General features: G+C 39.3%; 1 protein-coding gene and 1 long non-coding RNA gene across 6 annotated transcripts; one reads left to right on the top strand and one right to left on the bottom strand.

Annotated features, from left to right (window-relative positions):
• Positions 1-9,122: 9,122 nt before the first annotated feature.
• On the bottom strand, positions 9,123-159,267 carry HIVEP1 (HIVEP zinc finger 1). 5 transcript variants are annotated; one of them, XM_032140245.2, is made up of 9 exons: positions 159,191-159,267; positions 152,381-152,523; positions 83,058-83,111; positions 47,893-53,870; positions 43,908-44,041; positions 42,853-43,028; positions 37,926-38,027; positions 12,152-12,642; positions 9,123-10,834 (listed from the first exon to the last, which is right to left on the bottom strand). In XM_032140245.2, exons 2-9 carry the CDS (start codon positions 152,418-152,420, stop codon positions 9,656-9,658), a joined length of 8,154 nt encoding a protein of 2,717 aa, XP_031996136.1. In that variant the 5' UTR covers positions 152,421-152,523; positions 159,191-159,267; the 3' UTR covers positions 9,123-9,655. The 5 variants fall into 5 exon arrangements, with proteins under 5 accessions (XP_031996136.1, XP_031996135.1, XP_031996134.1 ...); XM_032140244.2 differs by lacking the exon at positions 159,191-159,267 and adding an exon at positions 156,023-156,141; XM_032140243.1 differs by lacking the exon at positions 159,191-159,267 and adding an exon at positions 155,506-155,766.
• A 7,564-nt stretch (positions 159,268-166,831) lies between these two features.
• Positions 166,832-182,638, top strand: LOC116460520 (uncharacterized). The gene is made up of 3 exons (XR_009211238.1): positions 166,832-166,937; positions 177,609-177,667; positions 182,403-182,638. It is a non-coding gene; the product is annotated as an uncharacterized LOC116460520 (long non-coding RNA).
• The last annotated feature ends 67,729 nt before the right edge of the window (positions 182,639-250,367 follow it).

Genomic DNA, 250,367 nt, shown 5'->3' with positions numbered 1-250,367 from the left:
ATATTGATTCTTCCAACCCATGAGCATGGAATGTTCTTCCATTTGTTTGTATCCTCTTTTATTTCATTGAGCAGTGGTTTGTAGTTCTCCTTGAAGAGGTCCTTCACATCCCTTGTAAGTTGGACTCCTAGGTATTTGATTCTCTTTGAAGCAATTGTGAATGGGAGTTCACTCATGAGTTGGCTCTCTGTTTGTCTGTGATTGGTGTACAAGAATGCTTGTGATTTTTGTACATTGATTTTGTATCCTGAGACTTTGCTGAAGTTGCTTACAGCTTAAGGAGATTTTGGGCTGAGACAGTGGGGTTTTCTAGATATACAATCACATCATCTGCAAACAGGGACAATTTGACTTCCTCTTTTCCTAATTGAATACCCTTTATTTCCTTCTCCTGCCTGATTGCCCTGGCCAGAACTTCCAGCACTATGTTGAATAGGAGTGGTCCCTGTCTTGTGCCAGTTTTCAAAGGGAATGCTTCCCGTTTTTGCCCATTCAGTATGATATTGGCTGTGGGTTTGTCATAGATAGCTCTTATGATTTTGAGATACGTCCCATCAATACCTAATTTATTGAGAGTTTTTAGCATGAAGTGTTGTTGAATTTTGTCAAAGGCCTTTTCTGCATCTATTGAGATAATCATGTGGTTTTTGTCTTTGGTTCTGTTTATATGCTGGATTACATTTATTGATTTGCGTATGTTGAACTAGCCTTGCATCCCAGGGATGAAGCCCACTTGATGATGGTGGATAAGCTTTTTGATGTGCTGCTGGATTCAGTTTGCCAGTATTTTATTGAGGATTTTTGCATCAATGTTCATCAAGGATATTGGTCTGAAATTCTCTTTTTTGGTTGTGTCTCTGCCGGGCTTTGGTATCAGGATGATGCTGGCCTCATAAAATGAGTTTGGGAGGATTCCCTCTTTTTCTATCGATTGGAATAGTTTCAGAAGGAATGGTACCAGTTCCTCCTTGTACCTCTGGTAGAATTTGGCTGTGAATCCATCAGGTCCTGGACTCTTTTTGGTTGGTAAGCTATTGATTATTGCCACAATTTTAGAGCCTGTTATTGGTCTATTCAGAGATTCAACTTCTTCCTGGTCTAGTCTTGGGAGGGTGTATTTGTCAAGGAATTTATCCATTTCTTCTAGATTTTCTAGTTTATTTGCATAGAGGTGTTTGTAGTATTCTCTGATGGTAGATTGTATTTCTGTGGGATCGGTGGTGATATCCCCTTTATCATTTTTTATTGCATCTATTTGATTCTTCTCTCTTTTCTTCTTTATTAGTCTTGCTAGTTGTCTCTCAATTTTGTTGATCTTTTCAAAAAACCAGCTCCTGGATTCATTAATTTTTTGAAGGGCTTTTTGTGTCTCTATTTCCTTCAGTTCTGCTCTGATTTTAGTTATTTCTAGCCTTCTGCTAGCTTTTGAATGTGTTTGCTCTTGCTTTTCTAGTTCTTTTAATTGTGATGTTAGGGTGTCAATTTTGGATCTTTCCTGCTTTCTCTTGTGGGCAGTTAGTGCTATAAATTTCCCTCTACACACTGCTTTGAATGTGTCCCAGAGATTCTGGTATGTTATGTCTTTGTTCTCGTTGGTTTCAAAGAACATTTTTATTTCTGCCTTCATTTCGTTGTGTACTCAGTAGTCATTCAGGAGCAGGTTGTTCAGTTTCCATGTAGTTGAGCAGTTTTGAGTGAGTTTCTTGATCCTGAGTTCTAGTTTGATTGCACTGTGGTCTGAGAGACAGTTTGTTATAATTTCTGTTCTTTTACATTTGCTGAGGAGAGCTTTACTTCCAACTATGTGGTGAATTTTGGAATAGGTGTGGTGTGGTGCTGAAAAAAATGTATATTCTGTTGATTTGGGGTGGAGACTTCTGTAGATGTCTATTAGTTCTGCTTGGTGCAGAGCTGAGTTCAATTCCTGGGTATCCTTGTTAACTTTCTGTCTCGTTGAGCTGTCTAATATTGACAGTGGGGTGTTAAAATCTCCCATTATTATTGTGTGGGAGTTTAAGTCTCTTTGTAGGTCACTCAGGACTTGCTTTATGAACCTGGGTGCTCCTGTGTTGGGTGCATATATATTTAGGATAGTTAGCTCTTCTTGTTGAATTGATCCCTTTACCATTATGTAATGGCTTTCTTTGTCTCTTTTGATCTTTGTTGGTTTAAAGTCTATTTTATCAGAGACTAGGATTGCAACCCCTGCCTTTTTTTGTTTTTCATTTGCTTGGTAGATATTCCTCCATCCCTTTATTTTGAGTCTATGTGTGTCTCTGCATGTGAGATGGGTTTCCTGAATACAGCACACTGATGGTTCTTGACTCCTTATCCAATTTGCCAGTCTGTGTCTTTTAATTGGAGCATTTAGCCCATTTACATTTAAAGTTAATATTGTTATGTGTGAATTTAATCCTGTCATTATGATGTTAGTTGGTTATGTTGCTCGTTAGTCGATGCAGTTTCTTCCTAGCCTTGATGGTCTTTACAATTTGGCATGTTTTTGTAGTGGCTGGTACCAGTTGTTCCTTTCCATGTTTAGTGCTTCCTTCAGGAGTTCTTTTAGGGCAGGCCTGGTGGTGACAAAATCACTCAGTATTTGCTTGTCTGTAAAGTATTTTATTTCTCCTTCACTTATGAAGCTTAGTTTGGCTGGATATGAGATTCTGGGTTGAAAATTCTTTTCTTTAAGAATGTTGAATATCAGCCCCCACTCTCTTCTGGCTTGTAGAGTTTCTGCCAAGAGATCAGCTGTTAGTCTGATGGGCTTCCCTTTGTGGGTAACCCAACCTTTCTCTGTGGCCACCCTTAACATTTTTTCCTTCATTTCAACTTTGGTGAATCTGACAATTATGTGTCTTGGAGTTGCTCTTCTTGAGGAGTATCTTTGTCACGTTCTCTGTATTTCCGGAATCTAAATGTTGGCCTGCCTTGCTAGATTGGGGAAGTTCTCCTGGATAATATCTTGCAGATTGTTTTCCAACTTGGTTCCATTCTCCCCGTCACTTTCAGGTACACCAATCAGACGTAGGTTTGGTCTTTTCACATAGTCCCATCTTTCTTGGAGGCTTTGTTCATTTCTTTTCATTCTTTTTTCTCTAAACTTCTCTTCTCGCTCCATTTCATTCATTTCATCTTCCATCACTGATACCCTTTCTTCCAGTTGATCACATCGGCTACCGAGGCTTCTGCAATCTTCACGTAGTTCTTGAAACTTGGCTTTCAGCTCCATCAGCTCCTTTAAGCCCTTCTCTGCATCGGTTATCTTAGTTATAAATTCATCTATTTTTTTTCAAAGTTTTTAACTTCTTTGCCATTGGTTTGAATTTCCTCCTGTAGCTCGGAGTAGCTTGATCGTCTGAAGCCTTCTTCTCTCAACTCGTCAAAGTCATTCTCCATCCAGCTTTGTTCCATTGCTGGTGAGGAATTGCATTCCCTTGGAGGAGGAGAGGTGCTCTGCTTTTTAGAATTTCCAGTTTTTCTGCTCTGTTTTTTCCCCATCTTTGTGGTTTTATCTACTTTTGGTCTTTGATGATGGTGATGTACAGATGGGTTTTTCGTGTGGGTGTCCTATCTGTTTGTTAGTTTTCCTTCTACCAGACAGGACCCTCAGCTGCACGTCTGTTGGAGTTTGCTAGAGGTCCACTCCAGACCCTGTTTTGCTGGGTGTCAGCAGCGGTGGCTGCAGAACAGCAGATTTTCATGGACCGCAAATTCAGCTGTCTGATTGTTCCTCTGGAAGGTTTGTCTCAGAGGAGTACCTGGACGAGTGAGGTGTCAGCCTGTCCCTACTGGGGGGTGCCTCCCAGTTAGGCTGCTCGGGGGGTCAGGGACCCACTTTAGGAGGCAGTCTGCCCGTTCTCAGATCTCCAGCTGCATGCTGGCAGAACCACTACTCTCTTCAAAGCTGTCAGGCAGGGACATTTAAGACTGCAGAGGTTCCTGCTGTCTTTTTGTTTGTCTGTGCCCTGCCCCCAGAGGTGGAGCCTACAGAGGCAGGCAGGCCTCCTTGAGCTGTGGTGGGCTCCACCCAGCTCGAGCTTCCTGGCTGCTTTGTTTACCTCAGCAAGCCTGGGCAATGGCGGGCGCCCCTCCCCCAGCCTTGCTGCCACCTTGCAGTTTGATCTCAGACTGCTCTGCTAGCAATCAGTGAGACTCCATGGGCATAGGACCCTCTGAGCCAGGTGCGGGACACAATCTCCTGGTGTGCCGTTTTCCAACCCCATTGGAAAAGCGCAGTATTAGGGTGGGAGTGACCTGATTTTCCAGGTGCCGTCTGTTACCCCTTTCTTTGACTAGGAAAGGGAACTCCCTGACCCCTTGTGCTTCCCGAGTGAGGCAATGCCTCGCCCTGCTTTGGCTCGCGCATGGTGCGCTGCACCGACTGTCCTGCACCCACTGTTTGGCATTCCCTAGTGAGATGAACCCAGTACCTCAGATGGAAATGCAGAAATCACCTGTCTTCTGCGTCGCTCACGCTGGGAGCTGTAGACCTGAGCTGTTCCTATTTAGCCATCTTGGCTCCACCTCCACTACCTGATCTGTCTTAAGCAGGCATCCTCCTCTGGGGTAGAAACTGTACCTTCTAGTTTCTTTTGAGTTGGTTGGTACTTAAATTATTACTAGATTTTGAATGTGTGGGCGTTTTCTTCAAACCCAAGCCTGATTCACAAGACAGTGAACACCTAGGAGCAGATAATGTCTTTTTTATGCCTACAGTGCCTTCCACAGAATCTTTATATGCAAGGTTCCACATAAACCTGTGTGTGCAAAGACTAGGAATCCAATATATTTAAGTAAATGCATCATGACTTTCAGATTACAGATGTTCCTTGATTTACCATGTGGTTATATCCCAATGAATCTATTGTAAATTGAAAATATCCTAAGTCAAAAATGCATTTAGGCCGGGCACAGTGGCTCATGCCTGTAATCTCAGCACTTTGGGAGGCTGAGGCAGGCGGATCACTTGAGGTCAGGAGTTCGAGACTGGCCTGGCCAACACAGTGAGACCTCATCTCTACTAAAAATACAACAATTAGCCAGTATGGCGGTGTGTGCCTGCAATTCCAGCTATTTGGGTGGTTGTGGCAGGAGAATCACTTGAACCTGGGAGGCAGAGGTTGCACTGAGCCAAGATTACACCACTGCACTACAGCCTGGGCAACAGAGCAAGACTCTGTTTCAACAACAACAAAAAAGCATTTAATATATCTAATCTACTGAACAACATAGCTTAGTCTACCCTACTTTAAACGTGCTCACTTACAGTAGCCTACAACTAGACATCATCTAACACTTATTTATTTAAAAATAAATAAAGTCTAGAATATCTCGTATAATGTATTGAATACAGTGCACTGTAGCGTGTTTGTGGTTACAATCATGTAGCTCTCTGGGAGCTTTGGCTCCCTGCTGCTGCCCAGCATCATAAGAGATCAAACCACATATTGCTAGCGCAGAAAGATATCAAAATTCAGAGTATGGTTTCTACTGAATGCTTATCATTTTCACACCAGTGTAAAGTTGAAAAAATCATTAAATTGAACCATACTAAGTTGTGAACAGTCTGTATATAATTTGTAGAGAAAAACGTTTTGCTATTCTTGCTTTAAACCTTTTCTTTTTTTCCCCACTTGGTAATGAGAGCAGGGAGTTATTGCCACTAAAATATATATAATATATATGTATATATATATTATATACATAACATATACATGTAATATATACATATTATATATACAAATATATATTACAAAATATAGATAAATTGAATATTAAATAGGAAATTTAATATTTTAAGTCATGGGAAGTCACTTTGAGAGAAGAGTCTTAAGGTGATATACATCCTGTATTTAGAATTTATAGATGGTTTTGAAACAAAATTAATGAAAATCATCTCTCTGGTATTATTTGAAGTTGACTGCAAAATGTAAGATGAAAAACAGAAAAGTCAAAAAGAACCCTGATGTTATAATTTGAACTGAGCATGCATCAAGATCTATTAACTATCTTGACAGTCTTCCAACAAAAATAATGATTATTTTCCATAATCCTTATTAAGTGCTATCATTTAAAATTCAGGCCAGGGATTAATTAGTAAGAAACGTGTTACTTATACTGTTTCTGTGAAAGGAAAATCAGGTCTATATTATGAAAAAATAACTGAGAAACAAAATTTGTACATTCAATACCATCAGTTAATTATCATTTTGAAAGAAATATCATTTTGGCTTAAACTCTTTTGATAAGTGTCTGTTCATATCCTTTGCCCACTTTTTGATGGGGTTATTTTTTTTTTCTTGTAAATTTGTTTGAGTTCATTGTAGATTCTGGATATTAGCCCTTTGTCAGATGAGTAGGTTGAGAAAATTTTCTCCCATTTTGTAGGTTGCCTGTTCACTCTGATGGTAGTTTCTTTTGCTGTGCAGAAGCTCTTTAGTTTATTTAGATCCCACTTGTCAATTTTGGCTTTTGTTGCCATTGCTTTCGGTGTTTTAGACATGAAGTCCTTGCCCATGCCTATGTCCTGAATGGTATTGCCTAGGTTTTCTTCTAGGGTTTTTATGGTTTTAGGTCTAGCATGTAAGTCTTTAATCCATCTTGAATTAATTTTTGTATAAGGTGTAAGGAAGGGATCCAGTTTCAGCTTTCTACATATGGCTACCCAGTTTTCCCAGCACCATTTATTAAATAGGGAATCCTTTCCCCATTGCTTGTTTTTGTCAGGTTTGTCAAAGATTAGATAGTTGTAGATATGTGGCATTATTTCTGAGGGCTCTGTTCTGATCCATTGATCTATGTCTCTGTTGTGGTACCAGTACCATGCTGTTTTGGTTACTGTAGGCTTGTAGTATAGTTTGAAGTCAGGTAGCGTGATGCCTCCAGCTTTGTTCTTTTGGCTTAGGATTGACTTGGCGATGTGGGCTCTTTTTTGGTTCCATATGAACTTTAAAGTAGTTTTTTCCAATTCTATGAAGAAAGTCATTGGTAGCTTGATGGGGATGGCATTGAATCTATAAATTACCTTGGGCAGTATGGCCATTTTCATGATATTGATTCTTCCAACCCATGAGCATGGAATGTTCTTCCATTTGTTCGTATAAAAAATAAGTTGTTTAAATGCCCTTGATTTTCATAAGGCAGATATAATAATCTTTAACTAGAAAAATGACCTGTGGTTCTTCAGCTATTTTTTCCAGTACTTCTGATGATGGCATTGCAGTAGATTCACACAAGGTATTGAAATTGTTACACATTAAAACTTTAACGTTTTGTCAATAAATTATCCTACGTCATTGCACCCTAGTTCTCTACAGGCCTGGGTCTCCACACATGACAGTGCAACAGAATGAAAGTCAAATGTAGTCCCACTAGTTCTCCAAATTACATTATTTGGAAGTCGTTTATATTTGGGAGTATCAAGTAGACACTGCTCATTGGGAAAAGATGACTTTGGAGAAACAGCACAAAACTATTGTTCCCTTGTCTATTTTGTGCATATAATTTCAAAATATAATGGCTTAGACTTTGGTAATATTTTTTATAGAGCTGCATATTTCAAATACTAGCAAAATACTTGAAAGGCCACAATAAAGCTTGAAAGTTGCCAGTAGTAAAGGTATTCGCATGATGCATTGAATTTTGAAAAGCCCAAAATAAGAATCTTGAAAAGTACAAAGTAAGAGTAAGGTACATTACAGCATTATGAAAATTTCAAGGGAACATCCACTCACATCGTAACACTTGTCTTTAAGTATAGGAATTTTTTAAATTAAGAAAATTCTATAGAAACTAAAAAACCTCAATGCTAAAAACTCCAAACATTATCTTTGAATTTAGAGAAGTCATCTGTACTTAATTATGGAGTTAAGAATATGCTTATTATACTGCTTTAAAATTTTAGGCAATAAAAAGTTAAGTTCATGACACAGTTAAAACATTAATTTTGAGAAATTAGACAGAAAACAGACCTCATTTTCAACAACTATTATTGATAGGGCAACGCAATCCCTAGAGCAGATATTTCCAGAATTCTTTCTAAAGCTATCTCAGAATATAAAATGTAGTTTTATTGTTTTTGAGGGAATTTTGTTATTTAATATGTGGAAATATGTAAATGTAAATTGAAGCATTCATTTAAAGCATCACAGATTCACCAGTGCGTGCTGGGACTGCAGCACACCTTGGAGATCCTAACTGAGATAAGGATAAGCAAGTTGAAATGCCAGGTCTTTGCAAAGTCACGGACGTGAAGCTGGGGTTGGCTAGCAGCAGGTCTCCAAACCCCTTAGTAGATAGGCTGTCCCCTACCTCTCACCCCACAAACCATGCTGTTGTCTTACGTATTTCATGTCTCTGCAATCTTTTTAAGCAAGCCTTTAAAAATGTGAATAGATTGACTTAATGATGTGCTAAGTATTTAAATTCCAACATTGAAATACTTTTCTCACAAACCTAGCATCTGTAATCATTAATAATGCAAATCACTGCATTGGTAATTGGGGGCTCCCCATGCCGCCATATTTTTATGAATAAGGATGGTTCAACCTTCCAGGACAGGAAATAGTGATGTCTAGCGAGTCACTCGAGTAATTTAGAAGTCTGAATTTGGCTCTTCGGTAATCTTGGGCACTCTGTAGTTCACTGCTGGACAGAGCTCTGTGAGTGTAACAGCATCAAGGAAAGAGGAGCCCATAGCTCACAAACAGATCTGATGTTGAAGCCTGGGAATGGGGTTATACGGGTCTCATCTGAGCTAAATTCTAAGGACAATGGGGTTTAACTCATGTTTCCCAGAAATTTCCATACCCTCATTTAGGAACATTGACCATTTTAGGCTATATGCTTTATGTATATACAGAAAGTATTCTTATATATTTAGTCTTATAATAAAACTATGAAATGACTTCTCACAAATAAGAAAAATAGGTCAATCAATCAATCAATCAGTTGTATGGATTTCACTTACAGTTTCACATGGTAGAAAGGCGACTAAAGTCTCTGCTTATAAAAAAACGAAGGGTTGAGGGGAATGTGGAAAGAATGGAACCCAGGGCTGTTTTCCAAATGCAGATCACTGATCACTGGATGATATAAAGACGACACAACTGAAGCAATGGTAAAGTCAGTAAACAATATTTTACTGAAACATTTCATAACACAGAAAATCTGCCTGAAGTGTAAAGTTACTGTCTTACACAAGGAGGACAGACCCATTTGCAAAGACTAATATGAATACAATAAATATGGAGTTTACATACTAATTTATACACAGAAACTCTGCCCCATAGCCATAAAATTTATATTCAACAGTGGAACATATAATTTAATCATTTGATTTATTTGACAGGTTTTCCTTACTAAACACAAATAACTACCTGGTTTTCATATACATATATATTTTTATGTATATAGATATTCAACAATCTGTACAGTTTCTAAACATAAAGCTCCTAAAAGGCACAATTGTCTATACAACATGTACAAAAATGGCTGGAGCTGACACAAAACAACAATTATTGGTCAAAAGTTCATGATTGCACAAAGATTAGTCATGAGTTTATGTCAGAAAAATGTGCTTTAAGGAAAGGAGGGTTTTCAAAGAAACCTTTAAGTGTTATTTTAAAAAAAAGCAAATAAAAAATAAAATCCATCAGGTTGCTATCACAAGCCTGTCCTCGTCATCATCACTGCTCATGTCGCTGAACTGCACAGTGGGCTGCCTCCGTGACAGTGCTGTGGGCCTGGGCACCTGTCTGTCTGGAGAGAGGGTCTGCTGGCCTGAGGGCTTTGTAAAAACTTCAGAATGTGCCTTCAGCAGAGGTTGTGACGTGGACGCTGGTTGGCCCTGTACGGAAGTGAGTTCAGGCTTGGGCTTCACGTGATTTGCCGAGGCAGCCTTCTCTGTGTCCATTTTACTCAGGCCATCAAGCCTTGCCTGGTCACCTGCAGGGGCAGGTGGATTCAGAACTTTTTTTGCATTTTCCCGCTGGACTTTAGGTGACCCCTGAGGAGACTCGGTCCTGCTGACCTGGTTTGCGCTGGCTACAGAAGTCTGCTTGGGTTGTGTCTCGCATGCTTTGCTTTGGGAAGCTGGCATTTCAGGAGCTCCCTGTGCATCAACGGTTACTTGACTGACTGAGGGGATTAAGGTAGGCAATGCTATGTTCAAGATCTGGAGACCTGGAATGTGTGCCTGAGGGGCGGGGCTGCTTTGTGAGGAAGGGTTTGCAGTCAGAACCTGCAGTCCGACAGCATTCAGAGCCAGTCCTGGTGGATGAACTTGTGGGGCCATATTTGTATTGGCTAGGCCTACAATATTGACGGTTTCCATGCTTAACGAGGGGAGTGACTGCAAGCCCGGGGTACTTAGGTTCTGAAGGCCTGGCACGCGGATTTGGCCAATAGGAATACATGGCACAACACTGCTTAATTCAGCCACTCCAGCAGGGTTTGTAGTGCCAGACACTTCTGTGACTGTATTCCCAGGAGTACCCAAAGTTCTGTGAACGACACTGACAGCAGGGATCGTGAGCTGTACTGGTCCAGCCTGAAGGGGCACAAACGTGGAGTATGTGAGGCCAGCAGGTACCACATGGATCCCCCCAACTGGAACCATATTATAAGGTGTCCTCGATTGCTGCTGGGAATGCAAAGGAAGGTGGCTAAACAAATGAGTGTGGGGAGAAGGCAAGCCTGGAGTCGGCTGTAGAGTTATTTGCTGCTTCTGTTCTTGAGGGTCAGGATGTGGTGAGGCCACAGAAGGCATCCCCGCTGCTGTCTGGGGGCTGTGCTCGGCTGCAGCAGGAGGAAGTCTTACAGATGATGGGCTCTAAATGACAAAAAAGAGAACAATCCTTTTATGACAGGTCTTTCATAATCACTGAGCTATAAAGCTAGTGCTAAATCTATTTCTTCACAGTGAGATAGAAGTAAGTAAGTATATTTGCATTGATAAAAATGATGTTTGCTGCAATGAAATTATTTTTCGGTTTTTAAAAAAATTACATCTTTAATTTCGTTTCTGGTAGAAATAATGGCAATATATCTTGTATAGTCTTTTTTGCATGTCTGAAGCAAATTTCCTGGATTTTGTCATATTGTACACAGAGAATAACTCTGAGAAGTGGACACAGCTATATTCTTAAGCTGTTATTTTTGTTATTATTTCTGTTTCTGGCACCACCAGCTCCACCTTATTTTAGAGATTAAGAGTTATTGAGAAATTGAGATACAAATTGGCTGTGTCAACTCAATGGGGAAAAATGAACTAAAGAATTATTTGTGAGGAGATGTTACTATGAAAAAGGTCTCTGGTTTGTCTATCATTTGCAAGTTTATGAAATGCCTACTGAAAACCAGATTTTCAGGCACTGGTAAGTGTCTGAGAGGTTTTGGGATAGAGACGCTTACAGCACAATCTGCCACAATTAGGAATAAATCCTACTGCAATATTCAATACATACTAGAGGTAAGAGAACTGTCAATGAGGGAAGAATGTATTCCTCCCAGAATTAATCATTTGTCACAAAACAGCCAGAGGTAGAGCAGGGACTCACGCACAGCACATGGAGCATGACTTTTCAGAGGCCTGTGCCTGCCTTGAGCTAGTTCTTGGGCAGAAAGCTCTCCCAAGCTGCTGTAGCAATGTGATCATTCAAGCAAAGTGAACTTCTTGATGTGTTTTCGGGTCACGTTAACTTTGCCATAGAAACTGGTAGCTGTCTTGCCAATGGGGGCAAAGTGCAATGTTTGGATAAGTCAGTGAAAATCCATCATCACATTAGCACCAGTGGAGAAACAGCTCAGAAGGGGCCAGCAGATAAATCAGTTGCGGGACTTGTGTTCGCCACTGTCACGCTTTTTTTTTTTTAATTTCAAAAATTTTTCAAAAAGCAAATAATAAATGGGTATATTTTTCAAGAACCATTTGGTTCTTTCACAGATTTACAACACAATATCTGAACCGCTTAAAATACTCAACAAGACTCCACAGGGCAAAAATGTCCTCTACCCTTAAATAAGCCATACAAACTGATTTGGCCTAAAAAAATCACTTAGGTGCATTATTTTCTTAAGCTATTAAGTTCTCCATATTTAATAGGTTAAAACAAAAAAAGAAATAAAAGAAAAACTGCCAATCATTTACCTGTGTTATAGCAATAGCTTTTCCTGCCATAGAACTTCTCAGAATTTCTTCTGACTCAGGGTAGTCCACAGACATCTGATGACACGGGGACCTGGAAGCGTCTACAGACGGAATTGTGTCGTTTTCATCTCTCGCGGCATGCTGCCTGGCCTTCCCCGGTGACAGTGTCTTCCTATTGTAGTCAGACTGCGCTGTGCTCAGGATGGTCATTTTGGTGAGCAGCGCCCTGGGCAGAACGTCCATTGGGTCTGTGTGTACCCCAGAAAAGCAATCGGTGATCCTGACGTCCTCGTCAGCACTCACAGGGTCCTGAAGGCTACTTCTAGATGGAAGGTGCTGCGGGCTGGCCGTGACCGAGGGCGCGGCTGACAGGACTGATTCAGCCTGGCTGTCCTCATCATCGTCTTCATTTTCATTGTCATCCTCATCTGGGCCATCAGATTCTTCAAGATCATATCCAGATCGCTCATAACTGAATCTCTGTTTTTCATCTAATAAAAACAACCAAGAGGGTATGTGATGGAACGCTTTGCAAGTGCACAAATGCTATTTTTAAAATTTTTTGTAGGTTTAGCAACTCTGCGAGGATTATAAAAGACAAGGACCCTGCCCACAATGAGCCTCCACCCTGGCTGAGGAGAAGGCCCTGGGGAAGAATAAGACAGTTGGCCATCAGGATTCAGAGGAGGGCAGCTCCACAGGAGGGGCCAGGTCAGGGATGAGGAACGGGAAATGACTCTCAGAAGGGGAATGAGGCAGGCGGAGGGTAATCAAGAAACAAGGAAATGAAGGCCTCTAAGATTGCACTTGAAAATCTGTAAAACACAACTGAACTACATATAAAATTAATAAAGAGTTCAACACAACTCTTTTTCCTGAGCTTTTTCTCTATTTTGTATCTTCCCTTTATTGAACAAACTAAATCAAACACAAAAATCTGATGGCTGTTGGTATCTGTGAGCAACATACATTTTCTTTAGATTTGAATAGTATCATAGATGAGGAAAGAAAAGGGCTTTTATCTGAGGAATGTGGGCCCTTTCAAATTACTAGGCCCCAAAGAGGCATTAAGATGAGACAGCAATCACATCCTACTCCCTGCTTTACTGAAGCTGCTTCCCATTGCCACAGGTAGCTGTGAATTAACCTAGTAATGTGGCACCGGTCACTATATCCCACACTCTATAGCTTAACCATGGACAGGCAGTCACTAATCACTGTTACTTCTGTATATCCATGAGAATTCCTGACAGAACTGTCTAACAAACAGTCTACGCGGTAACACCGGCCCCCACCTCTGCCTCCTGTTTTTCTGTTTTTTTCTTTTTGCCTTTAAAAATCTGCCTGTAACAAAGGCCAAGCAAGCAGTTTGGGTGAATCACCTGGACAGCTGTCCTTATTCTGGCTCAAGTCAACTCTTTCTTTTGGCCACACTTTGTGCTCGAACTTCTTCTTTTGATTGACACGGGCATGTTTCAATGGTCCTCCGTGTCGTCATATTCACCTAACGTATAAGCCTTCTTATTTACTCAGAGAGATGCTAAAATTTCCTGTCAATTTCTTCTGTGATATGATTCAACCCATTCCTCATAGAAAGCGGGATACTATCAAAAAGTCGTTAGTATCAGCCTCATAACATCATGTGAAACTGAGTTTAACAAGGAATCTTCAAGATGATCCAGGAAATAGTTTCAAAAATCTCAAAAGCTCATGTGGAACTTTTAAACTCTTCACATTTTCAAAATCTTGCAAATTAGAGGCTCTTTTCCACTGAAAGCTTAATAAAATGTAGTTATGGGGGAGGAATGTCACTGAGCTATAATAAAGATGACATTGGACAATGTACAGTTTAGCTGTGATACATTCTGCACTTATAGGTAGTTTTTGAAAAGAGAAAAACCTGTAAACAGAGCAACAAGCAATAGGCTGCCTTTCCCAAATGGCCTAGATATTAATTTTTGACTACTTTTTCTTTGTATATGACAAAAATGAGTTCTTAGAGAAAAGTCTTAGAAGACCCATACAAAAGATTTGAGGGTGATTATTTCTAGGGGATGAAAAGAACTTGACATTTTACATTATTTATCATAAACGTATGCTACTTTTATAATTAAAAAAACTCAAAGATGAAACATGCATTTAGGTTCCATTAGCATGTGATTTCATAAGCCTTTTGCTTTTAGGGTTCTACTATTTTGCTGTAAAATAAGTAATGAAATAAAATAATACCGAAGTATTGAATGGCTCTAGGGGCCTATGCTGGAGACAGAATGTGTGATTTCCGGGTAAATACCCAGACTCCTGCGCCTCAGCGACTTCTCTACCTTGCCTGATGTCTGGCTGACATTGTAAAATTCGAGTCATCCTCAATTTGACTTGAATTTGCCACATTAGTAGCAAATTAGGTATTTTATTTTTTTCTTTTGGAGACGCATCTTTTTTAAAGAAGTAAAATTTGTAAAAAGACTAGAGAGAACTGAATGACTGGGAGAATAAGTTAGTGGACAGAAAAGACGATTTCATTCAAGGCTGATCTTGCTGTATAGTCTAACAAGGGTGGGACTTATTTACGTTAAACACACACACGCGTGCACGTACACACACACACACACACACACACACACGCACAGCCTAACTTTAAACTTATTAACTTTTTCCAAACCCATCAATAAGCCGAGGTCCCAGATAATCAACAGCCCAAAATCCAAGGAGACACAAGCTTGTGTCACCGAGGGCGGACACAACAGAACCCCAGTCAGGGGAGTCCCGCTCAAGTATCTGGTTAGAGTCAAGAGTGGGCTGCCAAGATTGTGTGAAACCTCTGAGGGTTACATTCTCACACAGGATCTATGCCATGACCATCACCCAGGTGCTCACAGGAAGTTGCGGTAAGAAGTGTCCACTGTGTTCCAGATACGGGGGAGAGAAGCAGTAACCCTAGAGGAGTGGCAAAGAACTACACCTGGATCCATCTCCCCTGCCTCCACCAGGAAAACAAAAGACCTATCCTGTGAGGAGAAGGGCGGCACGCACTGTTGTCCTTAGGACACTGGTAAAAACTCACTGCAGTGTGGAAAGGGAACAGGAAAAACATACACATACAACCTGTCTCCTTGGGGAGGGACAGGATTACACAGAAAACCCCACAACACTTGGGGGAGGGGGAGGAGAACTGAGAAGGCCACAGCCCAGAAACCTAAGAAAATGGTGCAGGTACGAGACTGAAACTCAATCGAAACAGAGACAGCACCCCATCCTCCTCCTCGACCCCCAATGCCAAGCTAAGGAGCTTAGAATTATAGGTAACAAAATAGTGCTTGGAGAGAAACAGGAGAACAAGAATGTGCAGAGAGAACCTTTCTGAGGCACAGTGCAAAAGGAAGAACTAAAACTAGAACTAAACAGGTGACGTTCTTGTGATCCGACCTCCATACAAAACACAAGGTATCTCTACAGGAACATGAAGCCTTTGCTGCAGTGAGGATAGCTGTAGTGACAACAAATCTCTCAAACCCAGCAAACTCTTAACTAGATTAACTCCCACACTAAAGGCCTCTAGGAAGGAGAGGCATGCACATTTCTAGACATACAAACACTTTCCATGGGTCTCTACCGTCTTACACAAGACGTACAGCTTTCAACACAAAATTACAAGGCATGCAAGAAGACAAGAAAAAAACATACTTCAGAGAGACAAAGCAATAATCAGAACCACAGTCATATATGACACCTGTGTTAGAAATGACTGAGAATTTAAAATAACTATGGTTAATATTTTGAAGGCTCTAAAGGGAAAGGTAGACAATAACAGATGGGACTTTCAGCTGAGTGATGAAAACTATTAAAAAGAATCCAATGAAAATGGTGCAAATAAAAAATACAGTAACAATATCAAGAAAACTGTTAAATCCAGAATTCTATGCCCATTGAAAATAATTTTCAAAGATGAAAGAGAAATACAGACTTTCTTAGAAAAACAAAAACCGAGGGGATTCATTGCCAGCTGCTTGACCTAGTGGACAATAAATGTTAAACAGAAGTTCCTTGGGCAGAAGGAACATAACATCAGATGGAGGCCTGGATCTACACAAACAAAGAGCAGTGAAAATAGAATAAATGGGGACATAATTTTTTTCTTATTTTTTAATTGCTCTAAAAGATACCTGAATGTCTAAAACAATGTACTGTGCGTTCGTACTATGTAAATGTAACAAGGTATGGCCACAATAGCATTAAGGACAGAAAGGAGGGGCTGTGTATATACTGCAGTAAAGTCTATAGGCTCCATGTAAAGCAATGTAATATTATCTGAAGGTAGATAAATACAAGTTTTTAAAGGTATAAATAATAAGTCAGTAGAGGAAATAGAACAGAATCATAAAAAACACTCGATTAATACTAGAGAAGGCATCAAAAGAAAACTGAAACCCAAAAATGAAACAAACAGAAAACGGCTGCCAATATGGTACATTTTAATCCAATTACACAAATAATAACATTAAAAGGGGTGGTCTAACACATAAATTAAAAGACAGAAATGACTAGGATTGAATAAAACACAAGTCCCATGTATATACTGTATATAAGAAATGCATTTTAAATATTGATATAAAGAAATAGGTTGAAAATAAAAGTTTGGAGAAAGATATACTATAAATCAATAACTTTATAAAATACAGCTGCAGAAACTATACTAACATCAGACGAAGTGGACTTCAGAGCAAAGAATATTATGAAGGATAAACAGGAGCATTACATAATGATATAGGTCATCCCATGAACATAACAATCCTAAGTGTGTATGCAATAGAGCTTCAAAATAAATGAGCGGAAACTGAAAAAAATAAATCCATCATCAGAGCTGAAGACTTCAATAATCCACTCTTGGTAATTAATGGAACACGTAAATAGAAAATCAGGAAGAACACAAAGACCTGTAAAACACTATCAAGACCTAACAGACATTTACAGAAATGTTCCACTGAACAGCAGAACATACTTTTTATATAAGTGTATGTGGAAATTCACCAGCATATACCATATTCTGAGCTACAAAATAAACCTCAACTATCTAACATCAGTAGAAACCATACAGAGTGTGTTTTTACATGGAAACAGAATTAAACCAGAAATCAATTAATTGGAAGATATCTGAAAAACCATCAAATTATTGCAGAATTAAAGAACACATGCATGATACTGGTACAAGAACAGACGCATAGATCAATGGCACAGAATAGAGAACTCAAATAAGACTGCACACCAGCAACCATCTGATCTTCAACAAACAAAAAGAAGTGATGGGGGAAAGAGTCCCTATTTAATAAATGATGCTAGGAAAACTGGCTAGCCATATGCAGAAAACTGAAACTGGACCCCTTCTTTACAATATATATAAAAATTAACTCAAGATGGATTAAAGACTTAAACGTAAAATGCAAAACTATGAAAACCCTAGAAGAAAATCTAGGCGATATCATTAAGGATATAGGCATGGGCAAAGATTTTATGACGAAAACACCAAAAGGAAAAATTAACAAATGGGGTCTAATTAAACTGCAGAGCTTCTGCACAACAAAAGGAACTGTCATCAGAGTGAACACACAACCTACAGACTGGGAGAAAATTTTCACAATCTATTCCTCTGACAAAGGTCTAATGTCCAGAGTCTACAAGGAACTTAAACAAATTTATAAGAAAAAAAGTAACCCGATTAAAAAGCGGGCAAAGGACATGGACACTTCTCAAAAGAACACATACATGCAGCCAACAAACATGAAGAAAAGCTCAACATCACTGATCATTAGAGAAATGCAAATCAAAACCACAATGAGACACCATCTCAGGCCAGTCAGAATGGCTATTATTAAAAAGTCAACAAATAACAGATGCTGGAGAGGTTGCAGAGAAAAAGGAATGCTTTGACACTGCTGGTGGGAGTGTAAATTAGCTCAACCATTGTGGAAGACAGTGTGGTGTTTCCTCAAAGACCTACAACTCTGCAGAAATACCATCTGACCCAGCAATCCCATTACTGGGTATATACCCAAAGAAACAGAAATCATTTTATTATAAAGATAACATGCATGCATATGTTCATTCATAATAGCAAAGACATGGAATCAATCTGAATGCCCATAATGATAGACTGGATAAAGAAAATGTGGTGCATGTACACCATGGAATACTCTGCAGCCATAAAAAAGAATAAGATCATGTCCTTTGCAGGGACAGGGATGGATTTGGAAGCCATTATCCTCAGCAAACTAATGCAGGAAGAGAAAACCAAATACCGCATGTTTTCACTTATAAGTGGGAGCTGAACGATGAAAACACATGGACGCATTGCGGGGAACAATACTCACTGGGTCTGTCTGTTGGGGGGTGATGGGGGTGTGGGGGAAGAACATCAGGAAGAAATGCTGGGCTTAATACCTCGATGATGAGATGATTTGTGCAGCAAACCACCATGGCACACGTTTACCTGTGTAATAAACCCGCACATCCTGCACATGTACCCCTGAACTTACAAGTTGAAGAAAAAAAACATATCTCTAAATATTCATTGGGTTAATGAGAAAGTCTCAAAAAATGTCAGATATTTTCAACTGGATGAAAATTAAAATACAACATTCAAACTTTGCGGGATGTAACTAATGCAGTGGTCAGTGGGAAATTTATCGTATTCAACACTTTCATTAGAAAAGAAGGCTCTCGGATAAATCTAAATTTTCAGTTTTAGAAATTAGAAAAAGAAGATCAACTAAACTCGAAGCAAGGAGAGGGAAGAAAATAATAAAAATGAGAACAGAAATGATGACATTGAAAAAAGAAAAATAGAGAAAGGCAATGAAACCAAAAGCTGGGTTCTTAGAAAAATTCTCTGGTAACAATAGCCAAGAAAGAAAGGCAGAAGATACAAATTACCAACATTAGAAAAGAAAGGGGGGATAAACATACAATTTTTTAAAAATTTATTATACTTTTAAGTTTGGGGATACATGTGGCAAATGTGCAGGTTACATAGGTATACATGTGTCATGGTGGTTTGCTGCACCCATCAACCCGTCATCTAGGTTTTAAGCCCCGCATGCATTAGGTATTTGTCCTAATGCTCTCCCTCCCCTTGTCCCCCACCCCTGACAGACCCTGGTGTGTGATGTTCCCCTTCCTGTGTCCATGTGAACATACAATTCTATGCATTTGTCAAAAACCACGTATTATAGACCATAAAGTGAATTTTATTGTAAGTAAATAAAAACAGAATCAACTAGGATGTGGGGTGAACCTAACAGGAATGCAAGCTGAGACAGATGGCTCTGACTGCAGCTGCATGAATGGCACAGCCACGCTAAGGGCATGGAAAGTAAGGTCCTGTCCTAGATAACCTGGGCAAAGAGGGTTTTGACCGGAGACTGTGAAGGCTAGAGACAAGAATGGCACATGCTGCACTGTAATTTTAAATCTGTTTCTTACAGGAGTAAAGGTAAGGATTTCTGAAACTAGTTTATTTATATACTAGAACTGAGCAAATATGTAAACATACAGTAGGTGCAAACCAGGTTTCTCACTGTGGGTGAAGAAGAGAAGGAAATGGAGAAGACTAGAATAAATTCAGTGGTGCTGGACTGGAAGTTATCAGTATGGATTCATATCTTCACTTGTATATATGGAATACACATGTACGCTGCAACCTCCACCTCCCAGGTTCAACTGATTCTCTTGCCTCAGCCTCCTGAGTAGCTTGGATCACAGGCACCCGCCACCATGCCCGGCTAATTTTTGCACTTTTAGTAGAGACGGGGTTTCATCATGTTCCTCAGGCGGGTCTTGAACACCTGACCTCAAGTGATCTACCTGCCTTGGCCTCCCAAAGTGCTGGGATTACAGGCATGAGCCACTGCGCCCGGCCCGCCCTAGGGTCTTTTACTCTACTGATATCGCTATTCTCTCAGATAAGCTTGCACCAACAAGCACCTCCCTATTAGCCCCATAGTCAAATCAAGACTTCTCACAAGTACCTTCTGTCTTCCTATTGTTTAACAGGACACTATCAATTCTTGAAATCAATTTCAACACTTCTATTGGTTAACTTGGAAGCACAGGAAATTTCACCCCAATTCACTGTAACCTAGATACCCATTTTAAATTCTTAGTACCTAAAAGTGCCCTTTTATCTATTTTTTTTTTATTTCTTACTCTATTGTACATATGATGACTAAATGGCTCTATTCCGGTTGCAGCCATCCATAGCCTGGATCCTAAGTTAGCACCATTCTGTACAAACCAATACTATTTGATCATAATTCAAACAAGGACTAATTAAGGAGTTGACTTTTTCTCAGAGAATGATTTAATAGATGAGAAATGCAGTTAATTACTTTTAAAGTGTTGAGCCCACAGCTCATAAATGTCAGAGCTGAGATTCAAACCCATGTTAGTGTATGCCTAGACATTCCACATTCAATCATATTTTAAAAATCTAACCACAGAATCATCAGAAAGGTCAACAATGAATTACAGTCAATAAGCTACCTTATAAATATGCATGAATTCAATGTTTGTAGGTATAGACATTAAGAGCATCATATAATTATTTGATTACAAGTAACAGAATATACAAAATGTAGTCCCCAAGGAGAATGTAAATAATTGAACTTGTAAAATTTCAAATATACTGCATTGTATAAAAGTTTAAGAATCAGTATAAATATTTTAAATTGTTAAGATATATATGTTTCAAGCATGCTGATTTCTTTTGTAGTATATGCAAATAATATGAATAATTTAAAATGAACACCATATATTTTTTATGTATGTAAAAACTATTTGAAGTGTAAAACTATTTGGCTCCATTTTAATCTTATTTTGCCTTGATTCTATCAAATTTCAGGTCAGGTCAGGATTAGCAGTATGGGTGAGAAGACACACAGGGTGGCTTCTCTGCTCCCTTCTCCCCTCCTGGACCAGCCACATGCCTGTAGCTTGGAGAGGATGTAGGAGGGGCTGGGATTCCTTTCCTGGGTTTCTTTCACTGAGATAAGCACAGAATGATGTTTCTGTCTCTGAATACATAGTATCTGAAATCTCTGCTAGAGGAGACCACTGTCAAAGTTTAAAAACCTACAAATGAATTTTGAATCATTATGTATTCGTTAAACAGGACTGATATTCTGGGTAACACAGAAAAGATAAAATGGGTAGCTTAAATGAACAGAAGACAATGGTATCCTTATAAATATCCACGGCACCAAAACAAAGCACAGACAACTCTGCCCTCTGTTTGGATTCATACGAATAAAAGTCCTTTATATACTTCCCTGTCTCCCTTAACCTCTGCCCCTGCCCCCTAAACAAGACTACTGCTGCTGAATCAAAAGTCGTACTGATAGAAGACCCAGAAAGGAAAAGTGCCTTGCCTGGGATCAACAAGTCTGTGAGGACAAGAACAAGGACTGGTTATGGACTCAAAACACTTGTCATAGATGACTCTGTGATACTGCTCACTTTGCTACTGCATGTTACTTAATGTAACAACTATGCTACTGTGTTGAGTAACTGGCTTTTTGTTGTTGTCTTTTGTGTTTTTTGTTTTTTTGAGATGGAGTCTCGGAGTCTTGCTCCGTCACCCAGGCTGGAGTGCAGTGGCATAATCTCGGCTCACTGCAACCTCTGCCTCCCAGGTTCAAGCGATTCTCCTGCCTCAGCCTCCCGAGTAGCTGGGATTACAGGTGCTCGCCACCACGCCTGGCTAATTTTTGTATTTTTAGTAGAGATTGGGTTTCACCATGTTGTCCAGGCTGGTCTCGAACTCCTGACCTCAGGTGATCCACCCACCTCAGCCTCCCAAAGTGCTGGGATTACAGGTGAGTAACTGTTATATCAGGGATTGGCAAACTATGGTCACCAGCTGCCATGTGGCTCTCCACTGGTTCTAGTGAATAAAGTTTTATTGGAACACAGCCAGGCTCATTTGTTTACATACTGTCTATGGCTGCTTTTGTGCTACAGTCACAGTTTAGTAGACAGAGAATATGTGGCTTGCAAAGCCTAAAATATTTACTATCCAGCCCTGGACATAAAAGGTTTGCTAACATCTATGCCGCATCACCCTCCATGTTTAAACCTAATTACCACCCCATGACAGAGTTGATACCACACCCATCGTCCACAAGGAAGTTCAGACACTTGTACTGTAAATGATTAGAATGCATCAAAGCCAGGATTCAAAAACAGGTTTCTAGGAACTTAGGAGCCTCGTCATTATGCCAACAAGATACACTGACTTTCTCCTTTTCTATTACAATAGTTTCTTTCTTGGTCTGTATAATACAGACTAATACTTCAGGAGGGTAAGCACTGTGGCTTACCCCTTTGCAGCCATCAGAGACTCTAGACCAGACCTAAGGAATCTATATTTGCTTAGCAAATTCATAAATAAATGGTCCTAAAAGTTCCATTTAATTATGTCCTCCCAGACACATTCCCCTCTCGTTATAAACAAATGTTCCTAATACTCAATAAAATTTTATATCAGCACAGGATTAATTCCTTTATTTTCTGTGAATTTCAATTTATGATGGAAAAAGCAGGCATATGACGTAGCAATATTTTTGTCAAAAGTAAAGGTTTTGATAAATTTATGTCAAACTACTTCACTAAAGATATATTTTAAAAGTTATCATTTAAAGATGAGTCAGGTGAACCGCAATCTGTCCGCCCACTGCTGCCAGACAGTGACACCTGCTGGAAGAGTCGGAGTCGCAAAAGCAGCAGGAGGGGCTCCCTGAGAGAAGGGGCTCCCGAGGGTAGCAACCTTCTTTTGTTGTTGAAGTTTGCCTGTTTTTATTTTTCACATATGTTTAGAAATATTACTCTGAAAGCCAGATAAACAATGGCAACCTAGGGAAAAAATTTTTTTAAAGAATGTGAATACAATTATATGTATATTTTAAAGATAAAATCATCATTAAAAACATAATGGGGCAGAGTTTAATGTCTGTTAACTTTAGGAAGTAAACCAAAATACTGTGTCATGTGTGTGTCCTTCAAAATAATATTAGCACTGCTTTATTTTAAGTATAAATCCTAAAGCCTATTATGGTTTCACATTCTACACACGGAAGTGTTTCTTAAAAAGAGTAATAATGTGTTCTATAAAAATCCTGATGATAATATATTCTACAGGTTTCATTTGGAAAAAAAGCTTTGCTAGTAATTTTTAAAAATTCACCTAAATTATTTTTAAGAGTAAATGTGATATAGGTTTTAAAACCTGTGATCAAACATCATCTTTACTGTAAGTACTTAAACTCCAACAAGAATGTTTCTCACTGCACTTCGTCATACTAAACGGCTCTCCTAGCTGGCAGCTGAGGGTACACATTAACATTCCTTGCATTGAAGTCCAGCATTTGTTGACGAAAACACTCTTCGGATCAAAGGATGAAAAGCAAATTGCTGGCGGCATGATTTTTGACACAAAAGGTGAAAACTAAAATGTAGTCACTAATATCCCAAGAATAGGAGAACAAAATCCCTGAGGCTATATCATGTTTTATGGCAAGAAAACAAGGGAATGTGCAGTGGAGCTGAGGGATTAGGCTTCCCATGAGCATTTATCATTGCAACTCAAGTTGCTAGTTTTAAACTAAATAGAAGCTTCTTTTAAATGCCAAATGTCCACATTTTAATGGCTGGCTTATAAAAATGTATAATTCCTCCTGCTTCATTAAAAGCAAACATTTCCCAACATCCCCTAATTTATTCCATTGAGAATTAGAACATGAATTCCATCTGCTAAAAGATAAGACAGGTAGCCGCACAGCCTGCTGTTGCTAAGGGTGGTAAAGAATTCAGAAAGGGTCTGTGGCCTTTCATCACATCATTTTCACATCACCCTTTAATGAACACTCTTTATCAACCAGGGACCAGGCACAATATGATGGTGAATGATAACCTGGGTGTGGTATGGTTGGCAGAGTAGAGAACAGGTCTAGGATCCTTAAAAGGAAAAGACTGAAGATAATGCTTGGAAAACACTGACATTAATTAGAAAGAAATATGGAGACAACCTTTAGTGAAAAACAAAACAATGCATATGTAAGGGAGTAACTCAGCACAAACATAGCATAAGACCTGGGCTTTTTCCAGAACGCTATGAGCTGACCGAGATATTACCAAGTGGTAATGATGTTTAAAAAATAAATACTACACTGGGGTGCGTTGCAGTAACACTGACTGCCTCTAAGTGTTTAGTACATTTTGTTTAATGAGTGAAAGCTCAGAGACACTTCCTGGTGATGATTATGTTTATGCTACAGAAAAGATCAGTTAAATGACTAAGCCCCCAAATGTGTCCTATAAACCTAAAAACACAATCCTTAGGTTTCTGGGTACCGTTCTGCAAACTCTGGCAGGGGTTGTGACTTTTTCGATTTACAATCAGGTCTCCCAAATTTTGTCCTTTTTAAAAAAAGGTTTACCCCATTTCCCATGTCAGAAATCATCAAGACTCAAACATACAAGGCATGCTCTTACATATCCTATTAGTATCAAGTATACGTCACTTTCAGAAAAGCATGCCGAGTCTAATATTCCCTCTTCACATGCTGCAGGACCCCACTACTGATGTCACTACCACCCTGTTGTTAGGGAACAGGAAGTGTGCCTACCAAAACAGAGAAGACAATTTTCATATTGATCAAGACTCGATGTTTCATAGTACTGCTTCCTGAAAAGACATGTGGCTCCTGATGTGGGCCATTTTTCTTTCAGCACTGTTTTATCTGATAGTCATCTATAATCTGTTAGCATGACGAAACAACATACTTCGACTGTGTTTGGGAGAACCCAGGGAATAAGAGAGTTTCCTGGGTTATTTTGGATTTTCAGTTTTCATATAGCTAGACCAGACATCCCTTGATAACTGCAGGTGTGAAGACATAATGAAAGGTGTCTGAAAAGCCACCAAAATCACTGTTTGGAATAAAAGTAAGAGACTGACTTTGATAACTGCTGTGGAACCTCACTGCTGGCAAAACCAGGATTGTCCTGAATTTCTACTGCTGACACACAGCAAATGAAATCCCGGTGTGGTTTCTAGCAGTCTATTTGTGTAGTACGACTAATATTCGAATTATGTTAGATTAAGAAGATGAGAGATGATATCAAGACCCCATGATACCACAAAAGGCTGTTCACCATCAAAAGGAAAAGGCAGCAAGTTTATGTGTCAAAAGATCCCACTTTACACGATACAATGTTCTCACTTATCCTCACTGACTGGGCTACGAAAATGGAGAATACACTGTCAGGCAGGACTCTCAAGAATGGCAGAGGCTCTACATAGTGGCTCACTTCTCAAAAGGAGCTGCTGCCAAGAGCCTGCTCCCAAAGAGGGGCAGGCACCCCCTATGATGAGGAAGGTGGAGATGCATTGGGGTGTGAAGAGGATGCAGGGGAGAACCAGGCACATGAACTCACTCGACAGTGACCAGCCTCCAGGCCTCCCTAGCTTTGTTCTGCTGGGCTGTCCACTTCAAAACTTGAAACTGTAGTACCAGAAACATTTTATTCTCCTTCATCATGTTTTAAGTCAGCCACTTCTTCTACTCCTACTGTATGTCTAATATAGTAATCATTTGCATTTTTCCTTGGAAAATAAAATTGTTAGTAAAATGAAACACTTTATAACACATTGCTCTCTTTATAACGTTCTTATAGAGTTGATTGGGGCAAGGTTTTAAAACCTATACAGAAGCGTTAAAGTAGGACAAGTAGAGGCCTTATCTTTTCCCAGAGGCTACTCTGTGGTGAAAGTTCTACACCACAGTGATCCCGGGCCAGAGCAGAAACTAATTCCAGGGGAAATAATGCTTCCTAGTTTAATAACTTGATAGCGATATTTCCAAATTAGTCATTATACATTTATACATAGACATAAAAAACAGGATATCACAAGGGAAAATCATTTCAGACTTTCCATCCAAACTGTTAAACTCTATCTGGTGGAGAATGAGAGAGGCTGAAGTCCTGAGGTACTTCTTTTATAAAACACTCATCCACCCAGAACAAAGGCTTTGGCTCTGTGGGAGTATTGGCATTATTGCTGCTGAATGGGATCATCCACTTAATGAAACATGCTTCTTTCTGTCATTACTGTCTAAATTCCCACTATAAAATAAAACAGCAACAGCACAAAACAAACAAACAGCAAACCTCAACAAGGAAAATTCAAGGGTCACAGATTAAAAGCCCTATAATCTTTTATCTTGTCTCCAGAACATTTGAGAACATAACCCAGGATAAAAGTCAGATATATGTGGTCCTAAAGGGGCAATGGCTTTAAACAACTTCAGTTCAGACTTTTGTAATCAAAGAAACGCTGTATGTGTCACTACTTAGAAAAATTAAAATAACTCAAGAATCCTATCTAAAAAATAATAGTTTTCAAGTCTCAGAACATGAAGAAATGGGTATAAACTGACATGATACGGGTGTTCATTGTATCCAGGCCCAGTGAATAGAGTTTAAACCTGAAATGGCAGTTCTCATGCTGAAACTCCCCTGCACAGCATCTATTACCTGTCCCCCAGCCTGCTTCCCAGCCTTGGGCCCTGTGGAACTCTCTCGTTTTTCTGTCCCATTCACACTCTTATACCCTATTCCTCTTCCCCAACCTGTGTGTCTTTGGTCAAGCAACTCCTTGGTCTAGAATGTTTGCCCTTCCGTTCCCTCCTCACCAACAGCCTTCCAAATGAAGCAGTGTAGGGATAAATAAATTCCTTCCCTTCCTTCTGGGACCACTTTGGCCATCACCGGTCTTTCCCTGATTCTAGCCTTGGGAAGTGAACCTTGCCAAATTTGGGCTCATGCCACATCATACCCATCAGCCAGGAGCTCCTGAGAGAAAGTAATTGTGCACACATTGAATAGGTGCCGAAGTGATATATAAAAAAAAAATCATTCAAAAAGAGAATAAACTTTTCTCCTCTGGAGCTATTAAAAAACAACAGATCTTTATCAACCTGGAATGATCATTACTGAGGATGAGAACACAGAATAGTCAAAACACTTGAATCATCTTCTAGTCATCTGATCCAATAACCAATAAATAACAAATTAACAAACAAATGCCATTATCACATCAACAATACCTATACTGACCTTGGCCATATAACATAAACACTATAAGTAAAGGTATCAAGTAGCACAGTTACCATTTGATTTTAGTGAAGGAATTTAATGAAAAACGATTATATCTAATTACTATTACTATTATTTTTTTGAGATGGAGTTTAGCTCTTGTTGCCCAGGCTGGAGTGCAATGGCACGATCTCGGCTCACCACAATCTCCGCCTCCTGGGTTCAAGCAATTCTCTTGCCTCAGCCTCCCGAACAGCTGGGATTACAGGCATGTGCCACCATGTCCGGCTAATTTTTATATTTTTAGTTGAGACAGGATTTCTCCACGTTAGTCAGGCTGGTCTTGAACTCCTGACCTCAGATGATCCACCTGCCTTGGCCTCCCAAAGTGCTGGGATTACAGGCGTGAGCCACTGCACCCGGCCGACTATATCTAATTCTAAAATTAATAATATTGAATTATTTCCTAGATTACAGAAAGCTGCTGCCAAGAACAGATTATACTGTCCTTTTTAAAAAAAGGTTTACCCCATTTCTCATGTCAGAGATCATCAAGGCTCAAACATATGAAGCATGTTCTTACATATCCTATTAGCATCACTTAAGTATATGTCACTTTCAGAAAAGCAGGCAGAGTCTAATATTCCTTCTTCACATGCTGCAGGACTACAGATTTTAGAGACTTTTTTCTAGTAATTCAATAAACAACTGTTTATTACCTACTATTTGCCAGGCACAATCCTAAGGAGCTGAAGATACAGCAGCAAGCAAAACATCATCTTTGCCCTTACATAATTTATTTTCTAGTTGGAAGAAACAGATAATACACACACACGTGTCTGGTGGTGGTGAAGTGCTATGAGGAAAAAGAAAACAGAATAAAGGGCGTTAAGTGATGCTAGCAGTAAGAGGGTGAGGTGCCTTTTGTTTTTATATATATTTATATTTACATATATTTATATTCAGGAAGGCTCCACTGATCAAGGGACATCTGCTAGAGAGCTGAAGGCAGGGTGGCGTTAAGTCTCACGGTATCTCGTAGAGGGCGTTCTTTTTTTTTTATTTATACTTTAAGTTCTAGGATACATGTGCAAAATGTGCAGGTTTGTTTACATAGGGTATACATGTGCCATGTTGGTTTGCTGCACCCATAAACTCGTCATTTACATTAGGTATTTCTCCTAATGCTATCCCTCCCCCAGGCCCACACCCCATGACAGGCCCCAGGGTGTGATGTTCCCCTCCCTGTGTCCAAGTGTTCTCATTGCTCAATTCCCACCTATGAGTAAGAATGTGCGGTGTTTGGTTTTCTGTCCTTGTGATGGTTTACTCAGAATGATGATTTCCAGCTGCATCCAAGTCCCTGCAAAGGACATGGACTCATCCTTTTTTACGGCTGCATAGTATTCCATGGTGTATATGCCACATTTTCTCAATCCAGTCTATCATTGATGGACATCTGGGTTGGTTCCAAGTCTTTGCTATTGTGAATAGTGCCGCAATAAACATACACGTGCATGTGTCTTTATAGCAGCATGATTTATAATCCTTTGGGTATATACCCAGTAATGGGATGGCTGGGTCAAATGGTATTTCTAGTTCTAGATCCTTGAGGAATCACCACACAGTCTTCCACAATGGTTGAACTAGTTTACACTCCCACCAACAGTGTAAAAGTGTTCCGATTTCCCACATCCTCTCCATCATTTGTCGCTTGCTACTTTTTAATGATGGCCATTCTAACTGGTGTGAGGTGGTATCTCACTGTGGTTTTGATTTGCATTTCTCTGATGACCAGTGATGATGAGCATTTTTTCATGTGTCTGTTGGCTGCATAGATGTCTTCTTTTGAGAAGTGTCTGTTCATATCCTTTGCCCACTTTTTGATGGGGTTGTTTGTTTACTTCTTGTAAATTCGTTTAAGTTGTTTGTTGATTCTGGATATCAGCCCTTTGTCAGACGAGTAGATTGCAAAAATTTTCTCCCATTCTGTAGGTTCCCTGTTCACTCTGATGGTAGTTTCGTGCAGAAGCTCTTTAGTTTAATTAGATCCCATTTGTCTATTTTGGCTTCTGTTGCCATTGCTTTTGGTGTTTTAGACATGAAGTCCTTGCCCATGCCTATGTCCTGAATGGTATTGCCTAGGTTTTCTTCTATGGTTTTTATGGTTTTAGGTCTAACATTTAAGCCTTTAACCCATCTTGAATTAATTTTTGTATAAGGTGTAAGGAAGGGATCCAGTTTCAGCTTTCTACATATGGCTAGCCAATTTTCCTAGCACTGTTTATTACATAGGGAATCCTTTCCCCTTTTCTTGTTTTTGTTAGATTTGTCAAAGATCAGATGGTTGTAGACGTGTGGTGTTATTTCTGAGGCCTCTGTTCTGTTCCATTGGTCTATATATCTGTTTTGGTACCAATACCATCCTGTTTGGTTACTGTAGCCTTGTTGTATAGCTTGAAGTCAGATAGCATGATGCCTCCAGCTTTGTTCCTTTTGCTTAGGATTGTCTTGGCAATGTGGGCTGTTTTTTGGTTCCATATGAACTTTAAAGTAGTTTTTTTCCAATTCTGTGAAGAAAGTCATTGGTAGCTTGATGGAGTTGGCACTGAATCTATAAATTACCTTGGGCAGTATGGCCACTTTCACGATATTGATTCTTCCTATCCGTGAGCATGGAATGTTCTTCCATTTGTTTGTGTCCTCTTTTATTTTGTTGAGCAGTGGTTTGTAGTTCTCCTTGAAGAGGTCCTTCACATCCTTTGTAAGCTGGATTCTTAGATATTTTATTCTCTTTTTAGCAATTGAGAATGGGAGTTCACTCATGATTTGGCTCTCTGTTTGTCTATTATTGGTGTATAGGAATGCTTGTGATTTTTGCACATTGATTTTGTATCCTGAGACTTTGCTGAAGTTGCTTATCAGCTTAAGGAGATTTTGGGCTGAGACAATGGGGTTTTCTAAATATACAATCATGTCATCTGCAAACAGGGACAATTTGACTTCTTCTTTTCCTAATTGAACACCCTTTCTTTCTTTCTCTTGCCTGATTGCTTTGGTCAGAACTTCCAACACTATGTTGAATAGGAATGGTGAGGGAGGGCATCCTTGTCTTGTGCCATTTTTCAAAGGGACTGCTTCCAGCTTTTGCCCATTCAGTATGATATTGGCTGTGGGTCTGTCATAAATAGCTCTTATTATTTTGAGATAAGTTCCATCAATACCTAGTTTATTGAAATTTTTTTAGCATGAAGGGTTATTTAATTTTATCAAAAGCCTTTTCTGCATCTATTGAGATAATCATGTGGTTTTTGTCATTGGTTCTGTTTATGTGATGGATTATGCTTATTGATTTGCATATGTTGAACCAGCCTTGCATCCCAGGGATGAAGCCAACTTGATCACCATGGATAAGCTTTTAGATGTGCTGCTGGATTTGGTTTGCCAGTATTTTATTGAGGATTTTCACATGGATGTTCATCAGGGATATTGGTCTAAAATTCTCTTTTTTTTCTTATGTCTCTGCCAGGCTTTGGTATCAGGATGATGCTGGCCTCAAAATGAGTTAGGGAGGATTCCCTCTTTTTCTATTGATTGGAATAGTTTCAGAAGGAATGGTACCAGCTCCTCCTTTTACCTCTGGTAGAATTTGGCTGTAAATCCGTCTGGTCCTGGACTTTTTTTGGTTGGTAGCCTGTTAATTATTGCCTCAATTTCAGAACCTGTTATTAGTCTATTCAGAGACTGAACTTTTCCCTGGTTTAGTCTTGGGAGGGTATATGTGTCCAGGAATTTATCCATTTCTTCTAGATTTTCTAGGTTATTTCCACAGAGGTGTTTATAGTATTCTCTGATGATAGTTTGTATTCTGTGGGATCGGTGGTGATATCCCCTTTATCATTTTTTATTGTGTCTATTTGATTCTTCTCTCTTTTCTTGTCTTGCTAGCAGTCTATCAATTTTGTTGATCTTTTCAAAAAACCAGCTCCTGGATTCATTGATTTTTTGAAGGGTTTTTTGTGTCTCTATCTCCTTCAGTTCTGCTCTGATCTTAGTTATTTCTTGCCTTCTGCTAGCTTTGAATTTGTTTGCTCTTGCTTCTCTAGTTCCTTTAATTCTGATGTTAGGGTGTCGATTTTAGATCTTTCCTGCTTTCTCTTGTGGGCATTTAGTGCTATAACTGTCCTTCTACACACTGCTTTAAATGTGCCCCAGAGATTCTGGTACATTGTGTCTTTGTTCTCATCGGTTTCAAAGAACATCTTTATTTCTGCCTTCATTTCATTATTTACCCAGCAGTCATTCAGGAGCATGTTATTCAGTTTCCATGTAGTTGTGCAGTTTTGAGTGAGTTTCTTAATCCTGAGTTCTAATTTGATTGCACTGTGGTCTGAGAGACAGTTTGTTGTGATTTCTGTTCTTTTACATTTGCTGAGGAGTGCTTTACTTCCAACTATGTGGTCAATTTTAGAATAAAGGCAATGTGGTGCTGAGAAAAATGTATATTCTGTTGATTTGGGGCGGAGAGTTCTGTAGATGTCTATTAGGTCTGCTTGGTGCAGAGCTGAGTTCAAGTCCTCGATATCCATCCTTGTTAACCTTCTCTCTCGTTGATCTCTCTAATATTGACAGTGGGGTGTTAAAGTCTCCCATTATTATTGTGTGAGAGTCTAAGTCTCTTTGTAGGTCTCTAAGGACTTGCTTTATGAATCTGGGTGCTCCTGTATTGGGTGCATATATATTTAGGACAGTTAGCTTCTTGTTGAATTGATCCCTTTACCATTATGTAATGGCCTTCTTTGTCTCTTCTGATCTTTGCTGGTTTAAAGTCTGTTTTATCAGAGACTAGGATGGCAACCCCTGCTTTTTTGTTTTGTTTTGTTTTCCATTTGCTTGGTAGATCTTCCTCCATCCCTTTATTTTGAGTCTATGTGTGTCACTGCATGTGAGATGGGTCTCCTGAATACAGCACACTGATGGGTCTTGACTCTTTATCCAATTTGCCTGTGTCTTTTAATTGAAGCATTTAGCCCATTTACATTAAAGGTTGATATTGTTATGTGTGAATTTGATCCTCTCATTATGTTAGCTGGTTATTTTGCCCGTTAGTTGATGCAGTTTCTTCCTAGCATTGACGGTCTTTACAATTTGGCATGTTTTTGCAATAGCTGGTACTGGTTGCTCCTTTCCATGTTTAGTCCTTCCTTCAGGAACTCTCGTAAGGCAGGTCTGGTGGTGACAAAATCTCTCAGCATTTGCTTGTCTATAAAGGATTTTTTTTCTCCTTCATTTATGAGGCTTAGTTTGGCTAGATATGAAATTCTGGGTTGAAAATTCTTTTCTTTAAGAATGTTGAGTACTGGCCCCCACTCTCTTCTGGCTTGTAGAGTTTCTGCTGAGAGATCTGCTGTTAGTCTGATGGGCTTCCCTTTGTGGGTGACCCGACCTTTCTCTCTGGCTGCCCTTAACATTTTTCCCTTCATTTCAACCTTGGTGAATCTGATAATTATGTGTCTTGCGGTTGCTCTTCTCGAGGAATATCTTTGTGGTGTTCTCTGTATTTCCTGAATTTGAATGTTGGCCTGCCTTGCTAGGTTGGGGAAGTTCTCCTGGGTAATATCCTGAAGAGTGTTTTCCAACTTGGTTCCATTCTCCCCGTCACTTTCACGTACACCTATCAGATGTAGATTTGGTTTTTTCATATAGTCCCATATTTCTTGGAGGCTTTGTTTGTTTCTTTTTACTCTTTTTTCTCTAACCTTCTCTTCTTGCTTTATTTCATTAATTTGATCTTCAATGACTGATACCCTTTCTTCCACTTGATTGAATCGGCTATTGAAGCTTGTGCGTGCATCACGTAATTCTCGTGCCACGATTTTCAGCTCCATCAGGTCATTTAAGGTCTTCTCTACACTGTTTATTTTAGTTAGCCATTTGTCTAATCTTTTTTCAAGGTTTTTAGCTCCTTGCAATGGGTTCAAACATCCTCCTTTAGCTCAGAAAAGTTTGTTATTACTGACCTTCTGAAGCCTACTTCTGTCAGCTCGTCAAAGTCATTCTCCATCCAGCTTTGTTCCGTTGCTGGCGAGGAGCTGTGATCCTTTGGAGGAGAAGAGGCTCTCTGGTTTTTAGAATTTTCACCTTTTCTGGTCTGGTTTCTCCCCATCTTTGTGATTTTATCTACCTTTGGTCTTTGATGTTGGTGACCCACAGATGGGGTTTTGGTGTGGATGTCCTTTTTGTTGATGTTGATGCTAATCCTTTCGTTTGTTAGTTTTCCTCCTAACAGTCAGGTCCCTCAGCTGCACATCTGTTGGAGTTTGCTGGAGGTCCCCTCCAGGCCCTGTATGCCTGGGTATCACCAGCAGAGGCTGAAGAACAGCAAATATTGCAGAACGGCAAATATTGGTGCCTGATCCTTCCTCTGGAAGCTTCGCCCCAGAGGGGTACCCACCTGTATGAGGTGTCAGTTGGCCCCTACTGGGAGGTGTCTCCCAATTAGGCTACACGGGGGTCAGGGACCCACTTGAGGAGGCAGTCTGTCCTTTCTCTGAGCTCAAACACCATGCTGGGAGAACCACTGCTCTCTTCAGAGCTGTCAGACAGAAATGTTTAAGTCTGCAGAAGTTTCTGCTGTCTTTTGCTCAGCTATGCCCTGCCCCCAGAGGTGGAGACTACAGAGGCAGCCTGCCTTGCTGAGCTGCGGTGGGCTCTGCCCAGTTTGAGCTTCCCCGGCCTCTCTGTTTACCTACTCAAGCCTCAGCAATGGCGGATGCCACTCCCCCTGCCAGGCTGCTGCCTCACAGGTAGATCTCAGACTGCTGCACTAGCAGTGAGCAAGGCTCCGTGGGCATGGGATCCACCAAGCCAGATGCAGGATGTAATCTTCTGGTGTGCCATTTGCTAAGGCTGTTGGAAAAGTGCAGTATTTGGGCGGGAGCGTCCCGTTTTTCCAGGTAGTGTCTGTCACAGTGTCCCTTGGCTAGGAAAGGGAAATCTCCTGACCCCTTGTGCTTCCTGGGTGAGGCGATGCCCTGCCCTGCTTTGGCTCACCCTCCGTGGGCTGCACCCACTGTCCAACCAGTCCCAATGAGATGAACCAGGTACCTCAGTTGGAAATGCAGAAATCATCCGTCTTCTGCGTCAGTCACGCTGGGAGCTGCAGACTGGAACTGTTCCTATTTGGCCATCTTGGAACGGAATCCTCCTAGAGGGCATTCTTAACAGAGGAAAGGAGTGCAAAGTCCCTGAGACAGGGACCTCTTCAAGAAAGAGGCAGGAGACCCATGTGGCTGCAGCTGAGCACGCAAGGGAGGAAGGATGGGGAGGTGAGCCTCAGGGAGATGGTAAGAAGGAAGACTGGTGGGTGCCTGACCAGTGCTCCAAATGAGTCAGGAAACCCCTGGGGCTTTTAAGCAAAGGAATTACAAGGCCACTTTGGCTGCTATGTGGAAGACAGTCTGTAAAGGAGCAGGGTAGAACCAGAGACCAATCAGGAGCTATTCCAGAAGCAATTTAGTAGAGAGGATGTGGCTGGCGTAGGGTGTTGGAGGTGATTAAAAGTGGATGGATTCTGAAGACATTTTGAAGTGAAGAGCCAAAAGGTTTTACTGGTAGATTAGAGGCAACACGTGAGAAAGATGGGCATCAAGGATGACTTCAAGATTTTTGGCCAAGCAGCTGGAAGGATGGCGGAAGACTACGGGGGAAGTGTGCTTAGAGGTAAGGGGTGAACCAGGGATCTGGGACACATCAGACCTGAGATACTAATTAGACACCCCAGCAGAGACTGGTGGGGTAAGTCAGAATGATACCTACATGTGGAACGAACTGGGGCATCATCAGCACAGAGATGGTATGTGAAGTCAGGAGACCGGATGAGACTACCTACAAAGTGAGCACAGACAGGAAGAGATCAAAGGCCACAGCCCTGGGGCCTATGGGAGAGGCTGGGGAGGTGAGGAGGAGCCAGCACAGAAGACTGAAAAGAAACAGCTGGTCCCACTCTGGGCTAGTGGAAGGCTAGAAACAGTGCACCCTCCAGACACAGCATCATGCTGCAGGCTTCTGGCTTGCCCCCTCAAACAGGGACATGTGCAGAATTGCTAAGCAAAATCCCATCTCCAGCTATCATCAGTTTAATGGAGTAAAAGTTTGTTTCAAAGAATAATGAGACCCAATCTCAGTAATCAATAAACCAGAAAGACAACAAACAAATCCATCAAATTGGCCAAAAATTTAAATTCTAACAATATTAGGTATAATTAAAGAGGTGAGGAAATGGAAAGTCTCTTCTGGAGAACAATGTAAAATTTCATCAAGCACAATATCTAGGTATCTACATACAAAGTGGTGCTGTTTATGCAAATTTAAAATACAAACATAAAATCGCACACTATTCATAGACCTATACATGTACGTTGAATGAACTGAAAGGAAAACCCCCAATGCAGTGAGAGCTCCCCTGAGAGGGACAGCAGAGCGGCACGGAGTGGGGAGTGAGGGAAGCTGCCCCTCAGCAGCAATAACCTCGCTGAGCTGGTTTTTAAAAAATATATTGAATTTGTGAAAGAACTTGAAGCAAATATGAGAAAATATTTATAATCAACTCTGCCGTGAATACATAAGTACACACAATAAAATACTTTGTACTTTTTTGTATGTAAAAAATCTCCAAATATGTTTTAAAAGCACAGAAAAGCACAATGAAACAAGATCATTTGTTTAAAACAACAACTGTTTACTATATTTAAACCTACACTGTAAGCCTTTAATAATAATAAAGCAAAAGGAGAGGAATAAATTCTGCTGGTGTAGCAACACAGAATGTTAGGTCTCTAGCACAGCATGGCACAGCACTTGGCAAAACTCCACCTCTACGTTCTACTTCACTATTATTTGACAAACCCTGTAAAAAAAAACTTTGAGCACACTACCCACAAATACAGTAGTTTTAAAAAAAAGTAAACTGAAAGGAAAAAGGTAAAACTACATTGTTTATCAGAAGTTCCAATCTAAATACGGAATTAGGATATCAACTTTGAGTAATAATCTAAGACCAGGTTCAAATGCTTTTGGAATTAGATGAAAATACAACAATGAATAAATACATAGGTAGGTCAGTCAGCAAATGTAAACAACCCATGATAATTAACAGAAACTATAATTCTCCTATGCAAATTTAAGATACAAGTGCTACCTTCCCTTAACAACTTAGAGAATTCTACAGACACATTAATTTTTATAAGTTTCATCTTCTTGAAGAAGATATACATGAGTATATACTATAATAATACCTTTACCTTGTCCCTTTTCTAGTCAGTGGGTAATAAATATACCTGCTGAAACTCTTACACATTTTTCCTAGCTTTTTACAACTGAATTGCTCTGTATCACTGAAGATGTGAGTCATTTCTCTTGTATATTTAGAAGTAAATTCAGGCTGATTCATTTCGTGTGTTACAGGGATTAAATGCATTTGAATTTTTACCTATATATTCAATGATGTCCTCATCACTTTCTCTTTGGAAATTTTCTCTAGACCAAACTAATACATGTTAAGAAAAATATAGCAAGCAGGTAAATGTTTAATTCAGGGCATTTTAAAAAGCAGAATACTTTTTCAAATTTTTTTTCTTTTGTCTATAAATCCTTGGGTTAAAAACAAGTTTCACAAAAAGATATTTCTATTCTCTGATGAGTTAGAACAGAGGAACAGGTTTATTCTTCCTCAAAATTGGTCAGACATAAATACTTAAATTTGTTAACACTGTTTAAAAAAAACAGCCATTTAACCTTTTCAGAATAATAAACACTTTAGAGAAGTAAACAAACATTTTATTCCACAAATATGGAGCTGCTGCGCAGCGCAAGGCACTGTGCTAAATGCTTTTGGTGAGCACATGTTACGCACTCACTGGCTCTGCTCATGACATGCTAAATCATTGTGGTGGGAGCTCACGTGAGCACGTGAATAATCTCAGAACAAGGTAGAAGGGGATTAAATGCTTTCAGGGAGGAAATTGTAAAATACTAGAGGAGTCCAGAGAAGCGAAGAATTGTTTCCTGCAAGAGGTGTGGAAAAGGAAAATCAGAGAAGGCTTCATGACAGCAGCGGACTTGGCTGGATCTTGAAGGAAACTGAGATTTTGACCAGGGCACTGGGAGCCACGTTTGTGTGGGAAGTGAGGGCTGGGGTTTTAAGTGAGCAGTGTAAAGGTGAAGAGCAATCAATGTCAAGTAGGCAGGAAATTCAAGCATGAGGGTAGGTAAAAGAGAGAAATGAGAAGGGTAGAGAAGTAGGTAAGCAGCAGATTACAAAGGATTTTGATCAAGGTCAAGGGTTCACATTTTATTTTCTAGACAAATGGGAACTGATGAGAACCTCTGAGCAGAGGAGAGGTATGATCAGACACATGCTTCAGAAAGATGAACATCGTGGGGGATAGATGAATAGGAAGGAGGACAACCTAGACATGGAAAAACTAATTAGGAGTCTACTGCATATAAATAAGAGGTAATGAAAACAGGAATTAGGCAGTATCAGTGGGAATGGAAAGGGTATGGAAGCAAAAAAAAATTGTACATTATAAATAGCATTTTTGAAAAATATGGTATAAAGCCTTACCTGATTCTTCTGTATCCTGTTCATCTATTAAACCTACTGAGACGCCTAAATCCACACATTTCTTGCTATGTGCCTTGGACTTCATGTGTTTTGTCAGATTTCCTTAAGGGAAAAGAATGTTTACTAAGCTTAAGTAGTATGATTTTGCTATTGCATTTGTAAACACTGGCAAATTTCATTCCTATTCAAACAAAAGTACAGATTGTGGTCATACAATTCAATGACTAAAATGTGAACAAAAGAAAATTTGGTATCTACATGTTGTAATACCTTGTTATTTATCAGTTTATACTTTCTTCTTAAAATCTGCCTCCTCTACTTTGATAACATCTCCTTTACCTTATGTTTTCTATTCTCTAGTCCTTATTTATTTCTTGGGACATTTTATACATACTTAATTTAAAGTCCCGTTCAGACTACACTGTGATCTGTAGTTCTTGGAGTGTGAATTCTCCACTTGTTATGTCTGCTGGCTCTTTCTCATTTGTTTCTTTGCATGCTTTTTACTTTTAATTGTAAGTTTATCCTCAGCAAGATTGTTTTCCATGGAATCCTAAGTACCCTGGGTTGCAGAAACACCTCTATAAAGCAGTTTTCCAATTGCTTCTGCCTGGGACCTTAACAGTTTTATTGGCTTCAGACAACTGACTCTGGACCAGTTTTTTTGTTTGTTTTTGCATGGTATAGATATAGGGTTTTACTTATAAGCGGTTAGGGTTTTTCCCACGTGGCCCAAAGTCACTGGACAGGAGGACTAGGCTTATTTCAGGAACCTCAGATGCTATCTCAGGACAGGCATGCCTGTAGGCATATATCTGGTCTCGATTCCCATAAGGCCTTTTAATTTTTTTTGTTAGTATCTGTTCACCATGTTAGCTTTGAGTTTCTTATTTCTGGTACCTTGGAATTCACCTTTTAAAGTTTCAAGCTTGACCATCTATGAAAAACTATTTTCGGTCATTGTAATTTTATAAACAGTATTTCTGGAATAAGAGAAAGCATTTCCTGTATTAATTTCACTTCACATATAGAGTATAAGTCTCAAAATAGTACCAGTAAAGGAGTGTTTCCTCTGGCAGCTGTTGTATCGACCTCTTTAAGTATGACCATGCTAGCTGAGAACCACTAGCACACCTGCCTCAAGTGATCACTGAATCCAGGGGAAACAGCTCAGATTCTTCTGAGGATAACAAGCATCTCCAGTGGATAATACCACACACAAAAACATTGCCAACAAGGGCAAGTCATCTTTTTTGAGAAACAAAAGCAACTCTAAATATTGAATTTAGTGGGCAGAGGCAAAGTAGTATTTGAGAATAAGTCTTCAGAAGATCTCAAAATGTCTGAATCATTGGTCCAAATTTTGGGCTTGCAGGAGCCGAAGCACATGGAAAATAGCTGTTATCTATTCAATTTCTTGATAAATGCACTAAGCCTGTGAAACTGGTCATCCCTGTACAAGCTGATTCTTGCACTACATAGTACATTCTTGTCTGAGCCCACCATGCAGGACCCCAGAGCTTAGTACTTAAGGAGGTCAGGCTTAAGAGGCTGCCAGGACCAGATGATGGCTAAGGTCCATCAAACCCTGACTTCTGTGATTCTGGAGATAACACCTGCATTAACACTTGGCTATCTCTGATATCTACATTAAGTATACTGAAAAAAATATGAAGCAAATATAGCAAAATCTTAGCAATTATTAAAAGATTATGGGCACAATGGTGTTCATTATACAGATCTCTACTTTTATATGACAGCTGTAAAGTTTTCACATTACGAAATTATAAAAACGGTTTAGATATCTATGGTTGAAATTTCCACTTGTAAGTCAAAATGTTTTCAGTGTGTTAATACTAATAATATTACAAACCAAATTATAAGGTCCACTAATAGTCCTCTTTTTTTGTTGTTGTTGAGATGGAGTCTTACTCTGCTGCCCAGGCTGGAGAGCAGTGGCGAGATCTCAGCTCACTCCATCTCCTGGGTTCAAGCTATTCTCCTGCCTCAGCCTCCCGAGTAGCTGGGATTACGGGTGCCTGCCATTGCGCCAGGCTAATTTTTTGTATTTTAGTTAAGACAGGGTTTCACCATGTTGCCCAGGCTGGTCTCAAACTCCTGACCTCAGGCAATCCGCCTGCCTTGGCCTCCCAAAGTGCTAGGATTACAGGTGTGAGCCACCGCACTTGGCCCTCTTTTAAAATGTTTTTGCTCCCTAGATAGCCAATGCAGGTTACTTACTTTTTAAGAAGCTAATGTATAATTGTAACTAGACAAATTTGGAAATACAAGTTTTTAGTAAGCATATTTTCTCATAACTTTAGCTATTACTTATTATGAATCAACTTCCTAAATAATGTAAAATACACAAAAATCTTCATTTCAATATACAAAATATTGAAAGTGTGCCCATATTGAAATGCAAATATCTCCTAGCAATTTTATAAACCTTGTGTGTTAATTTAATAAATAATTTTTCTGACAGATTTAATAAACATTTATCTGAATCCTCTGGAAAGCATGAGAGGTTTTGTTTCTGGATTCCTATTAGCTACATACAGTCTAACTTTCTGTGATATAAATGAGACTAAATCTTGCAGAGACACAAGCTCTTTATATATTTTCTGCTGACTGACCTTTAACGTTGAATCATGAAAACAAATCAATTAAAATTATTTTGAAAATGTACTCAGAAAATAAACTCAGAGGGCAAATAATGAATTATGGATTTGTAAGCATTACCATCAGAAGCATCAATTTTTAGCTCTACAGATTATTTTTGATAGCGTTTTGCTGTCTTTGCATACTGTATTTATACAGTATGACATCACATCACTATTTCCTTCTGTTAGTAACCAGACACTTTCAATAATAAGTGGAATCCTACTGGCTAGGATATCAAGTAAATCAGAGAAGGTGAAAATCTGGGGCCTAATTCAAAAAAAGGTCTACTATTATTTAACTGCCTTTAAAAGGTGCTGTGGAATCTGTTTTACATAGATTCACAAAAAGTAGACTTCAAAAAGGAAGCTGACCATAAAAAAATGAGAAGTGTCATGCCAAGAATAGGAAAATCCTGAATTTCTAACATTTTCTTCACCAGTCTCCTTAGCAAGGATAGCCTCCTTCAAATAAATATTTATCATATAATTCCACATGACGTCTTACAAAACAAAAAATTTAATGCAAATGCAGATATACAGCATATTAGAGATACGTAAGGCATGAAAAGTACTAACAGGCAATGCTCACTCTTCAGGGGTCATTATGGACTGTCCACCATTTAGTTAACATTTATCTAAAATCTCTGAGTTATTTCACTAAGATTAATATTTGTGACTCATCATATTTTTCCTTGCCAAGAAATCTCTAATTACATTTGGTTTACCACATCTAGGTTGTCCTTCCTTTTTTGCCCTTACTTGATAAATATTTTTTAAATACCCTGATTCTTTTCCTTCTTTCTATTGAGAAATACCCATTTCCCATTGTATCTTGATCTTCTTGTATTTGATAACATTCTTTTGCACATGATAATCTTTTATTAGTAATATTAGCTTTCTAAATATGCTTCTTGTCTCATAAAGGAAACTAATAGATGTTTCTTAATCATAGGATCAAAACGAGCAAAAAAGCAATAAACTCAGTTAAAAGACCAAAGTACTTTACCCTATCAGAGTCCTCCCTCAGGACCAGGAAGGAAAATCATTCTTAAACTCACCCTCCAACGACAGAGGGAGGTTCTACATCACAATTAAAAAACTGCATCCTGAGTATCCCTCCCAACCTCTCTCATCTCTTGAAACTTTTTTGAAATATTCAAAGCCATCCGAAGAATATTTTGTTTTTCCATCATTGTTTCAGACACCATTGGCACTTAGAGAGCACTAATTTGAAGCATGTGGTTGTTACAAGTTACAACTCTCTTTAAATGCCCATAAATACTAGCCAAAAAATGTAATAAATTTTGCTAAGGAGTTGATCAATCTTTAAAACAAAAACTGCAAAGACAACCAACATAAGAAAAAAGTAAATGTTAACTCAAAGGATAAAAGTTGTTTCTATTTTTAAAAATCAATTAAATATATATATATATTTTTACAGATACTGTTTTCTCAGACATGTTTTCACAATTACCTTTGTTAAAAAGAGAGCTTTGGTTTTTAGAAAGTGGCACATAAAATTAAAATCTCAAGTAACAAATTGTTCATGAATAAGGAGCCTGACAGAGGAAGCAAACATTTAAAGTAGTATACCTATTGTATGTATCAAGAAACTTGTACAGGGTAAAATTAACTATGAGTAAGGCTTATAAATAAAAACATATTTAAAAAACCAGAAAGGGTCCTAAATATAATTTTAACGATTAGTTCTGCGATTTCTTTATAAACATTAATAGAAACTATAGAAAATTTTTGAAGCTAAAATTTAACAGTATTTGTGTAAAAAAAAAGCATCGTGAAAAAAATGGCTATGTATGCCTAAAATTAGACAATAAAACAGAAGTGTAATTAGTATAGAAGTTTACTGTAGTTATTATTTTAAATCTTCAATCTTTTAGCACCCAGTGAATTTACTTGTGATCATGAAAATTTATTTTTATTCTTCAGCCCCAAATTAAACATTTTTGAAAAGGTATATTAGTCATCATGATGTACAACTGCAATTTAAGGAGTTAAATTTTTTAAAAAGGGCAGTTGCTCTTTTAAAAATATTATATATTTATTCTAGAAGTGTACAATTAAAAACTTTTTCCCAATGGGTCTAAAATCATATAAAGTAATAAGACTACAACACTGACAAGATGTAATTTACATTAGTCTATTTAAGCTACTATTTCGTTGGTCAAAGAAAACGCATAGTTGGGTTTTAGCTCTCCCACCTAAACACATATAAAAAGGACCTTGAAGCAATGTGCATTTCATACCTTTAGTCTTAAAGGAGAAGTTACAGTAAGTGCAGTGGTAGGGGCGGACATCTGTATGGGTTCGTATGTGTTTCTTTAACATGCTAGGTTTCTTACAACGTATTCCACATTCTTCACAAATGTATTTTCCTCTTCCCCTGCCTCGGACATATACATACTCTTCATTTGACTTATATCTAATTTAAAGAAAAAAAATGAATAGGGAGATTGGATACTATGTCTTTGAGAAAATATTGATGATTAAAATTCAACCCAAAAATAAAACAAGGCACAACTTTTATACTCAACCAGTAACAATTTTATGCATGTGTACGTAACAGAATATTCCAACTTTTTACATCAACACTTAATATAGCTAATTCTAATCAAACAAACTTTTGCAATATTATATTTCGTTTTTTTTTTTTTTTTTTTTTTTAGAGACAGTCTTGCTCCGTTGCCCAGGCTGGAGCACAGTGGTGTGATCGTAGCTCAATGAAGCCTCAACCTCCAGGGCTCACATGATCCTCCCGCCTCAGCCTCCGGAATAGCTGGGACTACAGGTGCGCACCACTGCGCTCCACTACTGTATGTAATTTTAAAATACTTCCCTGTTTCTAAGTCATTGGTTAAAATTTTTTCTTCTTTGCTAAATTCAATCACAATAATTTTAAGTACTGAAATATTTTGGAGCTTTACTATAATTGGCTTTTATGATGTTTTTGTTCACAACAAAATACACAAAGATATCTAATGGGCAATGAATTCATCTGAGAGCAGATTCTCTAGGTCATTCCTTACTGTAAATCAATGTGAAAACCAAGGTTCACTCTAATAATTTAGTTTTTAGCTGCCTTCAAGGTTGTATAGTATTTCCCAAATAGTCATCATTTCTCCATCAAAATAAAATTATTTAACATAATGCTAACATATTTTGCTATGGGATTCTGTTAATATGCTGAGAAACCTTGCAACATTGATACGAAACTGGCACTAAGTCTTCATTCACATGAAAGCAAATGTACATTTAAAAAGTAAGTTTAAATGTACATTTAAGAAGTAAAATTTGTACTTGCCCTCCATCAAATATTTTAATTCTTCTTGGTTCACTTTTGATTAAGGAATTTTCTTTATCTTGCTCACTGTTAATTTCAGAGGCATCTTTATTGCTGAATTCAACTACTGTGGACTTTTGATTACCTAATGCTCTCTGAAAGGAAAAAAGAGAGAAACTAATTTAATAAAACTGAAAACACAAACATGCTAATCTTTCACTGGAAATTAAAACATGGCAGAGTACAGAGCATATGGTCAACGAAATGCATTTCAAAGTAGTAATAGGTTCAAAGGGCATTTGCTTTATCTCCTCCCTTATGAATCTGTCTCAATCACAGCAAACTGATAAATCTTACGTTACTTTAAAATTCCGCCACAGTTCACTGACAACCCCACCAAATAAAGGCTTTACAACCTCCTATACCATGGTATTTCATAAGTTTAACAGAAACTTTTTTTAGTAGACTAAATATTTTTTCTTCCATTTAACCAACCACTCATACTATCATTTAAATACATTTCTTAAAGAGTTTACTTTTGGAGATGGAAAAGAGCTGGTTACCCCTTTCAGTAAAATAATGCCTCATACCCCTTAGAAACATCATTAAGTCTCCTTTACCTTCAGTGCATTATAAGGTAAAGCAGAAGCCTCATTTCCCAATATTTTACTTTTTCTCCCTCCATTATTTTAAATCATAAATCTTTTTTGAGATGGGGTCTTATTATTGCCCAGGCTGGAGTGCAGTAGTACAATCATAGCTCACTGCAGCCTCAAACTCCCGGGCTCAAGAGATCCTCCCACCTCAGCCTCCTGAGTAGCTAGGACCACAGGCCTGAGCCACCACACCTGGCTACCTTTAAAATTTTGTAGAAATGGGGGTTTTGCTCTGTTGCACCGACCAGTTTTATACTCCTGACCTCAAGTGATCCTCCCACCTCAGCCACCCAAAGTGCTGGGATTACAGGCATGAGTCACCATGCCCAGCTAAAACCATAATTCTTTCTATCTTCTCAAAAGTTTACTGAATACTGATAAATGTGACATCCAGGTCTAGCCAAAAAGTTAGGTTTTGGCTTGGTAACAATTAAGTCTCTGGAAAAAAGGTAACGAAAATCAAAATCAAAATGACAAACAATGTGTGGTTTTCCTATAGGAACAATATAATAATACCACCTTATGATTTTATGTAAGATTTTATGCTACCACCCCTTTGACAGTATGTTGTCTCACTTATAGTGCCATTCCATTCTCTCAGGTCCCTGTGAGGCAGGCAGCACAGGTGGACTATATATCCCAGTGAGGAAGGACGCTCTCAGGGTGAAGTTCCTCATCCCAGGTCAAGTGTGGAGCAAAGGCTCAAACTCTAATCCTCTGGCTGAATCCAACGCAACGCACAACTTTTCCTACCAAGGGCTTCTTTTATACAAACCTCCTTTAAGGAATTACATTGTCAAGCAGACAGCTGTGGTGCTGAAATGACCTAATACTAAGAGATAAGAGTCTGTTCATTATGGAGAGGGGTCTGTGTGGCCTCAGAATAGTACCTTGGGAGGCCCATCCTTACACAGGCAGGAGGAAAGAAAAGCTGCTGGCCCACATTCCTCAAAAAGGCAGTGGGAGGAGCTACTGATGCAACCTTTCCCTCTCTTTTCCTCGCAGATTGGCTTCCGCATAATTTAGAATATATGCACACACCTTCCTTTGACTTTATCCCTTTAACAGTAATCCGCTTTATTTTCAGTATCAAATTCCCCTTTATCTTTTGCTCACTTTTGTACTATTAAATCTGGCTTCTACTTGCCAAAGTTATGAGCTAAATGTCAAAATCTTAGTCTTTACATGCTTGAGCACTCTATGTATTGTATGTTGAAAATGCCATGTTTTGCCCAGAAATCCTTTTACTTTATAGCATCTACCTGTTCTTTCCCATTGTGAATCATAAATGCATTAACATCTGAGTTGTGGATAAAAGCCCAGTAATCCATCCTCCATAGCCACTTGCTCATAGACTCAACTCTCCAGTGATCTGCGCAGTCCAGATATACCCATTTGCCTTCAACTTTATTTGACCTAACAACTCTCCTTGAATATCTTCTTCCGTGTTTTGTGTGATGCCACTTTCTGCTCATTCTTATCCCCCTCTATGATCAATCTCTTTCAGTTTCCATACAGGAGTATGGACTTTCTTCATCCATTCAACTTTTTAAATAGTAGTGATCCCCAGGATCCAGTCTAGGCTCTCTCCCCTTCTTTATACCCTAAGCAATCTCATTAATCATACTTATGCACCAAAGAATCTCTACTCTACACACTTCCACCCAGAACTCTCTCCTAAGCTCCAAATCTAGATATGCATTTCCAGACATTTCTTCCGAGGCATTTGGTACTCAAGGAGGGCCACTTCTCACAAACACTTCAGGAACCTACACGGAGTTTTGTTTAAATTCTAACAATTAGGTCTTAACTTCCAAGATTTAGTAGATTTAGAGCCTCAGAACTTAACAAATTCCACAGGTGGTTTGGATGCACTTTCCTTCACTGAGAAAGTATCATTGGTTCTCCACAACCATACACATGATTTGGTTTTTACCTATGTTTCCAACTTACAACACTTTTTAACCAGGCCAGACTCTGCAGAGTTCTTTAAATGAACCAAGTTTATTCTCACTTCCATGTCATTTTGTGTATTATTTTTTTTTATTCTTGCCAGGCTCGGTGGCTCACACCTGTAATCCCAGCACTTTGGGAGGCCAAGATGGGTGAATCACCTGAGGTCAGGAGTTCGGGACCAGCCTGGCCAAACCAGACATGGCGAAACCCTGTCTCTACCAAAAATACAAAAAGCTAGGCGTGGTGGTGGGCACCTGTAATTCCGGCTACTCCGGAGGCTGAGACAGGAGAGTTGCTTGAACCCGGGAGGGAAGGATGCAATGAGCCAAGAGTGCACCACTGCACTCCAGCCTGGGCAACAGAGTGAGATTCTGTCTCAAAAAAAAAAAAAAAAATTATTCTTCTTTGCCTGAAAAATCCCTATTTTTTTAAAAAAAAATTTGAACACTTAACTAAAGTATCACCACCTTTGGAGTATCTTTGCTGAATTCTTATCTCTTCCACCTACTAGCAATGTTAGAAACTTTCTTCTTTAGAATTGTTCATACTTCTATGGTAACACTGATACTGCAGTATTTTCCTACTGACACATCTGTAAATGTTTATTAACCTGTGTTGCATGCTTATGAATCTGCAGAGGCCAAATACTTCTGAATATCCAGAGTCGAACGTGATATCCTTACCTATTATTCTAATCAAGTAAATGACTTTTTCCCATTTTATAAAGCTGATAATTCTAATGAGACTGATTCCACAAATTACCCCAAGTTACAGTTTCATGGCCTTAAATTACTCTATAAATCTTGACCAAATCAACTTACCAAGTATATGAATTATTTTGTGAAACTTCTCTCTAGTGCTAATGGTTCTCACAGCTACATTGGAAGACAGCTGGAATGGGCATGACAGGGGCATGTAGCTAATAAGCTCAAGACAAGTCTAAATGGCTTTCTGCTTGTATTTCAGGATGAAATGCAACTATCTTTGATTATCTACACCTGTTTCCCTGCATTAGCAGGAACAAAGCATAACCATGATTTCCTTTCACTTAACAAGAAAAACAAAACCTTAATATAAGTAAAACATCAAAGTAAAACCATGATCATCTGTACTACTAAGTAAAGACTTACATAGTTAGCTGAGAAAAAAAAAAGTGCTCAGGGTAAATTATTTCTAAAATCTTTCAAGATAGAATCACTGAAAGACTCCTGGTAACTCTTACCAATGTAACTCCTGGGGTAAATATATCACCCTGTCTTTCAAATAAGACACTTAAAGCACAATTTGCCACTCAAAATTAAAATATTTCCAGTTAAAATATTTAAAGGTATCAAGACACATTAAAACAAATTTGCACAAACCATATCTGAAGATAAATTATATGTTTCAAGTACCTTGCTTAAGTTGCTTTTCCACTTGCTTGAATAGACCAATAAATCTGACTTGGAATGGGTAGTTATTGCTTGACAATATAGTGATTTTCCAGTGTTCTGTTTTGAATTAAGGAGAGAAAGTGCAACTTTTGTGGGCAAACCGAGTGGATTTGGATTACTGGAGCTTACTGTCCAATCAGTATAGGCTGAAGTTTTCTGGTCCTTCTGAGGCAAATGCAATGACTTCTGCCTTAAGAGATAACACCATGTAAAGCTGGTTGTAGTTTTCAGGCTAGGGAAAGCCAGCTGCTGGGTGTCCTTGACGTTAAACAATGAAAGAGAAGTGACTGGCTGTTGACTTTGCTCTTGGGTGTTCACTTTGTCACCTTGATTTTTAACCCCTGGAGACTTCCTTTCTTGGTTATTGTCTGTACATTTCAAAGGAGAAATATGAGTATTTTCTGAAGGGACAGGTGAACTTCGAACTGTAAGAGTTAATGACGTGGATGACTTGATGTTTTCAAATTCCTGCAATTCACTTATAGGTTCTATAACGACAAATTTAGAGCATCCTGTTGATGAATTATCAGCTGGTAGAACATTTGTCAAATTAACAGCCTCACTACTAATTTCAGGTTGAGAAAAAACATCCTTTTCCAACGTCACACCGTCCAGGGGCTCTGTAGTACAAACCTGTCTCACTAAAATAGGCTTCTTCTGTTTACTAGCTTCATTAACTCTCGAACTCAAAGGCTCTAAAGGTCTCACGTCTGTTGCACAAACAGCTCCATTTTCATCTTTGGCCCGCTTCTGGTGCTTTTCCATGGCAATGTCTAAACTATTTGCTGGGGAAAGCATCCTTTTACTCGAAGCTGAAGATTCTTGTTGAGGGGAAAGTCGACCAACAGATATTTTCTGGGTTACGGGCAAGGATTCTGATAGAGAAGAATTTTGGCCCATCTCTGAAAAAACATTTTCACATAGAAATTCCTTCTCTGGGTTTGGCAAAGCATTCTGACCTTTTTGTAATGTTGGCACAGAATTTTGTTCTTCACTGATTGGCACTACACTATGATTAGTCTGGCAAATTGGCTGATTGGGCAGATCTTGGGTCACTAGTATTTGTGGCAGGGATGTGAGTGTAGCAAAACAGTAAGCAGGAACATTACTCTGCAGGCGTACGGGCAGCATGAATGACGATGGCACCTTCTGCACCTGACTTCCAAGAGGCCTGAGCTCTGGCGGTAGCAGAGGATGCGAATTAGACATGCTATCAATTAATTTGGTTGGTAACACTGCTGATGTCACACAATGATCTGTTCCAACTGGATCTGAAATAACTTGATTTGGCAAAGAATGTACAGGATTAGAAGAGCAAGATGGGCCTGAAGTGAAAACCTGACAATGCAATTGGTATTTGGGAGCAAAGCAATCCTCACTTTTAGAAGACCCAGATAAAACAGAATTTTTATCTGGTTTGCTACCCTGCGTAGACACTTGCAGAGATAGCTGTGTGCTCTGGTGGCTAGGGGGTGCATGGATTTGATTTAACAAATTGATATCACAGAGCTGTTGAACAGGAAAGATGTTGGTAGAGCTGGAGTTTGATGATTCTGCCTGCAGATCCTTAACCTGAGTCTGAGAGTGCAAAGTATTTGCAGAAAACTCAGCTAAAGATGTACTAGTGAGCTGAGGCCCCTGATATGGCACTGTGTTCACACTGGGAAGAGCAATATTTTGGAAAGATGTTGGGTGTACAGGAGACAGATGACTATCTGGGGCTATGTTTAAAGATATTTGCCGTACCAGTGGGCCTCTCCTTCTTTCTAAGAGAGGCACGTGCCCAGTCACTCCCACTCGAGAAGGCGAAGATGGAGGCTGCAATTCAGTAAGTGGTGTTGTCCGGGGTGGGGTGATGCTTCCACAATCGAATGATTTGCTTCTGAGATCAGAGACCTCCATTGACGTTTGCGTGCAATTAATCTGTTCTGATGCAGTACGCCTCATTTCCCGGTGACTTCCAGGAACATTCAGCGTATTCAAGCCAGCTGGAATCATAAGAAACTCGGCTTTATTTAGAAAATCGATTTTGGGGGAAGCCTCCGTTTTAGAAACGTCCTCTATGTCTAAAGAGGCTGAGAAACTTGAAGTGTGAGATAAACTGCTCTCCCTACTTAGACTCCTGGAGAGAGTGGAATCAAAGCTCGATTCTGTCGAGGAATGTTCTATCTCAGCCAGACGGAGCCTTTTCTTTTTGGGTGGCAGTTTCTCTGTTGGCAATTTTGACAAGGTTTCACTACGCTGGGGCCAACTGAACTTCTCTGACTTTTCTTGATCGTGGCATTGAGCTTCCAGGTCTCGATCTGGTTCTTCTGTGACCAAAATCTCTGGGACTTGGATGTTGTGCTGCCGGACAAGTCTTGAGGGCTGTCCTAACACATGTCGTTCACTTGGATTCCTTCTGGAGCTTTCCTGAAGTTCTCCTCTGAGAGCGTCTGATAGTGCAAGCTGGTGAGGATGAGACCCGTCCCGAGAAGGGTGACTTTCCTCTTGGGAGATTCCGATCACTTTCAGAGACCCAGACTTCCCTGTTCTATTCAGCTCCTGGAAAGAAACTGGGGAGGCTCTTTCAAAAGGCTCAGGCTTGTCGAATGAGTTGGGCCTGCTCAGGGAGTTGGTGTGCTGGATGACGGAGATTCCAGTTCCGTGTCTCTGCAGTTCTAGCTTGTCCTGGGCTGCTGAACTTATCTGTTGCTCCATGATGGTCGACAGCTTGGGATCCATGGTCTGCTCAGGGCCCCTGGCAACAAGGTGAATTTGGGAGTTTTGCAACTGTATATTTTTATGCTGCTGGTCACTTCTTATGGTAACATTATGTTTAGGCAAACTGGGATTACAGCCCAGAGCATTCTGAAACTGAAGGCCTTCAGAACTTTTTGGAGAAGTTCCACTTTCATTTTGCTGAAGTTCATCATCATCCCCAACACTTTTCATTTTCCTCCTTTTTCTTATCTGGGGCGTCTGTTCCCAGACGCCGGAGGACCCAGCGACTCTGTAGTGTAGAATCTGCGGCTGCAGGCCGCTGGGCACAGGGCTGTGCTCAGGTTCTCTCATGGCTACCTTTGTTTTTGGTCCATGTAACTCAGAACAGTAAAATTTCTTATGATTTTCAAAATTTTCCAGTTTCCTATACCTGTTTCTACAAGTTTCACACTCAAACATTGTCCCTCGCCCTTGGTGAGACTTCTTTTTTTCTATATGGGGGCCTTGTGCCAATGCCTTGCTCCGCGCTGACATGGCTTCACCAGCAGCATGGCATCCTTGGTGGCTCTCATCCAGGGACTGTCCAGTACCAAGAACATGACTTTCATTTGCTGAAGAGTCTTCTATGGCTGCTTGTCTCACAAGTGTACGGGGATGCCCACTCTGGGGCACAGGAGTGTTAGGTCCCGATACAAAGACATCGTCGTAGAAAGCGCCAATTTTGTCATCAAATGACTGACTTCCTCTTAGTGGATGAGGAGGAGGTATTATATTTGCAGGTACTGCTGAATAACCTGTGGTCGGCATGGAATTACTTCTTGTGATAGGTAAACAGTCAAGTGAAGGTACAGACAGAAGAAACACTTGCTTTGATTTTTCAGTAGGGGTGAAAGGTGACTTCGGTATATCAGAGCTTGAACTTGTTCTCCGTCCCACTGGTTTTAAATCAAACTGGAAAGAATCTTTAAATATGTATGATTTGGGGGAATCAATGCTTCCTCGTCTTGACAGTGAGGTTCTCCGCGGCTTCACACTATCCAGTTGCTTGTCATCTACCAAAGCTTCGTTGTCTGAGATAAGCTTCGATATCCGCTCCTCAAGTGTTTTTGTGGCCAAAGGTGGGCGCATCTGACCTGGTAAAAGCAATGTCTTTTCCCCTGTGGGCAAAGCAGAGGGTGTTGACGTGGTGACAAGAGCTGCAGAGGACCCATTACTCTTTCCAGAGTCTTGTTCTGTGCTGGGTAACCTTCTGGCAAAGGGAGTTGGTGGACTCACTGTTTGATCGGCACTTTCAGAACGTGAAAAGTAACCAGAATCCGTGCTTCCTAAACTTCGAGGACTCAGGAGCTTTCCTTGCTGCTCTTGGGAGTAATCGGTAGCCTGCTGCCTTTGTAGCTGGGCGTGTACCGTTCCTATGTGAGAGTCTTGCTTTCCTTCCAGTGGATTCATGTCACCTTTCTGGTGGGACTTCTCATTAGTCTCCAACCTGGAGACTCCACCCTGGGACATGCTGGCTGAAAGTGGCTGTACGTTTGTCACCTGAAGGTCCTTCTGCTTCTGTGCACTAGAAAGTTCAGGCTTGGGATCCACGGCCTTTGGACTGTCAGTTCTTAAGGGGGACACGGTGACATGGTGGACCACAACTTTCGGTAACTCTGTCACAGCTTGTGATTCTGCAGATTTGTCCTGTAGTAAAAAGTCACCTACCACATTTTCTGGATTGCTTGGAGTGAAGCTTGATTTTAGCAAAGTTTCAGCATTTGACATCCTCTTTATTATGTGCACAGGCTGCAGCTCCATGGCACCCAGGTCATGCTGTCTCTCATCAGTGGCGCCTTCCTCCTCGCTCTCCCCACTGTCTTCTACGTCTGAATGAATACTAAGTGCTTTGGGGGACTCGTGGGACAAGAACAAGCCACCAGCATCTGGTTGCAAGACAAGACCCAGTTTGATAGTATGTGCGTGGGATTTCTTGTGCTTATACAGATTACTTTTAGTCTTAAATGAAAATCCACAAGTCACACAGGGATAGGGTCGCTCTCCAGTGTGGGAGCGGATATGCTTTAAAAGCACACTAGGCTTTGCACATGCTCTATTGCAATACTCACAAATATATTTTCCTTGTTTTTTTGGCTTCTGATCTTTCAGAAGAAGATTGCACATTTGCTCTACGCTTTGATTAACAACAGAGGCAACATGAGTTGAATTATAGATTGGCATGGGGGGCGACTGTGTAGAATTAGCTGGACTTATTGACAAAGGTGAAGCAGAATCCATGTGCTGGTTTTGAGGAGTAACCTGAGATCTACTGGAAGGTGAAGTTAGGCCTACAGATGATGTCACTGCTATATTATAAACCTGTTCAAGTTTGGCATTCTCTTGATTTTGCAGATTTGTCAGTGATCCTGTGAAACCTGAACACCCTGGAAGCTGTTGATTATGTTGGTTGGATTTGGGAACAAAGTGTTCATGTTGATGATACAAATGAGAAGCTGACTGCACTGCCCCTTGCTCATTCTTCTGAGCAGCAGACACATGGACTGTGTATGAGGTACAAGAAGACTGTGATTCAGCAACCAATTCCTGTGAAGTCTGATTTGGGGCATCCATTGAACTGTTTTTTAATTTGGAAGGGGAACGTGCAGTTTTATTTGGCCTCAGTTTTTCTGTCTTAATTGCACAAGATGAGCCCTTTTGTGACAAGGTGCTCAGTTCTGGCTCCATTGCTTTCAGTAAGACATCGAATGCGGTGTTTGTATAGGAGGGGGACGTAGTGCCACAATGAGAAGAGATGCATTCGCTATTGTCAGTCCTGGTTTTACTTGACAAGGAACTTGAGTCACATTGTTCATCGAGGTCACTGAATTTGGCAGGGTCAGCGCCTTCGGATCTCCATCTACGCAGTTCAGATGGATGCTGCAGAAACAAGGGCTTCTTTGGGGAGACAGATTCTTCAGATTTTGAGGCTTCAGCAATTATTCCAGGTGTTTCTCCGTTTTGTTTAGTAAACTGCTTCCCATTTTTTACAGGAATATAATTCTGTTTCTTGTGAGACTCCGAAGCACTATGAAGAACGGTGAAAGACGACTCTTCTGTATTTTGTTTATGTTTTGCCTGAAGAGGATTTCTCAGTGGGGATTTTGGTATTTTTTTCAGGTGATTCTCAGCTACGATCTTTTTGCGTTTCACACCTTTAAGGGATTCCGAAGTTCCTTTAACACCAGCCTGTAAGATTTCTGGCAAAAAAACAAAACAAAAAAAAATTGGTAACATTGTACATACACCAACTATAATTTTTTGAAAATTAAGATTACTATCATAAGGACATTATGACAAGTGAAGAAAGTAGTTTAAGGAAAGTCTATTTTTTAAATAAAACTGCACTTCTGCATTCCGGAAATTGAACAATGTTGCCAATCAAAATCTACTGAAACACTCATTCAAAGACCTAAGTGTGCATTTCTAGAATGCTTATGTTCCTTTCTTGAATAATCAACATCCTGGAACCAGATCTTTCAAAACTGAATTATCTTTCCCCTTTTTCACTATCATACTTAAACAGTGCTCCATGGGGTTAAAGAAACTGGTAACTAACAAGAAGTTTTGAGCTTGTCTTACAGCACTGCAGATAAAGAAACAGCTTGTTAGAACTCCCTCTGCTTGTAACAAAACTGGTTGACTGGTTGAAGCTGGTTGGAACTAGTATGGCTGATTGGGATCTGCACAGAATAGACTTCTTGCCAGATGAGGGACTTTCTGACATCAAAACCAGTATTTTCACCACAGATTTCACACCAACTCCCTCCAAATTTGCAAAGGCAACCCACGAAGAAGCACGAAGAGAGAACTGTGCCTGCTCAAGGGACTTTCCAAACCTCCCCTCCCTTTCCAACCATCATTAACCAACCCCAAAACCCCTCCTCCAGCATCTCCTCCTTTTATATACTGCTTTAAGCTGGTAAGGGAAGACAGAATTGAGCCCATCTCCTGCATGGCTGCCTTGCCATTAACCTTTCTCTCCATAAAAATCCAGTGATTCAGTGTTTGGCTTTTCATTGTGTGCAGACAAACGGACCTAGATTGGCTTGGTAGCAATACCTGAGGACTCTGTCTACACAACAGTCTGAGAAGGCTGGCCAAAAAGAAGAAAATTCAACCCTTTAATGCTGAGTATTTGACTGTCTTATCTCATTAAGGTTCTTTTAAAACAAACTTTTCAGCAAATTTCTAAGTATGCAAAACTGATTATTTTCATGAGAAAGGGGGCTGCTAATATAATTTCTAGAGCAGACCACAGTCAGGACAGCCATGAAGTATTGCTGATATAGCAATTATATCAATGAACAGAAAATTATGAAACTAAAATAATCCACTTATTTGTGGTTTCTTACCAAGAAAATTAAAAAGTCATAAGGTTGTAATGGGCCTTGGTTTAAAAAAAATCACCATTTTAACTCAACAAAATATTCAATGGCTATGTTTCTTTGTCATTAGCAATAGGTAGGGCAGGTAGGCAGGTAGGGAGATAGGCAGAAAGAAGGTAAAACTTATTGCAAGAGAAATGAAATCACCTTAATTTCTAGTTGTGTTGGAAAAAATCAGTATTTAAGTGACAGTGCCCACAATCTATCAACTACTGTATTTTTAAGCAACAATTACCTGCCATGATTTAGTTTGGTTTCCATTTGTTGGATTGTTGGGCATATGAACAAAAAATATTCAACCGTATATTACTCTATTTGTAGAAAGCCAACTACTTAATTCTCCACTATTTTCAAATAGCTGTTGCAATGTACATATCTGAAGTTCCTATTAGACCAAAATGTCTACACTGTAATAACTACTTATTGAGGATAAAATTTACATTAGAAATATTCTAGTAATATTGTGACATCAGTTTATATGCTCTCATATCATAGTTTAATGAAAAAAATGCATACTATTCCATTAAAGATATATTTACCCACCATAATCAAAAAAAAAAAGAAAAGGGGGGTCTCAAAACTAAAATATTTGAGCTAAAGAACAATAGAAAAAAGTATCAGTATTACTCACTTTTACAAAATGTTGAACAAATTTTTTTTATTATCCAATCCACTCATTCATGAAATGATGTTTTCCCACTGGTTTTCCCTTATTAAGATGAATGTAAGAAAGTCAATGATGTACTTTTTGACTCTCATTAACTCTATCAGGCAAGCAGGCAAAGTGAAAAATGATGCTCATCAACCTGGGCTGAGCAGTCTCTCTATCCACTTCTAAAAGCTAGATGTGGCTGTCATAAAGGTGAAAGCCAGTAGGCTATTAAAATACATACAAAAACAGAGATGAGAAACCACTTGGATGAGAAGCTAGCAGAGCTGAAACACCATGGACTTAAAAAATAATCTACCCAAGTCAGGCCCCATCCAGGACCTATTCAACCAGAGTCTTGGCTAGGGTAGGTATGCCTGTTTTGCTCTGCTTCACAAATATTTTAAGATAAACTTCTATTTTTTAGATAAAGTTATGTTATTCAAAATTAAACGTCTTATACTCCAAAGAAAAATGCAAAAATTCAACCCAGAAATATGGTATGTGATTTAAACAACAACAAAAACTGTAACCTTGTACTTAAAAGAAAATGACATTGAAGTTAAGATAAAGGAATTGCTAAACTTAAGATCCATATTTCTTTATAAAAAAAACTATTTCCTAAAAATCTACTGGGAGTTAAGAATTGGAAAAACAGGTATGTTAAACGGAATTTTTGAACTACATGTTTTGATTTTAGATATAGACAGACTCCTCTCTCATTTGTCAAAGCTTATAACACTTACATTTTATCTGCATCATTGTTTATACTTAGTTCTCTATTTAATTTTAACACTTGACTGGTGCTATTCCCTTCAAAACTTTGCATACTCCTGTGTTTTCTGGCAATTTGGTTTACAACTCAGAAAACTTTTCTTCTATGATATCTTCATATATGTTTTCTGGTCAACTTTTTTTGGAATAAAGTTCTTTTCTTTAGGGACATCAATTATGTTTTTTCTGGATCACCCTAATGATAATTTAAATTGCCTTCCTCTCTTCAGGTTTTTACCTTTTGTTTTCTCTACAATTTTCTAAAGCTCTTCTCTTATGTTGATAACTGAATTGTCACACCATTAAGTTCTTTACTGTTTCATATTTATTCATTAGTTTTGGACTAATAGTATTTTGTTCTCATTTTATTACCTTAGTTCCATATTTCCCATTTCATCTCATTTTATTGTCTCATATTAAGTTTGAGCTCTTGCTTAAATACATTTATGATCTTTAGTTCTGCACTTAAAAACACTTGTGTTTCTGGAGTAATATTTCCTTTAAGGCAGAATTCGAGCCTGTCTTCCACATTCTCAAGGCTCTTCTACTGCCTGAGATCATGGGGAATGGTGTTCTCACTCAGCACTCAGCTGAGAACATACTCCTGACAGTCTTTTTTGAGTTGTGTTCATTCTTCTGGATTCTGTTGGATGTTCTTTAACAGGTTCACTGTCCTTGTTCAAGGGATAAAGCCCACTCTACCACTGGTGCTTGGGAGGGGAGGAGGTAGTCAGATGACCCTGGACCTTGGATCAGTCTAAATTCAAGGACTTTTTTTTTATTGTAAGGAGGGGAGAGGCTAGTGGAGGGGATGAGAGAGATGTAAACAGAGAGACAATGGCAGGCATATGTGAGAAGAATACTGCACTATCACTTTAGAGGTGGAAGTGAAAACAAGGTGCCTGCCTCTCCACAGATTTTTCACTCTCTACCCCTTGATTCTCAAGATCTGGGGCTGAACAGCTCAGAGTGGGCAGCTAAACCATCAGGCTAGGAATTATAGACAAATACCTTCTCTTGAGAACCAAGGCCCTAGAGTGGAAGGCGGCAGACCCTTGGGTTTTCAGAGAATGAAATACCTGGAATAGTTTTTTAAACTTACCCTCATCTTGATTAATTTTAAATCTATCTATTAAAGAGTGACTGGAGTTATTTTCTCTTGTCCTCTTATCTATAGAAAAGAGCACAATCATCACACCTTGTGGTTTTATCTACAACATAGTCAAGAGGATGCACAGACCATAGTGCTTCAAAGCAGAAACAAAATTGGTATGAAGAGAAGGAGAAGACAGCTGTTCACCATTAGCACTTGTGCTTTTCCATCATTTTAAAGGCAATTTGTTGTTAAGGTGAATTAAATATAAAATGCATTAGAGGAAACAAAGAGAAAGACCAAGCAGTGGAAGGCAGCCCAAGGATTCACATGGAGCCTATGCAGTGTGATCACTCCCCACCAACCCCACCAACCAGTGCCCCCCGCCGAGCCTCTGCCTCAGAGGAAGTACACTGGTTTCTATTCACCACCCTGATTCCAGAAATGTTGTCATTTTGTATGTTTGTTTTTACCATTACTAAGTTTTGACATACTTGGTGTACACCAGCATTGAAACACAACCCTCTCTCCTTACACAGGGAGAACTTAGTCAGATTGGGAAGGGAAGAGAAAGATTCAAAATAGGAGTCAGGCGGCCACTGAAAGCTGTATTCTCCCACTTGTCAGTGTGCTACCGGTAATGACTGAAAATCAGGCAGAAACTCTGAGATATCAACACATCAAAAATCCAAACATGACTTCATATAACAGATACAAAGCACACTCAGGAGAGGGACCAAAATCAGCAGCACGGCCCCTGTCAGACCACTGACCTGAGCTTCGAAAGAAAAGCCAGCACTCTTCATCAGTTAGGGAGTCAAGAACAGCTTAGAAGGACCACAGGGGCCACTTCGTTAAAAAAAAAAAAAGAATAGTTGGGGAAGTATAAGTTAAGATTCCTGGGTTCTTTTTGAGACAGAGTCTCGCTCTGTCACCCAGGCTGGAGTGCAGTGGCGCAGTCTCGGCTCACTGCAAGCTCCGCCTCCCCAGTTCACGCCATTCTCCTGCCTCAGCCTCTCCGAGTAGCTGGGACTACAGGCACCCGCCACCATGCCCGGCTAATTTTTTGTATTTTTAGTAGAGACGGGGTTTCACCATGGTCTCGATCTCCTGACCTCGTGATCTGCCCGCCTCGGCCTCCCAAAGTGCTGGGATTACAAGCGTGAGCCACCGCGCCCGGCCAAGATTCCTGGGTTCTATGTGAAGTCACTGACACTTTATTTTCCAAGGCACAAATCTATTTATTAGGGCTTCTATGTTTCTTTGAAGAAGAGCACCAATGAGTTTGAAATATCACTGTCAGCTGTTTTTCAGGATTACTTCTAGAGAGTAACAGATTAAAAGGCTCAAGAGTGCATCTTAGTTGCCGATAAGGTGTAGTAAAGAATATTCTTATGATAAGTAGTAGGGATGATAAACCACAACTCAGAGTGTGTTTAAAATCCTGTCTTGATTGAAGGTGAACCTCCAAATAAATCTCTTTTCAGATTTACTCAGAGACATGTCAGCTGAAAAACTTCAGATCTCTTTTGGGCCTTAGGAACGCAAGTAGTACCTGTTTTCTAACAATTGAGATCATGCTCGGCCCGAAGGCCAAGAGATCAGACAGGGAGACCATTCAGAAGGCTTTTTTCAGTAGTTTGTGCAAGAGTTAAAATGCTACCCTGAACTCAGGCAGTGACAGTGGACCTCTTATCTGATTCAAAATAAGAAAGCTTGAGAAAGGTTTGCCAAAGATTCTGCTGAGGTTTCTCGTCTGAGCACTCAGCTAGTTTGGAAGAGAAAAAAATCCATTCACTTTCCATTCCACTCAATCTTAAACTCAATATACATGCATAGAATTGTAAACTGTAGCTGGAAATTCAGGACAAGAAATTTTCAATAGGAAAATTGTTAGGCTAATTATGGCACAGCCACTTAACATAACATTATACATCCATTTAAAATAATTACAAAGATTACATAGCAATATGAAAATTATGATACATTAAGTATATGTGCACATTCTCTTTTTTTTCCTCTAGAGAGAGGTCTGGGCTAGAGGCACAGATCTGGGAATATGCAGTGAGAGCTGTTTTTGTAAAAGGACATAAATGATAAGCCAAAGAGAATATGCTGTGGAGAGGGAAGGTCTGACATGAGAAGAATGGGTAATCCCTACACTTAGGGGTGAGCTAGAAACAAAAAGAAACAAGGGGAAAACGGAAAGATGAAACAAAACATGTAATAGTGAAACGGCCAGGAAGTGGAGGTTTAGAAACTTTTAAAAAGGAAGATGTGGCCAATAGTGTCGAATATCACATTCAGATGCACAGATGAAAATTAACAAGAGGTCCCTGGGCTTGGTGGTCACTGGGACTAGGAAGATATCATTATCTCTGAAAGCAGTGTCAGCGGGGTTCTGGAGGTAAAAACCCTATCATACACCAGTAAGGAGTGAGGGAGGGCACGAGGACGCACAGGCCCGCAAATACAGGCGTGGGGGATATGGCTGTAAAGTAAAAGAGAAAGACAAGACGTCAGAGTCAGGGGAAAGGAGGGCAAGGGAAGGCTTCTTTAGGATATGGGAGGGTTGAGTGTGATTATAAACAGGTAGTGAAAGTTGGCAGAGAGAACCAGACTAAAGATACAAGACAGAAAAATTAATTAAATAAAAAAACTAAAAAATTAATTAAACAAATTAAACAAATAATGTGTGATAAATAGGTATACTCAAGAAGCTACCACATAGATGTGGGAGCAACTGATGAAGATGGAGGTAATGAAATGCCTGGGAGAAGTTTCGTGGCAGCAGCACATCTGACTAGGGCCTACAGTGACAGGCAGAGAGGGACAAGTACTTTCCAGTACTTGAGCAGGAAAATGCATAAGACTCACCTAAGAGCAGGAAGCCAACCTTGTTGTTCATCTATAAGTAGAGTGGGAGATAGGATGGAAAAGGTATTCTAGAACCAGGTTACTCTAGGCCTTGAACACAAAGCAGAAGAGACTGGAATCCACTTAGCAAGCAAAAGGAAGCTACATTCAGATCATCACCAAGTTCTTCCCATTCCTCATGCAATGTAATTCAAGCATCTTAACAGGCCAAAAGACTGCAGGGTCATCTGACTCACAACTCTCCAACCTCCCTCCACACCATTTCTCCTGACTCACTCCGCTTCAGCCTTGGTAAACTTTCTCCTCCTCGAACTGCTCCATCTCGTTCCTGCCCCTGGGATTTGTACTTGCCATCTCCTCAGCGTGAAAAGCCCTCCCTACACCCAACTCTTCAGATGACAGGGTCATTTTCAACCTTCAACTCACCAGGCCAGTGTTCCCTCCAGGCTGTTCCTCCACTGTCCCTAAGGTCGGTGTCCCTGTCCTGCCCACCCCGCCCTTCCTCAATTCTTTCCTCTTTACAGTCGTCATCTAGAATGTCCTGTTTGCCTGTTTACATGTGTATCTTCTGCCTTTGAATTAGGATGGGCTGAAGGAGTCCACACTCACTTACAGGCTCTTTAACATGGGCCCACACCAGGTGCTCACATGAGGGGCAAGACATGAGGCCAGAGAAGTGTCCCAAGCATGTAAGCAGAGTGGACAGGCATGAAGCCAACCCTCCCTGAGAGCTTCCTCCCTCTGAGCAAAGCCTTGGGCTTTAAGCTGATAGGGAAAGGGCAGCAGATGTCACCACAGGGACAGACAGAAACACCCTGCAGCCAGGAGAAGAACAAAGGAGGACACCCTCTACCCCAGGGGAGGCAGGAAACTGTCCTGAGACCAAAATCCCACACCAATAAAATTTCAGTCCCTTGCCATGGGGGAGGGGCTGGAAACACAGGGACCGCCAAGACTGAGGCTGGACCAGGAGATGGAGCGACCCTCCCCTCCCCACCCCATCCAGAAGCCCAGCCCTGTGGGGGAAGCAGCAGCCCACTGCTAGTGGGGGGCAGTGAGGAGGTGGGCAGGGACTCCCCCAGCCCATGGCGCAGAAGGCTGCAGGCTGAGCAGGGGCACTAGCACTGAGAAAAGCCCCCAGAGTCCCAGTCCCCGCCATAAGCACAAGGAACCGGCGGGAAAAGGAAGAATAAACAGGGTAGTAGAAATATATGAAAAAAATAATGGTCAAGAATTTTCCCCAAATAATGAAAACAACAAACCATACATCCAAAAAGTCTAAATAACCCATAACAAGGATGATTAAGAATATGATACGAAAGAACAAGCATAAAGAAAAAATGTGAGAAAAAGAAGAAAAGGGAGAAAAAGAATTTAGACAACATATTCAAACTGCTGAAAACCAAAGATAAAGAGAAAATCCTGAAAGCAGCCAGAGCGTAGAAAAACATTATACACAAAGAATAAAAGATAAAAATTAAAGCAGACTTCTCAACAGAAACCATGGTGTGATATTCTTACACTACTGAAAGAAAAAATTGTCCAACTCAGAATTTCATATTGAGAAATAATTTAGCTTTCAAAAATGAAGGCCATAGAAAGATTTTTTTCAGAAAAACAAAAGCTGAGACAATTCATTGTCTTCAGGCCTATACTGAAATGTTAAAACTTAAATGTGGATCTATACACATAAATGAAGAGCTCTGAAAATGACAATAATAAAATTCTAAAAAGAACTTTAAGAATTTTATCACTTCAAAATTTCACCAGTTTAAAAGATAATACAGTGTAAAGTTGTATTGTCTAATATGGCAGCGCGGCAGGTGAAACAATGGCCCTGTAAAATGGCCACACCCCAACCTCTGGAACCTGTAAATGTTTCTGAATGTGGCAAAGGGGACGATGCAAATGTGATAAGGTTATGTATTTTGAGATGGGGAGATTATCCTCGGTTATTGCAGGACTCTTTCAAATTTAATTACACAATCCCACAACAATGGAGAATCTCTTCTGGCTGAAGTCAGAGGTATTGAACAACCCAACAGGCAGCAGAGAGACAGGAAATGAGACCTGACCTGCCACTGCCGACTTTCAAGATGGAGAAAGAGAGCTCCCATCCAAAGAACATGGTAGCCTCTAAAAGCTGGGAATGGACTTCAGCTGACAGCTCACAAGAACATGATGACTACAGCTACAGGACTAAATTCTGCCAGTAACCTGAATAAGCGGGAAAACAGACTTTCCCCTGGAGCCTCCAGAAGACAGACCTGCTGACATCATCATCACAGCCAGGTCCTGTGTCAGGCTTCTGACCTACAGAACCACAAGACAGTAAGTACTGTGTCAACTGCTAAGTTTGTAGCAATTTGTTACGCAGCAAAAGAAAATGAATACAGGTACACCTTGTTTTGTTGAGCTTCACAGATACTGTGCTTTTTACATTAAGTGTTTGTGGCAACTCTGCATGGAGCAAGTCTATCTTGGCACCATTTCTCCAAACATATGCACTCACTTCTGGTGTGTGACATATTTTGTCTAATTCTTACAATATTTCAAACTTTTGCATTATTATTATATCTGTCATGGTGATCTTTCATCAGTGATCTTTGTTTTTACTGTTGTAATTGTTTTGGGGCTGCATTAATTGTGCCCATGTAACACAATGAACTTAATAAATGTTGTGTGTGTGTTCTCACTGCTCTATCAACCGGCCATTCCCCAGTCTCTCTGCCTCTCCTTGGACCTGCCTATTACCCAAGACACAACAATGTTAAAATTATGCCAGTTAATAAACCTACAAGGGCCTCTAAGTGTTCAAGTGAAAGGAAGAGTTTCATGTCTCTAGCTTTAAGCCAAAAGCTAGAAATGATTAAGCTTACTGAAGAAGGCATGTTGAAAGCTGAGATAGGCTGAAGGCTAGGATGCTTGTGCCAGTAAGGCAAGTTGTGAATGCAAAGGAAAAGTTATTGAAGGAAATTAAAAGTGCTACCCCAGGGAACACCTGAACGACAAGAAAGCACAACAGTCTTATTGCTGATATGAAGAAAATTTTAGTGGTTTGGACAGAAGACGAAACCAGACACAACATCCCTTAAGCCAAAGCCTAATCCAGAGAAAGGTCCTAACTCTCTTCAATGCTATGAAGGCTGAAACAAGTGAGGAAGCTGCAGAAGAAAGGCTGACAGCTAGCAGAGGTTGGCTCAAGAGATTTAAGGAAAGAGGCCATCTCCATAACATAAAAGGGCAAGGTGAAGCAGCATGTGTTAATGTAGAAGCTGCAGCAACTTATCCAGAAGATTTCACTAAGATAACTGAGGAAGGTGGCTACAGAAAATAACAGATTTTCTATGTAGATAAACCAGCCTTTTATTGGAAGAAGATGCCATCCAGGGTTTTCATACTAGAGAGGAGAACTCAATGCCTTGCTTCAAAGCTTCAAAGGACAGGCTGACTCTCTTGTTAAGGGCTAATACAGCTGGTGGCTTTAGGTTGAGGCAAATGCTCATCTACTATTCTGAAAATCCGTAAGACCCTTAAGAATCATGCTAAATCTACTCTGCCTGTGCTGTACAGATGGAACAACAAAGCCTGGATGACAGCACATCTGTTTATAGCATGGTTTACTGAATATTTTAAGCCCAATATTGAGAGTGATTACTCAAAAAAAAAAATTTCTTTTAAAATATTACTGCTCATTGATAATAAACTTTGTCATTCAACAGCTCTGATAGAGATGTATAAGAAGACGAATGTTGTTTTCATGCCTAGTAATACAATGTTCATTTTTCAGCCCACGGATCAAGGAGTAATTTTTACTTTCAAGGCTTACTATTTAAGAAATTCGTTTCATAAGGTGATAGCTGTCATAGACAATGATTCCTCTGATGGAGCTGGGCAAAGTAAATTGAAAGCCTTCTTGAAAGGATTCACCATTCTAAATGCCATTAAAAGCATTCATGATTGATGAGAGGAGGTCAAAATGGCAACATTAACAGGAGTTTGGAAGAAGCAGATTCCAGTCCTCAAGGATGACTTTTGAGGGATTCAAGACTTCAGTGGAGGAAGTCCTTGCAGATGTGGTGGAAACAGCAAGAGAACCAGAATTAAAGTGGAGCTTGAAGATGTGACTGAGCAGCTGCAATCTCACGATAAGGCTTGAATGGATAAGGAGATGCTTCTATGGATGAGCAAGGAAAGTGGTTTCTTGAGATGAAATCTATTTCTGGTGAAGATGCTGTAAACGCTGCTGAAATGACAACAAAGGATTTAGAGTACTACATAAACACAATTGATAAAGCAGTGGCAGACTTTGAGAGGACTGACTCCAATTTTGAAAGAAGTTTCACTCTGGGTGAAATGCTATCAAACACCATCGTATGCTACAAAGAAATCTTTCATGAAAGTAAAAGTCAACGTGGCAAACTTCACTGCTTTAAGAAATGGCGGACGGGCGCGGTGGCTCACGCCTGTAATCCCAGCACTTTGGGAGGCCGAGGCGGGTGGATCACAAGACCATGCTGGCTAACATGGTGAAACTCCATCTCTACTAAAAAAAAATACAAAAAAATTAGCCAGGTGTGGTGGCTGGCACCTGTAGTCCCAGGTACTCGGGAGGCTGAGGCAGGAGAATGGCATAAACCTGGGAGGCGGAGCTTGCAGTGAGCCGAGATAGCGCCCCTGCACTCCAGCCTGGGTGACAGAGCAAGACTCCATCTCAAAAACAGGTAAAAATAAAAATAAAAAATAAAAAGTAAAAAGAAATGGCAACAGCCACCCAACCTTTAGCCACCACTACCCTGATCAGTCAGCAGCAATCTGCATTGAGACAAGACCCTCTACCAGCAAAAAGATTATGACGGGATAAAGACTCAGATGATCATTCACATTTTTGGCAATATTTTTTAAATTAAGGTATTCACATTGTTTTATTAGACATAATGCTATGAAAGCCAATGCTCATATGCACACTTACACAGACTACAATATAGTGTAAACATAACTCTGATATGCACTGGGAAATACAAAAAAATTCACCTAACCTGTTTTATTGCAGTATTTGCTTTACTGCAGTGGTCTAGAACTGAACCCATGGCATCTCCAAGGTATGCATATTCAAGGAGCCACTAGGTACAGTGCCTATTGGCTATTTAAATTTTAAAACAAAGTATGCAGTTCAAAAAAGTTAAGAGGACATAGAAAGTATGTTCCCTGAACACAACAAAATTAAACTAGAAACAAATAGCAGAAAGATACCTGAAAAACCTCCAAATATTTAGAAAGTTATCAATACAATTCTGAACAGCCCAGGGGTCAAACAGAAAGTCACAAGAGAAATTAGAAAAATCAAAATAAAACTAGCAAACTAAGAAAATACGATAAAGAATCTCTCTCATGCCAATGATATGTAATACTCAAAGCTAGATCCTAGAAAAAAATCTCCTTCTGAGGTCTGGGATAATAAGAGGATTCCTGCAATAGCCACTTATTTTTAATCACTTTGTAGACTGTTCAACTAACACAATGAAAGAATAAAAATCAATGAAATATAAATGATGGTAAGAAGGAAAATAGCATTATTTCCTGATAATAAAATGGTCTCCTAGAGAACCCATAGGAAATCACTGAAAATCTATTATACCTAACAGAAGAGTTCAGTACAGAAACACACAAATACCGGTCTTTTTCCTTATGCCATAAATGATTAGTTAGAAAATACAATAGAAAATATTCTTTGACTAACATTAATAAAAATATTAAAATGCCATGAAATAATTTCGCACAGAAAATTCTAAACATACAGAAAATTTTAAAGTTTTCAGTATGAGTTTTTGTTTAAAAGTGGCTTACATAATAAAGAAACACACCATCCCCCTGGACAAAAAATCGTATTTTGAATACGTCAATTTGCAAATATCCAAGTTTTATAAAATTTCAAACAATAAAAAATTTTACTCTTTTAAGAAATGTTAACATGCCTCCAATCTTCCTTTGAGAAAATAATCATTCTAAATTGAACAATAAAATGCTGAAAGGAAATGATGTAAAGACAACTTCATGGAAAATATATTAAATGGTTAAGACAATATTTTCTCAGGATCAGATCAATGGATAAACCAAAAATCCATAAAAAGGCCCTATCATATACATGTATATATATGTATGTATATATGTATATATGTATATACATGTATATATGTACTTAGTAAATGAAAAAGGTGCCATATTTCAAAATTTTGGGGAAAAGAGATTCCCAAATCTTCATCATACACTGGATGATAAAGTAGAAGCAGATCTTAAGCAAATGCCATGTACCAAAAAGTTCAATAATTCAGTGTAAGAAATAAAACCACAAAAAGAAGAAGAAAATAGGAATAAATATTTAGCTCACCCTGGGCTGGGATTACACCTTCTAAGCAAAAAAGCAAGCAAAGCAATTTGAATACATTAAAACTAAGGAGTGTGTCTGTGTGAGAGAGTGTGTGTATGTAATTTTCATTTTAAAAAGCAAGTGAGAAACTGAGAAAGTATCTGCAACATGTAAGGCAAGGGTTAATATGATAATGTATAAAGAACTTTTATAAGGGACTTATAGTAGTTAAGAATTAATTAGGTAATTCAGATGATCCTCCTCTCAGGACAACAGATTACCTAGACAAAATATAAACCTGATCAGCTTGAAGGCAATTAAGCAATAAAAAGATAGTGAAAAGGTACCGAGCCAAGATCCAGGAGAGGATAAAAGTCCAAAAAGGGGAGATCAGTATTTGGGGCTCCTTTTGATTAGGGAGGGTTTGTCTATTCAAAAGAGCAGCTAAAAGGCTGGGCAGTTCTGACAATCTAAAGGAGCTAAAGGTACAAATGACAGAATCCAGGGTATGCCATGCATGGAGTCTGCATTAAAACCTGCAAGTTTTCAGCTGAGAACCTAAAGGGCTTCATTCTAGGAATGAGGGAAAATTGCATAAAGATCAAGCTTCACAAAAACTGCAACTCACTTTCAATGGCCCCAAAAATCTCACACTCCAAAACTCAATTATGATGAATCTTAGATTGTCAGTTCTCCTAGAAGCCTGGCAGAAGAAAACTGAAATCTTCTTTGAAGGAAGATATTGTCAACTTAGGCTTAAAACATTTCTATAATTTTTAAAATAAAATGTCCATCATATATTCAAAGATAACCAGGCATCTGAGAAAAGAATTAAACATGAAAGAACCAACATTATAAACAGATTTACAGGGGTCCAATATATTGGAATGAATACACAAAGACTTTTGATGTGCTTACTTAAGGACAAGAATACTGAAAAATTCAGAAAACTGGAAGTATAAAGAGACACAGCATATTTGAAAAGCCAAATAAAAATTATAGAATTGAAAAAAATACCGTAATAGAACTAAGATAGATTTAAATTTAGATTAGAACAACTGAAAAAGACAGTTGCTAGGTGCAGTGGCTCACAGAGGTTGCCACTCCCAGCTACTCAGGAGGTTGAGGCAGGAAGACTGCTTGAGGCCAGAAGTTCAAGACCAGGCTGAAGAATATAGCAAGACTTTGTCTCTAAACAAAAACAAAAACAAAAAACAAATATAATCTGGGTGCAGTGGTGCATGCCTTTAGTTCCAGCTACTTGGGAGGCTGAGGCAAAAGGACTGCTTGAGCCCAGGTGGTTGAGGCTATAGCGAGCTATTATCAGCCTGGATGACTGAGCAATACCCTGTCTCAGGGGAAAAAAAAAAAAAAAAAAGGAAAGAAAAGAAGAGAGAGAGAGAGAGAAACAAAGAGAGAGAGAGAGAATAAGTCAGATGAAAACAACACAGAATGAAGTATTAGGAGACCAAAGGATACAACATCCAGAAAGTAACAAAACAAAGAAGGTGGAAAGATACACAATGGGGCAGAGGCAATATGTAAGGAGATAAAGTCTAAAAATTGTCAAAAATGAATGAAATGCATGAATCTACAGATTCAAGAGCACTCTAAACCACAAGCAAGATAAATATAGAGAAATCATACCTGCACACATCACTTTGAAACTGTAAAAGTCAAAGACAAGGCCCAAAATCTTAAAAATAATTTACAATTTTTTTTTTAATTTAAAAAAAAAAAGTAATTTTTAAAAGCCAGATTACCTTCAAAGAAGCAATAGACTGACACCTCTACACCAACAATGACTCAGGAAAATAAAATGCCTGGCTAGATTTCTATGCTTCCAAACCCAGCAAGAATATTTTCCAAGAATGAAAGTGAAATAGACCTTTTCTAATAAATGACACTTGAAAGAATTTGTCACAACAAACTTGCACAAATGGAAAACTAAAATAAATTCTTTAAAATTATGAGAATATTGTATTCTAATTTATTTAGACAACTTGAATAACACATAAAATTTAACTTAAATTATAAATAAAATTAGCCCAAGAAAGCAAAAACTTTAACAGGTCTCTAAGGAAGAAAATAAGAATACACGATTGAAGACCTACACAATACTCTTCTCCTTCCCTAAAAACACTCAAAACTTTCAAGTAACATATACTAAATTTTCCAGAATATTAAATGTAACAACAGCTGCCTAATACAGTTAAGTCCAGATAGATTAAAAAAAAAATAGTAAGTCTCCATGTGTGGCACAGCCATTCATGTAGTTGTCTAAACTAGAAACTATCCTGGACTCTCGCATCCAGTTACCACCTCTGCTGACTTTTTCTCAAATCATCACTGTTCACATATGTCCTCTGGTGAACTCTGAAGACAGGGAAGCCAGGGTCTAGGTTCTGGCTCTGCCGCTTCAGCTATGTGACCTTGGGTAAGTTCTATTATTGAGCCTTCATTATCTGCAAAACACAGATAATGGCACCTCATGGGGTTGTGAGAATTATTTGAGATAATGCATGTAGACAACTTGGCATTGTGCCCAGAACTTCAATTTTAGTTCATTATTATTGCTTCTGTTGATATTATTATTATTATCATTATTACATAATCAACACCATCGCTGGTTGCAATTGCAATACTAGGACAAAATGGCTACACCACTATTTCAGCATGTATATTTCTATCATACTACAGGGCCGGGATTAACACTGGTATTTTAGCTTCAGTGAAACTAGATGTTTAATACCCTTCTCATAAAAAAAACTCATAAACATATATTTTATTTGATGTTTTAAAATAACTTTTTTTAAAAAGCTATTATTCTAATTATTAAAATACAAAATACTTAAAGTAGACTGAACACTATTAAAATAAAATAAACATAAAAAACAAAATAATAATCATTTTATAAGTACGTCCTTAAGAACTGACAACATTAACAACACTGGGTCACGAGTGTATTTCTATACTAAAAGTTTCAGCTCTTAACATGCTCTGACTCTACCTTAAGAAAATGAGATCAAATGTATTTCTGTATCTTCAAATAATCCGCTTCTTGCTTGATATTTACAAAGATGCTTTTTACTTTGAGGTTTGTTTTGGAGGAATTGTAGTTGTACATCAAGCTGTATTTTTGTTTCAAAGAAAACATTTCCACCGGCACTTATCTTTGCTAGTTTCCTCATGTAGAGGAATTCAAATGCAGAATTACCTGTTATCAGTACGACAGCAATGTTCCTAGTCTACTTGTCTGGAAAGCCTTGGTGTCATTTGTACAACAGAAGTTCTGCTTTGCTGACTGACATTTCTCCTCCTCTTAGGGACAATGTGGGACTGGAAGAATTTTTTCACATCAGTACATTTTTCTGTTACTGATTTCTAATTTCATTCCATGGCAGTTGGAGCAAACTATATTATTTCAATTCTTTTTGATTTAATCGTCAACTGTTTTATGGCCTTAGGTGATGGTCTATCCTGAAGAATATTCCATGTATACTGGAGAATAATGTGTATTCTGTCGTTCCTGGGTGGAGTATTTAGGTCTACTATCTAGACTTAGTCAAGTCTTCTATTTCCTTGCTGACCTTCTGTCTAGAAGATTCTATCCATTATTAAAAGTGGGGTAATGAAGTCTCCAACTGTTATTGTTGAATTGTCTATTTCTCCCTTCATTTTTATCAGTTTTTGCTTCATGTATTTTGAGGCTCTGTTGTCAGGTGGATACATGTTTGTAACTGTTATACCTTCCTGATGGATTGACACCTTCATCATTAGAAAATGTCCCTCTTTACCTCTAGTAACATTTTTTATTTTAAAGTCCCTTCTGATATTAACATAGCCACTCCAGCTTTCTTATGCTTGTTATTTGCATGATGTATCTTTTCCTATCCTTTCACTTCCAATATATTTGTGTCTTGGATCTAAAGTGAGTGCCAGTACAGACAGTGTATAGTCAGATCTTGTTTCTTTAATCTGGTCTGACAATCTCTGCCTTTTGATTGGACTGTTTAATCCATTCACATTATTGATATTATTGACATAGCTGAATTTATGTCTGCAGTTTAACGTTTTGTTTTCTGTATGTCTTATGTCTTTTTTTTTGTTCCTCTACTTCTCCTTTAATGTTTCCTTTTACATTAAGTGAATATTTTCAAATGTAATATTTAATTTCTTTAATGATTTTTTCACTTACAGAGATTATTGATTATTTCCTTTGTAGTAGCTCTAGGACTTACCTCACATCTTCGGAGTCTCTTTAGATTTATATTAACTTAATTCCAGTGAGATGTGGCAACATTATGCCTATATAGCTCTATTTTCCTTTTTCCTCCTTTTGTGATATTACTGTTATATACATATTGTATTTATAAATGTAACAGTTCAAAAATACACTGTTATCATTACTTAACATAACTATGTCTTTTAAACACTCCACTAAGAGAAGAATACCAAGTATATACTTAGAGTATTTGTTATATTAAAATTCTTATTTGCCTTTTCAATAAGCACTTTGCCTGACTCCTGACGAGCACGTCACAGAAAGTGGTAAGAACAATTTTGTAACTCAACACAGGTCCTCTTTGGCTATGATATAGCTGGGTTAGCACAAAAGGTAATAGAAAAGTGACAACTAATGTGAAGTGTCATGAAATAAATACATTTTCTATTTTTATAACTTGCCGTAATGTTGTATAGTATGGTTTGTACAAAAGTAGCAGAAAGCTGAAAGACAAAAATCTAAATGTTGCTAACAAGATAATTGACACTGATGAGAAAACCAAATACATACTATCTCTCATCCCAATTGCTTGGGACCAGAAGTGTTTTGGATTTCTGATTTTTTTTTTCAGATTTTGGAATATTTGCGTTATACTTGCCCGCTGAGCATCCCTACTCTGAAAATCTCAAATCCGAAATGCTCCAGTGAGTATTTCTTTTAAGCATCATATTAATGCTCAAAAAGTTTCAAATTTTGAAGCACTTTAGATTTCAGATTTTCAAATTAGGGATACTCACCCTGTATTCTGCTGTTATTTTTACAGGTTTAAGAAAATCACTTAGCAGAAGGTTGATTCAGCCTTCAACTAAAACACTAGTTTACAGAATAATAGTCACATTTCTCTGCCCTGAGTCTTTCAAATTTATATCCTCTTGCTCCACTTTCATGAGAAAGATTCCAAAGAATTCAGTGATTTTTCTAAGAAAGTTCTAGGATCTCTAAACTTAGGATTAGCATCCAGTCAGTGTTATGTCTGTCTCTTACGACAGTATACAGTAGTTGAATCCATAAGAATATAGTATGATAATGATTTCTCCAAGCAATGTGTGCTGTGGACCACTCCACTACTAAACAAATATTCAGGAATTTTGCAAGCCGCAACCATTCGGTAGGTTGAAATCATCCATGGTGGGGAGTATTTTTACCACTTTGAAAAATGCTATAAATTGTTAACTCCCTCCCCAGCCAACCTCTCTAAGCCTGCCCCAGCTAGCAGCTAGTTTACTAGCACTCCAACTGACCCTACATCAGCAAGAAAAGGTTAAATCCAGGGCAATACTGTCTATTACCAGAACAGGGAAATGTGAACTCCCCTTGATTAACATTTCTACCACCAGGACGTTTGAGTTGTAGTGTTAACACCAGAAATCTGGAATCCTCAGTTCTTCACACTATCACAACCTCCCACCAGGTTTACAAAGATGTTATGATATCACAAAATAACTACACTGAGAGTGGTCTGAGTCTTCCTGATTCAATGAAGTCATAAGAAAGGATTCATTTGGAGCTGTTAAAGAAGGAAGCTTTTATTTTTGTGACAGTGACATACACAAACTATTTGTATACATCACTGCATTAGATAATTTAACATGACCAAAGAAACAACTTACTTCAGAAAAGCAATCTAAATTACATATCTAACCACACTTAAGAAATCAAAGAAAGCAATAATAACACACTGTTTACAAATCTTGCCTGTTAAGTAAAGGAATCCATCCTTTCTGACACCTCTACCACCCATCATCATTGATTCAATAAGCATTTGTCAAATGCCTACTACATGCACTAAGAACTGTAGTAAGTGCTGTGCTATGACTGTGGGCAAAACTGTATAGGGGAAAATGTGAGGAGACCCCAGGCAGACGTGAGAGGGTGAGGGTGTGGAGCAGTGAGTTGCATCCATGTTACGTTTTTTCTTCACATATAAGGGTCATGTTAAACAGTTACTAAATGGCTAACTACATGATGTGGGGTGGGCCTGCTGAAATAAACACACTCCTCCAGGCCAAAAACTCAGTGACATTTCCCTCTGGCTCCTGCTCCTTCACAGTGGGCTGGACTCCCAAAGCGTCTGCTCCTCGGGCGCCTGCAGTCCACCTCCCACCGAAGATCAGGCCATGCATAAATATTACTACATACATTTGTTTTCATTGCGATGCTTTTAAGTCCTCTTCTTGCCCTTCCCCACTCATCCACAGAATCTTATTTGCTGCTTCCAACTCTTTTCTTAAATAATTTTATACCCTACTTCTTGGTGGTCAGGGAAAAATTCTAAGCTACATCCTTCAAAGTTTGATAAATTTCCTGCGTATAGCATAGCTCCATAAAATATCCTTTGCATAGTGAAGCAATAAAAGAACACCATATTTTTGGTTAAATACTTTGTTATCTCCATGCTTTGCCTTTTAATTTTTAAAATTCATTTTATAGACTTCCTTCCAGTTCTTTATCTGTCTTCAATTTATCTGCCTTCTCTCACTTTTATTTTCTACTATTTCTGCCCTCAAATTATATTCTTCAGGTTTGTGCAACATGTCTGCTCTCTTCTCTGAGGAAACATGAGAAAAAGAACAAATCTCTATGTAGGCAAAATATATACAAGCTTACCTCTTTCTTTCTTTTTGGTCTCATACAGAGAATACAGTAGCAAACCTGGGGAAAAGCCTAAATAGATGAACAGCAACACATATTATCCTTGTAAGTCACCCCGTGGCATTATTTATATAGAAAATACTCAGATATATGACGTGAAGTCAATTACCTAAGAAGCAAAGTGAAACAAACAAAACCTGGGTTTTTCTCCCCATACCACTCTTCCATGAATCCCCAAATGAGCCTCTAGGATAAGATTCATTCCTTTGTTTTTCACAGTCCTCAGGGATGCTGTCAAAACAGCTCAAATCCATATGCCATTACCTTAAATACTTTATCTTTCTTGTCAAAAAATGTACCAGTGGACATAAATATGTATTTAATATAATGTAAGACAAATTTTAAAAAACATTTTAATTCCTCTAAAATCAGGATGCATCTTCTAATCAATTATAAGAGCACTGTGTCATAACTTAATTGGCAGTGACTTTTCTCCTTGCTAAAGGATGCATAAAATCATTGTGCATCTTGCAATCAATAGCATTTTGAAGTCAATGAAATATGCTGTAAGTATGCACAAGAATGTGAGTCTTTCTATGAATCATCCTATAAAATTAAAATCAGGTTAGCTATTTCAGTCTCTAATAAATGGCCCAATAGACCATGATAAGTAACACTGTTAGGAAATACTGAGAATTTTTGCTTTCATATTTTGAAAGGAGTAATGTCTTAGATTTTGAACTTAAACACAGTAAGGACAGATATTTGAAGACATTTATTTTACATTAATGTACTACAAAATGCTTTGTTTATATCATTATGCAAATCATCTTTTATAAAGCTGGCAGTCTATCTGAAAGGCAATGATCTCTTAGGATTTGGGATTTTCAAATTTCTCAAAATATTGACATGGTTAACACATGATACCCTTAACTTATATAAATGACACAAATAATTAAAATACTAATTTCCCTGTAATTCAAGCTCACAGCATTCACTATTACACTAAGAGAATACTTCATAAGACATGAATATTTAAATTTGAAATTTTAATAGTAAAAAAAGGAGATGACTTTCTTTTCTAACAAATAAAAAATCTGCTGCCGTTTTCCCAAGGGAAATTTGTTAGGCACTGCTGCCAGTCTAGCTCATGAATTTTTGCTCTACCAGTTCAGGATTTATGATGATTTGGGTAAGAGCTGGGTTAAAGCTTGTGGGCTCCTTTAAGGTTTAGACTTTTCTTTCCTATCTATTTCTCAGGGCAAAAAAAAAAAAAAAAATGGCTGGTGCACAACAACAACTTACTAAATAAATTAATGAGAGGTACAAGGAAAAAACATGATAATTTTTATGGCATTTAACATTAAGAGACTAGGATGTACAAATATTGTTATTTAAAATAAACCTCTATTAAACATGTTCACTAAAATATATTATTTCCTAATAAGAAACCCAAGGACCACACTGGTTAAAAAATAAACTAGTTAACATCAATATAATATTAAAATAATAAAACTGCATTCCATTTAAAACACTCTGTTGTTCAGACATCTCACAAAAATACTATACTAGCCTTTCCTCTAGCCATATCCACATGAGCTTCCATCTTGTAAACTGTCAATACCCTTCTAAGGTAAGCCTGTCAAGTTTTGTTTTATTGTACAAATGGTATCCCAGTTTTAAAACATTTTCACCTTATCTTTTATGGTATTGACATTCTTCATTTTAATTTAATAAAATCTGTCCAACTTTTCTACTATACTACCTAAATTTCAGTATTACATGGGAAGGACTTTGTCATCCCTTGTATTTTCTTAATTATACTCAGCAGAATTTTTAAGGAAGAGTGTCAGTGGCAATAAAGCATGGCCTTATTAACATAAAATATTTATTCGAAATTAGCATTCGTTTTAAAAAATGTTATATGTGGTAATTAAAAATTTTTTTAAATGAGAGTCACCATTTTTCACCCCTTGGAAACTCATTCACATTATCTTCAAAAAAAATTATAATTTTTTAATAATATCATTATAAAATGAATAAAAACATTCATTTTTTAATGTAGAAAAGTAGGTGAGAAACTAGCATTTTTACTGACACACCAATTAGAGTTCATGATCCAATGAAGTGCCACTCTCACTTCTGACTTAGTCTCATTTTACACAGGAACCTAACTTCCCTCAAGCTTCCCCAGATAAGAGAAGCATATTTCAGGGCATAAATCATGCCTATGTTAACAAAAATCCCACTTATCAACTGACTTTTCAGAGCAAATATGAATATCATTCAGTATTACTAGAATAGATTTCCTTACCATATTTCTTAACTCATATAAACTACCTATATATATTTAGGCCCTCTTACTCTTATATAGATGGTGATATTCACAGAAATTATTTAAAAAATAAAAATGTTCTGAGGCTGAAGTATATAATGTAAGAGTGATACCACTACTGCTGAAAAGAAATTACTGGTAATGATAGTGGCAACTGTAGGTTCTTATTGTGAGACAGAAAATAATGTTAAAAAAAAATCATAATGCAAGCTGACCTAAAGTCTCTACCTTTCTCTATGGCCATTGTCTGAATCCTAACTATTTTATCCTGGATCATCGTAATATTTCTGTAGGTGACTGCTATCACAATGTCATCATTCAAAAGGGTAAGTTAGAACAGAAATAAAACTGTACCAGAAATTCAACTATCATTATAACACAGATCTTATCTAGTTATACCAGGGAATAATATCAGAATAGCACAGTCCAAGACACGGGCTTGATTTTCCTCATGTAGTTTCTGGTTGCACTCCCTTGGGTTAAGTTATTTAACATTATTCAACTTCAGCTTTTTCATCATGGCAAAATGATTAATTTACTTATAAAACACTCAATTTCTAACATAAAATCTATGAGTACTTTTATACCACATTCTCAGAAAATTTTGATCACATGATATTCAGAAACAGAGAAGAAATAATTTTGGATATCCTAAATGGTTTTAAAAAACAATTAACAACACAATGCAATTAAGTGAGAAACTACCAAAAATAAATAAGATTCCCATCCATGTGGAGAAAAAAATATTCGAACATGATTTGGGGTGGGGGGAGGGTCAGAGAAGAAACCAGCATAGAAAAGAATGAAACTAATAAATATAAAATTGTGTATGATACATCTAAGCAATACTTACAAGGAAATTAACAGCTTTAAGTGATTCCAATAGAGCAGAATAAAGGCTTAAAAATGAATGAGCATTCCAAGTTAAGAAATTTGAGTAACAGAACAAACCTGAAGAAAAAGACAGGAAAAGATAATAAAGAACAAAATTTAATGAAACTAAAAAGGATGAAGCAAGAAAGTATCATGAAAATCAGATGTTGGCAAAATAAAAAAAAAAGTAAAGCAGAAAACTGGCAACACTAATCAAGAAAGCGAGGAGAGCACAAATGAATGATAGAAGCAATAAAAAATAGACATAACTACACACCCAGCAGAAATGAAAGACAGTAAGAAAATACTACGACTGATTTTTTGCCAATAGATGTGACTGCTTAGATAAGATGGATAAATTATAAGAAAAATACAACTTCCGAAAACTGAAGAGAAAATAGAATGTTTGGATAATCCCTTATGTTAAGTACACTTGGGAGTTAAAAGTCTACCCTGCAGTCCCTCCCAAAAGTCAAAATACGTTGTAAGACTTGCCTACAGAGGTACAATTCCAATATCAAACAAACAGCTCCATGGGAATCAGAAGCATATAGTCAGTCCTCAGATCATCCTATCAAACTAGCATAACCTTAAATAAAACAAAATCATAAACAAAACATAAACATAAACAAAACATAAACATAAACAAAATCAGGCACAGAAAATTATAAAACATAATAAAAATATAAACCAATGCCTTGAACATGGATCCAAAATTCTTCGATAAAATATTAACAAATCAAATCTACCAGTGATTAAGATTAAACATCATGACCAAATTGGTTTAAAGATATGTAAGTCACCTTTAAACATCAGAATGAAAGAATAAAGGACATAGTAAGATCATCTTTACATAGAAACAAAACATGATAAAAATAAAAATCCATTTATGATTTTTAAAAATAATTTCAACAAATAAAAAATAGAAGATAACACCTTTAAGCAACTGAAAAATATACAGACTCTCTTCCCACAAAAAAAGATAGCAAACATTTCAATGGTGAAAAATTAGAAGCATTTTCTTTAAAATCAGGAACAAGTCTAAGATACCAATTTTACTGGAGCCAACTGAGCAAGAAAAATAAATAAAAGAAACAATTATTTCAAAATGAAGAAACAAACTTTCATTATTCCCAGCTGATATGACAAGAAAATCTGAAAACACCAGCAGACAATTTTCATAATGAATGAGAATCCAGCCAAGGAGCTGGATATAAAATAAATATTCAAAAATACATTGCATTTTTATTTGCCAGGAGCTAGAAAACAATTTTACAAAAGAAAAAATCATTAAAATGAGGAAAACACTAAATTCTAAGAAAATAGAGCAGGAAAAAATAAAGATTCATATGGAGGAAAATGATATAACACTAAAGAAAACACAAGTATCAGAAATATACAATCTTTTTTGAATAGGAGGCCTCAAAACTGTGAAGATGGTCAGTTTGCCCCAGATTCAATCAAACCCAAACAAAATTCCAACAAGTTTTTTAAAAACCTGATTCTAAAATTCAAATAGATGAGCAAAGAACTAGAAATAGTCAAAACATTCCTGAAGGTAAATAACACAAGGAATCTGCCCTACTGTATATAGTGTATACTGGTTATTGCACACTGTATATATCAAGACAATAAAGTGGTAAGTAATTAACACATTGTGATATTAAAATATGGGTAAACAAATTCACAGAACAGAGAGCTAAGAAACAAACCCACACAAAAATGAAAAATTAATATGAAACAGTAAAGGGAAAACATACTAAATGTTTCACGGACATTTAACAATATTAGCAATGGTTACCCACTTGAGAAAAAAAAGAAACTTGAATCCTAACTTACACTACATTAAAAAACTAAGTATATTTAAAAAAAAAAAACAAAATTCCAGATGGGTTTTTAATCTGAAATGTGGAAGTCTTTTAGAAGAAAATATAGAAAAATATATATATATACTTAAGACCTTGTGGTAGAGAAGAATTTAAGACAAATAAAAATACAAAAAAAAAATCACAAAAGCAAGAAATTAATAGGTTGACAATATTAAAATCAAGAACTTCTATTCACTTTAGTGAATAGAAGGCACTTTAAATAAAGTAAAAAATCTGAAAAATAAAGCACATAAAATGAATAAAGATAGTTATTCAAAATACATTAAGAAAAAGATAACTCAGTTTTTACAAAATGGACAAATAATAATAGCAAGCATTTCAGTAAGGGGGAATACAAACGAAGACATGTTTGACATTATTAAATTAAACAAGCATTTGCCTGAGGCTATCTCCTTACCTCGAGTTATGACCTAACAAACTGCAACCTCATTTAGTGCGCAAACACAAACCTAATTTAGAGTATTTTTTGTAAAAAATAGCTACTTTTCAGCCAATCACAGGCAGTCAACTGATCAGATCATGCCCAAATAAGGCAAATACTTCATCACACCCTACCCGAACAAGGCAGGTGCCTAGTTGCAGCCAGTCAGGTGATTTCTCACTTTGCTTGCATGTTCAGCCTATATGAGCTTGCTGCTCACACTGCTCAGCAGAGCTCTCTGAACCTCTTCTGGTTCTGAATGATACCTGATTCATGAATCATTCTTTGTTTAAATAAAATCTGTTAAACTTTTTGTGTCTAAAGTTTTTCTTTTAACATTAGTAATCAGGGAAACAAAAATCAAAGCAGAATAAAAGAGTAACATCTATCCAATTAGGAAAAAAAAGACTAAAAATACCATGTACTTGATAGTACAAAATGAATTCTTGGACACTGATAGTGGGAATGCAAAAAGATTCCCCCAAAAAACTCTGGAAAACAATACAGCATCATTTTGTAGAGCTGAACATCCACATTCCCTATATATGCTCTAGAAACTCACACATAGGCACCAGGATATAAAAATATTCATACCTGCATTGTTTATGATAGCAAAAAGGTGGAAATAACTTAAATATCAACAGAAGAATGGGCCAACAATTTCATATAGCACAATATTACAACAATGAAAAGTAACAGCTACATGCAACAGCATGGGTGAATCTTAGGAACAACGTTAAGTGAAAAAAGCTGCAGAAGACTATGTACAATATCGTTTCATTTAAAAGTTCAAACTCAGGCACAACTAGAAAATATATTGTTTGGGGATACATACTTATATGGCATAATTGTTTTTTAAAAGGACTGAAATGATGAACACAAAACTAAGGACAGTAAAACCTCTAAAGAAGAGACAATGGGATGAATTGCCGATCAGCATGTGTGTGGATACAATGGTACTGGCAACATTCCCATTCTTAAATTGGGTGTGAGAATCAAAGATTACCATGTCATTCTTATGCTTTGTAATTTAATATGCTACATATATTAATTTATATGTGTCAAATATTATATGATAAAAATTTAAAACAGAGTAGTAAAATGAAAGCTTGAGAAAGCCATAAAAGCTCCCCTAATCGATCTATTTATTTCTTCCCAGTTAATTTTATTCATATTCCATTACCACATCTGTGACAGTCACTATTTCATTTGAATCCCACTCAACAATTTTAAAAATAGTGTCAAGCACAATGCGTGTTAAGAATCAGGAGATAGCACTGTAAGGAAAAACATAATGACGTTATGGAGACTTGTGTGAATGCTGCATCCTTAGCTCTATCCCCAAATTGATTAAAATCAAAATAAATCAGATTAAAGTCATCTGATTTTCATTCAAAAGAGAAAAAGAATAAAATAAGTACATTAACATAATTTAGTGCATTTCTTTATTCTATTGGTGTATGATAGGCAAAGTCAGTTTCTTTACTTCCATATTACACTAAACAGATTTAATCCTCCTTAAATTATTAAAATACAGGAGGAAATGTCTTTTTTAATCTATTAATGAGGAAGTTGCTTTTAACAGCCTACTACTATGCTAGATACTTCTGAAAATAAATTAGTTACTTGTCCTAATAATTACAAAAAAGAGAGAAAGGGAGAAAGAGCCTCAAATAAGTTAAAGACCAAAGAACCTTCAATGGAAACAAAGCCTTAGAACTATAAGCAGTGTTTAAAAATAATTTTTTTAAAAAGCGATGTGGCTAAACTTACAGGGTGAAAAAACCCAAAGTACATCAGAAAAACAATGAAAAAGAGATCTATTATAGATGACTTACCATAATCTAAAATGAACGATTATATTTTTAAAGTATATTCTTTGATGGAAGAAATGAATATCTTTAAAATAAAATAGGTAACAGCAAGAAAAGGTTTGAAAAATCTCAACACCACTGTTACTCAGACTTTTCATGTTGTTAAAGAGAAACTGATATTATTTCTTACTTATATTTGAAAGGGAAAACTATTTTATTTTTAATTTCTGTATAAAAATGAAAGCCAAGTAGTAATTCTATGCAGTGAACTGCACAGAACAATGCTCACTTGGTATTCATCCTAGCTCTTAGATAAGTGTAGCCTGCCAACTGTAGCCCAATCCATTATTCTGAACCTCATTATCCAATTTCTCTTTCTAGAACCTTTGTTTCATTTCCTCCTTCCTATGAGGCATTTAGTTCACTGTTCTGAAAACTCTTGCCAAAGAAGTAACAAGGAATAGGAAGACAGGCTCACATTTACTTTGCTACTAGAGGCAGCTCTAAACCATGACTACATGTAAAAAAAAAAAAAAGGCTGGCTATAGACAAAGAAAACTTTAAAAGTATGGCCTCTCATAACCCGAGTGTCTTAAATGCCTTATGCATTTAAGTCAGGCAACCCTTCAAAGGGACAAGGTGGCCATGGAGACATCTCTACTCTTTCTATCCTTGCTTTTCTGGAAGAATGTCATTAGAGGGTCAGATATACACGGCCCTTCCAGAGCTCCCATAGAAGGAGTGTGGGGTGAGGAGAAGGCAGACATGAGGGGTGCTACACAGTACCCCATAAATGTAAGACCAACCCCAAACCATCTTGAAGGCTTCACAGGCTGGTCCAAGGGATGGAGAACTGGGATGGCAGGAAATTATTTCCCCTACAGATACCTACTGAGTAGTCTAACTAGATTTAAAAGCTATTTTTTGTAAAAAGGCTTTCAACTGGAATCCTATTTAGCTAAATTACTCTGTCAAAATAGTCTGCTGTAATTCGAAGATATAACAAGGCAAAATAAATAATAAATCACAGAATACAAATGTCATAAAGAGAACTTTATTTGCCCACAATATTAAAGGCACATAATCAATTTTGCTCATTAACAGAGGGCATTTAAACACTATTCACCTCACTACCTGACCATTCCTACATGCTCTTCTGCATCACATCTATTTTTTTATATTACTTGGAAAGATAATCAATGTTGTCTACGGGGAAAACCAATTTTTTCAAGTTTTTAATTTTAATACAAAATTACACCCATTGCAGCTAGTGAAATAACACAAAGGCATATAAACGAGTGGGTCATCTTCCCTTGCTCCTCTTCCCACTATTATACACATAATCTGTGTATAAATCCCTTCCAACATTGTCCAATCTCATAGAAGCCTCTGTGTGTGTATGCATAAATATATACATATAAATACTTCTATACACACTTGACTTTGTTAGTTTTCCCAAAAAAAAATAAGATATTTTACATACTACATTGCAATGTTGTTTTTCTTATTTGGTAAGTCATCACCATCAACTAAAGTAATTAACATTTTTTCAAAGCTGCATGATATCCCAAAATATGAGTATACCACAAATTATTCAACTATTCTTCCACTGACTGGTATTCAGGCTGTTTTAGTTGTCTTAGGTTTTTATCGTTACAAAAAAAAAAACTGCATCACATGAATATACACATGAACACACATGCATAGACATAGCCAACTGTGTTCCTTATATTGGTACTTCCATTGCCACAGGACAGTCTCACAAACAGGACTTTCAAAAGAGCTGCAATAACCTTTCACACTTCTACCAGCCATACATTAATATGTGGGAAACAGTTATAGAATGTGCTATGTGGCTAAAATGTTTCATAAAGCAAAGTCCATAACATTTTAAGTATCAATAAGTTCAAGGGGATTTCTAATTTTGTGATATGTCTCTACTGATTTATTTCATAAGGCTACATTTATGAGGTATATGTATAGGCATCATTGCAAGAATAAAGTTTACATTCAAGCTGATTTTAATTTACCTTTTTTTGAAACTTCTGCCCCATTAAGTTCTTTTTGTGCTTCTTCAATTTTGTCTAAGAAAAACAGAGAAAAATTTATAAATTAATTTACCTTAGACAAATAAGAATACAGTAAAGCAAACATACTACTTTTAAACAGTGTCCGAATACATAGTAATAAATGTGCTGAATAAATTATGATACAGATCTGTATCAACTGTTGAAGGATATATTCCCTTTTAAATTTATAATTTTAATCATTTCTTAGTCACGAGGACTATTTCCAATTAATAAATGTTTCCATAATGCAAATAATTAGTGCACTTTAGATACTGAACTACAGCTTTAAAAGTCTAGTCATCTAATAAAAGTATCTAAAAATAATACTATCTTTACATATAAAGTACCTAATAGGGATTTTAGAGATATAACAAATGCCTACTAGCTTAGAAACGACCAGATTAAGCAAAGCTAAGACTTAAGACAGAAGATAGAAAAGGATGGAAAAACAGAGACGAGGATGAGCTGAAATGTGGCATGGCAGAAAGTGTCTATCCCTTGCTGGCAGCATAGAGCTGACAGCATCTATGAAGTATGAGGACAGAGTACTGCATTAAAGAGGTACTATATACAACTGACTGCAGAACTGCTACACATGTGCACAGTTTTGTCAGAAAGATGTAACCCAGGAGCAATAACTAAGAGAACTGGGAGCAGTGCCTCACTCCTGCTGTTCTTTGACCTGGGGCTCTGGGCACAACTGGATTTTGTAAATATGTGCATGTTCTATTTCAATAATAATTAATTTAAATTTTATAAGGATATACATACTTCATGACATGGGCAGTAATCGATTCCAAATTTAACACACTGGTCTAGGTACTTATTAAAATGGTAAAAGGAATAAATTCCCAGGGTACTATTTTGTACTCTAAAGACAATACTGATAATTATATAACATTCTAGATATCCCAAATGTGTAAGTACAATTTAGATAAATGCATCAGCTCAGAAATTGTCTCCAATGCGGACCCTACCACTGCTCACTGGCCATGGAAGATGTAACCTCTAATATGGTATCCTACTCCAAATAAATAAAAGGCAGACACCACACACCATGGGACCTTCAAACTCTGATCTACCTGCCTCTCTCCCTATCTTGCCAGAAAGGCCAAGAAATTCAGAGAACCTCCTATTTACAGATCAAACGTCCTTCAATTGCATATTGATCCAACCTGCCAAGGCAAAGTGGGAGAACAGAAGAAAAGAAGCAAGCTAGTCTGAAATATAGGACGTCTCAATAATAGTCAAAAATAACTAAATTTTCATCCTGATAAATGTGTCGCCCACAGCAATGTCTTATTTGCTTCCTGCGAATTATCAGATCCAGGATATAATTTGAGAGTAGTACAGGCAATCTTTGGAATGAGACAATTTTTCTGATTTATAAACTTTAGTTACTCCTCATGAAATGATGAGTGAAGTTGAAAATAGTCCTGGAAAAAAACACACATTAAATGCAGAAACTGGATCCTGCATTCAGTGGTGGTTTTGCTTCAAAGAGAAAAATACGGAATGCTTGCATGAAATCTGTATTAACACAGTGTAAATAACAAAAGGCTAAGACCCACTTTTAAAAAACGAAACACATGAATTACCTGTAGATTTTCAAACTATAGATAATAAACAAATCACATAACATACAGTACTTGAAAAACATGTAAAAGGACTTTTATTACCAAAGCACTATTATTTCTATGCCAGTAATTCACCCAAACTTAAGAATCGTAAATAATACATATGTATTATATATTCACCGTAGTAACAACTGTGCTTAATAGTTTATGTGCACATAATTTTGCATTATATAATAAAAACAACTTTTCTTAATAGAATCAGTTGTGGCTTAAAGCAACAAAAACTTATGATTAACAAATACTTACAGAACAGCTGTTATTAAGTAATTGAAGTTTGGCCACTTTCTGTTTGCACTTCAACATGACAAAACTCTTACAAAAATAATCTGTTTATATCTGCTTACAAAATACTAGTCTCCATTTTTAAAATTTTCAATTGTTACCTTTTTATCTTGATAATAACAGCATATAAATTTAGACTACTGATTTAGGACATCTACTACAACAAATATAATAAGTACCTCCACAAATGCTTCTACCTACAGCTCCAGGTCAACAGGTAAACAATCTCCAATTAGCTTGTAACAGCCATTATAAAAGCTTTGCTTTGGGCAAGTTTTATTACAATTCCTGTTTATATTTAGTGTGTTTTTAAAATTCTCCTGGTAAATACGGTGTGTTTTAAAGACACTCTCCAAAATTATAAAGCAAGTAGTCATTTACTACACGCTCTTAATTGATTCATACAAGACAGTTTACTGATATGTAAAGCATTATTTATATTTTTTCACCGTGAGAAAGAAAAAATATAGTTTTACGTTTCAACTAATATCACACGTGCATACATATTATGCATACATGTAATTCCCTATTAAAAATGAAAACTCCTGCCCCTTTCTCAACTACATTAATTTCAGGGCTCCCTGCTAGGCTCTAAATCTACAGCTTTAAGTTCTTCAATATAAGAGGCAGTTCTCAACACATCTTTTTTGCCAAACCTTTACCAAGGGTAACACTTCCCAGCAATCACATCTCTCACCATAAGTCTTGATTTGGGGGAAGGGGAGCAAAGGGAAAAAATGGTATCTTAGACTCTAAGACATCCCCCAGCGTGCCCTCCCCACCATCACTGGGATCTGGGTTAGCAATTTCACAAAGAACTACACATTCAGAAATAAATAATAGTTTCTCTGTTGCTGCTACCTAAAAATAAAAGTAGATATATAAACAAAAAGAATACTCATACCACATCAGTATATCTGAAGCCCATAATATGCATTCTTACTATAATGAGTTCTTACTGTACTTAAATTAACATGTAATCTTAATTCATTCAACTTTTACATTAAATATACTTAGAGGAGCCATCGCTTAGAAAAAAGATCCCAGCAAACACATGAATGGATCTGTAATCTTTAAGATCCAGAAAGGCCAGTGGCTAAAATAGCAATAGGCTAGAAGAGAAGTAACTAATAGTATAGATTAAATTTTTGTTCTGCAATTATTAAAAATGTATACTATTAAAAATGTATACACAGAAACTGTTAACGGTAAAGGCTATAAGAACTATCTTGTATGATACCTTAAATTAAAAATTTTGTGTAAGAAAATGATGCAAAAATGATGCAAAAATACCTCATTTTCGTCATTCACAAATAATCATAAAAGAAGTCTCTTTATTAGTGAAACATAACCTGAAACCACTGAACAAAAGGAAAACATCCTAGAGCCCTTAAGAAATAATAAGCTTTCTTTTAGCGTTTCTGGAAGAAGACTGAATTAAAAACAAACCATTTATAAAAATTACATAATCTTCAAATAAGGATTTACAGTAGCCCCTTGCTCTCTGACTATTCTTCAGTCTATGCTAAAGTGCGTGGGGGGAGGGTCTCTCTCACCATCTCAGAGGCCTGACTCTCATTCCCCAAGAGCCTTGGGTTCTAATGCATCACAGGTTGGAGGACCAGCCCACTAAGTTGTTAGGATTTGGTTCAATGAATGCTGTGTTTTTACTGTAATTGCATGCCTGCTCTGGGTCAGGTCTAATGTGAACAGTTACAGGGACAAAGGTATCAGGCCCTCCCAGAGGGGCTCCTACTTTAGTGTATCCTTACAAATCATTTTAATATCAATTTGATGGTAAGTAAGGCTCAAACTCCCCTGTGTGGTTAACGAGGTTCTTTGTGATCTAGTTACCTCTTTGCCCTTTGCCACTTCCATTCTCTCTTCAAGATCAGGCACAGTGAAGTCCAGGCTCAACCAGACCCTAGGACTTAACAGCCGCTTTGTCCCCTTCCCTGAAGGCGCCTCCCACACTGTCCCTTCTCTGTGGAGCATCCTTTCAAGATGGGGCTTCTCTGGGCAAACTTCCCTAACACCCTTGTCCAGAGCCCATCACTCTCTCCTCTATACCACCAGTAAACATCGTGCACAGAACCCTGTTTCTCTAGAGCTGCATAGCTCATGATCGTTAGTAATAATGGCAATTAGATGGAGCTGAGTGGTTTACTGATCATATAAATGCTGACAAGACAATAACCTGCCAAGTGACACAGAACCTGCATTCTGAAGAGAAAAAGAGAAAAAAGCACCTACACACAAACTGAAAACTGGCACTGAGTGGTTTCACTTAAGAATCTAGCATTTTATCATCTTTAACATTATAAATTAAGTCAACATTCGGGAAGCTGTATCAGTACGCTGAAAGCACTTGAGTCAACTATTACTCCCTTAGATCTATAAGAGACTTAAGTTATGTCTCACCTACTTCTATCAGCTCATCCTTCTCTCATGCTGTTCTGCTGGGCACCATGTAGCCATATGTCCTTGCGATAGTTTACTGAGAATAATGATTTCCAGTTTCATCCACGTCCCTAAAAAGGACATGAACTCATCATTTTTTATGGCTGCATAGTATTCCATGGAAAACTCTACCTTTTAATAGAGTAATCCAGTCTATCCTGAGACTATGAAAGAAGAGAAACCAATGCCACCTATCAGAGTGTTTTTCATGACAGACAAAAACTGAATAATCAATAGCACCTGGGATATAGAAGATGCTCAATGAATATTTGTTGAATGAATGAATATTTAAGAAATGGTTACATAATTTATGGTATCTGCATATGACAGAATATTACAGAGCCATGATACTGTAGGTTTCTAGAAGGACATACTGAATCAGATACTCCAGGAATGACACCCCAGACTGTATACATTTTTTTAAGCTTTGGCAAGTGGTTCTGTGGGTTAATTATTCTCCAATTAAGGCAGAATGGGAGGAAGTTCCAACTTTTAAGGAGCAAGTAGAGGAAAAGAAACACACACACAAAAAAGAGGCAAAAAAGGAGAACAGAAAGTATTTTGGCCACAGAAGTCAAGAGAACAGCGTTTCAATGTCAAAATCAGTAGAGGATGCAAAAGGTAAGGACTGAAAAAGCTTTCTATGAATGCAGTGATTAAGAGGCCACTGGTGGTGTTTCCCGAAGCATGCAGGGTATGGGGAAGCCTGGAGGGAAGTGGGCTGAGGAAGTTAAGGGACAGGACAGAGGAGAGAGGGGAGAGAAGAAAGCAAAGTGGAACTGTCTTACAAACTCCTGAGCTTAAAATAAGAGAGTGAACTGCGAAGGAGCGGGGGATAAGAAACACAGGGTCAAAGGAAAATAGTTTTGACTATTTGATTTGTTTTGTTCTTCCAAGATGTTCACAGGCCCAGTGGGAGGAGCCAATAAAAGAAGAGTGTAAATACAAGGAAGAATAAGAGGTGTGGAGCGGTGAGGTTCTGGAGAAAGCAGAGCAGGGCATCAAGAGTCCAGGCCAAGCATTGGTTTAAAACTGGGGAAGACTCGAGGCTGTTCTCTGAGGCTAGAGGGAAGGAAAAGAGGACAGAAGGAATGTTAGGTGAAAGGAAAAGTCTGCTAGTGGAAAGGATGAATTTAAGGCAATTCATATCCAACTGCCTCCACTGTATTGAGGTAAGAGACATGGCTGTCTACAAAGAAAAAGGAGTTTAGTGAGTGTGTAAGGGGCTACAGAGACTAGTAAAAACATGGCAAAGTGACTGATAGGAACACAGGAGCCAACCAAGTGTGAGGACAAAAGCACTGCTGAACAGGAACTAGGCAATCTGTGCATGTGGAAATCCATGCATTTTTGGTGTCTCCAATCTGCACAGCGGTTTCATCTACTCTTACAAAGCTTGGCAACTCGGATGAAGAAGTGGAGAAGGGATGCCACGTTTAGATATTTCCAGGAGGAAAGACAGAAAATTCAGTGAGATGAAGGTGCTAGAGCGGAGTTCATCTGATGGACCAAATATACAGGATGGATAGAGGCTTGACAGGCAGTGTGAAGAGTGACACAGGTACCAAGAGCAGATGGCTGAATAGGAGGGGGGAGCTGGAAGTCAGAGCGCCCAGACATAGAGGGAGCTGCAGGTTTTAATTAATTTATAGGTAATGCAAGGGTTTTTAGAAGATCCAGAGTGGTTATGGACAAAATAGAGTAGAGATAAAAGTTAAATGGACATGAACAATGTCTACCCTAGTGTGATAATGAGCTGTGGAATAGCAAAGGTGATTAGGAACAAAACATTCTATAATAAAATTTAAAATGTGAAATGCCTCATCTTGCTACAATTTTATGGTCTGCCCTTTGCAAAACTGTTCACTTGTCCTTTTCAGAAAGCATGTTTCCATTGTGATACTGAAAAAAACTTTTAGAAGTTCAAAGAGAAAAGTAGATATGAGGTCCACTGTGCTTTTAAGATCATAGATCAACTACATGTTGTTTCTTCTTTATGAAAACCATCTTGATATCAAAACAGACCATGAAAATAACAAAATGTACATAGACACACAACAAATGTGTTACACTGAGCCTTCTAAGGATTTTACATTAGTTTGTCTTTCAGACGGATCTCCCCTGTCCCCAGGCTGGATCATGGTCAACTCACTCACTGCACGCCATTCTCCTGCCTCAGCCTCTCCCAGTAGCTGGGACTACAGGCGCCCGACACCACGCCGGGCTAATTTTTTGTATTTTCAGTAGAGACGGGGTTTCACCGTGGTCTCGATCTCCTGACCTCGTGATCCGCCCGCCTCGGCCTCCCAAAGTGCTGGGATTACAAGCGTGAGCCACCGCGCCCGGCCTATTTTGTCTCTTAACATATCTAATTATTTATACATACAGTATATATCAATCACCTGATTTCATTTGGCAGCCTTGATCTGAGAACTGTGTGAGACCACTACCCTTAAACTGCACTTTTAATAGTGGGGGAAAGAAGTTCCCCCTTATACTAAATATGTTTTTACCCAAAGAAGATGCTAGGAAGACCACTGTCTTTTACGGTTGAGCACACATTCCCTAACAAATAAAAATAAAAGCAAACTCCCAAAGTCTCCTTCCGAAAAACCTCACACTATTTCAGAACCTACAGGAGCCCAGGTGAGGGGCTGAGCTAAAAGTCCAAAAGCACTTTCTTTAGACAGGTGTCAAATCAACTTAGCCCAAGGATGATCCTCTTAGCACCACTCTTTTAGCTCTTGCTTTGATGACCCTTTATACATCCCCTAAAACAGTAAAACCCAACTTTTGCTGCATACTTTTTTAAAGATTTAACTCATTTATTAATAAAACAGCAAGACACTACAACTCATTCAAAGGAGAATTCAAAGACCAGATATAGATAGATAGATAGATAGATAGATAGATAGATAGATAGATAGATAGATAGATAACCATCAGGAATGTCAAAATAAATATGCTTAATTATGTGAAAATAATCAACATCCACAGGGCAATAATCAATTGCATCTTCACCAGGCACAATTTGCATTTCCATGAACAAGAATCAAATTTGTTGTATTCATTTCTATTACAGAGTTGTTAAATAATTGCTGCATATTTCAGTCACCTAGTATTAGTCATTTAAAAATCTTGATACTCAGGCTGCACCCCACACCAATTAAATCAGCATTTTAAAAAGTTTCCCTCCCAGGTGATTCCAACATGCGGCCAACCTTGCAAATCAATGTTCTCTAAATTACAGATATTATCTGGTCGAGATTCAAAATTGTATAAAATGCAAGTAGTTAAGGGAGAAAAGTCTTATCAGCCAGCTCTTTGAAGCAATATCTTATCAAGTACCAGGGGCAACAGCAGCATCTGTCTGCCTTATCAAAGCTGCTGCTGATGTTAGTGGATACTGAGGAAGATAAGGAAGGAAAAGTTCAATGTGCACTTCATGGCTAAGAATGTCTAATTAAATTATACCTCTAAAATCCAAAGCCAGAGCCTATATTCTTAATAGGTATTAAACCAAAAATAGATCTAATAATTATTACTGTCAGCCCTAAACTAGAACATAATTTTCCAGCTGAAATTCAACGCTTGAAGATACAAAAACTATTTAAATATATAAACTATTGTTATAAAGATGTTGAAAATTGACAAGCTTTCCAATACATATTTCTAATAATATAGTTTTCTAATAATCACAACAAAATATGTTGCCCACTGTGGGATGGATATAATTCTTAGAGTATGACAACATTGGTTTCCTCTTCCCACTGGATGATTTCTGATGTAGCGAATGGAAGGAGGTAGTCATCAGAACCATGGTGGGAGAGAAAGAACAAACAGTGCTCTCACCCTGAGAGGCTACACGCCAGGGTCCACTGAACTTGGGCTACTAATACAGTATGGATTCACACACGCACACGCACACACGCACACACACACACACAGGCACATGCATCCACACCCTGAATTTGGGGCTAAATTACTACAGATACGGATGGTTGGGAGAGACCCAGGATCTCAAAGACTTAAAAAAAACAAAACGAACTCACCGGCATGCTCCTCCAGCTTTTCAGGCAGGCCACTGCCCCACCCCTTGTCAGTAAATAATTACATCCATTTTCCCCTATAATAAACGTTAAAAGGCTATATATATGTGTGTGTGTGTGTGTGTGTGTGTGTGTGTGCGTGTGTGTGTGTGTTTATATGTATGTATATGTGTGTGTGTATATATGTGTATATATATGTATGTATGTACGTGTGTGTATGTGTATATACATATATATGTATGTATTTTTTTTTTTTTTTTTTAAGGAGGACTCAGATACAAGGTGCTGCTATTACCTGGGGCAAAAACACAGAAACTAAGCCACTAAGTGTAGTGCACTCTGACTGCCTCTCCAAATCCGAGCCACTCCCCTTCCTGGGCCTTGTGCACTTAGCTCACTGCAGGCCAGGAACCACGAGAACCGTACTATGGGTTGGGGCAAATCCTTTTTGATAGTTCAGATTTCTGGTTCTGTTGGAACAAGACGCAGTCTGAGAAAAGCTTGGTCTACTGGTACTGGGGCAGAGGACTTGAGCAACAGAGACAGGGCAGCACCAAGCCTGACAATGTGGAGCAAGTCAAACAGACACACACACCACCCAGACTATTCTTTCAGACGTTCTTAAATGCTAAGTTGTCAATTAGTGACTATGTTTTTTAGCTATTATAGCAGAGTCAATGCTTTGCTTGGCATCTTTCACATCCCTTCTCTAGGAGTATTGAGATCAACAGACCTGCCTGTCAGATATTAATCCTATAGTCAATATTCACAACTGTCCCATTAACTTGCCATATGCATTCTTCTTCACCATCTTCTTACCTAAACAAGGTCCTCTTCTTTTGTAATCTTTTCCAGAATCAGTAATTCTCTGTGGGGGAAATACAACAGCAAGCAAGATATAGCCTCTTTTTCAAAATGGTACTCCATCGCATTCTGTGATCTCAAATTACTACAGATACAAACACATCCATATTCTCTAAGAGAAAAAGGAAAGGATGAAGATTTAAAATGTGGGAGTAGCAGAAAAGAAACAGTGAAAATAACTGTCCAACCCCCTCTTGAGTAAGAAGAGGGAGACTTAGAGGCACAGAAGATGAGAAAGGGAAGAATGCCATTACATTTCTTCCAGAACTCTCGACAGAATGAAATGTCAATTTGAGATAAATAATATACTGATACTTCAGTTTTCTACTATAGACCCAGCGACCAAACAAACAGCTAAGACTTAAGACCTTCCAGCCGCAGACACTGGATTTATTATCACTGTGTTGGCACCTTCAGCTGGTGGATCTCCAGCCCCATCTTCCCCTTGTAAGTTTCGCACATTCCCTGAGAAGGCTCCTTACTTCAGGAAGCTCTCACTTCCCCATCACACGCCTACGAAAGGTGACAAGTGCAGATGACTTATGACAAGGACGCCAAGGACTTCAGAGCTCCTGTCCAGGATCCCATGGCACGAGAGCACCCACCCAGAGTCTTGAATGTAACCTGAACAAAGCATCCCTCTGGACACAATGGCATCACCACCAGGGATGACGTTAGCAGGATGAGCTCTGTATTGCCAGTGACAATAAAGTCAGGTACATCGCAAATTAAATACCTTTTGCAGGCTATGCTGAAAACCTAATCTGATATGACACATTATTACTAAGGGCAAATGTGGTCTGGGCACCAAACCACAGATTTAAAACTGAATTTTTGTTACATAATCCAGTTATAATTGAGGCCTCACTGCATGTGACTTGGGTTCACAGTGTTTCAGACAATTCACTTAGGAAGAAAACTCTGTCAGTAAGAGAAGTTTCTGGGCTTCTCCCGGGGCTACGAAAGTGGTAGTTTAGGGCCCTGGCTTCCTATTTGACATACATCATCCCTCCAGCAAGATCCACCTCTACGGAAAACTTACTCTAGGCAATCTATGCTCACATCACAGACACTCTGAAAAGGCCTCTCTCATGTAACGTTAAGTAGCTGACTATATTCTAATTAAAAATGAAACAAGAATTCTCTTTCCTTCAGCCCCAATCAGAAATTTGGCAGACACATTCACTCACTACCTGTTGCACAGATATGGCTATCTGCTGTGGTCTGGAAGTTTTTGTCCCCTCCAAAATGCATGTGTTGGAAACTTACTCCACAATGCAACAGCAATGGGAGGCAGGGTCTACTGAGAAGTGTTAGGTCATGCGGGCTCCACCCTCATGATGGACCTATGCTGATATAAAAAAGGACTGCAGGAGTGGGTTTACTCTCTTCTGCTCTTCTGCCATGTGAGGATATAGGGTTTGTCCTTCTCTTAACCTTCTGCCTTCCTCCATGTGAAGACACAGCAAGAGGGCCCTCACCAGTGCTGCCACCTTGATCTTGGAATCCCAGCCCCCAGAACTGTGAAAGGGAAGTTTCTGTTCCTTTATAAATTACCCAGTCTCAGGTGTTTTGTTATAGCAAGCACAAACAGACTAAAACAGCATCTCTCTCTCTAAGATGTTTTCAAAGTAATTTTATCGATTTTGAACTATTTTTTCTTGTGAGTTTTTATTTCAAAAAGTATACCATACTTCAAATAAACAAACATGTGCTTAATTAGTAACCCATACAAGTCAAAGCCATAAACAGAGATATGTTAGGCAACAAATGTATACTCAAATATAATCTGATGATATTGAAAGAATATCTAAAACCTTAAAAGCAATCAGTTAATATTCTTTAATAAAACATATTTCTATATTTGACCGTTTGAAAAAACAAAGACCAATGGTAAAAAAGCTATAAGACAAACAACCCAGTTCCTTTCACAAATAGCCTGCAAAAAAAGCAAGAAAAGAATTGGAAAGGGTACCCACAGACCAAAAGAACACAAAAGATACATCAACTTATAAAACAGGTGGAACTTATTTGCCTTCATTCTAATGAAATGTTTAAAAAATTACAATACTGGGGACAACTGGAAATTCAAATACTGACAGGATATTTGACCATATTATTAAGGAAACTACTCTTCTTTATTTTTGTTTGTTTCATAAAGGTACTGTGATGACATGAAAAGATATCCCTTATCTTTCGGAGCTTATATAATGAAAACATATGAATGAAATGATATCCCCGAGGTTAGCTTTAAAGCAATATGGGAGAGTGGAAGTAGCCAGAGTAGTAAATGCAACCAGACTGGATACCGGCTGTTAGTTACTGAAGCTGAATGACAGGTAAATGGAGGCTTATTACACTATTCTATTTTCTAATCATTTTAAAACTTCCATAATGAAGTTTAGAAAAAAAAAAAAAAAAGCCCAATCTGAAATTTTTTTAAAACTGAAAGATTACCAAAATCTTAACACGTGTTGTTGTAGTGTTAGTAATACTAAACAAGAAATGACATGTGACAGTGCAAGACGAGTGAGGCGAAGCATCTAAAGGCCAGCGCAGAGTGGGCATTCAAAAAGGTCACTGCCCCTAAAAATCATCTGAGCCCAAAGGAAAGGAAATAATTTCTGAACCACCACTAGGAGTCAGGTTTGCACACACCAAAGCTGAAAAGGATAACAAAACGAATAGAAAACAATTTCTAGAAATATGACATCCAGAGTTCTTCATTCCTTTCAAGGGGATTGGGAGAGGGGTTCAAAGACATCCCCTTTAAGAATCTGAAAATTGGAAAGCCTTCAAGATACAAAATCTAAAAAGCCAAACCCAAGGAGCAGAGCAATGTACATGGTACACTTCCATCTGTGTCATGCACGTGTCTACATGCCTATGCGCGTCCACGAAAGGATACACAAGTCACTGCTGCAGTCAGCCCTGAGGAAAGGAGCGGTGTGAGAAAGACATAGGTTTCATTGTACTTTTTTTACTGTCTTTTCTGTTTGAATTAGTTAACTTAGATTTAACTTTAGTTTTTGAAATTTAAACGATATATAATACAAGAAGAAAATATTTCAACTATCCCAATTTGCCACCGTTAACATATTACCACATTAGTTTTCAGGTTATTTTTCATGTTTGTGTATGTATACACACATACTATCAAAAATAAAAAGACATAAGAAAATATGGATACATTATTTTTATCTTTATAAATTGCATCTTCATCATCCTACTCCAATACTGATCCATCACTTTTTCTATTTAAAAAGTGATAATTTTTTAAAAAGAATAAAACTTCAAAAGATCTCTATAAAAAAAAAATCTTATGACCGGTGTACAGCATCTCTCAGGAAGAGAGACAAGGACATGTGCGTGTGCGTGCGTGCGCGCGCGTGCACACACACACACACACACACTTTTTCATACAATTAAGGAGTACAGCAATCTATGGAGACCCCTAAATCCAGGTCAAGAAGCTCTGTTACAGACCTACACTACACTATCATTATTCTTGCACTGTGAATGAGGATTCAAAGGTACATTTTTATGGTGCTATTGAACACTAACTTTTCTGCTCATTTTCATTTTTTTCAGTTGTTAAATTTCTCCCCAAAGAATATAGTAATACAGCTCTTACTAGTACACACTATTCTTATTTTGCCATACGGAAAAATAAGTTTAAAAAGTAGGTAATTGAAAACATATAATCTTTCCTTTTCTTAATTTCCCAATCCAATTATTTTTAACAACTGTCAGAGTGGGAGAGAGTAGACAGGAAAGAAAAAATCACTGCTATCGGTGCATCAGGCATTGTGCTTGGCATAGGACACTCACATCATCCTTAGAATCGGCCATTGCCGACCTTTGAGTAAGGCAGTATCCCCCGTTTTAGAACCTAGGCTTTAGTGGAGATGAAAATATTTTAATCAAATAAAATGTTTTCATACATAAGTACCTATAACATAAACAATGCAACTTCTACAAATGCACAAGGAAGAAAGAACAGTGATGTACAGCTCTCATGGTGCACACCCACTCCAATCAATCTACTTTTGTTCCCAGCAGCAGTGAGGTGGGGAGTGTGTGGTGCAGGGACCTCTCACCAGCTCATCTACAAACCCTGCCAGCCAACCGGGGGCAGCCAAATTCACCAACCACAAGGATCCCAGCACCATCTTATTCTTCCGCCTGCCAGCTCAGGAGGCTTCCCAGAGTGTCTTAATCCTTTAACATGATGAAAATCTGGATGGCAAAGGTTCTCCAAGGATTTAATATCTACTCACTTAGGACTCAGGCTTCTGGTAATGGCAGAATAGCCTATATGAGACTAACCCTCCTCCTAATAACAATAAAAATGTAGAGAAAATATACGTTTTTTAATGAAAGTGCTGGAGAGTGACCAAGAGCTGGCAGAAACTAGATGTGTTGACCCTTAAAGGCTGAGATGCAAAGGAGGTAAGGTCACATTTAAATGGTCTTTCCCCCAGGGCCACGGCTAGTCCCCTAGGAACAGTGAGGCAGGAAGCAGTATTACTGAGCTGGAGGACACGGAGATGGGGTCTGGGGCAGCTGGAAATTGGGAGGAGGTGGGTACAGTGAGTGGAAATCACAGAAAAGAGGGAGACGCAGAGGAGGGAGTCTAGAATCTATGAACAAACCCTCAAATCCTTGGCTGTCTTTTCAACTGCTTGTGTAGAAGACAAGGAACCCAAAGTAAAGCCACCCAAAGGAAGACTGGAAGAACTGAACAAAGTATCAGCAGTGACTCAATATGGGGGACAAGGAGCTAGGAACTCAAGTCCTGCCAGGGATAGAGTAGCCAAGCAAACATCTTGTATTTCCACTGAAACTTCAGCCTACGGGCAACTCAACAGACCTACTCTAAAAAGCCTCAAACCAAGCCTCCACCAGTCTATAAAATAATCTGATAGTAACTTAACTGCCTGCTAGAAAACACATGATAATCAGATGAAGATGACAATAGAGAGCCTCTAAAACATATCCACATTGTTCTCTATGTGACTAAAAGTTATTAGGCATGCAAATCACAAAAATGTGACATACAGAGAAAGCAGTAAAAAGAATAAGAACTACACAAGACAAAGATGTTGGAATCAGCAGACAAGGGATGTAAAATAACGATAATATATAGGAAATAATTTACAGAAAAAAGATGGGTAAAGAACGAATGAAGAGTAGAAGAATTTCAGAAGAGATATAAAAACTCTAAAAGGAATGGAAATATTAGAACAGAAAAGTACAATAGCTGAAATAAAAATTCACTGGATGAGAATAACAGCAGACAGGGCACTGCTGTTAGGAAAGGTGTCATGAACTTGAAGGCAAGTCAACAAAAATTATCCAACCAAAGCATGGAGAGAAAAGCCTGAAAAAAATGAACAAACTGCGGAATCACATCACGTAATCTAACACAGATGCAATGAAAACCCCAGAAGAGAGAGCTGGAAAAAGGGAATAGAAGAATTTTCCCCAAACTTGACTGAAAATATCAGCCTGCAGATCCAGGAGGCTCGGTGAACCCAGGGAAGATGACTCTAAAGGATACTACACATAGACATGTCACAGCAAACCAGCAGATTAAAACAGGAATAGAGATGAGGAAAGGGAGGGGCACGAAGTGGGAGAGGGGAAAGGGAGGGAGAAGCAGCGAGGCAAAAGGATTTAAAAATGTCTAACTAGAATTCTTTATCTAGCCAAATTACCCTTTGAAAGTAAAGCAAAGTGATATTTTCAGAAAAAAGTTGAGACAACTTCTTGCCAATATTATAAGCAATGCTAAAAGGGGCTGATGGGAAATGACAACAGATGGAAATAAGCACCATAGCAGGGGACAGAGCACCATGGTCCACAGGCCAACTTCAGCCCATCGCTGTTTCTGTAGTGCCCATGCATTATTTATTTAATAAAAAAAAAAAAAAAAGAATATGTGACAAAGACTGCAGACTATGGGGCCCACAAAATCTGTAATATTTACTATCTTGTGCCTTACAAAAAAAGGTTGCCAAATCCCAATTTATAGGAAGAAAAAGACAGAGGCAAATGTAAGACTATATCTTTTTCTTTAGTTCTTCAAAAGATAATTGTTTAAAGCAAAAATAACAATGAATCAAAGCATTTACAGTATATGTATAAATAAAACAGATTACAAAAAATTAACTCATCTAAAAATGCCCTCAAGCCCAAGGCCATCCCATAAAAAATGAACTCATACAACCCTAAATCTTAGTAATATGAAATTATTTTACATTATTTCTCAAAAGCCTGAAAACACTAGGCTGAAATGATTATTTTTTAATAACACAAAACCGAAATCAAATAGATGGTTTGCTCCCAATCTATTTTCTAACATACACAGCAAATAGCAAGTATGTTATCAGCTATGAAAATCTTTTGAAAAACTGAAAGCACCTTCTGTTTAAAGTGCTTCTTAAAAAATTAACAATTTGTTCTCTTTCAACCTGTTGAATACTGGCAAAGTGTGAGGGTTGACAGGAAACGCTTCTTTGAGGAAAGAACATGAAGAAGGGTATAAATAGGAAAAGGAAGACAATATTTGGGGAACAATGGTGTGAGGCAGAAAGTAAATACACAAGGTGAGAGGAGAGTGGTGAAGAGTTAGTATATCAGGAGAGCGATCAGAGTCTCTCACAAGGCACAGAGGGCTCTGGCTGGGGGGGCAGGAGGGATGGCAATGCCAGTCCCCCACTATCAAGGAGGTGACCCACTTTCAGCACTGTACATCCAGCACCTTGCACAATTTACACATATAACCGAGGGAAGTGTCTGGAATCAATAGGTTAACTACTACATGACCAAATGAAGAACCAGAAATGGTCTATTAGCGATGAGACGTCAATGTGTACACATAACAATGAATTTGGAACATGAGACTAAGGGGTGGGGGCTTATTCCAAGAGAGATGCTTCAAAAGAATGCTAGAACAGAACACTATAGACTGATCAAGTCAGGACCTACTGATTCTGATTTGTAATTCAGAGTCTGGAATTCTCATTTACTTTAATAGATCCTGGTTTGTGTTTTATCATGTTTGGTCACTAGAGAAAATTGGGAGTGCTTTGTTCTCATTCTATTTCAAATGCATACTATGTAAATAAAATTATTATGAGTGAGAAAAATTAAAAATCAGCAAGAAACTGACGAAGATACTGACCAGATGGATGGGAAATAAACGGTAACCTAAAATCATGGAGGCGGTTGAGTGGAGCCAAATTTTATAAATGGTCAGGTCACGAGCTGGTGTTTTCCTACTGGTAGAGCTTTTATTTTCAATTTAAGTTCAAACTGTAGAAATTTGGATAGTGACTTTTTAAGAGCATGAGAATCCTAAATTTTTGAAATAATAGACTTTCATATTAGTATCCAGTCAAGCATTCCATAATGACATTTCAGTTAACAACAGACTAAATGTACGATGGTGGTCTCACAAGATTATAAAGGAGTTGAAAAATTCTTTTTAGTAGAGGCAGGGTTGCACCATGTTGGCCACGCTGGTCTCGAACTCCTAACCCCAAGTGATCTACCCGCCTCGGCCTCCCAAAGTGCTGGGATTACAGGCATGAGCCACCCCACCCGGCCGAAAAATCCATATTGCCTAGTGACATTTGGGCCTTCTACGTCATAATGCAACACATTCTTCATGTATTTGTGGTGATGCTGGTGTAAACAAACCCACCGCACTGCCAGTCATATACAAATACAGCACATGTAATTATGTACAATACATAATGCTTGATAATGATAGTAAATGACTATATGACTGGTTTATGTAGTAACTATACTTAATAAAGTATATAATATATTAATATTTTAACATCTACTAACTGACCATAATACTATTATAAGTATTACAAAACATGATTCTTTACCCTTTACATTCCTTTAATTCAGTTAAAAGTGTTAGTCAAAGTATTCTAAGGTCAGGCTGGGCATGGTGGCTTGTGCCTGTAATCCCAGCATTTTGGGAGGCCAAGGTGGGTGGATCACCTGAGGTCAGGAGTTCGAGACCAGCCTGGCCAACATGGTGAAACCCCGCCTCTACTAAAAATACAAAATTAGATGGGCATGGTGGTGTGCATCTGTAATCCCAGCTATTCTCTTTGGCAAGAGAATCACTTGAACCCGGGAGGCAGAGATTGCACTGAGCCGAGATCGTGCCACTGTACTCCAGCCTGGGCAACAACGGCGAAATTCTATCTCAAAAAACAAAAAAAGTATTCTGAGGTCAGTTAAGAAGACTGCTCTTTCATCTCAAAATCTGCATCTCTTCTAAAGCACAGCCCCCTCACCAGCACGAATCAGAAATTAAAAAGGCATGAAAAATATAAGTAGGTCTTGGAGGGGAGAAAAATAAAATGAACACAATGGATAAAATCTAACAGCTTTAGTCATCAACTACAGATATGATCTTTATTTGGGAATTATAATCAAAATAAATCAACAAACACCCTAACATTTTACAATTCCTCAAGACTACCTTGGGGGCCATTGATTTGTACCCCACATAACCTAATACCTTCCCTTCCCTACCAGAGCAGTTGTTTCCTTTCATCATAACAGCCCCTCCCCCAGACCATGGAGTGCATGGTCTGGGGAGGACAGGCAGGAATTGGGGACACAGGCAGGAGGTGCTCACCACTGTCCTCAGCACACAGCTGGACACACAGCAGGCAGGGCACCCAATAATCTCCAGCTTGGCATCAGATAAATGCAATAAATCCTAACTATTCTACGCCATCGGCGCCTACTCAAAAGAATTAACATTTTATAACCACAAGAAAAATATGCCTCAAAAAAAATCCAAGCTCAAAAACTTTAAAATTAACTACATTGTTTAAATAGTCATCATTACTATTTCTGTAAAATAAATGGCTAGACGGCCAGAGTCAACTTCATTTGAAGAATTCATGAGAAAAGTTCACAAATTTTTTATAGTTTCACAGAAATAGATTAAATATGTAACATTCCAATTATTAATTTTCCATGCTATAATTTTAAATGTAAATGATAGTAACTACTAAGTGATACACTTCAATAAAAATAGAAAATGGTTAAAAAATATAGAAATTGATAGGTAGTCAACTGCATGATCCATAATACTAATAATTAATCATTATTTAAAAGTTAGTTTTTTAATTAAACTTAGACCCTAACCCTATCCCTAACACTAACCCTAACCAGCCAACACATTCAGAGATATATTCCCTAAACTGATTTTCCAATGACTAATACTTAGAAAATGTATCACCAAATCTGCTGATGAAAATACACTAAATTATATTTCAGGAAAATAAATTATCTGGAATCCACATTACGATTATTATTGTTATTGTTCAAAGCCATTAGCCTAACTAAATAACAGTACATACATTTTGTATGTGTGTATGTATATATAATAAAGTGTATGTGTGTATACACACACACACAGTGTCTTTGTTTGAAATATATCCACCATCCCATTATATATAAACATGTATATGCCTTCTAGTTATTTGTTTTCACTGGTACCTTGAAGAAATAGCTCAGAGAAGACAATGATAATATTGGGCCCATCGTACATTTAAGTGGTTCCGAACAAATATTTATCTATGATAAAATTTATAATGCACAAAATTCCCAATCTAAATCTTCATAATCTAAGCAATCAAAAAAATTCATACGCTTTGAGAAATCATCACAATTCAAACAATGAACAAGTGTCATTTCTTTCACAAAGGAAGTACTTGGCTAAGTCCAACACTTCCAAGGACTCTGGCCAAAAATAACAGTAATTAAGCTTGTAACTTCATATGTATGGATCTGAACTAGTCAAACCAAAAATAGCTTTCTGATCATTTATCAGCTGCTGCCATTTGCCTAAGAAGCTAACTGCAACAAAGAGACTAAGTTAGACAAATCATGGTGAAAACACACAGAAATATAACTGAACTTAAGACTTAAAGTTCTTTTCAGTTATTATATGGTAGCACAAGAGGGATGGCCATCGTGCAATTATTTCGATACTTTACAAGATTAACTATTTCTTAAACTCCCTAAGATATATGTAAAATACACAGCAAAACACAGAATTAACACACATGCACACAGCTCTTAAAACCAATGGAGACAGCACAAGCTATCTGTTCCGATCCAGCATAAGAATCCCTCCCCTTGAAAATTCTCCTCTTGAATGAACAACACTGCCTTTTAGGGATGCCCACAGCACACAGCTTGCCTACCCCCACTGCTGCCTCAAGCTCATGGTGTTCCTTCTCATGAGAACCACCTCCCCAGGGCTCCTTTACACCTGCCTGGGAAGCCCTCATTCTCCTTACTCACAGCCGCACCCTCGCATTTCAGACCCTACTGGGGGATATCCAACAGTAACAGCTTCCTATGTGCTGAGTGCTGTTCTGAGGACTTCACATCTACATCTGAACCAGTCAAACCAAAAATAGCTTTCTAATTGTTTATCAGCTGCTGCCATTTGCAGAAGCTAACTGCATCACAGAAACCAAGTTAGGTAAATCACGGCAAAAACACACTAAAATAAAACTGGACTTAGAGCTCTTTTCAGTTATTATATTGTAACAACCATTCAATCCTCACACACACACCCACCCCCTCAAAAAAATAAACCTACCTGGGAGGAGGTCACCCTTGACCTCCATTTTCCAGAGGAGGGAACAGTGGCACACAGAAGAGAATTCACAGAGCCCGTCAGGGGAAGAACCAGCTTGAACCCAGGCAGATTTGCCTCCAGAACGCGAAGTTGTTGGTACAGTGATACTCTATGCCACCTCCCTGTATTCTATGTGTGCATCAAAAGGGCATCCTGCCTGACCTGGCAACTTCTCATCTTTCATGTGTGAGCATCAGCGTCACATGCTCTTGAAGCTCTCTCCTGACACTAACTGGGAGCACTCTAGTGTGCACCAACAGCACCCCACCTCTTCTTGCATTAAATGTATGTGTGTGACCTTGCTCGTTTCATGTCTGCATCACCCTCTAAAATCAAACGCCATGATCAGAATCTATCATAGCTATTCTGCTATCCCAGGTCCCAACATTTATCCACAACTCACCAGTTTTTCATGACACGCTTTAACCCCGACTCTCAGAAACGCCTACTAATGATTCCAGGAAAGTAAGTTTCTTGCCTCCCTATACATTGCAGAGAACTTTATCTAGTTCATACAATTTGGCATTTAGTTGTATCCAATTTGTCCACCATGATTTTGGTCTTATTTGGGCCTTAAATTATCTATTATGTGTGAATCTCTTTTCCATCTGAGATGTTTCAGCCACCTGAAGATAGAAGAGCCAACCCCACAGTATGTGTACAGCCCTAGAAACACAGCATGTGCTCAATATGGCTGGATTCACATCTGTTGGAGGGAAAGAACATACTGAAAATGTCTTGACTGCTTCATGAAGGCCCACTGGGAAGTCGGGATGGAAAATCAAATTGAAAAATTCCTTTTGCAGGGAAAAACAGAGCAGCCAATAACTGATCTAACTGATCAACAGAAGTGGAATGGGAATAGGCGTGTGTATGAGGTGGGGAAGGGACACAGAAAAAAATGAAAACTCCATGAAGCTGTCGGGAAAGGTAGCCTCTCCCTTCTCTTCCCTTTTGTCTTCTCTTAGGCTAGACCTAAGAACCAAGAGTTCTCAGTTCTGGCTCAAAACTGAAGTTTCATTTTACTATGGTAGAAATCACAGACAGACACATGCAGAGACATACAATTTCACCAACATAATTTTGCAGAATAAAAAAAGGTTTTATCACCACTACTGAAATAATGAACACTAAAAGTGCCTTGTAATACTATCATTTAAGCTGCAATTACAATTCGTAGTGATGTCACCCACTGCTGTTAACAAATGATCATTAAGTTCTGCTTGTGATGACCTTATGGAAATAGCTCCCAAAACAGCCTGCTGAGGTTATTTGCTGAGAAAGAAAGAAATTTCATCTGGTTTCCCTGACTGTTGTACCACAGAAAGAGTCTGGAATACTTCAGTCATTACCATTTACAAAATTTATGGTACATACGCCGTTCCCACTATAGGGATGCACTACTTCCAGAAATCTGTAAACTTCAAAATTGTGACTCAAAAACACTGAGTCACAATAAATTTAAAAAAAATTTATTTGGTGTCCAGTGAATTATTTACTTTACAAGTAGATGCATTAGAGAAGAAAGCTCTAGGGTCAAGGCCAGAAACCTGGGTAGAAGCAAGCAACCGGGAAAGAATCCAGGAAGAGGGAATATTATATATTATAACAAGGCATGCTCCTTGCCAAAATCTGAGGTCTCTCATTTTCCAAGATCACACCTAATCTTCAAACCAAGGCAAACCATGGAAGTTTTAAATATGGGAGTCACTTGGCAGTCCCAAACTTAAGACCCAAGGTTTGCAGTGCTCAGGAAGGTCTACGACATGCAATGACTTTTACCACTAAGAAACATACGTGAATCTCATGCATGGTGAAGCTGGCACACAGGAGGTTCCACTTGGTTGGAGAGTCAGTCTTGCAGACTGCTCAGTGACCACCTCTCAAAACCTTCGCTGTTCTTTATTTCGTGCTGTCAAATGTGTAATACTCTGGCAATCCCCAAGTCCTCTGATTCTTCCTCCAAAAACCTCTCCAAGCTGCCCACTTCAGCCACCCAGATCCAAGCCCCTTTTCTCCCCAAGACATCTGCCTCTGCCTCTTTGCAGTCCTCTGCATGGCATCTGCTCCTGCCCTTCCCTGCCTTCCAACCCACCTTCCACATGCAGCCACACCTGCCAACAAGAGCCAGCTCCTCCCTCCCCTCTTTCCACCAATGTCCTTATCCCAATCTTGTTTAATGCCATATAACTCCACTAGTGGTTTTTAGGTTGGGGTGACTTTGCCCCCCAAAAGGCATTTGGAAATGCCTGGAGACATCTTGGTTTACAATTGAGGGAGAAAGACTGCAATTGGCATCTAGTGGGTACAGGCCAGGGAGTCTGTCAAATATCCCGTGACGCACAGGACAGCACCCAAGACAAAGAATTATCCAGGCCAAATCATAAATGGAGCTGAGGTTGAAAAACTCTGCTAGAAATCAATAAATATTTTAATGATAACTGAAAAAGCATTCAGTATTACTTTAATCATATCCTCTTTATTCCTCCTTTTATTCTATTAACTGTTTCCAAAAAGAGTAAAACATAATTTAGATTAGCATATTATATTTTTAAGTCATGAATAATGATACGTGTTAGCAGTAACTACTACTAAGGGGGGAATCATCACATTTAGCACAAGAATAAAAGTACTCACACGTATTCTTCTAGTAAGTACCTGTGAGAAAACTAAGGCATGAAGAGGTGTAACTTCGGTCACTCAGCTAAGACAAGGAAAGCTGGGATTCCATCCCAGGACACCTCAACAGAAAGCTTTTCCCACTATGCCAGACTACACTATACTTTCAATACGGAAAATGACAGTAATGTGTGGGTGTTAGAAACTTCTCTCAGTTCAAATCCTGGTCTATCCCTTTCTTATCTTTATGACATTGAGCAAGTTACTTTACAAGCCAAACCTCAGTTACCTCATCTGTAATGGGTGAGAAAATGTACCTACCTCACAAAGTCGCAGGAGATTCAGAAAAAACAAGAATGTTTAGAGTAGCACTCGGCATGCAGTTGGCACTCATTAAAGATTACTTCTTGTTATGTAACAAATACTCAAATATTTTATTCCCCATAGCCTTTTGACTTGCATGAGTAATTGAAAAAAAGAAAACCAATTTTGGCTTCCTTGCTGAATAGATGTAACTTAGAATTAATTTAAAAATTAAGAAAAATAATCAAATGTTTAATTACATCAATATCTGAACCTAATAACTCATAAATGTTTATACATTTAAATATCATACTCAAAAAGTAAAGAAATTTAGTCTTAATATACAATATTCCAAATAAAAAAGAAATGGAAGGTTTAGGAAGCCAAATAAGGTTATCATTAAAGGAATAGTTTTATATATATAATCTCTAATACGTATTAATTTCTGAAATACTTTAACTTAATGTAATAATTTCTAAGTATATTCCATAATAAATTTGAACATTCTATAAATTTGTTCAGTGGCACTATGTAACACCATCACCTAGATTTTACGTAACACTATACTTTTAAAAAGAAAAGATTTGGCATTTATTTCACAGATTTGACTTAGGCAACTAGTTATTCTTTAAATAAGCTGTAATATGCATTAAGCAGTCAATGACTAACAACCTTACAATGTATTATTTTACCTAAACTATTTTTGACTCTACTATAAAACAATATTAATATTTGGCTCTCATTCAAATTTCATCAGAAAACTAAGAAGTCAAATAAGTTTCTTTATATTTGGTAAATTTAATACATGATATGATTTCCTCATGAGAAATAGATTTTTACTTAGAAATTTTTTTTTAAACTGTAGCTTGGTGTTTAAGTTAAAATTACCAACCACATTTATTTTTAAACAAAGGCAATATCCACAATGATATCCACAAGAAAACAAAAGACAAATATAATTTTCATATTCAATTTACCACTTATGTCAACAAAAGCCATAAAATGATCACACTATAAACTCGTTAGCAATTTTCTATTTGATATAAAAGTACTTCCAATAAAATATACTAATAACAATGATCAAAATTCTCAAAATTCATCTCCAGATATAAGCACTTTATCTACAAAACATGCAAGTGATTTTCCTCTACATTTTATGCAGAAAAAAGTCTTCTAACTTTCGTTGTTTCGTTTTTCTTCTATTAGCCAGCTACACCACTCTATAATGTCTGCATAATAATGATACCAGGTTAGTAACACAGTCATTTCTGGTTACAGTTTAACCTACCATATTAGATTCTTCTGAGTGTATTAGTCCCACAATAATTTATTTGACCTGCTATTGATGTCATTTACCTATATGCAAACATGCCGATTGAAGTTAGTCTCTTTTTATAACCAGGGTGTACATTTGGTTTAATTGTTTAAACTCTTTTCATCAAATCACATCAAGTGTAGGAAATCACATCAAAGGGTGGGAACACATACAACATTACAATCCTTTCATTTCACATAGAGAATCCACAGGCACTTGCACAAACATATCCGTCACACCCAGGAGTATGTGCACAGTCACGTTACCAGCCATGACAGGTCGGCCATCCCCATTATCTGTGCCGCCGCGGCACACCTGAGCTCCCTGCCCCTTCACGTCACATTTAGGAGCAGCTCTAAGGCAGACTCTTGCTCATGGGCTGCCTCCTGGAAGTCCTCCCCCACTACCTCTCCATGGCAACCGCAGCCACAGAGAAGCCAGTCCACCTCTTACGCAAATGAAAGGAGGCCACAAATGTCAGCAGTCACAACATCCCCATTTTCCCTCCCTACTTAATTTCCTTCTTAAAGTCACAGTAATGCATTCTTCTTATTCTGCATCTGAGAGTACCTTCCCAACCGTTTAATGGCTAGGAAAGCAACTTAGGAAAATCAGAGTTAAAAATCCATCTGTGTGACCACTTACATAACATGACTGAGAATCCAAAGATGATTATGATTTGCTGAGTTTCATTTACCGACACAGAATCTCAGCAAGCCCCCTTTATGTCTCGGCATCCTAGTATTTGAGATAAGAGTGCTTTAAGATATTAACTATCCTGTAATTTGGCTTTCTTAAAAACGACAGAGAGAGAGAGCCCATCCGTTATGACGATCAAGAAACAATCAGTACTTAATATGCATTGTTTCTTTTGCAGATTCTCATTTATTTGGAAAAGTCAAGGTTTTAAAAAATATTTTTACTTTTAAACCAAATCATCAACTATCTAATTCTACAGGAGGGAAAAACTGAACACATTATCATTCATTATTCAATTGTTATCAGGTTTAGTTTACACTGTAATTGTCTGAAGTTTTATTTCCCAGATATATATTTAAAGAAGCAAATATAATGGCTAGTTACGCTTCATATGGCTACAGAGATTGGAAAGCAGATGTAAATCCCCATTAACAAAATCATGATTGCAATAACTGTTTAATATATAGATGTCAGATTTTAAAGCATGTTTTAAGCCATGGGATGCACCAAAGTATCAAATTCTATACGTGGTTATAAACATGTGATGGTCTAATAAAAAGAATTCCGATTGAAATAGCTTGGAACAAGATACTACTGGTGAACAATATAAACGTAGTGGGTTTAATATCCTCCAAAACATGTATCCAAAATCAATTGAAATCCAAAACAGTTATGTTTACATGAAAAACAATACAAGAGAATAATCAGAACATTAAAAACTACATATATATGTATACATGTATATGCGTACACATATTTTAGTTGTCTGATGAAAGGGGCAATTTAAAAACCTGAATTTTTCAGCAAAACATTTACTAAGTATCTACCAACGTGCTACGTACCCTACAGTTTAGGCACATAGAGACATGAGGCATTTTCATGGAGGGCCACTCAGAGGCAGTGGGAGCTGTACCTCAAGCAGCCCCAACCCATCCCAGCTGAGTGTTCCGGGAGGCTGCCCAGAGGGACTAGAGGTGAATCTCAGGATCAAGTTTCAGTCCACAGCAGAAAAAGACTCAAGAGATTCAGGGCAAAGCACGATGGTTAGAAACAGCACAGTAGGCGAGGCGAACCCCAGGTAGGTGGCAATGCAGGGAGCACCACCAGAGGGATGTGGCAGGAGAAGCAGCCAAGATGATGGACACAATATCGTGAAAAGAAGGTAAGCCTTTGTCCTGAGGTTTAGGGTTAGAGTATAGTGTTCTAGATAATATAATAACACAATCACATTACAAATTACTCAAATTATTCATTGCTTTTGGTTCTAAATGTTTAGCGGGAATCCCCACCCAACCTCTGTACCCCGCCCCCCAAAAAATGTAGGATAAGAAAGTATGAATGTCGGCTGGGTGCAGTGGCTCACGCCTGTAATTCCAACACTTTGGGAGGCTGAGGCAGGTGGATCAGTTGAGGTCAGGAGTTGGGAGACCAGCCTGGCCAACGTGGCAAAACCCCATCTCTTCTAAAAATACAAAAATTAGCCAGGTACAGTGGTATCAAATTCTGTAAGTGGTTATAAACATGTGATGGTCTAATAATAAGAATTCCAATTGAAATAGCTTGGAACAAGATACTACTGGTGAACAATATAATGTTCAGCTACTTGGGAGGCTAAGGCAGGAGAATTGCTTGAACCTGGGAGGTGGAGGTTGCAGTGAGCCAAGATTGTGTCACTGCACTCCAGCCTGGGCAACAAACAGAGTGACACTCTGTCTCCAAAAAAGAAAAAAAAAAGTAAGCATGAATGTCTATGTCTATGCGTCTCACATAAAGCAGCTGTTAACTGCACAGAGCAAGGTACTAAATCAATACATATGTAAATACTTACATACATATTTACATGCATACATGCACGCTTGGTAAAATTTTCTTTTGCAAGGCTTACTAGGTCAGCCCCACGTGACTTGTATCAAGAGACCAGGAGTCTAGTTCCAGCAATACCATCACCAGTACGGAGCTGTTTGCACCTGGGCTGCTTGCCCAAGCTGCTGGAGCCACACCTAGGAAACATGGAAAATCTACCCCCTGCCTAAAGCTTCCATTCCAGAACTTACTACCCCAAAGTAAAGTATTTGTTCAGGCTGTCTGCCTTTCAGGCTAGCCTTTAAGGGCAAGAGCCATATTTTATTCATTTTTATTATCTCTAATATCTAACACAATATTTGTTCCAACAACAACAACAAACATATTTCGAACCAATGCTCTCCAGGTTCCTTTCAGCCACAAGATCAATGATTCTAGGATTTTAAGAGTCAACTTCAAAAAAGCCAGCCAACTTGGAAGTGGAACTAAAATGTAAATGACATCATCAACCCCTTTCTTTAACTTTCTTTTGACAATTTCGATTTCTCTAAACACATGACTGGGTGAATGCTATTTTCAAAACACTAACATTTGCAGAATTACCACTAAGCACTTTATAAATGCAGTATATATAAAATTTTACACTTTTTTTTTTTCCAAATCACTGGCAATATTGACACTGACACTCTCAGACCAAAGCCCCTTTACATGAAAGCAGCATTTTGGTTTGAAACAATCAGAATCAATCTGATTACCTAGATGCCTTCCTTCTCACACTAAAGCGATGTGACAACTCAACATGCTGGCCTCAGGGACTGACTTATGTACTCTAAACATCTATTTAGCAAGAAAGCCACAATTGGTTTGCTTTTTTTCAATTACTCATGCAAGTCAAACGGCTATGGGGAATAAAATATTTGAGTATTTGTTAGATAATAAGAAGTAATCTTTAATGAGTGCCAACTACATGCTGAGTGCTACTCTAAACGTTCTTCCCCAAAATGATGCACACTATTCTTCACATTTTACAGTTACTGTATTGCTGACGATTAGAAATGATTCTACCGACTCCCCTCTCATTGTCCAAATAATTATTAAATTTTACATTCATCATTCTAATCTATTTAGAAAGTTATAACATCAAATATTCAAGAAAGAAGCCTCTTAATCAATCCTGAGCATACCAGAAGATCCTACTAACTAGAATACCCCAGATCATCAAAGTCAGGAGATCCGAATTGATGGTGAAGCTTTAGAATGAGTTACTTCCTGAGACTATAACAGTCATCATCTCTGAGAGTCTTTGATAAACAAAACAGAACAATGGAGGTAACCTCTTCAAGTTCCTCTTATTTCTGAGATTGCGGAATCTGCAGATTAATATCAAGATCATCTCTAGACCATATACCATATACTCATATGCAAAACTACCAAAAAAGGGGTAAGGAGGAAAATATGCATTTTTTTAAGTACCTAGATTACTGACTGCCAACCATTTCAAGCATGAGGCCTTCTTTTCAACAAACAATGCTATAGTCCTCCAGGTGACAGTAGTTATATTTTCACTATCTGTTGATTTAGCAAACATATCAATAATAAAAATACAGGCAATACTTTTAAATGCACCTTTATTTCATTAGTCACAATAGCATCTATATTCATTAATTTAAAATATAGTTGTACTCAAGTATATAAAAAGATTAAAATATCATCACCAAGTTAGAGCTCCACAATATAAGGATAGCTTGTCATCAGAAAAATCTATGCTTACAATTCGTTATACAGACATATTAAACCAAAACACTGATAAAAATTCCATACCCAGACTAGGCAACATGGTGAAACACCATCTCTACCAAAAAAGATTTAAAAAATTAGCCAGGTGTGGTGGTGCACACCTGTAGTCCCAGCTACTTGGGAGGCTAAGATGGGAGGATCACTTGAGCTCAGGAGGCAGAAATTGCAGTGAGCCAAGATCATGCCACTGCACTCCAGCCTGGGTAACAGAGCAAGGCTCTGTTTAAAAAAAAAAAAAAAAAAACCATACCATTATTTGCAAAATACTCAAGAAGTTATGATTAAAACAATTTCCAAAACTATGTAAAAAATGTCTGAGAAGCTAACTTGTATTTAACTGTGAACTACCAGAAGCATTGCCATTAAAGTCAGGTTTTTATCAGTAGTATTTGATACTTCACTAGAGTCCTGGACAATGTAATAAAATTAGAAAAAATTTAAAAGATGCATAAAAATTGTAAAGAAACAAAATCATTTTATTTGCAGCTGATATAATCTAATTAGACAAATCCCCCCAAAATCAACTGAATTGATAAGAATAAGAATTCAGTAAAGTGGCCATATTCAAATTCAACTTACAAAAATCGATAACTTTAATATACTTTCAAACGTACGACAAATAAATGAACAAAGAAATACATATACAGAGATGAGGCAAATGTGGCAAGACGTTAACTGCTATGAATTCAACTGAAGGAAACACAGATTATTATTATTATTAATATTAATCATTCCACTTTTCTTTAAGAACATCACACTACCTCTCGAGTCTGAGGCTCCATACAACGTAATAAGTAAATTCAAGACACTTCCTTCATCTTCAAACCTCACATTGCCCAGTAACTCACTAGTAATTTATTGATCCTATTTCACCTCCAAATAAATCCCAAAGACATTGAAACTTATTTTCTGCTCCAGACTCTTCACTTCCGCTTCTTCATTAATCTTTTTTTAACCTTAGTTTCTCTATTCCAACCTTTTACCAGATTAAGGATAAAACTAGGGCCCCTAGAACAAGTGCCTAGAGCCATTTAATCCAATATGACTTCTGCTACCTAAGTTGCTGAGCAAGCGCATATAAAATAAAAGGAGTAAATAACAGCTCATCTTTTCCACGAATATTACATATAGTACAGTTCCCCAAAATGATGCGCGCTATCCTTCCATATCTCACTGTACTCACTTTATAACAGCACTAGCTTAATAGAACACTTGTCTTGGACTTTATGGACCAAGCACGTTTATCTCCATCATTTTGCTGATTTTGTTTAACTTGCTTTGTGAGCAGGGAAAGGCTCTTTTAATCATAGTGATGAAATCTCATGCTTCAAATCCAGGATGCTGGCAGAAATAACTCAATTTGTATCCTGAAATTTGCTAGTTTAGAAAAAAATTCCAGCTCAGAAATCAAATATCCAACCAAAAGGATTAAAGATTTCTTCGCCTCTAAACTGGATATTGGTGAGAGAAAAACATATAAATACCATATCCATATTGTATCCTCCAGTTTGTGCCAACTGGTCAGATGAGGCATTGTGGTTTTCTATTTTAAATAGAAACAACAAAAGATAACAAAATAATGATTTTTTTTTTTTTTTTTTTGAGACGGAGTCTCACTCTGTTGCTAGGCTAGAGTGCAGTGGCGGATCTCGGCTCACTGCAACCTCTGACTTCCTGCTTCAAGGGATTCTCCTGCCTCAGCCTCCCAAGTAGCTGGGATTACAGGCACGTGCCACCATGCCCAGCGAATTTTTGTATTTTTAGTAGAGACGGGGTTTCACCGTGTTGGCCAGGATGGTCTCGATCTCCTGAACTCGTGATTCGCCCGCCTCAGCCTCCCAAAGTGCTGGGATTACAGGCGTGAGCCACCGAAAATCATGATTTTAACTGAAGAATTTTCTTTCCTGTTTAGATTCCTCAAGTACACATTCTAAAAACATACTATAACTTTAGGTTCATAATGTTTATTACAAGTATAATTCTATAATAATGTATTAATTACTTAGTATTATACTTTCCCACTAGGCAGTAAGCTCTACAAGAGCAGGAACTTGCCCACCTTGTTCTGCACAGAAGTCTGACTACCTAGCGAGAAGACAATCTACATCTCACCAGAAACTGAATGAACGTAGATCAAACTGAAGCTAACAAAGGTAACTTTCTAAAATGGGTATTTAACACGTAGGTAATTTTTTCCTTAAAAGTATTTCAGGATAAACATACAAATGAATATCACAACCCTGAATTAGGTTCTCAAATGCTCAGATTTTCTAATGAGCAAGAAGCACAACATCAAATAATATGCTATGTCATGAAATCATGTATGTTAATCAGAAAAGTGAAAAAAGAGGTTCCACAATAACCAAATAAAATGGAAACAAACTAATCTTACAACAGCAAAAAAAGTTCATTATGGTGAAGTCATTATGCAGTCATTTAAAACTGATGTTTATAGGGAATTTTAATGACACTGAAAACTAGTAATAGATAATATTAAGGGGAGCATCCCAAAAGATATACTGTATGATGCCAACTGTGCTTTAAAATTCATGTATGTGTAGTTATATATTCATATGTATATGTGTGTAAATGTGCATGTATATATAGTCTAGATACATATGTAGGTATATGCATATATATCCATATGTATACATATAAATGAAAGATATCAAATTGTTAATAGTAGTTATTTCTGGATGGTACAGTTATGAGTGACTATAACTTCTGTATGTGGATCTTCCAAATTTTCTGCAACAAACATATAGTGTATGTTTTCTTGTAAATATACCTATAGACTATATATTGTTTTTCATACCATAGTTTCCACAGCATAAACCTTGGTATCAATCCAATTATTTGCAGAGTCATCAGGCAAATGAGTGAATCAAATGTAATAATCCCAAATATCTCAAGTTGGCATCACAATTGACAGATTAAAGTAAATAAACACAGAGCGGGCATGTTTTATATGTTGCTGAGAGTTATGGGCTATGCAAGCCTGAAAGCTATTAGCTTTCAAATATGACAGACTATTTGAAATGGAGAAGGGAAAGATAACCTACTTTTCTGATACTAACAAGTTGTAGCTCACATTTCCACATGGAGAAGGATCAAATGTACATTCCCTTTCTGTTATCCTATTTGTCATATTCCTTACTGAAAAAAATAATGACCTTAAGTACAAGATACATTATGTAGCAAGATGTTCATCCTATTTATTCTGGAAAAGGGCTGAAAGCCACCATATAACAGAGCTTGGCATGTTTATCTCTAGGGTTCTCTTGTCAATTTCTGTTTTGTGGGGGAAGGGGTTTGATATGATTGGGAAAGGAAAATTAATGTTTTCTTTTCTCTCCAAATATATCCTAGCTTAAGCAGTACATAGCCCCCCACAGAGCATCCCCCTACCCCACCTCCACTTTGGTTTCAGTCAAGACATGGAATCAATTCTGCCCCTACCTAGGGCTGTAGACTCAGAACTCCCCCACACCATCTCCACAGGGCCTCAGAATATTTCTATTAGTCTTTTGCCCCTTAAGACTCACAGGTACCTATTTATGTTTTTTTTTTTTTGTCATATCCTAAAATTTCAGTTAATTTATAATTAATGGTGTTTTCTTATAATAATTTTCCATGGCTTATAATACATTTCTATACTGCTTCTCTTATTTGTATCCTTGGTAAACTTTATCTTCTAACTTGACTAGAAAAAAATCCCACTCTTCTTTTAAACAAACCACAAATTGACAGTCAGGACATCTCAATGTTTAAAGAACAGCAAATAAGATTTGGCTATATATGCCACAAAATATCCCTACAAACACACACACACACACACACACACACACACACACACACACACACACACGAACAGCATATTGGGAAATACTTATAATAATTTTATACCTTGTCTACTGCAAATCTTTATAACGAAACACCATATACTATGGACATGTGTTATATTTTCCCCAAAACAGATGTAAATTAAAGCAGCTGCACAGAAAGTCTTCCGATCTTCAAGAAAATTATAGCTGTGAAGTGTAAAGGCAAATACTCCAATTACAGGAACTACACAGCCTTGCAATAATGACAATCAAATTATTTTAAAAACTGATGAGAATCCCCGCCCAACCCCAAGAAATTACTTTCTGAGCATTTGCTACAAGTCTCCAAAAGATAGCATTTCCTAACTATTTTAGCCTGCATTTTTAAAGCATAGGAATGATTGTTTTATCAATTAAAATTTCTAGTTTACAGATGGTTACCTAGTTTTAGTCTGGTGAAATTAAAACCTTAGACTTCATTTTAAGACAAGAAAAGAAAGTAAATTGAGGTAACAAGGTACACTGGGAACAGTAAGGGTTTGTTTTCAGACAAACAGGCTCAATTCCTAGTTTGGCCATTTACTAGGTACATGATACATGGCAAGAGACTCCAACTCTCCAAGTCTCAGCCTCTTTCATAACAAAAAATTAAATAGTGCTATCTGCCTCATAAGACAGTTTTAATTCCTGAAAGAGATGACTGATGGAATACACCAGACGCAGAGTAGATACTCAGTGTATGTTAGCTCTTATACCCTTCTTCACAAATACTACAAAATTTTCCAAACTGACCAAATAACTTTACACACATAAGGTTCTGACACTACTGTAACAGTTTAATGTACTATTGGAGGTACATTTAGAATATCAATTTTTTAAATGATGTTTAAGAAAGTTAAAATGTATTAATAAAAACCCTCAGATATTCCACCATGCTCTACAAAGCTATCTCTAGGTGGCCCTCTAAGTGGCTTACTTTTGGTGGTTCCAGTAAGATGCATTTCATTATTTAGATGTGTCCTTGTTAAGTAAATATAAGGTAAAGTAAAAGAATCAATACATTCATAATCTGCCTGTATATATATGCCATGGTCTTGATTCTGTAAGAAGACATGTCTTTATTCATCTAAAGCCATGTACAAATGGAAGTAGAATTTCCAAAGACTGCTTTTAAAATTAAAGGCATGTTTCACAAGTTAGCAAAAGCTGTTGCAGCCTCTTAGATCTCTGTATTGGCTAACCACATACCACGACATGCTATCCTCAGTTGGAAAGTTCCCCCACACAGTATTTGAACTCATTTTGAAACTGGAGAGAACAGTTCCTCCTATAACTCATCTGGGCAAGTTTATATAAAAGAACAATTTTTCAGAAAGCCACAGAGGTTCTCTCCCAAGATTTGCTGAAGTATAATTATGGACAAGTGCAAATATGGAAAGAGAAGCTAACTAAAAGTAAAAAGCACAGTGAATAAGCGTTTATAAAGATTTATATAAAAAGAAACAAAAACAAAAACTTCAGCCCACCTAATAAATTTTAGTAATACCCATTCATGTACCACCCTCCCCACCACCTCCCTTCCCCAGAAACAAAAAACATGGTTAGACTGCATGTTAACATGGGAAGATACCTATATCTACATATTTATATTTTATCTATATATTATATATTATTTAATTTGGATGAAGTAATATGCACTAGTTATATAGTATTTACATATATACACTATGTATACACACACATAGTAAAGGCAAAAATGGAAAGATAAAACATAATATTCTTAAATGGTTACTTACTGGGGGGGAGAAGGCAGAGACAGAAGATGGACTTTTTTGACAGTATCTTGTTTTCTAGATGCTACTTTGGAGTCATGTAAATATTTTCTGTGATTGTAGAACAAAAATCTTAAATAAAAACTCCTAAAAATCAAAAATAAAATATGACAAATGAACTTTGCATTTATAAGGTGGTAGCATAACCACACAGAGAAGAATGACTGACAGTGAAACACATTAATCCTATATCCGTAGTGGGACACAAACTAATGACAAAAGAAAAATGGTGGTATTGGTGCTGGCATTAGTAGTCTGAACTGCTGTGTATGTCAAAGCAAGTAAGTAATTCTGTCATTCCAGGAGTCACTGAGTACAAGCATTCTTGCTGTGAGAGAAAGGAGACAGAAGCATAAGATCCAAGAGGTGAAGTAAAAACCCTGTCGTCCTGACATTTATATATATATACATATATATATATATGCACTTGTGTATGTGCTACACACATGCACACAGCATCCACTGAACAGGCCTGGAAGCAACTGCCAACCCAGTAGCAATGAGCATGCCTAGCGCCTGGCCTGTGGTTCCCCGATACCATTTCCTGCCACTTCCACCTTCATCAATAGAACATTTCAATAGGTGGAGATTAAGACCCCCAAAAAGTAGGAGCAAAGACTTGGAAGCAGGAAAGGCCTACTTAGGATGAGCAAATGGCCCACCAGGCCAAGGGCTAGAAAGCAAGGGCATCTGCAGTGAGACTGCCTGGAGGGGCCTGACAGGGCCCGACTGTGAGAGCTAATCTTGAAAGCAAAGAAAGCTGTTTGTGATTCTTGAGGAGAGGATGGGAGTCACCCAGCTGGACCCATGGTGTTTAATTTTTTTTCTTTTTTTTTTGAGACGGAGTCTCTGTCTGTCACCCAGGCTGGAGTGCAGCGGTGGGATCTCGGCTCACTGCAACCTCCGCCTCCCGGGTTCACGCCATTCTCCTGCCTCAGCCTCCCGAGTAACTGGGACTACAGGTGCCTGCCACTACGCCCGACTCGTGTTTTTGAATTTTTAGTAGAGACAGGGTTTCACCATGTTAGCCAGGATGGTCTTGATCTCCTGACCTCGTGATCCGCCCGTCCTGGCCTTCCAAAGTGCTGGGATTACAGGCGTGAGCCACCGCGCCCGGCCGATGGTGTTTAATTTTTACAGTGCCCATGTGTGGCAGGCATGAACTGTCGTTATTTACAGATGAGGATGCTAAGGCTTATCTGGCAAATAGCATGTGGAACAGTCCCAATTCTAAACCCAATCGCGGTTTCCTAATACAGGCTTGTTTCTACTAGGCTGGCGGAGTAGGTACCTGGCATTTAGGGCAGTTAACGGTGTCAGTGTAAGAACAAGTTAGAGAGTCATGGACAAAGCTGATCAGATAGGAGGCTTTGTCTTTCTTAGGAGCAACAGGGGCAGACTCTGAGCACCTCCAGATATACACACTCCAGAGAGCACACATCATCGCCAGCAACACCCCAGAAAGCGACATGCATTCGAGAATACCTTGTAATTTTTCATCTTCATTTTAATGTTACAAACCAATTCATCAAATTGTAACAGTTACATCAAAAAGGAAGCAAAATTTCACAACAAAAATATTCCCTCATTACATAATAAAAATCGTTGAAATCCCAAATAGAGCATACGAGAAAAAGGAAGTTTAACAAAAACTACTCAAATGGGCCATGAAAGTATAAGCTTATTAGTGGAAATCCACAAATTTGTTTTTAAATAAGTTTGAGTCATCTGTAAATCATCCCTCCATCTTTCTTTCTACATATAAATAGCATTTATTATCTGAGCAAGCAGACAGAAAAATATCTTCTTTGGTTATTTGTGTTGATTTGTGAACAGAGAACTGGACAAAATCTAAATATCTAAGAGCCCTCCTTTAACTTTAATATCCTATAGTCATTTAAAGAGACACATCTGATCAGGCGGAGCAACTGGCATGATGGTCCCCTCCTTGCGCAAGGTCTCACACACTCTGCCAAACACAGAAAGCCAGTGCTGTCACGCCACAAGCTCCCTGAGGGGCTAAAACACCACTCAGATCCCCTTTCTCCAGGTGCTGACCCACTCAGCAGCCAAATCTTAGAGAGAGGAAGAGAGAGGGTCAGAACCCTACAGAGGAAGGCTGCTCACGAGGGGGCATGCCAACACTATCTGCACCTTAAAAACAGGTGAATCCTGACATAAGAAATGTCATTAATCTCAAGCCTCTGTGTACCAAAAAGATTTCAATGTATTAGCACCTGTTTCAAGGGTGTTCCTGTTATCTGGTAACCCACACCCCGTAATAAATGTTCTGGTTATAAAGGCTTGGGAGAATCACCCCATACCCTTCCCCCTGCCCACACCCACCTTTTGCTGTATTCTCACCTCTTTTATTTTCCTTTGGGTAAGCCAGAGCTGGCTACACTTTGGAATCTAAAATCTTATCATAATGCCCAGTGAGGAACTATCTCCACATTTTCTTTTGCTAACATCATATTAAAATGCATTAAGCAGCCAGTGTGCCCAGTAGATACCACATAAACACTCTGAGGCTTGATTTTGGTTTGAATTGTGCAGACTAGTGGAGAGAGAATAATACAAAACTGTCCCCAAGCAGAAAGAACAGTTTCACCATTTTGCTCAAAAGTGAGCCAGTAACTGGAAAGAAAGGGTCACAAAACAAGCCTGTGTCTCAGTTTCACAGATTGAATAATTTTTATGTAAGTAATACTAAAAAGGAGACAATCTCGTTTTAGCCCCTATGGTTCTTTAAACTGGAAAGGTATTTTTAAAAACAAGCATTCTGTATTCACCCTTAAATGTTGAATTTTCAATTAGAGAGCGTATCCAGGTACCATTAACAACAGATTGTGCATGTTTTTAAATACTCTGTGACTCACAAGTAGAATCTTGATTACTAAAAAATAAATTTTAAAAAAGGTAAGATTTTGGGGTGGGATGATGGGCATATTGGTTGGAAGGCCAAGAATTGCTGGAGAAAGGTAGAGTATTGGAAATGTATGCCATCTCTTCTCAATTCTAAATTATCATTTAATGTCTAGGTGACAAAGTTCAGAAAAATATGACCCTAATTTTTTATTCAAGCAAATGTTCTTTCCCTTATCTAAAGGAGCAAAAAGGTGTCCACTCTCCAGCCTTGTCATACACTGCCGCCGCAGACGGCGCACAAGTGCCTTCCCAAGGCCTTACGCTTCACCGTGGGCCCACCTGCTCTTATCCCTGGGCCCAATGGCAGCTAAAATTTATGACTTTTCAAGGTGGGACAAAGAACCGGCTGAAATGGAGATGCCCGCTTAACAGAAATCTTGTAAGAAGCTGAAACGCCCATGGTCATGAAAGCTGGTGAAAAACAGAAGAGTTCAGATGCATCCTAACTGCAAAATGGAACAGCAAGAGTTGAGCCTACAGCTCACTTACTAATTCAGAGGGCCTCTAGGCACGTGCCAGAACCACGCAAACTGCTCAGTACTCAGATGTGAAAAGCAAGGAGGGTACTGCTCTGAAAAGACAAGTGCAGTGAACCCAAAACAAAGGTCTTAAATTCTTTCCCGACCAGCTTATCAAGGAAACTAAGAGGGTTCCATGACTGCAAGCGATCTCTCAAGATGGAAATACCATTGAATTAAAAAGCTTCCTACCAGGTGCATCCACAGGAAAAAGGTGCCCTTAGAAGTGCCTAAGAAACGTAAGGATGAAAACCGACGGGAACATCCACACCCTCAGCCAATCCCACCCCAAAAGCAGAGTGAGGGAAAGGCCAAACTCTTAACGGCAATCAGCAGTGTGACAGGACGGAAAGAAAATGTGTTTGTGGCAGAACACCTGCTTCTGAGTAGGGCCTCTGCCCCAGTGGCTGTGAGAGCCGGGATGTGACCTAGACTGCCCAGGGCTACCATGAACCTGTCTCCTGGCACAGTGGGAGATCACGAGGTAGCAGCACATGCAGCAGTGCCCAGCTTTGTGCCTGGCACAAAGCGCACATGCAGGCAAATCAGCTTCCTCCCTTCGCCGAGTCATGCCTTCCAAAAACACCATTTCACCCACTGGCCAACCGTCCAACTTCCTGATTCCTCCGCGAAGACACTGGCAAAATGTCTCCAGTCGTTTAAAACTGCATGGTCTTTTAATGCCCATGTACATCACTGTACAAGGGCCACACTTGACACTAGCATGGTCCCAAAATGTTACAAGACTTACATATATTTGTAGGCATTCAGAGTTATGTCACTTATTTAATGTAGAAATTACTGCTAAAAGTATTGGAATAGTATTTTATGCCTTTAACAATGTGGTCAGCTGGGCACGGTGGCTCACACCTGTAATCCCAGCACTTTGGGAGGCTGAGGCTGGTAGATCACGAGGTCAGGAGTTCCAGACCAGCCTGGCCAACATGGTGAAACCCCGTCTCTACTAAAAATACAAAAATTAGCCGGGCGTGGTGGTGGATGCCTGTAATCCCAGTTACTCAGGAGTCTGAGGCAGGGGAATTGCTTGAACCCAGGAGGCGAAGGTTGCAGTGAGCCAAGGTCACACCACTGCACTCCAGCCTGTGCTACAGAGCGACACTCCATCTCAAACACACACACACACACAAAACCGTGTAGTGGCAGTAAGAAGAAATGCAAAGCTTTGGATGAGGCCACCCAGAATCTTTTTTTAAATTTTGAGATGGAGTCTCACTCTGTCACCAGGCTGAAGTGCAGTGGCACGATCTCAACTCACTGCAACCTCCACCTCCTGGGTCTCAAGTGATTCTCCTGCCTCAGCCTTCCGAGTAGCTGGGACTACAAGCACGCGCCACCATGCCTGGCTAATTTGTGTATTTTTGGTAGAGACAGGGTTTCACCATGTTGGCCAGGATGGTCTCGATCTCTTGACCTCGTGATCCGCCCACCTCAGCCTCCCAAAGTGGTGAGATTACAGGCGTGAGCCACCACACCCGGCCGGCAACCCAGGATTCTAACTCCAGTGTCTGATATTCACTTCCCAGGGGGCTGCAGCTTCTCACTTCTATAGGCCTTAGATTTCCTCTTTCTGAACTGGGGACAACGAACATAGCAGTGTGCCACAAGACTTTTTTTGCAGGATTAAATGTGGTAATGAGAGTTGAACAGGTCCAGAAATGCAGTAAGAACTCAATAAATGTTGGCCATTATCCCTAATAACACAGACAAAATATTACCATATGGTTAATTTTTAGACTGCTACTCAAGTTTATAATATCAAAGCGTTTGCAAACACATAAAATTATTTTTTGAACATAAAGTCTATAAAATCTACAAAGGTAATTCAGATACTTAAAACCACCAAGGTGTAATTTTTCTCATTAGTTTTTATATTGCTAAAATTATTAAAAATTTTCTCCCAGTGAATTCTGGGTGATTTAAATTACATGAATCTCATCTTTTGACATTTCAAACAAGATACTTAACACTCTTTTGAGACTCACATTCATTCACAAAAAAATTTCAAGTATTAGAAATATAAACAGGTGGATTTCAAATGGGTAGAATTTTAAAGATAATTATAAAGCATAAAGACAACTATTGGCTTCCCAATATTTGGGACTAGTTGTTATTATCAAATTTTTTATTAGGCACGTATTCACCACTGCAGATGTGATGGAGAACATTTTAACAGGCATACATTGTTAAAATTATAAGGCAATTTTAATTGTCATTTAATAAATGAGGTTTGAGCTTTGTCACCAGAGGCGTTTATGTGCTAAAATCACCATGCTAACATATCTTCCATGGCACCAGTGGGTTACAATCAATCGCCTCTAACAAACATTCCCTAACATAGCAGGGTATGCTTCATTACCAAGCATTAACTCAACATGCATTTACTGAAGAAATTAATGGGCTATCTCAAGGCTGGGCTCACTGCACAATCCCAGCAGACACCATTCGCAATGTATTCTAAAGCTGGCGGCACAGTGGTCCTGGGCCTCCTTTCTACTCTAACAGCACCTTTAAAAATGTGCCCAACTCATGAGATAGCTGCCCTGCCATGTTAACATAAACCCCACCATGCTCCACCCTCCTTTCAGGTGAATCTAACGTATTGGAAGCCAATAGCTGGTGTGAAATAAAGCTGCCCTGCCCCTCCATCCAGTGAGCAATACATGGCACCCTCCCAGGACCCAGGTGATGAGCTGCTTCTCTGAGATGAACGGTGGATGTATTTGGATCCACACACACATTCACCCAAGCCAACTTCTGATCAAGCATATGAATAAAAATGCCCAGTAGATGGCGAGGGTTAGGAACAGAGCTGACTGTGCTAGAAGAAAGCCAAGATCCACACAATGTTTCATCACCCTGGTGATCTCATTAGTCTAGTGTTCTAAACAACTCATCTAAATAGCCACAGAAGCCCTAGAACCAGAAAATAAACATGAACCTTCTTAAAAAGCAAATTTGACTTAGCTCTATTGATGGGTTACAGGCAAGCATCACAGCGGAGGCTCCAAAATGTCTACACAGGAGGGATGTGGATCCAGTCAGCTTGGAGAAGGAAGGAGGAACTGGCTGAGGCACTTCACTGCAAACACACATGCACAGCAAGCCCTCCGCTGTACACAGGTGTGCTGGCTTTGAGTGGGGGACAGCAAGCCCTCAGCTGTACATAGGTGTGCTGGCTTTGAGTGGGGGGCAGCAAGCCCTCAGTGTACACAGGTGCAGTGGCTTTGAATGGGAGACAGCAAGCCCTCAGCTGCACACAGGTGCACTGGCTTTGAGTGCGGGGACAGCGAGCCCTCAGCTGTACACAGGTGCACTGGCTTTGAGGGGGCACAGCAAGCCCTCAGCTGTACACAGGCGCGCTGGCTTCGACTGCTTTGAGGGGCGCTAACAGGGCGATGGGATGGCGAGGGGGTGGGGAAAGGAGAGCTTCCCAAGGTACCCTTTGGTGCCAACATGGAGTCCTTAATTAAAAAGCTGCTGTTTTAAAATTCAACTGAAAATATTATTGTTTAGAAATTAGAATATATTTTCCCCCTTAGGAAAAATTATACATTTGGTTGCTGTCTTGACCAGTCCATAAAAGTCCATAAATTGATCCCTAAAATAGTAAAATATTAACACAGAACCCAATAATAGATTATAACAGTGTTCTATGGGGGTGGTGGAGAGTCACTTAGAATTCTCATTCAGGAGCCCAGAAACCCATTTGCGCCATGCCATTCACGGCTTTAAGGTAGTGGTCTCCACACGGGCAGGCCCACCCCATAGAAAGCATCATTTACAGATGCAGGGCATTGAAAAAAATAAACATTCCCAATGTATTTTAAAAAGAGAGCCCAGAATAACCCCACATTCACATGCTCCCCATCTTCAACAATTCTCCATATACTCCTCCACACCCGAGATCCACCCCTCAGATTATTCTGAAGCAAAACTCAAACTCTGTGGGAACTTTTATCATAATGACTGGAGTGCCACTGGCATCAGCGGACAGAGACACTAAAATTGCTAGAAATCCCACAAAACCCAGACAGTCTCTAAACATAAATTACAGAAGTGCCACTAACAACACAGCAAGGGGACGCTGATCAGCGTCTGGTTCAACGAGAACTTCTGCACTTGATGCTGAAGCCACTAATGCCACCGAGCTAAGAACAAACCCAGGAAAATCATGAACCTTCTTAAAAAACAAATTACACGGCTGGGCACGGTGCCTCACGCCTGTAATCCCAGCACTTTGGGAGGCTGAGGCAGGTGGATCACCTGAAGTCAGAAGTTTGAGACCACCCTGACCAACATGGTAAAACCCCGGCTCTACCAAAAATACAAAAATTAGCTGGCTGTGGTGGCAGGAGCCTGTCCTGTAATCCCAGCTGCTCGGGAGGCTGAGGCAGGAGAATCACTTGAACCTGGGAGGTGGAGGTTGCGGTGAACTGAGATCATGCCATTGCACTCCAGCCTGGGTGACAGAGTGAGACTCTGTCTCCAAAAAAAAAAAAAAAAAAAAAAATTCACTTAGAAAGTGGGAATAGGAGAAATGCCGTTATATGAGCACTCATGTGCATATAAATATCATACAAAATGCCTGCCTGGATCAACTCATTTTGTAAGTAAAGAGAGTAGGTAAAAACAGACTTGAGAATCAAAAGTTAGGGTATTTCAAGTAAACATTAAGAAATGTTTAAAATAAAAAAGTATAATGAAGGCAAACTTACCCTTTTGGAATTTAGAACTAAAAGCCACTGTTGTCAAAAGAGTATAGCAGAGGAACAAATAAATTAGTGGATCAGGCCATGAGTCAAAGTATATATCAGAAGTTACTATATGGCAATTCTGCGAGAAAAGATTCTTCATTTAGTAAACAACACTGAGAAATTGGCTTTATTTGTAGGGGGAAAAATGGACTCCATAACCTCATGACATACACAAAAATAAGTACAAATGGATTAAAGATCTAAGTGCAAGAAATACCAATTATGCTGAATTCAAAACATCAATTATAACAGAAACCATTATTTTATGTATCACTGAAAGAAAAAGTACTATTAGCTAAGTTATGATACACTATTATAAGAAATAATTTCAGAGATATGAAAGTTATTTTAAAAACTACATATTTTGGAATCAATAAAATATTTGATAAACTAAACCTATTTCTATTAGAAATATTAGAAGAAACTTTAGAAGGGCTATTTGTATAATTGCAGGTTAGAATAGAAAACATGTTGACGGACTCAACTACAAAAAAGTTTTAAAATTCTGTATGATAAAGGCACCACTAATAGAACTAAAATATAGATTGAGAGAATCACTGTAAATAATATATATTATAAAAATAAAAGCATAAGGTAGGGTGTGGGGGCACACACCTATAATCTCGGTAGCTGGGAGACCTGAGGCTGGGGAGGTTGAGGCTGCAGTGAGCCACGATCGGGCCACTGTACTCCAGCCTGGGCAACAGAGGGAGACCCTGTCTCAAAAAAAAAAAGCATACAAATATTAATAAATAGAATCTATGTACAAAAGATGTAAGGATGTTTACTGCAGTCGTTTGTAATGGCAAAAATAAAAGCAAAACTGAAAAGAAATAAAAAACAAAACTGGCCGGGCACGGTGACTCACACCTGTAATCCCAGCACTTTGGGAGGCCAAGGCGGGTGGATCACAAGGCCAGGAGATCGAGACCATCCTGGCTAACACGGTGAAAACCCGTCTCTACTAAAAATACCAAAAATTAGCCAGGCATGGTGGCATGGGCCTTTAATTCCAGCTACTTGGCTGAGGCAGAAGAATTGCTTGAACCTGGGAGGCAGAGGTTGCAGGGAGGCAAGATCAAGCAACTGAACTCCAGCCTGGGCGAGAGAGCGAGACTCTGTCTCAAAAAAACATAACAAACAAACAAACAATTAATTTGTTCTATCAAAGAAATAACTAAATTAGGTAAATTCTTACTAGAGATGATGTAACAAATTAACAAATTAAAATCTGCATGTAATGACCTGAAGGACATGAAGGATGTCTACACCAAATTCTTAAGTGGCGGGGGTGGGGTGGGGTGGGGGTGGGGGGTGGAACACGTAAGCGAGAATGTAATGTATACCGTAGCCCATATTAGCAACCCACTTTCTCCAGCTACGTCTTTTTTTTTTTTTTTTTGAGACAGAGTCTCGCTCTGTTGCCCAGGCTGGAGTGCAATGGCGCCATCTCGGCTCACTGCAAGCTCCACCTCCCGGGTTCATGCCATTCTCCTGCCTCAGCCTCCCAAGTAGCTGGAACTACAGGCGCCCACCACCACGCCCGGCTAATTTGTTTCTACTTTTAGTAGAGAGGGGTTTCACCTTGTTAGCCAGGATGGTCTCGATCTCCTGACCTTGTGATCCACCTGCCTCAGCCTCCCAAAGTGCTGGGATTACAGGCGTGAGCCACACTGCGCCTGGCCAGCTATTTATTTCTAAACACAGAAAGATGCAGAAGGAGAGAGAGCAAACTGTCAACAGCTCAGAGGAGAAAAAGAGACAAACAGAACGACTGATACAGTTTGGATATTTGTCCCAACCCAAACCTCATGTTGAACTGTAATGCCCAAGGCCGGAGGTGGGGCTGGATCATGTGGACACATCCCTCATGGCTTGGTACTGTCTTCATGAGAGTGAGTTCTCCTGGGATCTGGTTGTTTAAAAGTGTGTGGCACCTCCCCCCACCACTCTCACTCCTCCTCCTTGCCATGTGATGTGCCTGCTCCCTCTTCATCTTCCACCATGATTGGAAGCTTCCTGAGGCCTCCCCAGAGGCAGATGCCAGTGCTATGCTTCCTGTACGGCCTGGAGAACCATAAGCCAATTAAACCTCTTTTCTTAGAAATTACTCAGTCTCAGGTACTGCTTTATAGCACTGTAAGAATGGCCTAATACACTGACCAACATGACATGAGTTTTATCTTCAAAAATTTAAATCACACAAGTTATATGCATTGAGCAAAAGGTTATCAGAATTGGGTGTTTCTAGCTCCATAAAGAGTGTGTGAAACAATTAATATATTGAATATATTACTGTTTTTCCCAGTCATTGCAGTTTCTTTCTACAAAAAACAAAACAGTAGTATAGCCTCAAAAATCTACAGATAATTTAGATCTATAGTCACATATTTAAAAAGATATGTAAATCTACCTGTATCTTTATTAAAGACAGAAGGAAAGCAAGAATCAGATCAACAATGCTTCATGTTGTGTGGCAGGACTAAACTCTTAAACAGAGAAAATGACACAATTTTAAATTATTCTCATCTTTTGAGGATTTAACTTCTATGAACATCATAAAAGATTTGCACCACCTGGTGGAAAAGCAAAGATTCAAACACAGTTAAATCTCTTTATTACAGTGTTTGTTAACTCCTGGATCAAAAGACCTTTTAGGACTTTGATGAAAGCCCAGATCCCTTCCTCTCCAAAATGCAGGCATATGCATGCACGCCCACACAGGCACACACGCGTACACAGATAATAAGCAGTTGCAACAACTGCTGAGCCCATCTATAGAAAACCTTCATCTGTTGTTGGGCTTACATTTCCCCTCCACCGCCCAGTATCAGAATCCTCACCCCACAGTTGGGGACTCCACCGCTGCTGAGTCCTGCTCAGCAGGGCAGCGAGGCCAGATGCCTGCCCTGCCTGAACTCCAGCCAGGGAACCACTGCAGGCACTCACAGGGGTCCAGTGCTCCCTGTGGAGGCAGCATCCAAGATCCAGGCTGCTCATGGGTGGTGATATCCCCTGTCTTGGCTGCATAGCTTCTTCCCCTGGTTCCTCACTGTCTTTTGAACACAGATATCCACCTGTGTTGGGGGTTATGACAGCAACCTGACACCCCTTCCAATGAGGTCGTTCCCTGAGTCAGAGGCTACTTCTACTCTTTGCAATCAAGAACTCTGACTTTGCGCTTCTACTTGATTATAAGCCTCTGCCAGGACCTCCCTCTAACCTTCTATGCACAAACCAGTGCTATGACCTTCTAACCAACTTGGCGTCAATAGAACAAATGAGGTTTAAAGAGCTACTGGAACTAAAGGTAAGGACAGAGGATGACCACTGAAAATACACAAGAATATCACTTTCATTAGACCTAAGGCAGGGTTCCTACAACCCAACCCCAAAAAGAGGCGTGTTTACCTGCATAGCTTCCACATGGCTCTGACTGGTATTTAAGGCAATTAAGTAAATTGTCCTTTACTTTAAGTCATGACCTTGGATAAACAGCATGGTTTCAACCAAATGTGACTGACAAACATTTGATGAGAGAAAACTGGTAGAGAAAAGTTAGGTGGCATAGACACAAAAGACAACGCCTGTTGATATATGCATGTCTTTAATCAACAAAATAAAAGTCAGCTTAGCTGACCAAGCATTCCAATTTGAAAATGGTAATCCTGGTTTTTTATATAATCACAGATTTTTTTTTAGCTGAAGTAGAAATAAACAAATCTAAATCCTTTTAGTGTAGATAAATAGGTAACAAAGACCAAAAAGTGGTAAGTAATTTGGCCAAGGACATAGCTAGTTCATGATAAGAGTAAGGACCAAAGGGGTAACAACATTCATTCTATGTGCCTGTTACTCTGCCAGGTATATTATATAAAGTGTCCATTTTAACTCTCATCACAAATCTGTGACAGATATATTATACTCATTTTATAACATAGAGAATGACAGTCAGAAGTAAAATGTCCCATCCACAGAGCTCCTAAAAGGCAGAGTAGAGATCCAAAACTCTATTTATTAATTTCTGAAGTTAATCTTACTGTCTTCCTCGCTTTAGGGTTTGGGGAATGGAGGATGATTCTTTGTTGTTGTTGGATGATTCTTTGCTGTTGTTGTTGTTGTTGTTGTTGAGATGGAGTCTCGCCCTGTCGCCCAGGCTGGAGTGTAGTGGCGCAATCTTGGCTCACTGCAACCTCCGCCTCCCGGCTTTAAGCAATTATCCTGCCTCAGCCTCCCAAGTAGCTGGGACTACAAGTGCACGCCACCATGCCCAGCTAATTTTTGTATTTTTAGTACAGACAGGGTTTCGCCATGTTGGCCAGGATGGTCTCAATCTCTTGACCTTGTGATCTGCCTGCCTCGGCCTCCCAAAGTGCTGGGATTACAATCGTGAGCCACCTTGCCCAGCCAGAGGATGATTCTTAACTTTTTCTGTGTACCCTGTATACCTCTGCAGTCTAGCCAAATTGATGGACCCCTTTTCAGAATGTTTTAAAATGCATAAAATACACAGGATTAAAAAGAAAAACAATTACACCAAAATACAGTTCTCGAATATTAAAAATCACAGTTGAAAAATAGTAATATCTGTGCTTCTTTATGAAAGCATTAAATAAAATCTAATAAAGCACCTAATAACTATTGTTCCTTGCCTTCAATAGAAAGGACATCAATAGATCAAAACACTAAAACATACTGAATTTGCATGGCATTAATGTCTAACAGATATATCATGTTCCTTAATTTTTCCTGCACAGGATGTTTAAAAGTAAGAAGAAGAAAAACCACAGATTGGGTGCGGTGGCTCATGCCTGTAATCTCAGTGCTTTGAGGGGCCAACACAGGAGGTTCATTTGAGGCTGGGAGTTCAAGACCAGTCTGGGCAACAAAGTGTGGAACTGCCCTCCCCTCCACCAAAAAAAAAAAAGTAGCTAGGTACACTGGCATGTGCCTGTAGTCCAAGCTATCTGGGAAGCTAAGGCAGGAAGGGGACAAGCCTTAGCTTGTCCCCAGAAGTTTGGGATTGCAGTGAGCTACAACTACACCACTGCACTCCAGCCTGAGCAAAAGAGCAAGACCCTGTCTCAAAAAAAAAGGAAAAAACAATAAACAGTAGAATTAACATTTAGATTTCATTCTCCATGTTGAAGAACATTTAAAAAGAAAACAGGAAAACACTCACTGCTACTATCTATTTCACATACAAAATCTTTTCTGTAATATCCAGTGCAACCTCTCAGCCACATACAACTACATTATCCACAAATATGTTTATATTCAACATAACCTACAGCCCAGCAATAAAATGCCGAAAGGAATATGGTTTCACACATCGGGAGTCAGAAAATCTAATTTTTGCCACCGATGCAATCAACGGTCTCAGGAAAATCATCGCTGATCAATATATGAATGACCACAGCAGCAAACACATGAAGAAATTGACACAGACAAATATCTGTTTTGATTCTGTACACTTATGTTTACTAAATAGCCAGGCAACCAAAAAAGGTGCTCAAAAATTATGAGAATGTGGCATGATTAACAAAACAAATAATGCATACTGAACTTTGAAAGATGAAAAAGCTGCAAGAAGTGAAAATGAGGCACTCCTCTTCCACCCTAAGTATGACATACACCCACCCACTCCAAGACCCGGGCCTCAACACCCACTCCATCCCCTCCATCACTGCTCCTGACTGTTAAAGTCACCCTGAGATAACTTGGTCCTTGTAAATATCCACATCCTCCAAAACTTGAACATCACTCCTTTATTTCCATGGTTGCCTCCGTTCAGCCAGCCTCCACCCAGATGATCTGGCCAACTCCTATTCATTATCCAAGACCCAGCCCACACACCATCTTCTCTGGAGGGCTGTTTTCTTGTTTGTTTGTTTGTTTTTGTTTTTGTTTTTTTTTTTGAGATGAATCTTCTGTTGCCCAGGCTAGAGTGCAGTGGTGCGATCTTAGCTCACTGCAGCCTTCGCCTCCCGGGTTCAAGCACTTCTCCTGACTCAGCTTCCCAAGTAGCTGGGATTACAGGCGTGCACCACAACGCACGCCCAGCTAATTTTTGTATTATTAGTACAGATGGGGTTTCCCTATGTTAGCCAGGCTGGTCTCGGACTCCTGACCTCAGGTGATCCACCTGCTTCAGCCTCCCAAAATGCTGGGATTACAGGTGTGAGCCACAACGCCCAGCCAGAAAGCTGCTCTTTCATACTGCGTTGTTAGCTGCTTATGTGTCCACCTATAGGACCACAGAGATCACCCAAGCGGCTGTGCATCCCTGGAGCCTATAGCAGTGCTCAGAACACAGACTGATGAATTAACTGGAGTCACAGAGCAAATGCTCAATTGATGCCTGAAATTACTTAAAATTCTCATATTGCTGTCACCCTAACAAAAGTATTTCCACAAAGACCATATAATTGTATATTCTATACACATATGGATTTTTACATATAATGAACATTTTTCATGTTTCCACAGGATTTCAAAAATTATCATTTTTAATGTCTGCTAGAGCATAAGATCAATTTACTAGTCCACATTGAAGGGCATTTAAGGCACTTCTCCTGTTTTGCTATTAAAGATAACACCAAAATCAAGATCTTTGAACAAATATCTTTTTGCTTCAGCTGAATTATTTCCTTAAGATAAATTTCAAGACATAAAACCCTTTAAAGCTCTACTATGTCATCAGCAATAAATGAGTATACTTGTTCCACACAACCTCAGCAGCCCTGGGTGCCATTTCTTTAAAATAGCAAATGCGTTGGTAATAAAAATTATCTCCACATTGTTTCAATTTTCTCTTTTTATTACAGAGAATGATGTTTCCATATAACACTTTAGCATTTGTAATTCCCTTTGTCCATTTACCTATTGTACCTTTTCTTACGTATTAGAAAAGGCTACCTTTTTCACACTAGTTCTGAAATAAGCATTTTATATTTTTTCTGTCACGCTTTTTGTTTCTGAGCTGTAATTCTCTACGCCCTAGAATGTAATCTCAATGTTTTTCTGTATTTCCTATTTTCTATATATTGATTTTCTACATATCTACTCGAAAATGTATGTTGATTTGTGGGATGAATTTCAGTACTTTCCCCTCCAAACATCCACTCAGTTAATCCCAACATCGTATCTAAAAGATCCTTCCCTGTTTATGTGTCTGCTTATGTGGGCATATGAATAATTCTAAAATGGTTAAATGTTAAAAAATAAGATTCACTTTAGAAGTAGATTTCAGAAACAACAAATTTTGCTGATATACACACACACAGGTTCAAAATACAAGGCATATGTGAAAAGCAAAATGTACTATGTGTAATTTTTCACTGAAATTAGATTTTTCTAGAAAGACCCACCTATCAATGGGTCCTGACACTCCACCACTCTGAACTATTCTTATTTCATTAAACAAGAAGAAAAAGCATGATTGCAGTTTTTTCCTAAAAAGTATGCATCTAAATTTGAAAAAGATCATGCGTCATTTAAATGATACCTGGTCTTCACTTCCAATAAGTCCTATCTGCAGAATTCTGTCAGACAAATCAGGATACATTTAGAAAGATTAATCTGTGACTCCTAAACAGATATACTCCAAGTTTTTTTTCAAGCAACTAAGGAATATACTGAACAGCTTTCTCTGTCACAGATTAAACTCGCAGATCAATTTTAGCCAAGACCATGTGCATATACCCACCATATATAGATTCTGGTACATACACATACACGCTTTCCATAACCAGAAATAATAACATCCACATCCATGAGGTGTCAGTAGCTCTTCATACATCTGGTACCAAGGGCTTGATTTACACAAATGGTATTTTTCCCAATTCTAACATGCTGCCAGCCCCAAGCTTACCTGCATTATTTTTCCAACTATATTTTCATTGAGATCCTGCACTTCCAGGCTGTTTCAGTGGCATGTCAGATCAGGATGCCACACACAGCCTGGTACAATGCCCAGGTCAAGAAACCACACTATTTGACCAGGTTACTCTCCTTACCCAAGTCTCTGACCCCAAATTCCTTTTTCCTCTCTTTCAAGTACCCACAATGAGAAGAAATCAGAAATACATGCATAGGTTTTACGAAACTGGGACTTAGAGAATTAGTTCAATGTGGGCATAGAAAGTAAAGAGAATTCTTGGGGTTGAGGGGGTAGCTTTCACATGGAATCAGAAAACACTGTCTCCTTTCCCAGTCTCTCCTGACAGTTTTCATTGTTCCATGGCCCTTATCACTTTGCAGTTGTTATAGTTTTGGGCTTGTCTTACCTCTCCTATTGAACTGCTGTGTCTGGGTCGCTGAGGCTATGATGTATGCCAGAGTCACTCAGGTATCCTCCACAGCACTTAGCAGGCACAGTGCCTTGCAGGGCTATTTATCAAACATTTGCTAAGTGTACAAGAAAAATTATCCAATCTGCAAAGAATAAAAGGTCTAAACTTTATTTAATAAAACTCTTAGATTCGGTTGCCAAAAATATGATTTTTAAAGCCTAAGAAACAGTAATCATTTTTATAAATCTGTTATAGACCAGCCTCAAAAGACACATTTCTATCAGTGTTTAACAGAAGCACAAGATTCAGACCAAAATGCATACATACATAACTTCTCACTTGACTCTTACAAAAAAATGCAGGTGCTAAAAGACTATTTAATGTTTATAAAATCCATTATTTAACTACAGCACTTCGGCTCTATCGTGTATGTTACTGGTATGGGTGGGTTATTAAGTCAGACTGCATTCCAGACAGCACACGGCCGCAGTTCAGGGTGAAGACACTGCCTATAAAACGTCTGCTTAATCCCATCCAATCTTTAACCCGAGACTTCCTGATTTCACCTTACAACAAATGAGCCCTGAATCCTGATTTCCTGTATATCTAAATTCTGCAATATCTATGTTGCGAAATTTAAACCTATCCAACTACTTTAAGAATTACTCTTGATGAAAACACTATCCACAACAAATGTACTCTTCAGGAGACAATAAGCTTTCCAAGGAACAAGAAGTGTATAGAGATTTGGCTTTTAAAAACTTATTATTTTTAAAAAAATCATTCTAGAATAAGGTACTCTGTCAGTTAAGTAAAATAGTAAGATAAATTATGCAATTCTCAGTTCTAAAAACTCTATGAAAATATAGTATTATTAAGAGGGTTTAGACATATTGGAGTCCAGTTGTGTCCACCCCAAAACTAAAGGTGACATTAAAACCTGATGTAACCAAAGTTACCACTTCTTCCATATTAACTTAAATATCACAGAAGAGAACCGCTGAGGTTCAGCAGAGTGGGCTGTGGTCCAGCAAAGTCCACGAACGTCTCTCAGTAAACTCTTTGATAATCTCTCTCAGAGACCTTGCTTTGCCCCTTCTAATCACGGCCTGAGAATGTCTACATAACAATGCCACCGTCTCTCATTGTACAGATGTTCCACCGGATAATCTTTTACACACACAGACACACACACACACACACACACACGCTCCTCTACTTATAATGGGGTCATGAACTGATAAACCCATCATAAATTGAAAATATCATGAGTAAAATACATTTAATATACCATAACCTACAAAACATTATAACAACCTAGCCTACCTTAAATGTGCTTAGCACATTTATATTAGCCTACAGTTGTGCAAAATCATCTAATACAAAGGCTCTTTTATAATAAAGTGTTAGATATCTCACATATTGAATACTGTACTGAAAGTGAAAAACAGAATGGTTGTATGCGTTGAAAAATCATAAGACAAACTATTGGTTAAGTCAGGGACCACCTATATATGAGTTCATTCACGGTAAAATGACAGTGAAGTTTCATCATCACTTGTAAGCATATGAAATTTATACTTTAGAAAGGAAATCACTATGAAATGTTGGAAAATTTTGGATATCTGGAAACAGCATTCAAACACAATGTACCCTGAAAGAAATACACTGTATGTTTCAGTTACTATAAAAATAGCAAAATTATTCTACAAAAAGAGGAGAAAACGTGAAGAAGCAAAGCTAGGTAAAGCAAGAAGATAAATCTGGTGAAGAAAAAGTTGCCAAAAACACACCCACAACCACAAACTTTTTGGGTGGGTAAATAAACATTTGCTGAATAGCTACTAAGTACCAGTTTTATCTATGTTATATTTAATTTTCAAAATAACCCATAAGGTAGGAATTTTATATCCAATTTAGGGTGAGAAAACAGGTTCAGAGAGATTAAGTAACATTCTGTCAATCACAGACCTAGTAAGATGTAGAACCAGGATTCAATCCCAATTTCACAACTCTAAACTCCAAACTCTTGCTTTTTTTCCCCACTAAACTACACTTTTCAGTTATAGAAGTTTAAACATAAAAGTTATCATGGCCGGGCGCGGTGGCTCACGCTCATAATCCCAGCACTTTGGGAGGCCAAGGTGGGCGGATCACAAGGTCAGGAGATCGAGACCATCCTGGCTAACACAGTGAAACCCTGTCTCTACTAAAAAAAAATACAAAAAATTAGCCGGGCATGGTGGCGGGCTCCTGTAGTCGCAGCTACTTGGGAGGCTGAGACAGGAGAATGGCGTGAACCCGGGAAGCAGAGCTTGCAGTGAGCCAAAATCGCGCCACTACACTCCAGCCTGGGTGACAGAGCAAGACTCCGTCTCAAAAAAAAAAACAAAAGTTATCAGTGAACTAACATTTGCATCAGTAGTATGGATTTTAAATATCCAGAATGCCTGCAACAGTATTTTAAAAACACAATCATCACACTATTTGTATCTTTTAAAAAGCATCTAGATTTTCTGCCAGCTTGATGGGTCTCTACATGCAGTCTTAAGTAAGAGGCCTGTCAAAACACACTGTGCAACTTGATGTTATGAGGGCCCAGGACATTGCCTGCTGCAGGAGGACAGCATGGTCCACATTCATGGTCCACAGGAGGACAGAATGGTACACATTCATAGGAAATGCAACAAGGACAAAGTGAGGAGTGACAAATCCTCTCCACAAAACACAACCATAAAGCCACACAAAACTGTCAAGAACAACCACTGTTGCGCTCTGGCAATCACCCAAAGCCAGATACACGTGGAGGGGCATTTCTTCGTGGAAAGTGCTTAACTTCAGGTAAGACCAGCACAGTGGCATTTTTTTGCCCGGGGCTGTTCCTGTCTCCCTATCCCAGTTCTGTCAGTGCCAGGGTTCAACCAAGAGGGGAAAGCTGTGGAAAGCAGCAACTTCACTGCTTTTGCCAGGCCAGGTTCACCAGACTTGGAGCAAAGTCTGTTAAAGTGGCAATCCCAATAGCAAGAGAACTCAAGAAAATCAATGGCAATGTCCGCCCGAGGCTAAGGTCCTGTTGAGGGCAAGCAAGAGACCAGGAGACTAGCCAGGGACTTACTAGGGAGTTCTGGTAGGTGAGCCACCTACAGTGTGCTGGGTAAACTCTCCACATGTATCCCAGGTTAACCAGAGACTCTGCATGTGTGTCACCAACACTAGGGCAGTCTCCTAACCCCTGCACACCCCTGGGCCACAGAGCCTGGGCATACACACACAAAGAAGACATAAGAGGGTCCAGCTGAAATTGTTAAAGCCAGGACAGATGTGAGAACTGCCTGTGATTTGAAAGTGCTCCCCTGCCCACACACAGATCCACAGGCAGAGAGTCAAGGTTCAGACTGACTCAGAATTAAGCTCTGATCTAGCTTTAAAACAAAACTACACAGGGTAACCCCCTAGGAAGCTAGGATTTAAAGTAAAACATAAGAAAACAAAAAAACAAACAAAAAAAAAGCAAACCTGGGCAGAGCCATCAGCAGCCACACAACATGCAAGAAATAGCCTTCACATATTTAGTCCAGAAAAGTTACTAAACCAAAAAATAATAATAACTCACAAGGGAGCAAGGATCAGAATCCAGAGTTGCTACAATCTATTATCTTAAATGTAGAACATTCAACAAAAAATTGGAGACATGAAGAGAAATAAGAAAGTGTGACCCATACTCAGGGGAAAAATTGAGTCAATAGAAAGTATCTCTAGTATCCCCAAATGCTGGATTTAATAGATTGAGATTTCATAGTAGCTATTATATGTTCAAAGAACTGAAGGGAACCATATTTAAAGAATAAAGTATGATTATAACAAATAGAATGTCAATAAAGTGACAAATTATTTTAAAAAGAGAGAGAAGCAAATAGAAATTCTAGAGTTGAAAATTATAATATGTGAAATGAAAAATTTACTAGAGGGACTCAACAGCAAATCTGAACTGGTACAAGAAAGAATCCATATATTTGAAGATAGCTCAATGAAAAGTATCCAATCTGAGGAACAGAGAGAAAAAAAAATTAAAGAAATATTAACAGACCCTCAGAGACCTGTGGAACAACAAACATAAAAATAAATGTGTGATTAGAGAAAAAGAAAGGTACAGAAAAAATATATGAAGAAATAATGGCCAAAAACTCCCCAAATTTGATAAAACAAAAATACTGATCTACATATCCAAAAAGTTCAATAAAATTCCAAATAAGATAAACAGAAAGAAATCCACAACTAAGCACATCACATTCAAATTGGAGAAAGATGAGAAACAAATGGAAAGAACCATGAAAGAAACAATTCATCTTGCAAAGAAAACAAACACAACACAATAAATAGCTGACTTCTCAGAAGTAACAGAGGCCAGAGGACAGTGGATGTTCAGAGTTCAGAAAGAAAAACAACAAAACCCTATCAACCAAGAATTCTATATCCAGAAAATTATGCTTCAAAACTGAAGGAAAAATAGACATTCCATGAATATTAAAAATGCAACATTGCTGCTAGAAGACCTGACTTTCAAGAAATGCTATATGAAATATTTCAGGTTGAATAAAAGTGGTACAAGATGATAACCTGAATCCATAGGAAGAAGTGGAGAGTGCTAGAAACAATAAATATGTAGGTATATGTAAGACCTATTAGTATGTTTCTCATTTCTTCTCTTAATTTCAAAGAAGATTGTGTAAAGGAGTGATTTAACACTGTATAACCAGCTTTATAATATAAAGGGATCAAGCACATATTACAATAATAGCATAAAAGGAGAAAGAAAAGGAGATACTGGAGAAAAGTTTCTGTATTTTACCAGAGTTCAGTTAGTATTATTCTCAAGTACGCAGTGATACATTAAGATGCATATTATAATCTCTAGGGCAACCACTAAGAAAATAAAAGTATAGTAAAAACAAAAAAGAAAGAGAAATCAAAATCATACACTAAAAAATTTAACACAAAAGGCAATTAAGGAAGTACAGAGGAACAAAAGTATGAAGCAAACAGAAAAGGCAAAATCACAGATATAAATTCAGTAATAATAATAAATTACATCGATGTGATGGAATAAACGCCCACTCAAAAGGCAGATTGTTGGACTGGATAAAAAAGCAATTGCAGCAACACGCTGTCCACAAAAGACACATGTGCAACAGTGGCAGAGGTTCAAAGAAACAAAAAGTCCAACGTGAAAGAATAGGAAAACACATGCCATGCAAACAATAACCCTAGTCTCTAAAGTAATATCAAGTAAAATAGGTGTTAATGGCCAGCTTGACTTGAGACTTATAGAACACTCTACGTAACTGCAGTACGGGATTGCTTACAACAACATTATTCACACAAGCCAAACACTGAAAACAATACAAATGTCCATTAAACGGGTGAATGAATCAATACAATCAGTGCATTTATGTAAGAGAATATTATGTAGCAATAAAAGGTAGGGAAGATCCTGATATATGCTACAACACAGATGAATCTCAAACACATTATAGTCAATGAAAAAAGCTACATGTAAAAACTATATACTGTATGACTCTACTGATTAAATGTCCAGAATAGGCAAATGTAAAGAGCCAGAAAACAGACCACCAATTGCCTGCAGCTGACAGTGGGAGCAAGGATTGGTTGCAAATAAGCTCAAGGAAATTTTGAGGGTGACAGACGTGTTCTAAAACTGGACTGTGGTAAAGGTTTCCCAACTCTATAAATTTACTAAACACATTGAATCGTACACTTAAAATGGGTGAATTTTATTGCATGTAAATTATGTCTTAGTAAAGCTGTAAAACAAATACACTATACAGTAGTATAACTAAGGCAGTAAACTGGGACTGAAAAAGGTAATCTTTCCATGAAGGAGCATATCCATCAAATACCACTTACTGCAAACCCTAGCTCTTCCAAGAAGATATTAACATGAATGCTGAATATATAACTCATCATACATATGGCATTAATTCCATCAAAACATGGTAGATCAACCTAAACTGTCAACATACAGAAGGATAAACAAAGCATTTAACCCCTTGGCTATGCAGTCATACATCTCCTTATATATGTTAACTGAGTATTTCCTTAGATGCTCACTCATCAAATATTCGTACAGCTGTCTAACTTTCATGTGAAGCCATTATGGCCTTTACGTCTTCAACTATAAACTTCCTGGAAGACAGGGACAGAGGTGGTGAACTCCACAACATGTCCAACACCTCAGAGCTGGGCCACAGAAGTCCAGACAGGCTTATAAGTGACAGCCACCAAAGTGGACCTCTGATTCCACCATACTTCATGACCACTATGGGCTCTTCCTGTCACTGAGAAAGGAAACATATTGACAGTTACTGATTCTCATACTATTTTGAGCCACATGCTAACACCAGCATGGACCAAAATAAAGAGGTTAACGATCCAATTCATCTGTGGAGAATTAACATGCTTTCCAGAGTATTCCCCAAACAACTCAACAGTTATCATGAGTTCAACTGAGCCTATCCTTAAATTTAAACTTAAGCAAAATAAATTAAAATAAAACCATAACACAAAAATATCATTTACTTACTCTCATCCCACTACCCCAAAACCACAAGAAACAAAGAATTATTAGGATATTACAGAAAGTGTTGTAGGGACTACTGAGAATTCAAACATATTGGATGTTTAAACATGTTTCCCACAACCTAAGTACAAATTAAAATGCTTAATGTGCTAGTAGCAATTATCAATCACTCAGATGACCTGGTCCCATTCTCAAGACCTGGCACTCCACTCACAGGGGAAGACCTTCCTTGTAGGGCTCATTTGTCAGAAGGCGCACCTCTCAAACACAGCTCTATTTTGCTGAAGAACAGTCTTTCACAAGACATTTCATGTACAGCATTGGAAATGGATTGTCTGCAGTAGTTTTCTACCAAGTTGAGTTAAATACAAAGGTGACTAGATGGAGACAGGACAATTTAAAAAAGGAGAGTATGCTACCTGACTGAACAGTTGGCTCCCTAACAATCTAATCCTTTTGGGTTGAGACCCATGACCTTGGTATCAGAAAATCAAGAACTAAATATTTCTGGCAAGACTAACTCGACCTCTAAGGCTTTCCCTTCATTTTAAAACCACAAGTAAGTGGACTTCTTCCCAAACCAATGTGAATTCCCTTATGCTTGGCAGGCAGCAGACCCTCACATACTAACTAAAGCAGTACACCTAGGTTCCCCTATAATAATTCATTCCTACAGCAATCCTCCACAGAAAGATAAAGCATTCTCATTTATTCCCAAACAGAAAAGGGTTTACAAATAAATGTGTTAACTCTCCTCTATTTCCCAGGCAGGATTCGGCAAACTTTTCTGTAAAGCATTAAATAGTAAATATTTTAGGCTTCGTGACCACAAACGGCCACTCAACTCTGCCACTGTTGCATGAAGGAAGCCATGGTCAGTATGTAAATAAATGGGCATGGCTATGTTTCTATAAAACTTTATTTACAAAAACAGGTGAAGGACTGGATTTAGTCAGGATTTACTGACCCCTAGAATAACAGCCATTTACAACTAAAAAGTAAATTGCAGATCAACATCACCCCTACCAACCCCTAACCACCTTGTTCTCTAAGAAGAAACTATTTGCTCAAAGCCATATTACTCTTTTGCTGGTTTATTCATATACATGATGATCTTCTGAAACAGGAAAAACAATAAAAAATGGCTGCCTCATTCTTTTAAACTGTTACCAGTTTCCTGGGTGTCAACAAATCATACTGACCTCGGGTGAAGGTTGTTTTTTAATGTTAACATAAAAGATACTGCCTAGCCACTGAACGATCTTCTTTAAATACTTATGACCTTATGACCCACCTGGCAGTATAAAAGACCTTGACCTGGTAATTTTATAAGTACCATAAACAGAAACCAAACACATTAAATCTAATAAGTTTCCTTTCCTCTTTTCTTCCTTAGAGTTTCAAGTTCACTGGGAAATCCACTCTATCCAAGCAAACTAAACTAACAATCACTTCTGCATAATTTTTCCCCCATTCATTCTTCTACCAAAGTCTAAAAACAACTTATTTTCTCTGCCAATATATCCCTCCTGTCTTTAAAATCCCATCTCAAAACTCCTCCTCATTCAGGTTTTAGTTGAGAAGAAAGTTGGCTCCTCCGCGAGGTATTTCCTCATTGCTTTACCCCACTCCCATTATTTTTTGCTCCACTTTCCCTTGGGGAATTCCATACTGCACATACTAGTCGGAAATTATATTTGTTCCTTTATGTTGCTCTTAGATCTTTTATTTTCCTGTGTTTGGAGACACATGTATTAAAAACTCTAAGAGGACAGGTACAAGATTTTTTGTCTAGGCATAGCCTACTAGCATTTTCACTGCTCCCAGAAGACAAACAGAATTCTCTATGATCCCTTAAAAATTGCTTTTTTTTTTTTTTTTTTTTTTTGACACGGGATTTCACTCTTGTTGCCCAGGCTGGAGTGCAATGGTGTGGTCTTAGCTCACTGCAAACTCTGCTTCCCAGGCTCAAGCGATTCTCCTGCCTTAGCCTCCGAAGTGGCTGGGATTAGAGGCACCTGCCACCAAGCCCAGCTAATTTTTTTATTTTTAGTAGGGACAGGGTTTTGCCATGTTGGCCAGGCTGGTCTTGAACTCCCGACCTCAGGTGATCCGCCTGCTTCGGCCTCCCAAAGTGCTGGGATTACACAGGCGTGAGCCATCAGGCTTGGCCAATAATGGTTATTTGCCCTTTACCTGCAGTGTGGAAGAAGAGTGCCCACACGTCTAAAATAGCATGCTTTTTCTATATCCTACTGTACCTACCACATGAAGACAAATTATAGAATGTTATCTTCTTTACTTTGCTTAGAATTTTAATGTTTTCACGTTAGTTTCCCCAGAAATATTTTCTAAGCTTTCATGTCCGAAATTTCAACTGTTAGGCGGAGATTCCCACTTAAACACTGCCATTCTCCATTTTGAGTAAAACATCTCTACTTCCAACTATAAAATTAAGCAAATCATGTAAGCAAACGTCTTGGATGAGACAACTATTCTTTCTCTCTTGAAGAGCTTGGAAATTCCCTAGACTGTTTGTGATGGCAAATCTAACTTGGAATAATATATACATATACAACCTGAAATAGATTCTGAACAATTAAAGGCTTAAGAAAAAAAATCCCTCAAATTCTGACCTCCTGAATAACCTCAGTTCTGTGTGCTTTAGCAAGTTAACTGGGATGGAGAGCATTTCTAAACTCTTACTAATCAGGAAAGAACTTTCTACTATCAACATAAGCAAGTATAAGCATGACGGTTAGGAGCAAAAGCACTGCAGACTCCTAGCTATGTGACCCTGGGCAAACAGCAATCTCTCTGTGCCTCATTTCCACATCTATAAAATGGGAATCATAAAAGTACCTGTCTCAGGTAGCTGTAGGAATCAAATGAGAAAACATGAAAAGCCCTCTGAACAGAGCCTAGTAGAGACCTGTGGAAAGGTTTGCTCTTTTTATCATCATAAGACCTATATAAAACCACTTCCCTCTTGCCACTGGGCCTTCCCATCTGCACAACGAGGAGGCTGAACTAAATGACCTCCAAGGTCCATCCTTCCTGCTGTAAAACGTGTGTGTAATTCTCTCAGAGAGGCGCACAAGAACCCAGCAACATAAGGGAGCGCCTTGGTTCACTCCTGGCATGGCTTAACCAACCACCTTCCAAGTCCCTGTGTATCAGCCCAGTTTATTTTTCTCTTTATCTTTAAACTATCAAATACCACCCTAATTGTATATTTAACCTATTTCCACCTGGATACTATATTAAGCAGTTGTATGCTCACCCTATCTTTTTCTTCACTGGCAAATCTGAAAGAGTTTGAAGATAAACCTATGTAAGCACACTTCGAAGTACAAAGTAACAAGTATGCTTGGTTAAATTCATACTCTAGTCACACAGGCACACAGAAATTCTGTGGACAGAAACACATAAGGACCATAAAAATCAAGCTTTGTATTAAGTAGGTGTAACTCCTAAACAGTATGGTTCCAATTCATGCTTAGGGACTGCTATCTCATTACATAGCAGCCAACCATTTTGTTATCACTTTCTATTTTTTCAATACTTTTGCATCACAGCACAGACTTAGAATATTTTCTAGAACAAAATTCATCATAGAAAATTTCTAAAACCTTCTGACAACTTCTCATTAAAATTGTAAAAAAAAAAAAAAAGACAAAATCAATGCAACTGTATACCAAATGTAAGCCTAAAGCCTCAGGATCAAAAAGAGCTTCTTTCTCAAAGAATGACTTGAGCACTGAGAAGAAAGGTCTCTATTTGGTTATAAGTTTTTGTGCTATAGTGAACAATAGTTAACAGTATAAGAGCATCACCTGTAATGAGCATAGTATTAATATGCAGAAGAGTACTGCAAAAATGTTTTTAAAGAGTTAAATATGTAAATGAAAAAGCACTTAATTTATTCATAAAATATTTTTCTGCATAATAGAAGAATCAACTTTAGCCCAGACTTGCTCAAATTATCGCCATTTTAAATGTGAAGCTTAAAAATGTTTTTCTATGATAAGAGATTTTACACAAATTATGTATTTTTCCATTCTACGGTAAGATAAGATTGTACCTCATCAGAACATATTTTGTACAAAAATGTTTTAAATAAAATCATTACTCTGGTTAATCATATTACTACATTTTGTATTTGCTTTTAAAAAGAAGCGTTTGGCTAACGTTAATAAGCATTCAGAAAGCATCAAATAAGCTCTCAACATGAGCTGAAAAATAATTATCTGCAAAAAAAAAAAAGGAGGCTTGCTATCTTAACTCCATTTTCATATTTTTATCCTACTCAAACTAAATACTGTCAGTTATTTACATGACAGCTCCTAATAACTTTTTCACCCATATTAACAAAAACTATTTTTTAAATTATTACTTATTTCCTTTCTAGCTACAATATAGAGAATTTCTTTTGTTTTTGTTTTTGAAATAATCCTTGGGGTTATTTCCACTACAAGATTTTTGATTTCTCAAATCTTAAGGCTGTCAGCATGGAACTGCTGACCTAACATTCAAATCTGAAAAACGATGCTTAAACAGCTGGAATTCCATCTGAAAATCATCAAAATTAAATCTACTCCACTTATAAGCTCAACAAGATAATCCCTACATAACAAGTAAACATAAGATTTTATTCATGGTAGTAGACTTTGTAAAACAACCACTGGAGTAGGCCCACAATTGATAGCAAATGAAAACATTCATCTTAATCAGATTAATTCTGAAACCCCAGCTGGGCTTCTCTTGTGTCACACAGAAGCGGAGCAGGGGACAGAGAGATGGCTGCCATCTTGGAACCTAAGGAGAGCACTTCACTTCAATCCCACGTGATCTGTGATACCGACATTTTTTAAAAGAGTTCAATAATAAAATAGAAGCCCTCGGAATCTGTTTCTTGAGAACTAAGTGAAGACAAATATTCTGTTTAACCTCATCTAACACTGCCAAAAAACGAGGCAAGGCTTAAATGAGTTTAAGTGGAAAAATGGAGGGAGTAGCACATTGGGTAAGAATATTCCCAAATTATTTTCTGCGCTGACCTCTCTCTTCCAGATCCCAACCTTTGAATAGTCAGAACAAGAATGGGACATGTCAGTAATCAACACTGAGCACATGAGCAGCCTAAAATGCATTTACAGATTTTAGGTAGATATTCCTGTTTCCTGTGTTTATAAAGCATATGGAACCCAGGAGTCTGACATAAACCAGTTTTTTATAGAACGTAGTAGCTCTCTGGATTGAGTGTGTACTCTGTGTCAGGCACTGTGGCAAATGCTTACATTTGCCATATCATCTCATCTTCACACATCATCTCCATTTTACACACAAGGAAACCAACCACATAGCAAGTCAGTGACTGCATGAGGCCAAACTCTTTATCTTTATAGTAATTAAATGTACCAAAAGGATAAGCTATAAAAATCCTGTATATGAAGTAAAATTTCATATAAAACAAAAGTTAACAATAACCACCTGGTTTATCTGTTCAGGTAATTAAAATTATCACAAGTTTTTAATCAAAAGCTACCAAATATAGGAAGAAGCATTTCCTACTTGAGGTTCAAAAATGTAAACAAATTCCCCGAGCATAAATCATCTCAACCCTCTAGTTTGCTAAAAAGTTCACACAACCAGGCCAGGGGAAGTGGCTCATGCCTGTAATCCCAGCACTTTGGGAGGCCAAGGCGGGTGGATCACTTGAGGTCAGGAGTTCAAGACCAGCCTGGCCAACATGGTGAAACCCTGTCTCTACTAAAAATACAAAATTAGCCGGGCGTGGTAGCACAGGCCTGTAATCCCAGCTACTCGGGGGGCTGAGGCAGGAGAATTGCTTGAACCCTAGAGGCAGAGGTTGCAGTGAGCCAAGATAGCACTACTGCACTCCAGCCTGGACAACAAGAGCGAAACTCCGTCTCAAAAACAAAAAGTTAACACAACCAAATATTCTTCTGCTGCACACAGATGACCAAAATGGTCTCTTCTGACATATTATAATCCCGCTAAGATAAGAGACCTGGAGAAGAATGATTATGATGTAATATCGTAAGTACAAGAAGGCACATGTGGACACAAGCAAAGGAGACCCAGGGCACGCCTGTGGACGGGAGGAAGATATCTGACAAGAGAACAGAAAATGGGGGAACAAACTCAGAGGTGAAATCTTTAGCAGAGACATCTCCCATACAGAGTAAGAAAACAGTAGAAATGGAAAAGGAGAAGAGGTACCTTCCAGAAAGACAACCAAGCACAAAAATACTGGATGTGCACGCTGAGCTCCTGAAATGGCAAATGACTACGCACAAGATGCCGTGGAGAATAAGAAGGCCAACTGTGGAAAGCGACCCCATGTGTCAATCAAGGCCATGATGTGATCACATTCCTCAGTGCTACTTCTCACATTTTAAGGAGTCTGGGCCGGGCGCGGTGGCTCACGCCTGTAATCCCAGCACTTTGAGGCAGGTGAACCACCTGAGGTTAGAAGTTTTGAGACCAGCCTGGCCAACATGGTGAAACTCTGTCTCTACTAAAAATACAAAAAAATTAGCTGTGCGTGGTGGCAGGCACCTGTAATCCCAGCTACTCAGGAGGCTGAGGCAGGAGAATCGCTTGAACCTGGGAAGCGGAGCTTGCAGTAAGCCGAGATCGCACCACTGCACTCCAGCCTGGGCGACAGAGTGAGACTCCGTCTCAAAAAAAAAAAAAAAAAAGAAAGAAAGAAAGAAATCTGGTTCTCAGACCGGAAAGGAGTTCTCATTTTTTGCAGGGTGTTCAGAGCCAAATGAACTCAACCAATAAAAATGAAAAACAGCTACACCAAATTTTCAAAACATGTTTTGCAAAAGGTTAATACTTAGTATTTTCCACACTGACTTCCAATCTTAAAGGAAATGAAGCTTTGAAACCCTAGGCCCAAATACAACTAAAATAAGTAACACCTCTTTTCCTTTTTTTCAAAGCTTTGAAACACATTCACAAGAATGAGTGGCAAAACACGAACAGAGCCCTTTATCACAATGGAAGTGGCATGGAACCCCCTGAACGTCAACCACTCCTCCATTCCATGTTACTCAAGGGTCCAGGCGAAGGCCTGAGAAGGTGGTGGAAATAACCCCTCCGCAGAGCAGCGATGAGTAAGGAACGATGGCTGGGCGACACAGCGCTGCCCTGCTGTCAACTCACCAAGACCATGCGGAGGAGCCACCCCGTGCAGTCCAGTGACCCTTCTCCACGGAACCCAAGAAACATGCTAAGCCTTTCTTCTGAACACCAAGTGCTTCTCTCATGCTCTTTCAAAATTCTTCAACCTCACAAAGGATAGGTCCGTGTCAAAACTGCACCCACCCTGTTTCCCGCAGATGGGAAACAGGCATGGAGAACTGATTCTATCTGGTTTAACGCTGGGCCAAGGATGAAGAGACTGCATTCAACAAAACCACAGTCCTACACAGTATACAGATCACCCATCAAGTCGGACACTGTCTCATTTATGTCCCCAATTTGTTTCCTGCCCTTAACCTAACAATTCTTCTTATACTTTTTCTAGTAAACAACCTCTAAGGGCAAAGAAGTATACACTCTTATCTCCTTATGAAAGCAGTCTGTGCAGGCCTAATTTTCAAATCCATGCAAACTTTCTATACTCTTCCATGAAAGATCCTGGTATTGCACATTTTTATGCTTGTCTAATACTTTAATATGTGTATACGTGTGCACACACACACAAGTATACGTATTTTTCCCCCAAGTAAAATTCACATTCCTGAAAGATACATGTTACCCTGTGGCTTTGCACATCCATAGGGATGTATCTGTCCCAGTAGGAGAACCAAGAATAAATCAAAGAAAGATTACACTCTAAGAGGTGAAACTGCCACGGAAGCATAAGAAAAATATAATTTGAGAAAGTATAAGGCATCTGTCTTTTAATACTGATTTAATTACCAAGCACAAGACAAATATTTCAGACTATTTCCCCCAGGAAGCCTAAAAAGAGGCGGTGGGTTTCCTGAAAACTCCTGAGCTGACGGCAGAAACAGTAGGGGCAAGCTGGGCTGTGACTCCTCTTCTGGTCTCCCAATTTCCTCTCCCCGCATTTCTTATCTCATCGCATTAGAGATGTCTTCTAGTAAAGCAAAGCAGTGGATCACAGGTAGGGCACAACAAACCTGATATTCCAAACTGTCACAATGAGATATTAAAGATAGGCTCAAAAATTAATCTCAGTAGCTGATGGTTACCTGCGTACTCTAACCCCCACATCCTTCCCAGGGCTAGAGTTCTTCCCGACATGTGAGAAGGAGAGCAGAAGTTTCTAGGTGTCACCGCTTAGAGCCATCCCCTCTGTCCCTTTGCTTGCTCAGGGTTTCCCAGGGGAACCTAGAGCTTCACTCCGGTCCCCCACTGCTGAGCTGCTGAGTGAGCTACACAGGCGCAGAAGCCGCCTCTTCCCTGAAGTCTTCCCCTTCCCCATCAGAAGTCCCACGGAGGTGGCTTTAGTATGCCCACTAGGGCTAATCTATTTCAATCTTCTCTTCAGTGGCTGAGAGTTCTTAACTACCTTAGTCAAGCAACTTTCTAAACGCTCACAGACAAGTCAGATACAATTTATTCCAGGTTCTCTTTGATCAAAAACTCTAAAAATATCTTAAAGAAGCAAGTTTTCTTATTAAAACTTTTAACTCTACATATGAAATGTAGGCTCAAATCTGAAGGTCTTTCCTGATCTGATTCCTCCTGATTCCCCTGCTCCAGTATCCTGCCTCTCTGTCTCCTTCTTGTCCCTCCTGAATAGAACTTCTTATGCTCTAGAAATGGAGAACAATTTAAAGTTGCTCAGAGTCCCCAAGTTATTTTACAACCTCCTACCCCAGGATGAAATGCACTCACTTTGCCTTCTCAGCTTCGCAGATAATTTCCCAGCCTTAAGAACCAAATCCAGGTGTTAACTTTCCTTCCCTAAATCATCATTCTGCTTGACCCCAAACTGCCCCCCCAACAATGGGGACAAAATAATGACTCCCTATCTCTGTGGAATCTCCATACTGTTCATTTCTCACCACAGCACATAGTTATATGTTTACCTATTAGCTCTTCAACTCCATACTCCTTTCGAGATCTGTGTTTTATCATCATTTTATCCCTATCACAAGAACATGAAGTACATGAAGATGGTAATGAGAGGTGACAGCGTGCCGTCAGCCCTCGCTCGCTCTCTGCGCCTCCTCGGCCTTGGTGCCCACTCTGGCCGCGCTTGAGGAGCCCTTCAGCCCGCCGCTGCACTGTGGGAGCCCGTTCCCGGGATGGCTGAGGCAGAAGCCGCCTTCCTCAGCTTACAGGGAGGTGTGGAGGGAGAGTCGCCAGCGGGAACCGGAGCTGTGCGCGGCGCTTCTGGGCCAGCTAGAGTTCCGGGTGGGCGTGGGCTCGGCGGACCCCGCACTCAGAGTGGCCGTGGCGCCCCGCCGGCCCCGGGCAGTGAGGGGCTTAGCACCCGAGTCAGCAGCTGCGGAGGGTGCGCCGGGTCCCCCAGCAGTGCCAGCCCACTGGCGCTGTGCTCGATTTCTCAAGGGCCTTAGCTGCCTCCCCATGGGACAGCGCTCGGGACCTGCAGCCCGCCATGCCTGAGCCCCACCCCGCGTTGTGGGCTCCTACGCCTCCTCGAGGAGCGCCGCCCTCTGCTCTAGGGCGCCCAGTCCCATTTAACGCCCAAGGGCTGAGGAGGGCAGGTGCAAGGCAGCGGACTGGCAGGCAACTCCACCTGCCGCCCCAGTGCGGGATGTACTGCATGAAGCCAGCTAGGGTCCTGAGTCTAGTGGGGACTTGGAGAAACTTTATGTCTACCTAAGGGATTGCGAGTATGCCAATCAGCACTCTGTATCTAGCTCAAGGTTTGTAAATACACCAATCAGCACCCTGTACCTAGCTAATCTAGTGGGGAGGTGGAGAACTTTTGTGTCTAGCTCAGGGATTGTAAAGGCACCAATCAGCACCCTGTCAAAACAGACCAATCAGCTCTCTGTAAAACAGGCCAATTGGCTCTCTGTAAAATGGACCAATCAGCAGGATGTGGGTGGGGCCAGATAAGAGAATAAAAGCAGGCTGCCGAGCCAGTAGTGGCAACCCACTCTGGTCCCCTTCTCTACTGTGGAAGCTTTGTTCTTTTGCTCTTTGCGGTAAATCTTGTTGTTGATCACTGTTTGGATCCCTACTGCCTGTATGAGATGTAAAATTCACCACGAAGGTCTGCAGCTTCACTCCTGAGCCAGCGAGACCACGAATCCACAAGAAAAAACTCTGAATACACCCGAACATCAAAAGGAACAAACTCGAGACACGCCACCTTTAAGAACTGTAACACTCACAGAGAGGGCCCATGGCTTCATTCTTGAAGTCAGTGAGACCAAGAACTCACCAGTTCCAGACACAGTAACAAATGTGCTGAGTTGAACATGTATTTGATACAGAAAGGAAAAGCGCCTACGGCCTGCAAATCTGTGTTTCTCAGGATAGTCATTTTATCTAGAATGTTATGAATATATATTTTATATATGAAAAATGTTTAATATTTATGACCTAATAACACCTTCAGATCAATCATGTACTCATTCCTTCAACAAATATTTGGGCTGCCATTAGCTGCCAGGAACTGTGCTGGGTTAGGGCTGCTGCTCGCCTGTATGTTGCACTTGCGCAAACTAGAACAGGGTGCCCTCCCTGGACACATAAAGCAGGGCCCATGTCTCCAAATGCCCACCTCAGCTGGTACCCTTGGGTCTAGAGGCTTTTCCTACAGTAATAAATGAGTGAGTCTCTAGGTAGAGTCCAGATTCTAGTGAGGGAGACAGGCAAACATACATTTGATTTTCAACATTTCTTTCCTATATGACTGTAAAAAATCAGATTTCCACACACCACACTTAATGTTCTCATGTAAATCTCCACCTCACTGAACACTGGTTACTACAATCATCAATTTGAACTTGGGCTGAGGCATCCACCTGAGGCAACAGATTTCTAGACAGGAAACAAGCACTATTTCCAGATTCACAGAGGCCATAAAATTGACTGCATTTTCAAAGATCACCTTATGGTGACTAGCCAAATTGATTTTACCAAAAAACATTTCAAATTAATTTATTTGATTTTTAAGTCACTTCTCCCCCTACATATGCTTCAGAATTTTTTTTCTGTAATGGTAAATATTTCATAAAACACCATACTCAGTTTGGAATTATTTGCTTTAAAAGTTCTTTTTTAACACTACTACATTATCTCTTGAAGTTTAATATAAAAGATAATTGCTATTCACCATTGATAAAACACATGAGAACAACACAAATCTTTTTAAACAATAAGCTAGAATGCACTTACTTTTCTACTATTAAAAGTATTCGCGGTTGGTGGAAAACACACTTTTCTGTCTTTGCATGAAATGTGTATCATACATGTTATTTGTGACCCACTGCTTCTTCGTGGAAAACTCAATTTGCCTCTGACTTCTGCAAGTAACAGTCTGAGTGAATGCCTACAATTCTCCTCACTTCTTATCTTGTTAATCTAACTGATGGAGCAGTGCAAAAATAAACCTCAAAAGAACTATGGAGGAGGAGTGAAAAAAACATAAAATTCATAATGATCCAGTTGGCAAAGAATATTTAACCATTAATTTCAGATTCCTTGACCTAAATATGGTTCCTATTAACAAACAGCAACTTTCAGCCTTTAATAACCCATCTAATGGTTTGGAAGGAATGCACTGTAATTTCGTCAAATTCAATTCATTCATTCAACAGATATTTATTAAGTATATCCCAAGAGACAGGAATTGTGCAGGACTGCTGGAAATGAACAAGAGAAATAGAGCTCGTCACCAGGCAGGGTCAACACCTAACAAACGGCCATTCCTGTCACCAAAGAGATACTTTGTTAAAAGATCTACGGCAAGCCTTACTTCTACTTAATGCAAAGCCTTACCTCTTAGATTTCTGGGATGAATTTGTTTAGTTCGAGGCATCTTCTTTGACTCAGGGGCTTCTTTTTCTTCTTAAAAACCGCAGATAAAGCAAGTCACCACAAGGCAGCTCCATAAACTTAACATACATCAATTAATCCATGTGCTGAAAAAGAAAAAAAACGAAGCAGCACATTTTACTACCTTCAGAGGAGAAAGATACTTTGAAAGTTATCTTTTAAAAGATACTTAAAAGTTAGTGCCTAGCAGGGCACTAACCTAAACTCAAGAAAAAGTAACCAAGCTGGGCACCACTGCAAAACATTACTAACTTTTAATTAAACAGAGGTCATTCTGTCAATATCGGGGACTTCTCATTAAGAAAACAGAAAAAAACCACCATATCTTTATCAGACAAGAGTAAAAAAACTCACTTTGTGTTTTAAAACGACCATACCAGCAACAAGTAAAGTATCGCATCAGGCTACAAAAGGATTATGTTAGGCATATATAGTAAATCTGCCCATTCATAGGGGCAGGGACAATGTCTTGTTCATCTTGTTTTAGAGTTAACTCAGTTAATATAAGGGGTTGCTACTGTCGCTGCTCCAGTTATTCCAGACTTCTAGGTTCATGGTAGGACCACACTTTCTGCCTCACTGTGTTTCCCAGGAACGTGTGAGGAGTTGTAGCTAACGACCTGTGAGTGGATGAGACTTCACTTCCAGGCTGGAGCATTTAGTTACTATCACAGCATGATCCTCCAGAGCTGTTCTCTATCTGCCATGGGATCAGGACTGCTCCAGACAGCAAATCTGACACCACCACAAAGTCAGCTCCGGCTAACCCACGTGATCACACAGAATACGCCAGAAACACCTTTTTGTTTGCTTAAATAAGTGAGGTTTGAGAGTTATTTGTTACTGCAGCATAACCTAGCCTGTCCTGACTTACACATTTTAAAACACAGTGATCTGAAATACAATAGGCCAAGACAAGAATGACCCAAAACTGAATCACCTGTCTCCCCAAATCAGCCACCTCAGACTCTTCCGCAAGATTCTCAAGGATCTTAAAGCTGAAATTTTAACTTACTGCAAGAAAACTGAGAAGCAAAGCCCACTGTCACTGTTAAACATGAAACAATATTTAGTCATTAAGCAATGACGCAAGAATAGAACAGTAAGGCTTAAAGCTTTCGTTATTAGTGGTACTGTAGAAGACGAGAACACTTATGAGCACCTACTACGTGCATGTGTACTTTCTACACATTCCCTAATTTAATCTGTTAACTAAGAAGGTAGCTATCATTTATTCATTTTACAGATTAAAAAAAAATAGAGGATAAGTAACTTGTCCAAGATCAACAACTAAAGAATGTGGTACTACATGACTCAGTTATATCCAGTGCTTATTTATTTTGTGGAGCTGATAACATCTACTTTCGGGATTTCTTTCAAGAGGCGCAGCAAGTCATGACTACTTATCTTGGTGTCAAACCAGAGTGGGTTCAAAGCCAGGCTTTACCCCTTACTGTGTGGCCTTGTTCAGGTTACTTAACCTCTCTGAAGATCAGATTTCCCAACTGTAAAACTAGAAAATATTATCCACATCAGAAGGTTGTTATAAGGACTAAACTAAACATTGTAGACGCTTTGCCTGTCACACAAAAACGCTGAACTATTAATTCTCCTTAAGAAAGCCTATATGGGAAGGAATGTGTCTAACATCCCAGTATAAGGTTTCAGAAATTTATAGTTTAATTACAGCAAAGAAACAGAAGGTAAAGAAGGCCACGATTAACTTCTGTATTTTATCCCTGATCTGGCTGTATGTCAGCTCAGCACAAAATTATTTGCATTGTTTAACTACATGGTAAAATAATACAAAAAAAAATAATGGTCTAAGTATTTCATCTAGCATTGTGCTAAGTGATCTCTAAAAGATTCGGTTTCTCAACTCCTTGCACTAAAGAAACATCCACTATCTAATTCAGGAAGGTTCTGATTCAATAAAGAATTGAGATACAGCTGAACCAAATAAATTGCATGAATGCTTAACTACGTTCGTTGTTAAACTTAAAGCTTTTAAATGGTAACGATATTTGGAAGTTTTTAAAGCGTGAACTCTGACTGTAATCCAATCATGTGATCCCATGGGATCCGGAGCATAAACGTAAAATGTGCACATTCCCTGTCCGTAAAGGCTTTCTGCTACCCCGTTCACTGCCTACCCACTGTCCCTAGCTGTCCATCCCATGTTTAAATCCTTGTGGGGGGAAGTGGGTATTTCCAAAGACAGCAGCATTGTAGCGACTAGGACAAGTGATAAACCGTTCCTTTACGGGAAAGAAATAAATACTACATGGAGCAAAAACATGACACGATCAAAAAGCGTAAAGACAGTTGCAAGGAGAAAAAACATGAATGAATGTGGAGGGCGGAGCCTGGGAAAACCCCTCTGCAACGCTGCACTGAACAAAGCGCTTCGCATGCCAGGAGGAGGGGGGAATGGAAGTGCCAGCTCAGGAAGGAGCCTGGAGTGGATGCAGAGAGCTGAGGAGGACGAGGAGATGAGGCGAGCGCGGCAGCCCTGAGACTCCTCCTCGCCGCCAGCTCCGCCGCCGCCCCCTCCCCTCTCCAGCCAGCAACTCCTTCCCGAGCCTGACCCCAAGGCGAGCCCGAGCCGACCCGCACCCCAACCCACCGCCCCCTTCCCAACTGCAGCTGGCGCGCACTCCCAACCCGGAAAGAAACTACCCAGGTGGCCGGGAGTAAACAGGCACTTAGAGCAAAGAACGAAAGGGAAAGCAAGCCACAAAGCCGGGAGGTTGGGATGCCGAGGCCTGGTCTCCTTCACCTCCCACCCTCTTGCAAAATGCGTCTGCGACTGGAAGGCGGCTGGGGAGGCTGGGTCCCTCTGTACCTGCTCGGCTCGCGCGCGGCGACGGCGCCCAGAAGTGCCAAGTGTCTCCCGCACGCAGCCATCCCCTCTGCAAGGTCGGCGGTTGCACACACACGCGCACACACACACACACGCCCGCACGCCCCCCGCCCGCCGAAGGGATGTGCTCCTGCCCCCCCCCCACCCGCTCCGCCCCGCCGCCCTCCCCAGCTGCAGCGCCCCCGCCGCGGAGCCCGCGCCGAACCTGCTGCCAGGACGCCCGGCGGAGCCGCTGCCGCTGCAGCCGGCCCTGGAGCTGCGCTGCTGATGGCGGCGGCCGCGGCTCGGGATCTCCGCGACCCTCGCGCGGCGGCGGCGGCGGCGGCAGCGCCTGGGATCCCTCCTTCACTTGACAACCCCAAACACAAACATAACCTCTTTCAGCGGCCGCCGCTCCCCGGTCCCCCGCTCCGTCCGCCACCCTGCCGCCGCCCAGCAGCCGCCACGCTGAAGGCCGGCGACTGGCGCTCACACCACCCAGCACTGAAATATTAAACAGGGGAGCGGGCCGGGGGGCGGGGGGGGAGCGCGGGGCGCGCGGGCGGGGGCCGCAGCCGCCGGGCGGAGGAGGCGGCGAAGCTCGCCGGCGCCCGGAGCCACGGCATGATCGCGGCCGCCAGGGAGCCGGGCAGCCGGGCAGGGGGGCGCGCGCCGCGGCGGGGCGGGCGGGCAGACCCTGGGGCCGCGGGGCCCGGGGCGGGAAGGACGGGCGCGGGCTTTACCTCTCCCCTGGGGCAGAGTAGGGCACGTTTAGCGTCTTTGGGGCCGGCGGGAGGAACGCGGGCCGGGCGGCGCGGGGGAGGAAGGGCGAAGGTCGGAGGCTTTCCCGCGGGTGGGCGGGGCGGCAGGGGATCCCCGGGGGCGGGAGGAGGGGAGGCCGCGGGCGGCGACGCGTGGGCGGGGTAGGGGGCGTCCCCGCGGGGGCTGGGGTTGAGGCCGGGGCGAGGGGCGGGGGACGCCCAGGCGCCGGGGCCCAGCTGGGCCAGCGCGGCCACCAGCTCTGACCGGGTGTAGGGACTGGATGGGCGCCCGGCCCAGCACGAACCCGGAGCCAGTGTCCCGGGTCTCCCCGGCGGGGCGGGCCCCAGACCGCGCCGGCCCCGCCACCCACCCGCCGCTTCGCCCCTCCCCGCCCCGCCCGTCCGAGCCGCCGCAGGGACGGGAGGGGGACGCGGGAGGAGGTGGCAGCGCAGCCCGGGGGGGAGGGGCGGGGTTAGGGACGCGCGGGGCGGAAGCCCGGGGTCGCGACGCCTGGGGAACCAGCACCCGGCGGGGGCGGAGGGGCGGGCCCGGCCAGTCACGCGGCCCCGGGAAGGCCTGGCCCGGTCGCTCAGTTGGGGGCGGTTGGTCCGGGAAGAGGGGCGGGGCGGGCGGGGCCGTAGTTTCTCTTTACCGTCTCTTTACTTTCTACAGCAGGATGTGGGCCGGCCGCTGACGTCATGGGGTCTCCCGGCCCCGCCCCTCGCCCGGGCCGAATGGGGGAGGGGGAGGCTAGAAGGCGGGCGGGGGGGGGACCCCAAGGGGGTTTCCTCAGCAACGCGTAGAAGGAAGGGGAAAGTCATTGTGAAACTTGAAACTCATTAACTTTGAAAAACAACTTTTAAAAAAACGGAGGGGGGCAGGGTGTTGATTTGGAGAGTGGAAGGGGACATATTATTAACCCTGAACTGAAACCACTTTTTGGTGGCGGATATTCTATTAAAAGAGCGAGGAAAGCCAAGGTTATTCCAGAGGCCGCTCCAAAGCCCCGCTGGTGCTTCCCAGTGCCGAAGCTGCGAGCGCAATTAACCCCTGCCTGCCAGCCTGACAGCTTATAGGGCCAACCCGGGAGGGGACTTCGGGGACAGAAAAGGGGGGTGCGGGGCTGGTCGTCGGACCGGGCTCCAGGCACGAGGGGAGGGCGTGAAAGGGGAAGAAGGAGTAATTAGCATGAACCAAGGTGTGACCCCGGCTGCTAGAAAGCAGTAGAGGAAGCAAGGAGTGGAAATCCATGGCAAAGCAGTGAAGAGGGGCTGGACCAGGGTAACGAAGAAGATTTTCAGGGTTAGACCTGAAGAACGTTCGCAGTTTGGGGCACAGAAATTCCACACGTCCACCTCAAGAAGCAAAAGTGGCTGGTTTAACGGGCCACCTCAAACTTGAGAGGAATAAGGTGAAACAAAATTGATGCAAAAAAAAAAAAAATCCCTGATGAAACTAAACTGTTTTCCCCTTTTAAGGAATAAAAATGCTAAACGACTATACACCCACTAAGACAGCTGGCCATCTGTGCAAACTTGAATTGTTTTGTTCCCTTGGGCTTCCATAACGACGTCTAGGTTTTTCCTGCTGGAGTTGACCCCTAAAATTCCCCTGAGGAAATCGTACCTCTGGCTCATTTGAGCTAAGAAAAGCTCAAACTACCAGAATGGGAATGATTAAAAATGGAATACTCAGTAATGGCGGGTGTGTAGCCAAAAATAATATCATGTAAAGGGAGAAATATGCCTACTACAAAGTAAATTTGGTTATAAAAGCAAAGATCATCCAACTGTGTACATGTACAATTATGTCTAGCATACTAATGCTAACCCTACGATGAAATAATGCAATTTTTATTTTCACTGTGCTATAACCATCTCTCATTTGTGAAATGAAATGATATCCAATAGGTTGCAACCACCAAAAAAGTATATAATGTTACTTCCCAACTGGGTTATTTGAATCAAAAAGTAAACATGCATTTAACTGTGAACGTATAGCTATTAATCTGTCAGGAGAAAGGTAATTTGATAATGAGTGAAGTTTGTATCACTTTGGAAGTGAAAAATGCTAACCCAGTAATTGTTGAGCACAACATACTGTCAACACGTTTATGTAGGATTCAGCATTACTACGAACTTTCTAACAAAACATACATGCAGTTTTGAACTACAAAGGTAAATTTTGACATTTCAACTATTTCCTTGAGCAGCAAACCGATATTAAACTTTTATTTGAAATATATACAATACAGAATAGTTTCCTAGTAAGTTTTTGAATTTTCTAAATGCAGTTTCTTTTCCTAATTCTGCCTACAATTCTTCCTAGATATCAGGATGCAGGGAAATCTGGCTATACTATAAAGTGCTTCTTTAGGCTTGTTTTGTGGCAAATCCAATATATTTTCTCAAAATGTATCAAATAAACAGAGCGTGGGAAAAAAATGAAGCAGAGGGTGAATGTGGAGGATGAATGTGAATGGTAAACTGCAGTTTCAACTGTCAAAAATCCTGGGACAATGCAGGAGCAAGTGACCATTCTCTGCCCCCCAAAAAGAGGGGGCTCCTAGGGGACCATTTCTCTATGGCTCCATCCCCACCGGCCGCGTGAATGCTTCTGGAGCCCCCCTTGGGGAAAGTGGGGTTCGAGGGAGGATAGTGTCACTGAAAAGCTCAACACACGTTTTTCTTGGCGAACAGTTTGGAGAGGGCACAAAGTCCACGCCGGAGCCCCGTCCACTGGGCCCCGCGCTACCCTGCCCGCCCCCGCCGCTGCGTCCACGGCTCGGGTTCCCACGCGGCCGCGCGACCGGGCCCTGCTCAGGCTCCCCCCTGGCGCGGCCCCGCGGCCCCGGCCCTCCGCCCAGCGCGCGGCCCGGCAGCGCCGCCGCCGCCGCCACCGCCACGCGGAGATCCCGGAGGTTCCTCCCCGCTGGCCGCCGGGTCACGCCGCTCGTCCCTCCCCTCGGCCCTCCGCCCTCCGCCCTCCGCCCTCCGCGCGCGCTGGGCTTTCCCGTCCACCGGCCGAATCCCCTCCTCCTCTGGGCGACCCGGCGACAAAACCTTCCCCGCACGCCCTGCCAACTCTGCCCCACGCCCAGGCTCTTCCCAAGCCAGGCGCCAGACAAAAGAACCGAGAGAAAAACTTACCCGAACTGCAACACAAAAGTCTGATCCAAAGCTTCCTGGGTTTAACTTTTAATTTTAAAAACAACAAAAGCAGAAACCAAAAGCCTCCTAGGTTGGAAGTGGGCGTGAGAGGAAATGCTAGAGGGAGGCGCTTCATTCCCCGGGCTGCCTGTGCCCCCCTTTCTGGCCCCTGCCCGGGGCTTTGATGTTATCTAGTGCACCGCCTCCATCGGTTTCTACCTTGGGCTCTGAGCCGCCGAGAAGATAAGACAGATCTTCCGCACTTCACATGCAGGTTCTGAGAGAGGCAAGCAGGTAGCCGCGGCAAAGGACCCACACTCCTTAGCCCCGCAGTGAGAGGGGAGCATTTGCACGGGCTTCCCGTTGCCACCTGGACTGAAATGAACAGTCCACCCCTCTAGTGATCCTGGAGACTTGCACCGTGTGGTCTTTCCTGCTAGACGCACAGCGGGAGGCCTCCTACATTAGATTCATTTTCCCTCCACCCGTAGCACAAACTTGTAAGACGGTGGTGGAGTATGTTTCCTGAGGCTTTGTTCGGGTTTTACATCTCAGTTTGGAAGGTAAATATTATTTCCCTTCTGAGACAGTCCTGCAGCCTTGAAGAGACAAGATAAACCTCTAAAGGCAACAAATTCTATAACATGCTTTACATACACCATAAATTCTCTTATGGGTCAAAATATCTGCACACTTTCCCCCTCACGTTATGAAAAGCTTGTAACTGTTGATTTTCTTTTGTCTGGACACTAGCAGACACTGGATATAGTTTTTCATTAGGTTAGCAGTCTCGGGACCATCACTAACAAAGCACTACAACAAAGAATTTTTTTTTTTTAACAGATTAGTAATAAAGAAGGATGGCAGTGTCTAGCAATCAGCCTTACCTGTGCCTCCACTTTACACCAATAGAAGCTTGTGTTCAGGCCTTGCCCTCTGGAAGATTACAAATTAATGGAGACAGGATAAACACATGGAAAAATACCTAGAGGGAAAAAAAGATACAAGAGGCTTATAAACAGAGCCAATTAAAGTTATACAGTTATTTACATGATCGCTGAGAGGCTTCTGCTTGAGTAGAGGACAGGGTGAGCAGAATCCCATCCTGGGGGTGAGTTCTCAGTGGGATATTGAAGGAGAGAAAGTTCACGATTTGGCAATGGTGGAAGTACAGCGTTCTGGAGGAGGGAAATAACTTGAAGGTGAGAGCAAGTGAACTGTGTGTGATGGTTTTTCCACCGAGAGCAGAAAGTCTAAGCAAATGGGAAACAAGTAACATCCACACCAGGACACTATTGAGAGTGAAAGGGAAGGTATTAATAATTATACTCAGGGCCGGGCGTGGTGGCTCACGCCTGTAATCCCAGCACTTTGGGAGGCCGAAAGGGGCGGATCACAAGGTCAGGAGATCGAGACCATCCTGGCTAACACGGTGAAACCCTGTCTCTACTAAAAATAGAAAAATTAGCCGGGCATGGTGACGGGCGCCTGTAGTCCCAGCTACTCGGGAGGCTGAGGCAGGAGAATGCCGTGAACCCGGGAGGCGGAGCTTGCAGTGAGCCGAGATCACGCCACTGCACTCCAGCCTGGGCGACAGAGCGAGACTCCGTCTCAAAAAAAAAATTATGCTCAGATGAGAGATGTACACCTGGACTGCCCCGGGGCCATTGGGAAGGGTGGGTTCTCTCATAATGAGCTAGGAAGACAGAATGGGCAGGCAACAGGCAAGCAGAGAAGAGCCTACTCAGTCATCATTTGGAAGGAATTAAGACATGATATTACAAACAACTGGTAGCTATTTGGAGCCATTTGGCCTGAGCATGGTCTTTTTAAAGGAAAGTTATTGTTACTGATGGATTTAGGATCGATATGGAGGCTGGTTACAAAAACTGCAGTAACATTAGCAGTTGTAGTAATGGTACTGGTAGTGATTAACAGCTATTGAGCACTTACGACTTGCCAGGTTTTCCTATATGAAGTCATTTAGTCCCCGCTATAAACCCACACTGTAGATGAAGAAACAGAGGCTTAGAAATGCTTCATAGTCTTCCGGAAGCTACAGAGCTGGTAAATGATAGAGCTGTGATGGGGATCCAGAAAATATTCAGATGCTCAAAGTTTAAAGATTATATTTTGTGAAAACCAGATTTCAATAACTTTATAATATTCTACATCAATGGAGCGAATAAGAAAAGGGAATTTTTAAAAGTTTTTCAAATTTCGATGTGTCATGAAAATGATGGGCATCCTGGCATGGTGTGAGGCTTAAGGGAAAGAAGAGAAAATGTGTTTGATTTTACCCATGTCTAGTTTTTAGAAGGATGATTTAATTCACATTTACGCCAGTACTGATACCGTTACCTGTAGGAGACATGCTATTAGAGAAAACCACATCTCATTGAAAAGCCTCTCTTTCAATGGCAAGTAACGACAGTTTAGTGGGTATTATTTGGTGTACTATCTGTAAAGAGGGGAAAGAAAACTAGATGTGATTGATACTTGCAGTTCCTGAAAGAATTCCTCATAAGCTATGTCCACAAATGGCATACTGAGGAACCCTAGAGGAAGAATAGCATTCAATGAAAATGACCCAACCTTATCTGTGATCTAACAAGGTGGTATTTTTGTTACAGTGGGCCCTGAGCTAATAGTGTCCCACAGTTCTAGAGGCTGGGAGTTCAAGATCAAGGCATCAGCAGGGTTGGCTTTCTCTGAGGCCTCTCTCCTTGACCTGTAGACTGCCACCTTCTCTCTGTGTCCTCACATGGCCTTTCCCAGGTGTAGTGCTTGTACAGAGAGAGGGAGCACTGGCTCTTTGGTGTCTCTTCTTTTAAGGTCTCTAATCCCATTAGATCAGGACCCCACCCTTATTACCTAATTTAACCTTAGTTACCTCCTAAAGACTCTGTCTCCAGATACAGTAACATTGGGGGTTAGGCCTTCAAAATATCAATTGGGATGCTGGGGGGACAATTCAGTTCATAGCAGATACCAAGAGTATATTTACATAGAATTGCAGGTAGAGTTAATGCCAGCCTAGGAAAGGGGCTTGTCAGTTGCTTGAGGAGGAGCCGAAAGACTTCATTCTAGACTTTCTTATTTCCATGAAGAATTACCCCTAAATAACTCTTAAAACATTGTTGTGTAAATACTCTTCCACATTTTTAGTAAAATGGTTCTCAAACCTCCTGTGGAAAGCCGTCTTGGTGCACACCTTTACTGTGTTATAAATAAAGTGATTTTGTCAACTGCGGACAGATTTAAGGGTTTTATTTTCCCCATTGTAATCACAATCTGAAAGTATGTAAATTAAACATGATATGTCCTATCTCAAGTGTGGATATCCCCTCCCCTTCCCCATAGTCTCTGCCTCATCATTCATTAATTTCCTTTATAACATCGCACAGTCTACAATTATCTTACTGGTTTCCATGTTTATTATCTCTCAACCCTCTACTAGGCTATGAGGGCCATGAGTGAAGTGGCCATGCTTTGTTCCTCTCTGTCTGTCTCCCCAGCACCTAGAACAGTGTTGAAATAAATGTGTGTTGAATGAATGTTGTAGTCTGAGGCCTGCTCACCTTCCAGTTTGGTTGCTAAGCCTTTCATATCAACTTAATTGCTTTCTTGCTTTTGCATGTTTCTTTAAACATCCTTTTTAAATTTTCTGGATTCAAAATTATTATATATAACACAGTTAAAGGGGATCTGCTCATTTTATAGCCTGGGAAGCCAATATAAGGAGTCATGTGAATTAAATGACAGCATAACCAACTGACTCCTGGCAGAGCTTGACTGGAGAGCTCAGTCCATCCTCCCTCTCCCCTTCTTCCTGCTCCCAAATCCTTCCTCTTTTATGCCTTTCCTGACTCTCACCGGAAACTCCATTGCCTTTTGCTTGCTCTTAATCTTCATTCCTAGATTTTTTTAAAAAGTTTCTTCTCTGCTGTAGCTTTGATAGAGGTTCCATGGCTTAAACATGTAGTATGGATGGAAGGAAAGAAGGAAAGAAGGGAGGGAGGGAAGGAGAGAGGGAGGGAGGGAAGGAGAGAGGGAAAGAGGGAATATATGTGTATAAAATTAAGAAAACGCCAGGCACAATGGCTCACACCTGTAATCCCAGCACTTTGGGAGGTTAAGAGGGGCCGACTGCTTGAGCCAGGAGTTTGAGACCAGCCTGGGCAACATGGGGTAACCCTAAATACAAAAATTAGCCAGGCAGGGTGGCATGCACGTGTAGTTCCAGCTGCTTAGCAGTCTGAGTTGGGAGGATCGCTTGAGCCTGGGAGATCAGGCTGCAATGAGCAGTGATCACACCACTGCACTCCAGCCTGGGCTACAGAGCAAAACCCTCCCTCCAAAAAAACAAACAAACAAACAAACAAAAAAAAACAAATTAAGAAAAAATATGGCAGAGTAAGGGTTCAAAAAAGTGATTTATAAGAAAAGCTATGAAACATGTACTTTTGGCTTATTCAGTTCACATTCCTTACCTTTTCTTTTTGAGTTGCTGTAACTTTTTATTTAAAGAGGGTTAAAAATCAGGCATATTTTCAGTGACTAAAGGAGAACTACTTAGCAATATTCTTCTGCCCTAGAGAGAATTCACCAGTTCCAGAGTCTCCTACTAATAAAGAGTATATATTATGCACATACAAAGAGGCAACATCGTGACTAAAAGCATGGGCTTAAGAGCCAGCAAGCCTGGGTTGAAGCCCAGATCTGCCAGCTGCATAATTTGGGGCCATTTTTTTGACCTTCCTGTGCCTCCATTTTCTGATCTGTAAAGTAAATGTAGTTGGAGTCTTCACAGAATAGCTGTGAATATTAGATGAACTGGTGTTTCAAAAGTGCTGAAGACAGTGCCTGTCACATAATTACAACGATCTCTCAGTGTTGACCAATGCTTTATTACGTGTTTCGCTCTAGACCAAGTGTGCTTTACATGTGTTGTGTTTTAAACCTTGAAATAAGTCTCTGGAGACTTATCCAGAGAGGACCTGACAACCAAATCTAACATGATCCTCGACGGGATCCTGGAATAGAGAGAAGACATTAATGGCAAAACTGTTGATATCCAGATAAAGTCTGCAGTGTAGTTAATAGTCATGTCAAAATGTCAATTTCTTATTTTTGATAAATGTATCCTGGTAATGTAAGACATTAACAATGAAGTAAAGAGTAAGGGCATATGTACAGGGCTCTCTACAATCTTTATAAATTTTCTGTAAAGCTAGAATTATTCCAAAATAAAGTTTATTTTTTTAAAAGAAAACAATAACCTGCGGCTACAGACACCGTCACCCATGTTTTAGTGATTAAGGAGCTCAGGCTTAGGTTAACTACCAAGCCAAAGGTACAACTAGACCTGGCCTCACAGGGACCCTGATTGTCTGCGGAGAAGACCACATCCTAAATCCCTAGGCTACCCCGCTGCCCAGTAAGTCTCATATTTCTTTTATATTCTCATTCGTGGCAGGCTGGGATCTGGAAAAGCAGGTGTGATCTAAACACAGTTATGAAGCAAACAGTGTTTTTCTTTAAGCTCCCTTTCTCTTCTTTGAGATTTAATTCCCACCCTGATGGCCTGTCTACTATAACCTGATTTCAGGTTTTAAAAAAATTATATATGTACATATGAAAAAATACATGCACACATCTCTGTATATTCACCTTTCCATAGTTTCAATTACCCACCATTAACCATGGTCCTAAAATATTACAGTATTTTAAGAGAGAGAGAGACCACATTCATATATAACTTTTATTACAGTATATTGTTACAATTGTTCTAGTATTAGTTATTGTTAATTTATAACTGTGCCTAATTTTTAAATTAAACTTTATCAAAGCTATGTATATATAGAAAAAAACAGTATATATGGGCCAGGCACAGTGGCTCATGCCTGTAATCCTAGCACTTTGGGAGGCCAAGGCAGGCAGATCCCCTGAGGTCAGGAGTTCAAGACCAGCCTGGCCAACATGGTGAAACCCCATCTCTACTAAAAACACAAAAAAATTAGCCCGGTGCAGTGGTGTGCACCTGTAATCCCAGCTACTCAGGAGGCTGACGCAGGAGAATCGCTTGAACCCAGGAGGCGGAGATTGCGTTGAACTGAGATTGCGCCACTGCACTCCAGCCTGGGCGACAGAGTGAGACTTTGTCTCAAAAAAAAAAAAAAAAAAAAGAAAAGAAAGAAAAGAAAAAGAAATTAAAAAAACAGTTTATATATATATATATATAGGTTTCAGTAATATCTGAGGTTTCAGGCATCCACTGGGAGTCTTGAAACAGATTTTATAAATGAAGCTTGAAACTATTTTATACATATATATATACTGAAACTACTTTGTGTATATATATATACATATACACACACATATATGCACACACCTATATTATATATTTATATACATACATATATTTTAATATGGGCTGTATTTGTATGTCTGCATTTATGGGATTTCAGCATCAGCAGTTGGGTATACTGGGCACATGGACCAGACTACAGGACAGTATTCCACACAGTCCTAAAGCATTTCAAATTTCCCATCTAAATCATTGATTACAGCTAACCTTTCCTTCTTGTTAAAAAACTGCCAACACCACAACTTCACCACCACTAGCTTTACAAGTACCTCTTTTTTTGCAAACACATCTCAGTTCCCAATATCTACCTCCTACATTAACGTCTGTTTCCCCAAACCTTACCAGATCTCAAACTCACCAGCTTCTGACTCTGTAAATATGTTGCCACCATAAGAAGCTTTCTCCAGATGCCTGTTCATGGGATCAAATTTTGTAGATGAATTGTTTCTGGTAAACAACACTTAAACCACTCATTTTTCCCTTCCCTAGACTTTCTGCTATACCATTCCATACTATTTTGTTTTTAAAAGCACATGATTGAATTTACAGTTTTGAATGTTTTGGCATCTCCTTTTCATGGCAGTTCCTATTGTGCCAAAATGTCTGGGGACATCAATACAAAGGAACCCACGAGTCTAGAGTCAAAGTCCAACTTGGGAAAAGTTGGAGAAAAGGCAATAGATAAAACGGACTTTCCGGAAGCTAAGGAAAATGAAAGGGACATGAATTCACAAGTGAGAGAGATAAGCCAGAGAATGGAAGATAAGAGTAAGCCGCTAATAACAGGACGATAATAGCCTATGGTGAGCTTTAACATGTTCTAAGCGCTTTTTAAATTGCAGCTGTTTTAATTTCTGCAAAAGGAGGTGGAGCTTGATTTATGGTAGATGATTGAAAATGGAACTAGCGTTATAATAAGGCATCTAAATAAGGGTATCTGTGTGCGTGTGTGTGTGTGTGTGTGTGTGTGTGTGTGTAGTGCATATCAGCTAGCCAGATGGCTGTCTAACCTAAAGACAGTGTAGATGTTACTTGTAAGATTTTTTTTTTGCTACTAATGGGTTATGCACATGAGGTTTGGTAATTATAAAAAATATTGATGCAAGCAGGAAATCTTGGCACGGCGGCAGTGTGTAGTTCTCAGAGCAGGAGTAACAGGACACACACATTTGTCTTCGGCTCGCTACTCATACAACTGTCGTTTCCAACTGTTGTGGAACCTTCTGGTTGCAAAATTCCATCCCTCACATAGTAACAAGAGAGTCAAAACAGTCCCTCCCTCCGGAGCTTTGATCACACAACAGTTTTGTAACCATGTTCTCTCAGAAAGTTCCATAGTCCACCCGTCTGGAACAAAATAAAGTGATTTCCAGAAAGGTAAATCAGACATTCTCTCACAGGAGTTTTCTGCTATTTTTATTATTCTAAAAGCATAGTTTTCTATTGCCTCAGGTTTGATTTGGGGGAGCAGGATGGCTATCCTATGAATGTTCTTCAAAAATATTTTTCTACTGTCTTAATAACCATTCCTTTTGGTATCTAGTCTGAGCAACTGATTATCTTGTATCTATTTTCATACAATTAAAACAAATTCACACAATTTAAAATTGAAAACTCTAATGTTATTTCTTATTAAGAAAGCTCCTAATTTCTTAGGAAGGGGGGAAAAAGGACTTGTCCCAAAGCAACTATTATTCAAAAATTTTCCAGACATAAGTTGTTTTATGACAGTGACCCATGATTCATATTCCCCAAAGGTCAAACTGCCATTCTACAATAATTTACAACAAAACATTTTGTGTCTGTGTTCACAAATGCAAAGAAAGCAAGAATAATATTGGGCAGTACTTAAATGAGAAATTCTGGGATGCTGAGGAAATAATAGCAGGTGTCAAATAATATGGATTTCTTGCTACTAAAATCCCCTTGAAGCATGGCTTGATTTTTCCTGGAAACCTAAATCAATGGTAATTTTGAGAAGTCATCATGCAATATTGACCAGTTGTATAGCAGATAAGTCAAAAGAATGATTCTTCTATGTTACACTGAAGGTCCTGAAAACAAAGAAATATTAATGTTTCTTACAACTGCCAAATTCCATCTCAAATACATTGCTAATTAGCAACCTAAGTTTAATATGCTAAAGTACCAAATGACATTTGACAGTGCCCCCATCTGTAAAATGGGGTGATAATAACCTACTCCTTAGCGATACTTTGCAAAAGAGCAATGAGTGCTTTTTAAGTTCTTTGGAAGAATCTGCTTCTGTGAGTATCTAAATAGCTCCTTTCCTTTATATCTTTCTACTATGTGTAATGTCTCCTTTATCTTATTCTTCTATGTCTCTTCATTATATCCTCCTTTTGTTTTTTACTGATTAGTAGTTGGATTTCTTTTTAAGCAAGCATTTATTTACATACTTGTAACTACTCGCCATTCTACTGCTCTATTTTCTTTTTTCTTCTTTGCTTCTTAATTTGAAGAGAATGACTTATGTTAAACCCAGGACAAGATTTTTCTAGATGCCATGAAGATGGTGACTTGGATATCTACCCTCCTAAATTCACTTACAATTACTTCTATTAATATTAATAGTTCCAGTGGCTTTGATTTCACTGGATGAAAACTACTACACACTCTCTTTTTCCTCTAGTTTACATTGCCCTGACTACCTGGCTTCTTGAATATAGATGATCTAACTGATTAAAATCAGAATTCTCTCTTTACAACCATCCATAACCTGCAATTCTGACATCATTCCCCAAAACATTTTTAATCCCTCTGTTTTAAACATTTTAATCCCTCTGTTTTTGCCTTAACTAAGGCCTTCCTATTTTCTCAACTCTAACTCATTGCTTTATTTCATTTAGAAAATGTGGGATTTTTTTATTATGACCATAAAATGTAGAGGTCCACTGTGACATATTTTCAAACTTTCCCTCACTCTTCTTTGAAAAAATTGCTGAAGGTGAAAAGCAAGTACATCTCGTATTACATTTCATAAAAACTGCTCAACAGATTCTTCCAGTGTTGCCAATATTAACATCTAAGAGTGTCTGGGGAGAGAATGCAGTTGTCTACCATGACATCAACTTGGAAAAGATAGGGCTAGAGTCCAAACATTCCTAGCTTCTCTGAATCAGGCACACCACCCTAATTATCTCCTAAAAGGAATGCTGTCATCATGTAACTCCCTCACTGAAGAGACCGAGTCACTTCCCTCTAACTACAAGATACACATTCCCTAGCTGGTCTTTAAACCTCGATACGATGGAAGCGATCACCTCAAAACATTATGTTTACTTACTTCCCTAAACAAAGGCTTCACTGCAGCTAAATGGGTCCACTCACTGTTCTTGCAGTAAGTTTGGTGCTTCCTTTCTACACACTTCTGTTTCAGTCAACATCGTTGCACAGAATGCTTGCTTTCTTCCTCTTTGCTCATCCAAATGCTCTAAGCCATTCTCTCTAAGATCTAGGTGAATTGTACCATTTCTAGGAGCACTTCATGAAGTGATCCACGAGGCTCATATAATTGGCAGACGGCGCGGTGGCTTGGGCATGTAATCCTGGCACTTTGGGAAGCCGAGGTGAGTGGATTGCTTGAGCCCAGGAGTTGGAGACCAGCCTGGGCAACATGGTGAAACCTCATCTCTACAAAAACTACGAAAATTAGCCAGAGGTGTCTGTAGTCCCAGCTACCCAGGAGGCTGAGGTGAAAAAATCACCTGAGCCCAGGGAGGTCAAGGCTGCAAGTGAGCTGTGATCACGCCACTGCACTCCGGCCTGGGTGACAGAGTGAGACCCTGTCTCAAAACAATAAAATAAAATTGACAAACTCCCAATTAGTTAATCAATTATGCCTGTCCCTTTAAGTGCCATCCTTTCACTTTTTCTAGGTTTCCATTTTCTGATCTAAATTGTTTAGAACACACAATTCTATCTTACACATACAGCCTTTCCTTCCCTTAAGTCTCCCTTATTCATTAATTAATAATCAACCCTACATGTTATCCATGAACCGTCCTTCCAGGGAAATGAGATCCATAGTCTATTGATTATTGTATCTAGGGTTTTTAAAATGTGTTTTTGTTTTGTTCCTGTTGAGAAATATAGATAAGTGGTAACTTCTACTGCTAACATTGACACCTCATTGGGTTTTACTTCCTACCTGCAAAGGGTCTGAGTTAGACTAACTCACTAAAGTCCACTCTAGGTTAAAGAATTGTGGTTTGGTTGGTTCTGCTTCAAAGATTGGTGAATATTTTCATCAAATACTTTGAGAATACAAAACGTAATCACGAACTTCACATTTTAGATTTTAGTTGCCTTTTCAGTTGTCTCTTGACCTCCAAACTTCTTAAAAGCTTAATCTATAATAGCCCCAAATCTCTCTGCATCAACGTAATACCCTTTCCTCTGACACAGTAGTAATATCTTTCAAGCTTCCACTACATCAGAAATGTCATAGGTCAACCACATCGAACGTTTGTATAACTCTTCATTTTCCAAAATGCTTTCACATAACGTTGCGTATTATGGTGGATTTTTAGCTCCACTCCTGGCTACGTGTTATGTCTCTCTTGCACTTCTCTCTTATCTTCGCGTCAATTTATCCTGCCTTGACATATTGACATATCCTTGAGAGCTACCCGATACCCTTTAGACAACAGGTGAAGTATTTGCAAAAGCTATTCCTGATTTTACTGAGGAAATCGATGTTCATAGAAGACGTCCTAGGACTTGTCCAGATCTCCACACTCATTACATGACAAAGACAGGATTTAACTCAATTTTTTCTGACTTCAAATTTACTACATTTCCATAAACTCATGGCTTGCTTCTGCAGTAAGTGGTCTGTTTCTTCGTTTCTAATTTAGTGGTTAATGGATGAAACTCGGGCCTTTATTTTTCATTTCTTCCTAACTGACCGGATACCTCGCATGCTTCCGACCTGTCCTAAACTCAGCTGTCAAAATTAGAGCCATCACAATCTTCTCCTCAAATATTTTCCTATTTACTTACAGTCTAAATTCTAAATTTAACATGGAATTCAAAGCCCTCTGTTATCAACCTCTAACTATCTTTACAATCTTACCCAATCATTCATGGGGCAAATATTTACTGAGTATCGTTATATGCCAGTCAATGCCCTAGTATTGGGAATGGTGAACAAGGCACAAAAGATGCCTGCTCTCTTGGAGTTAACATTCTTATTCTTTGTTCTTCATTATAATTAAAGAATTGCAGCATCCAATCATCCTGAGACACTTCCTATCTTCATGGTTTTTCTCATGTTGGTCCCAGCTATCTGGTCTACCTCCTCCTTCAATCCTCAATTCAAATTTCCATATTCAACAAGCAGACTTCTAGATCTTGTTTCTTTTATACTGTCATATGTATGTACTGTCCTTTCTGTCTGCCCTAGTTCTTTTTTATTTATTCATATAAACAGATAAAACATATTTTAAATATATGTCATGTTCACTTGCAAGCAACATAAGGAAGAAAATCATGTTGTATTCCTTTCATATTTACCTTTCTCATGGAACTTTGCATGTGGTAATCATTCAATAAATGTTTATTCACACAACCCTATGAATGAATTAATAAGTAGAAAGGTATAATCATTATCAGATAAGTTATCTACCTTAGCCAAATCACCTAAAATGACTCACCCAAAGATTTTAGAAGTATATCTTTTCATCTCAATGCTTTCTTTTGTTTTTCATTTACATGAATGTATAATATTTCATCAGAGTTTAAAGAGTCAGATTGTTTTATGGCATGCTAAGAAAAAAAGCTGTTTCTTGCCATCTCTGCTGTTACTATTTCCCACTCTCTAGACAAAAATATTTTCAACTCTTTTACCAATTGTTAATATTTACATTTGCATCTCTAAATAAAATGTAACTTTTGACTTTTCAACTTTAGACTATCTATTGCCTTCTCACTCTGAAATGTGGAGCTTTAGCTCTCTTTTTGTGCTGCTCCCTCTGTCCCTGAGCACACACAGTTACATTGCTGTCCCCCCTGTGCCCCACGTAGATTATAGTTTTGGTTGGGTCAACAGTCGGTGTTTAGAGGTACATTATCACTGAGACGAAGAACACTATTCGTAGCTAAGCCGTACGATACACTGTGATTATTTTTCCCTTTTTGTGCTTCCATAAAGAACATCATTGCTTAGTTTGTGTATTTGCTTGGCTTTCTGTGTACAGTCATACACTGCACAATGACATTTCAGGCAACAACAGACAACATATACGACAGTGGTCCCATCAGATTATAATGAAGCTGAACAATTCTTACCACCTAGTGATGTCTTGATGATCGCGCGTGTGTGCAGGCCAAGTGCCAATGTCTGTGTTTATGTCTTAGTTTTTACCAAAAAAGTTTAAAGAGCAAAAAATAAAAATAGAAAAAAGTTTATAGAATAGAATATAAAGAAAGAAAATATTTTGTACAGCTGTACAATGTATTTGTATTTTAAGCTAAGTGTTACTCCAAAAGAGTCAAAAAGTTAAAAAAAATTAAAAGGTTTATAAAGTTAAAAAGTTAGAGTAAGCTAAGGTTAATTTATTACTGAGGAAAGAAAATTTTTAAAAATAAATTTAGTGTAGCCTAAGGGTCCAGTGTTTATAAACTGAAGTAGGGTACAGTGATGTCCTAGGCCTTCACGGTCACTCACCATCATTCACTGACTCACCCAGAGCAACTTCCAGTCCTGTGAGCTCCATTCATGGGAAGTGCTCTATCTATATGTATCATTTTTAAAACCTTTTATATCGGCCAGGCGCGGTGGCTCACGCCTGTAATCCTAGCACTTTGGGAGGCAGAGGTAAGCGGATCACGAGGTCAGGAGATGGAGACCATCCTGGCTAACATGGTGAAACCCCGTCTCTACTAAAACTACAAAAAATTAGCTGGGCGTTGTGGCTCACGCCTGTAATCCCAGCTACTCAGGAGGCTGAGGCAAAATAAGCGCTCGAACCCGGGAGGCAGAGGTTGCAGTGAGCTGACATCGCATCACTGCACCCTGGCCTGGGCGACAGAGCAAGACACTGTCTTTAAAAAAAAAACCAAAAAAAAAAAACCAAAAAATAACAAAAAAATCCTTTTATACCATATTCTTACTGCACCTTTTGTATGATTAGATATGTTTAGATACACAAATACTTACCCTTGTGTTCCAGTTGCCTACGGTATTCAGTACAGTGAGATGCTGTCCAGGTTTGTAGCCTAGGAGCCATAGGCTGTCACATACAGCCTAGGTGTGTAGTAGGCTCTACCAAGTATATACTCTACGATGTTAGCAGAACAAAATGGCCTAATGACACATTTCTCAAAAGGTATCCTTGTCATTAAAAAACACATGACTGTACTTAGTAATTCAACCTAAGATGGGTAAATGTTATCTCAACACATTCAAACTAACCTAATATAGTATTAATTGGGTCCTATCCAATAGCTCTCACCTACAGCTTTCTGACCTGTATTCTGAGTCACACCCTAGGCCTGACTCAGCAGTTTTTATGGGATCCCTTTCACCATCATCCTTGGGGTTGACTTCTCCCATTTCTCAAGTGGGTCGCGATTTCCCGGATCCCATGCCTTCCTTCTTTCTGAGTTTATTCCCGCATTTTGGGTGGTCCCATACTCCAGGCTTCCTAAGAAAGGATCCAGAGCGAACAAAAAATTTCCAGGTCTTGGAAATCCGAGAATGTCTTTATTCTACCTTCCTGCCTAATTTATAGATTGGCCGGATAGAGAATTCTAGAATAAAATGAATTTTTCCACATAATTTCGAAAGCATTAAATTCATTGCCTTCTAGCTTCCAGTATTTCTACTATGAAATGTCAAGCCACTCTGAATCTTGATTCTTCTTATAAAATCTCTTCTTTCTAGAAGCTCATAATATATTCTTTTCATCCCAGAGTTTCAAAAATTTCCCAATGATGTGTCTTAACGCTGGAGTGCAGTTGCGCGATCTCGGCTCACTGCAAGCTCCGCCTCCCGGATTCATGCCATTCTCCTGCCTCAGCCTCCCGAGTAGCTGGAACTACAGGCGCCCGCTGCCAAGCCCAGCTAACTTTTTTTTTTTTTTTGTATTTTTTGGAAGATACGGGATTTCACCGTGTTGGCCAGGATGGTCTCCATCTCCTGACCTCGTGATCCGCTCACCTCGGCCTCCCAGGCGTGAGCCACTGCGCCCTGCCTTGATACTGGTTTTTAAATTATTTCTAGTGCTGGATCTGTGTGGTTTATTTTGATCTAAAAACTCATGTTCTTTCATTTGGGGGAAATATTTTTGCATTGTTTCCCTGATGATTTCCTATTCTCTATCTCTTGAGTTCTCTCTTTGTGGAACTCCTATCATCATATAGACGTTGCACCTGCTGGACATGTCCTGTATTTTTTTCTTATCTTTTATCCCTTATTTTTTATTTTTGCTCTGCTTTTAGAAGATTTCCTCTAATTTATCTTCCAACTCTTCTACTGATTTTTTTACTTTCACAATTCTATTTTTAATTATTTTAAAGTTCTTATTCCTCAAAATATTCTTTTTCTAAAATAGCACCCTTTTCTTGTCTTTCACATGCAATATCTTATCTGAATGAATTAAGGATCATTTTCAAATGTTATCCTCCCCTCCTGCTTCTGTTTTCTCTCATTGCTTTTTTTCCTGATTGTTTGTTTCCGTGTCTCTCATATTAGAATCCTATCCTAGTAATCCTTGTGTGGCTACTCCTACTAGGCATGGGTGCACTAAAAGCCGATCGGAGGCCGGGTGCGATGGCTCATGCCTGTAATCCCAGCATTATGGGAGGCCAAGGTGGGTGGATCACCTGGGGTCAGGAGTTTGAGACCAGCCTGACCAATGGTGAAACCCCATCTCTATTAAAACTGCACAAATTAGCCGGGTGTGGTGGCACACACCTATAGTCCCAGCTACTTTGGAAGCTGAGACAGGAGAATTGCCTAAATCCGAGAGATGGAGGTTGCAGTGAGCCGAGATCACGCCACAGCACTTCAGCCTGGGCGACAGAGCAGACTCGGTTGGTCTCAAAAAAAAAAAAAAAAAAAAAAGCTGATTGGAGGAGGAGTGTGTGACTAGTTATTGACCAGGGACTTCACTGTATAATGGCCTGCCTTTGCTCTTCCTAGTGGAGCTCTCATTGGCAATATTTTCAGATCTTTTCTATTGGGCTGGTCAAATTCCCCAGAGAAGACTTCTGATTGTCTGCCTAGGGCATGTGTGTCTGTGTATGCGTGTGTATGCACTCACAAGAGTGTGTGTACTTAGCAAACGGTGTTCTAGCCTAGAAAAGGTTAAAAAATATGAAGAGTTTTTGCATTTAGTGTGTAAGCTCAACTCTCCTCTTTTTAGTTTGAACCCTCTGTGTGTCTGTCTCCAGGAAATAAATCTCTTAGATCTTCTGCTAAGATGGGTAGTTGACCTGTTGCATGAAGTGGGGAGGAGATGAGAAGGTCCAGCTGCTTCTTCAACAACTCTACTTGAAACAGAACTTTCAGAGATAGCTGAGGATGCCCATTCTTGGATCTGTACTTGAAATTAAAAACAAAACAGAACAAAAAAATGAGTCTGCTTCTCAGCTCTCTCTGCAGTTGGCTGAGAATCCAACTTTCTCAGATCTTCTCCCAGCTTCCAAATTTCTGTTGCTGTTGTCTCCATTCTTGTTTGTCTTTGTATGCTATGTCTTTAAAAAAAATTATTGTCATTTGAGCTGTAGCATTGAGCTAAATGCTAATGGTTAATCTGCCATCTTTAATTAAATATCCTAGAGTATCTATTTGCAGTGGAAAAAATACCTGGGTTATTGTTTAATAATGTTATTTTTGAATGTGAGCTTTCATAAAAATGGAACTTTAAGAAAAATGTAATTGTTCTTGTAATTCCTATTTTGTCTGGGAGAAAAAATGATTGCTAGGCAGTTACCATCAAGGAGCAAAAATTTAAGAAAAACAAATAATGTTTAAAATTTTTTAAAAGCAAAAGAAAAACATTTTTCTTAATCTTAATTTTTTTATTGTTAAAAAACATAGCTTCATTCTTGTTTTATTTAATTTGTATCCTGTTAAACTGGCCATTCTGAATCTATGGCCTTTCAGAGGGCTGGCATTGCTATTCTAAAATATACCTGTGCCTCTGAGGTTCCTGTAGGTTAGTTTTTGCTGCTCAGAAAACTGCCATTACTAGCACTGAATTTCAATGACTTCCTGCAGGCAAACACCTGGAGGCAATTACCTGTAGTTGTCTGCTAGCGGACGCAAATATGCTTTAGGATAGGAAAACTATGTCTGATTTTTAAAAAATGAATCCACCTCCTTTGTGTAATGTTTTACTTGTGTCGGAATAAAATGCTAGCTTATCCAGTCCAGGAATTTATCCATTAACCAATTACATGTTGGTCAATCCACCTTTTCAGCACAGAATTTCCAAACATTAGTGATTTTCTATTATCCTTACCAACCTTCTGACGTCAAAGCTCTTTTGCTGTCTTACAGGATATGGGTCAATGACAGTGTGGGAAGAAACAAGAAAAATCAATAACCTACATTTTAATGTGAAATGACAACATGTTTAACAACAGACTTCCCAGGCATGACTCGGGAGAGACTGAGAACATGTGAAATACATCATACTTTATATTATGTGGATGCATAAGTAATTGTGATTTTTTCCATTAATGTACATGTGGACTTGGTAATATTTTAATTTAATTTAGATTGATTTAAATAACTAATTTATTTATTTATTAGTTTCTTTTTTAAGGATGGAGTCTTGATCTGTCACCCAGGCTGGAGTACAGTGGTATGATCACAGCTCACTGCAGCCTTGAGCTCTCGGGCTCAAGCGATCCTCCTGCTTCAGCCTCCTGAGTAGTGGGACTACAAGCACGTGCCACCATATCTGGCTACTTTTTATTGTTATTTTTTCTGTAGAGGCAGGACCTGGCTATGTGGCCCAGGCTGGTTTCACATCCTGGTCTCAAGTGATCCTCCTGCATAGGCCTCCCAAAGTGTCGGGATTATAGGAGTGAGCCACTGCACCTGGCCAATATTTTATACACCTAGATATAATCTCTGGAGAAAATCTTGGGGATGACTGCTACTTTAGCTAAGCCATGAATGCTCTGCATTTAAATTTCAATGTAGAATTAGGGCCAAGCATGGTGATGCATGTCTGTAATCTCAGCTACTTGGGAGGCTGAGGTGTGATGATCCCTTGGGTTTAGGAGTTCAAGATCAGCCTGGGCAACACAGTGAGACCACTGTCTCATATTAAAAATGAAAAAAAAGAGATAAATGTAGATTTAAATTGCACTCTTAGAAATATCAGTCCATAAAATACTTTTATTTGTACTAAATAATAATGATTTATGGTTTTATAGACTACTGCACTTAGGGCAGACTATTCAATCATTATGCATGCAAGAAGACCTGTTCCTCTTCAGTGCAAGTTCAAAGTTTCACGTCTTTCTGATTTTATTCTTATTCAGACAAAACTGTAGATGATTACCACACTTTAAAACTTCCTTATTTTCAGTATAACCAAACCATTAGATAAATTTTGATGGAAGTTTCATTTCCTTCCTTCATTCTTCTTTCTGTAATATCTCTCGTTTTTACATTTAGTAAATCATTTTATTTTAAAAAAATTCTGATTTCTTTGTGCTATTTATAAGTACAGCTTCCTAGAGCCTTTAATTCTTGTTTTATAGATATATCTAACGATTTGGTTCCTCCTAGTACATCTTTCAAATTTCTACTGTACACATTACTAATGTATAAAATTTCTGTTTTATTATACAAGGCCTTCTAAGAGCTCCTGTCAAAAATATTGCTGTAAATAAATCCTGTTTTTTATAGTTTTAGTGTTATAATTAGCTATTGCATTCCCAAAGACTTGATGTTAAATAAAGCAAGGGATATGGCCAACAATATGCTGTAAAAATGAAACTATGACTACAGCTTTCTCTAATGACTTAAAATACTATCATATTTTCTTCCAACCTCTACAGAATTTTAGAACCAGAAGGAAACTTAGAGATGATGAGCACTTAACACCTGGATTTCACAGGTATGAAATAGAGACCTTGACTGAGGAACTTTCTCGGGTCACACAACCAGTTATCCACTTTCAGCTTGGTCTTCTTTCAATCTTCATTTGCCTCCTAAATAAAAGATCTGCTGGCTCGGACTCAGTGTTTGGCCCAGTGTCTCATGTTGAAATAGCCTCCATCTTCAGTCAGGCACAGTCCCTCACGCCTGTAATCCCAGCACTTTGGGAGGCCGAGGCAGGCAGATCACCTGAGGTCAGGAGTTCAACACCAGCCTGACCAGTGTGGTGAAACCCTGTCTCTACTAAAAATACAAACATTAGCCGGGCGTGGTGGCGCATGCCCGTAATCCCAGCTACCTGGGAGGCTGAGGCAGGAGAATTGCTTGAACCCGAGAGGTGGAGCTTGCAGTGAGCCAGGATGGCGTCATTGCACTCCAGCCTGGGCAACAAGAGCGAAACTTCATCTCTTGCCCCGCCAAAAAAATATAAATAAATAAACAAATAAATAAATGAAATAGCCTCCATCTCCTTCCACCCCCCAGTGGAGTCTCTTCTTATTCAAACTCTGCCTTTCCTTGACGATCAGATGATGCCCCTTGGCTGAAGCATTGCCTGATCTCACTCTCCTCTGAATTCCTGTGAAATTTTATTCACACTTTCAGTGGTTAAGTGGTTAAATACAAATTTTAATCTTTTGCCATTTATAAGGCACATAAAACATCATGATGTATTATGTGTAAAAATGTAAAAATGAGTAAATATATGCCAGGTGAAACTTAATTTAAGGAATGCTAGTTGGCAATAAAAAAGGAAGTACTGATAAATGCTACAATGTGGACATATTTCAAAAATATTGTGCTCAGTGAAAGAAGCCAAGCATACATGTTGTATGAGATCATTTATATGAAATGTCCAAAGGAAAAAGGCAGATAATAAGAGACAGAAACTGCATTACTCATTGTCTATGGCTGGTGATGGAATGGAGAGTGATGGTGTGAAGTTTCTTCTTAGGATGATGGAAATGTTTTAAAATTGGATTCTGTTGATGGTTGTACAACTCCTTAAATATAGTAAAATTTATTAAATTGTACACTTAACACAGTTGAATTTTACGATATGTAAATTATATCACAACAAAACAGTTTTTAAAAACATCAGTTTAAGATGATAAACATAAAATGGGACCCAAATAGATTATTTTATACTGGTATAATAAAACTTTGAAAGTCATAAACTGTTATATGCTCAGTAGCATTGCTTGAAATATACACATTTAAAAATTAGAAAAATTCACCTTCAAAGAAAATTTTGGAATTCATATCTATAGCATGATTCCTTTTTTTTTTTTTAACCCCTCAACATTCGTTTGTATGCATCTGTTAAAAGACAACATTAAGTTACTACTTCAGGAGGAAAGAACTGGAGGGGGCTGCCTGGGCAAAGATGTTAAAATTTTCTATCATCTCTTATTTAACTTTTACAATGAGCTTATTACTGTAGTAATTAAAATAAAGTCCTCATCAACTCAGTCTTCGAGTTGAGCCAAGCAAAACATCAAGCAGGCAGTAACAGAAACATGAATGTGAAGGATCGAATAGTAAAATTAGTACTGATGGTTAATGGACATGAAGAAAAACTTTGTTCCTTAGAGAGACCTATTTTTCTGGCACCTGCAGAATCACTGATTATTTACATCAGTTATGCACATCGGGCCACCAGCACTGATCTGTCAGACAGAAACCCTGAGCCTGTGAGCCAATGCGCTTGCCCTCGGCCTGGATACCAGATAAAGCATGGCCTCAAAAAGACATCCATCCCGCGGGTGCAAAATAGAAATAAAATAAAACGACGGTTTTTATAATTAGTTTCTAACGTTTTTGAGCAGGCGTTTTTGGAGAGCTCCTACGTTTCCAGAACATTCATTTGAGAACATGCATTGTGGAATGTGCCCCCTCCAAGGCCAGGTCACTCAGTGGCGGTTACAGCCGGGCAGGCGCCTTTAGGAGGTGGGTCAGATGGCTGACTAGTACCATCAGTTCTATCACACGAGTTACCAACATTTTACCACCCCTCCATCCCCCACTGGCTGTGATGCAAAACGGAACACCTGGGCATGCACAGGGAGATTGTCTGTACCTCTGTTGTTCTAGGTTTGTCAGCTGGGGCGGGAATCAAGGAATCCAGGGGCTAACTTGTCCTGCTCCGAGAAGCAAAAGAGCCCACGCCATTGCTGACTGTGGCGCTGTGAATTTTGTTATCTTCACTCCCTTTCAGAATGGACGTTTTCCTTGAGAGTGGCCTCAATAAATCATAGTGAAGCTGATTTGATGTTGGTTATGAGTTGTTGTTGTTAAGAATTAGGCCACTCTTAAGGCTAGTGCGGAAGAACTAGAGATTAAATTAGGAAACCAGGACCCATCCAGAGAACCCATGGCAGCCTATTTCAGAGGAAAATTTTTCAGAGAAAAATTGTAATACACTTCCCAAAGCAGAAGTGGTATAGATAGTTTTTTAAGACCACAATGCTATAAATGCAATCAAAGATTTTAAATTGGAAAAAAACTCCAAAACTGTTCTTTCTCCCCCAAATCCAACTATTTGAAAATATCAAGACACCCTCCTAAGTAAGACTTAAGTCAGAAAAGGAATCAAATATGCTGTTACGGATTTAAACATTATTAATATATTCAGACATTGGCATAAAGAAAACATTTCTTATCAATATAACAAAAGCTATATTCTGAGAAAGAAAATCATTTTAAGATGTTGGTCAAAGGATACCAAGTTTCAGTTAGGCAGGATGAATAAACTTGGGAGGTCTAAGTTTACAAATGCCATGGCAGCATCGGAAAGTTATCCTATATTGTCTCAAAAGGGAAGGCATGAATAATCTGCTGCTTGTTTAGCATATCATCAAGAAATAACCACAAAAATGGGGAACCAGCAGCCCTCAGGACTGCCCTGCCTATGGAGTAGTCATTATTTTATTCCTTTACTTACTTAATAAACTTGCTTTCACTTAAAAAAATAAAAGTTTGCGAGGTCTAGTATTGTATAGCATGGTGACTATAGTTAATAAAAGTGTATTGTATATTTAAATATTGCTAAGAGAGTAGATCTTTATTCTCACCACAAAAAATAACTATTAGATATATTCAATAGTTTGATTTAAACATTTCACAATGTACTTACATATCAAAACATTACTTACATTGTACACCATAAATATAATATATACGATTTGTATTTGCCAATTATATCTTAACCAAAAAGAAAAAAAAAAAAACCTAGTGTTTAACTCAAGAAGCTGATATCACAAGAAAATAAATCTAAGAAAAGGAAGAGGAAATAATTATTAGATGTAAAAGTGTAATAATAAATTAGAAGGATAGGAAAAGTGATAAATATAAAAGACTATTACTTAAACTGTCTAATAAAATTAATAAATATTTACCAAGGGCCAGGTACGGTGGCTCATGCCTGTAATCCCAGCACTTTGGGAGGCCAAGGTGGGAGGATCACAAGGTTAAGAGATTGAGACTATCCTGGCCAACGTGGAGAAACCCTGTCTCTACTAAAAATATAAAAATTAGCTGGGTGTGGTGGTGCATGCCTGTAGTCCCAGCTACTTGGGAGGCTGAGGCAGGAGAATCACTTGAACCCCAGAGGCGGAGGTTGCAGTGAGCCGAGATCGCGCCACTGCACTCCAGCCTGGCGACAGAGTGAAACTCTATCTCAAAAAAAAAAAACAAAAAACTACCAAGTTTGATTAAGAAAACCAAAACAAAACCATAAAGACCTAAAATTAGGAACGATAATGTTGAACCACAGATTAAAAGGAAATTTAATGAGAATGTAGAAGACAGTATTCTCTTAGTTTTTTTTTCTGAAATTATGTTGACGCATCCTAAGGGATGATCTATGCCAGAATGGTATGCAAATAAAATATTGGGACACTTATTTTTATGTTTCTTATTTTAAAAATGGAAAACAATCTGTCCAGATACTGAAACTACTGTTTCACAGTGGACCCCTACTCAGTTCCTAGGCCAGGCCTGTGTTCTCCTTGGTAGCAGAGGGAAGGGGAGGGTTTCACCATCCTAAGGAGCTGATGTTTATGCTCTTGGTTCTTTAGTTTGTTGGGACATATATACTTAGCTAAATAGAATGCAGAATCGATTATTTAAAATAATAGAATGTTTAAAATTAGCCAGGCATGGTGGCACACACCTGTAATCCCAGCTACTTTGGGAGGCTGAGGCAGGAGAATCGCTTGAACCCAGGAGGTGGAGGTTGCAGTGAGCCCAGATCACACCACTGCACTCCAGCCTGGGCCACAGAACGAGACTCCATCTCAAAAAAAAAAAAAAAAAAAAAGAAAAGAAAGAAAAGGAAAAGAATGTTTACAATTCCCTGAAATGAGATGAGGAATTATCATGAGTATATTTTCCACGGAGATTCCCTAGCTGTGTTGTCAAACTATTTAAAAGAATGTTTTTCCCCCTAGACAAATGATCTTCAAACTGGGCTAAATAGAGACTAATAGGCTAAAAGGTGTACAATGTGGGTAGTTTAAAGGTCTCAATATACATGGCACAACTGGTATATACTCTTCCCTTCTATAATGCGGGCTCTCTTTTTCCTTAGCTCATCTTTCAAAGTAAATCTTTTTCCATTTTAAAAAAGAAAGTTGAATTTGTCAGGATGTTGTGGGAAACCAGCCACTCCACAATGTCACTGTTTCTCTTTACAGTGCATTCCCTTGGCCCCACAGAGCCTGGCAGATAGAGAGCCTGGAAGTTTCAGCGAACAGCATCGCTGATCATCATGAAAGATTTACTCCTCACCGCTCCTAGATTTTACCACAGTGGTATCTGGCCCCATAATGTGAGGTGCCGCCACAGAACCAAACTAAGGGAGTTCTGAAAATATTGTTTTCTTGGAGCCTTCCTTTTATGATTAATCCACGTATCAATAAAAGTCCAAAAGTTTTCTAGTATTTCACTCTGTTCTACGTATTTCTTTTTAAAGATACAGAGGTGTATTGGAAGCAGAGTCTTTTGCCCTTGGTGGATCATCCTGAAACCTGACATTTCCAAGAGGGGAATGACTGACAGTTGTCTTTTACAACTTCTTCTTTTACTTCTCAAAAGGATTGGCAAAAAGTGCATTGCTCTCCGAGGGAGAGTTTGCACCCGCAAAGCAAAGGGAGCATTGGTAAAACACACTGATGCCACAAATGACCGTCTTTTTTTCACATTTAAATGTAAGCAGTTTTCTTCAGCTACTTTCAATTCTCCTCCCAAGGATGTGCCATTGACTGGGAAGAAAAACATCTTGAAGGAACAAGCAGTGCAGATTGGTGATACCATTTGCTTTAAAAGTAACTGGGGTCCAAATGTTTCAAGTGATAGTAATTTTTTTTTTAGATTTGGTATGTATTATTCAATTATTGGTTAAAATATATTTTATCAAGTCAGATTTTAAAAATATCTTGTTGATTTTCTAAATTGTTTACATTTTCTACCTATTATTAAATATTTTATGTTATGTAATAGCTGCTAGAACAGTTATTTTTTAGCGGTGTATAAAACCTTTCATTGATTACAGAAAATGTTTGCTAATAATGCAAACAAAATTAAGGAAGCAATTTTTGGATTTGTAAATATGATTTTTAGTTAACTATTTCAAAAAGCCAAATACCAAAATTCAATACATAAGATGCACACACATATAATAAATATCATGTTTTTATCACATTCCTCCCTTCATAACATCACTTTATCTATATGTTACATTTTCTTTTTAGAAATTAAGATATAAGAAACAGTATATAGATCTACTCTTGCTTTTTAACTTGTAAAGTGGATAATTTCATTATATTGAATCTACACAATTTTAATCTTAATCACCTTTAGTAAACTGTGTTGCAAAATGTGCTCCATAATTTATTTTGCAGTGTTTTCATCACATTCCTTGAAATATTAACATGTTTATATACATGTTATTTATAATACTTGTAAATCAACATTGACACTTACTTGAACTGGAAAATGCAGTGAGTGATTTTCTGATGCAAACTAAATCTCTATCAGTTGATAGATTTCAAAATGAGAAATAGCTTTGTTAATTAGGTTTCATAGCAGACATTTTCCATAAATTAAATGCTCTAAAGCTATAGCTTTCAATAAATTGGTTCCATTATTAGTTGTAAATATATAAAAATACATATTTAAAGCATTTAATAAGGTAAAAGGGATCATAATAAATATATTCCATTATAAAATTTTTGATATAAAAAGTAATTTGATTTTCTCAACTCCTTTTTAAGAATAAGCTTTTATTTGGAGTATAACATACAGAAAGAGTCCATAGGTTATGAATGTAGAGTTCACTGAATTATCACTCAGTGAACTCATGTGCGTATCCACCACACAGGTAAAAACATAAAAGAAACACTACTAGCATCTCAAAAGCCTTTCTCATATCTCTTCTTAATCTGCCAATTCTTTTTCATATATTGATTTGAACAAGTTATTGCTAAGTGAAAACTAGATTCAAAGCAAAACAATATATACAACAAGAATAATAGCTAATAGGTATGTTAGATTAGATTATTCCGCAAACATTCACTCCCCCATCTCACACATCCATGGTAAGAATATTCATCGGCCCATTGATGCTGGGCATGGTCTCTGACTTTCTTTGGCCAGTGGCTGTGTGCTCATTCTAAGAAGTTTAGGCTTTAAGATGTACTGTGTGCTTTGACCCCTGACACAAGGAGTGTATGCCTCAGGGAGCCACTGCTACTTCATCCTGGACCCCAGAATAAGAAACACAGATCACGCCTGTAATCCCAGCACTTTGGGAGGCCAAGGCCGGTGGATCACGAGGTCAGGAGGTCGAGACCATCCTGGCTAATACGATGCAACCCCGTCTCTACTAAAAATACAAAAAAATTAGCCAGGCGCGGTGGCGGGCGCCTGTAGTCCCAGCTACTCGGGAGGCTGAGGCAGGAGAATGGCGTGAACCCGGGAGGTGGAGCTTGCAGTGAGCTGAGATCACACCACTGCACTCTAGCCTGGGCGACAGAGTGAGACTCTGTCTCAAAACAAACAAACAAACAAACAAACAAACAAACAAACAAAAAACCCACACAGAACAGGCTGGCACTGACTTGCAGCCGAACCCAGGTTTGCCCCAGTTCACCTGCATACTTGCTAGGGAGAAAAATAACTGCTTTTTTTCTTACATGCCACTGAGATTCTGTTGGTTGGTTACACAGAAAAGGCTGACTCATATAATAATCCTTTGATAAATCTCAATGAAGCCTAAGTGAACAAACTCTAACCACTGGGGAGCACATTCATTCTTTGTTTTTGTCACAATTGAAGAATGAATTAGAAGTTTCAAAAGATAGATTATTAGAACTAATTTCATCAGTCAGTAACTTCTCAGCAAATAACCCAGAAGTGGGTAAATACATTGAGCAGCCACAGAATTCCCATTTCTGTCTATTTGTATGAACAAGGTTTCTCAGGGCTTACATCTAGAAACATAAAAGATATGAAAAGAATTGATGTGAGCCCTGTCTCATTCAAATCATGAACAATATTTATCTAGGGGCAAATGAAAATAACCTGACCCCATTGATCTTATTAAGAGCTTTCTTTTTGATAATTTAAAAATTGTTGTTTAATGATTATCTATGAAAATCTGTAATGTAGTTACGTTGTTTTGACTAATTATGTACTACTGACAGTCGCAATGATAGCTCTCTCTGAGAGGCAATTAACACTTAGAGCCTTATGTTCACAGGTAATTAAAAAATTAATCTTTCAATTTATATGCATATTTTTATCATAGAAAATACTGATGATTAACAGAGTTTCAAAAATAAATATATACTAAATACATTCTTGGGAATGGGGGCTTGAAGTGGAATAGGAATAAAAGTCCAGGAAGAAAAAGGGATAAATTACAATTTCCCATTGTTAGATAAAATCTGATACATACATTTTTAAGAATGGACAGTGTGGGTGTCAAATTGCTATGGTATTGGAATGTCATTGAGTATGATGGGACTTAAGTTTTATTTTTTTAATGTCTGTGGTTATCAAATTCCACAAATTACATCTTTGCAAACTTGTAATTTTTTGATAACAATTATGAGATGGCCACCTAAAAAAATCAATGAAGAATACATAGAATTTCATTTCCTCTTGCAGGATGTCTGGGATTTAAATTTGAAGAAAAATTTTAAGCTATTTTAATTTGTTTACTGATTTAAGCTATTGGTGAGTGATGTATGTGTCCTTTATAGAGATACTTGTGTCCCAAATTAGCTGATCATTTCTGTGAAGGTAAATGGCTGTCAGTTGTATCAACCCAGCCAACACTGAAAAAATATTAGCACAAACTGCCACTCAAAGGTAAAAGTGATATGCTTTTACAAGAGACTAGAAAATAATTGGCTTTTTAAACAAACTTTTGCAATGGAGACAGCATTTTGAGAATAATTGTTTGGAAATGTTTCCATCATTATGTGATTTTTGTTGCTGAAAACAATGTTTGCCACTTACAAAATTTCTTAAATCTGCCTACTCTAAAAACAGGACTACAAAATATATAACCTGCTTTGTAACCTGTGTACAGTCCCAGTGGTATTTAAACTCATTTGTTAAAAATTTAAAAATTCAACAGCTTCTGATTGACATCAGGAAAAGCAAATATTTTCTAATATTTCAACCAATATCTACATGATTAGTAAATGGGACTGAAAAGAATGCACATGATGACTTAGTAAGACTGCCAATGACGAACTTACTTTTTCCAATTTGGACCTATGTGTATTTGTGAGGTATCTTTAGAACTAGGGTAACTTTTTAAAACAAATACCAAAAGAAATTGAATTTGGAAAAATATCTTTGATCACTATGTCACAAATTATTAAACCAAGATTTAAAAAAATAATAAAACCTATTTAATGACATAATTCTTACTAAAATATTAAGACTATTATAGAGAAGCAACAAGTTTTTTATTTCATGATTGAACTAAATATAAATTATTTTTAAATAGTTTATTTCATCTTTATCTTATCTTTAAAATTCTTCGATTTACAAGAGTGTTTTATACTTTATGTAATCCATGAGTCTAGTAGTAAATACATGCAATTATTAAATAAGTAAATTGGGGTGCCTACTCAAGCATTTTTAACTGATTGGAGGCAAGAACAAAACGTTGGGAGCTACTTCTCTATAAAACTTTATGCAACTCAGTGAGAATATCTTGATGAAATAGATTGTCTGCCTGGAATATATAAATAACCAAAATTGGCTCAAAATGTAGAAGATTCACCATGAATAAAATTGAAAAAGATGATAATTATCCCTTCAAATTTGCCAAAACCAGATGATTTTATGGATGTTATTTTAGACTCTGAAATTATAGATTTCTTTTGCAATTTAAAATGTCCCAGAGAATAAAGATGGAAATCTTCCCAGTTTATTTTAACCTCATACCAAAACCTGATAAAATTATCACAATGAAAGAAAACTATAGCTAAATTTCACTTATGATTATAGAGAATTAAAAAATCCTAAATAAAATCACCAACCCAGACGTATTAAAAGAGCAATAAATTACCCCCATACTAGAGTTTATTCTTGGAATCAAGAAGTATAAAGAAATCGATTAACGTAATAGATACAAATGACTTTTAAAAAGATAGTATTGATAGATGTCTTCCAAAAGTAGCTAATTTAGTTTAACAACCATGTTTGACAGAGTATTTAAGGAAACTGGAAAGAATATTCCTTCAACATTTCATATATACATAGATAAATACATACATATCAAAATGGACCTCTCTGTCTCTCTCTCTCAGAGGTATTCCACTGGAAATCATAAATACTTGGTGTAAACAGTTACTACTATTTTGTGAATCTTGGCCAATATAATGGGAAAAGCTAAATAAGTTTCAAAATACACAAATAAAGAAGTATCAATGTTTGCAGTTGATTTCTTTAAATAGGCAATTTCAGTAAAATGGCCATTTACAAATCACACAGACATTAATTTTAAAACAGTTTTCTAACAACTAATATCAACTGCCTAGACATATACTTAATTAGGAATGCCTAAAATCCATTAGAAATCATTAACATTTTCCGAGGGACATAGACAACTGCAAAAAAAAGATGCTGCAGATGAGACTTAGTATTGTTATCAGTTCTGCTAAATTAATTATAAGTTGTCAGAATTTTAGTGATTTTTTTTTTTAAAAACGATGTAACAGTGATTTCAAATTTCAACTAGAAAAATAAACATACTGCAATAACTAAATTTTTGAAAACTAAGAATGAGAAGAGATTTGCGCTAATGGTTTTCAAAATATATTATCAAAATACAACCAATTAAAACAATGGTACTGGAATAGATAGAACAACGAAACAGCACAAAAATCCTAGGAGGATTTCAAGCATACTTAAGAATTTATGCTAAAGTGACTTTTAATAACAATGAGAAAATATATATATATTACTTAACAATGGTGCTGGAACAGTTGGCCTGCTTTGAAAAAGTAGGACAAATTTTCCATCCTATACCATAATCTAAAATAAATTCCAGATAGATTAAATCTTTTTTCTTTCTTTCTTCATTTTTTTTTTTTTTCACCCAGGCTGGAGCGCAGTGGCACAATCACAGCTCGCCACAGCCTCAACCTCCTGGGCTCAGATGATCCTCTCTCCTCAGCCTCCCAAGTAGCTGGAACTGCAGGCAGATGACACCATGCTTGGCTAATTTTTTAAATTTTTCGTAGAGACAGATTCTCCCTGTGTTGCCCAGGCTGGTCTTGAACTCCCACCCTCAAGCAATCCTCCTACCTTGAGCCACTGCGCCTAGCCTCAAGATTAAATATTTTGAATACAGAAAGTGAATTATGTTTATAATCAAGAATTCTCGAGCCGGGCGTGGTGGCTCATGCCTGTAATTCCAGCACTTTGGGAGGCCAAGGTGGGCGGATCATGAGGTCAGGAAATCGAGACCATCCTGGAGAACATGGTTGAAACCCCATCTCTACTAAAAATGCAAAAAAATTAGCCAGGCGTGGTGGCGGGCACCTGTAGTCCCAGCTACTCGGGAGGCTGAGGGAGGAGAATGGCGTGAGCCCAGGAGGTGGAGCAAAAAAAAAAAAAAAGAATTCTCTAAGCCTCAAACAAGGGTTGGATACAGATTTTGTGGGAACCAAGCTTAATCAATTTTAGAATTTTCATTAAACGAAGTAATGTAAAAATGTAAATGCAAAATTAGAAACAAAACTGAATATCTGCTTAGAATGAGAAAACAAAGCTGAAAAATATCATAGACATCAAAAAATCCCAGAAAAATAACATAGCATTTTTATTAACATACTCTACAATATTTTCTTCTACTTTTTTGGGCTGTATATTTGATTGCTTCCTCCTATGACAATGATTTTGTAATATCATTTTCTACAGAGAAAAATAAAAATATACACCAGTCCTTTTTGTCATGGTTCATCAAAGCACGTTCTTTAAATTGATAGACTGGAAACTTTTCTTACAACTTCACAACTCATAATAGATAATATGATGTAAATTTTTAGTGTTGTTGCTGAATTGGGAAAACCTCTAACAAGTTTCTTCATATATGAAGTGGAAGACCTTGGGGCATTTCAAGTTCTCCTCTATAAAGTCTAACCTTAAGACATTCTTTGAATTGGTTACACTAATTTAACAAACTGTCCTTGGTGGTATTGTAATGTTGTATTTTTTTACATTATTTGTATTTATCTTTCTTGATGTTTGTATTTCCTGACAAATTAGTGAAAAATGTATTTTTTTTCAGTTTGTTACACTCCTCTTTATTAACTGGAAAATCAAACAATTCTATGGTGTATTCCCCACTTATATTTGAAATTTATCTCTTTATTTTAATGAATTCTGTTTTCAGTATTGGGTGAGGGGTTTTGGCTATATTTTGCTTCTAAATGTCAGAATTGTTTCTACTGACATATTGAAATACATAGCACATACTTTTATTGTATGGACGTATACACAATTATATATATTGCATTATCAAGCTGGAATTATTTTGGTGCATTAATAGGAGAAAATTTCTGTTATGACTAGGCATTGATGAAAACCAAACCCTATGCTTATAATTTTGCACACTAGCTCCCAGGTCTGTACATTTCCAGCATATTGTACCTATTCCTGGAAGTCATTGCTACAGAGACAGCTAGAAAGAACTAAATTATACTCAGAAATGAGAGTAAACCACGTACATGCATCCTACTAAACTAAATGTGTCTTAAGTTCAATTTCCCTTAGTTAGACCTCTAACTGCCTTTAGTCTCTGATGTCATTTAACATGAAGTTCAGTGTAATGGACTGGAAGTAAAAGTGAAAAGAAACTAAATGTTGTTAAAGTATCTGACTTTTGGAAGATTTATGACCAGAATAACACATGACTAGAACTCCTTCCAGAGCCTTGAAAATGGCCCATGTAAGTGAGGATCCCTGGAACCTAAAGTTCATGGTAACTCTTTCTCTGATATGTAAAGGCAAGCTGGTAAAGAAAATATTCATCAGTTAAATAAGATAAGCGCTATAAACAATGGTAACCCAAGTACGCCATTTACAGTTAAGAGGCAAATGACAAACGAGGGAAGTGACAAATACACACACACCCACACACATATACGTACACATACACGTGAGTGTGGCAAATACATAAATATATATGACTTTTTAGTACGTAAGTGGCAAATAAATATACATGGCATATATATGCTATGTATACATATCAAATATATAAACATTTTAGAAGATCTTCTGGTATCACAATGAAATACAATTATTTACTGTTACTTATTTTAAAATAGAAGTGCTAAGATCTGGTTGCCTTTAAAATTTAAATTACTTGAGAAATTACTAATATGCATTTTTTCTAAGCAACATGTATAAAGTAATAGATAAACCCTACTATAATTGTGTTTGAACATATTGTCCAAAAGTGGTGTATAGATAATGCTGACATTTCCAAATGATCATCTCGAAATTTAGCCAGTGTCATATAGACAATAACATACCAAAAGAGAAGGGGAAATTAACAAAGTCACGGAAAACGAATAATAGAAAATGCATTTTAGGGTTGGGCACAGTGGTGCATGCCTCTAATTCTAGCATTTTGGGAGGCCGAGGTAGGTGGATCACTTGCGGTCAGGAGTTTGAGACCAGTCTGGCCAACATGGTGAAACCCCGTCTCTACTAAAAATACAAAAATTAGCCGGGCATGGTGGTGCACACCTGTAATCCCAACTACTCAGGAGGCTGAGGCAGGAGAATCACTTGAACCTGGGAGGTGGAGGTTGCAGTGAGCCAAGATCACACCACTGCACTCCAGTCTGGGCGATAAGAGCAAGACTCTGTCTCGGAAAAAAAGAAAAAAAAGAAAAAATGCATTTTAGGAAGATGCAGAAAAAAATCATCAGACACAGGGAATTGAAGGAAGTGGAACAGATGTACACCAACCAAACTAATCACTCTGCTGGTCCCAGCTTGGCCGAGAGGTGTCATGTCTGACATCAGAGTGAGGGCCAGGCCTAACCAAGTGCGGTGATCTGTGTAATAAAGAATCCCATACAACAACCTAAAAACAAATTTTGGGAAAAGATAGGCCCTGAACTGGGGTGAATGGTAGCATGCAGATAATTCTTTTCTTTTTTTTCATTGATGTTTAAGTCACTCCTTTTCTCAATATTTACTTTATGTAAATCCTGATTCCTCCCTGGATTAAGTCTTTTTACTACATATCATTTGGTATTGTAGGGAGAACAAATGCTGCAATTGTAACATTTGGAGTATGCTTTTGTCATATTTCATTGTCTATCATTTCTTCTGGTTTGAGGATGCTGATAATATTACCTTTTCCCACAAGTAGTTGTAACGTTCAAAGGAAGAAAAATGCCAGCCAAGTTATCCTTGTTTAATTCAATTAGTTCCTTCTATTCAACAGGTACACGCTGAGGCCAAGAAGTATCATGTTCTTTGCTGGTTTCTGGGGATACCTAGAGTAGGTCTCCCTGGCCATGTGATAGTTACATACACTAATCACAACACCATATGATAGGAACTATAATGGAGGTATCTAATCAATTATATGGCAAATCAGATGAGAAAAGTGTTGATTCTCCCCAAAGGGACATAGTTGAGCTGAGTAGAAAGAATAAGACATCATATGTCCACTGTGGAGGAGAAGGGGGCAAGCAGGAAGTGAAAACATCAGAAAAACATAGAGAAGTGGCTGATCACAGTGCACTCAGGGATGGATCTGGTGTGGACAGAGCAAAAGGGCCCCCATTCGGGGCTAATCTCACTGTCCTCTGGAGTGGTCTTTCTCTCAACTCCTAGAAAAACTAAAAGCACAGAGAAGCCACTTTCAGAGAAACAGTGGAGGCCAGAAAACAGCGCTTCATTCTCAGAAGGAAATGTATTACACTGGCTTCTTTTCTCCTGGGAAGAGGCGAGCAAGGGAAAGAGGAAGATCTCTGTTGTTCTCTGACTGAAACCTGCTAGGGCTTTTCTTTGCCTTCTAAATATACTTCAGCCTCCTGAACAGCACATACAAATCTCTTCATAATATGAAACTAGCGTAGTATCTATTTGCTATTTTCCAGGTTTATTATGGCACAAGAATCACCGTTTCAAGAGCGTCTTGGCAGAATCTGAGGTAAAATAAATAAATAAATAAAATAAAACTTTTATAGTTGAAGATGCTTGCCTTTAGTAAAAACGCCAGATTCAAGATTAACACGTTATAAAACCATGGTTTTTGCAAGTTGAGGCACTTGAACACTGCAGACTTGTGAAATGACGGAAATGGGGAAGAGCCAGGACAACACCCCTCATTTCGCCCTCTCCAGAGGCAAGAAGGCGGTGGACTGGGAACTCCTAACTCTGAACATACCAAGTGCAGATGAGAGCCCTGTTGCCGAGGCAGGTCCTTCGGCCTCTGAGAAGAGAAGCATTGGGGTGCATGTTAACAAAAGACTAATTTTTATTGGGTTGTGAGCTTGGAGGATGAGAAACATTAAAAGACTGGCAAGAAACAGGTCAAGGAAAATACAATTTGGTAGAGAGCTGAAGAGGTAAGCTCTGACTTTAGCCCTGGCAGCAATCTGAATGTGGTCAAAGAAGCAGTGACTCTGCAGAGCTCTCACCACAGAGATGACAACCTTCAGCAAAGACGGAAGTTAGAACAGCTGCTTCCTACTCTGAGGGGACAAACAGCCACGTGCACTGAAGGACACATACAAAGTCCTCTGAAACATGAGTAATGTGTGAACGTGTGTGTGGTGTATGAAAGATTTTGTTTCTTTTCTTTTTCTTTTTTTTTTTTTTTTCTGAGATGGAGTCTTGCTCTGTCGCCTAGGCTGGAGTGCAGTGGCACGATCCCGGTTCAGTGCAACCTCCACCTCCCGGGTTCAAGCGATTCTCCTGCCTCAGCCTCCCGAGTAGCTGGGATTACAGGCGTGCACCACCACGACCAGCTAATTTTTAAATTTGTTTTAGTAGAGACGGGGTTTCACCATGTTGGTCAGGCTGGTCTCAAACTCCTGACCTCAGGTAACCCACCAGCCTAGGCCTCCCAAACTGTTGGGATTACAGGCATGAGCCACCACTCCCAGCCTTGTTTCATTTTTATAATAATAAGCTAGATGCCAAAAATGCATGCTCAAGTCAATGACTTTCTCGATAAGTCAATGCTGGGGCCACTGTTGGGGCCACACATCCCACATCATCTTCATCATCATCTCTAGAACTCACAAGTGAGCTCGTCATCCCTCCATTAGTGCTCATCCTTGGGGGTACATTCTCATTCCCATCACAGCAAACAGGTCCACAGTCTACACAGTAACTTGGACCAGAAACCCAGAAGTCATTCTAGATATCTCTTTGTGTCTTTCCTTTAACATACAGATTACAGTTTACATCTATATCTTTGTTTACCTCTTTCTGTAAAAAATTGATATAGCTACTCCATCATCAGAGTGTAAGCTCATTGAGAAAAAGCCTTAATCCCATTTCTGTATGTCTAAGACTTCATGCACTATCTTGAACACAAAACATGTTTGTGAGCTGAAATAATACTTTTGCACCCAAAAAGGTTTAATTATATACCACACAATGTATGTAAGCATTCAGGCATTTTCATGTTGTTGTATTTTTTTTATAAAGCTCAAAGATTTTAAATGTTCGTAGTCAAAGATCAACACTCCTGTCCTATATAGGATGGTTTGTTCCCTAATGGCTATGCAGAGTAAAAAGTTCTATTGGACTCTCCTGCGACACTGGCAGGTCAGATATTTTCACTCACTGGCAGTAACACCTCAAAGTGTGATTCAGGCCTGAGGATGGTCCCTTTCTAGTTGGGAGGTGTTCAGACCATCCATATTCTTAAACAGGCTCACTCAATAATTACACAGCACTATGTATCTGAAGGCAAAAAATTAATAACTCTTCTAATTAGTGCAAAGAGAATTGTTTCTAGATTTATCCACCAAATGTTATTCCATTACACATAAATAAATCATGATTTTCATCCTTAAGAGTCTTCTATTCTAAAAATAGAAAATACTTGACACACCTAGAGATAGATAGATAAGAATGTAGACAAGCAGAATGAGTATTTCTGACTTCATTCCAATGGAAACATTCCAAACTAAATTAAGAAATTTCTAGCTCTCTACTCTCTTCTTTCTTAAAGCTTCCTCCCTATCTTTTTTTTTTTAAGAAAGAAAGAATTATTTATTTTGATTTTACCTTTTGATGAATCCTATTCTCCCATCATTCTTTTTCTTTCATTACTGTCATGGCAGTAGGAGATTAAGGGAAATCTCTCAATGCAAATGATGGTGTGGAAATTTTCCATCTAATTATGACATTTTTTTTTAAAGGTTCTTTATCACTTAGAACCATCCTGCATTTTAATTTTATTTGTCTTCGTCCCTATTCACGTCCCCTTTAATCAAACTTTTTTGAGAAATTGAAACCACTACTTTTCACTACAGAATCACTTTATTGTATTTGGTTTGAGTGGTTGATCTTTGCTTGTGAATTTCTTGAGCCGAGCTTCATGTGTTGAGCATAGTTTATGCACTGGGCTCCTGAAACATGAAAACATCTTCCCTCTCACACTATGTCAAGGCTTGGCTGCCATCTTTCTGTAAGGTTAGCTGTAGACAACTGCTTATTTAAAGGTAAATGTCCAACAGGGTCTTTGCTTGATTGTTTATGATTGACTAATTTCCACTTAATCATTGAAAGCAGAACCAGCTGCTTAAGACTGTGACAAAATGGTGTTTTTCTCACTTTCTAATGAGTCCAATGTAGTTATTTCTTTTTTTTTGATGAGGTAAAATGTCTCTGATAAAATTGATTTGTAACATGCATTTATTGCTTTGTTTTCTCTTGAATGCCTCATTTATCTCAGTGGTAGTATAAATGGGAAATACATGGAGACCCATTGTCTAACAACTTATGGTGCTCTGAGGGTGAGGCTTAGTACCAATGAACAGAGACCCACAGGTGGCTTCTTCAGAAAGAGAGAAAATGATTTGCCTTTTAGATTTGCTCAGCTTGCATTTCATTTATTCTGTAAAGAGCCAACAATGACACATACACTTTGGTTCAAAGTTAATTTATGCCCTTTGTTGTTAAAAATGACACAGTATCTGTTCTGTTTACCAGGGGGCTGTTGAACAAGGCTGGTCGGTTTTCTTTGAATTCCAGTATTTTGATGCTATGGGGAATTAGGTGTTTAGCTCAGAGTCATGTTTGCCCAATGCCCCACTGTCAAGACTGGGCATCCCCGGACACTCCAACAAACATCTGGTCTGAGGAGGCAGTTCTGTTAAAAATAGCAACAACAACAATCTGAGGAGTAGCCGGTGTTGCAATTCCGCTTTCATGTTTGCTGATTGTTTCAGTTGGCGTTCTCTAGAGCACTTGAGACAAAGACATAGAAGGTAGTTTGCTGGGTTGACCCAGGAAATACACATGAGGGCATGGGGAAAGGGAGGAATGGCAGTGGGGAAGGAGGAAAGAGAGGAGTCATGCCCTGGGTAGCTAGGGCATTTGTCCCCCCACCCCCACCCCGAGGGTCTTACATCCCCAGGAGTCCCGCTGCCTCGCATGCTGGCTGGGCAAGCTGGCATGACTTGGGCACTTGAGAAAAACCCAGGCAGGGCTACTGAGGGAGAAGTTACCAGGTGCTCAGAAATTGACCTCTGCCAATGCAGAAGTGAGCTCAGGTGCAGTGGACATAGAGCATCTGCTATACTAATGCATGAAGCTTCCTTGCAGAAACCTGGGTAAGCCTTGTTCTTAGGGCGACTGCTTTGAACACACTGCAAATTGGATGTTAGTTTTACTGGCGTTCTCAGATGCCCTGTCTGGAAGAGAATGGCATTGCATCCCAGGCAAATTACCAACCGTGATGAGTAGCAGTGTGGTCTTGTGGTGAAGAACACAGGCTCAGGGGCCTAACTGCCTGAGTGTGAATGCTGACTTTAACACTTACTACCTGTGTGATGCTGAGCCAGTTACTGAATATCTCAGTCTCAGGTCCACATCTGTAAAGCAGAGAGAATCAGAGTGTCTGTCTCTCAGAGCTGTTGGGAGGACCAACTGAGATCCTAAATATAAAGCTCTTAGCACTCTCTGACTGGCACACTGAAGCAAAGATGAGCTGTTATCCTGATGAGTTAGTAACGTCTGCTGCTACTTCTCAGCTGAAGGGATGTACGGTTGAGAAACTGGTTTTATCGTTAAAAGCATATTACTAACAAGTCCCCAAAAGACAAATACTGCATGATTCCACTTATGTGGGGTACTTAGAGTAGTTATATTCATAGAAACAGAAAGTGGTTACCAGGGGCTGGGAGGAGAGGAGAATAAAGAGTTATTGGTTAATGAGCATAGAGTTTCCATTTTGCAAGGTGAAAAAGTAGTGGAGATTGGCTTCACAGCATTGTGAATATACTTAACACTACTAAACTCTATGTTTAAAAATAGACAAGAAGGTACATTTTATACAATTTTTTTACCACAATTAGAAGTTAAATATTTTAAATAACATTTTGTAGAGGGGCTGCGCGTGGTGACTCACGCCTGTAATCCCAGTACTTTGAGTGGCTGAGGTGCACGGATCACTTGAGCTCAGGAGTTTGAGATCAGTCTGGGCAACATGGAGAAACCCCGTCCCTACTAAAAATACAAAAATTAGCAGGTCATAGTGGTGCACGCCTGTAATCCCAGCTACTCAGGAGGCTGAGGTGGGAGGATCACTTGAGCCCAGCAGGCACAGGTTGCAGAGAGCTGAGATCGTGTCACTGCACTCTAGCCTGGGTGACAGAGCCAGACCCTGTCTCAAAAACAAAACAAAACAAAACAAAAAAGCCATACTGTTGATAAGCTTCATCAGCCATCATTTGGACATTACATTTATCAAATGGAATCCACAGTCTATTGTAAGCATTGCTCTCATTTTGTGGTCATCTACTTCAACATTGGAACCTGGAAGACATTTCAGATCACCCTGTGTGTACAATCCACGTCCCCCAAAATGCCATTAAAATGATTCATTTGGGGCACGCAATTAAAGCCTCTAGCCAGTGAAAGAGCTTCATTGCCTGCCACAGAAAATCAAAGCAGTTGTTTTTAATATAAATGCTGCCTCTTAAACAGTAAGGTTCCAATAAAGTCAGGAGGATACAAGAAAAACAAAATTCAAGAGCTTCTGGATAACTGAACATGTGGAGGCTCCTGGAGGATGGCAAGTCCAGGGAAGGCATGGAGGCCCTGCGCCCCTTCCCACATACCTTACCCTACGCATCTCTTCATCTGCATCCTTTGTAATTTCTTTATAACAAACCAGTAAAAGTAAAACAAACAAACAAACAAATAAACATAATTCAGAGGGTTTGCAGATTGAGACAGGTAACTCTCCATTCGGTCAGCATTCACATTCAGGATAGATTCAATTTTCCGACTGCAAATTCAAGAATGTGGAAAGCCAATTCTTTAAAAAGAAAGATCATTGCACAAAAGGTGTCAGGCCAGGCACGGTGGCTCATGCCTATAATCCTAGCACTTTGGGAGGCCGAGGCAGGTGGATCACTTGAGGCCAGGAGTTCAAGTCCAGCCTGGCCAACATGGTAAAAGCCTGTCTCTACTAAAAATACAAAAATTAGACAGGCATGGTAGTGCATGCCTTTAATCCCAGCTACTCTGGAGGCTGAGGCACAAGAATCACTTGAACCCAGGAGGTGGAGGTTGCAGTGAGCTGAGATTGCGCCACTGCACTCCAGCCTGAGTGACAGAGCGAGACTCTGTCCTCAGCCTCCCCCCCAAAAAAAGATGTCATATAAATTCAATCAGAATTAAGTACAGAACTACCAAAGCAGCCCTGGGCAGTGAAGCCCCAGGAGTTGTATTCTAGCTGTAGGTCCCAGGATGAGAAGACCTGCAATCCTGTAGAACACTTAAGTGACTAAGAAGGAAGTAAATTGCAGGCATGACCCATTATTTACTACTATTCTCACTTTTAAAGAATTTTCTCTGAGGGATTTTTGCCACTAGCAAGATCACGATGATATCAGAGAAGTACAGAACAATCTCTCAAAAGTGTCCCTTGAGATGGTAATGCCCGGGCGTGGCCCCCATTTCTCAGGCTTGGTTCTTAGTTTCAAAATCCAATTTCTTCCTTCCCACTTCTTTCAAATCTAAGGACCAGACCCTGAGAAATGACTTGCAATCCTCTAGATTGTCAGTACTATTGGACTGTAGGAGTGTAGGATTTTTCCTAGGTGATTATACATCTTTTCTGAAACTGACTTAGGTTAATCAAATTTATAAAAGACTGATGTATACGGTAGACTTACAAATTAATAATTTGCCTGGAATCCAGGCCCTAATTTTTCTTTCTTTCTTTTTTTTTTTTTTTTGAGATGGAGTTTTACTCTTGTTGCCCAGGCTGGAGTGCAATGGTGCGATCTTGGCTCACTGCAACCTCTGCCTCCTGGGTTCAAGCGATTCTCCTGCCTCAGCCTCCCAAGTAGCTGGGATTACAGGAATGCGTCACCACGCCAGGCTAATTTTTTGTATTTTTAGTAGAGACGGGGTTTCTCCATGTTGGTCAGGGTGGTCTCGAACTCCCGATCTCAGGTGATCCACCCGCCTCGGCCTCCCAAAGTGCTGGGATTACAGGTGTGAGCCACCGTGCCCGTCCCAGACCCCAATTTCTTATACCCAAAGTCAAGATATTAATTGGAAGACTGCTTATGTACATGGAATTAGAAATAAAGAGGGTGGGATAATCTTAAGACCCATAAGAATCAGAAAAAAAAAACCACCCTTCCAGCAGCCTATACCTCTCTAATGATTTTAATATATGGCTTCAGTTGGCAGTATTAGATTAACACTAATAAATTCTCAATCTCTACTATAACATCCCTTTTTAAAGCTCCAATCAGACCATCTTCTCTTAATACATTTGCCCAGACGGGATAAACTCATTAGACTCCAGCTTTCTTAGTTACAATCACATTCTTTCCCTGCTTTCTTTAGATAACAATCAGATGGACTTTTTGGGTTTGGATCTTGCCCAAACTCTCCTATGTATTTACTGGAAATCTCTTGGCTTCTCTCTGCTGATTCCATTTGGGTCAACTGGTCTACTTTCACTTTTAGTTGAAAACAATTCCTCAGGATGTCTCACTTAAGAGGGTCAAACTATTTACAACCATTCTTGAAGTTTGCAAAGGCTTTTGCGGTGCAGTAACAGCAAAGGACTTAGCATAGGTGTGAAATAAGACTGTCTTAGTACCTATGGCATTTCTGATATCTAGCATAGTGCCTGAAGCATAGTAGGCATTCAGTAAGCCTGATATGTATGTCGTGATTGCTGCTACCATAGAAAGTAGAGTTCACAGAGATCCCTGCTTCCCCTTGCTATTACTCTACCATGTATTCCCCTGGATCATGGATTACAAGGCAAACAGAAGCAGATAGCTTCCCAATAGTGCCTGGTATGCAGTAGGAGCTCAGGACATTTTCATTAAATAGACTTGGTTTACTTGTCATGGAGTCATCAGTGCCTCTTTTAAATAAGCAAGGAGCCATCAGGAAATAGCACAGCGGGTGAGGTCAATCTAAGTCACTTGAATTCTAATTCTAACTCTGTCACTTCGCTAGGTATGAAAAGATAAGTCATTTATCCATTCAGAGGCTTCTCAATTTCTGCATTTGTAAAGTGGAGATGATAGTACCTAATTTTGCAAGGGAGTTGAGAAGAAAATGCATGGCAGGTGGTGATACCTGGTAAGATATAGGAACTCAGTAAATACAAGTTCCCCATTGTAACTTTCTGTGGTTTTCCTCAACTGTTCTGTGGTCCTCAATCTTCCCAGCTGTCCTATCCACTTGTTGTTGGACCCCAATAAGCCAACTCAGTAGCTCTTAGCACTGGATCTCAGTTTGGCATGTTACTTCTAGTCTCGTTTCTCCTGCCTGGCCTTCACCCAGTCCTGACCTCTCTTACTCACCCACTGAATGTCAGATCTGGAAGAAAGTCTGAAGTCATAGTGAGAGGTGACAGCATACTGGCAGTCCTCACAGCCCTCGCTCGCTCTGGGCACCTCCTCTGCCTGGGCTCCCATTTTGGCGGCCCTTGAAGAGCTCTCCAGCCCACCGCTGCACTGTGGGAGCCCCTTTCTGGGCTGGCCAAGGCCGGAGCCGGCTCCCTCAGCTTGCAGGGAGGTGTGGAGGGAAAGGCGCCAGCGGGAACCGGGGCTGCGCGTGGCACTCGCGGGCCAGCTGGAGTTCCGAGTGGGCATGGGCTTGGCGGGCCCCGCACTCGGAGCAGCTGGCCCGCCCTGCCGGCCCCGGGCAATGAGGGGCTTAGCACCCGGGCCAGCGGCTGCGAAGGGTGTACTGGGTTCCCCAGCAGTGCCAGCCCACCGGGGCTCCGCTCGATTTCTCACCGGGCCTTAGCTGCCTTCCCACGGGGCAGGGCTCGGGACCTGCAGCCCGCCATGCCTGAGCCTCCCACCCCCTCCATGGGCTCCTGTGCGGCCCCAGCCTCCCCGATGAGCGCCGCCGCCTGCTGCACGGCGCCCAGTCCCATCGACCACCTAAGGGCTGAGGAGTGTGAGCGCATGATGCGGGACTGACAGGCAGCTCCACCTGCAGCCCCGGTACGGGATCCAATGTGTGGACACTCTGTATCTAGCTACTCTGGTGGGGATGTGGAGAACCTTTATGTCTAGCTCAAGGATTGTAAACGCACCAATCAGCGCCCTGTCAAAACAGACCACTGGGCTCTACCAATCAGCAGGATGTGGGTGGGGCCAAATAAGAGAATAAAAGCAGGCTGCCCGAGCCAGTAGTGGCAACCCGCTTGGGTCCATTTCCACACTGTGGAAGCTTTGTTCTTTTGCTCTTTGCAATAAATCTTGCTACTGCTCACTCTTTGGGTCCACACTACTTTTGTAAGCTGTAACACTCACCGCGAAGGTCTGCAGCTTCACTCCTGAGCCAGCGAGACCATGATCTCACCAGAAGGAAGAAACTGTGAACACATCCAAACATCAGAAGGAACAAACTCCAGACGCGCCACCTTAAGAGCTGTAACACTCACCGCCAGGGTCCGCGGCTTCGTTCCTGAAGTCAGTAAGACCAAGAACCCAGCAATTCTGGACACAATAGAACCCTGACTCCTTAGGGACTGTGGGGTGTTTCCTCTTTCTCTGCCTACTCCGCTCAGTACCTTGCTGGGTCTGGCTGAAGCAAATAATCATGCTGCACCATAGCCACAGATCAGCACTACCAATGCTGAGCTGAGAGCCTGTAGATCCAATTCTTCCCCCACTAACTTATACCACAGCTCAGGTGATTGAAAAAGACCCTGTACTTTCAGGGTTTTCTGATTATCCAAGAATGTAGTTTTAGATCTGGAACTCTTTATAATTCTATGTTATTTTATAGGTACCCGAGATGAAGAGAAAAAAACATGAATTTGAAACATTCAGTGTCACCGTTTTAAGCTGTCACGCCAATGTTATTAGTATTAATTCCTCAAAGGAAGAGGTGGCCAGGTGTGGTAGCTCACGCCTATAATCCCAGCATTTTGGGAAGCTGAGGCGGCTAGATCACCTGAGGTCAGGAGTTCAAGACCAGCCTGGCCAATATGGTGAAACCTCATCTCTACTGAAAATACTAAAAATTAGTTGGGCATGATGGCAGGTGCCTGTAATTCCAGCTACCCGGGAGGCTGAGGCAGGAGAGTCGCCTGTAATTCCAGCTACCAGGGAGGCTGAGGCAGGAGAGTTGCTTGAACCTGGGAGATGGAGGTTGCAGTGAGCCAAGATCACGCCACTGCACTCCAGCCTGGGCGACAAAGTGGGACTCTGTCTCAAAAAAAAAAAAAAAAAAGGAAGAGGATTGAAAGATCGAAGCAGGAATTCATGGCCTTGCTGGGCTACTGCATAGGTTTAATTCTTTCCTTTCATAAAATTAAGCCTCGACCAGTCCCAATCTCCTCTCCAGAGTCCAGACAAATGGGAACCCATTGTGCTGGATCCAGACTGGGATTCAGAGTTCAGGAAATATCATCCTGGCACTGGGGTCAGGAAAGTGGGGAGAGGGTGGTTTCAGGGGAGGGGATAGTCTGCTCCTTGTGTGGAAAGTGGGAAGTCATGGATGACCCAAATAGGAGCAGTGTGTGTATAAGGAGCCAAAGCCCAAACACAGAAAATGTCCAGCCCAGTTGATAGAGGAGCTAAGGTGGAATGCGGAAGATGAACTAGGGAAACAAGACCACAGACTGAAGATTTGGAGTAAAGGAAAAAAGATGGAGCCTGTCCTTCCAAAAGGCTGCAGGAGCACTTCGTAGCTACTTTCTACAGGCTATCTACCTTGCGTGGAAGGGAGCGCTAGAGCTCAATTGTGAAGCACCAATTGTTATCAGCCAAGAGCATCTGTATTTATTTTCTTTTGCTGTGTAACATATGATCACAAATATGGAGGCTTAAAACATGTGATGGTTAATACTGTCAACTTGATTGGAATGAAGGATGCAAAGTATTGATCCTGGGTGTGTCTGTGAGGCTGTTGCCAAAAGATATTAACATTTGAGTCAGTGGGCTGGGGAAGGAAGACCCACCCTCAATCTGTTGAGCACCATCTAATCAGCTGCCAGCTAATATAAAGCAGGCAGAAAAATGTGAAAAAGAGAGACTGGCCTAGCCTCCCAGCCTACATCTTTCTCTGGTGCTAGACACTTCCTGCCCTCAAACATCAGACTCCAAGTTCTTCAGTTTAGACACTCGGACTGGCTCTCCTTGCTCCTCAAGCTTGCAGACAGCATATTGTGGGACCTTGTGATTGTGTAAGTTAGTACTTAATAAACTCCCCTTTATATTTTTATGTGTATATATATATATCTCATATACATCTCATATATATATCTCATATACATCTCATATATATATCTCATATACATCTCATATATATATCTCATATACATCTCATATATATATCTCATATATATCTCATATATATATCTCATATATATGTCTCTCATATATATGTCTCATATATATCTCATATATATATCTCATATATATCTCATATATATATATATCATATATATATCTCATATATATATCTCATATATATAGCTCATATTATATATATCCTATTAGTTCTGTCCCTCTGGAGAACCCTGACTAATACGAAACAACACCCATTTATTAGCTCATAGTTCTTCAGGTGGGAAGTATAGCACAGCATAATGAAATTTTCTACTCAGGGTCTCTCAAGGCTGAAATCAAGATGTCAGGCACGTTGTCTTCTCATCTGTAGGCTTTGGGTAAAAATCCCCTTCCAAGCTTGTTCTTGTTGTTGATAGAATTCAGTTCCTTGTGGTTGTTGGACTGAGGTTTTCATTTCCTTGCTGTTGTCAGCTGGTGGTCACACACAGGGTGTCTTGAGATGTGACCCCCCTCCATCTCTAAACCAGCAACAGCATGTCCATGAATCCTTCCTGTGTTTTGAATCTCTGGCTTCTTCTGAGAGGACACTGGAGAACACTCTTTTTTAAGGGACTTATGTGACTAGGTCAATGCCACTTGGACAATTTCCCTTCTTAAAGGCAACTGCGTCACATATCCTAACCTAATCACAGGAGTAAATTCCATCACATTCACAGCCCCAGGGATTACACAGGAGGTATATATGGAGGATGGAGGGAAAGGAAATCTGGGGGACTATCTTAGACTTCTACCTATTAAAGCATCTCATATGATTTGTTTCATCAATAGGATACTTCCAGCTATTATTGACATATGAATCTGGGCTACATTATGCAAAAATTCTTATATGAGTAGGTATCAGTGGTAATTCACTTTGTTATTTTTGAATTTGTGTCTCACCACAAAACTTGAGCTGTCTCTGGACATATCAATTTCCTTTTGAGGGCTGATGGAGGATCCAGACTAGGGCATTAGCCAGGCAAGCCAGGGTCAGGGACTGGGCCTCAAAGAGCTGGAAATAGAGCAGGTCATGCAGCTCAAGGCAGCCAGGAGCTCTGGGGGAAAGTCCTAACCAAGTTAGTAGTGAATACTGAAATCCAGCCAGAAACCAGAATCCAAGTACCAATTCTAAGAGGCCAAAAAAGGACCAAAATATGAGCTGAAGGCAAAGGGCAGGAGCTTGGCAGCATGGAAATGGAATAGAGCAGCTAGAAGCCAAACACAGACAGGGACAAGGTGATTGCTTCAAATGCCACTGTCTGTCTGGGGGAGTTGAGGTAGAAAGAGATGTGGTCTCTGCCTCCTTGTGAAGGAAAAGGGCACCTACAGAACAGATCCCTAACCGTATTGACAAAGGAGCATTTGACATCACCAAGGGACAAGGTCCACAGTAACATTTGCTTCTGACTGTTCTAGCCCCATGAACGCAGTGAGCTCTTTTGCAGTCTGTCATGTGAGCATGTAGAATTCATAGACAGCACATTTCCACATGTTGAGACTGCCCTTTACCATGGCAGAGCTAGCCAAGCTCCTTTCTTCTCCTACACTAAATCCCATCTGCTCTGATCTACTCCTGCAGTTCTCTCCCTTCTGTCTCCTCCATCATTTCCCCCTTCTTTTGGGTTACTTTGCATTATTTCTGTTGCCTAACAAAAGCCTTCTCTTGACCTCCCCTCACATCACTTGCCCCATTTATTTGCTCCCTTTGGCAGCAAAACTCTTCGTGTTACTGTTACTCTCTGTCTTTCATTCCTCCCCCAGTTCCTTCTTTAACCCATCTATTGTCATTTAAATGTGTCTTTCAACAAGCATGTACAGGAAACTCAATCTCAATGCAACAGTACTGAGAGGTGAGGCCTAAAGGGAAGTGTGTAAGCCATGAGGGCTCCATCCTTATGAATGGATTAATGCCAATCATAAAAGGGCTTGGGGCTGCAAGTTCAATCTCTCTCTCTCACCTGCTCTCACCCTCTTGCCTTCCACCATAGGATGATGCAGCAAGAAGGCCCTCACCAGATGCCAGTACATTGATATTGAACTTTCCAGCCTCCAGAACTGTGAGAAATAAATTATTTATAAATCCCCCAGTCTGTAGTATTCTGTTGTAACAACACAAAACAGACTAAGATACCATCCAAATAGGATTTCATCCCCAGTCCCCTCTTACTGAGGACATCAGTGGCCTCTACATTGTGAAATACATTGGTTGGCTCTCAGGCTTCATTTGACTCTGCGAATCACTCCATGTTCTTACATATTCCTCACCTGCTGTTCAGGACTCCACACTCATTACCCTGGGGAGGGCACCAAGCCATTCATGAGGGATCCACCCCCATGACCCAAACACCTCCCACTAGGTCTGATCTCAAGATCACATTTCAAAATGAGATTCAGAGGGGACAAACATCCAAACTATATCACACTCCTTGATACTTCCCCAAGTGAGTTGAAAACATGTCTACACAAAAACCTACACAGGATGCTTCTAGCAGCTTTATTCATAATTGTTAAAACTTGGAAGCAACTTAGATGTTCTTTGGTTCAGGATAAATGAACTGTGGTACAACCAGACAATGGAGTATTATTCACAGCTAAAAAGAAATAAGCCATCAAGTCACTAAAAGACATGAAAGAAACTTAAATTCATATTACTAAGTGAAAGAAGCTGTATTAGCGTTCTCCAGAGAGACAACAAACAGGTGATAGGTCGATAATAGATTCGATGGATGAGATAGACAGATAGGTAGATAGATAATAGATTAGATGAATGGAATAGATAGATTAGATAGATTAGATTGATTAGATACATAGGTAGATAAATAGATTAGATGGATTAGAGATAGATAGATAGATAGATAGATAGATAGATAGATAGATAGATAGATAGATAGAGATTCGATGGATGGGATGGACGAGATGGATAGATGGATTAATGTATAGATAATGGATTACATGAATGGGATAGACAGATAGACCTACAGACAGACAGCTAGATAGATAATAGAGGATTTACTATGAAAATTGGCTTGCATAATTATAGTGACGGAGAAATCCCACAATAGGCCATTTATAAGCTGGAGAACCAGGGAAGCTGATAGTACGGCTCAGTCCAGGTCCAAAAGCCTCAGAACCGAGGAGTCTGATGGCATAACTCTGTTAGAGGCCAAAGGCCTGAGAAACTGAAGGATAGCTGGTGCAAGTCCCTAAGTCTAAAGACTATAGAACCTGGAGTTCTGATGTCCAAGGGCAGGAGAAGGAGGGTGACCCAGCTCCAGGAGAGACAGAGAGAGAGAGAGAGAGAATTCACCTTCCCTCTGCTTGCTTGTCCTATCTGAGCACTGCCCACATTGGTGAGGGCAGATCTTCCTTAGTCTACTGATTCAAATGCCAACCTCTTCTGGAAACAACTTCACAGACATACCCAGAAATAATGCTTTATCAGCTATCTGAGTATCCCTTAATCCAGTTGAACTAAGAGCTAAAATTAACCATCACAGAAACCAATTGGAAATGGCTGCATACTGTGTGATTCCAACGCCATGACATTCTGAAAAAGCAAAACTATGGAGACAGTAAAAATTTCTGTGGTTACCAGAGGTTGGTGGGGGAGAGAAGGATGAATGGGTGGACCACAAAGGATTCTTCTTAGGGCAGTGAAACTATTCTTTATGATACTACATTGCTAGATACATGTGATTAAACTTGTCAAAAAACACAGAATGTACAAAACCAGGAGGAAACCTTGATGAAAACTGTTGACTCTGGGTGATAATGATGTGTCATCACAGGTTCATTGATTGTAAAAAATGTATCACTCAGGTGGGGGATGCTGAAAATGGTGGACACTGAGCATATGTGGGGGCAGAGGGTCTACAGGGACTCTCTGTACCCTCTGCTCAATTTTGCTAAAAACTTAAAACGGTTCTAGGAAATAAAGTTCATATTTAATAAATAAATGAATAAATACAGTTTTTTTCTTTAAAAAGTCTCCAGACATTGCCAAATGTCACCTAAGCCAAACTTGCCCCGGGTTGAGAATCACCAATTAAATTCTAGGCAAGTTATATGAACAGTGGTTACAAATAGTGATGTGGTGATGAAGGAGACAGTAGGTGATGTGATCAAGAGTTAAAGAGAGTCACTTTATGCAGCGTAGTAGCCAACCTTCATTTAAGGGAGGAAACATTTAAGCTGAGGCTTGAATTCTAGAAGGAGTTAGCCATAGGGATAGAGAGAAGACATCCAGGCAAAGGGAGGAAACTTGCAAGGCTTTGAGGCAGGATGGTGACTGGGACAGCTGAGGTGCTCCCTGTAGAATAGTGACAAGTAGGGCAGCAGGAAATCAGGCTAGAGAGGTGCCTTCTGAGTCACATCAGGCTGTGCCATTTCCAGTCATGATAGGGGACTGGAAATTTAAACTGAGAGTGATGGCCAGCCCCAGAGGGTGTTAAACAGAGAATGTCATAATCTTACTCATTTAAAAAAATGAGTGATTTAACATTGAAACCTTCATGTGATGATCAATTTTATGTGTCTACTTGGCTAGGCTATAGTGCCTAGCTTTTGGGGCAAACACTCATCTAGATCCTTCTGTGAAAATTATTATCATTTTGAGATGGAGTTTCACTCTTGTCGCCCAGGCTGGAGTGCAATGGTGTAATCTCGGCTCACTGCAATCTCCACCTCCTGGGTTCCAGCGATTCTCCTGCCTCAGCCTCCCGAGTAGCTGGGATTACAGGTGTGCTCCACCACACCCAGCTAATTTTTTTTTCTTGTACTTTTAGTGGAGAAGGGGTTTCACCATGTTGGCCGGGCTGGTCTTGAACAACTGACTTCAGGTGATCTGCCCTCCTCTGCCTCCCAAAGTGCTGGGATTACAGGCATGAACCACCACACCTGGCTTATGAAAATTATTTTGTAGATGTGGTTAATATCTACAATCAGGTGACTCTGTGTAAGGGAGATTGCTCTCAGTAATGTGGGTGGGTCTTACCTAATTGGCTGAAGGCCTGAAGAGGAAAAATGAGGCTTCCTAGAGAGGAAGGAATTCTGCCTAAGACTCTAACACAGAAATTCTGTCTGAGTTTCCAAAATTTGGGCCTGCCTTGCATATTTTGAGCCTGCCAGCCCTCCCAATTGTGTGAGGCAATTCCTGAAATTAAATCTCTTAATGTATATCCTGTTGGTTCTGTTTCTCTGGTGAGCCCTGACTGATGCACTTGGCTGCAAAGAAATTGTGGCCAGTGATTAGATTTGATAAGTCCTTCAAGGACAAGGCCTGTGGCTTATTAAGCCATGAAATTCCACCTCTTCTCTCAGCAGCTTGGATAGACGAAGCTGGCATTGAGGTCTGGATTCTGGGAAGGCCTGGAGGGCTAATATTTGGTGGCCAGAGAAGTTGTGTAACCCAAGTGCTCAGAGTTTGGAGACTTTGTGAGACTTTGAGACGCAACCCTGCATCCTGGGGCCATGTCTCTTCGTCATCCACTGCTCTGATGTGGAGCATTTTACATCACAGGGAATCAACAGGAAGCCAACTCCCAACCCTGTGCCTGGTCCACAAAGGAGATCAGCAAATCCGCAGCACTGTGGACTCATTCAAAATCCAGTTTTTTCAATGGGTTGCTGGCCACAATTGTTTTTTCCACTAAGTCTGCATTTACCTTAGGCATGCAATCATTTATTCACTCTGTCAATCTTTCAACGTATTTGTGCAGTAGCTGCTGTTTTTAAGGTTCAATTCTAGGTCCTCAGGATCAGATTAAACAGAAGTGAAGCCCTACCCTCATGAAGCTTTCATTCTAGTGGTGGTGATAGGTAGAAAAGAGGCAAACCAAAAAAATAAACGAAATGATTGCAAGTTGTGGCAAGCACTGTAAGGGAACCAAAAAAGAGGCTGAGAAGGGAGTGGTTACAGAGTGGTTAGGGAAGGTGTCTTCAATTCACAAGTTGAAATCTGGAAAACAGAGAGAGGTTTGACCACGTGGAGGGTGGAGGAAGCTTTCCCGGCAGAGGGTGCAGAGTTAGAAAGGCTCCAAGGGAGGAAGCATCTTCTCACTATGAAGGATCTTGTGGAAATAAACGAAGACAAAGCAGATGAGAAAAGCGAAGGCTGTTTATTCCAAGCTTGTGGTAGCAGGGAGTCGGCTACCATCACTTGAGTTCTGGCAGAGGCTCAAAGGCAGTCAGAGGAGTGGGGAAGCTTTCATAGTGGAGAAAAGGGAAGGCTCCAAAAGTGTGCTGATTGGAAGCTGTTGGCATGGGAAGCTGGAGGCAGCTCACCGGAAGTGGGGCATCAGGTGCACCCTTGGCTTTCTCTGGTTGTTCCTCTGTTGGAAGTAGGGACAAAAATTAGGGAAGCTGTCAGTTAGTCGTCAGTCAAGTCCTGGCCACTTTGGTCCTGTTATTGAGGGGTTCTTTTTTGTCTTTCTGGATCAGCTGCTAGAGACAGTGGTCTGGCTTCCTACAAGTCTGGCTTCTAGAGAGCAGGCTGGCTTCCTGGGTTGGTTCCTCTGGATAATGGGCTGGCTTCCCGGGCTGGTTGCTGCAGGTTGGGGGTCAGAGTTCTGTTTTTATTTATGGTCTAGCCGTTGTCCATTTGTATAGTCAGACTCTCAAATCTGAACGCACACCTCTGTGTTGGGGAGTCTGGAGTGCTGGGGAGAGGAGCACTTGATGACGCTGGACAGGAGACAGGGGCCCGATCATACCAAACCTTACAAACCACAAGTCAGGGCTGGAGTTCTTTCTCATATAATGGGGAGCTACTGAAGGGTTTTGAATAGAGGGGAGACGTGATTGGATTTGTGTTTTAAAAGGAACACTTTTGCTGCTGGGTGCCTTATGGATTTCAGAGGCGGGGAGTGCAGAGAACAGTCAGGAGGCTGTTGCAAGAATCCAGACATAAGACAACGGTAGCTTAGACTAAGGTGATGGTATCTCAGCTGCATAGGTAATTTGTGACCGGGAATCTTTTCTGAGCAGTTAATCATTTGGATACAATTTAGCTACCTGTCTCTCTCCTATAGGGGGTGATTGAGCTGCATGTTGACTTAATAGTTTTATTTTTTATTATGAATTAATAAGTTGGCATTGCAGTGCACACATAAATCTGTCATGAGTTTATTCAGTGTGAGCCAGTTGCTAATCACCATGGGTGCATTTACAAAATTATCCTTATATCCAATCAGTGCAGCACAGACACAGTGGCCACATTGTGCTCCTACAACAATGTTTGTGCAGCCATTTGGCTTCCCGAGAGGGCCCTGTGTCTATCCCTACATCATCATTTGTATCTTGAAATCACACAAATAATAGTTATTCCTACTAACCTTCTTCTTGCTAGGCATTTATATCCCTTCAGCATATTTCTGGGTCCGAATATTCTGGCTTGTTTACTTATTCATTCATTGAACACCTACTGCATGCCAGGTACAAGGCTCAGCACTGGGAATATAATAGTAGACAAGACAGACATGGTTCCTGCCTCCCTTCAGTCTATATGGGAAAGTGGGGGTTGTGGGAGGGGTCATTAAACAAGCATATACTCAAGTGAATATATAATTATACATGTCTATAAGTGTTATAAAGGAAAAGATCAGAAATCAAAATGGTGGAAGTGGGGCTATTTTAGATTGTGTGATCAGGGAAGCAGTCATTGATAAATATTTAAATTGAGGCATGAATGATGAGAAGGAATCAGTGCAGTAAAAATTTGGGGAAAGTGAGCATGAAGTCTCTGAGGAGGGAAGTGGACAGGGAAAGGAAGCAGCGCTGGCTTGGTAAGTAAGGAGAGCAACTTACGAAGAAGGTGGAGAACGAGAGTGTGTCTGGGCGAGAACTGCTGTCTTGAGGGTCAAGGCAGCACAATTCCCTTAAACAGAAATGGACAAAGCTATTTAAATTTTTAAAAGATCGCTGTGCTTGTTATGTGGATGGGCTGTAGGGAAAGAAGTGAAGGCTGAGAGAAGGTTGGGAGGTCATTGTGGTTGTCCTAGTGAGACGTGTCAGTGGTGGGACTAAGCATAGAAGGTAGAACTCAGTAGAATGATTTCAGAGATGTTTTGGAAGTTGAATTAATGGATAAGATGTGAGGGAGAGGGAAGGGAAATAGAAAATATGATCCCTAGTTTCTGGTTTGAGCAATGGGTGGATGGCTGGAGAATTCTGTTTCTAGACTTCCCCCCTTGGGTTTTCTTATGGAATTCAAAGGCTTGCTTTTAAATGGTGTGATCATAGCTTCATCATCATCCGCTGCTTCTCAAGTATTTCCTCTAGGTTTGTGTTGGTTCTGTAGTCTTACTCTCTAATTTTCCTGTTACTTAATAGTTTACTTACACCTGGCTTTGTAGAACTGATTATCTTGCTTCTTAATTTAGTCTAATATTTACTTCCATGTGTACAAGAAATGCATTCACATAATTAAATTTGTTTTGCTTTTACCATTCCAATTTAGTGAACTCTAGGAGTGTGGTTGCATGAGTCCACAGAACATACCATGTGAACAGCTAGGCTATTAATGGGAGCTGTGTGGACCACTGGCCTCTTCCTCCCTATTTTGCCTTCCAACATAAAATTATATAGATATTCCTTCCACCAATTTACCTGACCTATAGCTCAATGAACTGTGTTCATTCATATTTTCAAGCTTTACCAAAAGAACCTATTCCTTAATTTAATCTTAGATTAAATCCAAGATTAGTTTAATCCTAGATTAAACCAAGGAATACATATTTTTGGTTGCATATTCTACTTTTAGCCCATTTTTCCCCCTTTTAAGGTTGATCTTAAAAGTTGAACCAAACAGCTATATTTACATAAAGCTGCTCTAAATCATACAGAAGCTTATTTTTTACTTTATATTTTTAGTTCCATATATCATAAATGAATATATTCCCAATGTAAAAATTCAAACCAAGAATTACATGAAGCAAATCTAAATTAAAATATGTAAATTCTCCTTTGTCTCTATCTAGGTATGCATGCAAATATATGTATGTAATCATACTGATATGCAACTTCTTTGTTACACACACAGCAAAATATATTGAAGATCTTTCCATATCTATACATGTAACACTGTCTCATTCTTTTTTTAATAACTGAAACATATTTCAATGCCTGGATGTTCTATAGCTTTTTATTAACCATTCTCCTTTTAAGGAATATTAATGCTGTTTCCAGTAATTTGCTGTTACAAACAGTTCAAATGATCTTTCCTGTACATGCTTCTTTTGTACACATTTGAGTATTTTGGTAGATTCATAGAAATTAAGTTCTTTGGTCAAAAGTTATGCGCATCTCATCTACAGCAACAATCTGTGTGAGTTTTTGATTTCATGTTCATACAATCATCAACCCTGAGTAGGAATAATCTTCAAACACTTTTGCCAATTTGGTGAAAGCATCTCAGTATTGTTTTAATTTGTATTTATTTCTTTATTAAGGGGTTGAGTATATACATTTCCCATTGTCTTTTTTTTTTTTTTTTTGGTAAATTGCCAATTTATATTCTTTCTCCATTTTTCTGTTGAGTTGTCTTTTTATTTATAGAAAATTTTTATTTATTTTTTATTCTAGTTGATCTTTTATACACATTAAAATGCTGTCAGCCTGTTCCACGTCTTCTAATTTGTTTATGGTATATTTTATCATGTAAACATTTAAAATTTTATGAAATTACATTTTTCAGTTTTTCTCCTTAGACCTTGCAGATTTTTTAATGCTAGGTAGAAAGCTCTTTCCCAACTGAAGATGATAAAAACTATCCTCTAGCTATTATGAAAAAGTCAGAAAACAACAATGCTGGAAAGGCTGCAGAGAAAAGGGGACGCTTATACACTGTTGGTGAGAATGTAAATTAATTCAGCCACCATGAAAAGCAGTTTGGAGATTTCTCAAAGAACTTGAGATGGAACTACCATTCTACTCAGCATTCCCATTACTGAGTATATATGCAAAAGAAAATAATTTGTTCTACCAAAAAGACATACACACTCATATGTTCATTACAGCATCATTCATAATAGCAAAAACGTGGAATCAATGTAGGTACCCATCAGTGGTGGATTGGATAAAGAAAATGTGGTAATAGACACCATGGAATACTATGCAGCCATGAAAAACGAATGAAATCATGTCCTTTGCAGCAACATAGATGCAGCTGGGGGCCATTATCCTAAGCAAGCTAAGCCAGGAAGAGAAAACAAAATACTGCATGCTCTCACTTATAAGTGGGAGCTAAACATTGAGTACTTGGGGACAACAATAGACACTGGGGACTAATAGAGGAGGGAGGGCAGGCGGAAAGGGTTGAAAAACTAACTATTGGATACTATGCTCATTACCTGGGTGATGAAATCAATTGAACTCCAAACCTCAGCATCACACAATATACCCAAGTAAGAAATCTGCACATGAACCCCCAGAATCTAAAATAAAAGTTGAAATTATTTTAAAAAGTTCTTCCATGTTTTATCATAATACTGTTTATAGATTAAAAAATGACTTAGCTCTTTATGATATTGGATATTTATTTTTGTACCTGGAGTTGGTTAGAGATCAAATTCCTGTTTCCAAAACATGTGGGCATTTAAATATCTGTTGAATAAATAAATGACCTTAATTTTCCCAAAGGATTCAAATTATGCCAATATCATTTATTGAATAGCAAACTGTTTCTTCACTAGATGAAATTATCATCAATATCCTCTACTAAATTCTCATAGAGAGATAAGTCTGTTTCTGGCCCTTCATCATGTTCCATTGATGTCTGCTTGTGCTCCTATGTTACCATTAATAGCTATAGATTTCAAGTATGCTCTGATATTTGCTAGGCCAGTTATTAAAATTCCTTTAGCTATTCTTACATATTTTATCTTCCAAATGAACTTCAGAATCCACTTATGGAGCCCTATATAATTTGGTGAGGATTTTAAAGTTGGAATTACATCAAATTTATAGATAATTTGACGTATGTTTAATCTTAATTACTCTTGTTGTCATAAGACCACCATTATAATTAGAAATGTTTGGTTCTCATTTCTGGAAAAATAAGAATGCTTGTCTTAATATTAGTGATTAAGAATTGCTTAAAATAACTGGAAGTGTGTGTGTGTGTGTGTGTGTGTGTGTGTGTGTGTGTGTCTTGTGCATCTTTAGATGTCTCTTGGTATGGTGCCTAGCAGAGAGAAGTCATTCAATCATTACTTGTGAAATAAATGTCGTTATCGATTAAAATCTGCAAACTATTACAACTCAATCCTTTTTGCAGCTTTTAAAATTGAAATAATTTTAGGCTTAGAAAACAGTTGCAAAAATATTCCAGAGAGTTCCTGTCTATCTTCACCTACCTTCCACTTATGTAGACATCCTATATAACAACACCACAATTATAGAAAGGAGGAAATCAACACTGATGAGACACAATTAATTACTTCACAAACCTTCACATTTCACCAGTTTTTTCACTAGTGTCTGTTTGGATCCTGGACTATATGGTATTTAATTGTCATATCTCCTAATCTCCTTTAATCTGTAACAATTTCTCTCTCCTTGTGTTTTCGTGGCCTGGATACTTTTGAAGAGTGCTGGTGGGTCATTTTGTAAACTGTCCCTTATTTTGCATTTGTTTGTTATTTTCTCAGCATTAGCTTGAGATGATGCATTTCTGGTATGAATGCAGGAGTGATATTGTGTCCTCAGTGTAACACACCAAGACATACATGATGTTGCTGTCTTATAACTGATGATGTTAACTTTCAGGACTATATAAAGGTGGTGTTTGCTGTGTTTCTCCAGAGTAAAATTAGGATGTTCTCTTTTCAATTAATAAATATCTTGTAGGGAGATACTTTAATGCTTTGCAAATATTCATCTTATTTTCTTTTCATGGTTTTGCCCAATAATTTTATCATTCTGGGGTTGTTCTTGTGTTTGCCTAATGGTCATTTTATGTGTCCCTCATTTCTTTTATGTCTGTGAAATGAAGTTCTATTGTAAGGAAGAGTATCTTTTTCTTCCCTATTGATTGATTAAGTATAGACTTTTAGATATTTACTTTATTTGATGGGTTATAATCTGATATTATCATTATTTATTTTGTCACTCAAATTGTTCCAGCTTTGGCCATTGGGAATTCTTACAAATTGGCTCCTCTGTTCTTCTGACATGGCTCTATCATTTTTCAAACGTGTCTTTATTTTTTGGCACCACAAGATGTTCTAGGCTCATCTTATATCTTCCCTGCCAGAGCCCTAAATCAATAATTTCTCCAAGAAGTCGTTATTCTTTTTATCAGAGAATCATATTTAGAACCAATATCTTGGCTCTAGGTATGCTAATTGCTACTGGTTTGTCGTTGTTTCTAGGTTTTTTCAGCAGACAGAGCTAGGAAATATGTTTGTATATTAATCTGTGCATAAGCACATACCCATATATCTTTGTCTATCCATATATATATATATACATATATACATACATAAATATATGTGTATATACACATACTTACGTAAATATATGTGTGTATACACATACATACATATGTAAATACATGTGTGTATACACATACATACATATGTAAATCTGTGTGTGTATACACATACATACATATGTACATATGTGTGTATATACACATATGTACATATGTAAATATGTGTGTGTATATATGTAAATATATGTGTATATATACATATACATACATAAACCATTAATTCATACTAATACCTTTAGTTTTAATACCATACCACACAGTTCATTCCATTCCCCCCCCTTTCCTTATTTGTAACTTTTTCTCTCCCAAAGTGAAAAACCCGACTTTCATTGTCCACATTATATTTACATATTTGTTCAATCCCAGTATAAACTCAAGTAGTATTATGGACATTGTTATTTAAAAAAACCCTCGGATATTATTTGATATAATTCCTCTATTTTACAAGTGAGAAAATCCAGGCCTGCAGTGATTAAGCTGCCAGAGGGAAGAAACAAATTACTGGAAGTATTATAAATGTCAGGATTTTAAATTTTAATATTGTATATATTTTACAGGAGAGTTTAGAAAAGACAGGAAGTGTAATGTCAGGTCACTGCTGAGAAGAGGCATTAATTTATTTTTTTCTCCACTGTTGCTATTTAACTGAAGTCATTCTAGTTAACACAGGAAGGCATTTGGTCAGCATGGCTTGTATGAATAAAATAACCAAAGGTCAGAAAAATTAGGCACCCTACTCATGTGGTGTTAAAACAGCCTCTGGAAAATGGAAGAACCAGTGTTTCATTACCATGTCTAATATCCACAATTATAAATACAGTTTAATCCACAGAGGTCACTGAGGTTTTCAGATCTGGTTACATGAAGTAGACATAAAGTAGGGATTTTATTTCTTCTTTCTCTTATAAATATTATCAACATCTTGTCTTTCATGACTCTATTTCAGTCACAGCAATTGAAAGTTGTAAAGGTGAGTTGAACAGTATGCCTCCTAGAAAGCCATTCATTTTTCCAGTCTGAAAATGGACAGTTATATGTCATGCATTGAAAACCCGATCTTTAAACTCCTTCAGTGTCTTATCTCTCCTCTGCTATGGAGATTTGGGATCCTGTTTTAATGATGTCTTAGGATTCAGATTTTCTTTGAGGCTGGAGAAAAGGAAGAGTTTATTCTCACTAAAAAGTGGGCTACGGAAAGAGGTGCTCATGAAGCACCTGGGAATTGAAACGTGAAACTTGTTTTCCCATAAAACAATGGCACACGTGATGATCAGCCTCTACTAACTATTAATAACACAATGTATATACCTTGTGGGTTGAAACTTAAATTCCACATATATTGTTATTGCTGTGGGAAATTGTTTCCAAAAAATCAACTTGGAAATCAGCTCATAATTGGTGACACCCTGTTGAGTTCATGTATCTGTAGAATTTCAGCAATTCTATTTTACTATATTTATAATTTGTTATTCCTAAATCTTTTTTTGTGTGTGTGTGTGATAGAATCTCACTCTGTCTCCCAGGCTGGAGTGCAGTGGCATGAGCTCGGCTCACTGCAACCTCCGCCTCCCGGGTTCAAGCAATTCTCCTGGCCTCAGCCTCCTGAGTAGCTGGGGTTACAGGTGCCAGCCACCACACCTGGCTAATTTTTGTATTTTTCAGTAGAGACGGTGTTTCTGCCATGTTGGCCAGGCTGGTCTTGAGCTCCAGATCTCAGGTGATCCGCCCACCTTGGCCTCCCAAAGTGCTGGGATTATAAGCGTGACCCACTGTGCCCAGCCAAATTCCTAAATCTTAATTCACATTCTAGACTCATTTTTTTTTCTTTTGTCTTGGCTAGAACAAGACCTAGGAAATGGTAAATTGGATCATTGCCTTGAGTTTTGGGAGCTCTGCAAAGCTGGTAGAAGAGCCTAGCTATTTCCAAGGAAAGTTAAAAAGACATCATGCATCTACAGTAGTCTCACAGATAACCCTCATCTTCTTCAAATCAAATACTTCTCCCCAGTTTCAGACTTGCATAGTTACCCTTCCAAATTTTTTCTCCATCATTTTGCATTTGATATATTTTTAACTGCACGTCATCTATAATGAAATAGTTAAGTGGAGATGAGTATATGGTATTATTGTAACCAAGACTACACTCTGGGGATATGAGTTAGTCATGAATTTTTATCCTGATTCAAGATATTTATAAACATCAAAATGTGGAAAATATGATCCTGCTTTGTGTGTCTTAATGAACTGGAAATTATTTCTGAGTTGTTTGATTGAAAAGGAGATCTATAAAAACGCCACCTCACAAAACATTGAAGGGTTTACTGCTTAATTACAAAATAAACATTCTTACCACAGAATAAGTAGTACACTCTTTAAAAGGGGTCTTCATATTGCAGAAGACATTGTAATAAATCTTTTTTAGAAAATATACTGATTTTTTATGGTTGTTACTTTACTGAATCCCTTTTCCTAGTTGTCAACGACAAAAATAGTTCTCAGAGGATGTTTTCTTTCTTTCAGTCCAACAAAGTAAAAATGTTTATAACAATACAAGTGAGCTTGAGACAAAAACAAAAGCAAAACCAAAACAAAACAAAAAACCCCAGATGCTGTTATTTTGAGGAATGCACGAAGGGGAATTGTGGAGGGTTGTGAAGAACTGATTTATACACATATGTCTGCAATAATAATTGAACTTAAAATTATACTCCAAATCGATTACATTTTATGTGTTTTCTCTTTTCAAATGTGTTAAGATGAGAAAGTTTCTCTTTAAATTTACAAGGATTTTGAATGCTTAAATTGTTCCCATGACTCACATTAACATCAAGTGGCCTCATGGTGAGAAAAGAATAGTTCCCAGAGTGTCTAAACGACATTCTGAAATGGGTCCTATCAATTTTACTATGTCACTACTCTTCTCATTTTTGATCCATTTCACATTTGAAACAGGAAATGAAGTTACGGTAAAAAACACTTGTAAAAACCAGTCTACTCGTTGATGATGAGTGTAGACCCTTGAAAAGCTAGAGCTGGCAGGGCACAAGTCATTGAAAATATTCAGGAAGACAACATGGATAATATTTCCAGTCTTCAAGGGAAAAAGGTTTTGCCCTAGGAAAAAATTGAGATACTGGGATGAGAAGTCAGGTAACATTTTACTTTGTTACCAAAGAATCTTATTTAGAGAATTTCTTAGAAAGTTTCTCTCTGAAATAGACCTAAGTGACTGACCTCTCCACAATTTATATTAAAAAGGACTTGCTAAGATTCTAAGCTATTTCAAGTAAAATGTAACTCATTATCATAATTTTTCTGTATTTTTCAACAGTGCTATCTACAAATATGATTAATTATGCAGGGCTAAAATAATCTATGAGTAGTCGATCCTGATACATGTCCCCCCAACTCAAATTCATAGGTTGAAGCCCTAGCCCCCAGTGTGACGGTATTTGGAGATAGGGCTTTTAGGAGGTAATGAAGGTTAAATGTGGTTATAAGGGTGGGGACCTAGTCTGATAGGATTGGTAGCCTTATAAGAAGAGGAATAGACAGACTTATTTCTCTCTCTCTGCCATGTGAGAACTCGGTAAGAAGATGGCCATTTGCAAGCCAGCAAGAGGGCCCTCACCAGAAACTGAATCAGCCAGAACATTGATCTTATACTTTCAGCCTCCAGAACAGTGAGAAATAAGTTTTTCTTAAGCCACACAGTCTACGGTATTTTGGTGTGACTACTTCAGCAGATGAATACAACTTCTTATATCTAGAAAACCCCATTGTCTCAGCCCAAAATCTCCTTAAGCTGATTAGCAACTTCAGCAAAGTCTCAGGATACAAAATCAATGTACAAAAATCACAAGCATTCTTGTACACCAATCACAGACAAACAGAGAGCCAAATCATGAGTGAACTCCCATTCACAATTGCTTCAAAGAGAATCAAATACCTAGGAATCCAACTTACAAGGGATGTGAAGGACCTCTTCAAGGAGAACTACAAACCACTGCTCAATGAAATCAAAGAGGATACAAACAAATGGAAGAACATTCTATGCTCATGGGTTGGAAGAATCAATATCGTGAAAATGGCCATACTGCCCAAGGTAATTTATAGATTCAATGCCATCCCCATCAAGCTACCAATGACTTTCTTCACAGAATTGGAAAAAACTACTTTAAAGTTCATATGGAACCAAAAAAGAGCCCACATCGCCAAGTCAATCCTAAGCCAAAAGAACAAAGCTGGAGGCATCATGCTACCTGACTTCAAAACTATACTACAAGGCTACAGTAACCAAAACAGCATGGTACTGGTACCACAACAGAGACATAGATCAATGGAACAGAACACAGCCCTCAGAAATAATGCCGCATATCTACAACTATCTGATCTTTGACAAACCTGACAAAAACAAGAAACGGGGAAAGGATTCCCTATTTAATAAATGGTGCTGGGAAAACTGGCTAGCCATATGTAGAAAGCTGAAACTGGATCCCTTCCTTACACCTTATACAAAAATTAATTCAAGATGGATTAAAGACTTACATGTTAGACCTAAAACCATAAGAACCCTAGAAGAAAACCTAGGCAATACCATTCAGGACATAGGCATGGGCAAGGACTTCATGTCTAAAACACCAAAAGCAATGGCAACAAAAGCCAAAATTGACAAATGGGATCTAATTAAACTAAAGAGCAATATTTCCAATAAGCAGCCAGAACTTGTGATTTAAAATATTTCTGACCCAGCTTCTACATGTCCATACACAATTCACAGTTCACAGTGTAAGGACCAAACTGTGATGCAGGCTGAGTTGGCTTTTGGAGCCATGAAGCTCCAAGCTTTCTGACTTTTGCTTTTGTGGTGTTTCACCTCAGCTTGATTTCAAGCTACGTTTTACTTGAAATATCAAATAAGGGTCTGTTACCAACAAGTTTCCACTAGAGTACAAGTAGCCTGTCAGCATTGTTCTTGCTTTAAGTCTCTTAAATTCAAATTTTTAATGAAAGGCTAACAAAATGGTGGTTGTAATTGTTTTTGGTTGTTGTTGTTTTTACAAAGGTGGATTGTTTTACCATTTGTTATCATGGAAATCATACCACTTTTACAGAAAGGACTTAAAAGCTAATCCATGAGTTGTTTTAGAGTGATGTGGAGACTGAGGTATCAGAAGATAGAGGGCTTATTTCCATGTGCAGCTCTGCTCTGCTCTTTCTGGAAGAATAATCTTTGGGCTGGTCCAGCTGGATTTATTATAAGCCTATTAACAGAAATGACGAGACTGTTGAGGTATTGCTCAATGTTTTGTCTGTTTATTTTTGAGTTCCAGCCTCAGGATTAAGAGACGGCTTTACCTTGTATAAGTGTTTCCCGCAATGCCAGATTTTTTTTCTCCTTTTCTTTCCCCAAGCACAAGACCAGCTGCCTTCTTTTACACTCTTTTCTTCCTCTGTCTCCTAAGGCTCCGATTCCAGCAATTAAAAATCCATTATTAACTGTTTCCTCTCTCTTTACAGCATGGAGTTATTGCTATAGATGTCTAAGACAATTTTTCAGTGATTGGATCATCCATTGCTTCAGGCCCATTGATATCCAGTGTCTTGGTCTCTTTGGGCTGCTATAAGAAAATACTTTATTTAGGCTGCACAATTTATAAACAACAGAAATGTAGTCCTCACAGTTCTGGAGGCTGAGAAGTTCAAGATCAAGGTGCCGGCAGATTCAGTGTCTGGCGAGGGCCCAGTCCTCATAGATGGTGCCCTCTATGTGTGCTCACATGGTGGAAGAGACAAATAGGTTCCCTCAGGCCTCTTTTATATGGGCATTGATGTCATGAATGAGGGCAGAGCCCTCATGACCTAATCACTCCCCTCAAAGACCCCACCTCTTAATGTTATCACCTTAGGAGTTGGATTCCAGCATAGCAATTTTGCAGGGACACCAACATTCAGGCCATGGCATCCAGGACACAAGAGAACAGCCTTCCTGGATGGTACTGAACAATGATGTTCTTGTGAGCGAAGATTAAGCCTTGTATGTGTCTCTAGATCCGGTTTTGTGGTCCATGGCTTGTGGGAAATATTTGTTAAGTGACTGGTTGAGTAACTGATGCATGATTAAAAGTAAATGGGTGGGAAACAGCTAGGGGCTGCCTAACAGCCTCAGGAGTGAGGTGGAAATTGGATAGAAGAAAATAAGCTCAGTAAATATGAAGAACCATAAGAACCAACATTCCTGGAACACAGGGCATTGTGTGTAAACAGGAGCTCCCAGAATTCTCTATAGAATTATGTAGGACTCCAGGTTATTTTTCAGGGAATGCGGCTATGTATAGATGTGTGCACATACCTATGTATGGATTACACTGTGCAGAACATAAGAGATATGAGTTACAAAAACAACCCTAACAATGAGAAGCGATAAGCTACAAAATGTGTTTTGAATATGTAAGAGTTATATTGATTGTAGCCACTTACGTCTCTAGTAATCATGAAGCATAATGTCACCTGTGTAAAGCAGTAATTTTATTGTGAATGATAGAATACTAAATTACACTGAGCAATATGTGGTTTTTATTATGTATTATGCAGGTAGCAGGGTTTGGTGGCATAAATTCAAAAATCTATATGGATATGACCACTGATAAGTCTCACATGCCACAGTGCCTGACACATAGTAGGTCCTACTAAATATTTATTGTTGAATGAAGCTGTAGGCAATTAAAGAGAAATTTTCAACTACAGAATTTTAGTAGCATCGAACCACTTGTGTTCTCTCGTACATCTCTGACAAAATCACTTGGAAAACATTTGCATTAGGATAGGTACATTTTTCAATGAGATTTTTATTTTTATGCAATTTTGTCTCTTTGCCTATGACAATTCTATATACTTATTTGCATATATACATACAGTTTTTTAAAATGACAAAGCCTGATGGCCAGCCTGAGACATGAATTTGATTATCATCAATAGTGATCCAAAGGAGCTGGAGATTTAAAAATATGTAAATGTGTGTTTTTGCAGTGAGAGAAAATTTGATAGCCTTTTCAATTTATTTTTTTCCAGCTTGATTAAAGTATACTTGACAAATAAAAATTGTATATATTTAAGATGTACAACATAATGTTTTGGTATACATATACATTGTGAAATGATTATGACAATCAAACTAATGAACATATTCATCATCTCACATAGTTATGCTTTTGTGTGTGTGTGTTGAGAACACTAAAGATGAACTCTCTTAGGAAATTTCAGATATACAATACATTATTATTAACTATAGTCACCATGCTGTGCACTATTAGATTTCCCAGTACTTAGTCATTGTGCACAACAAAACTCATTGTGCATAAGAATGAAGAATCGTAAGAACCATAACACCCTTTGACCAACATAGCCACATTTGTCCCAACCCCTAGTTCTTGGCAACCAACATTTTACTCTGCTTTATGAATTTGACTTTCTTTAGATTCCATATATAAGTGAAACCGTGCCATATTTGTCTTTCTGTGTCTAGCTTATTTCACTTAAAGTAATAATGTCCTTCATGTTCATCCATGTTGTTCCAAATGGCAGGATTTCTATCTTTTCTTTAAGGCTGAATAATACTGTATTATGTATATGTATATAACAGTTTATTTTTAATTTAAATCAGAGAACAAACATAACTAATAGCCTACTAAATGAAAGGTGCATACAAGATAATTCCTGGCCAGGTGCGGTGGCTCACGCCTGTAATCCCAGCACTTTGGGAGGCCGAGACGGGCGGATCACGAGGTCAGGAGATCGAGACCATCTTGGCTAACACGGTGAAACCCCGTTTCTACTAAAAATACAAAAAATTAGCCGGGCGTGTTGGCGGGTGCCTGTAGTCCCAGCTACTCGGGAGGCTGAGGCAGGAGAATGGCGTGAACCCAGGAGGCGGAGCTTGCAGTGAGCTGAGATCACGCCACTGCACTCCAACCCAACGGACACAGTGAGACTCCGTCTAAAAAAAAAAAAAAAAAAAAAAGAAAAAAAGATAATTCCTGTACTCAAATCCAAGTCTGGGTAAAAAAGGCATAAAACCAGTCATGTGTCACTTAACGGAGGGGTGTATGTTCTAAGAACTATCCCATTGGGCAATTCTGTCAATGTGCAAACATCATAGAGTGTACTTACATAAGTCTAGGTGGTAGAGCCTACTACACACCTAGGCTAGATGGTACAGCTTATCTCTCCTGGGCTACAAAGATGTTGTACAATATGTTGCTATACTGAATAGGATAGGCAATTGTAATCAGTGTTAAGTATGTGTGCATCAAAACATACTAAACATAGAAATAATGTGTTGTGTTATGACACTATAATGGCTATGATGTCACTGGGTGACAGGAATTTCTTAGCTCCATTATAATCTTATGAGACAATAGTCATATATGTGGTCTGTCACTGGTCAAAGCATTTTTATGCAGCACATGAGTATATACGAAATATGATGGCTAAACGCAAAAGGCAAGGGGCTCAGATTAATGAGCTGGACCTAGACCGCATCTGAATCAAAGGAGCGGAAGGCCTATACTAAGCTAGAAAAGTAGCATTGCAAACAACACAATTGGGTTGACAGGAACAGAGAACAGAGACGTGAACTCTAAAGGTGCAGCATCAAGTCACAGAATTTAGCACCACATTTCTCCTAGTAGATGACCTCCCTCACTGCACTCCATAGAGAGAACAGCTTTCACGCAGGAGGTCCTGCAACTTCCCACCCATTCAAACCATTCTGAGTTCCAAATAAAATGATTATAAGCAACCCATTCCTAGGTAACAGTAAATTTTTTAATTTCACAGATAAAGAAAATACATTATATAAGCATGAAAGCAGAAGAAAAAACCTAGATAATGGTAACATACTATCTTAGGGTTCTCAATAGGATGTGTGTGTGTGTGTGTGTGTGCATGTGTGTGTGTGTGTATAAAGAGCTTTATTATAAGGAATTGAGTCAGTGGGCTGGAGAATCAGGAGAGCCAATGGTTTAAGTTCCAGTATGAACTGAAGGCTGGCAGGTGTGGGTCCCAGGAAGACGATACTTTAGTTCAAGTCCAAAGGCAGGAAAAAACCAATGTCTCAGTTTAGAGGCCACCACACAGGAGGAATTCTCTCCATTACTCAGGGAAATTTTGAGGGTTCCATTCAGGCCATCAAGTGATTGGATAAGGCTCACTCACAAAAGGAAGTGTAAATTTTGCAATAAGTCAATTCAGTGATTTAAATGTTAAGTGCATCCAAACCCTCCCTCACAGAAACACCCAGAATAAGAGTTGACCAAATAAATGGGTACCCTGTGGCCCAGTCAAGTTGACACATAACATTAACCATCACACATACAAAGGCTAGCCTCAGACTTTGTCTCCACTATTCTGTATACCAAACAACAATAGTTATACATTTGTGAGGGAAAAGATTGCGGTGTAAGAATTCTGTATCCTGCAAAGTGTTATTCAGATGTGATAGCAACAGAAGGGATATTGTATATGTGTAAAGGCTCAGAAAGTACCCCTGTATGCTTCCTAAAAAATTTACTCAAAGATATATGATAGCCAGCTTAGACACAAGTAAAATCCAGTAACTCAGCAGTTTGAAATACAGGGTAAACAAGCACTGTGAATAATTATTACAGATAAATGGTTAATAATCTCAGTGGTCTTGAGAAAGACTTTGAACAACAACAACAACAAAAAAAGGCACTAAATCCTCAAAATATGGCCAAATAAACATTGCTCAGAAAGACCTAAAATGCGATGTAATATTATATATAATAAAATTAGAATTAAAAAATTATTACCTGTCAAATAGGAAAATTTTAAATATGAATAAGAGCTGAATGTTGTGAAACAATACCTCTCATTCCACTCATGAGTATTTTTTTGAAAAGCCATTTTACAAAATGAATTAAAAGTCATAAAACATGTTCAAATCTTTTTACTCAACATTTCTATTTTGGCAATTTATCTCAAGGAATTAATGAGAAGCATGCACAAGGATGTTAATGTGAAGATGAAAAATTAGAACCAGACCAACTAGCCAATAATACAGGAATGGTTATTTAAAATGGCCCATTCATATAAGATGTTATGCAGCCCTTACAAGCCATATTTTGAAGACTAATTAATGATCTCATACAACACTTGCTCTATAGTATATGAAAAAAGAAAAATATTTACTTACAACCAGTAAGGTCTCAATTTTGTTAAACGTATTTAATGAGAGATAGTTTAAAGACTAGAGGGCTAAATACCAATATGTTGCCAGTCCTTAGTTATAGGAAATAGAATTAAAATTATTTAATTTTTCTGCCTTGCATTTGTATACATTCCTCAACATTTTTTCATTGGACTTTTATTTAAAAATACTTTTATTTAAAAAATCAAATTTTGTTTAACAAAGATTATTTCTTAAAATGTCCATTAAAAACTTACTTTATTAAAAAAATCTAACAAGCTTTTTTAATAAAAGCAAATAATTTGACTGATAAGCCTATAAAGAAATAGAATATTTACACTGCTACTGAGGCAAGACAGAAAGGTGTAAATAAGCAAAATTTTTGTGGAATTAAATTTAGAAATTAGTAAAACATAGTCTCAAAAGAATTTACTCATTTTGACATAGCAATTCAATTTATGAACTCTTTCTTTCTTTCTTTCTTTCTTTCTTTCTTTCTTTCTTTCTTTCTTTCTTTCTTTCCTTCCTTCCTTCTCCTCTTTTTTTTGAGACAGGGTCTCACTCTGTCATTTGGGCTGGAGTGCAGTGGTGCGATCATGCCTCACTGTAGCCTCAAATTCCCCCTGGGCTCAGGCGATTCTCCCACCTCAGCCTCCTGAGTAGCCAGGACTATAGGTGTACTCCACCACACCTGGCTAATTTTGCCCTTACATGTATAGGCTTATTGAATGAGATAGATTATATAGAGTGCAAGGAAAAATACACTTTTTTTTTTTTTCACTACTGCTTCTGCAAACCTTGCTGTGTGGGTCCATGTCTTCCTGCATCTTGGTAAAGTATCAGCATGTCCTAGAACTACTGGCTTCTCTCTCAGATAATGAGTCCTCTGTCTCTTCCAGATGGAAGAAAGTCCAGGACAATGTGATGGCAAAATGCCAAGCTTTCAAACAATTTGAAACTTTTCCTTCTTCCTTAGTTCATATCTGATTACTCAACCCATTTTTAATTTCTCTTCTTTCCCCAGGTCAGGTCTAATTGACCAGATAGTTCATGAGCTTCTCCTACCTTTTAAAACTACCAATTTTCCAATTACCTCTCTTGCAATTGGGTTGGGGCTATGTGACTAGCTCTGATAAATGGGCTGGATGCAGTTAAGAGTGATGTGAGTGGCACATGCTCTTTCTTCCCCTCATACAGCTCCATGTTGAGGTGGCAGCATCACAACGTGGTGGAATATCCGTTATCCTGGATCCAACTGAATGAATCAGTGGGACAGAGTTCCCGTCTAATAAGCACTGGATATATAGCATGAACACATAATAAATCTTGGTTGTGTTAAGCTATTGAAATATGGGTGTTTATTTGTAACCATGGATACCTTATACTATCTTTTTTTTTTTTTCTTTTGAGATGGAGTTTTGCTCTTGTCCAGGCAGGAGTGCTGCGGCGCGATCTTGGCTCACTGCAAACTCTGCCTCCTGGGTTCAAGGGATTCTCTCACCCCAGCCTCCCGAGTAGCTGGGTTCACAAGCACCTGCCACCATGCTCAGCTATTTGTATTTTTAGTACAGACGGGGTTTCACCATGTTGGGTAGGCTGGTCTTGAACTCCTGAGCTCAGGTGATCTGCCTGCCTGGGTCTCCCAAAGTGCTGGGATTACAGGAGTGAGCCACTGCGCCTGGCCCCTTATTCTGTCTTGACGAATTCAAATAGAATTGATGAATTAGTCTTCACTCTAATTGTAATTAGCTGGAGTTTGACCTGTGATCCTTCCTTGTATTTATGTGTGCCGTCTTCCTCTTTTCCCTCACTCTTGTTGCTACATTGGGTTATCTTTTTCTCCTTCATGATTTTCCCTGTCTCATAACTCCATTCACCAAGATCATCAAACTTCTTTTGATGCAATCCTACTCATTTAATGCTACCCCATCACTCTGTCATGCTGCTCAGCACCTCTTTTTGTAATGACTAGGCTATTGTAATAAGCCCTCATCAATCCATTGCGTCTTTTACCTTGTATATGCTGCCACACAGCTTTGATCATATTATTTGCTCAGAAACCTCTTGTTCACCTATGTAATATCTGAACTCTTCTTAGGCTGACATTCAAGGTCTTTCATATCAGTTTCAACCACTCAGCAGTAATAACTTCTGTTTTCTCCTACATGTTCCTGCTATCTCTGATCCTCCCCACAAACATGTCATTTCCTGCCTTTGCTCATATCACATGCTCTCTGGCTAGACTATCCAAATCCTGGCCACCTTCTGAGCACAGCTCAGGTGCCTCCTCCTCCGGGAAGGAGCCCTACTGGCCCTGATGCTCTCTCCTTCCTCTGAACTACTCATATGTACTGGCTAAAGCACCTGTTTGATTTCTCACCTGTGTGCTGCTTTTTCACATTTCAAGGTTCCAAAACCTGCCAAGAAAACCGCGGATTTTTTTTCCAAAAATTGTTATAGATGCCTGCATTCAGATTCTAAGAAATAATCATTTCATCAGTCCCATGCTTTAATACCAGTCTTAAGAAATAACTTAAAATATGTAAATCAAATCTAATTTTCTCATCTAAAGCATCAATCGATGATTTAGAAAAGATAGAAGCCTGAACAATAATACTGAATTGTAAATGTGCATTACCAAGTTCTATGTGTTATTTTACTTATGAACTCAGTTTTTCTTTTCATTGCTCTTAGATGCCTGAACAATTCAATCTTGTCATCAAGGTAATTGAACTGACCTCTCTGAACAAAGCCAAGGCATATGAGCTCATTTAAAATTCACTTGCATAACAGAGGAGTCAAAAACCAAAAACCGTATGTTCTCACCTGTAAGTGGGAGCTTAGCTATGAGTACGCAAAGGCATACAGAGTGATATAATGGACTTTAGACATTCAGAAGGGGGAGGCTGGAAGGGGGGCTAGGGATAAAAGCTGCACATTAGATACTATGTACACTATTTGGGTTACTGGTGCATTAAAATCTCAGAATTCACCACTATGTAATTCATCCACATAACAAAAAATCCACATATACCCCAAAAGCTATTGAAATAAAAAAAAAAAACTCACTTGCATTGTTGTCCATTTACTAAATGAAATATGTTTATATGTTTTTTAAAACGCCAAGCATTATTAATTGAATTGTGTACCCCAAAATGATTTGCTGTTCAACAAATAGTAGTACTAGGGTACTCCTAACCCACAGTACCTCCGAATATGACCTTATTTCAAAATAGGGTTGTTGCAGATGTAATTAGTTAAGATGAATCATCCTGAAGAAAAAGGTGGACCGTTAATGCAACATGAGTGGTATCCTTGTAAAGAAGAAGGGAGAGACACAGGGAGAAGGCGGCCACGGAAACACAAGGCAGAGATTGGGGTAATGATGCCACAAGCCAAGGGTGGCTGGCAACAATCAGAAGTGAGGCTGGCGGCATGGAACAGACGGCGTCCCTGAACTCCCAGAAGGAACCAACTCTGCCAACACCTTGATTTTGAACTTACAACCTCTAGAAGTATGAGAAAAATTAAATACATATATTTATATATTATACATGTATATGTGTGTATTATATATTATATATAATTTATATTATCAATATATTAGATTATATATTAATAATATAATAAATATATATTATAATTTATTATAATATATATTTATTATATAATTATATATTTATTGTATTTAATAAATACATTATAATTTATTATAATTTACAATATGTGTATATATTAATAATATAATACATATTGCATATATATTTGTTGTTTTAAGCAATCCAATGGCATTTTGTTACAGCAGCCCTGGGAAACTAGAGCACTAAGCATTCAAGATTACTTTATTTATTTATTTTTTTTTTGAGACAGAGTTTCACTCTTGTTGCCCAGGCTGGAGTGCAGCGGCGCAATCTCGTCTCACTGCAACCTCTGCCTCCTGGGTTCAAGCGATTCTTCTGCCTTCCCAGTAGCTGGGATTACAGGCACCTGCCACCACACCTGGCCAATTTTTTTGTATTTTTAATAGAGACAGGGTTTCACCATGTTGGCCAGGATGGTCCCGAGCTCCTGGCCTCAATTGATCTGCCTGCCTCGGCCTCCCAAACTGCTGGGATTACCAGCATGAGCCAACATGCCCGGCCAAGATTATCACATTTAACAACGATGCTCTATCACAGGGGGAAGTGAGCTGTGGCCTGTGCATCAAATTCTGCTCGTTACCTGTTTTCATAATACAAAATTATTGAAGCATACCCATGATCATTACTTTATGAATTATCATGGCTGCCTGCATGCTTTAATGGCAGAGTGGAGTGGTTATGAGAGGGATTATCTGGCCTACAAAACCTTAAAATATTGACTTTCTGTTCCTTTGTAGAAAAAGTCTGCCAATTATTGATATACGCTACTAAGCCTTTAATTAAAAGGTTGAAATGTATAAGAGTCTAACTAGATTTTTGGTTAGCTCTCAAAACTGAAACCCATTCTTCTCTGTATTAGGACAGGCTACGCTTGCTACAGTAAATAACAGCTCCTAAATTTCAGGTTTTTTAAAATACAGAAAAAGCTTATTTCTCACTCAGGTAATGCCCACTATGAGTCTGGGAAACACTGCTCAGTGCAGTGCCATTTGCAATGGAAGTTGCTTCAATCTAAAGTCTCTATTATCTCATAGACTTCTGTCAACCTTGCAGATTTAAAGAACTAGAGAATTGCTCAAAGTTTTTCCATGTCTTGGCCTGGAAGTGACACACTTCATTTCCTTTCACATCCATTGGCCAGAAACAGTTATGTGACCCTGTCTAACTGCAAGGAGGCTGGAAGAAATAGGAGAACGAATAGAATATTCACAAGTACTACTGTTATCACCACCCTACTAATACCTTGACTGACGATTATTATTATAAAATTAGCACTTCAATGACTTCTGGAATTTAAAATAGTGAAGATTGTTGTAATACCGAATGTTGTTGAAGAGTCACAGGTAAGTACTCTTATTACCAGGTAATTTCTTGGGAATCTCTATTAGCCATTTGTAAACTTGTGATCTTTATAAATGGTGAGACTGAGATTTTGTGAAACATCATAAATGATATATATTTTTTCTTTTTGCTATTGTCAAAGAAATACCTCATGTGGCTTAAAAGGCATTACTCATATTAAGAAATAAAAAAATCTGAATATGTACACGTGGCACTAGGCTGTAAGCATGTTTAAGCACTATTACTAATCTCTACCCCTCTTCATACACGTGAAAGGAACTGGCTCCAGAAGTCGCACACTTTATTTGTATATGCAGCAACAGATATTCCATATTTAGGTTTTTTTGGTGTGTGGTTTTTTTTTGTTTTTTTTGTTTTTTTTGTTTTTTTTTTGAGACTGAGTTTCACTCTGTTGCTCAGGCTGGAGTACAGTGGCGCAATCTTGGCTCACTGCAACCTCCGCCTCCCGGGTTCAAGCAATTCTCCTGCCTCAGCCTCCTGAGTAGCTGGGATTACAGGCGTGTGTCACCACACCCGGCTAATTTTTGTATTTTTAGGAGAGAGGGGGTTTCACCATGATCCACCTGCCTCGGCTTCCCAAGGTGCTGGGATTACAGGTGTGAGCCACTGCTCCCAGCCATATTTAGGGTTTTTTACATATAGAAGTATAGGGGGTTTTTTTGTTTGTTTTTATTTTTTTTTTTGCTGGACACAAGCAATTAAAGAAAATGAAATACCAAAAATAAATAAATAAATACATAAATAAACCTTTGCCATCCCAGCAGTTGCTCCCTAGCTGGAAGAGAATGAAGGAATCAGACAAGGACTAAGGGGATTGTTGGGCCACCTACCCCCTGCCTTACAGAGGGAGTTGTCAAGAAAAGAGATCAGCAGGTGCTCCGGAGGGAAAGTGGCTTCGCCAAGGTTCATAGCCCGCGGTGTTCAGATACCATGACTGCTGGGCTTGTTCCCCCTATAGCAGTGGGGGTGGTTCAGATGTTGTCAGGATAAGGAAGTTCCTTATTTCCCTGTCTTCCTGCCACTGGACGCTCTCAAGCCCTTCATGCTCTGTCCCAGCTTGTGCCTCTGCTCTCTTGGCAACTGCTCCCTTCCCCTGTCTGTGTGCCAGCCTGGCAGACCAGAAGGGACAGTTTGGTTCCTTTTGTAGCATTTCTCCAGCTCTCACCAGCATCCATCCTTTCACTTTGTAGCCCTAGGGAATGGATTGGGGACTCTGTGATCTTTGCTTTCGTTTAAAAAGTTTGTTTCTGCATGTCCACTGTAGCCGATCATTTTCTCCTATTCGCCTTGGTGACATCTTAGCCTTGAGGTTTATCTGAAATGTGATTGTTGCTGATTGATTGCTTCTAAACATGCTGGTGCAGCCGTTTGAAAAATTAGTAGAGTCAGGGTTTTTCTTTTGTTTTGTTTTGAGAACAGTCAAACCAGTTTGTGCAAAAGTATAATTATATACTTCAATTTTCCTCATAAAAGCTCAAAAGCATGGTGTAATCACTTGCACCATTAAGCTATCTAAATGTGCTTATTCAGACCAAGTGTAAATAATGCCAAGAAAAGAATATGCTGGAAAAAGAAGTAGAACTGCATCACACATAAGACTATCCTGCATGATGATTGCACATAAATAGGTATTAAATCCACGGAGAGACACTGTGAATTCATGCTTCTTACAGAAGACAAGCTTTTAAAATATAAAATCAAGTTGTGTAGCAAGTATTGCAATACAGATTCATTTGAGCCACTGAACTCAATACATTTTTACATTTTATACATTTACGGAGCAAAAAAATTAAGTGGATCTCAGCAGCAGATGAAATTAGTTACACTTACATGAATTTGACTAATCATATATGCATGGTTGCAAAAAATCGACTACTTCCCAACTCAAATTTAACTGCTGTCAATGCTAGAATCTATAGGACTAAAATTATAACTTTATAATTTGTAAACTTTGTCCACGTACAGAATCTCATTGACTGCATTGATTTTTTATGAGGCAGGTATTATGATTCTTGTTTTCCCGGTTAAGAAACTGAGGCTTCACAAGGTTTGTGACCTCCCTAGGATCACCTGAACATTAAATGATCTTGGAGAAAAAAATCAAAAACCTCTTCTGTCAGTTCTTAATTAGCAACCAGAGCTCTTTGTTCATTGAACTGTTTAGATATTTTCCTCATTTGAGAATCCATTGATGGTTCTAGGTGTATTTTCTCAGGAGTTACTGTACCTCACTGTTGGAGGAAAATTTCTTATATATAATGCCCACATCTACTCTAGGGGTCGATCAACCATTCCAGGTATTTTGATCTTCTTCGCAGGTATTTTTCATTGGTAGGAGTTTGGGGTAGGCTTTTGGTTTTCTTTAGGCACAGTTGATAGGTGAAGTTTATAATCTCAAACAGGGAAGGAATTTAATCAGTTCAAAATTAAAAAGGCTAAGGAGGTTCCACTTTCAGAAAGATGAACTTTTATCTTTTCATAAGATTATTTGATGCTTTCCTTTTTACTACAAGTACCCAGTATATGCAAAAAAAAAAAGCAATTTGTGGAATCAATATTTATTATCCCAAAAAATGTGTAATTATAAATGGAAAAGGCCTCTAATGTAGTAAAATAATAATAAAAATCTATTAATATGGGAGGCTGAGGCAGGTGGATCATGAGGTCAGGAGTTCGAGACCAGCCTGGACAACATGGTGAAACCCTGTCTCTACTAAAAATATAAAAATTAGCCAGGCGTGGTGGCAGGTGCCTGTAATCCCAGCTAATCGGGAGGCTGAGGCAGGAGAATCACTTGAACCCAGGAGGTGGAGGTTGCAGTGAGCCAAGACTGTGCCATTGCACTCTGGCCTGGGCAACAGAGCGAGACTCTATCTCAAATAAAATAAAATAAAATAAAATAAAATAAAATAAAATAAAATAAAATAAAATAAAAAATAGGACCTATCGCTGTTTCCAATGTACTTTGGCAAATTTTCCTCCTACCCTGGCTATCAGGAAGCTCAGAGCCTAATTTGCAGCCTAAATTTGCACTAACTACATCTTAATATCTTTTCCGATTTCTTCTGCAAGATTTTCCCTGATACTTTGAATTTGGTACTGATGGGATAAACCTTTTAATTATAATTTGTCTCAGTTCCATTAAGAAAGTTGGTGTAATTTGTTTAACATTATTTCAATGTTTATTAATCACCTACTATCTATGTGATCTTATGATACAGAGACAAGTAGAACAACAGCTTCTGCCCTCAAGCCGATTATGAATTCCCATATAGACAACTAAAACTAAATAAATATGCAAACAAACAAATAGCTCATGCATAGATACAAACATGCGTCTAGACTACCACATGAATCAAATATACCTCTTAGTTGTTACAAAATGAACAGACCTTCCATCTCATAGCATGATAGGTACATTCTATATATATATATATATATATATATGTTGAATAAATGAGTTCATTCATGCCTGGATGAAAAAAACTATAGAATATAAACATGAATACATAACAAAATAAATAAAATTTCACAGAAAACAATGTTACAGGTTAAAAATCCAGGAAAAAATAGAACTAATTCTACAGTGATCTCAAGAGAGAACATAGAGTTTTTTGTTTTCATTTTTCTGTTGAGACAGAGTCTCATTCTGTCACCCAGGCTAGAGTGCGGTGGTTTGATCTTGGCTTACCACAACCTTCACCTCCCAGGTTCAAGCCATTTTCATGCCTCAGTCTCACGTGTAACTGGGATTACAGGCACCCACCACCACGTCTGGCTAATTTTTGTATTTTTAGTAGAGAGGGAATTTCACCATGTTGGCCACGCTGGTCTCAAACTCCTGACCTCAGGTGATCTGCCCGCCTCGGCCTCCCAAAGTGCTGGGATTACAGGTGTGAGCCACCATGCCCAGCTGAGAACATGGAGTTTTTAGGTCCTCCCTGTCCCAGCATGTCAACAGGCAGCATGGTCATGGAGTGCAGTCTGCCTCTTGGTGCCTCACGGTTCCATGTTACCCACTCCACGGTCCTGTGTTACCCTCTCCATGGTCCCATGTTACCCTCTCCATGGTCCCGTGTTACCCTTCTCCACATTAGATGCAGGTTGAGATCTCCGTTATACCAAGGACCTCACCTCCCTTGAGCATGTCATCCGGAAAGAGCTCTCTGAATTATCTTAAATACTTCATTGACGTGTCATGTTCAACTAGGCTACCATACAGGGCATTCCTTCATCTGCTGAGTACCTATCATGCGAAAGTTCCTTTGAGGTGGGGGATAAAAAGAATAGAAAGGTACTGAAAAATAATTCATCAAAAGTGAAGTACTGATGGTTCTAACCAGCTGGATCACTGATGTTATATACTTTTATGAAACTAGGGATGTCTAACAGATACATAAAGTACTCTAAAAACTGATTTGGGGAGAAAAAATGTTTATGGAAGATGTCTCATAATGCTTTAGGAGTATCTACCGCTGAAATCACTGAAAAGGTCACGTATTAAATAGATCTGATGTAGTCAAAAGCATCTCATATCTTCCAACAAAATGAACAATGGATCCTTCTTAGCAGCAAGCCAGTGAGAAAAGAATTGTGCTTCTCATTAGGCATTCTGTAATTCCGCAGTCTATCTTCTGAAAGGCCTGTACAAGGTAAATATTTTTCTTTTCTTTTTCTATCTTATCTTGAGTGTGGGGAAGGTTAAGGCAGACAGCAAGAGCTTTGCAAAGGCACTACAGATTGGGCTAAATTGAGTTCCTCCTACCTCTGCTTGTTATCAAAGCTGCCCATAGTACAAAAAGTACTCTTTGCCACACAGATTTGTACTTGTAAATATGTTGCAAAACCTGGGTAAGACTTGCTAGGGCAGCCCAATCTTGTTTGTGCAATAACAATAATAAGTGAAGGTTGAAAGTATTCTGGCATCCAAAAATTGTCCCAATAAATTGGATTCTACCTTTTTTACCATATTTCCCAAATTCACTAGGCCTTTCCTGAAATGCAATATTTTTAGCTTAAAAATCATCAATATGTGAATGGCCTACATATTCACAGGACGCTCAGGAACAGAAGGAGCCAAGGAAAGAGCTACCAGGTTAAAGCCTTCTTTGAAAACAATTTGCAATTGAAGGACAATTGAAAAATTGGGAAAGGGTTTGCGTATAGAACCTGCTTGCTTTAAACTATTTTGCATTAAAGCATCATTGACTAATCCATGGCACCAACAGCAAAGAAAGTGAGTAAAGCATACATACTCTTAGGCTATGTCTGGCTGAGGTTTTTTGTTTGTTTGTTTGTTTTATAAGGTACCCCACAATAGGTAATGGCAGAATGGCCAGGCCTAGAGCCTAGAACCTTCTCCCTCTGGCTCCCTGCTTCCTGTACCACCTGGCCAGGAGAACATGCAGACACAGAATTTCTTTCTCCAAACATACTTTGTAGGTGAAAATGTGGTTGAGTTTGGATCTTCTAGTTTTTCCATGGCCACTTTCATGCTTATTTATGTAATCATTCTAGATCATATTTATAGGATCACTCTTTCTGGTTTTAAAATTTTCTCTGTAGCCAGGAGGTAGGGATGGTTAATGGGTACATATGAAAGAAAAAAAAAAAGAACAAATAAAACCTACTATTTGATAGTACAATACGATGACTAGAATCAATAATAACTTAATTGTTTATTAAAGAATGTAATTGGATGTGCTTATTTCACATTGCATGGTTGTATCAAAGCACCTCATGTACTCCATAAATATATATACCTACTATGTACCCACAAAATTTAAAAAAATAATTAAAAAATAAAAAAATATTTTTTTCTCTGCTTATGTTTCCTAGGAGTCTTCATCAGACACTTTTGGACTGAATTCAGAGTCTAAACTGAGTCTTCACTACATCAAGGCTCGGAGCTGGCTCTAAACAAAACTGGGGGTGTGAAATGTTCCAAGTTCAGCCCTCCTGGGCCCTCATATCTGGAACCTCTCTCTTAACCTGGTATTTCTTCCGTTTTGATCTCCCTTTTCTTTCTCTTACCTTCTATTAGTCACTATTCCTAATGAAAAGATTCTCCAAGGCCCTGGAGCACCTGGCCCCCCTCTCCTTGCATGGGCTTCTGTATGCTTGGGCCCCCTCCGAGGCCTGACTTCACCGGTAGGTGCTGGGGGCTGCCTCGGTCTCCAGCTTCCTTTGATCTCCTGGCACAGACTGTGCCTTCTGGGGAGAGTGTGCATCACGAGTCATGGGAGAGCTTGTCATAGAGAGCAGACATGCTCCTTTCGGCTCTGTGCTATTCATTCTTTAGGTCTAGTATGAGGCCTGGGAACCTTCATATTTAAAAAAATGTCCCAGGTAATTCTGATGCAATCAGAAGATATGTATTTTCAAATGGCCACTTGTACTCCAAGAAAAGCTCAAATATGATGAATTTTAGATAGGCAGGTGGAGAAGGTGGGCCTCTTTGGAAGCATTGGCTTAAACTGATTAAGCTTTGAGGAGGCCCAGGACCCAGGGCAAGTCTTTTCCAAGAATAATATGCTGTTGGGTCTGAGCCCCCACCAAGTCCTTCTACTTTGTTTGCCTGAAGGGAGCTATAGAGGATGTTAGAGATAAGGTCAGATGGAAACTAGCCCAGGTGCAGCCAACTGATAGCCAGGCAAAAGGCTACTCTATGGAAAACTCCCCTCTGAGTCACAGAAAACATTTTTTTCAAACACTATTTTTTAGGAGAGAATGCTTCCAAGTTGACAGTAAATGTACTCAGCCATTTGTAGAGTTCAGCCATCCTCAGACTTTTTGGTCTCAGGAAACCTGTGTTCTTAAAAATAATTGACGACCCCAGAGAGCTTTTTTATATGCAGGCTGTTTCTATCAATATTTATTGCATTAGAAATTAAAACTGAGAAATATTTCCTTCCTTCCTTCCTTCCTTCCTTCCTTCCTTCCTCCCTCCCTCCCTCCCTTCCTTCCTTCCTTCTCTCTCTCCCTCCCTCCTTTCCTTCCTTCCTTCTTTCCTTTTTTCTTTTTGAGACAGAATCTCACTCTGTCTCCTAGGCTGCATGATCTCGACTCACTGCAACCTCCACCTCCTGGGTTCAAGAATTCTCCTGCCTCAGCCTCCCAAGTTGCTGGAATTACAGGCATCCGCCACCACGCCCAGCTAATTTTTGTATTTTTAGCAGAGACAGGATTTCACCATGTTGGCCAGGCTAGTCTCGAACTTCTGACCTCGGGTGATCCACCTGCCTCGGCCTCCCGAAGTGCTGGGATTATAGACATGCCCAGCCTAAAACTGAGAAATCTTTTCAATTATTATTTAATTCATTTAAAATAACAGTAATAAACCATTATTTTAATGTAGATAACATATTTTTATGCAAAATAATTTTATTTTCCCAAACAACAATAATGAGGGAGAAGAATGGCATTGTTTTACATTTTTACCAATCTCTTTAATATCTGGCTTAAGAGAAGAGAGCTTGATTCTCATATCTGTTTCTGTATTCAGTCAGTTGAGCTGGTTGTGATGTCACAGTTCATGTTTACTACACCCTACATACTCATGGGACAGTGATATTTACAATGCAGAGTAACATATTGACATTCTTATCAAACAGTTTTGACCTTGAGGAGCCTCTGAAAATGTTATGGAGATCCTGGCACCCACAATTTGAGAACCACTGGATAGCTCATCCTCCCCTTCCTGTCTTGTTTTTTGGATCTCATACAGACAGGACTTTAGGTGCAGATATAGTGGAATATTTTTCTTTGTGAACACAGCTTACTAATAGTAGTTCTTAATACTACTTTTATGAATGTTCTAAAAGAAACATGTTCCAGCTGTGTGAAAATCATTTTTTTTTTTTTTTTTGAGATGGAGTCTCTCTCTGTCACCCAGGCTGGAGTGCAGTGGCACGATCTTGGCTCACTGCAACCTCTGCCTCCAGGGTTTAAGCGATTCTCCTGCCTCAGCCTCCCAGGTAGCTGGGATTACAGGCATGTGCCACCATGCCTGGCTATTTTGTATTCTTAGTAGAGACAGGGTTTCTCCATGTTGGCCAGGCTGGCCTGGAACTCCTGACCTCAAGTGATCCGCTGCCTCAGCCTCCCAAAGTGCTGGGATTACAGGCGTGAGCCACCACACCCGGCCACATGAAAATCGTCTTCTTTTGCAAATGTCTCTGTGTTGAACAATCTTCATGAGTTGAATTTAATCTTATATTGATTATTTCAAGGCAACATTCTATTTCAAAAAGCCTGGACTTTCTGGGAATTAAATAAGGAATCTAGGAGTTGATAATAAATGATGGAGGAAGGTGTGACTCACTCGATTCCCTGGGGGCATAATTCACTCTGGAGATGAGTTTTGACGAGTTGCTGGAATGGTGCGTCATGGAACACAGCTGGATTTTGCTTGCCAAATAAATGTCAGAAGTGGAGGGATATCCCTTACCCAGTCCACTGAAGATTAAGAATAATGCGATCATGGAAGTCTATCATTAACCTTGTGGCTAATGTAACAACTATATGAGAACAGACTCATTCTCTCTCTTTCTCTCTCTGTGTGTGTGTGTGTGTGAGTGAGTGTGTTGGAGGGTGTGATGCAGTGGTTCACAGTATTGTGACACATACATGTTTATGACACAAGTATAAACATTTTAGGGAAAATATAGCTTACTCTATTAAAGTAATGTGTCTTAGTAACATGCCAATGGCAAGCCTATTTATTCTGCCTTTGTTTATGGATAACTCGTCTCTTTTCTCTATATTCGTGTATATAGTTATTTGTTGTAATTATCTTTCCAATTAAAAAAAAGGACTGGGCGTGGTGGCTCACACCTGAATCCAGCACTTTGCAAGCTAAGGTGAGAGGAAACCCCAGGAGTTCAAGACCAGCCCTGGCAAAATAGAGAGACCCCATTTTACAAAATAAAATAAAATAAAACAAAATTTAAAATTAGCCAGGCATGGTGGCAGACGCCTGTACTCCCAGCTACAGGAGGGTCGCTTGAGCCCAGGATGTCAAGGCTGCAGTGAGCTATGATTGTACCACTGCACTCCAAACTGGGTGACAGAGTGAGACTCTGTAACTCAAGAAAATAAAATACAATGTTACTCTGGGTCAGGTTGTTTTATGTTCAGTGCGCTGGTTTAATGGGAATTGTGGTATTAAGCGGATGTCAGAAGTGTGTCTTCTCTTAGGATGTCTACAGGGCCGGGGCCTCTGCTTTGCGCACAGCTATCCCCCAATCAGAGCTGGTAGCAAACACGTCTTGATTGTGAATGGGCATATGTACATATCCAGACATGCAGGTTCCATCAACCATCTGCAGTTACAGAACTGTAATAAAAAGCTGACCTTTTTATTATACCTGCGTCAACATTTAAAAACGAATCCCAGGCTGGAGTGCAGTGGCGCGATCTCGGCTCGCTGCAAGCTCCGCCTCCCGGGCTCACGCAATTAAAAAACAAAAAACAAAAACGAATCCGCTCTCTTGTAGACAGAAACTGATCAGAATGTGTGTATTCTAGAATATTAAGTGAAATTAAGATTTTTTTGTTTAGATTTTGAAATTTTAGTCCTTCATATCTTTGCAGTTAATGCCCATATTTCTCCATTTTTAAAGTCTAATTTGAAGAAAATTCCCTCTGATTAAAAAAATTTACTTGTACATATAAAAACCTTTTTAAATATTATTATGTGTAGACTTGATTATTATTTTAACAGAAGTACTAAATGTCACAACTATCATTTCCATAATAATATGGAATCGCAATAACCTCAACATATTCTTAAATAAGAATACTGACCTCGGAACTTCCCTTAGGTACAAAGAACTGCCCCAGTGAGGGGATTACTTCCCTATTGCAAAGAGCTGCAGGACCGCTGTGTCCCTCTCCATCAACAATGTCCCTGGCAGCTGTTCTCTTTTGGCAACAATTGTGTCCTGGCCACAGAAGCTCTGAGCATCTCCTTGCCACGGCTGTGTTGGGACCCCTGTACACCACATGTGCCTCTACAATCCCACTCTTCCTAGTGCTTCTGCCCACACACTCAACACATTTCTCCTCTGCCCTTATTCTATTTCATCATTAGTCTCTGTTCATCTTTTTCATCCCTTATTAGTGCCTGATCCTAGTTTTTTATTCTCTTCTAAAACACCTCCTCCTGGCCTCACGGTGGGCTAGCTTTCAGGACCTATGAATGAGCATGGGCCACGTGGCTAGAGTATTGGCATACATCCTGTAGAAGCATGTGTGTGTGTGTGTTGTGTGTGGCCTCAGGTTAGAGCGCATCATTTTGGTGGTGCCAATGCAACATGCTTTCCTGCACCCTCCTCCATCCCTGACTTCCAAACAGTAGGCACATGGGTGGCCTTCTGCCACCTGACTTCCAGACATAACTTCCCATTTCCAAAGAGATCTCTTGGGAAAAGACCCAGCAAGAAGATGGTGACCCAAATAAGCTCCAGTGTTGGACATACAGGTTCCATCTATGTGTGATTTACTCTCTGCCTCATTGTAGCCCCTTGTAAATGTGTAGAAAAGACTAAGCAAACACCATTCCAGATTTTTACACTGCAAGTTGGGGAGTTTACCTGGCGGTTGCCCTGAAGCAACAGAAAGGGAGTCAGTGATTTCTGTGAAGTGAGGGAGGTTATTTTTTCAATTCCAGCAAACATTTTTGCAGAGTAAACATTGTAGGCTAATGAACCTCCTTAAATTCCAACATGTCATGGATTTGTATGGTTGCAAATTAGACTTAGCAGTATGTGGTGCTATAGAAAATCCAACAGAGTGCTTAGAGTCTACTCTGTGAGTTAATTGCATGAAAAATCTCTGCAATTATTTTATCAGCCCAGATACATGGAAATGAGTATTTCAGTGCAAATAAATGAATGTAGACAGTAGAGGAGAGAGAGAAAAAAGGGGGAATTTCAGAAGATGATGGGGAGTCAAAATGACAACAGAAAATGAGGATGTAGTTAGAACCAGGCTGGGCATCTGATCACTTAAGGATTTTGCCAGTTAGCACAACATTTAAAAAAAATTTAACAGTTTGCACTGAGTCTGGATTATCAATCATTTCCCAGTTCAGTTTATGGAGCACCCACTATGCATTTCTCTCTCTTCTTTTTCTTTCTTTCTTTCTTTCTCTTTCTTTCTCTTTCTTTTTCTTTCTCTTTCTTTGCTTTTCTTTTTCTTTCTTTGCTTTTCTTTGTTTTCTTTCTTTTTCTTTCTTTTCTTCTTTCTCCTTCCTTCTTCTTTCTTCCCTTCTTTCTTTCTTTTTCTTTTTCTTTCTTTCTTTTCTTCTTTCTCCTTCCTTCCTTGTCTTTCTTCTTTCTTCCCTCCTTTTTCTTTCTTTCTTTTTCTTTTTCTTTCTTTCTTTCCTTTCTTTCTTTTTCTTTTTCTTTCGCTCTCTCTTCCTTTGTCTCTCTCTGTCTCTTTCTCTTTCTCTCTTTCTTTCTTCTTTTTTTGACAGAGTCCCATTCTGTTGCCCAGGCTAGAGTGCAGTGGCACCATCTTGGCTCACTGCAACCTCAGCCTTCTGGGTTCAAGCAATTCTCCTGCCTCAGCCTCCCTCTCTCTCTTTCTCTTTCTTTCTTTCTTTCTCTCTTTCTTTTCTTTCTTTCTCTCTCTTTTTCTCTCTTCCTTCTCTTTCTCTCTTTCTTTCTTCTTTTTTTTTTTTGACAGAGTCTCATTCTGTTGCCCAGGCTAGAGTGCAGTGGCACTATCTTGGCTCACTGCAACCTCAGCCTCCTAGGTTCAAGCAATTCTCCTGCCTCAGCCTCCCTCTCTCTCTTTCTCTCTCTTTCTCTCTTTTTCCCCCTCCCTCCCTTTCTTTCTTTCTTTGCTTTCTCTTTCTTTCTTTCCTTCCTTCCTTCTTTCTTTCTTTCCTTCTTTCTTTCTTTTTCTTTTTTTTGACAGAATCTCATTCTGTTGCCCAGGCTGGGGTACAGTGGCACTATCTCGGCTCACTGCAACCTCAGCCTCCTGGCTTCAAGCAATTCTCCTGCCTCAGCCTCCCAAGTAGCTGGGATTACAGGCATGCACCACCACATCTGGCTAAGCTTTGTATTTTTAGTAGAGATGGGGGTTTCACCATGTTGGCCAGGCTGGTCTTGAACTCCTGACCTCAAGTGATCTGCCCGCCTTGGCCTCCCAAAGTGCTGCAATTACAAGCGTGAGCCACAGCGCCCAGTCGGATTTCATGCAATGCATTATACATGAGACAAAGATGCCCTTGGACGTTGTTCCTGTCCTCAGGGAGTGCAGGTCCAGTAGAGAGGAGGGACAGATGACACAGTACAGTGTGACAGAGCAAGAGACACAAGAGGGTCAGAACATCAGAACATCTCATGAGCCACCTGTTCTGCTTGGGAGTGAAGGGCAGACCCATGCGGAGGAGCCAGGGAGAAGCAGTGGGTGCAGCATCACGGGATGATGGCTTAGTGCGCGGCCTAGTGGGGCTTTTACTGCCAGCAATTCAACGCTGCTGGTGCCTGAGGGAGGCAGCAGTGGACGTCACAGGGGGCAAAATCAGCAAGAAGGCTGTGGTTGGCAGCCCAGGGGCAGGTGAAGGGTGGGTAGGGCCCCAGCCTGGAGATTCTAGCTTGCATGCCTGGGTGAGCGCCTGCAGTGTGAGAGGACAAGGCGGAGAAAAAGGAGGAGAAATAGCACTGGGGGTGGGGGAGGGGAGTGTGATCATCATTCTGTTGTATTTATTAAGGTGTGTGATAAAAAAAACTCTTGGGAGCTGGCAGGTAGCATTTTCCTGATGTAAAGTTTACCTGAAAACATGCCTGAAAATCAGACACGATAAAGTCAGACCACAGGCTTCTATATTAATAGAGAAATATTATGCCAAAAAATTAAATTCTTAAAAAAATCGTTAATAATATTACTTTCCTTTTAGATATAATGCTTGATGATATACTTCCAAGCCTGTCATTCTTTTTTGTTGTCTCCTTCACAACTGAAAGCAATCCATCAGGTTAAATCTAGTGAATAAAGAATCATCATTTTTAGCAAGGTTAGCAGTCTTCATCTTTATCTGTGTTGTATCAAGCATATGAAATGAAGTTACATGTCTCTTATCAGTAGCACCTGCTTTCGTCTGTATTTACTTTTTAATTTATTCATTATTCATACATTCATTCATGGTACGGAGAACATCTCAGTTTTTTTTCCCTCTGACCACTGCCTTGCTGAGGTATTATTTTATAAAAAAGAAATTATATATTACAGACACAGGCAACATACCCTATGTATCTGATTCCATGTCCCCCCTTTCCTCCCCAGGAATAACCACCATCCTTTAATTTTATGTTTTGATTTCCCTTGTATTTTTTTTTAGTTTTATTTTTTTAGACAGAGTCTCCGTCGCCAGGTCACCAGGCTGCAGTTCAGTGGCACAATCTCGGCTCACTGCAACCTCTGCCTCCTGGGTTCAAGTGATTCTCCTGCCTCAGGCTCCCAAGTAGCTGGGACTACAGGTATGGGCCGCCAGGCCCAGCTAATTTTTGTATTTTTAGTAGAGACAGGGTTTCACCATGTTGGCCAGGAGGGTCTCAATCTCTTGACTTTGTGATCTGCCTGCCTCAGACTTTCACAGTGCTGGGATTACAGGCGTGAGCCACCATGCCCGGCCCATTGTACATTTTTAACACTTTAACTGCAAGTCCTTGTGTGCCCCCTCAATACTGTTTTTTGTTGCTTTAAATTTTATATAAATGCTATCACACTCAGCTGAGCCTCTGTAACCTACTTTTCATCTTCGGTATTAGATTTCTGATATTTCTCTATAGTAATCCATGTAGTTTATTCTTATTAACTGCTCTATAACATTCCATTATATGAATACACTAAATGTCTTTATATATCTAATGTCAGTATTCATTTCACTTTTTACTATTTAAAAATAGTAAAAATAACTGTAATGAGCATTCTGTCTCCTTGTGCATGTAGGCTAGAATTTCTCTAGGGCATATATTTAGGAATAAAATGGCTGGGCTCTAGGGTATGAGCATCTTCAAGTTGATTCGGTATTGTCAGATTATCCCTAAAGTAACTGTCCTAGTTGTACTCCCACCAGCAATGTAGGACAGTCCTTTTAAACTTGGAACGGTCCAATGTTAACATTTTACCAGTCTGATGGCGGTGAAAACTGTCAGATTCTTCAACCATTCTTTCCTACATCTTCAAGCAGCTTTTATCCATTCAAAAACATTTTCTTGCATCTGAAAACTCCCACCACAAACAATAAAGGCCTTGCATGTTTTCAAGACCAATACATAGGTTTCTCTTATTGCTAAATGTAATGTTCATTTTAGTGTTCAAATGCTGTATAATGCATTATTTTTGAGCTATTATTGAAACAATGTATCTTTGTGCATGCAAATAGTTACCTTCAAATTAGACTTTAGCATATTTCCAAAAGATGGAAAATGTATTCTGCAATCCTCGTCTTTAGCTATATATATATATGTATAAGCCTTTCAGTGAAGCATCATTTACTGCAGCTAATTTATATTAGGATTTATCGTGCAAAGTTGGAGAACAGGATTTCCAGAAATCTGTTATACATAAAGTTGAATAACTATAATTAAGAAGAATTTTGAAAATGCAATGACCTCATACAATGACAAGTGGCTAACTAAATAATAACCAAACTTGGGGCAGATAGACTCAGAGAAAGAACAAATATATTAGCAGCGTAGTAAGTAAAGAGATTATAGTCCTAAAAGAAGAGGCGGATATTTTCAGCAACTTTAAGCTGTAGAATATGTTTGGGTCAGACAATAAGGAAAAGTACCTTTGGTGAGGCAATATTTGTTACTTACTTTCCTCTAGCTAAAGCTGTATACATGGATAAAAATTGCATCAGCAGTTGTATATTCAGTTTAAAAACAAAAAATCACAAGCACTCCATATGCATGCATAAAAGATGCCCAGATACTTACCTAAACAATAAATAAGCTAATTTAAAGCAAGAAGAAAAGATGGGAACCTTAAGATAGTATAAATGTCTACTGGGCATTTTAAAGGGGAAATTTAAAGATTAAAGATGATATAATTCTACTCCTTGTTAAATATTTCAGAAAAAGAAAACCTAATAGTTAATTATAATTATTAATTTGTACAATAAAAAGCAAGATGAATATCATGAAGAAATTAGAGAAGTTATGTGGTATTCACCAGTCCTACCACAATTACCACACACACGCGCGCACACACACACACACACTCCATCACTGCCATCACAACGACTACATGCTTACACACAGCTATACATTCCGGCACCACCACCACCGCCATCATTACATGCTTATACACATACACCCCAGTGGAGTGCCTTAAATATTTTAGAGGGAAAAAGCAAGCAAATGGCTGCACAAACTATGACACTGTTAAACTGGTATATCCAGAATAGTGAACTAGTTTATTCAATCACCACTGTGAATCCAGTAATATATTACACAACTTATTTCAAGCCATTTTTCAAAAATTGTAAAATAGATTTCATTTCTTGGTATTTCATCTCTATTTCTTTCTGCTTATCTTGTTCTGCATTTTTCTTCCATCTTAAATTACTTTTATTTGCTTTTATAGTCACTTTAATTTTCTATCATATTACATTTTAAGCCAATTGCTAGCATTATTAGGAAGAGATTAAGAATTTTCAAGGCCAAAAACATTATCTGCTATAATAATGTGAAATCTGTGTAACAGTGCTCAAGAATACTTTCTTTCAATAAGAAAAACATTGAACCTACTAGTTCAAATTTAAAATGAAAGATAACAAAATATCTTCCATGGACACTTCATTTATGATAATTAAAATATACAAACATTTTACTCATAAACATTTTAATATATGCTTAGGACAGAATAATTTTGTCTAATTTGACTGATTTCCTACTGGTCAATCATTTTGGAGGACTTAGTTATGCTTTAAGGTAATCCTGCATAGAATTCAGAAACATATACATATGCATATGTGTTTACGTACACAAAGATCTTGACGTATCTGCAGGCTACAGTCAAAATTAAATGTTTCTCTAAAGCAGTTTCTAAGTGAAAGAAAAATTTATTATTCCTTGTTTCTCTTTTTAGACTTTATAAAATGTAGATAATAAAATTACCAGTCGCTCATATAACTAATATAATCTGATATTTCTAAAATAGTCTAAACTGAAAGGCTTATACTGTTTTATAAATATTATTTAAAATCTGTTTTTTTTTTCATGAAATTGAAAAGCTAAAAATCCAAACTCCAATAGAGAAAAAAAAAAAAAAGACTAAAAAATGAGAGATGAAGAGATGGAGTTACAAAATACCCAATTGTATACTTTGAGAGGCTGCCATGAGAACCAATGAAACTAAGGTCATAAATAGAGAAGGCTTTAGAAAAGATGCCAACATCCCAGGAAATGTGAATTGGCTGTGATGCTTATAAACCTGAGGCTTGAGGCCTCTCCCTTACTGGGGATCCCTGTGAGTTCCAGGAGTTGCAGAATGTTCCAATTGCTGAAACAGGCCTAAATCTTCAAAGCTCCGGTGACTTCCTGTGATTTCTTTCCTCATTCCAATAAACCTTCACATTTGTATTTAATTCTGTAATCCTAATTTTATATTCTTCTACTTAGAATTCATTCCAACTACAGTTGTCAGAATTACCAAATAAAATTCAGGACTCACAGTTAAATGTGAAAATCAGGTAAAGAGTGAATAACCTTTTAGTATGTCATAGGCGATATTTGGGACATATATGTATTAACATTTTCTGATTTGTTTGGCTGAAGTTCAAATTTAACTGGGCATCAGGAATTTCTCTGGTAACTCTATCCCCAAATTGTATATACTTCAGGCTTCATAAAACCTGAATCTACCAGATTTTCCTCCTGGGTAAGAAGTACTCAAAGAGGAAGCTGATGGGATCATTAGAATCATTCTTTTAGAATCGGAAGAAACTTTAAGGAACCTCTAGTGTCAGCTCCTCAGTCCCCTTCTTTGTAGATGGAGGAACTGGTGTGAAATGAGATGGCAGCTGGGCCTAGAACTCAGTGCCCCTGAGGCTCAGGATTGCATCAGGGCCAGAGGCTCCACTCTCAGCCTCAGCCTCGCCCTTGCCTGCTGAGAAAGCTCTTGCTCCTTCTCCAGCTGCTTGGAAGCTCTATCTGCACGCTCACTGCAGGGCAGCTTCCAGAGGAACGCTGTGAGTCAGCAGGGTTTGGCTTGGCTCTATATGGGTCTGCTCTCTCACCCTGACACACCGGACACCCAGGGCCTTGGGCTTATCTGACTGTCACTGATCTCATCGCTTTGCCTCTCCACCCATCCCTTCCTGCTCCCAGACTAGAATACCACCTCAACATCTCTACAGGCCCCCTAGCAAACCCACCATACCTGAAAGAGGCTGTGGAGGGCTGGTTCCAGGTAGCTGTTCCCATGATCGTGGCTCTTTAACCATAGAGCCCTTTGAGAATCCAATAAAAGCTATGGATTTCCTCATTCCAAAGAGGTACAAGGGCACCAAGGCAATTTTGCATCTAATATCGAGGGACTCACAGATCTCCTAATGCCCTGTTTTTGGGCCCATGAGTTAAGTATCTCTGTGTCACACCATGCTTATGCACTGACATATACGAGAAGGTTGGGCCCTACCAAAACTGCCTGTGTGCATATGCCCTAACATTGAAATATATGTCTTGAGAAACCCAGGACACTCAGCCCAAGGTAGGATGCGTCTTGGAACACAACAAACCCATTTATGGGGACAAGGGAGCACTACAGACACTTCCGGAGGTGCTAAGTTGCATTTTAAATAAGGAACAATATTTAGAAAACCAGAGAAGTTCTCTAATAAGGGACTGCAGGCATCAAGAACAGGCTAACTGAAGCTGGGTGTGGTGAGCCACGCCTGTATTCCCAGCTGTTCAGGAAGCTGAGGTGGGAGAATCACTTGAGCCCAGGAGTTCAAGGCTGCAGTGAGGTATGAGTGTGCCATGTATTCCAGCCGGGGGTTCCACAGGGAGATCTTGTCTCTTAAACAAACAAATAAACAAAAAATAGGCTGACTGAGAAATTTCCCTCTCAAAGCACATCATGCCATTAATCCCCACACTGCCTGTGTAGAGTGCTAATAATAATGATAGTAGCTGCTAGCATTGACTAGATGCATTGACTAGTCATCCTAGACGACTGTTCACTATGTCACAGACACCATGCAAAGTACTTTGACGACACCTCTGTGAGGCAGATATTGTTATCCATCCCTTTATTCAGGTGAGAACGTGAAAGCTGAGAGAGTTTAAATAGCTGGCTCAAAGTCAAGCAGGTTCAAACCCAGGAAGATATGAAGCCATCTTACTCTATGCAGACTTCCATGAGGAGTCCACAGTTGTTCCTTTGAAAGTTGAGTTATGGCCGCTGGGTTGGAGACAGCAGGCTGTAATATCTGCTCTGCTCACTAGTCACTCTTCTTTTTTGCCCTCTGGGCAAACATCTGGTGAAGGAAAAATCCAGTGATTGCTTGAGGGTGTTCGTTCTGGGAAAATTTAGGAAGGTGATTAGAGAGATCTGGTCAAAACAGAAAAGTCTGGATCCATTTTTTTTTTTTTAAAGGCGTGTGGAATTTGCACAGCTTTTTTTCTCCTCGAAATTTTCTTTAAAAGCAATTTCAGGTTGGGAATCCCTTATCCGAAATGCGTGGGACCAAAAGTGTCTGGATTTGACTTTGGGATTTTTTCGGATTTTGGAATATTTGCATATGCATAATGAGATATCTCGGGGATGGGATCCAAGACTAAACAGGAAATTCATTTATGTTTCGTATACACCTTATACACATAAGCCTGAAGGTAATTTTATTTTTTCCATGAGGACACTGGATAGCCTTGGGGGGTGCACTTGTGTTTTGACTGCTGCTGGCCATATGAGGTCCAGTGTGGAATTTTCCACTTGTGGTGTCATAACAGCAGCCACAAAGTTTTGGATTTTGAGCATTTAGGATTTTTGGATTAGAAATGTTCAATCTGTACTACAACAAAAGAGGTAGGGCCTACTGTCTCAGCAACAGAAGTGAATGAATGAGCCCTGGTATTTCAGAAACTTAAAAAAAAAAAATCACATATATCCCATCTTTTGGCCTGGTGACCTGAGCCAGCTATTTAGGTGATAGAAAATACTAAACTAATTGTGATTTGGCTTGATCATCTAAACACGAATATGATCCAGGAATAAGTCATCTCCAGCCCAGCCCCACTGTGTCATCTGCCAGACGTCCCTCACTGTAGATCCTCTCGGCAGAGACAGCTAATGGTACCTCATCCCTCTTTACCCCTCCCTCATCCCGGCTTCCAGCCTCAGAATCAGGCTCCCCTGCGAGGAGA

Source organism: Hylobates moloch, unplaced genomic scaffold, assembly GCF_009828535.3.
Source record: "Hylobates moloch isolate HMO894 unplaced genomic scaffold, HMol_V3 SCAFFOLD_20, whole genome shotgun sequence".
Lineage (NCBI taxonomy): Eukaryota > Metazoa > Chordata > Mammalia > Primates > Hylobatidae > Hylobates > Hylobates moloch.
This window is presented reverse-complemented; position numbering and strand designations above follow the sequence as displayed.

Bases quoted from the DNA above. Each gene is read 5' to 3' on its own strand.
- HIVEP1 (XM_032140245.2), bottom strand. From the start codon at position 152,420: ATGCCTCGAACTAAACAAATTCATCCCAGAAATCTAAGAG. The intron at 43,029-43,907 runs GCAAGTACAAAT...TCTTTAAATTAG, and splicing joins ATTAAAATATTTGATGGAGG to ATATAAGTCAAATGAAGAGT. The intron at 38,028-42,852 runs GTATGAAATGCA...TTTTCCCTTAAG, and splicing joins CTTCTCCTTTAAGACTAAAG to GAAATCTGACAAAACACATG.